General features: G+C 43.0%; 1 protein-coding gene, 1 long non-coding RNA gene and 1 other non-coding gene across 3 annotated transcripts; 2 read left to right on the forward strand and 1 right to left on the reverse strand.

Moving 5' to 3' along the window:
* The first annotated feature begins 24715 nt into the window (after window positions 1-24715).
* LOC132508733 (ATP-binding cassette sub-family C member 4-like) lies at window positions 24716-195783 on the forward strand. Its single transcript, XM_060129087.1, is given in 25 exon segments — window positions 24716-24876; window positions 64788-64980; window positions 74481-74582; window positions 78305-78496; window positions 86595-86689; window positions 86917-87003; window positions 93370-93466; window positions 97180-97203; window positions 97205-97390; window positions 98734-98874; window positions 99674-99711; window positions 100005-100099; window positions 102358-102504; window positions 117066-117145; window positions 130230-130380; window positions 134619-134738; window positions 136458-136558; window positions 137650-137841; window positions 144755-144910; window positions 159318-159407; window positions 165407-165579; window positions 166011-166030; window positions 166033-166115; window positions 177875-178009; window positions 194290-195783. Coding segments are annotated over 25 exon segments (2967 nt in total). The 3' UTR covers window positions 194398-195783.
* LOC132508633 (uncharacterized) lies at window positions 159773-163677 on the forward strand. Its single transcript, XR_009536712.1, has 4 exons — window positions 159773-159883; window positions 162007-162136; window positions 162232-162326; window positions 163568-163677. It is a non-coding gene; the product is annotated as an uncharacterized LOC132508633 (long non-coding RNA).
* Window positions 188918-189043, reverse strand: LOC132509073 (U6atac minor spliceosomal RNA). The gene has a single exon (XR_009536893.1). It is a non-coding gene; the product is annotated as a U6atac minor spliceosomal RNA (small nuclear RNA).
* Window positions 195784-222100: the final 26317 nt, after the last annotated feature.

Consider the following 222100-nt stretch of genomic DNA (forward strand, 5'->3'; position numbering starts at 1 on the left):
CCAAGGAGACGAGACTCCTTGTCCTGGTTGAAAACACCCTGTTAGGTTGGAGTGCTATTTTATAGGAAAAGGTACGTGCTTTGGGTCAGAAATTAAATGAATATCTCTCCCACAGTCAGACACTGGCCCAGGATATAGGTGGTAGAAGTTGGAATAGCACCTCTCAGTCTCACACCTGAAATTTGCTTCCCATTCCTGCATTTTTAATGTCTGAAGATTTAGTGGACTTACTTTATTTCTGAGGGGAGCATGTGTCCACCAGGAGACACATCAATGGTTCCAGGTAAACTGCTTCTCTTGCCACTGAATCAATACGCAGAGAAGGAGGTAAATTACTGACTGGAGTAATTGATTACAATTATAAGAGGATGTAGGGTTGCTACCACACGGTGGGGCAGGTAAGACTTAGTCAAACCAGGGACTCTCTGGAATGCCTCTTAATACCCTCAAGTCCAGTAATTAAGGTTAAAAGAATGACTGTATTCATCCAATTAAGGATGCTGATCCTTCAGGAATGAAGATTTAGGTCACAATACCACATAAAGAATCCCAACCAGCTGACTTCCTGGCTGCAGTGAAAGGGAAGATGGAATGGGTAATAGGAAACAATTAGAAATATCAACTAAAGGCTCAGGATCAGCTATAGAAATGAGGGCTACAGCAGCTGGGCATGTTTTCTACTTTGTTGTTACGTACATGTTATTTATGATGAACCTCGAGAACGTTATGCTAAGTGAAGTAAGCCTGTCACAAAAGGACAAATACTGTATGATCTCACTTATATGAGTTACCTAGAGGAGTCAAATTCAGAGAGAAAAAAAGTAGTTGCCAGGGGCTGGGGGAGCAGCGAATGGAGAGATATTGTTTAATGGGTACAGAGTTTCAGTCTGTGAAGATAAAGAAGTTCTGGAGGGACTTCCCTGGTGGTCCAGTGGCTAGGACTCTGTGCTCCCAATGCAGGGGGCCTGGGTTCAATCCCTGGCCAGGGGACTAGATTCCACATGCATGCAGCAACTAACAGTTCTCATGCCACAACTAAGGAGCCCACATGCAGCAACTAAGACCCAGCACAACCAAATAAATAAATAAATATTAAAAAAAAAAGAAATTCTGGAGATGGATGGTAGTGACGGTAGCACAACACTGTGAAAGTACTTAACTGCCACTGAAGTGTACCTTAACAGTGATTAAAATGGCAAATGTTACATTGTGTGTATTTTACCATAGTTTCTTTAAAAAGCAGAAGACTCTTCGAGTTGTCAGATGTAGGCTCAAATATGGGTAGCGGAGCGTGTATGGAGTAGTCAGAGGTGGCAGAGCAAAACGAGCTTTTGGTCAACTCGTGTCTCCTACCCCTAAGTCCGTCCTTCTTCTCCTTTTTTTTTTTTTTTTTAAGAAAAAAAGAAGTCCATGTTCTTTAATGTACAAAAAAGTATGAGTAGAACCAAAAGTAAATTAAACATTCTCACATTTGTTTACACCACAATCTAGTTCTTTATATTACCTTTACTATATATATATATTTTTTTGCGGTACGCGGGCCTCTCACTGCTGTGGCCTCTCCCGTTGCAGAGCACAGGCTCCGGACGCTCAGGCTCAGCGGCCATGGCTCACGGGCCCAGCCGCTCCGCGGCACGTGGGATCTTCCTGGGCCGGGGCACGAACCCGTGTCCCCTGCATCGGCAGGCGGACTCTCAACCACTGCGCCACCAGGGAAACCCTATATTACCTTTACTATTGAAACAACAGAAAGTAGGTGGCAATTTAGGGATTGGGAAAGAGATAAAACCCCAAACAGCATTTCGACTGTGTTTACTCTATGCCGTGTATACAGCCATCCTTTAATAGGCTCCTCTGGAGAGCTGGGGCTAGGATTCTGGAGACTACTTTTCCCAGACTCCCTTGCTGGCTTGTTCCTGTTAGATTCTGTGAGCAGGAGGTACCAGAGGGAGACCTGAGGCCAGGGGAGGGAAAGGAGACTTCATATGTTGGTTTCTGCCAGCATTCCTCCAGCTCCTGGCACCGTCTCCAGCCACAGCCCAAGTCCTCTCTCAGCGAGGCTAGGAGCAGTGGCAGCTGGAGTCCCAGTGGAGCTGAGCTCCTTCATGCCCTGTCCACACCTCCTGGTTTCCCAGAACTCGTCTCCTCTCTGAGCCCCTGTGGAGTCAGGCCTCTTCCTCAGGGGTCCACACAGCTGCTGGGACCTTGCCTGAGCACTGGTTGAGTGGACATTGCCCTCAGGAGTCTGAACAGCACCTGTAGTGCCCTTCTCTCAAGCTTTAGTTCTGGTCACCCCACCTCTTCTCTTCTGTTTCCTCAACCCAAGGGATTTTATCTGCCTCCTGCAGTTATTTGTTTCAGGGTTATCTCAGTATCTCCATTGTGCTGTCAGATTTCCAATACCTAGGTAGCCAGTTTTTTGCGTTAAATCCCTTCTGTTTAAAGTACTAGTGTGGTTTCTCTTTTCCTGATTGGATCCTGATTTATACAAGTCAAAACTAAGGGATTAGCAGAAAAAAGAGGGGAGAGAGAGGGAGGCAGGGAGGGAAGGAGAGGTTTAATAGACCATTGACCCTCCCCTATACCTGGCAGAAGCAACCTTAAAACCACCAGATAGAAAAACTCACAAACCATATCACATGGAACTCCCACAGAGAAGATAAGCTCCTTTGAAGGCCATTACAGTTTGCAAAATCCCAATTACCAGATTAAACAGCAGTTTAGAAATAGCTGAAAAGTGACTTAGTAAATTGGAAGAGAAATCTGAAACTATGCAGATTGTAGCACAGAGAAATGAAGAGATGAAATATATGAAAGCATGATTAAGAGAAACGAAGGTTGAGATGTATGAAACTAGAGGAGAACTGAGGGAGAACAGGTAAAAAGGTCGTTTTTGAAGAGAAAATTGTCCAGAATTGAAGAAAAGTAGGGACCTCTATCTCAAACAGGGCTTTAAAATGACAATAAAATATAAATGTAGTGTTTTCTACTTATATATAACGTATGTATTATATTATTATACTCATCAGTCATAAAAGAGATTTTCAGATTGGACAAGAAACACCGTCTATGGGGAAATTCCCTGGCAGTCCAGTGGTTAGGGCTCTGAGCTCTCACTACCAAGGGCCTGGGTTCAATCCCTGGTCTGGGAACTAAGATCCTGCAAGCCACATGGTGCGGCAAAAAAAAGAAAAGAAGAAATACCACCTATGCCATTTGTAAGAAATCCGCCTAAAACATAATGAAATCCCAGGTTTAAAGTGAAGGAAAATGATATACGAAGAAAACATTTCCCCCAACAAAGTTGGTATAACAATATTAAATGTTATGGACTGAATGTGTGTGTCCCTCCAACCCCAATTCATATGTTGAAGCCCTAAACTGCTGTGTGACTCTGTTTAGAGGTAGGGCCTTTAGGGAGGTAATCAAGGTTAGATGAGGTCATAAGGGTAGGGCCTTGATCCAGTAGGACTAGTGTCCTTGTAAGAAGAGAGAGTCCAGAGTTCTGTTGCTCTCTTGCTCTCTCTCTCTCTCTCTCTCTCTCTCGCTCTCTCTCTCGCTCTCTCTCTCGCTCTCTCTCTCTCTCTCTCTCCTCTCTCTCTCTCTCTCGCTCTCGCTCTCGACTCTCGCTCTCTCTCTCTCGCTCTCTCTCTCTCTCTCTCTCTCTCTCTCTCGCTCTCTCTCTCTCTCTCTCTCTCTCTCTCTCTCTCTCTCGCTCTCTCTCTCTCTCTCTCTCTCTCTCTCTCTCTCTCTCTCGCTCTCTCTCTCTCTCTCTCTCTCTCGCTCTCTCTCGCTCTCTCTCGCTCTCTCTCTCTCTCTCTCTCGCTCTCTCTCTCGCTCTCTCTCTCGCTCTCTCTCTCTCTCTCTCTCTCTCTCTCTCGCTCTCGCTCTCGCTCTCGCTCTCTCTCTCTCGCTCTCTCTCTCTCTCTCTCTCTCTCTCTCTCTCTCGCTCTCTCTCTCTCTCTCTCTCTCGCTCTCTCTCTCGCTCTCTCTCTCTCTCTCTCTCTCTCTCGCTCTCTCTCTCTCTCTCTCTCTCTCTCTCTCTCTCTCGCTCTCTCTCTCTCTCGCTCTCTCTCTCTCGCTCTCGCTCTCTCTCTCTGCAAGCACACACTAAGGAAATACCATGTGTGTACACAGCGAGAAGGCAGCCCTCTGAAAGCCAGAAAGAATATTCACTAGAAACCAACCATGCTGGCACCCTGATTTAGAACTTCCAGCCTCCAGGACCGTGAGAAAATAAATTTCTGATTTTTTAGCCACCCAGTTTGTGTTTTGTTATGGCAGCCTGACCTGAGTAATACATTAATAGTAGATAAAGTAGATCCTGTGGCAAACAAACAAACAAACAAACAAAAAACAAAAGAAAGAAAAGAAAAGAAGAAAGACAAAGTATTATTATGGATAAAGAGGATCAATATAGGATTTTTTAAAAATCACAGAAAGTCAGGAGGGGGAATTGGATGAAGGCAGTCAAAAGGTACAAACTTCCAGTTATAAGATACATAAGTACTAAGGGTGTGATTTACGACATGATAAATATAATGAACACTGCTCTATGTTACATATGAAAGTTAAGAGAGTAGATCCTAAGAGTCTCATCACAAGGAAAAAATATCTTTTTCTTTAATTATGTATTTATGTGAGATGATGGCTATTCACTAAACTTACTGTGACAATCATTTCATGTAAATCAAATCATTATGCTGTACACCTTAAACTTACGCAGTACTATATGTCAATTATATCTCAATAAAACTGAAAGAAAAACAAAACAAAATTTCAGAAAGTTAAAACAATCCTGAGTTTGTACACTCTGATGATTTAGCATCAATATATAAATCAAAAGTATATAGAATCAAAAGATCATTTGATAGGGACTTCCTCGGTGGTCCAGTGGTAAAGAATCCGCCTTACAATGAAGGGGACATGGGTTCAATCCCTGGTCGGGGAACCAATATCCCACATGCCGTGGGGCAACTAATCCTGCACGTCACAACTACTGAGCTCGCGTGCCTCAACGTGAGAGCCCACGTGCCGCAAACTGTAGAGCCCACGCACCCTGGAGCCTGCACACCACAACTAGAGAGAGAAAACCCGGATGCCACAACTAGAGAGAAGCCCGTGCGCCACAACAAAGAGCCCACATGCCTCAACGAAGATCCCATGGGCCACAACTAAGACCCGATGCAGCCTAAATAAATAAATAAGTAATAAATTTTTTAAAAAAATATCATTTAGTAAATCCACACATATAGAGATTTTCATACATGCTGCTTAGAAACTCCAGATCAAATACAAAATTAATATAAATGTAAAATTAGTAAGCTTGATCTCAAAGATGTATAGAACTCTGTCCAACAAATAGAGAATTATTAAGTGCATTTGAAATATTTTTATAAATGTATTAGGACACAAAAGAATTAAAAGAATTGATATCGTAGAGAAGACGCTTGTTGACCATGATGCAGTAAAATTAAAAATAAATTGGAAAAAATTAACCCCAAAGAATATATATTTTATATATTGGGAAACCAAAGCCGGTTGTTTGAAAAGCATAATAGCATAGGTAAAGGTCTGGCAAGGTTAGTCAAGGGAAAAAACAGAGAAAGAGAAGGAAAAGAAATTTTAATTTAAGGTTGAAAAAGGGTGTGTAAAAAAGTCAGAATGCTATAAAGCAATTTAATGCAAATGAAAACCCATAATATATTTTAATAATACTTAATAAGTTCACTTCAACAATCCAAAGACAGTGTAATACCAGAAAATAATGTAATTTATCATATAACAGATGTAGGGAGAAAACCTACATGATATCAATAGATTATAAAATCATTTTATAGCATTCAATATCAATGCACAATTAAGTCTCCCCACTCCACCCAGAAATGTAAACTACAATTAGAAGGGAAATCCCTTAGCCTCAAGGGAACCTAGGAGAAATCTATATCAAATACCGTATTTTAGTGGTTGGAAATTAGAAAATGTCTCTTCAAAATCAGGAACCAGATAAGGATGCTCATTATCACAATTTCTATTGAGTATCTCTATCTTTCTCCTGAATAGCACAAAGGCTTTAAAATTCTTTAATTCAGAGAGGGCATACCATTCCCTGAATACACTTACAAATATGCTTTGGAAAGGAGAAAATGGATCCACAAGGAAAAGTGTGGGATCCAAGAAGCAACAAAGACCCATAAAATTATCCAACGCTTTAGACGTGTCAGTGGGGACATGATTATATTACGATTTTAAAGTTTAGGGAATTTATTCCACTCATTCTTTTTTATTTAACAAACATTTGTTCATATCCTATCGTAGGAAGTAGGTGTTTAAACATTTTATTATGGAAATTTTCAAACATACCCAAAAGCAGAATAGTACAATGAACTTAAGCAATTATTAACAATGAAACAAGCTTCATCAATTATTAACATGTTGTCCATCTTTTTTCATTAAACTCTTCACTTTTGCTGCTTGCCTCCATTATTTAACCCAACTCCCAGATACGTATAATGTCACCGATAGATACTCCCATACACATCTCTAAGAGATAAAGACTTGAGAAAGATAAACACAATACCCTTATCCCATTTAATAATCACCTTAACATCATGTAATATGTATATGCTCAGTACTATGTGTCAAGAACATGTTGAGAGGACTTCCCTGGTGGCGCAGTGGTTAAGAATCCGCCTGCCAATGCAGGGGACACGGGTTCGAGCCCTGGTCCGGGAAGATACCACATGCCGCAGAGCAGCTAAGCCTGTGCGCCGCAACTACTGAGCCTGCGCTCTAGAGCCTGCGAGCCACAACTACTGAGCCCACGCACCTACAACCCGTGCTCTGCAATACGAGAAGCCATGGCAATGAGAAGCCCGTGCACAGCAATGAAGAGTAGCCCCCACCTCGCTGCAACTAGAGGAAGCCCGCGAGCAGCAACGAAGACCCAACACAGCCATAAATAAATAAATTTATTAAAAAAAAAACAAAACATGTTGAGAAACTTAGATGCCTGCTGAAATCTTTATACAGGATCTCGCTGCAGTTTTCTTTGGATCCATCAGTCTTTATAAGCTATGCATTTAATTTGGTGTTACATTCCTATATTTATTGAACCCAAGAGGTCATTCCAATGATCACTGCTTCCTTTTCTAAATCGCCACAGGCCATCGGTTTAATAATGCATTTTGGAATTTTACTTGACAGCATTTTCTGGAATGATTCATTTCTTCCCTTTGAAATGCTGGATAAATAGCTTCAGTCTTTTTTTTTTTGGAATAAAAATTTTTATTAGTATAATTGCTGTGCAATATTATATAAGTTACAGGTATGCAATGCACAATTTTTAAAGGTTATACTCCATTTATAGTTTTTGTAAAATATTGGCTATATTCTGTTGTACAGTGTATCCTTATAGCATTTTTTAAAATTTAATTTAATTTATTTTTTTATACAGCAGGTTCTTATTAGTCATCCATTTGATACACATCAGTGTGTACATGTCAATCCCAATCTCCCAATTCATCCCACCACCACCACCCCGCCACTTCCCCACCTTGGTGTCTATACGTTCGTTCTCTACATCTGTGTCTCTAATTAGCTTCAGTCTTATCTTGCTACCAGTCCTTTTCTTTTGTCGTTATTATGCAATAACCTAATCAGATAGTCTGCCACCCAACACCTGAGTCAGAAATTTAAAATGCTCTTGAGGAGAGGTCGGAACATATGTGGAGAGGTGGAAGGGGCTGCAGTGTGGAGGTCAGGGGCCCACAAAGGTAACTTTTCCCCCGTCACAGTGATGGGGGACCTGGGTCTGGTGAAAATGCTATGGTGTTTGCCTTTGCTGCATGTTACGTGCCCCACACCCTGGTTTAAAAGCTGAGAGAAGGGCTTCCCTGGTGGCGCAGTGGTTGAGAGTCCACCTGCCGATGGAGGGGACACGGGTTCGTGCCCCGGTCCGGGAGGATCCCACATGCCGCGGAGCGGCTGGGCCCGTGAGCCATGGCCGCTGAGCCTGCGCGTCCGGAGCCTGTGCTCCGCAACGGGAGAGGCCACAACAGTGAGAGGCCCGCGTACTGCAAAAAAAAAAAAAAAAAGCTGAGCGAAGAAGCCAAACAATACCTCAGACCCTCATGCCTTTTCCATCCTCAGCCCTCCCCTCCTTGTCCTTCTGTGTCAAGCCACTCAAATATCCAGGGCTAAGCTTTTAAACAACAGAGAAGTTAGCTTAAGAAAGAGTCCAGGTCTGAGACAGAACTCTGGGGAGACCCGGATGGATGTGAGGGCAAGTCCAAGGGCAGATACAAGGGCAGAGGGGAATAGAAGGGTGGAGATGGTGGGGGCAGGGCAGGGGGCGGACCGGCCGAGGGGTTGGGGGACACTCATTCGTCTCATCCTCTTCCCCACCTCTCAGTCACGGGCTCACTCAGCAGTCAGGGGGCCGGTTATGGAGACATGACAAGGCTTCTCTCGGCCTCAGCCCTGCTCTTCTGGGGAAGGTGAGTGAACTATGCGCTACCTCTCTGTTTAAAAAGCATGGCCAGGGCTTCCCTGGTGGCGCAGTGGTTGAGAGTCCGCCTGCCGATGCAGGCGACACGGGTTCGTGCCCCGGTCCGGGAAGATCGCACATGCCGCGGAGCGGCTGGGCCCGTGAGCCATGGCCGCTGAGCCTGTGCTTCCGGAGCCTGTGCTCCGCAACGGGAGGGGTCACAACAGTGAGAGGCCCGTGTACCGCAAAAAAAAAAAAAAAAAAAAAAAAAAAAAGCATGGCCATAAATGCATGCACAGCGATGCACCCCTGAGGTTACACACAGCCCCTGGCGAGGTCGGTAGGGAGACTCTCTCCTCTGCATTCTAGGTCTGGGAGGCATCTGCCGGCGAGGTCCCTGACAGGTTCCCCTGTGAACTCTGGGCCCAGTTCTTAATTCATTTGATCCACTTCCCCAGGGAGCTCCCCTGTGTGGCTTTTTGTCTAATCTGAGTTTTCCAAGTGATGTCCCTATACCTTGCCAAACTTCCCAGAGCCAACTTGGACAAAGGCCAAAGAGCACTTCAATTAATCCCATCCTTTGCATGTCTGGGTTTATCATTGAGATCAAGGCCTCTTTTCCATAGGGAAATTGGAAGCTCTCTTACTATGAATGAAAACAGAAGCGGCTGGTTAACAGCACCAGTTCTTAATTACCTGTTGGTTTTGTCTTGGCAAAGTTTTCCTGACCTGGAAGAGGAAAAAAAAAAAAAAAGGTAGTGTTCTTAATAGCTTCTTTGAAATACATTTGTTGTTCAATGCTGGTCTTCCTGGGCTTAGAGTCTCCTAGCCTCGAGCTGGATAAACTCAGGACCGGGAACTACCGGGACACAGAGGTGATTTGAATGAACATTCTGTAACTTGTTTTCTTCCTGCTATTTGGTATTTTCTCTGTCATGTATAAATCATCTGATCCAGGCTTTCTGGAGTGCCTCCAGAGATTTCTTTTCTTTTTAGTTATGGTAAAAATTACATAAGATTTACCATCGAAACCATTTCTAAGTGTACAGTTCAGTTGTGTCAAGTACATTCACGTTGTCTTAGGATCAGTCTCCAGAATGCTTTTCATTTTGCAAAACTGAAACTCTGTACCCGTTAAACAACAGCCTCTCATCCCTCTCCCCACAGCCCCTGGCGACCACCGTTCTTTCTGTCTCAATGAACTTGACTACTCTACGTGCCTTGTGAGTAGAGTCACACGCTAGTTGTCCTTTTGTGTCTGGCTTATTTCATGGAACATAATGTCCTCAGGGTTCACCCATGTCGTAGCATGAGCTCCACAGATTTTCACATCATCCATCTGACTTTTTCTGAGCTTTTTCCTTTCCCCCACTTTCATACGACTGAGCTAACAACAGATAAATCTGTTCATTAAAAAAATTATTCTTTCAGGACTTCCCTGGTGGCCCAGTGGTTAAGACTCTGCGCTTCCACTGCAGGGGACAGAGGTTTGATCCCTGGTCAAGGAACTAAGAATCTGCATGCCGCATGGTGCAGACAAAAAAAAAAAAATTATTCTTTTCAAGGAGGGAAGCAAGAGAATTGAAGATAAAAAGGTGTATTTGAAAGAGGAGAGAAAGAAGGCAGGTAGAGATGCTTTGAAAGCACTGCTGCAGCAGCAGCATGGGAAGGAGTAGGAGCAGCAGAGCAGTAGAATTGGGGATGACACGAGGGGACACTGGCCATCCTGTCCCCAAGGAAGCCCCAGATACTTTTAATGTCCCCAAGAAGTGGCCCTTTCTAACATCCATCACTCAAACTAACAGGCCAGTAGTTTTGCAAATAAAAACCCATTTGTGGGGCTTCCCTGGTGGCGCAGTGGTTGAGAGTCCGCCCGCCGATGCAGGGGACACGGGTTCGTGCCCCGGTCCGGGAAGATCCCACATGCCGCGGAGCGGCTGGGCCCGTGAGCCATGGCCGCTGAGCCTGCGCGTCCGGAGCCTGTGCTCCACAACGGGAGAGGCCACAACAGTGAGAGGCCCGCGTACCGCAAAAAAAAAAAAAGTATCTGATATATGTGGACAAGGTAAAATAGCTTGAAAATACCACCCTCTCCACTGCCTCAGACACCTACCTGCCTTACATGAACATGGAAAAGTTCCACTGAAGCCCCCAGCTTGCACCTCTTACAGATGGGGCTCGTGGCTTCCTGGGTCCAGGAAATTGGTTTAGGGAAATTTCTGACCACACGATATCAGAAAGAGGGCGCAGACTGTTGCTTTGGGAAAGTTGTCCAAGTGAATCCTTTAAAGAGTGGGAAAAGTAGGTTGGAATTCCTGTGTATCAGGCAGTCTTAGCTGGCTTGTGTTTTGGTAACAAACAGTACCCTGACTCTCAGGGGCTTCCAGCAACCAAAGCTGTTGGCATGTTGGCCACAGGTCGGCTGAGGTCCTGCTCTGCATCTCCTTCATCCCACGAGCCTGAGCAAGGAGCCCCTCTGTAGGATATACTGGTCTCAAGGCACAGGGCAGGGAATGATGGTGAGACCAGAGGAAGGATCTTAAAATCTCTACTTGGAAGTGACACACATCACTTCCACTCACCTTTTATTGGCCAGAGCAAAGCACATGGCCAAGGCTGAGGTTGCCGGGTCGGTGGCGGTGGCAGGGAACATGGACACACGCACAACCTACTAACCCTCCAAGGCTGGCGAGCTGGGAGTGGGTCGAGCTTGCAGAACTGGTTGCATGAATGGTGTTGTGCCTTCTGTGCTGATAACTGTTGGCCTAATAAATATCTCTGGCTGAAGCTGGTTTTACTCTAACTTTGTAGTGAGGCTGTAGGGGGAGTGGATTCCTTGACAGCCCCCCTTACCTAGCAAAAGAGCCCAAGTTATGCGCACCCCTCCCCCGACTCCCTGACAAAGGCAGATGGCCCCACGAGTGCTGCTGGACTCTCATTCCGTGGAGCCTTTTCAAAGCTTGGCTTCTGCAGTTTTCCCCAATCTCTCTTATGCATCATCAAATTCTTCCTTTTTACTGAATCATTCCCATCAGCACATAAACATGCAGACGTTTTTCTCATGGACCTGAGGGCATTATGCTAAGTGAAAGAAGTCAGACAGAGAAAGACAGATATCATATGATTTCACTTATATGTGAATCGAAAAAACAGACAAACAGAAAAAACAAGCTCATAGATGCTGAGAACGGATTGGTGGTGCCTGAGGCAGGGATGGGGGCAGGGGGCTTGGGTGAAAGGAGTGAAGGTGGTCGAAAGGCACAGAGTTCCAGGTACAAGATAAATAAGTCCTGGGTGTAATGTACAGCATGTGACTATAGTTAACAATACTCTACTGTATACTTGAAAGTTGTTAAGAGATTTGGTCTTGAAAGTTCTCATTATAAGAAAAAAAAATTGAAACTGTGTAGTGATGGATGTTAGTTAACTAGGCTTACTGTGGTGGTCATTTTGCAATATATACATCTAGCAAATCATTATGTTGTATACCTTAAACTAATACAATGTTATATGTCAACTGTATTTCAACAAAAAGCAAAACAAACAAAAAACCCCCCAAATTCTTTTAAACCCTCAGCCCCCTTCGGTTACTGCCTTTTGCCTGTTTCTTTTCCAAGAAAAACATCTTTAAAAAATTGTCTCCACTACTCTTTCTACTCCTTCAATATTGAATCATTCACTAACCCGCCTCGGTCTGCCTGCACCTCCTCACTAACCCGCCTCCGTCTGCCCGCACCTCCAGGATGCCACAAAACCCTCTGCAGAGATCACCAGGAACCTCCCTGTTCTATGTCCAGTAGACATTTCCAGTTTGCTTGTGTTGGCCTCTCCGTGGCATCCAATACCACTGCCTACGGGGTCCACTGAAACACTCTCTTCTCCTCACTTCCTCGACAGGACCCTCTCCCAGTTTTCCTTGTGTCTCTGCTCAGTGTCTCCCGAAGGGAGCTCTGAGGTCTTTTCTGAGCTCCACACACTGATGTCTAGCGTGCTCTGCCTTTTCCCTCATATCAGTAAGGGCACTGCCACCGGCCAGACGTGCCTTCCCAAACACTCTAATTGTTATGACCTGCCTTCTCTCTCTCCCCTCTCCTCCAGCCCGTTTCCAAGTCCAAACGTTTCCACCTACAATTTCTTGACTGTCTCTCTGCCGCCACCGTGTCTAGGCGGCCACCAGCTTCCGCTTACAGAGTGACAGCAGCTTCTTAAAACAGGCTTGTTTCACTACCAGTGAAAGAGGATTTTGAAAACCCCAAGAGATTTGTTTTGGCCAGAATTTAAAGAGCTTACAGTAATATCATTATTTGGAATTTGTGATTTGAAGGAAGGAAGGATTAAATACAGTTGTGCTTTATTCAAGGATTCCCAGTTAAGCGCCTTTAAAAACATATTTTGAGCACGTACACACACAGAGACACAGAGACACAGCTGGCTGTTTCAGGTGTGGTTTTCATTGAACCAGCTCTGTAAGAGGGAGAATTCTGGGTGTGCTGGATTGGAAGGAGAGGAAGTAGTTCTGGGCTTTCCCAGGTGATCTGGGGGGGGGGGGTCCACACCTCCTCCAGCAGGGACCGTGGGGTTCTGGCTCCAGGAGGCCCTCAGGCCGCAGGGCAGACTCGAGAATGGAGGGCTTGTCATGCACCTGTGCCCTGACCTCCAGATGATTCCTGGACAAAACCCAGAGCACCCTTGGAGATGATAGCAAAGTGTGGGAGGAGATTTATTTTTCTTCCCATATAAATGAGTGTAATTTGATACCACTTTTCTACTGCCTCCACCAGAGGGACTAGAAAGTGTCTGGCACCCTAGTTGGCACTGTGCTATTTCTAGTTGAATAAATAAGCATCTTTTTTTTTTTTTACAGTTTTTAATTTTATTATTTTTTTGAATTTTATTTTTTTTTATACAGCAGTTTCTTATTAGTTACCTATTTTATGCATATTAGTATATACATGTCAATCCCAACCTCCCAATTCATCCCACCACTACCCACCCCCTGGCCGCTTTCCCCCCTTAGTGTCCATACGTTTGTTCTCTACATCTGTGTCTCTATTTCTGCCTTGCAAACCGGTTCATATGTACCAGTTTTTCTAGGTTCCACATATATGCGTTAATATACGATATTTGTTTTTCTCTTTCTGACTTACTTCACTCTATGACAGTCTCTGGATCCATCCACGGCTCTACAAATGACCCAATTTTTTTCCTTTTTATGGCTGAGTAATAGTTCATTGTATATATGTACCACATCTTCTTTATCCATTCGTCTGTTGATGGGCATTTAGGGTGCTTCCATGACCTGGCTATTGTAAACAGTGCTGCAATGAACATTGGGGTGCATGTGTCTTTTTGAATTATGGTTTTCTCAGGGTATATGCCCAGTAGTGGGATTGCTGGATCATATGGTAATTCTATTTTTCATTTTTTAAGGAACCTCCATACTGTTCTCCATAGTGGCTGTATCAGTTTACATTCCCACCAACAGTGCAAGAGGGTTCCCTTTTCTCCACACCCTCTCCAGCATTTGTTGTTTGCAGATTTTCTGATGATGCCCATTCTAACTGGTGTGAGGTGATACCTCATTGTAGTTTTGATTTGCATTTCTCTAATAATTAGGGATGTTGAGCATAAATAAGCATCTTGAAATATAAACTTTGTTACCTTTTTATTTTATTTTATTTTCTTGTGGTACACGGGCCTCTCACTGTTGTGGCCTCTCCCGTTGCAGAGCACAGGCTCCGGATGCGCAGGCTGAGCGGCCATGGCTCACGGGCCCAGCCGCTCCGTGGCATGTGGGATCCTCCTGGACCGGGGCACGAACCTGCGTCCCCTGCATCGGCAGGCGGACTCTCAACCACTGTGCCACCAGGGAAGCCCTACCGTTTTATTTTTGAAGGAACCAAAAGTCTTTCCTAAACCACAGCTTTCATTCAAAATGAGTAACATAGCAGAATGTCAACCATTAGTTTTTCTTAAAAATCTCTATTTCTGCTCAATTATTCAATTGTTAATGGTGCACTAAAGTATTTAAAAATGAATTTTAAGGTGGGAAAGGGATCTATTAATGATCCATGCTATGAAAGCAATTGCGCCTTTGCTTTTATATATATATAGAAAGAAAAGGAAAAAAGTCAGTGTCGTGCCAGGTATGACTCATGAACTTTCTTTTCATAGTTCTTTTCCTTCCTCTTCTTCAAAACAAATAAATCACTAAACCGATAACCCAAAACAACCCCCCACGACAATTTATTCCTTTTAATAAAAGATTAATCAGTGGCATGTCGTTTGGGAAGAGGGGAGCAAAACCCAGTCTTCAGCAACTGTGGGCTGTTCCTGGGGAATAAGCACCTCATCCTGGCGAGACTTTCCCAGCTGTGTTGCTGACAGCTGGAACCAGAGAGAGAGGAGGGAGGCGAGGGGATACATTTCAGGGGCTTTATGAACGAGCTGAGCACAAATCTGTTCAATAGATTAGGCTTCCGTTTCCCCTTTCTGCAGTATGAGAAATATTAGAGGTAACTGAGATAGAAGTCCTTTGTGTATGCAAAGTCTCATTGATGGTGTCCCCTCAGCAAACATAATACAGTCTTGAATTTATACATGTTCCAGCCCCAGATGAGTGCTGTGTGCTTAGTGAGTTCCGGGTGCTGTGCTTGGTGGTCCACAGCATCATTCCATTTTTTTCCACCGAATGACCTCCCCTGAGCAGGGCCTCTCCCTTTCTCCATGAGAATCTAAAGCGGAGGTGCCACAGGGGAGCTGGGACTGGGAAGCAAGCCATTTGATCCTAAAGTCTACATTCCCCGCCTCTGCTCTGCACCGCCTTCACGTCCTCAGCCTTCACTCGCTTCCTCGGGTTCAGGCGCCCTCCATGGGCCCCAACCCTGCAGAGCTGCGGGCACAGCAGCCACCATTAGTGTCCTGATGGTGCATGGCGCCATCTGGTGGCCAAACTAGGCAACTGTGGGGATGCACACTACATCCACAGTATTTGGGAAGCATGACTGCTTTATTTGGGGTGACAACAGAGCTCTCTAGCTGTTCTTTTCTTTTCTCTTTTTTTTTCTTTTCTAACAGGATAACATTAACTCATATGCTCAAAGAAATTCATGTTCCCATTTTAACTGACTCATGGTAGGAACAGGAAGTGTTTATGTGGACAGAAATGGAAAAGGGGAGGATCGCAGGAACAAAAATGTGTTACAAGGAGCATTTTATTTTATTTTTAAATTTCATTTAATTAATTAATTAATTAATTTTTGGCTGCATTGGGTCTTCGTTGCTGCACGTGGGCCTTCTCTATTTGCGGCAAGCAGGGGCTACTCTTCGTTGCGGTGCATGGGCTTCTCATTGCGGTGGCTTGTCTTTTCGCGGAGCACTGGCTGTAGGTGCATGGGCTCAGTAGTTGTGGCGCGCGGGTTCTAGAGCGCAGGCTCAGTAGTTGTGGCTCACGGGCTTAGTTGCTCTGCAGCATGTGGGATCTTCCCGGACCCGGGATCAAACCTGTGTCCCCTGCATTGGCAGGCGGATTCTTAACCACTGCGCCACCAGGGATGTCCCGGAGCATTTTATTATTAATGTAGTACTGACGCCTCTTTTTCTGGCATGATTCAAAGACAGAAGTACAAATGTGCAGAGGTATTGTGGTAGTAGCACTTTCAGAAGTATATACCATACATCTACATATACAGACTTCTCTCTTACATTATACAATATATATATTCTCTCTCTTACATATATACAATATATATATTCCCCACTTCCATAAATGTGAAATGTAAGCAGGACTAACAAAGCCCGGTACATGTTTACTCATCCTCACTTGTACATCTGCTAGTGTTTCCTGACTCCTCTGCGGAAGTTATGACCCATTTCCCTGCCTGGGTTCATTTTAGGACAATAAGAAGGTGATTTGTTTTGTCCAAACCTGTGCTACATGACTGTGAATGCTGGGAATTTCTTTGACAGAGACCAAAGCCTGCCTCTCAAGTACTGTACTATGCCTTTTCTATATTCTTTGGCAGTAGTCAATTCTGCTTAGGAGACAAGAAATACAGGCAGAATGGATGAAACTCCTAAGTGTTAAGTATAGATAGTAGGTAAGCAAGTAGCTTATGAAACATAAGCAAACGTAATCGGATATATTAGATAGAGCTAATAAGTAAGTTGATCATCTGAAAGCCATGCTAAAAGTACGCAGAATAAAAGGAATATGTAATGGGACAAACAATATTCTTCATAGATAGAAAGATGGAGAGACCAAGTCACCGTGCTTGCCCTAAGCTGGCAGCTGGGTCATGCCCACGTCAACCACACATCGGTGATGCCCAGTATATCCCATCTGGTCCTGTATGTGCTCTGCCCGAGAAAAGTGAAGTAGAACGTTGAGCTGCACAGGAGGCTAACTGGCAAGGTCCAGCTGTGGCCAGGTGTGCACACCTGAGTCTCTCTGATAGAGCAGGTGGTGTGTTGGCCCCCATGCCTGCTGTCTTTTGGGTCTGCTTGCTCAACACGCGATACTGGTCCTCACATGCGTGCTGCCAGGAGGTGATGCAGCAGGAAAAGGGAGAGGGAGAGAGAGAGGGAGGGAGGGAGAGAGAGAAGAAAGACAGGACATATGAAATTTGCATGATCTGGGATTCAGGCAGTGTGGTCCTTGTGTCCCCCTCACACCCCATCCTAAGCCTGGACCATGAGTCTTTCTGATCCATGACCCCTGGGGTAGCCTCAGCGGTGCCCGTGGAGGCTAACATCGCATCCAGGTAATTCCTACATAACAAGTACAGGTAAGGGCTAAGGTGTTGAGAACCCAGAATTTCTATGTAGGAGGGGCTAAGGGACAGCAATTTGTTGGAAAAGAGGCCGGGGACTGTCTTAAAGTTGTATTTACATAGCAAACACTGTTTAGAGTGATGGAGGTAAGTGGGGGCACATTAAACCATCAGTCACTGAGTTTAAAAACGTTTATCCTGGGCTTCCCTGGTGGCGCAGTGGTTGAGAGTCCACCTGCCGATGCAGGGGACACGGGTTCACGCCCCGGTCCGGGAAGATCCCACATGCCGTGGAGTGGCTGGGCCCGTGAGCCATGGCCGCTGAGCCTGCGCGTCCGGAGCCTGTGCTCCGCAACGAGAGAGGCCACAACAGTGAGAGGCCCACGTACCGCAAAAAAAAAAAAAACAAAAAAAAAAAACAAAAAAAAACGTTTATCCTTGGGAGGCACACACAGACTGAAATCCACACTGACCTCAAATGACAGCAGGTGCCCTGCTGAGAGCAGCTTGGGTTTGGGGGGAAGAAGACAAAGGAGGGGTTGCTGATGATGGAGGAAGCCACCAACAGGAAGAGACGGGTTAGGAAAAGGTGGCCACAGTTGGGCTGGAAAAACCTGGGAGCTGCACACCTGGGGAAAGTCCTGGTCCACACAGGCCTGGTTCTGCCCAGGCCCCAGAGAGCAGCCCTGAGTGTGGAGGAGACAGACCTGGAGACACCAGAAAAAAGAAGCCAGGACTCCAACTTCCCAAGAGAGTAAATCCTCACGGGACTCTGCTCACCTCAGGGAAGCAGGGGGCTGCCCCACGTGGTCGCGAAATGCAGTCTCCACTCCTGCCTGGGAGACTAACTGATGCTTCTGAGGACATGGAAGCCTTTTTACACACAGTTCTCATTGTGCATGGTTAATGTTTCTATGATTTCCTATTTCTTCTCCCCCAACATTTTATTTTGAAATTTTTCAACCAGAGAAGTTGTATGTATAGTGCAAAGAACACGCAGACACCCTCATCCAGGTTCATCAGTTATCCACAGTGTCTTGCCACTTTTGCTTTGTATATACTCATTTTTCTGAACCATTTGAAGGTAAGTTGCCTACATTTTGACACTGTGACATTAGGTTAGAATCATTAGCTGTGCTCCGAGCAACACAGAAGAGTCCAAAAGTAGTGTTGACGAAAAACAACAGAATGAGATACATTAACAGAACAATATATTTTATACACTACATTTTTATAAATCAATAAAACCTGCACATCAAACAACCATGTACCTTTTTAAAAGAATACAGAACAAAAGAAGGCACAATAAACACCAGAGGACAGTGGTTTGTTTATGGAAGAGAGGAAAATGGAAGAGGAGACGAGGGACAAAAGGAATCAAACAGGAGAGCAGTTTCCCACGGTGCAAAGAGGCTGTTACGTCATGAACTGAGGCATACGATGAACCTGACCATCTGCACCTAAAATCAGAAATGAAAGTAAGAAAGGAACGGAAAAAACAGACAAGAAGATGGAAGGGAGAAGAGAGAGGGAGGGAGGGAAATAATAAATGAATTTATCCCAAATGAGGGGAATCCTGGAATTTCAGATTTCTGCAAATTCTGTTGTTTTACCTGCTCTCAATTCATATTTAGCTTCATTTGGAAAGTAGTTGTATGTGTTTAGGGGAAAGAGCTCTCCTGAAAAAAAAAAAAGTGATAAACCCCTTTCTTAGTACATTATATTTTTCTTCATCATGAGTCGAATTCTCAGAAAAGATATGCTTGGTTCTACATTTAAGATGGAAACCCAGGGAATTCCCTGGCCGTCCAGTGGTTAGGACTCTGCACTCTCACTGCCACAGGTTGGAGTTCAGTCCTTAGTCGGGGAACTAAAATCCCACAAGCCTTGCGGTGAGGCCAAGAAAACCCAGCAATTTAAAATGAAAAACCACTTATTTTCTTATATCATGCAAATCAAATTTTAAGCTAGATTTTTTTTAAACTTAAAGACATTAATATCCACCTCTTTTGGTCAATATCTTGATTTCAGGGTTTAATTAGAGCCCCGTCAAACATTCTTCCAAATATTTACTAACTAGCACTGAAAATTAAGTAAACAATTCTGTCTATAAGTAATTATTAGTATCTTAGTTTGCCTGCCAGAATTTTATGCACTTTGATTGTTTTTCAGATGTAAATACGGGTTAAAGTCTCCTTTCTGACATAAAGATTCAGAGGCTTAGAACATGAGAAAGAAAACCGAGAGAAACACGACCTGGGTGAGTCTGCAAATGTTTTGGGCATAAGCACATTCCTAGTTCATCTCCCCCCACCCCTCCGGAAGGGAAAAAAGGGTGATTTCTCTGGGAGAATTCAGCTGAACTTTGATCACTATCTATTGTCAAAATTGCTAAGAGATACCAAATTTTATTGTTTTTGAGCTTTTGCAAAGCTTCCTGGAATTCAAAAGGCAAATGCAGATGAGGTTGGAGGGAAGAATCCATCGTAATTAATCATAGAAAAAAGGGGAAGAATTAAGTCTGCAAAGACAGAAACGTTAGAAATAGCCAGTTTAAATCATGGAACACTCGGCTAGAGGGATGGCAGTGGGGTGCTGTGAGTGGAGCTGTAATTCCAGGTTTTCTTTGAAGGGGGGTGGAAATCTGTGAACCCTTCCAGGCTCATAAATTTTATTATATCACAAATACCTCCCCTCCTAAGTTAGTGTGAAGATTATGGCATCATACATGTAGAGCACAGTGAAAGTGCTGAATAAACGTCAGCTATCGTTATTATTGTTCCCAGAAAGATGAGGGTACTGAGATCAGGGTGACCAACCCTTTCCGTTTGCCCAGATGCTCTAGGTTTTAACACTGAATGTCCTGTGGCGTGTGAGTCCCCTCACCCCCAGGACACAAGCAGTTCCAGGTTTTCAGCTTTTGTTGGGGTCGAGGAGGGTGGAGGAAAGTGACTGAATTCCTATTTTCCACAATCAAATGATAATCTCCTGTCAGAGGCCCAGCATTTCCTGTTTCTACCCTATCTTTCCCTCACACTGTCACCTGCCTGCAAAAAAGAAGGAAATTCTTGTCCTGGGAGACAAATCAGCACATTGCCCTGAAGAGGGCGGCCTAAGGCTCCATCTGGACTTGGTGTTCTCTGCACCACTCAGCAGCTACCAGCAGAGGGCACACTCCAGCCTACCCTGATCACTGTCTGTATCCCCTCCCCTGAGTTTCTGCCTCCTATGAAGTCTTAGTACATTGCTCTTCCAAGTTAAGATGTGTGCATCCCTTTTCCTCTCCTGTTTTTCCCTCTCTTCCTTTCTTTCTCCTTTCTTCCTTCCTTCCCTCCCTTCCTCTCTCCTTACTTCCTCTCTCCCTCCTTCCCTTTGTTTCCGTGAGTAAAGTTGCAAGGAACACAAGCTCACAATCACAAGTCATGAAGCACACATTTTAACAAACCACTATGATGACAGATTTAATAGGAAAAAATATGATCAATCCCACCTGCAAAATCTACAGCTATGAAGATAATCGGACACAAAATATAAAATAAGTATCTTTAATACTTAATAAAATAGGGCATTTGAATTATGACTAAAGAACAAGACATTAGAAAAAAAGAAACAGAAAAATTTGAAAAAAATAAAGTAGAACTTCTACAGATAAAAAAAAAAAGGAATTTAGAAATTAGAGACTCTAGATGGGTTAACAGCAGATTATACATAGCTGAAGAAAAAATTAATGTATCAATATATCAATATATAGCTGAAAAAATATCAATATATAGCTGAAAAAATCCCCAGAATGCAGCATGGAGAAATAAAGAGATAAAAAATGTTAAAGAGAGTTTGAGCCATAGGACAAACTAAAAATAGTTCTTACCAGAGTTACGAAGGAGATAAAGAAAGGATAGGGACAGAGGGTAATATCTTGAGAGGAAAGGAACTAACAGTTTTCCCAAACTGATAGAAGATATGAATTATCGGTTTCAAAGGTTTAGTAAATCCCTGAAAAGACTTAAAAAGAAAATCTACATTTAGAAAATCAAAGTGAAACTGACAAAACCAAAGACAATCTTAAAACCAGCCAAAGAGAAAACACAGATTAATTTACAAAGAAATGACAAATCAGACTCTTGATTTCTCAACAGCAATGATGGAAGCCAAATCAAAATGGAATTATAGGGCTTCCCTGGTGGCGCAGTGGTTGAGAGTCCGCCTGCCGATGCAGGGGACATGGGTTCGTGCCCCGGTCCGGGAAGATCCCACATGCTGCGGAGCGGCTGGGCCCATGAGCCATGGCCACTGAGCCTGCGCGTCCGGAGCCTGTGCTACGCAATGGGAGAGGCCACAACAGTGAGAGGCCCGTGTACCGCAAAAAAAAAAAAAAAAAAAAAAAAAATGGAATTATACTTCAAAGTACTGAGTCAAAATAACTGTCTACTTATAACTGTATACCCAGCAAAAGTATCTACCAAAAGCAAGCATAGAGTAAGTATATTATCTGACACACAAAAACTGAGAGAGGTAACTACCAACGGTCCCTCACTTCTGTTTCTAGAGAAACTTCTCAAGAATAGACTTTAAATGCAAGAGGGAAGAGATATGGGGATATATGTATATGTATAGCTGATTCACTTTGTTATAAAGCAGAAACTAACACACCATTGTAAAGCGATTATACTCCAATAAAGTTGTTAAAATAAAAAAAAGAATAGACTTTAGGAAGAAGAAAATAAACTCACAGGGAATGTTTTAGAAGCACGATGGAATAACAAGCAAAAAAGAAAAAAAGTAAACAATGACAGCACACAGTAATAATAATACTTAGTGTGGAGTTAACATTTGTGGAGGTAGAAATCCAATTTGTGGGGCTAAAAACCAAACAACATAACAAATAAAGTAATAACATAGACCAGAAGAGGAGTTATTAATGTTAAACATTTTAAGGTCCTGTGTTATTCAGAAGGAGAGTAAAGACAATAATTTTATATATTAAATTAGATATGTATTAACATTTCTAGAGCAACCATTAAACAATACAAATAGTGTATAACTTCCAATTTAATAGAATGGAAAAATTGAGGTGTGGAAAAAAACTCAACTCAAAAAATGCAAGAAAGAAGGAAAACTATATGTATATACAAGAAAAAATAAGAAATAATATGTTAGGGACTTCCCTGGTGGCGCAGTGATTAAGAATCCGCCTGCCAGTGCAGGGGACACGGGTTCGATCCCTGGTCCGGGAAGATCCCACATGCCACAGAAAGCTAAGCTCGTGCGCCACAACTACTGAGCCTGCGCTCTAGAGCCTGCGAGCCACAACTACTGAAGCCCACGCGCCTAGAGCCCACGCTCTCAACAAGAGAAGCCACCCAATGAGAAACCCGGGAACCACAACGAAGAGTAGCCCCCGCTCACCGCAACTAGAGAAGCCCGCGTGCAGCGACAAAGACCCAAGGCAGCCAAAAATTAAAAAAAAAAAAAAAAAAAGGAAAAATAAAAAAAGAAAAAGAAAGAAAAATTTTAAAAAAAAGGAAATCATAAGTTAGAGAAAATAGATGTTAGAGTGAGTCCTAAGTTTAAATCTGGCAAAAAAATGTAACAAGGCCTTTATGAATTAGAGTGTATAACTGAAAGACATTAAAGATGGGTTAAATGAAGAGACATATGATATTCATTGACAGGAAGACTCAATTTTATAATGTTCACCACTTTCCTCTAACAAGCATCCTAATAAGTATGTATGTGTGTAACTCCACTTATTCTAAAATACATAAGGCACAGCAAAAAGCTAAAAACAAAAAAAAAAGTCCGAGACACTCTTAAAAAAGAAGAGCAAGGTAAGAGACACCAGCAAGATCTCAAGACACAGTTATAACATTTGAGTAATTAAGCAAGTGTTGTCCTGGTGCAGGAATAGACAAGCAGGTAGATGGAACAGAGCAGAGAACCCAAACACAGACCATGCAAATATCGATACCTGACACGACGGAGGTAACATCAGAGATCAACAGGGAAACCAGGGACATTCAGTAAAGATAGAAAAAATGGGTTTCCGTTTTAAAAAAATGAATTATAATAGATGGCAAACCATAAAACACACACAAAAAATCAGTTCTGGATGATTTAAGAATTAAATGTGAAGGCTAAAACTTTGAATCAGAGGGAATTCCCTGGCGGTCCAGTGGTTAGGACTCGGTGCTTTCACTGCTAAGGGCGAGGTCATCAAGATCTCAAAAACACAAATCATTTAGGGAAAACTTGATAAATATGACTACATTGAAATTAAGACTCTTTATCAAATGGCCCATAAAGACAAAGCACACACTAGGGGAAGCTATTTCGAACATAAATAACCAACAAAAGATTACTCTCCAGAGTATTATAGAACCAAAGATAAACTTATTTAAAAATCAAGCATCTCAGTGGATAAAAATGGGCAAAAACTACAAACGTCTTTGTAGACAAAAACACAAAGAGTCCATAACCACAAAAAGATGCTCAACCTCATTGGTAATCAGAAAGTACAAAGCAGTAATCATAATGTGGTACCTTTACACCCGTCAGACTGGACAAAAGAAAGAAACAATTCTGAGAACACCACAATACCAAGTGTTATGAAATAGCGTGGTGGAGACACAGCCTCTGGCAGCGGGACTGTGTACTGCTGTGACTACATACTCATTAGAGCAATTAAAATCATCTATAAATAGAAGATGGGTATTTCCTACTTCCTAGCAATTCTCTTTCTAGGATTTACCTTGGAAAAGCACTTGCACCTGTACTCAAGGAGAAACGTGTGAGAATGTTTATAGCTGCTACAATTAGTGATATTAAGGGGTAGAGGGTGAGGGGGAAGCAACATACATATTCATCTCCAGGAAGACAGATAAATTGTAGCATGTTTAATAAAATACTATACTCAGCTACAGTAATTAATGAACGATAGCTCTATCCCTGAACACAGATGAATCTCACAAACATAACGTGTGAAAAAATAGGTGACAGAAGGAAACCTAAACTATGATTCCACTTATATAAACATTCAGAAGTACACAAGCATAAAGCAATGGGTCAAAGAAGCCTTAACTGTTACTGTATAATTTGCACTTTGTAATATCTGGTCCCTGTATGGTTCATTAAGCTTCAGGCTAACAGAAAATTAAACATTAACTATGTGGCAGGAAAAAAATCTGCGAACTCAAAACCTTCAGAATCCATCTACAAACTTTTAGTAAATATCCGTGTAGGAAGTTAGAAAGATCGTCTTAGGCTACCTTTAAAATGCCATCGGTAAATCAGACTTGATCCTAAGTTCCGGTCCTTCCTCAGGCCACCCGAGCATGAAGTACTGTCACCTGCCCGCATTAACTTGCTGCAACACTGGTCCAAGCGGGTTGTGTCCACTGCATGCCTAGACCACCGCAGCGATCTGTCTGGACAGTGTCCCTGGAGACGCCTGAGCGACATGTCCAGGGCACAGATCTCGGCTGTTGTGTTTGGCGTCGGGGGCTTTGGTGCTCTCGTCGCTGCCACCGCGTCTAGTGAGTGGAAAGTAACTAACTACCCGAGCATCCTCGGTGATAGCGGCCACTTGGGTTTACCAGGGTCTGTGGATGAACTGCGCGGGTAAGGTGTTGGGTTCTTTCCATGGCCGACAGCCCTTTATTATCTTCAAAGTAGAAGGTAAATATAATAGCTTTGTTTGGGGTAGAAGTAAAATGTTGCTTTTCCCCTCACTGTGCTGAAGTGGCTGTATACAGTTGGCTGTGAACTGAGTGCTTAACCCAAGTGCCAAGATGGGCCTAGGATGGACGGGGTCTTTTATACAGCAAAGGAGAGTTAGGAATAACTTTATGGGTATTTTAGAAAAGTACCTAGTGAATAATAGACTCCAAAGAAAGTGACTGGCTTCTTTCACAAACTAGTTCAATTTGCCTTGCATCATGGAGGAATTATATACTATATTTGTACATATATTATATATACTTACCTATTTATACACACATGCCGTCAGCAGTTCGCACATTATTCTAAATTCCTGTATTTCTCAGGCCATCTGAGCATAAAATCCATACACACACATATGTATATTCATATATATATATTCACAGTGATAGAAGCATATGAGAAGATGGATAGTGTTGAGAGAGGGAGGAATTCTGCTTTTAGAGGAGTTTCCATATTTTTTTTTAAAAACTCATATTTAGGGCTTCCCTGGTGGCGCAGTGGTTGAGAGTCCGCCTGCCGATGCAGGGGACGCGGGTTCGTGCCCCGGTCTGGGAAGATCCCGCATGCCGCAGAGCGGCTGGGCCCGTGAGCCATGGCCGCTGAGCCTGTGCGTCCGGAGCCTGTGCTCCGCAACGGGAGAGGCCACAACAGTGAGAGGCCCATGTACCGACCGTGAAAAAAAAAATCATATTTAGTGATAAAATAGCTAAGCAAGAAAATTTTGAAAAGTATTTAGGTGAAAGAAAATACCCATGATCTTTCCCTTTTTGCTACTTGGTTTTATTAAAAATATATATGTAGACAAGCTTTCAATGTTTTGCACGTTAGGAACTATTACAAGCATACGTATGTTAAAGAGGGAAAACATTTTAAAGGCATTTTCAGGGAATTCTCTGGCAGTCCAGTGGTTTGGACTCCGTGCTTTCACTGCTGAGGGCCCAGGTTCGATCCCTGGTTGGGGAACTAATATCCCACAAGCGTGCGCGGTGTGGCCAAGGAAGGAAGGAAGGAAGGAAGGAAGAAAGACATTTTCAGTATAATCTATAAGAATATTGAGTCATTATGTTGTACACCTGAAACTAATATAATATTGTAAATCATCTATACTTCAAAAAAAAAATGGCATTTTCATACCTCAGCATACCTCCAGGGGCACAATTATTGGCTGTTGGCTTGTATGTCATTATAAGAATCACTATCTGTATCCGCTTTCTGCTTATTTCTACAAATCTGCCACAAGTTGTGGGTTTATTATATTTAAAATTGACCGTGGTATTTTATAATATACAGACTTTTCACAATCAAATTGCAAAACTGTACTTTGGCCCCAGTAAAGAAAATGAAATAAAATTTTAACTAGGAAGTTACCAAAGCATCATATTTGATGGGATTTTGTGTCAAGTATTCACGTTATTAGTCCACAGTGCGTGCCAAAGAATAAAGAGAGGATACTTATTTAAAGCCAGGAGATTCTAATGACAATCGAGGGACGTGTTCAAGCTTGGACACCCCAGTTAGGCCTCCAAATAACATGGACTTTCCTGAGCACCCATTAGAGGGATCAATGCTGGTCTCTCTTCAGTCCCAGCTACTAAACTTACTTTGGGATATTTCAAAATTGTTCCTTCTAAAAAAAAAAAAAAAAATTGTTCCTTCTACTACAGAAGGTTTCCCTAGGTTCAGGGAAAACTGTTAAAGGAGAAGAGAATTATGGGGACACGGTTGTCATTCCACAGACCTCTTGGCCCATTCCCACCTTGAGGCAGCAAGTAGAAGTTATGTCATGTGGCTAAGTGTATTTCTTTGTTCTTTACTGAGCTCATCCTTTAAATATATATATATATATTTTCTTTTTTTTTTTTTAACATCTTCATTGGAGTATAATTGCTTTACAATGGTATGTTAGTTTCAGCTTCACAACAAAATGAATCAGTTATATATATACATATATTCCCATATCTCTTCCCGCTTGCGTCTCCCTCCCTCCCACCCTGCCTATCCCACCCCTCCAGGCGGTCACAAAGCACCGAGCTGATCTCCCTGTGCTATGCGGCTGCTTCCCACTAGCTAGCTACCTTACTTTTGGTAGTGTATATATGTCCATGCCTCTTTATCGCTTTGTCACCGTTTACCCTTCCCCCTCCCCATAGCCTCAAGTCCATTCTCTAGTAAGTCTGTGTCTTTATTCCTGTTTCACCCCTAGGTTTTTCATGACATTTTTTTTTAAATTCCATATATATGTGTTAGCATACGGTATTTGTCTCTCTCTTTCTGACTTACTTCACTCTGTATGACAGACTCTAGGTCTATCCACCTCATTACAAATAGCTCAATTTCGTCTCTTTTTATGGCTGAGTAATATTCCATTGTATATATGTGCCACATCTTCTTTATCCATTCATCCGATGATGGACACTTAGGTTGTTTCCATCTCTGGGCTATTGTAAATAGAGCTGCAATGAACATTTTGGTACATGACTCTTTTTGAATTATGGTTTTCTCAGGGTATATGCCCAGTAGTGGGATTGCTGGGTCATATGGTAGTTCTATTTGTAGCTTTTTAAGGAACCTCCATACTGTTCTCCACAGTGGCTGTATCAATTTACATTCCCACCAACAGTGTAAGAGGGTTCCCTTTTCTCCACACCCTCTCCAGCATTTATTGTTTCTAGATTTTTTGATGATGGCCATTCTGACTGGTGTGAGATGATATCTCATTGTAGTTTTGATTTGCATTTCTCTAATGATTAGTGATGTTGAGCATTCTTTCATGTGTTTGTTGGCACTCTGTATATCTTCTTTGGAGAAATATCTATTTAGGTCTTCTGCCCATTTTTGGATTGGGTTGTTTGTTTTTTTGTTATTAAGCTGCATGAGCTGCTTATAAATTTTGGAGATTAATCCTTTGTCCGTTGCTTCATTTGCAAATATTTTCTCCCATTCTGAGGAGGGTTGTCTTTTGGTCTTCTTTATGGTTTCCTTTGCTGTGCAAAAGCTTTTAAGTTTCATTAGGTCCCATTTGTTTACTTTTGTTTTTATTTCCATTTCTCTAGGAGGTGGGTCAAAAAGGACCTTGCTGTGATTTATGTCATAGAGTGTTCTGCCTATGTTTTCCTCTAAGAGTTTGATAGTTTCTGGCCTTACATTTAGGTCTTTAATCCATTTTGAGCTTATTTTTGTGTATGGTGTTAGGGAGTGATCTAATCTCATACTTTTACATGTAGCTGTCCAGTTTTCCCAGCACCACTTATTGAATAGGCTGTCCTTTCTCCACTGTACATTTCTGCCTCCTTTGTCAAAGATAAGGTGACCATATGTGTGTGGGTTTATCTCTGGGCTTTCTATCCTGTTCCATTGATCTATCTTTCTGTTTTTGTGCCAGTACCATACCGTCTTGATAACTGTAGCTTTGTAGTATAGTCTGAAGTCTGGGAGCCTGATTCCTCCAGTTCCTTCTTTCGTTCTCAAAATTGCTTTGGCTATTCGGGGTCTTTTGTGTTTCCATACAAATTGTGAAATTTTTTGTTCTAGTTCTGCGAAAAATGCCAGTGGTAGTTTGATAGGGATTGCATTGAATCTATAGATTGCTTTGGGTAGTAGAGTCATTTTCACAATGTTGATTCTTCCAATCCAAGAACATGGTATATCTCTCCATCTATTTGTATCATCTTTAATTTCTTTCATCAGTGTCTTATAATTTTCTGCATACAGATCTTTTGTCTTCTTAGGTAGGTTTATTCCTAGATATTTTATTCTTTTTGTTGCAGTGGTAAATGGGAGTGTTTTCTTGATTTCACTTTCAGATTTTTCATCATTAGTATATAGGAATGCCAGAGATTTCTGTGCATTAATTTTGTATCCTGCCACTTTACCAAATTCATTGATTAGCTCTAGTAGTTTTCTGGTAGCATCTTTAGGGTTCTCTATGTATAGAATCATGTCATCTGCAAACAGTGACAGCTTTACTTCTTCTTTTCCGATTTGGATTCCTTTTATTTCCTTTTCTTCTCTGATTGCTGTGGCTAAAACTTCCAAAACTATGTTGAATAAGAGTGGTGAGAGTGGGCAACCTTGTCTTGTTCCTGATCTTAGTGGAAATGCTTTCAGTTTTTCACCATTGAGGATGATGTTTGCTGTGGGCTTGTCATATATGGCCTTTATTATGTTGAGGAAAGTTCCCTCTATGCCTACTTTCTGCAGGGTTTTTATCATAAATGGGTGTTGAATTTTGTCAAAAGCTTTCTCTGCATCTATTGAGATGATCATATGGTTTTTCTCCTTCAGTTTGTTAATATGGTTTATCACATTGATAGATTTGCATATATTGAAGAATCCTTGCATTCCTGGAATAAACCCCACTTGATCATGGTGTATGATCCTTTTAATGTGCTGTTGGATTCTGTTTGCTAGTATTTTGTTGAGGATTTTTGCATCTATGTTCATCAGTGATATTGGTCTGTAGTTTTCTTTCTTTGTGACATCCTTGTCTGGTTTTGGTATCAAGGTGATGGTGGCCTCGTAGAAGGAGTTTGGGAGTTTTCCTCCCTCTGCTATATTTTGGAAGAGTTTCAGAAGGATAGGTGTTAGCTCTTCTCTAAATGTTTGATAGAATTCGCCTGTGAAGCCATCTGGTCCTGGGCTTTTCTTTGTTGGAAGATTTTTAATCACAGTTTCAATTTCAGTGCTTGTGATTGGTCTGTTCATATTTTCTATTTCTTCCTGATTCAGTCTTGGCAGGTTGTGCATTTCTAAGAATTTGTCCATTTCTTCCAGATTGTCCATTTTATTGGCATAGAGTTGCTTGTAGTAATCTCTCATGATCTCTTTTATTTCTGCAGTGTCAGTTGTTACCTCTCCTTTTTCATTTCTAATTCTATTGATTTGAGTCTTCTCCCTTTTTTTCTTGATGAGTCTGGCTAGTGGTTTATCTATTTTGTTTATCTTCTCAAAGAACCAGCTTTTAGTTTTATTGATCTTTGCTATTGTTTCCTTCATTTCTTTTTCATTTATTTCTGATCTGATTTTTATGATTTCTTTCCTTCTGCTAGCTTTGGGGTTTTTTTGTTCTTCTTTCTCCAATTGCTTGAGGTGCAAGGTTAGGTTGTTTATTCGAGATGTTTCCTGCTTCTTAAGGTGGGCTTGTATTGCTATAAACTTCCCCCTTAGAACTGCTTTTGCTGCATCCCACAGGTTTTGGGTCGTTGTGTCTCCATTGTCATTTGTTTCTAGGTATTTTTTGATTTCCTCTTTGATTTCTTCAGTGATCACTTCATTATTAAGTAGTGTATTGTTTAGCCTCCATGTGTTTGTATTTTTTACAGATCTTTTCCTGTAATTGATATCTAGTCTCATGGCGTTGTGGTCAGAAAAGATACTTGATACAATTTCAATTTTCTTAAATTTACCAAGGCTTGATTTGTGGCCCAAGATATGATCTATCCTGGAGAATGTTCCATGAGCACTTGAGAAAAATGTGTATTCTGTTGTTTTTGGATGGAATGTCCTATAAATATCAATTAACTCCATCTCGTTTAATGTATCATTTAAAGCTTGTGTTTCCTTATTTATTTTCATTTTGGATGATCTGTCCATTGGTGAAAGTGGGGTGTTAAAGTCCCCTACTATGAATGTGTTACTGCCGATTTCCCCTTTTATGGTTGTCAGTATTTGCCTTATGTATTGAGGTGCACCTATGTTGGGTGCATAAATATTTACAATTGTTATATCTTCCTCTTGGATCAATCCCTTGATCATTATGTAGTGTCCTTCTTTGTCTCTTCTAATAGTCTTTGTTTTAAAGTCTATTTTGTCTGATATGAGAATTGCTACTCCAGCTTTCTTTTGGTTTCCATTTGCATGAAATACCTTTTTCCATCCCCTTACTTTCAGTCTGTATGTGTCTCTAGGTCTGAAGTGGGTCTCTTGTAGACAGCAAATATATGGGTCTTGTTTTTGTATCCATTCAGCCAATCTGTGTCTTTTGGTGGGAGCATTTAGTCCATTTACATTTAAGGTAATTATCGATATGTGTGTTCCTATTCCCATTTTCTTAATTGTTTTGGGTTCGTTATTGTAGGTCCTTTCCTTCTTTTGTGTTTCTTGCCTAGAGAAGTTCCTTTAGCAGTTGTTGTAGAGCTGGTTTGGTGGTGCTGAACTCTCTCAGCTTTTGCTTGTCTGTAAAGGTTTTAATTTCTCCATCAAATCTGAATGAGATCCTTGCTGGGTAGAGTAATCTTGGTTGCAGGTTTTTCTCCTTCATCACTTGCAATATGTCCTGCCACTCCCTTCTGGCTTGCAGAGTTTCTGCTGAAAGATCAGCTGTTTAACCTTATGGGGATTCCCTTGTGTGTTATTTGTTGTTTTTCCCTTGCTGCTTTTAATATGTTTTCTTTGTCTTTAATTTTTGACAGTTTGATTAATATGTGTCTTGGCGTATTTCTCCTTGGATTTTTCCTGTATGGGACTCTCTGTGCTTCCTGGACTTGATTAACTATTTCCTTTCCCATATTAGGGAAGTTTTCAACTATAATCTCTTCAAATATTTTCTCAGTCCCTTTCTTTTTCTCTTCTTCTTCTGGAACCCCTATAATTCGAATGTTGGTGCGTTTAATGTTGTCCCAGAGGTCTCTGAGACTGTCCTCAGTTCTTTTCATTCTTTTTTCTTTATTCTGCTCTGCAGTAGTTATTTCCACTATTTTATCTTCCAGGTCACTTATCCGTTCTTCTGCCTCAGTTATTCTGCTATTGATCCCATCTAGAGTACTTTTAATTTCATTTATTGTGTTGTTCATCGTTGCTTGTTTCATCTTTAGTTCTTCTAGGTCCTTGTTAACTGATTCTTGCAATTTGTCCATTCTATTGTCCATTCTATCTCCAAGATTTCGGATCAACCTTACTATCATTATTCTGAATTCTTTTTCAGGTAGACTGCCTATTTCCTCTTCATTTGTTAGGTCTGGTGGGTTTTTATCTTGCTCCTTCATCTGCTGTGTGTTTTTCTGTCTTTTCATTTTGCTTATCTTACTGTGTTTGGGGTCTCCTTTTTTGCAGGCTGAAGGTTCGTAGTTCCTGTTGTTTTTTGTGTCTGTCCCCAGTGGCTAAGGTTGGTTCAGTGGGTTGTGTAGGCTTCCTGGTGGAGGGTACTAGTGCCTGTGTTCTGGTGGATGAGGCTGGATCTTGTCTTTCTGGTGGGCAGGTCCACGTCTGGTGGTGTGTTTTGGGGTGTCTGTAGACTTACTATGATTTTGGGCAGCCTCTCTGCTAATGGGTGGGGTTGTGTTCCTGTCTTGCTAGTTGTTTGGCATAGGATGTCCAGCACTGTAGCTTGCTGGTCGTTGAGTGAAGCTGGGTGCTGGCGTTGAGATGGAGATCTCTCCGAGATTTTCGCCGTTTGATATTATGTGCAGCTGGGAGGCCTCTTGTGGACCAGTGTCCTGAAGTTGGCTCTCCCACCTCAGAGGCACAGCACTGACTCCTGGCTGCAGCACCAAGAGCCTTTCAGCCACAGGGCTCCTTAATTTGGGATGATTCGTTGTCTATTCAGGTATTCCACAGATGCAGGGTATATCAAGTTGATTGTGGAGCTTTAATCCGCTGCTTCTGAGGCTGCTGGGAGAGATTTCCCTTTCTCTTCTTTGTTCTCACAGTTCCCAGGGGCTCAGCTTTAGATTTGGCCCCGCCTGTGCGTGTAGGTCGCCGGAGGGCGTCTGTTCTTTGCTCAGACAGGACGGGGTTAAAGGAGCCGCTGATTCGGAGGCTCTGGCTCACCCAGGCCGGGGGGTAGGGAGGGTCACGGAGTGCGGGGCGGGCCTGCAGCGGCAGAGGCCGGCGTGACGCTGCAGCCTGAGGCGAGCCGAGCGCTCTCCCGGGGGAGCCGTCCCCGGATCCCGGGACCCTGGCAGTGGTGGGCTGCACAGGCTCCCCGGAAGGGCGTGTGGCTAGTGACCTGTGTTCGCACACAGGCCTCCTGGCTGCGGCAGCAGCGGCCTCAGCGTCCCATGTCCGTCTCTGGGCTCCGCAATCTTAGCCGCGGCTCGCGCCCGTCCCTGGAGCTCTCTCAAGCAGCGTTCTTAATCCCCTCCTCGTGCACCAGGAAACAAAGAGGGACGTAAAAGTCTCTTGCCTCTTCGGCAGGTCCAGACCCCTCCCCGGACTCTCTCCCGGCCAGCCGCGGCGCACCAACGCCCTGCAGGCTGTGTTCACGCCGCCAACCTCAGTCCTGTCCCGGTGCTCCGACAAAAGCCGGAGCCTCAGCTCCCAGCCCCACCCGCCCCGGCGGGCGAGCAGACAAGCCTCTCGGCTGGTGAGTGCCGGTCGGCCCGATCCTCTGCGCTGGAATCTGTCCGCTTTGCCCTCCGCACCCCTGTTGCTGTGCTCTCCTCCGCGGCTCCCAAGCTCCCCCACTCCGCCTCCCGAAGTCTCCACCCGCGAAGGGGCTTCCTAGTGTGTGGACACTTTTCCTCCTTCACAGCTCTCTCCCGCTGGTGCAGGACCCGTCCCTATCCTTTTGTCTCTGTTTAGTTTTTTCTTTTGCCCTACCCAGGTACGTGGGGGGTTCCTTGCCTTTTGGGAGGTCTGAGGTCTTCTGCCAGCGTTCAGTAGGTGCTCCGGAGGAGTTGTTCCACGCGTAGATGTATTTCTGGTGTATCTGTGGAGAGGAAGGTGATCTCCGCGTCTCTATATATTTTCTTATTATCCTTCATTCTGTATTCCTTAATGAAGCCCAGGTATTGTGAAAAATAGGTGTTCGACCTTAGCTCCAAAGTAGATTTCTGTTAGGATTTCAACAGCTGCTTCCAAATGCATCTTAGGAAACGTGGAGTTAGAAATTTTGCTTCTAAATAGTGTTGGTGGTGGTCCAAATAACCTTCCACCCTTAAAACTTGACCCTTTTGATTTTGCTTCTCAACAGTAAAAATAACGTATTCTATGTCTGCCGTGTACCCTGCACACAAAAGGTAATTTGGAAAACCTTGTCCACTGACAATGCTTCAATTAGAATTTGTAAAATTCATTTAACATAATCTCTCCACTTCCTTCATCCTGAATCAAAATCTTTATCAAAGATACAAGTTGCTACAGAAATCTATATTCAATATCAGGAACACTGATTCATATTTCCAAAGGAAATGGACACTCACCAGTTTGGATTTCCTCATTCACACGGAGTCATTGCTGACGAGGCCGGTTGCTTTTCCTTTATTCCTGTTTGAAAACACAACAGTGGGGTGTTGGGAAGCTTTCTATGCCAATAGGCTCTCAAACGTCACAATGATTCCAAATTGAGAAAAGAACCCACAATCCAAAGAGGAATGAAAATGGTTATATCGCATTTTAAAATAATAAATGATTTAAGCCAACATCGTCAATTTGAGACAAATCTTCTTAGACTTAGGCCACATTAAGCCTCCTCTAAGAAAGAACAACAGAAAATCTTTTTAAATTGCTAGATTTTTTTTTTTCCCTTGCTGGTTACATAACGTCACTGTCAAAGTCATACCTTCTTGTTGCTAACACCCTCTTAGATGACCCAGTATAGCTACAGTTTTTTAGGAACCCATTTACATTAGTAGTGACTACAACCTTAAAAGATTTGATGTAAGCCAGCATTTCTTTGGACAAGGGGCATTTCCAGTTGTGAAAAACACAGGCCCCCTTCAACTATAGTTCTGTGGAATCCATTTCAGGACAACACCATAGGGACACTTGTAATTCAATCCTCATTGTGGACTGAAAACTTCTTGACTCAATTTCAAAAGCAATTCACTGTCTTTAGATGCAATAGCCACTCTGGGCTGTGTCTCTTGTTTTGTTGTGTTGTGTTTTTCTCTCCTCTCGATGTTGGTAGAGAGTTTTAACTGTGAAAGCAAAGCATCTCTCACAGGGAGAGCAGCAGTAATTTCTGACGGCGAAGGCTGGATCCAGAAAGCATGGCTCCAAGGAGAGAGTAAAGCTGAGTCACGGTCGCCTCGAGGGCAGGACCTGGCCTGTGATGTTCTCCGCGTGCTCCAGGCACACAATGGGCTCTGGATACATATTTGCAAAATGACTGAATGAACAAAATAATGAGGAGACAGATAGTTTGTGATGAGGGCAAGATTGTATTCCTGGACGAAGGCTGGCATGATATAGGATGGGTACTCAGGCAGGAAAAAGGAAGATCACTGGACAGCAATCCAGCTGACTGAGCTTCAAGTTCTGACTTTTTATTAGCTAGTCTCACGATCTTGACCTTGGTAATGAAACTCTCTGTGCCTCATTCATAAATTTCCTCCTCCATAAATTGAGAGAGCTGGAGGCCAGGAGTCCCTTAAGGTATGTTTCTACTTGAAGTTCTCTCAAGAACTTTACAGTCCTTGACCACCTCGAAGTAGAAGTTCACTACAGAATGATGGCTGTGGGACTTCCCTGGTGGTCCAGTGGTTGAGAATCTGCGCTTCCACTGCAGGGGATGCAGATTTGATCCCTGGTCAGGGCAACTACGATCCCAAGATCACGCATGCCCTTCGGGTGCGGCCAAAAAAAAAAAAAGCTGGCTGTAAGAGGCTCCTCTAACATAATTGATCCTGATAGCCCTTTTCTCCCCCTCCCATTATCTATTATCTTGCTGGCTTCCTGGTTCCTGACAGTATAGAATCTTATCTGCATCTGTGTGGTGATAGGTCTGAACGACCTAAATGACCATATGACTCAAGTGAGTGCGCCAGGGTTTCGGTGGAATGGAGCTAAACACTACCGTGGAAGCCGGCGGTCACAGGATGCTGGCTGCGTGTAGGAGTGTGGACCTCTCCTCACCTGCCTATCCTTCACCTCTCTCCCCGTCCCCTTAACAGCCAGGCCATGAGGATGGGGGGAAAGGAATGGCATTTGCTAAAGAAAAGAGGTTTCTGTTGATGTTTATTCTCACATAGGGAACAGGTGGGAATCATCTGATGTCATAACTTTAGATTTCTTCCTGGTTGAAATGTGTGCCTTAGTCCACAATGAAATAACAGTGAAAATTGGCTTGAGTAATTTAGATGCTTCAAAAATATTTTCAAAATAACACATTTGATGGATCTGTGTACGCTTGGAAGGCATTTACCTTTAATCTCAGGACAGGTGTCCATTTGCTAAGATTCTCAGTGCTTTCTGAGACTTAATTTCATTAAATAAGCCTAAGGTTAATTTTAATTTAGTTTTATTTTCTTGCTGTGTTCCAAATGCGTATATAGTTATCTAAAAGTGTATGGAGGGCTTCCCTGGTGGTGCAGCGGTTGAGAGTCCGCCTGCCGATGCAGGGGACGCGGGTTCGTGCCCCGGTCCGGGAAGATCCCACATGCCGTAGAGCGGCTGGGCCCGTGAGCCATGGCCACTGAGCCTGCGCGTCCGGAGCCTGTGCTCCGCAACGGGAGAGGCCACAACAGTGAGGGGCCCGCATACCGAAAAAAAAATAAAATAAAAAATAAAAGTGGATGGAAAAACTCAAGTTCTGTCTTTGGCGGTTCTCACCCCCCAAAATAAGTATAAGAAACATTTGATGTGTTTTTATCCTAACAAAAAATGGCATAGTTTTATGTTTACTGACACAATCAATGACCCAAGGTAGGTGAATTGTATTTTCCCAGTAGATTCTGGACAGGAGGAGCCGCCAGAAAGTTGTCTCTGTGCCAAGAGGATTGGACCCACGTGCTGAAACATGCCCACACCTTGTGGCGGTGAGGATGGTACCAGAGCCCAGGCAGCCCACAAGTGGACCTGGTCCCAAGTCAGTCTGCTGCAGGGTGTTCAGAGGTTTTCAGGACAGCCTGTGTCCATCAGTAGCTCCTCTCTTACAGGCCAGGACCTTATCTTACTTATCCTGGTATCCTCAGCACCCACCATTATGGCTGGCTCCAGGCAGGCTCTCAATAAAGGTTTGTGGGTTGAACAAATGGAAGAAGAAATCAGCCTTTAATAGATGCATAGGGACTCTCCTCTCATGTCACCAAGCTCTGGCAAAGGGAGAAGCCCTAGGGAAGTGCTTAGGAGAAGAGCCGTAAGTGTTGTGTTGTTTTTTTTTTTATAAATTTATTTATTTATTTTTATTTTTGGCTGCATTGGGTCTTTGGCAAGCGGGGGCTACTTTTCTTTGCGGTGCGTGGGCTTCTCATCGCGGTGGCTTCTGTTGTTGCAGAGCACAGGCTCTAGGCACGCGAGCTTCAGTAGTTGTGGCACTCAGTCTCAGTAGTTGTGGCTTGCGGGCTCTAGAGTGCAGGCTCAGTAGTTGTGGCGCACGGGCTTAGTTGCTCCACGGCATGTGGGATCTTCCCGGACCAGGGATCGACCCCGTGTCCTCTGCATTGGCAGGCAGATCCTTAACCACTGTGCCACCAGGGAAGCCCACCATGAGTGTTTTTTATGATGAGATTCAAGAAGCACTTTTTGAAGAGCAGGACGATTTAGAGCTTTGCTTCTTGAAGTGTGGTCCTCAGACCAGCAGCGTCTGTATCACTTGGGAGCTTGCTAGACATGCACACTCTCAGGCCCCACTACAGACCCATAGAATCAGAATCTGCACTTTAACAACATCTCCAGGTGTCCCCCATGCACGTTAAAAGGTGAGAAATTCTGTATAAAGCTTGGACTTCGAGTCTGATGGACTCACCATTTACTAAGGGTCTTAATCTCCCTGTGCTTCAATTTTCTTACCTGTGAAATGGTGATGAAATGAGATAACATAGGCAAAGTGCCTTATACAGTGCCAGACACAGAGACATGCACCATAAAGGGTAGCAGTCATTCCGATAAATAGAGATTTCAATGCCTGGAGAGCTCACATCTCAACAGTAGGAAGGTGACCATTACTTTTGCTCCATCTATTTTTTTCCAGCCAGGACTGCAGTAGCTGCTTCCTGGAATCCAAAACCTAATAGAAGGATGCCTCTGACGCCTTGTTGCATGTCTTACGTGATATTTATAACAAAGCAAATGCTATTGTGCTCTTTGGACTACAGTTTATGCTTATCCTACAGGTAAGGATTTGCTGTACCTCATAAGGCAAGACCACACTTTGTTTAGAAGTCAGTTTCTCACCACAGATGTGGGACCGTTCCTTGTGTCAATCACATGTTGCATCTGCAGAAATGGGGAGAAAAGGCCCCCTCTGGGCTCCATGGTAGGGGATAGAGCTTCACCAAACCTAGGACGTGTTTGTGCTCTGGACAGTCAAAAAAGGACAAAGGTTTCCAGGAGTATTCCTGGCCCTGAGAACTGGGAAAAACTTTGTGACAAACAGTTTAATATACTGATTTGAATCACATTTGCATTTTACAAAGTGCTTTCACATATATTATCACATTTATCCAAAAGATGGTATTCTGTAGTCCCCATTTTACAGACAAATTAACTGAGGCTCACAAGAGAACATATTTATAACTTTGTATGGTCGTCTATAGAACTTTTGAGGAAATGTTCAGCCTTTAGTACTAGCCCAAAACCTGTGTTTAAATCCCAACTCGGCCGTTAATTTTTCGTGTGACCTGGGATAAGTCACTTAAATTCATTTTGTTTCCCTTCCTTCCTTCCTCCCTCCCTCCCTCCCCCTCCCTCCCTCCCTCTTTCTCTCTTTCTCTCTTTCTCTCTTTCTTTCTCCCTGCAGAGTGGCTTTCAGGATCTTACTTCCCTGACCTGGTTGGACCCCTTGCCCCCTGCAGTGGAAGCGCAGAGTCCTAACCACTGAACCAACAGGGAATTCCCTCCCTTTCTTATCTATAAGATGATAATGATGATGTCTAGTTACATACCAAAAGTTTGTAGGAAGTTCAAGAAAAAGAATCCTATTACATGAAATAGACTAGTATATGTTTTTAAATGTACCTGGACTTAGTTTTAATCAGGGATGGTAGGACACGCAGACATGAAACGCTGTCATGAAGGAAGAAGTTTTTACACTCACAGATCCCTAGAAGTAGGAGGCCTGGTTCCCCACACAGGACCCAGCTGGGAAGCACCAGAGCCGGTCAGAAGGCAGAAGGAGTGAGAGGAAAGCACCTGCCAGAGCCTTTGTTGAGTTGTCTGGTCCCCGGCGCGCCGGGTTGAGGGTTGATTAAAGTGGAGGAATGTTGGTTTGATGTGCGAAAGCTTGACAAAGGACGTCACTGGGGTGTGTGCTTTGGATTAGCTGATTTGTCTCTGAAAGCTGCACCTGTGTGTTATTTCTAAGAATCTGCTGGCCCCCGGAGGGCAGTCTTCCCCTCTGCTCACCTGCCACACCCGAGGCCCTAGATGCCAGAGCATGGAGAATGCAGAAAATAAGGAAAGGCGGTGAGAGATCCTTCGGTGGTGTTTGCGTAGGGAGGCCAGGAAGGCTATCCCACCTCCCCTTTGTGGCTTCTCATGCTTATCTGATCGTCAGTATTTGTCTTCTCGTGGTGAATATTGTGTGTAGAAAAGGCTCAGGCGTATTTCTCTCCGGGCCCACTGCTCCTCTCTCGCTCATTGCCCGTCTGACTGCACGTGCGGCAAGCTGGTGCTCCTGAGTCTCCTCTGCTCGATTCCCTTACAGACTAACTCGCATCCTCAAGGGGATGAACTCAAAGGACACCTGAGCAAAGAGCATACTGGGGTTGGTAGTTTTAAAACTTACTGCCGCTGTGCGTTTTTAAGTAATTCCAGAGCACTTCAGAAAGCAGTACTGCTCTTAGACAAAGCCAGGACAACTGATCTGAATATTTAAATAAATATTTAAACGGAAATATTTAAACTGATCTGAATTTCAGGAGAAAATTAAGAATTTTTTAATTCTTTAATTCTTTTTTTTTTTTTTTTTTTTGCAGTATGCGGGCCCTCTCACTGTTGTGGTCTCTCCCGTTGCGGGGCACAGGCTCCGGACGCGCAGGCTCAGTGGCCATGGCTCACGGGCCCAGCCGCTCCGCGGCATGTGGGATCCTCCCGGACCGGGGCACGAACCCATGTCCCCTGCATCGGCAGGCGGACTCTCAACCACTGCGCCACCAGGGAAGCCCTCCTTAATTCTTTCTTAAGAAAATTAAGAATTGATCTACAATTAAGCTTTGGCCAGATTTTTGTACGCATTACAGGAAAAACTGATGGCCCAAAATTAACAATTTGGTAAATGGCTATGACGCCATATTACAACTACAGAAGGAACCCTGTAAGTAGTTAATTCACTTATTCATTAATGATTCCTTTCATCAAAGCATTCATTAGATTCCCGGCACAGAATATAGGTTCTGGGGGCTCAGTGAGGAAAGCACAGGGGCCTATCTCCATGGATGTGCTGCTTAGAGGGCGATGATCACTTAGCAAACGATTATCCCAGAATGATAAGTGCTATCTGGGGTTAAGTTCGGGGCATAGGCAGACTTCCCAGAAAAGCCAGTGCTTGAACTGTCTTGAAAGATGGGTAGAAGTTCACCCAGGAGGAAGAAAGGGGGGGCATTTCGGGTCACGGGACTCATCCTGCTCTACAACTTATTAACTGCGTGACACCAGGCAAAATGCTTAACATATGAGATCCCCGTCTGTAAAATGGGAGTAATATTATCTACTTCAGACGGTGGTGGTGAGGATGAAGTGAGTTAATTTGTGTAGAGCGTTCAGAGTACGGCCTGGCACGTACGAGCAAAGACCTCCAAGCAGAAAGGAGCCGAGCGCCTCGGGGACCAGCGAGCACATTGGAAAGACTCCACGTGGATGTGCGGGAGGACGTCAAGATGGGGTGCAGGTGCACATGGAGGGGGACTTGCAAAGGGACCTGTAAGCTCTATGAGGGGATTTCGACTTTGTCTTAGAGGAGCCAGAAAGCCGTTGAAACATTTTGAGCAGAGAATCCCTGACGGGACTTGCATTTCAGAAAGATCCTGCAGTATTTCATGTGAGAACCTGAACCTCATGTGAGGGCAACAGTGGGAACAGACAAGGAAGGTACTTAGAGGTAGAACTGATAAGACTGAGTAACTTGGTGACTCATGAGGGATGAAGGGGTCACGGGTGCTCCGAGGGTCCTGCCCAGAGACTTGGGGGCAGTGGAAGGGGAAGTTGGCTGCAGAGCAGGTCCCACCCTAAGTTCCATCCCTTCTCCCAGGACAGTATTTTCCAATACATACCAAGATCTCAAGCAGTCAGGTTCTCAACTTAATGTTTGGCTTTAAAAATCGATTGGATAGAATGAGAGAGAATAGTTAGACTGAATTTAATTTAAAAAAAAAAAACAAGCTGTGCTTCTTAGATGTTTAGTAAAAAACAACAGGAAAAGGTAGCAGCCATGAAGATTAATGCAATCCGAAGTGCCGATAATAGCGTAAGAATGTCCAAATTGGAAGGGTAATAGCCCCTCACTCCCGCATATTCCATAGTCAAATTGCACAGTGCTGGTCTTGGGCACCATATCTTAAGGAACGTGAATACAAACCACATTCATTGGTGTGAGAGGAGGGTAACTAGGAAGACGAGAGATCTTGAAATAAATTCACATGGGCAATTGTTTCATCTGGAAAAAAGGAAAAGAATATGATGGGTAAGGGTGTGAGAGGGATGGAGGAAGGGGAAGAAGATGAGTACGACCCCTGGGTAGCTGTTACGAGGGAATCAGAGTTAGGGGCTCTCTGAAGAAGCAATTTCTATCAGAGTTGCCCAACAACGGAACAGGCTGTCCCACAAAGAACTGACTAGAAGTATCTAGAGGAGGCTGATGCTCCTCTACTAAAAAGGTGGTAGAAATAATTCCTGCATTGGCCAGGAAGACAGACTGGATAAACTCTAAGGTCTTTTCCGGTTTGAGATCTGAGATTCTGTGAACATGTAAAAATAAAAAGAAATATTTAAACATCAATATCCCTGAAATTTGGGGCATTCCCTTGACCCCTGCCCTTCTCCCTGGTCATTGCCTTCATTCTAAGTTCACATCTGGTCCTTTCATTCAGATGTTCACATTATGAAAAATCTTAGGCACCATTCACAGTGTTCCCTTTGGGCCTTAGAAAACGGCTTGTATTTGAAAGGGGCAATGGAGAAATCAGAATGTGGTAAGAATGGCTCTGATTGTTCGGATTACTCTAACAGACTCACTCTCTGAGGACTTTCTATCTTCTGCGTGGTTCTGGGCTGAGTCCTTCTCTTGGTAATCAGTGACTCTGAGATACAGATGGAGCTGTTGGTCTTGTCCATGAATCCTCCAGCCATGCGTGACCACAGCCAGCAGAAAACAGAGCTCTGCGTCTCTTCATCCGATAGACCCTGAAGAGGGGCTGGGCGGCGGGGCCGTTTCTCTGAGGGTTTACTTTCTGCACGTTATAAGCAGCTGGGTAAAAAGGGCAGGGTGAGCACAAAGCACCACTGACTGCAAACAGACCAGATCACACGCCAGAACCTTCTCAAGATAGCCTGGTACCACCCGGGTTATCTGCGATACAAAGCATGTCTGAGGATGACTGCTTTGGAAATAGTTGTTCTTTCACGGGTCTTACTTTCTTTTAACTCAAATAGTTGAGATGAGGAGTGGAAATCATTTTCCAACAGTAAGTTGTTTCCTTCCTGAATATTCTTCCTGTCAGGATTTTCTCTTCGTTCCCTGTTCCCTGACCACACACACCCGACTGCTCAACTGTGCTTCACTAGCTTCTTAAAATATTTGTAATTATCTTCCATTATTAACTTAATTGACAGGCCTTCTTTTCCTATTTACAAATCTGGATTCTTCCCTTAATCAGCATGAAATTTTTTTAACCTTTCACCCTGTCTTATATCTTATACTTTTCATTTTATTTTTTTCTATGCGTAAAAGTTACGCTCTACACTACATCAGTCTATGGGAACAAATGCTGTATCTTTACATTTCTGCCCCAGTTCAAATGGAATCCAGGCAGAAACTCCAGACTTTTCCGCGGGCCGCTGCCCTGAATATCTCCGAGCTTCCTGGCAGTGCTCGTAATGATCTCATTTTGTGCTTGTTATCGTCTTAGGGGAGAACTCAGGTTCTTCTCAATAGGGCGCAAGTCCCACCACCACCAACACCACCACGGCTCCACCTCAAACTCCATCAGCCTTTCCTCTAAGTAAACACACAAGGAGAGTAAAAGCTATGCATTCTGTGCAAACATAACTTCTAGAAAAGACTCCCAGTCATACCTCTCCCAACAACATCACTGTGCACAAGCTCCTCCCACCTAGAAATCCAGTGCCCTCATTTCTCCTCAAGGTCATATTCCATCACTGCTGGCCTCTGCGTCCGCCCTCTTTCTCCCTCCCTCCCTATGTCACTGCAGAGAGACACATCCCAAGGGTTCCAAGACAGTGACAATTTCAGTTCACCTTTGAGTAGGTGTTTCCCACAAATATACCCACAGTCAGGATGGCCAAGTCAGGATACGTGTTGGTGTTGGTGCCACATTGGTCCAAGACCCTTGTCTTCCTCTCCAACAATTTACAAGTTTTTATTTATTTATTTATTTTCGGCTGCATTGGGTCTTTGTTGCTGTGCACGGGCTTTCTCTAGTTGTGGCGAGCAGGGGCTACTCTTCTTTGCGGTGCGTGGGCTTCTCATTGGGGTGGCTTCTCTTGTTGTGGAGCACGGGCTCTAGGCACACGGGCTTCAGTAGTTGCAGCATGTGGGCTCAGTAGTTGTGGCTCACAGGCTGTAGAGTGCAGGCTCAGTAGTTGTGGCACACGGGCCCAGCCGCTCCACGGCATGTGGGATCTTCCCAGACTGGGGCACGAACCCGCGTCCCCTGCATCGGCAGGCGGATTCTTAACCACTGCGCCACCAGGGAAGCCCTCTCCAACAATTTGAAGAAGATTGATGCTGAGGCCACATCACTGCTCAGGCTCCCCTCCCTCTCTCCCCTCCCTTTTATGGGGTTGATGGCAGGGTGGGAAGGGAAGTGCTGTCCTTTCTACACTCTGGCCTCATCGTAGAGGTTCAGTGGAGATGGTAGTAGAGCAGGTAGTGTGTGAGGATGATAGGATGGAAGGGGGTCTGGGGGACGATGTGAGGGTCTTAGTGCCTTTCAGAAAACTTGACTATGTAGACTGAAAAAAATATGCAACCTAAAAGCTGAGAATTATATTTTATTTGGCGGACAAAACTGAGGACTTGGGAATTCCCTGGTGGTCCAGTAGTTAGGACTCCAAGCTTTCACTGCTGAGGGTGCGGGTTCAATCCCTGGTAAGGGAACTAAGATCCTGCAAGCCGTGCAGCACGGCCAAAAAAACCGAGGAATTAAGCCCGGGACACAGCCTCTCAGATAACTCTGGGAGACTGCTCTGAAGAGGTAACAGAGGAGCCAGGATATATAGGAGTTTTTGCAACAAAGAACAGGTAGTCGGAACATGAAAAGATTACTGTTAATTAAAGAAAACCGGACATCTCAAGTATGTCTGGGAAGATCAAGAGTCTGGGCTCACTGAAATCATTCCTTTGATGTGGACCTCAGTTATCTGGGGCCAGTGTCCTGTGCTTTCTCTTCCTGAGGGTCCTCAGGATGCATCATTGGGGGTGACTGCAGAGCCGACTCATTCATTCACCCTGCAGATACTAATGGAGTCCCTCCCTGTACTACTCATTGTTCAGCACTGGAGACACAATAGAAAACAAGGACAAACAAAGTCCTTGCCTTCATGGAGCTTAGGTTTTAGTGGGAACAGGAGGAAATGAGGGGGGGTTCAATCGACTGAATGTCTCTCCCAAATTCATACTTTGAAATTCTAACCCCCAATGTGATGGTTTTAGGAGATGGGGCCTTTGGGCAGTGATTAGTGCCTTTATAAAAGGGACCCCAGAGAGCTCTCTCCCTCTCTTTCCACCACATGGGGACACAATGGGGGTTTGACAGTCTGCCAACCAGAAGAGCGTTCTCACCAGAACCTGACCAGGCTGGCACCCTGTTCTCAGACTTCCAGCCTTCAGAACTGTGAGAAATACACTTCTGTTGTTTATAAGCTCCCGCCCCCGCCGAACTCTGTGGTACTTTGTTATAGCAGCCCGAACTAGCTAAGACATAGGGGCTTGGGGACTAGCCCTCAAATGCCATACATATCATAAGTATCCTTTCTGGATGAATGTTCATCAGCCTCATCTCCCTAAACCTTTTCAGTAACACTCTGTTATGGCATTTCTGTTGCTTTCCATACCTTCTTTCATTGAATTTTGAAGAACTACAGTTTGACCAACAAGGAGCCAAGGTTGGGGCATAGATGGATTAAATGGAAATTTTCTCAGTGTGTTTCAAAACTATAAGAATATTTGGTCCTACTTGTTAAGTAGTTTATTTATTTATTTGGCCTCATTGGGTCTTCGTTGCTGCACGCAGGCTTTCTCTAGTTGCAGTGAGCGGGGACTACTCTTCATTGTGGCGTGCGGGCTTCTCATTGCGGTGGCTTCTCTTGTTGTGGAGCACGGGCTCTAGGCGTGGGGGCTTCAGTAGTTGTGGCTCTTGGGCTCTAGAGCACAGGCTCAGTAGTTGTGGCTCACGGGCTTAGTTGCTCCGCGGCATGTGGGATCTTCCCGGACCAGGGCTCAAACCTGTGTCGCCTGCATTGGCAGGTGGATTCCTAACCACTGTGCCACCAGGGAAGTCCCTGTCAATTAGTTTTTGCTAAAGGTCATTCCTTCTAAAGCTACATAGACTCATGGCAATGCTCAAAGCAAAAAGTGTGCCTGATACTCTGTACCGAGGATTATTTTCTATAGCCAGTAAAATAGATTTAAAAAATTCTCTTCCTGTAGCCTACTGGCTAGGGGTCCTGGGATTCAATCCAACCCAAACACACACATCCTATCCAGTGGTGCAGTGTGATGTTGTTAGCCTTTTCCCTCACAGAATGTTCAAAGAAATTGTTCAAGGTTATTTCTTTGTGAAGTTTTTGATTGGATTAAAACACCAATATAATTGAATTTAAACTGTCCAATGGCAATTTTTTTTTATTAAAAATAAAACAAATCCTAAACTCCTGGGGAACAGAACCAGTAGCTTATATTTCTCTCTCTATTGCACAGCACTTACCTAGCTCAGTGCCTGGTACAAATAAGAACTCTGTAAGTTCATTTGTTGGATGAATGAATTTACTTATTCATGAATAAATTCTGTATTCATGAGTGAACTTATTTATTCACTCATTACTTTTCTTCCTTTCCTTGCATTTTATCTGCCATTTTCTTTATTCTTTGGACTCAGTAATACTTTTCCTATCATTTTCAATAAGAGAGCTGAATAAATGCATATTGACCTGACTTGAAAAGAGTAATGGAAACAGACAGAAAACCTTTAGCAATTGGACCCAAAACCTCCCAGCGAGTTGCAGATTAATCCAGTGAACTATTCCGGATGTTTTGGATTAGGGAATTCGATCCCAGACTGGTCACACTCTCTTACTAACCTTGGGTCTGGTTGAAGGAAGATTCTTCTAATCCAAAACATCCTGCGATTTTAATTTAATTACAAAGCAGCATGTTGTGCAAGTGAGGTTGGACTTCAAGATGACGTGGCAGGAAGTCCCTGCTTTGATAATGGAAACAGATGCCTTCTAGAGCAATAGACCAAGCAGTCAGAGACAGGTTCAAACAAGCTGGAATGGCTTTTAACGTGATGTTAGGAGCAATATAATTCTGTGTCATTTGGGGTTAAACTTTTTTTTTTTTCCTTTACACCATACAGGAAAATCAACTCAAAATTTATTATAGACTTTTTTTTTTCTAACATCTTTATTGGAGTATAATTGCCCCACAATGGTGTGCTAGCTTCCGCTCTACAACAAAATGAATCAGTCACACATACACACATGTTCCCATATCTCTTCCCTCTTGCGTCTCCCTCCCTCCCACCCTCCCTATCCCACCCCTCTAGGTGGTCACAAAGCACCGAGCTGATCTCCCTGTGCTATGCGGCTGCTTCCCACTAGCTATCTACCTTACGTTTGGTAGTGTATGTATGTCCATGCCTCTCTCTCGCTTTGTCACAGCTTACCATTTCCCCTCCCCATATCCTCAAGTCCATTCTCTACTAGGTCTGTGTCTTTATTCCTGTTTTACCCCTAGGTTCTTCATGACATTTTTTTCCCCTTAAATTCCATATATATGTGTTAGCATACGGTATTTGTCTTTCTCTTTCTGACTTACTTCACTCTGTATGACAGACTCTAGGTCTATCCACCTCATTACAAATAGCTCAATTTCGTTTCTCTTTATGGCTGAGTAATATGGGGTTAAACTTTAATTTCACAGTTTTTAAATATAAAACTACTTTGCTATTTGCACACCAAGTAGACCGTCTAGCCATCTTGACTCTTTTTCCTTACTTCTCGAAACACAACTTATTTTTATGTTCTGCCAACTCTTCTTTCTGACCTCTTACATCTGTCTGTTTGTTGTCCCCATAAGATCCCAACTCTTTCCAACCTCTGCTCTCCTGTCCTGTCCCACTTTGCTCTAAGGAACTCCAAGAAGCAAAGGTAACCCCCCTGCTCAAGAACATTTGAATATCCATCCACCCATCCATCCATCCACCCATCCATTCAACATCTATTAAGTATCTTCTATGTGTAAGGCATTTTGCTTGGTTTGTGAGGGCAGATCAAAGAAAACCAAGTTATTGTTTCCATTCTTCAAGAGAGATTTAAACTTGACGGCAAGATTGAAGCAGAAGGGGGAACAGGAAAAAGATGGAGCTGATACACATAAATATAAGACACGTAGAAGCCCTACCAGGTCGTAAATAGGTCCCAAACCAAACTCATCATGTTCCCCCACAAACCACTTCCCTTTCCAGCCTTCCTCGTGTGGCCATGGCTCCACAGCTGCTCCTCTGTCTTCAGGTAGCATTTTATTGTACCCATCTCACGTCCACCTCTATTGTTGTCATTTATGCATTTGTCCACTTCTTGAGGAGGACTCTGTCTTGAACCTGGAATCTGATGGCAGATCTGCTTCCTAGTCACCGCCTCATCTCTGGAGATGACTCCAGTTTCCAGAGGACAAGACACTTCTCGAGGCCTTGATTTATGCTAAAAACCACTTTACTTTTTTCCTTCGCCATTGATCCCCATTATTCTCATCTCCAAATTATTTGGCTTTTCTTGATGTGTGGTTGAATCTCCAGAATTCTACCTAAGTTCCTTCCACTCTCCCACGCTGTGCCTCAGTACATCAGCATGACTGTTTTCCTGACCTACTATAGCAATGGCTTATGAAGCCCAGGGTTCCTTTTGGGCGGGGGGAATCTGCATTATTCTAGGAAAAAAAGAACTTTGAAATGAAACAACTTAAGCTTCCTAAACCAAACTCCTGAAGGCTACTCTGCTTTTAAAATCAAAACTAACTATTCCTATCACAACGCAAATGCTTGAACTCTCTGTGCTTCTGTGAGATACAGAACACGAGAAACTGCCCTTTAAAGAACACTTTGCATGCAGCATTTAAGCTCTATTACTAGGTCAGCCTTTTTTTTTCCTCTCCACATCCTTGTAAAATATTTACAAGCTTCCCAACATTTTCACACAGTCCATAATACACACAGACACCCTTTATCCAAGCCTAGGATTCCTTGTGGGTTGGGGGAGGAAGCACGGGATAGGGGTGAAGACGAGATGGAGAGATGTTAATAAAATGGTCACCACTGACGGGAAAAGCTGTGAAAGATGCTGGAAGGGCAAGACAGGCCACAGAATATCTCTTCAGTGGAATGCCGGATTATGATGTTTGCAGGGTTGTTTTATCCTCTAGAGTTGAGCACCTTTGTCTTTCACTAGGCTATTTTACAACTCCGTTAAGGTAGAAGTTAACTTGCAGAAAACTAATAGTGATACAAATGATTCCTGTTCACAGCAGTGCAAACGATCCTGTTCATGGCAACTGAAAGGAATTTTGTCAGGGAGAGACTATAAAAACCAGTTGTAAAAGAGGCATGTACCACAACGTTCACTGCAGCTCTATTTATTTATTTATTTTTAACATCTTTATTGGGGTATAATTGCTTTACAATGGTGTGTTAGTTTCTGCTTTATAACAAAGTGAATCAGCTATACATATACATATGTTCCCATAGCTCTTCCCTCTTGCGTCTCCCTCCCTCCCACCCTCCCTATCGCACCCCTCCAGGCGGTCACAAAGCACCGAGCTGATCTCCCTGTGCAGCTCTATTTACAATAGCCAGGACATGGAAGCAACCTAAGTGTCCATTGACAGATGAATGGATAAAGAAGATGTGGCACATATATGCAATGGAATATTATTCAGCGATAAAAAGAAACGAAATTGAGTTATTTATAGTGAGGTGGATGGACCTAGAGTCTGTCATACAGAGTGAAGTAAGTCAGAAAGAGAAAAACAAATACCGTATGCTAACACATATGTATGGAATCTAAAAAAAAAAAAAGGTCATGAAGAACCTAGGGGCAGGATGGGAATAAAGATGCAGATCTACTAGAGAATGGACTTGAGGACCCAGGGAGGGGGACGGGTAAGCTGGGACGAAGTGAGAGAGTGGCATGGATATATATATATATACTACCAAATGTAAAATAGATAGCTAGTGGGAAGCAGCCACATAGCACAGGGAGATCAGCTCGGTGCTTTGTGACCACCTAGAGGGGTGGGATAGGGAGGATGGGAGGGAGACGCAAGAGGGAGGAGATATGGGAACATATGTATATGTATAACTGATTCACTTTGTTAAAAAATGGAAACTAACACACCATTGTAAAGCAATTATACTTCAATAAAGATATAAAAAAAACAAAAAACAAAACCCAGTTGTAATATCTTACTGATTCCATCGTGAAAAATTCCATCGTGAATTAATAATAGTTAATAATAAATAACTCACAGATTAATTTATTATTTTTATTTGCATTTATTATTTGCATGAGAGTCATGCTTTTACCTTTTTAAGAATTAATTACCCTCTAACGCTGCATCACTGGGTTGCTTTCAGATTACAATCCTTATTGTCACTTCTGCTTATTTTATTCATTCAGCCTGTAAGGAGAAGTGTCTAAGTTTATTAATAGCGTAACTGATTTTCTTTGATCATTCTTTGAATATTTTTCAGAAGTAAATAACTTTCATAAAGACAAAGAATTTGCTATCAAAGGAAACCAAGAGTTCCAGATGAGTAGTCAATAGCACCGAGGGCTGGAGATGGTTCTGTCACATGCGCCCCTTTGGCACAGGTGGTTGGGAGCCACTCCGAAGATGGAAGGAAGGGAAAAGAAATCAGGGCCTGGTGACTGCTTGACAGAGGAGGGCGCTCTTGGGCGAGAACACATTGAAGTGTTTGAGGCATTTAAGTGCTTAGAAAAGAAGACCAAAAAAAAAAAAAAAAAGTTGGTCAAATACCATCTTATTCTAAATAGCAGCTGAGTGTTAGCTAGAAAAAAAAAAGGAGGGGGAAGAATTTGTGAAGGAAACTGGAAGCAACCAGAAATGAGGAAAAGATAAGCAACTTAAGGATTCTGCGATGCTACAATTCAGAGCTTTTAGCAGTTCAGTTCCTGCCAAGTATTTATCTGATTGGAAGGGAAAAGACCATCTATGGGTTCAGGGATACAAAAGAGAAACACCTAATTTATGCTTGTTCCACTGATCAGAGATTATAAACTGCTTGCGTGGGACAGAGGCCTCCACAACCTGTTTGTCTGGCTGGTTGGCGTTTCTGAAATGTTTTGAACATAAATACTTTTGGACAGGTTGTGCCTTCTGATGACAGGCCCCCTTCTCTCTGCAAGAGACCGTAAGGCCTCCCTCAGTTGTTTTACCCACGGAAACATTTGAGCTTGCACCCTCAACTAATAATTACATCTTTAAGCAGTTTTTGAAACCATTTACACAGATTTAATGATGTGACAGTATTTATAGCATTTAGCCAGAGCCAAAGGAAGCTCAAGCTCTGCCCCTACATGAACAAAATCACCCCTTGGCAAGTCCCCAAAATATAGGCAGAGGACTTGCCCTGCAAAATCCTGTTTTGGCAACACCCGGCCAGTGCTGTCTTTTCTTCGCGTCGTTTATGTGTTTACTTTAAATGCACAACTGCTAAAGTTGTCCAAATAAATTTCATTCTATGCCCATTTATTCTTCAGTTTTCCAGGTTATTCGAGCAACAAGTCTAGTCCTTAAACCAGGTTATTAGTCCCTTTAACTTGTGATTATGAAGCCCTCTGGCCTGACATCAATCTATCTAAGCGGCAGACGTAACAGTCCCAAGACAGACCCATGATTTACACCACCTTGGATGTTGTTTATCGTGATGAATACTTCCATGGCCCAGGTACTAAATACTTCATAGGTATTATTTTTTTAAATTCTCATCTTATGGTGTTAGAATCCTAATTTCAGATATGAATAAAAGCTAAAAGAATTCTGAGGCTTAAAATTTAAATCACTGAGCTGCTATAACACAGCTACTGTTAAATCTAAGTCTAAAGCACTTGCCCTAAATCTCCAAGCCATTCAAAGGCCCTTTAATTATGGTACCACAAAAATACTCATGCCCATCTAGCAGGTGAATAATTATGCCTGTAGCAAAGAAGGAATACACACACCTACACTTTAAAAGTTTATACTATGTACTCCTCTTAGATCTCAGAGAAATCATTTACGCTGTCATTGTTCATGATCAAGGTAGATTCAAGAAGACTCTTTCCAGGGACTTCCCTGGTGGTCCAGTAGTTAAGAATCTGCCTTCCAATGTAGGGGATGCAAGTTCAATCCCTGGCCGGGGAACTAAGATCCCACATGCTGCAGGGCAACTAAGCCTGCACTATGCAACTACTGAGCCTGCGTGCCACAGCTAGAGAGCCTGAGTGCCGCAACGACTGAGCCCAAGTGCGGCAACTAGAGAGAAGCCCAAACGCCTCAACGAAGATCCCACTGCCACAACTATGATCCTATGCGGCCAAAAAAAACAAAACAAAAACAAAAAAGAAGACTTTTTCCAATAGATTCAAGAGAACATTTTTTCCCCAGTAGCACCCTTTAAATTTACCTTCTAGCCCTCGGGGGTTTCTTCACTATTATTTGACATCTGCTATGTTTAGAGACTTTCCAGAACAGGTGTTCTTAACCAGGGGTCCATGAACTTGGATTTTGTCTAATGGCTTTTCCCACACCTACTGAGATTGATCATGTGATCATCCTTGCATCCCTGAGATAAATCCCATTTAGTCATGATGTATAATTCTTTTTATTATTTTACTTTTTTTTTTTTTTTGCGGTACGCGGGCCTCTTACTGTTGTGGCCTCTCCCGTTGCGGAGCACAGGCTCCGGACACGCAGGCTCAGCGGCCATGGCTCACGGGCCCAGCCGCTCCGCGGCATGTGGGATCCTCCCAGACCGGGGCACGAACCCGTGTCCCCTGCATCGGCGGGCGGACTCTCAACCACTGCGCCACCAGGGAAGCCCCTATTTTACTATTTTTTATTGTGGTAAAATATATATCATATAAAATTTGCCATGTTTAAGTGCATTATTCTTTTTACATGTTGCTGGATTTGATTTGCTTGTATTTTGTTGAGAAATTTTGTGTACATTGAATGCGAATATTGGTCTGTAGTTTTCTTTCTTGTGTGATATCTTTGTCTGGTTTTGATATCAGAGTAATATTGACCTCATAAAATGGGTTTTTATTTTATTTTTTTAAATATCTTTATTGGAGTATAATTGCTTTACAATGTTGTGTTAGTGGGTTTTTAAAAACTTTATTGAAGTATATTTGATTTACAATGTTGTGTTAATTTCTGCTTTACAGCAAAGTGACTCAGTTATACACATATATATTCTTTTTCATATTCTTTTCCATTATGGAAAAGATATTGAGTATAGTTGATATAGTATATATTGAGTATAGTTCCCTGTGGTATACAGTAAGGCCTTGTAGTTTATCTATTCTATATATAATAGTTTGCATCTGCTAATCCCAAACTCCTAATACTTCCCCCCCACCCCCTTCCCTTGGCAACCACAAGTCTGTTCGCATGTCTGTGAGTCTGTTTCTGTTTCATAGATATGTTCATTTGTGTTGTATTTTAGATTCCACATGTAAGTGATATCATATGGTATTTGTCTTTTTCTTTCTGACTTACTTCACTTTATATGATAATCTCTAGGTCCATCCATGTTGCTGCAAGTGGCATTATAAAATGGGTTCTAAAGTGTTTCCTCTCTGGGAATTCCATGGCGGTCCAGTGGTTAGGGCTCCATGCTTCCACTGCAGGGGGCACAGGTTCAATCCCTTGTTGGGGAACAAAGATCCCACATGCCTCCGTGTGGCAAAAAAAAAAAAAAAAAAAAGTATAGAAGTGTTTCCTCTCTTCTGTACTTTGGAAGAGTTTGTCTGACATGTAGGATGGAGTTTGATTATGGTGGGGTTTGTTTGTCAAAGTAGGGGGCACCTGCATTTTATCACAATGTGATGAGGAAATATTGACTCATATATAGAATATGCATTTCAATAAAAATTTTAAAATCACTACAAGTAAATATGACAAAATAAACAAGTGCCCTCCTCATTTGATAGAGGAAGGAGTTAAAAATCATATAGTTTAGGAGGCAAATGAAAATATATTTGCAACAGACAAAAAAGGAATAGGTTTTGATTGGTGCCTTAAAAATATGTCAGTGGAAAAGTAAGCATTTGAAAAAAACATGTACTTGTAAAAAATTTATAATGGAAATAATATATAAAAGTAGAGAAAATAGTATAATCAACCCCCATGTTCTCATCTTCTATTCTTCAACGATTATCAACACATGACAACTTTTGTTTTTTCTATACCCACTCTACTCCTCACCCCTACTCCTATCTCTGCTGAGTTATTTTGAAGCAAGTGTCAGATATCAAAATTATTTTACCCACAAATATTTCAGTCTATATCTGAAAAAACGTGGGCTTTAAAAAGCATAGTCTGGGGGCTTTCCTCGTTGTGCAGTGGTTAAGAATTCGCCTGCCAGTGCGGGGACACGGGTTCGATCCCTAGTCTGGGAAGATCCCACATGCCACCGAGCAACTAAGCCCGAGCGCCACAAATAATGAGCCTCTGCTCTAGAGCCCGCGAGCCACAACTACTGAGCCCGCGTGCTGCAACTACTGAAGCCCATATGCCTAGAGCCCGTGCTCCACAACAAGAGAAGCCACTGCAATGAGAAGCCTGTGTACCGCAACAAAGAGTAGCCCCTGCTCACCACAACTAGAGAAAGCCAGCTCGCAGCAACGAAGACCCAACGCAGCCAAAAAAAAAAGGCATAGTCATGGGACTTCCCTGGTGGCCCAGTGGCTAAGACTCCGTGCTCCCAATGCAGGGGGCCCAATCCGAGGTCGGGGAACTAGATCCCACATGCCGCAGCTAAAGATCCCACATGCTGCAATGGAGATCCCACATGCTGCAATGGAGATCCCACATGCTGCAACTAAGACCCAGTGCAGCCAAATAAATCAATAAATATTTTAAAAAAAGAAAAAGAAAAGAAATATGGAGCAAATCAAACCTATTAAACAAAAAGCATAGTCATATAAACATCATTGCCACCCCTCCCAATTTAGAGTATTTCCATCACACCATCGAATAGCCAAGCAATGTTTTGAGTAGCCCTCATTTCCTCATTATTTAGTTAGTTATTTAAAAAAATGTCTTTACTTCATATTCCTCATAATTTAAAAACTTTTACAGTGGGTTTGTTAAGTCAGTCTCCATATAAGACTCCTATATTCGCTGTTGCATTTGACTGATATGTCTCTTCAATCTCTTTTAATCTATAGGTTCCCCTTATTATCTAATTCAATAAATCACAACTTCATACAAGGCCCTGGGCTACAGGGGATTTTGTAACGATCAGAAGTCTCCAAATATGGGACTGGCTGCCTTTAAGTTAGTGCAGTGGGGAACGGAAAGTTGGGAATCATCAGATTCTGCAGAGGGAATTCCTGCAGAGGTCGAGGGATGGGATTCAATGATACCCAGGTCCTTTCTAACCTGGGAGTGGATGAGAGATTTGTACACTATAATTTGTGTGATGTCACTATTAAACTGGCTTACCTGGGGTAGAAAATGACAACCATTTATACAAAGAGACACAACATGTGTTTCCCTCCAAGTTCAGTTTTCATTTCCAGCCTCGTCCACAGAGCCTCGGCATATCAGAGAATCAGCCAGAGTGAACCCTTAGGGAAAGTCTCCACGGCACGTTCATCCTGGGAGCCCTCTTCATACACGACAGGACAGGCTGTGTGCGAATCACAGCAACTGGCTGTTGGCCATGCATTTCCTGAACTAGCAAGTTCTTTTCCTCTCTCTCCAACTATCTTCTATTTAAATCATACACTTGTCTCTTCTTCTGATACCCACCTCCTGCCTGGGGTTTATTAGCCGCTAAGTTCTTAGTCCAAGGAGAAAAGAGAAGCAAGTGGACACATCTGGGACTTGGAAAGTTCTTCACCTACAGCCTGTGTGCTTTCAGAGTCACCCAGCAAGTACTGAGCCCTACTGTGCGCCAGGCCCCGAGACAGGTGCTGGGGTCCATGGAGGAGACACAGGTTCCGCTCTTCTGGGCTGAAGGAGGAAGGAGATGAGAAAGGAGCGGACACGGGAGAGTCAGGAGGGCCAGGGCAGGGAAGGGGACCTCACCTCATGGAGGAGGAGGCGTCCTGCTGGGCAGAGCGTGTGTCACTTGTGACCTGAAGAAGAGGAAGAGTCGGTCAGTAAAGAGGAGAGGGGACTCCAGGCAGGGGAGAGATGGGTGCAAAGGCCCAGAACAAAGTGGGTTCGGTGAGTTCCAGGAGCTGAAAGGGATTAAGGCGCGTTGCAGCTCAGGCTGGAGAGAGAATCTCGAGATGAAGCAGAGAGGAGGCAGGACTCAGGTGGTGGTGCCTGTCCCCGCGCCCTCGGGACGGGGTCACAGTCACCCCTGTTTCCTCCTATGCACACAGTCTTCAGTCCTAAAGGAGTCCTTCCCCAGCCTCTCAAATGCCGCACCAGAGTCTTTCCCTGAGGGGTTAAAATCCAGCCTCTGGTCAGCACCTGCTGGGGGCAGGCCAGGCACTAGGCCTGGGAGAAAAACAGTAAAAGCCCGCGGCCCTCCAGGAAGGAGCTCATAACGTTATGTTCTGTCTCTCTTTTTAAAACACCAAATGTTAACCACAGCAAACACATCCAAGAACCAAGAGACAAAAAATTAAAGACTAAAAAAAAAATCACATCATCAACTCCTTTAGACTAAATATTAAAATAGAGTGTGACACTTATCAGTAAAGGTAAAATGAAACTAAGGTAATAAATAGGGTTCTCACTCCCTTGACAAAATATTTTCAGTTGAGGTATAATTGACATATAACATATCAGTTTCAGGTGTGCATCATGATATTTGAAAGTTGGATACACTGCAACGTGATCACCACAGTAAGTCTAGCTAACATCCATCATCACTTTTAAGATCTACTCTTAGCAACTTCCAAATATATAATACAGTGTATTAACTATCGTCACCGTGCTGCACATTACGTCCCCATGACTTCCTTTATAACTGGACGTTTATACCTTTTTAGTATCTTCGCCCACTTTGTTCCTCGCCCTTCCTGCCCACATCTTCAATAAGCAATCTATTCTTTGTAGCTTTGAGTTCTGTTGCAATGTGAAGTTTTTTTTGTTTTCTTTTGTTTCTGTTTATTTTTTATTTACTTATTTATTTATTTTTGCGGTATGCGTGCCTGTCACTGTTGCGGCCTCTCCCGTTGCGGAGCACAGGCTCTGGACGTGCAGGCTCAGCGGCCATGGCTCACGGGCCCAGCCGCTCCACGGCATGTGGGATCTTCCCGGACCGGGGCACGAAACCGTGTCCCCTGCATCGGCAGGCGGACTCTCAACCACAACAGTGAGAGGCCCGCGTACCGCAAAAAAAAAAAAAAAAAAGAAGGAAGTAACGCAACGCAATAAAACCTGGCTCTAATGGGGTTAGAAGAGGCTGTGATGGGCACAGAGAAGAGGAATGGCCCCATCCGTCTGGGGGAGATGAAGGCAGGTTAGCCTGGGCTTCCTGCAGGGAGGGGAGTGAATGTGAGACCAGGAAGAAGGAGCCACGTGCACAGCAAGGGCAGGAGGCCCTCGGGCAGTGGCCTGTGTCTCAGTGGACCTGGGAGGGGGCGAGGGGGGAGAGCGCTCACAGAAAATGACCAGGCATGGGGATGGAGGAGGACTGCATCAAAGACGGATAAAGCGTCCTGAGGGGGGTGAACCCTGATGGGATTTGCCTTTTGGGAGGATCGTTCTGGTGGTCAAGGGGATAAAGATGGGGGTGGCATAAGGGTGGGACAGACCTGTGTGGAGGCTGTTCTCTGGAGCACACGTGGCAGGTTTAAGCTTGGGCGGCTTAAACAACAGAAATTCATTCTCTCACAGTTCTGGAGGCCAGAACTCCAAAATCAAGGTGTGGGAAGGGGTGGCTGCCTCTGGGGGCTGTGAGGACCGTCTGTTCCCTGCCTCTCTCCTCGTTTCTGGTGATGTGTTGACAATCTCTGGTGTTCCTTGGCTTGGAGACACAGCACCACCATGTCTGCCTGCAGCTTCCGCTGGTGTTCTCCCTGTGTCCAAACGTCCCCTTTTCATAAGGACACCAATCATACCAGCTGGATTAGGGCCCGCCCTAGTGACCTCACCTTAATTACATCTGCAACACCTCAAAGTCACATTCTGAAGGACAGAGTTGCAGGACATCAGGCTGGTGTGAAATGGAAGGGGCCAGGGCTTATGGGCAGGCACTGGCAACTCTCACCCATGTTATTAAACACTGGCTATAGAACAGTCTACAGCGTGGAGGAGTGCCTTCTCAAGGGTTGTACTCCTGTAATTATTTCTTTTTCTACTTCTTTTCTGTTCCTCCTCACAGCAAAATTTCTCACAGGAGTTGTTATAACCACTGTCTCCACACCTTCACACACTGTTTTCTGCTCAACAGTTTTATAGGGTTTCTCTCTCTGTCTTTAAAATGCTGCTTTTTCTAAGTCAAAAATCTCCACGTTGCCTAATCAGATTGTTACTCTTCTGTCTTCAGAAGCATGGGTTCCAGCTTTTCCTGCACGTCTGTGACTGCACATTTTCTCCACCTCAGTCTCCTTGGGTGGGTCTCTACCTGTAAATGTTGGAGGGCTTCAGAGCTCCACCTTTGGTTTCTCTGTCCCTCTCTCTCTTTTTGGTTTGTTCCTATACATCTTATTTCTTTAATGAAAATTCGTAAATAACTCTAGGAAAATGTCAACACGAGGGCCCCTCACTGCTGTGGCCTCTCCCGTTGCGGAGCACAGGCTCCGGACACGCAGGCTCAGCGGCCACGGCTCACGGGCCCAGCTGCTCTGCGGCATGTGGGATCTTCCCGGACCGGGGCGCGAACCCGCGTCCCCTGCATCAGCAGGCGGACTCCCAACCACTGTGCCACCACGGAAGCCCTCAACACTTTATATAATCTGTTTTGGATATATGTACATTTGAAAAATAAAATTGGGCGTATTTTTAGCATTCTTGAAATATTTCATATTAAAAGAAGAAGGGAAATTTACTAATCATTTAGGAACACTTATAAAGCCATTAGCAAGCCAAAACACCTTCTGATAACATTCACTTCTCCAGCTGTCATTCTTCGGGCAATTTCAGTCTCACAGAAGACAACTGAGACCAAGAGGCATCTAAGTTGCCAAAATTGTGTGTCCAAACTCATCATTATTTTTCCTAGCAGAGACCCTCAGATGCTTACTTTAAAGCCTGTTAAATCTTACTTAACAAGCCAATTTATAAATAGTAAAAAGTAAAATATGATTAGAAAAGGAAAGAGAAGAAAAATATATAAAAAACGGACATGAAAGTTTTAAAAGATAAATGGTTGCTATTAGTATGTAAGTAAATCCGTAAACCCCTACACCTGTGTTTCATTAGGCCCTAAGGGTATTGTACCAAACGGCACAACACTACTTGCTGATAATGATACCAAATAATTAATAATGTTTGTCATCATATTCTGCATACCCTAAGGATGGAGGGACATCGGCAACACATTTTAGAAAAATGCCCATCAAAAAAGTCAATATGTTTTGTTTTAATACTGAAACATAGTGGACTTCCTTTCTGTTGTTCATATTACAATAGAAGGCTTCACTCAAAGGTGTGACCCAAAGGATGGGAATTGCACACACAGTATAAGTTGTAAGCTCTGTGAGGGTAGGAAACATACGTTTCATTTAGATTCAATTTGCTAATTTTATACCCATAGCTTCCCTGAGAGTGCAGTTGAAAATAGACTGTCTAGATGGAGTGAAGGGAAGTCCCTTTTCAGAAAACAAAAAAGAATTCTAGAGTTCTTTATGTTCGGGAAGAGCATTTCAGCTTTTGAAACCCTGAATGTCATATATCTATGATTATCCAAAACAGAGATTTAACATTAATATAACGCAATGCAAATTAATTTTATAAATGTATTTCTTACCTCAAATTCTATTTCTCTTAGTTCAACTGAAGTCCCATTTAATAAACAGAAAAAAAGTTTAATGAAGAAAAAATGGACCTGCTGATGGTAATTTGCAAGGGATGGAAAGGAGGTTAATGATGATCACTTTGGTAGTGTGTTATACATTACTTTTTAAAAATTGACAGGAGATAGGCTAAGTCTGGCCTTCTAATTTTCCTGATTGAGTTGGAGAAAGCTGTATCTCTATCAGATGATGTATAAGCCTGTGAAATTCTCTAAGGGATCCATGGGACAATTTATTAATATGAATCTCAGCCTCTAACTTAAAAAAAAATCTCTTTATGTCCTCTATTATAACACTTCACCTTTTGCATATATAATCTTCATCGATATCTTATTAGTATTTCATAGATTTTTCTTTTTTCTCTCTTTTGTTTTGTAGTGGCAAGTACAGAGATTTCCCATATCTGCCCTGTCCCCGCACTCCATAGCCTCCCCACTACCAACATTCCTCCACCAGAGTGATACTTTTGCTACAATTGATGAATCTACACTGACACATCATAGTCACCTGAAATCCATAGGTTTTTAAAAAATATATTTTATTTATTTATTTATTGGCTGCATCAGCTCTTAGTTGCAGCATGTGGGATATTTCCTTGTGGTGCGTGTGTTCTTGTTGTGGCATGCGGGCTTCTCTCTAGTTGTGGCATGTGGACTCAAGGGTGCACGGGCTCTGTAGTTTGCGGCACATGGACTCTTTCGTTGAGGCGCGCGAGCTCAGTAGTAGTGGCGTGCGGGCTTAGTTGCCCCACGGCATGCGGGATCTTAGGTCCCCAACCAGTGATCGAACCCTTGTCCCCTGCATTGCAAGGTGGATTCTTTACCACTGGACCACCAGGGAAGTCTCCCGGAGTCCATAGCTTACATTAGGGTTCACTCTTGGTATTGTGCATTCTATGGTTTTGGACAAATATATAATGACATTTCCATCATTATGGTATCATACAGAGTATTTTCATTGTCCTAAAATCCTCTGTGCTCCACCAGTTCATCCCTCACTCCCACCTCCGCCCTCTGGCAGCCACTGCTCTTTTTATTGACTCCATAGTTTTGCCTTTCTGTCATATACTTAGAATCATAAAGTATGTGTAGCCTTTTCAGACTGGCTTCTTTCACTTAGTTACAAGCATTTAAGTTTCCTTCATGTTGTTTCATGTCTTGGTAGCTCATTTCTTTTTAGTGCTGAATAATACTCCACTGTCTGGATGAACCAGTTTATTTATCCATTCACCTACTGAAGGACGTTTTGGTTACTTCCAGGTTTTGGCAGTTATGAATAAAGCTTCCATAGATTCAAAAAAATTCCTTTCCTTCGAAATTAAGCATATAATCAGTGAGTTGACTTCCAATATGCATCCGAACCAGATGGAAGAGTTACCTCCTTTGTTCTACTTCATACTCTCTCCATCTTTGCAGGAATTGCATTATTACTATTAGCATATTAATTTTTCCATCTTCTAGTCATTTATTTTAAAGAATGCAGGAAAATGTAATAAAACACCAAAATGGACCTACAAACAAGTGCCATTATAAGGCAGACTTGGTTGTTTTATGGAAACTGAACCAGCTGACTGACAGGCAGAGATGGATGGCAATGCTTGATAGCGGCTGGATGAAAGTCTAAATCTGAAATAAGAAAAGCAGTTTGAGGGCAGCAGAGTAAAGGCTGCAGTCCTATAGGACACACAGATGTGTGCTAGAAATAGCCTGCCTGGCAATCTTGATTAACGAGTAAAGACTTAAGTTGACTGACTATTGAAAAATGATAAATGACACATACATACACACTAGTTGGTGAAAGGTGTGGAAACTTTGGTCTCAATTTAGAGACAGTGGCATCTCTGACAGGATACGGGCAAGCTATACTACATAGTTTGATTCTGAGCTTTGCATGGACACATGACATGGCGTTACATGTATCCTTACAGATCAGCTCATTCTGAAGAGCTTGCACCTCAGGCTTTCTGACCTAAACTACTAGATTTGGGTCAAAGGCCAGCTGCTCTTTCCCAATTGCTTCTTATCCAAAGCTGCCACCTTATCTTGGTTCCTCTGTGTAGTAGACAGTGGTCAGTAGTTAAATGCCATCAGCAGGCAGAACCCAGCAAAACCCACTGCAAAGTAAAAGAAGAATATCCTTAGCTACCAAAGCTCAGGCGTAGTCAAATGTTAGGAATCCAGAAAGAACCTACAGTTGAGTCAATAAAAGTATTAACCATCAGTGCAGTAAACAGGGTTCAGTGCACAAGTCAGGGAGTTGGCTGATCCTCAGTCCACAGGTGAGGTGACATACGACATGTGGTTGCCATGAAAGAGAAATGAAGGGATGGGAGTGGCAGGCAGAGTCTAATAGCCTCTTTGCTAAAATCCTCACAACTTCTCTGTTGCTTTCGTCACTGCACTCTCAGGATACAGCTTTTGTAAGTTCTTCCATTCTGGCTACTGTTCAAAGCTTTCAATACCGTTTTTTTTTGTTTGTCTTGTTTTTTTGCGATACGCGGGCCTCTCACTGCTGTGGCCTCTCTGATTGCGGAGCACAGGCTCCGGACGCGCAGGCTCCTGACGCACAGGCTCAGCGGCCATGGCTCACGGGCCCACCCACTCCACGGCATGTGGGATCCTCCCGGACCGGGGCACGAACCCGTGTGCCCTGCATCGGCAGGCGGATTTTCTACCACTGCGCCACCAGGGAAGCCCCTTTCAATACCGTTTTATCTGTTCCTCTGGCAGAACTATTCCCTTTGTCCTTCTTTGATGCTCTTCCTTACTTTATGTAGGTCTTTGTTTCTGACATCATTTTCCTTCTCAATGAAGAACTGCTTTTAACATTTTTTGCAAAGCAAGTCCACCGGCAACAAAGTCCCTCAGTTTTTGTTTGTCTGAAAAAAAATATTTCTCCTTCAGTTTTGAAAGATCATTTCACAAGGTACAGAATTCTAGGTTGGTGATTTTTTTCTCTCAACACTTAAAATTTTTCACTCCACTCTCTTCTTGTTTGCATGATTTCTGAAGAGAAGTTGGATGTAATTCTTATCTTTATTCCTCTATAGCCAAAGTGTTTTTCTTTAATTTGAAAATAGTATACCTAGTTGTAGGAGTTGGGGTTTTTTTTTTTTTTTGACATTAATTCTGCTTGGTGTTCTCTGAGCTTCCTGGACCTGTGGTTTGGTGTTTGACATTAATTGGGGGAAATTTTGAGTCATTATTGTTTTAAACGTTTCTTTTGTCCCTTTCTCTCTTGCTTCTCCTTCTGGAATTCTCAGTAAGCAGATGTGGAATCTTTTGTATTTGTTCCTCAGTCCTGGACATTCTGGTTTTTCTAGCCTTCGTTCTCTTTGCCTTTTGGCTTTTGTGGATTCTGTTGATAGATCCTCTAGCTCAGCAACTCCTCCCTCAGCTGTGGCCAGTCTGCTAATAAGCCCATCAGAGGCATTCTTCACTTCGGCTACAGTGCTTTTTATCTCTAGCGTTTCTTTTTGGTTCTTTCTGAGGATTTCCATCTCTCTGCTTACACTGCTCATCTGTTTTTGCATGCTGTCTACTTTATCCATTAGAGCCCTTGGTGTATTAATCATAGTTGCATTTAAATTCCTGGTCTGATCATTCCAACATCCCTGCCACATCTGGTTCTGACGCATGCTCTGTCTCTTCAAAAAAAATTTTGTTTTTGGCTTTTGGTGTGCCTTGTAACTTTTTTTGGATATGCAGACACAATGTCCTGGGTTAAAGGAACTGCTGTAACAAGGCCTTAGTAATGAGGTGGTGAGGTGTGAGGGCAGGCAGTTCCCACGATTAAGTCTCAATCCCCCAGTGAGCTTCTGCCTCTGGACCATGAACTTCACAAGTGTTCCTCATTTTTTTCTCCCCCCACCCCTTCCCTTATGTGGGACAGGATGGCTAGAGACAGCTGGAGCTGGGTATTTCTCTTCCCCCAGGTCAGTTAGGCTCAGTTAACACCCCAGCAGGTTAGACTCTGGTTAACTAGTTTCCCCCAAGGGCAAGCCTTGGAGTCTTGGGGTCTATTTCAAATTGGCTACTTTCCCCTCCCCCAGCAGGAAGGCTGAGGGATTTTTCTCTGGTATTTTCTGTAGGATCCTGGTGGAGCTCCTGGAGGAAAATATCACCGTGTTGTGAGTCCTCGCATGACTGGGTCCCCCTGTAGTTTCTAACTCTCATTGTCACACTGAGCCTCCAGAATTGTCAGTTATAGTTCTGGTTTTCCTCCCCAGGCACAGGTCCCCTGGTGGTTTTGCTCTGGGAAGCCTCCATTTCCTCTCTTCACTGGGGGGACCTCCCCAGTCTCGGGGGTGGCAGTTTGCCTAGGGACATCCCCTCTCTTCCAGATGCAACAGGTCTCTCTTCCCTTTAAAAAAAATCTACACTCACCCAAGTTATCTTATCCAATGCCATGGATTTTTTGTTTTCACTTTTTGGGGATCTTTTTTTCTCCCAGATTTGGACAAGGCTGGCTCCTTCTTGGTTTCCCATTTCAGCTCAAGTTTCTTGACTGTGCAATTTAAATCGGGGTTTGCTGGCCGTCTCCAACTACTCTCTTTTATTTCCTCTTGAGGAGATAAAACTTACATGCCTTTTTTACCATTGATCCCCAGTTCTTAGAAGGGTGTCTGATGGATGTTCCAAAAACACTTGTTTAAAAACGACTTATTTAATCATTCTGCTATTGCTGAACGTAGAATGTTTATAAATTCTATTATATTGTAATAAGCACTGCTCTGATAAACATGTGTACATAAATAAATTTGTACATATATGTGTCTATAATGACTTTTTTTTTTTTGCGGTACGCGGGCCTCTCACTGTTGTGGCCTCTCCCGTTGCGGAGCACAGGCTCCGGACGCGCAGGCTCAGCGGCCATGGCTCACGGGCCCAGCCGCTCCGCGGCATGTGGGATCTTCCCGGACCGGGGCACGAACCCGTGTCCCCTGCATCGGCAGGCGGACTCTCAATTACTGCGCCACCAGGGAAGCCCCCCAGGGGACATTTTTGAGTAGCAAAGGCGGGCAGAGCCTGAGCCTCCTCTCTCCACCTTCTGGGGTGCGTGGGCTCAGAGCAAGCACTTTTGGCAGAGTTTGCAGCCAGGTACTAGTAAGTGGGTGCCTGCGCGCTGGACCCGGTGTGCTGTTTAGCCCGCCTACCCGCCTCCATCAACTGCGCCTGCGGCCTTGCCTCACACCTGCCTGTGGCTCCTGGCAGCGTCCGCTCGGCCCCCCTTCGTCCGGCAGCCCTGCACCTTGCGCGCTGGCTTCGCCTCCCAGGCCTCTAACAGCTGCGCGTAGAGGGCGCTCCTCCCCTCCCCGCCCCCGACACTAGGCGTTCCCGGAAGGCGGCGTGGCTGGGGGTAGACGCGGACGGAGCGGCCGCGGGTGCTCCGCTCCGGGTTCCTGCGGAGCGGAGGCGCCCGGGGCTCCAGACTCCCCGCCAGCGCCGGCAAGACGCTGCCGGCGTACCCGGAGGTGCCGCCCAGCCCGCTGCAGGACGCGAACCTCTGCTCCCGCCTGTTCTGGTGAGCGCCCCGCCTGAGCTGCGACACCCCGCTAACGCGGACCCCTGCCGGACGCCGCCGGCGCCCTTTAGGGGGCAGAGTGTTGGGCAGAGGGAGCGCTTTCCGCCGCCGCTGGAGTCTCCCCACGCCGGCGGCGTGTTCCCCTTTGCGCCCGGGCGCGCGGGCCGGGCGGGAGCAGGCCCGGGGAGGGAGACCCGGCGACCTGGTGGCTGGGGCACAGGGTCTGCCTCCCTTGCCGCTAGTCGCCCCGCCAACCTGCAACGCCAGAGAGCAGGAGGCGGGGAGGCTGAGACCCGAGGCTGCCCCGGGGGCGTCACCACCCAGCGGGAGGAGGGACTGCAGTCCCTGCACCCCACCGTTAGCCGGCTTCCCCCATGCCGCTCAGGAATTCGCAGTTTTGAACTAAAGCTGTAGCCTTTTTACCCCAAAGCAATCAGCTTATTAACAACCTCCTGTATCTAGTTAGCGCCCTGGACCGCTGCCGGCTTCCAGTAATATCACCACCTCTTCCCATATATCTTATGTGACAGCGCGTTCCAACTGCACCCGGCTCCCTCTGTCCTTGTGTCTATGACCACGTCTCTCTGCCTCACTCTCTCCGTGTGCGTCTCTCACTGTATGTCCTGGTACCTACTGGTAGCAAATTTCCTGTGGGTAAAAATCACTCTTGTATTTAATGAACGGGGACACTGTTGTTGAACATGTTTTGCATTTGCCTGGGACTCGCAGCCACGACTGGAATGTGTATTATATATGACCAGCCCTTTCCTTATTGTTAATGTTTCATTTCCACCTTTGAGGACCACTCTGGGGATGGGGTCCCTGAAGCCTGTGGGGTCTTATCCATATCTTTAGCCTTTGGAGAAGCAGTGCATGGTCTTGATGCAGGTGGTCCTGCCTAGGAATCATTTGGTCCTGAAACCACTGAAGGTTCCTTGAACTGGGAGGAAACACACAGATAAAAAACGGCTCAGAGAGGTGAAGCTCTTAACTAAAGTTTTCCATCTAGTAGCTGGGACTACTAACAAGATGGGCCTGAAACTTGGGGCTTTTTTTTTTTTTTTTTTGGTTATTTATTTGGCTGCATTGGGTCTTAGTTGTGGCACACGGGATCTTTCGTTGCAACGCGTGGGCTTCTCTCTAGTTGTGGTTTGTGGGCTCCAGAGCGCGTGGGCTCAGTAGTTGCAACACACAGGCTTAGTTGTCCCGTGGCATGTGGGATCTTAGTTCAGCGACCAGGGATCGAACCCTTGTCCCCTGTATTGGAAGGTGGATTTTTTTTTTTTTTTTTTTTTTTTGGCTGCGTTAGGTCTTCATTGCTGTGCACGGGCTTTTCTCTCTAGTTGCGGCGAGCGGGGGCTACTCTTTGTTCTGGCTTCTCTTGTTGCGGAGCACAGGCTCTAGGCACGTGGGCTTCAGTAGTTGTAGCACTCGGGCTCAGTAGTTGCAGCATGTGGGCTCTAGGGCACAGGCTCAGTAGTTGTGGCGCACGGGCTTAGTTGCTCCACGGCATGTGGGATCTTCCCGGACCGGGGCACGAACCCGCGTCCCCTGCATCGGCAGGTGGACTCTCAACCACTGCACCACCAGGGAAGCCCCAAAGCCCGGTTTCTTAACCATTGTTACATTATTGCCTTCTTAGTACCTTTGGTCATGTGGAATATCTCATTAAGTCTAGTTTTCACCATCTCCTCTTACTCTGAAGACCTTCAAAGGTTCCCTGTTTCCTGCAGAGTCAAAATGTTAAACTCTAGGCTCCACTGGCCGCTCTATTTGTTTCCCAGCACATGACCCTCCACTCTGGCGGGGGGCGGGTGGGGAAGGGGGCTTGTCCCTGTGACCTGCCTCATTCATCCCCACTTTTGGGTCTCGGCTCACTCTGCTGGGCCCCCTGGGTTGCCTTCTCATCTGTCCTTGATTTAAGCAAATGCAGCTGAGCCCGCCAGCAGCCCCATGCCCCTCTCCAAGCACTTTCGTTCGTACTGATCTAGGGCTTCCATTTATGTGCACGGCCAGTCCCGCACCGCCCAGCATCATGTCAAGTGGGGTGATCCTGACTCCCCAGGAGTTTTCTAAGGCCTTTCACAGCAGACTGTATCTGGTAGTTCTTTAGTGTAGTGCCTGGCCCACGTTGGACACATCATGGGCATCAAATAAACACTGGATTGCCTGAAACAACAGGTGCAGGAAACAGCTGGGACCCCACGGAGGTCCAGGGTGGCTCAACCTGTTCTAGATGCCAGAGCAATGCAGAGGGAGGGAGCAGATTGGAGTTAGGCGTTCCTGGAACATCGGGCTTTGGCAGGGTCTCAACGCAGGGGAGCTGGATCTTACCCAGAGTGGGAATAGATCTGAATCTTCCCCTTGTTGTGTATGTTCATCTGTGTATCTCAAACCAGCCCTACTGGACTTGAGGCTGACCAGGGTTCTTGGCCTTCCCCAGTCAGTAGAAATTGACTTGAGGCCAGACAGATTCAGGCAAGGCTTTTGTGGGGCCCCTGAACTGGCTGCAGGAGGGAGCGAGAACAAGTGACAGGTTCCCTTGCTCGCTCGCTGAGGGGGGCTCATTCCTTATACTGGATGAGGGTGGGGTGTGTCCAGGGGTCAGACTGGACCGGTGGCTTAGGTGGTCTGCCCCCCCCTTAGGTGGTGAGTGCAGGGGGCATGCGCAGTGCCCTGCTTTTGCTCCCGACACCCAGTTCATTGCTCCCAGCTCTTCAGAAATGGCAGTTGGGTTTTTTTGTCTTTCTTTAAATCTTTTGGTCCAGAATTTGCCCCAACTGTGCATGCACACAGTTACTTTTAGTCCCATGTGGTTTCTTTCTATTTTGTAGCTGGAGGAGAGGTGTGTCCAGGTGCAAGCTGCAGGCCTGTCAAAGACTTGGTGGACCTGCTCTCTAAAGGGAGGAACTGTGCCCCGCACAGCCTGGTGTTCATGTAGCGTCTGCTGGCCTGGCTCCTGGGCGGGGCTCCTGGGCCTTGCAGGTATTTAGAAACACCTCAGTCTTACCTGGATAACAACGTTAGTCTGACTGTCTTTCTGATCATCATGAAATAAAAGAAGATTAAAACAATGAAGCTTTATGCTAAAATGCATTTCAGGTTTGAAGGTGGGCAGGAGAGAGGGTTCCCTCCTCTTTGGAGTCGGTCAGTCTTTATTTTCTGAAGGCCTTTGTCTAATTGCATGAGGCCCACCCACATTTCAGAGGGTAATCTGCTTTATCCAGAGTCTACTGATTTCAGTTTGATCTCATCTGAAAAATACTTTCACTGTAATATGTGTTTGAGCAAGTGTCTGGGGACTGGGTTTAGGCAAGTTGACATAAAATTAAACATCACACCCTCCTGAATCCCCATCTCTTCCTTTGAGCTCCTGGATGTGGCTTGGTCCTCACTAAGCCATGTGTTTGTAGAGTTCTTTCCCTCCTTGAACTCCCTTATCTAAAGGGCAGATACAGGGCCTCGTTCCTCTTTATACTCCTCACAAATAGCAGGTGTTCAGAAAATGTGCAACTGGAGGAACCATCCAGCTCCGTGGTGTCTGGGCTCCTGCAAATGCCTAACCGCTAAGCATGGTTTTAGTGGCAAACGTGGTAACTGATGCTTTGACGGATTATGGGATGCACCAGAGTGTCGCATGAAAGGAGTCCTACAGAAAGTTTTCAGGGAATTATGCTCAGATATTTGGGTGGATTTTCTTTCTTTTTCACAAAAATGTGTCTGAATTGTCTGCATCTTGAAATTCCTTCCCGTGTAGGTGTGCGCAGTAACATTAGAATTATGACCTGCTGAGAGCTTTGGATTTTCTGGGGCGGACTTTGTCAGGCTACTTTGTGTCCTGATGAACGCAGCGTCTTTGATTTGGGCAAGAAGCTTAAATTTTCCCTCACGTACGTACATCTTCCAGCAGGACGGTGATCTAGGAGTTTAAACTTCTTTTGGCGGTAGTTGCTTTCAGTAAAGGCGAGACAAGTGGCCAAGGATGAGAGTGGTGAGAAGGGTTGGTGTTAGCGTGACAAACTCCTTCTTGGTGGGTCGAAGTAATCGTTGAAATATATTTTCTTTTAGGTCTTAGATTCTGTCTATGGTTTCTATAACCCTTTAAAAAATTTATTTCTCTAGTTCGTCAGAATCACCTGGAGTGCTTTTTTTTTAAAACTAAATGGTCACATCTTGGAATTTCTGATTCACTGGGTCTTGTCTGGGGCTCAAGGTGTCTATGTCTTGAGTAAATGCTCCTGTATACCTGAAAACAGGCCACATTTGGGAAACGTTGCCCTAGTTGTAGAAAGAAACACACAAAGCCAAAATGTATTTTAGCAAATATGAAAGACGGCCAGATCTTGTTATGACTAAAATCAGTTGAGAGGAAAAACTTGTCTTGGTTTATGCTAGACTTTTTTGGGAACAAATTTGGAATTTATTCATCCATTCAATCATTTATTCCACAAAGTACTTGAGTCTCTACCCGATGCCTGGCGAGGTGCTGGATACACATGTACAATGGCAGGCGGCAAATGCAGAGAAGTCCTTCCTGCTTAGAATTTGTTTCATCAAGTGGGGGGTTAATAAAGAATCAAGTAGTGGAACTCACTGTGGATGCGCGTTTATGTCATTAGTCCTTGGAAGGAAGAGTCCAAGGGGCCATGAGGTGCTTTGGCAGGGATGCTGGTGTAATTTTGGAGGTCGTGCTTCCTGGGAAGGCTGAGGAGGTTACCTGGAGAATTACGTGGGGGAGGGGGGAGGCTGATGCTCCGCATTTTCCTGGGGAGGGTGATGTGACACAGGCTCTTAGCGCACAAGAAGGGGATCCACGCATCTGAGGGAGCACAAATGTCTGAGGCTGCAGAGGAGAGGCTCTGGAGGCCTGAGCAAGGGACTATACAGGACCCTACAGGTAACATGAAAGTTGTTATTATCTCAGAGCTCACCCTGGCTGCAGCCTAAGGAAGGGGTCAGGGAGCTGGGGACTGGGATCCAGAGCGGAGGCAGGGAGACGTGTCAAGAGGCTAATGCAATCCAAGGACCATGTGGTGTGGTTTGGTTTAGTGTGAAATAGAGAGACTTGTCCAGATGTGAGAGCCACTCAGGTCAGGTCTTGAGTTGGGTGTGGGGGGAGGGGGAGGCGGATCGTGGGCTGTTTTGGGATTTGGGGCTGCAGAACCACCTGGAATCATTGATATATGGAATAGGGGAGAAGAGCATGCACTTAGTTTTGAATTCTGAAAGGCTTTTGAAATACCTGGTGTTTGCTGTAAGGCTCACACCACTGGCAGGCCCTTGGCCTGATTCAGCCTCCTTTCCTGTTAGATGACAGGTACCAGGCAATGAATATAATGAACTGATTGGATGTTCACTTTTCTTCCTTTCCCTGCCTTTCACTTAGATGTGTTAATGCCCACTTAGAAGGTGAAAAGTTCGGCAGGAGTGGACGAAAAGGCCAGCCAAGTGGATTGACCAGGTAGTCAGAACAGGGCGCTGTTTGACCACAGGGGGACTGGAATCGTGACGGGCACGTCGAGTTTAGAACACAGTGTTGTGTTAAAGCCCTGCTGCCCCACTGCCTTCTGCAGCCTGGGACTCAGTAGATTGGATGGGCCATCTTCCAGGATGGAAAAAAACAAAAACCTGTAGACCGGTTGAATGGGTGGAAAGAATAAGGGCTGAATAAGGGCTAACATAATGGGGGTGTCTCAGCTAGTTTCTGCTACAGCAATAGCAAGTGAGATTCTGAAATTATGTTGTTTCAGGAGGAAAGGAGAATTGGGAGAGGGATGAACTGTGGCAGAACAGGCGAGAGCTGGTACCTGGCTGACGAGGGGAGAGGTGGTGTGGAGAGAGAACTCAGGCTGCCGTGGTTGAAAGCCTGCAGAGGAGTCCTCAGACCACTGTCCATCCTGCCTCCTGCTGGGAAAGAGTGGATCGCATCTCCCGCCGGCTGGTCTTTGAGAGAAATGCAAGGATCCCGTCTTCCTTTTCAAGTTCTGTTTTTACTTGTTCTTTTGAAGTAGAAGGTTGCAATCACATGTGTAGCTTTGTGGCATGATAGATGGGGATGTCAAGGATTTGCAGGGTGTTTATGACGTTTAGGGTAGTAGGTTACTCTTCATGTGTTGTTTTTATTCTCAAACATCCTCACAGGCTTGTTTCAGTTGCCGGCTGTGTTGCTTAGGACTCAGGTTGCGTGTGGGTCCTAGAATTACCCATGTTAAAGCTGTTTTCACAGATAGTTTGTTTTGCTCTCATTCAAGAATCCTTGTACAAAGGCTCTGTAACAGTTTCCTGAGGCTGCCATTACAAAGCATCACAAACCAGGTGGTTAAAACCACAGAAATTTTTTTTTTTTTTTTTTTTTTTCAGTACTAGGGCCTCTCACTGCTGTGGCCTCTCCCGTTGCGGAGCACAGGCTCCGGACGCGCAGGCTCAGCGGTCATGGCTCACGGGCCCAGCCGCTCCGCGGCATGTGGGATCCTCCCGGATTGGGCACGAACCCGCGTCCCCTGCATCGGCAGGCGGACTCTCAACCACCGCGCCACCAGGGAAGCCCAAACCACAGAAATTTATTGTTTCACAGTTCTGGAAGCTAGAAGTCTGAAATCAAGATGTCAGGAGGTTCAAGATCTCTCGAATCCTGCAAGGGGTGAGAAATGGAATATTGCCTGCCGTATCAGTAAACAAGGATGTCACACTCATCAGCGACTGCAGCGCTCCAGAATGAGCTGGCGAGCCCTGAGGAAACTCAGGAAGGGAAAGAATACTTGCCATCTAGCGGCCATCAGACTGCAGCCACTCCCTGTGGGGAGCCCCGAGGAGACTCAGGATGTGAAAACACAGGATACTGGCCCCAGATAGCTGAGGTGCATATCAAGGGAATGATTTCGGTGAGCCCAGACTCTTGCGTCTTCCCATACATAGAAAAGCACTAAATTCCTTAACTTGGGATATCTGGTTTTCTTTAATTAACAGTAATCTTTCGTTCCTACTACTTGCCCTTTGTTGGAAAACTCCTGTATATCCTAGCTCCGCCTGGCTTCCTTGGAGCAGTTTTCTCGTAGTTACTTGAGATGCTGCCTGCTGGGCTTGAAGTCCTAAGAATACTGCAGAATAAAACAGCACTGTCAACTTTTAGATTGTGAATATATTTTTTTAGTCGATGGGGGAAGCCTTCCTTGCCTCTGTTAGCTTCTGGCGGTTGCAGGCACACCTTGGCGTTCCTTGGCTTGTAGCTGCCATCACTTCAACCTCTGTCTCCATCGTCGTGTGGTGGTTTTCTGTCTGTGTGTCTGTCTCTGCATCTCTCATAAGGCCACCAATGATATTGGATTCAGGGCCGGCAGCCGACTCCGGCCTCTGTATCCCGACACGGAATTAAATCTCGGAGACAGAGTTTTGGGTGAAGTAGAAAAGAATAGCTTTATTCCGTTGCCAGGCAAAGGGGGCCACAGTGGGCTAATGCCCTCAAAACTGTGTGTCCCAACCTGGAGGGGGTAGTGAGAAGTTTTATATTAATGGTTCAAAGAGGGCGTGGTCAGCTGGTGGACAGTCTTTGATTGGTTGGTGGGGAGGTAAGTGGGAGTCAACATCATCGACCTTCTGGTTCCAACTGGTCTGGGGTCTATGTGCTTAACCGTTAACTTGTCCCACCTCGTGTGGGTTTCAGTATCTGCAAAACAGCTAAAAGATATCTCTCTGTGTATCCCTGAATGGGGAACCAGGACCCTGCCCGCAAGGCTATACTATTGTTTCTCCTGTTTCTCCTTGTCTCCCATCCCCTCCCTCCCCTAATTAACAACAGCTTGAACCTGCCTGTTGGAACTCAGGGAAGGTCGTGGAGGCTGAACGAAGCCTATTTCCTGTAATCAAAGAAATGTGTGACTCAGAAAGGCTTTTGAGCCCAGGAGCCCTGCAGGGTCCTGCTCAGTATCAGGCCCACCCTACTCCAGTGTGATCTCACCTTAATGGATTACATCTGCAACAACCCAATTTCCCAATAAAGTCACGTTTTGAGGTAACTGTGGTTAGGACTTCAACATAGCTTTTCTGTGGGGATACAGTTCACCCCATAACAAGTTCCATGGTTAGTATGATCCTCCAGGGTGTTAGGGACCCAGACTCCTTCTCTCTTGTTACTCCTCTGCATGTGGCCTTGACCCAGCTGGTAACCTCCAAGGCCTAGGCTGTGGGGTGGATGAAGGTCCCGGACATTGTCCCTTTCCACCGGCCTGGATGTAGTCACGTGGCTACACCTATCTGCTCGGGGAGCTGGAGAGAGAGGGCCTCCTTCCAGGCTGCCAGGCGCCAGCTGAAACCTGGGGTTTGTTACCTCAGAAGAACGAGAGCAGATTTGGGGGACAGCCAGCAGTCTTTGCCACACATTCACAGTTCTTGGGGGGCGGGGAGTGGGCAGCGAGGGTGGTATTTCTCTACCACTGTAGCTTTTCTTGTTGAATTATGTCCAGCGTTTGCAGAGCAAGAGGGAGTTTTCCTATATATGATTATGTTAGTTCAGTAGTGGTTCGCAGGACTTGGTCTGTTCAGCTGAATTGCATTGAATAGCTCCTAAGTGGTATGAAAAGAATAAGGGGGAGATGCGGCCATTCCTGCTGTCGAGGAGAGAGGGCACTGACTAAGGAGAGACAAGTGATTGTGGATAGATGCTTGTAAACTATTTTTTAAGAGATAGAAACTTAATAAGAGCATTTCATTTTTAGAGCAATGATTTGAGTGATAGTTAATGACAAGCAGTGATATTGAGTTAACGTGCGTGAGAAGACCAGCGTATACTTAAGTGCCCAGGAAAAGGTCACGACTCAAAACAGGCAGAGCCAGGGTTTTCGTTGAGTCTCTGCCATTTGTCTTGTGTTCCCAGCCTGTCCTGTGCCACCTGATTCCTGAAGGCCTGGGAATGGCCTTCCTCTCTGTGTTCCTAGTATGTCACATGGTGCTTGGTATATGGTGGGATTCAGGAAATATTTATGGAATCAGTTCCTACCCACTCCAACTCCCCTGTTTGTTGTTAGTGACACAAAAGTAAAACAATAAAAATGTCCAGGTTTTACATGTGTTGGAGTTTGGAGCCGTATTTCCTCCTTAAGGAGGAACTAGTAAACCAGTATTCTTGTTGAGAAAGTTACAACTTTTCTCATGGCCTGGAAGTCTTTATTTATTTATATATATATATATATATATACACACACACACACACACACACACACACACACAAACATGTAATATATATATAATATACATATATAATATATATAATCTATACATGTATACTATGTATACTGTATGATTGTATATACTATATGCTATAATAATAGTATATATTATTCTATATATTATTTCGTATGTTCTGATGTGAACCAACATTTTAAATATAGTTGGCAAAATGATATCTAAGCTGTATAAAGTTTTTTCTTGCAAATTCCAGGAAAGCGCTTATTTTTGTTTGCGTTTTGTTCCTGCAGTTTAAACAATCTGTTTTTCCTTTTCTGTAGACTTTTCCGTTACTTGATGAGATATCCCAGTGCAACCCTCAGCTGCCATCAGATGGTAAAACCGTAGTGGACGTGCAAGATTTCACTGCCTTTTGGGATGAGGTAACAAATTCTTCATTCTAAGATCTTGACTGCTAACAGACAACTGAAGACATAGATTTTTCAGAGAATTTTCAGACTTTACTCATGTTGTAAAGTGTGATTTGCTCATTTACTGGAAGTATGTTATAAAAATTCTCAAAATCAGGAATAGGTTTGCAACTACTGGAGATTAAGTATAAAATCAGCCTAAGACGTTTGACATGTTGCTCTCTATCTCATTTTCAGGAGAGCTTTCAAGGTATTAGCACATTTTGAACTTCAAGTACATACGTTTGTAATGTTAGACTTTGTAGGATTGGACAGACAAAATGCTGCAGTATGGAATGGGTTAACTAACAGGTACATAAACAGTTGTTACAGACCAGAGGCTTTGGGGAATCAGTGTACGTTTTTTGCCTTGAATTCTCAGATCATCTTATTACATATGGAGTGAAGCCGTCTATCTTCATACAGATCTTTACTGTCGGGCAGGGTGGAGGCTCCGCATCCTAAGCTTCTAGATGGTTCTGGCTACTTTGGTGGCAGCCAGGGACGGGGAGGTGACAGCAGGAGGACATAGTGAGCACCTGTGATTCCCAGTTGGAGGGTTGCACTGTGTGGCAAGCTGACAGGGAGAACTGGTGATTTTCCAACACTTGGTTTATTTATGATGTGCAGGCAAACAGAAAACACGGGGTCTGCTCTCAAGAAGTTGTCAGTATTGCACACCCTGTGCAGCCCCTTTACCGACGACCGAAATGCGCCCCCTGCCCCCTGGTTTCATGGTCCTCTGTGCACATGGATTTACCTCCAGCGTGGTATTTCTCATCATAATGCACATTTATGGAAAGCATCATTAAAGTTCCATTATAAAGGCGACTCTGTGTGAATGCTAACACGTACTTTGAATGACCCATTACCAAATTTCTTTTGTACCAAACTATGTAGCATTTTAAAATGAGCTCCTTTGTTCTTCTTTCAAGAACTTAGTAACATGTTCTCAGACTTCTGTGCAACTTGCATCATGCTACAGAACACCCTATTCTGTTGTCCTGGCCTTGTCTATGGAAGGATTCTGCTCCACGCTGGGGTCGTTAGTAATTAGGACCTGTCGACTTAGGTCATGGGTGAGAGAGCCCTCGGAGGGGGAGGGGCACAGACATTGGAGGTTTTGGGGAGAACCTGCTTCTGAATGAAGGCCATGCTGGGTTGGGAGGCAGGAGATAGACATGAGCTCTGTAACCTGCTCCTCTGTACAGCCAGGTGGGCAGGTGGGGGAGGTTTTTGGGGACCCAGGTCTCATTCATGAAATGATGGGACTTGGTCTCCGTCTTGAAGCTTTAAAATAAATGGTCCTGTGAGAGCCTCCAAATCTCCACGGGGCAGGGATTTCAAACGGTCTCTGTCACAGAGTGGGGCTCAGCTGATGATCAGATGATCAGCCCTCAGACGGTCCTTGTTGAGTCAGTGCCCCCTGAGCCGGTATAATCAGGAGACAGTCCCCGGTACCCCTGCGCTGTCGAGTGCTGCCCCCTTCTGGTCACGGCAGAGCAGTGCCCGATCCTGAAGCCTGAACAGGGAGGGAACTCAGTGTCTGGCCCTGACACACTGTGAAGGGCTGCAACGGGAAGCTGTTGTTTGTATGTGGCTCATTGTCGTAACTGAGTGAAAGGTAGTAAAATAGGAACCCTAGGCGTCAGACAGGAAGAAAGGAATGGAGAAGCTTAAAAAATGTTTCTCATGTATTAAAATCTAGCCTCTTATTGATAGATTTGTAATACCTATAAAATCTGGGGCTAGTTTTTTTGGTGATGAAAAATAATTGTCATTTATTTTTAGTATGTGAATGTTTTATAATTAGTTTAGTTCTTTCCAGCAAAATTTTTCATTTTGAAGATGATGCAGACTCTGCCTTTCGATCTTTTAGGCATTTTACTAATCAAGTGTAACCACTGTTTTTTTCTTTTTAAACATTAGCAGTTACTGACAGTTTTCTTAACACATGCATACACTCTTACGTCTCTCAGGAATACTGCCTGTGATTGGCACGATGAGTACTTTGTCCTTCTCCCTCGCGTTGGACTGTGTGCTGTCGCAGGTGTCTTCATGTTTTTGTTTTTCTTACAGTAGAAGTACTTTATTGCCCCTGTTTAGCCAGGACAGGTAATGCATGAAACATGTATAAATATGAGGCTTTATCACTCTGACCCATGATGTCATCATTAATTTTTTAATAGAGTTTTTTTTATTAATTTATTTATTCATTTATATTTGGCTGTGTTGGGTCCCCTGCATTGGCAGGTGGATTCTTAACCACTACGCCACCAGGGAAGTCCCCATAATTAATTTCTTTATTCCCCATTTTTTGTTGCTGTTGGTGTTCAATTAGAGCTCTCGTGGAATTAGAGCTTTGACCGTTGTTTGTAAGAGTTAATTTACCAAGAGTGACTTTATCCTATAAAGTGCCCCTTTGCGTGCTGAGCGTTACTGAGATTCATTCTTTATCAAATGAAAATGGAGCGATTAGTGGAGATTTCAAATTATTTATTAGTAAAGGGCCAGGCATGTATGCACTTATGCTGCCACCTTGTGGAGATTAATGAAATAGACAGTTAAAACCAAGGGTCATAATGAAACCTTACAGATGATTAAAAACCCCATACTGAATATTCTATTAAGTACATTATTTTAATAAGCTAGTAAGCACGTTGTGTTTTCCTTCCTGGTGCTTCCTGTTACACAGTTGGGAACTGCTTGTCGGGACAGACTGAGACCGTGGGGGCTTCTTTCTGTCACAGTGGGCCCTCCAGGGGGTCTGGAGGCTGTCATGGCTCTTCCGGGAAGCTCTGAGCATTGCCTCATGTGACTTGAGTTGGGCCCGTCAGTGCACGTGTAGTGAGTGTGCAGCCATGTGCTGGAGCTGAAGATGCAGACGTGAGCAAGCCGCAGACGCCTCTGCCCTCCAGAGGCAGCCAGGTTCTGGGGCGAGACAGATACGCAGGCAGATCATTTCAGCCCAGTGTGGTGAGCGCTGTGATGCTGTGGACGCAGACGCGCCACCCCTGTGTGTTGCAAGAGATTTTAAGAACATGTGCACATGCTAGTCTCCTGTGTTCTGTACAACAAAATACAGAAATCTAAACGTGGGATGTGTACACAAGAGGGGGATGTGTACACAAGAGGGGGATGTGTACCCAAGAGGGGGATGACTTCCTTTATGACGGACTTTTGCTCTTTGGACACGACTCACTTCAGAGTTCTTTTAATAATTTTGGATAGATTCTTCACACACAGCTTTTTAAGAGCAAGTATTTGTCAAGTAAAGGATACCTGGATGCAAGAACAACAGCATTATACATCAGATACATGAAATACACGTCCTGCTGGGCTGCTCTGCTAGTTAAGAATGTTAAACATTCTTAATTAGTCTTTGCTGAATATAGCACTTTATTAATAATCCTTATCAACCATTAGTTTACCTTGACCAATGGTGTTATTCTTCCTTTTTTTTTTGTCCTGACTGCCTTAATCCTATTCTAAATGAAAGGGTTTAGAATACTGTACTTAATCCTATTCCTTCAGAGTAAGATTCTGAATGAAAGGGTTTAGAATCTTATTTTTTTGTTATTCTAAAGGAAAGGGTTCTATCGTTTATCAAGCGCCCGGGGTGCGGACAGTTGTTCTGCTGGTGTGTCCGTCCTGAGTGCTGCCTGTTCACGCGTGTGTGTTGCCATCTGTTTCAGTCGTCACTGTTGAGTGCTGTGCTGGGGGAGCTGCCCCCGAGCCAGGGGCTGGTCAGCGTGCACGGGAGGATCGCGTATGTTTCTCAGCAGCCCTGGGTGTTTCCAGGAACTCTGAGGAGTAATATTCTATTTGGGAAGAAATATGAAGAAGAACGATATGAAAAAGTAATAAAGGCTTGTGCTTTGAAAAAGGTGAGTCATGACTTTTGAGTTGCATATACTCGAATTTCAAATGATGATAGTGTTGGTTTAAACTACAAGGTTTGTTAAAAGTTTCTTTCAAATTTTGGAAGATCTTTTTATGTTGTTTAATACTTTAATCTCGTCTTCTGAGTAAATGCACACATGTATGTCACTATTTGAATCCTGATGTGATGCCAACAATCATAGAATGTCTTTTTTTGGGGAGGGAGTTGTTTCACTTTGTGAAGTTTTATTCACTTTTAACTTCTCTTTTTAATCTGCAATTACAAAAATTTGTAAAAACTAGAGAGCACAGTATAATGAATACTCATGAACCCACCCCCAGCTTCAGCCAGGATCGGCTCGTGGCCAGTCTTTCTGTATCTCTACCCCTGCCCACTGCCGGCCCCACTCCCACCCCAGATTATTCTGAAGCAGATCCTAGGCCTCAGATTAGTTCATCTGTAAACATTTCACTAGTTTTCTCTAAAAGATAGGAAAGCCTCTGGGAAAAAGTCGCCACGTTATTGCACCTGAAAAGTAACCAAAATTCCTGAATATCGTCAACCTTCGAGTCCGTATTTGCATGTTGTTAATCATCTCACTGAGAAATCTCATTCGCTGGTGGTTTGAATCAGGCTCCACGTAAGGTCTGCCCCCTGCGCTTGGTTTCTGCCTCCTCCTTCCTTTTCAAGTCTGTAGGCTTCCCTCTCCATTTTTGACTTGTGTTTTATTATTTAAGGAAAGCGGAACGCTTTAACATTTCTTCTTATTATTGCATTGTTTCACTGGGGGAAAGGTTGTTTTCACAAATGGCATTGAGTTTCACAGAAAATGGCAACTGAAACATTTAACTCTGTTGGGATTTAAATGAACTTAGTGAATGAATGACGAAAACTGAACTTATCTGATAGGAGAATGTAATTTGGCAAAAAGAAAGAAAAATGTAAATACTGATAAATACGATGTTACTCTCTTGGATGATAAAAATCAGTGAATAATAGCATTAAAGGGCTCCCTCGGGGTCTGTTCAGTGCATTCTGGACGTTTGACTGCACTTTTATGCTGCGAGGAAAAGGCTGGGACAGGCTTTCAAGGGCGTGGTGTTGAGGGCTCCAAACCCGCCCGCTTTGTGAGGAAAGAGTAATTCTGCTTGAACAATGGCTTGAACATCATAGATTGCATCAGTCGATGTGGACAAAACAGAATTGCTTGCTCGTTTACTGGGCTTCTATTTCTTTCTCCCAGGTTATTGTTAATGGGAGATTGTGCATTTGCAGAAATGACATCAAGTTAGCAGTAATGAGCTAGGTTTTTGTTAAGTGGTATATATATTGTGGAAGAAAAGAAGGGGGAAAGCACATGTGTAACAGTGAGAACGGTAGCTCTCATTTATTCAGAGTCCACGTGCAAATCATTTTTCTGTCGCTCACAGACGCTCATGCGCGCACATAAAAAGTATATGGGTTATTAATGTTTTGTGAGTGTCCTCGCTGTCACCACCCTCATTCTATAGTTGGTAAAACTGAGGCTTGGAGAGATGAAACAGCTGCCCCCAACATTTGCACCTCACGTTCAGTCTGTCCCTGCATGACTCTAGACTCCGTGCTTTTCCACGGTGTCATGCTGCCTCTCAAATGAAGAAATTTAAAAGAAGGAGCTTTTTAAACAGCGGGTGATGGATGAAGGTAAGGTTGAATGTGGAATAAGCAGATCTCAGACATTTCCTCTTTACCTTTAATCACGTCCAGCTCCCGATTCCCAGATCATACTGCAGAGACCTAGGCCAGTGTGTGGGTGTTTCTTTCACGACCTTGCCTTTCTGGTGACGCTCAGCCCTGTCTTTCCCCCAACATTTGAGCATCTCTGGAGGAAAGCAGGTGTTGAGATAGGGGCTGCCGTTCAGCGTTTTCCCCGGCGGTTGAGGCTTTGCCCCAGCCCCGTGGGGTGATGGGACCAGTAACTCGGGCCGTGTCCTGGGGCTTCACCCACCCTCGGATGTCTGTGCAGCACAGACTCTGGTGGGAAGGGGCCCCTGCGGGATTGGGCTGCACAGCGATTCTTCTGTACGTGATGTGAGGTTTATAAGCACAGACTGATCTCCCGTTGTGCTGCGTGATCGGGACATAGAGTTGGGGCCCTCGTGCCCATTCCCTCCTTGGCAGGAAGGGAGGCCCAGGGCGGAGAAGGAGTGGAGAGCGGAGTCCTGGCCCCGGCTTTGTCACTTACTGCTGTCACTTTGGACACGTCCTGTTTCCTGCCTGGGCCTCTGACGTTTCTGCAGCAAAATCAGGGCGTTGGGTCAGAGGGTTTCCAAGAGGTTTTGCTGCTGCTCTGAAATGTCGTCTATGACTCTGATTAGCAAGGGGTCAGCAAGGTCTTTATGACACCTGGGAACCACTTAATGAGTAATGAGATCCTCTGCTTATCTCCTTCTGGAATCCCTGTGTCAGTGGATGGGCCTAAGACAGTCACAGATAATAGTGGCATTCTGGAATTATTTTGGCCTGTAGATACAGAGACTGCACAGGTAGTAGAAAAGCCTTGGCCTTTGGAGAGAAACAGTCTTGGGTGGTAACTCCAGGTATTTGTCTGTTTCCTCTCTTATTAAATGGGGGAGGTGTGGGATTACTGTAAAGGCTACAGGCAGTGCCTATAAAATGCAACTATGCCAGGTTTTTAGTAAATGGTAGCTATTGTTACTCTTATAGCCCTTTTCTCTACATCCATACATATGTACGTAGGTACATATAAATATAATAAAGGTTTCTCCTTACAGATCTCCTTACCTCCCACTTCCCACAAATCCTGCAACATTTCTTGTATTATATATGTTAATAACAACACAGATGTATTATACTAGGTCTAGTTAACGTAATTACATATGTTAATAATAATATAAATGCATTATACTATATCTAGTTGAAGTAAACATTAAAGTTCATTGAGCTGAAAACTTTTCTGTAACAAAGTAGAGAGATAAGACGTAATCACATTTGGCAACATCGATTCAGGCGGATGACATCAACTCCAAGGCCCAGGAGTCAGAAGGCTCAGGGATTGGGTCTCAGGGTCTCTGTTGACCAGGTGTGTGATTTCGGTTGATTGTCTGAACCTTATAAGCCTGTTTCTTCATCTGTAAAGTGGCGATAATAATACTGTCAACCTCATGAGGTGGTTTTGAGGATGAAATGCAGTAATGATTTTAAAACACCCGATTGCTAGAGATGTAGCAAGCATTCTATAAATGTTAGAGTGATTTTGAAAATAAATTGGCTATTAATTATAAGTTCAGCTAGTTTTTGGTAGAATCACATCCATAAAATGTGACATGTAAGAAGGAAGGAGTATTTAACTTCCATTTTTGAGCTGATATTTATATAGGTGCTCTGCACATGGTACATTATATAAATCGACAATAAAAATATTCTGTTACCATAACACACATTTGTCTGCCTATTATCTTCAGCCACTTGAAGGCTCTTAAAAACTTTCAGGCGATACATATTTAAAGGTATCACAGTGATAAATTCTAGTTTAATATTTTCTCACATAGATCGCTTGAATTTACAAACCCCTCTTGGGTGCCCACAGCTTGTACTTTTATTTCATATTTACCACATTCCTGCCAACTTGGACACTTTCAGATTGCCTTGACAGTCATAGAATAATAAGTTTATTGATACTTCCTTATCTAGGTATAGAGGCCTTCAAGTCTTGAATTATTTTAGTATTGCCTTCATTTCAAATATACTTTTCAGTCCCCACCTGGATAGCATGATGTGAAAGAGCAGAAGGCTATGAACTGTCGTGAGCTTGTTTCAGATTCCAGCTCTTCTGTTTAAAAGCTGACAGTCCTCAGACCAACGATGTAACCTCACTTAGTCTCAGTTTCCTCATCTGTGAAATGGGGCCAGTACTTACTGTGCAGCTTGTTGTGAGGATTAGAGATAATCGGTATCAGGTTTCAGAACAGTGCTTGGTGCACAGAGCTTCCCCACTCCAGGAGCTGAGAGAAGGTCCTTCATGAAAGATGTAAGCAAAGCCTTAGGAACCCAGCAGGAAAAGAGATGACTCCAGGATGGCTTCATGGAAGAGTGTGTTTGGGCTGAGCCTGGAAAGATGGGCAGGATATTGACAGGCTGTGCGAGGAGGGCCAATTCCAAATGGAAGAAAAACTGTGAAGAAAGGCAGAGGCCCCCTGCTGTTTGACTCTGGAACCCAGCCCTCCTCTGCCAGGACCTCACATCTGTTCCTCATCAGCTATTTCCACAGTCTCTGCTCCGTGATGTTTCTACTGTAAGTCTCCACCATCGCTGAAGGGCCCTCGATGTGCTTCAGGACGGGTGGCGTCAAACCAGCGTCGCCATTTCCTTGTGTTTCTCTAGTTCATGTACTGCTTTTCAGTGCAAATTGGTGAAATTTAACTGAAAGGTAACAGTTCCTCCAGTGGGAGGAACTATAATATATGCTCAACTCAGGCTTTTCCCTTTAACCTAATTGGAAAATGGTGGCTGGGAAATTAGCCTGACTTGGATTTTACTTCAAATCCTTTGAAATGGTTTTCCCATTTGGGGCTGGTCCATAAATAATTTGCAGAGTAAATAACACACTTGAAGTCCTACTACCAGACTCAGAGAGCCTGTTTCATATGCCCTGTGTTAAATGAAAGAGTAGATTTAAGTGCCTCTTCTAGAATGTGGTGAAGATTGCTGTGCTATAGCTAGGTGCAGTTTTGAGAAGGAAACCAAAATGACATAAAGTCAAGGCATAAAATCTAAGTGGAACAGTTTGCAAGGACTGTCAACAGTGAAACGGAGGCTAAGCAACTGTGTGTGCGCATGTGTGCGTGTGTTTAAGGCTGGAAACCTATCTTAAAATGGCTCATTGTTTTTCGTGAAAACCAAAAGCAAGAGATGGTATAAACTTCTGAGCCTAACAAAGAAATAATGTAAAATAATGATGAATTTTCACGACAGAGCAATTGCTCCCTTTCATTTGATGCAACCCAGTGAGGGTGCAGGGGACCTGTGTGTGCCTGTGTGTCTTTCTGGCTGTCAGGGAGGGTTATGATGGAGATAGTATTTCTCTTCTTAGGGTCATGTGATTTCCCTGTTGTGATTCACACTGTGAATGGGGTCCCACTGTTGGTTTGATGAGAAAATAGGGATAAGTCACCAATAGCAAGTTACAATCAATTCATGTCCTTTTTCCACTTACAGAGGGTGTTCATACACTTCTTTTTTTTTTTAAACATCTTTATTGGAGTATAATTGCTTTACAATGTTGTGTTAGTTTCTGCTGTATAACAAAGTGAATCAGCTATACATAATACATATATCCCCATATCTCCTCCCTCTTGTGTCTCCCTCTCTCCCTCCCTGTCCCACCCCTCTAGGTGGTCACAAAGCACTGAGCTGATCTCCCTGTGCTATGCGGCTGCTTCCCACTAGCTATCTATTTTACATTTGGTGGTATATATTAGTCCATGCCACTCTCTCACTTCATCCCACCTTACCCTTCCCCCTCTCCGTGTCCTCAAGTCCAGGACAGGAATAAAGATGTAGAGAATGGACTTGAGGAAATACATTTCTTTTTTTTTTTAAATTAATTAATGAATTTATTTTTGCTGTGTTGGGTCTTCGTTTCTGTGCGAGGGCTTTCTCTAGTTTTGGCAAGCGGGGGCCACTCTTCATTGCGGTGCGCGGGCCTCTCACTGTCGCGGCCTCTCTTGCTGGGGAGCACAGGCTCCAGACGCACAGGCTCAGTACTTGTGGCTCACGGGCCCAGTTGCTCCGCGGCATGTGGGATCCTCCAGACCAGAGCTCAAACCCGTGTCCCCTGCACTAGCAGGCAGATTCTCAACCACTGTGCCACCAGGGAAGCCCAATACTCTTCTTTTGATTCTCACAGCATCCTTGAGTTTACTGACTCTTGTTTCTGCGGCACATTCTGTAGAAGAGGAAAATGAGACTTAGGGAGATCAAACGACTTGTTGATCATGGAGGCCCTAGTGTGCCACTTGCTTTCTCCCCAAATTTGCTGAAGTAGAGACAAATGAGGGCTTCATCTGCAGAAAGATAGTGCTGTGTATCCTAGGTTGATGCCTGAGGAGTTTAGTAGATGACAAACTCCCCACAAACTCTGCTTGTCTGTGCCATGTTCTGTCCAGTGATAATTATAGGCAATCTAAGTAAAAGTTTCTAATATAACTGGTTTAAAGGTTTCTAATATAACCTCATTCTAATAACCTCATTCTAAGGTTTCTAATATAACCTCATTCTAATATAATATAAGTGTAACATAAATCTGGTTGTAATCTTGTCATTTGGAGGATGTTCTTGTCATCTTTTCTTTTTTTCCCCAGGTACTCTGATTGGTCTACTTACTTCTTAAATAATATTCAAATATAACTTTTGATAGATTCCCAGAGCCTCAAGTCAAAACTTCACATCCTTCTTAAACTTGAGTTTTTCTTGCTTCCGCGGACAGGCAGCTACTTAGTCCAGCTGATCTGCTTGGTGTCCCTCAAGCACACTGTTTGCTTTGCTTTTGTCTTTCCTGCCCAGCCTGCTCTTCTCCCATTTCTTGTATAGAACTTGTCTGTCACTCTGTCAATATGTCTTAAGTATCACTGTGAAGACAGAGGTCAGGTGTTATCCCTTCTCTGAAAGTGGGAAGCTGAGGCCGAGATCAGCAAGATGTCCAGTTTAAGACACACTTATTCCTTGATTAAAAAAATGTCCTGTGGGCTTCCCTGGTGGCGCAGTGGTTGAGAGTCCGCCTGCCAATGCAGGGAACACAGGTTCGTGCCCCGGTCCGGGAGGATCCCACATGCCGCGGAGCGGCTGGGCCCGTGAGCCATGGCCGCTGAGCCTGCGCGTCTGGAGCCTGTGCTCCACAACGGGAGAGGCTGCAACAGTGAGACGCCCGTGTACCGCAAAAAAAAAAAAAGTCCTGTGCCTTCACCAGCCTGGGACACCAGCCCTCACACTTGGGCCTCTAGCACAGACCTTCCCACTTGCATATCCAGCTGCACTGTGACATCACCAAGAGGTCATCTCAGCTCGTCCACAAGCGAAGTCTCCTAAACCTGCATCCACCATCTTCCCCAGCCCAGTAAATGGAGACCCTGTTCTTCCGCTTCCTCACGCCCCACACAACACAGTCCTCTTCTCTTACCTCCTACACCCGTCCCATCAGCAGGCCTTACAGACTCCACCTTCCCAGTGTGTGTGGAGTGTGTGATGCCGTCTCTCCGTCCTCACTTCTCCCACTCTGGTCCTGGCCACCGTCATCTCTCACCTAGGTTACTGCCGTGGCCTCCTAACTGGTATCCTCTCTCACCCTCCCCCCTTACTGTCTGTCCTCCACAAAGAGGCAGGAGTGATTCCATAAAAGCCTCAGACCGTGTCAGGCCCCCATTCCCCTCCCCCTTTTACTGGGCTGACACCAGGGCTCCTCCTGCCCTGACTCTGCCCTTGTTCTCCTCATTCTCACTCTGCTTCTGCTCTCCGGGCCTCCTTGCTTGTCCTGGGACACCTTGGCCGTCTGCCCCACAGCCTTTGTACTCGCTCATTGCTCTGTGCGGAGCACCCTCTCCAGGTCAGTGTAAGCCCCTTCACCCTCCAGAACATCTGCTCCAACCCCCTCTGAACAGGGCCCTTCTCGACCCCAGTAGTGACTTACTTTCCCTCCTTTACTCCCTATCCCCCTAAGTTGGCTTCTTTTTTCTTCTAGTCCTTAGTACTTGCACTCATGTTAATTTTCCATCTCCCACCATGGAAAGCAACTCTAGGGACTATGTTTCCTCATGGCTGAATTCCTTGTGCCCGGAACAGTGCCTGGCATATAGTCGATCCTCAGTAAGTATCTGTTAAAATGACCTAATGCATAAATGCTGTGAAAAACTACAGAATGTAAGCACACGAAGAACCCCGAGAGATGTGTTTTAAAATGTTTAAGGTTACGGTTTAGTCACTATGAAATGTACCCATTGCTTTTGATCAAATACTTGTATGAAGAACTAATGCTAAAAAGGTTAGGATGGCAGGAGGAGAACACATTTGAAATCTTTCTCTTTTTCCCCTTTTCTGTCTCCATGTAGGGTTTACAGCTTTTGGAGGATGGAGACCTAACCGTGAGAGGAGACCAGGGAACCACGCTGAGTGGAGGCCAGAAAGCCCGGGTCAACCTCGCCAGGTAAATGGCGTTTCAGTTGCCTTCCTGCCCCTCCCTCCTCCATGGCTCCTAGTGGAAGTGAGCACGCAGACCCCGCTCACCGGGTGGGCCCGGTGTGAAGCAGGGTCTTGGCCCTCTTCCATGGGCTCTTGGAATGAATAATGATTTGTTGGACACCATCTTGATTCAAAGATGGGACACAGGAAGCTTGAAGCGGCCTTCTCCTGACATCTCTCTACGTTTCCTAGAGCCGTGTATCAGGATGCAGACGTCTACCTCCTGGACGATCCGCTCAGTGCAGTAGATGCAGAAGTGAGCAGACACCTGTTCGAGCTGTGAGTTTGCCCCTGGTTTCTATCATTTCTGCTTTCCAAGAACCCCGCAGAGATCAGGGAAGAGAGCTCAGGAGGGCGTGTGTGCTTCAGGAGACTCGGCTCATTCTGCCCTGGTGTCCCTGTCCCCCCTCCCTTCCCTCCACAGCAGATCCGTCCTAGAGAACTTTTGCATGAGGATGGGGTCAAGATAGGAAAATGCAGAAGGAGCTTGCAGTGTGTGGAGTCAGGGAGTCTGTGCTTAAGGGAGCTGAGGAACAGATGGCAGATTTATTAACTGCTACTTGCAGTTAATAACCAGACACTGTCGATGGATCCAGACCCCAGCAGTAAGAAAGATGATGTATGGATTTTAAATTGGAGAGTAGGACTTGGTAACCTGGTGCTTGGCTGCCGGTCCTTTTCCTCCATCATTTGTTTAAGGCACTTCAGAAGTGAAGTTTCCAGTACTGACATAGGGCTTCCGTGGAAAGGCCTTGTTGGTTTACACTTATTATTCTGTCTGTTTGGAAATACTTAATACGGTCTAGAATTTAAGAATGAGTTATTCCACATCTAAGTATGGCTTCAGTCATTTAATATTGCTTCATGTGTGCTTATTAGAATTAATACTTAGACCCACAGTGCACGGTTAACTTGAATTTGTAACTAGGTATCTAGAGTCTGGCTGAAATCCTGACTTTCACTTTGAGTTTCTGGAATTTGTTGTCAGTGGCTCTTGTTTGGCCACGGAACCCCAGAAGCAGAACAGCTCTGATGCTTTTCTGTGTATCATGTGTCCCAACACACGCTGACTGAGGCCTCTGTGGAGTCTAGACTGGCCTCTTCGAAAGCCTCGTGAACTTGCTTTTTCTGAAACGCCACCCACATCTACCCCACGGTTAGTTACCTTGCTGTTGTTCACCTTGTTAAAGCCAACGAGCCCTTCCAGCTGCACTTAGTAAAGCCCTACTGTGTACACTGAGATCCATGCCCTTACAGAGGCTATTGTTCAAAACCTCTCAGTTTACAGAGGAGAACAGTGAGCCAGGAGAGGGGAAGGACCCACACGGGGCAGAATAAGGGAGACCGAGACGTTCAGCTCTCATTTCTGCCTCTAAGGAATCTGTCTCTATGGAGCTTGTTGAGACAGATGCCTGGGAAAGGTCAGCAGAGTCGCGGTTTAGAGGGTTTGGATATAGGATGGTAGATGCTAAGTGGAAGTAGAAGTGGGCAGCTGTAGGCTTTCAGGTGAAGTTGGAAGGCTCCCTGTGCACTGGCCTTAGCGGGAAGTGCCCTGTGGGCCTGCAGGCTGGAAGGGTTTGTGGAGGCTGAGAATAGGATTCAGCTCCTTTTGCTAAAGGAGCAGCAGCACAGGTGCAGAGGTGGGAAGGAGCAAGGCTGTGAGAAGGGCAGCAAGCACGTCCTCGCCTGGAGGATGCAGGTCCTACGGCAGAGAGAAGTATTGGAAATTCTCGCCGTCAGTCCCTCTTAGTTTGCTGGGGCTCTGTCTGTCCAGGCTGCTCTCACAGGAGACCATAGACTGGGTGGTTTATAAATAACAGAAATTTGTCTCACAGTTCTGGAGGCTGGGGAAGCCCGAGGGCAGGGTGCTGGCAGATCTGGTGTCTGGTGAGGGCCCGATTCCTGTGTGTTCATGTGGTGGAAGGGGTGAGGGAGCTGTGTGGGTCCCTTTTATGAGGGCACTAATCCCATTCATGAAGGCTCTACACTCATGACCTGTTCACCTCCCAGCTGCCCCATCTCCAGTGCCTTCACAGTGGGGATTAGGTTTAATGTGTATGACATTTGAGGACACAGCCTTGTCTATAGCAGGCTGTCACAGATGCGGGGGCGGGGAGCTTAAACAATAGAAATCAGTGTTCTCACAGTTCTGGAAGCTAGAAGTCCAAGATCAAGGTGTGGACTTCTGTTGGCACCCTCCTCACTGTGTCCTGTCTTTTCCTCTGGTCTTTCCTCTCTTCACATGCACCCCTATGTCTCTGTCCTTATGTCTCAGTCTCTTCTAAGGACACCAGTCAGATTGGATTAGCCCCACCCTAATTAAGAATAACAATTACCTCTGTAAAGGCCCTGACACCAAATTCTAAGGTACTGCAGCTACGGTGTCAACAGGTGACTTTGGGGAGACATGATTGATTTACAGCCCGTCCGGAATAGCCAAGTAGAGAGACTTGAGCAGAGGCAGCAGTGTGAGAGCGAGACGGGGGAGGCAGCCCTGAGCTCTGGATACGAGGAGCTGGGATTCCACGTCCCCTAAGCAGGGGTCGGGGGCAGGTTCCACCAGAGTCAGTATGTACCTGTGCTTAGTGTTAAGGTGATGAAAGAGCTCTGCAGATGGATCGCAGTGATGGCTGCACAGCAGCGTGAGGGTACTTAATGCCACTCAGGTGTACGCTTAAAAACGGTTAAAATGGTAAATTCCACGTTACGTATATCTTAACACACACACACCAAGTGCACGGTAGCATCGAATCTTTCAGCACACAAGAGCAGGGCAGCCGGCACGTGGCATGGCCTCCAGCTCTCTGGTCTGACTGCCTTTCCCACCCTCTCCCGATCGTCACTTGATGAATTTTCCCTTAGAGAAGTGTCTGTGTCTCGTCACGGGTCCAGTGACAGGCACTAGTGCTGTGACACAGGTTCCCCACTGCCACCCTCCTGGGTCTTGAGTAGCTCAGCCTCCCTGTTCCCAGCGCCCTGCCCTGCATTCACAGATGTCTGTCACTCAGTTTTGTGTGTGTCTGCCCAAGTTCTCCATCACTCCAAGAACGGTTTCTGCTGGCCACTGCATTCATGTCACAGGGAGGAGAGAGGACATGTTCTGATTGCCACGGCTCCGTGTGCTTATACAGAGGCTCTCCCAAGTTCTTTTTCCAGCGCAGGAGGTGTTTATAGAGTCCTTTCCAACCTTTTGGATGTAATGACCTTGGATGTACACTTGATAGAAGCAGCCTTGTTCAGACTGTTGTTTGCTAATCAGAACCACATTCTCTGGGAAAACTTAGGGCAGGGAGCAGGAAGGCAGTTCAGGAAGTCACTCGGCAGCACCTGGAGGATGTTCTCGAGTTAGAAAATTGGATGGAACAGTGTGCTGTGAAGGATGGTGGTCGTGTCGAAGCTTAGTAATGGGGAGTGTTTTGTATTAAAAGTGAACGAAGTTCACTTCTGCTTGCTGTTGACAGTTTCCTTCAGTCATGAATCTATAGCCATTGTGAGTTTTCCAACTCTACGTTGTAAACCTTAAGTGGATTCTCTCACCTACAGAAGGTTAGAGCCTTAGGTGAACTGATGCAGTCTCACCTGTGTCCAGCTGTGGACCCCGTTTTGGTTCAGAGAGCCCCACGTCGCCAGACCCCCCCGGCTCCTGCGTCACCAGCTCTTCGGGCCTGTCCTGGTCAGATGCCCTCGCTGCTGTCCACGCGGTTTGCCCTCTCTGCTCCGGCCCCTCACAGACCCCCCTCATGTTCAGGCTGCAGATCCAGGTCCTGAGACGGAGAACGAGCTCCTTTGCCACCTGCCCCCATCAGCCTTTCCAGCTGGCCCTCACACCCACTCGGCCTTCCGGCCGTGCCGGCTTTGTGGCGGGCCCTTTCTCACACCTGTCTGTCTGTCTGTGTGTAGGTACTGCTCCCTCTGTGCTAGAGCCCCTGCCTTTCCCTCCTGTTCCTTCAGGGGGAGCCTGTGCCCTTCTGTCTTCCCACAGCCCTCGGTGGGTTGCACTTGACCGTTCATCGGTCCTCCCCACCCCGCTATAAGCTGTGAATGCATGAAGACGCCTTAGCAGGGCATGTTCTGTCCCAGGACCCTTGGACCTGCTGTGCCTTCTTCTAGGGACGTTTCCCCAGATAGGCTCCCGTGTCACCCCCATCTGAGGCAGCAGCCCCCCTTGCTTTCCTTCAGAGCACACATCACGGCCCGACAGTGCATCTTCTGTACTTGTTCAGTGTGTCCCTCTGTTCACGGTGCGGAGTAGCGTCTGCTTCCTTCACCTGTGGATGTAGGTCAAGCGCCTGGCACCTCAACACACCTCTGCTGATTGAAGGAATGAAGGTGGGACTCTGTCTTTCTCATTTGTATCCCCTCTACTATGGGGTGTGTCCCCTCTTAACACAGCCCTTATATAGGATTATATATAGGATTATAGGATCAACACAGCCCTTATATAGGAACAGCAGTTAAACTGGTTGCTGAATCAATCATTTTTATGGCATGACTTGGAAATCTTAATTCTAAAAACTAGAAAAATAGAGTATTTCCTAGAGATCTGGATAAAACGCATTATTTAGGAAAAATTTAAAGTCATCAACTGATCACTTCATTGTAATTATTTATATTACCTTATCTGTGATGGAATGTTAGGAAGAAAACATTCTGAAACTTGGGTAGCTCTGTCTTGGACATGGCAGCCCATTAAATTTGATTAACATCCACCTTCAGGGACTGTCGGCAGGTAATTTTGAATTAAGGAGAAACAGTTCCATGAAAAGCTTTAGTACTAAGACTGAAGACGGGTTTACTCAGTTAAGAAACTTAGGTACAAAATCTGAACTAAGACATGTCAAAAGGTGAAAATAAGTCCGTTTCGACATAATGGAGCGATGGTGTATGTGTCTACGTCCTGAGCTCTCGCTTCTGATCGCAGACCCAGTGTCCAGCGTGTCCCCTTAGGACTTTTCTGTCCTGAGTCCAGAGCACATGACCGCTCGTGGGTTAGGAGCAGTGCAGGCGGGGCTGACGTGTACTGAGCGGATTGGTGGTTTGATTTCTCAGAACATGTGGGTGAGTTGTCATTGGCCTTGTTTTGAGATGAAGACACTGAGGTGTAGTAGCTTGTCCGACGCTGTCAGGCTCGTGAGAGGGACTGAGCTGCAGTCTGCTGCCTCCAGACTCTGCACCTGGCTCACTCAGCAGGCTGAGCTGTGGCCCAGGTCCCTGAGGTTTGCTCTGCGAGGGGCTCGGGCACGCAGAGTACACGCCTGGAGACCTGCCTGTGGTCACCGGGGCCCCGGACCCAGCTACTCGCTTCCCTGGAGGGGTCGTCAGCCCCTGTGGGATGAGCCTGGGGCTGAGTCCCTAGGGGTCTGCATTTAAAACGTGGAGCAGTCTGGGGGGTTACTGTAAACACACACGTAAGGTTGGATACCGAGGGTGTTTGTTGGGCCGTACCCCGCAGCCTGCAAGGCCTGTGTTTGCCCAGCTTAGACCTAAGAAAGAGCCCGGAGTCAGCGACGGAGACACGGATGGTTCAATGGCCACAGCGAGCTTCCATGTCTGAAGCAAGGTCCTGGAGGGACACCCCACCGTGTGTGGTGGACACGGCAGCAGTCTGGGTTCCTGGCGGGGAGGCGGGAGAGAGGGAAGATGACCAGTTACAGGGGAATTGACCTCAGGCTGTCTCGTCGGTTACCATGGGAACCAGGGGAAGAGCACACCCCTCACTGCCCCTCTGGTAAGCATAGTGGAGCGTCCTGATCTAAAGCTAGAACAGTCATTAGCTGGGGCCTGGGGCAAGTGTGTAGGAAGGTCAGTCGTGTGATTGGGGTGTAGGTGAAGCAGGCACTGAGCAAGCAGGGGATGTACAGAGAGCAAGAGAACAGCCATCTCGGGGGGCCTGACCACACAGGGGTCTTGGCTATAGAGAATTGCTATGTCTTTGAGCTGCTGGATAATTTCCACTGTGACTTGTGCCGTTTGGATTCTGTTCTTTCATTTTCATATTTGGAAGGTGTTCAGTCCTAATGAAAAAGGATTTGCTTCCTGGACGGGACTGGGAATGTCGTAGAGACTGACGGAGGCCACGCTAGCATTCATTTTCTATCTAATATTATCTGGGAAGAAGTGTCTAGAAAACGCACTCTGGCAAAGGTTACCAAAAACCTGTTCATTTTTTTGTTGTTAATATGTACATTATATGTCACAAATAATCAGAAAACTAAGAAAAATGTACCCATTTTTATATGACACAAATCCGTCTTCTCCCATTCCCACAAGATGATAAAATAGTGTTTTGGTTCAGTCAAGTTTTGGAATCTCAGTATTGCTCAATTGTTTTTCATTATGAAACATGTAAATAATTGTTAAGCTGAGTCTTTGAAAGAAAAAAACCTTAGCTGTCGGTGCCTCTTTCGCTGGACGGCTTTTTAGAATTTTTTAGCAGAGCTGGATTCAAGTTTGCTGCTGAATGAATTTGAGGCCTAGTCAGAATCATTGGCTTATATTTATATTTAGTTTGTATTGTTTATACTGGTATTTACACATCTTTGACTGCTGTGTTGTCTTTGTCTCATTATGTTTCCAAATACAGGTTTTCAGTTTGGAGCACCTCCACTAACGTGCTTTTGCACGCTGTACCTTTTACATTTGTAGGTGTGTTCGCCAAGCCCTGCACGAGAAGATCGCAATCCTAGTGACACGTCAGTCGCAGTACCTAAAAGCTGCAAGTCAGATTCTGGTATTGAAAGATGTAAGTAGCTTCTAGAAGCCTGTGGAACTTGCTAGCACTCAGGTGTGTGGAAGGCCACGCCTCCCAGCAGGTCACTCTCCTTGAGTTCATGGTAAACAGCCTCTTCTCCCTCAGTTTTTTTTTTTTTTTTTTTTGCGGTACGCGGGCCTCTCACTGCTGTGGCCTCTCCCGTTGCGGAGCACAGGCTCCGGACGCGCAGGCCCAGCGGCCATGGCTCACGGGCCCAGCCGCTCCGCGGCACGTGGGATCCTCCCGGACCAGGGCACGAACCCACGCCCCCTGCATCGGCAGGTGGACCCCCAACCACTGCGCCACCAGGGAAGCCCCCTCCCTCAGTTTTATGCCCCCTTCTTCTCAGAGGTGGTATTCACGCCTTTGAGGATGAATCCGAAGACCTGTAGAAATGTCACTGTTACACCCTAGGCCACGTACACCCTAACGTATATGAAAGTGCTGCTGCAGAGTTACTGAATTATCACTGTTCTAGTGAAATTTATTAAGGGTAACGATGCTATTTTATTTAGAACTGTTTGTGTCCCCTTTCCACAACTTAAGTCAAAGAGTATTAGTATTTGGAAATTAGAGACACTAAGACCTGTTTGTATCCATGTGATTGTCATGCTTGCTTTGCCTGAAGAGTACCTTCCATTAGCACCCGAAGGGAGGTGAGCACCCCAGTCAGAGACGCCCACGCTGCTGCTGTAGCCAGTTGCTGGTCTCACTGCCCCACACCCGTGAGAGCCTGTGCGGCGGTAGGACAAGGCCCTCCCTTCGTGGGGCTTCTCTTCTTATGGGGACAGATGTGATGAAAGAGAGAGGGGGTGGGGCTGATATCCTGACTCTCTGGGGAGCTGGTACCTCTCGGGCCTGAGGGACACGAAGGTGCGGGCCATCCAGGCACCTGGGGGAGGGGGGTCCTAAGGAAGGAGCTGAGCTGGCAGGTGGAGGGATGGCAGGAAGGCCAGCGTGTCTGAGGAGAGGGAGCCGGGGGCCATGGAGGGCGCTGGTCTCTGAGCAGTGGGCGGTGGGCCAGGAAGTGGGATGGAAGCCACTGGACGGTCCAGAGCAGGGGAGTGATGTGGTCTGAGGTGGGATTTAAAAGATTCCTCTGGGGCTTCCCTGATGGCACAGTGGTGGAGAGTCTGCCTGCCGATGCAGGGGACACAGGTTCATGCCCCGGTCCGGGAAGATCCCACATGCCACGGAGCGGCTGGGCCCGTGAGCCATGGCCGCTGAGCCTGCGCGTCCGGAGCCTGTGCTCCGCAACGGGAGAGGCCACAGCAGTGGGAGGCCCACGTACAGAAAAAAAAAAAAAAAAAAAAAGATTCCTCTGATGTTCACTGGAGGGGCGACAGCAAAACTGTTAGAAGTCTCAGTACAGTTGAGAAGACAGAAGTGTGGGCTCAGGCTAGTGTATCAGTTTCAGGAGCTGCCATAACAAAGTACTGCAAACTGGGTGGCTTAAAGCAACAGAAATGTATCATCTCACTGCTGTGGAGGCTACAGGTCCCAAATCAAGGTGCTGGCAGGGCCGTGCGCTCCCTGAAGGCTCTAGGGGAGAATCCTCCCTTCCAGCTTCTGGGGTTCACTGGCCTTCCTTGGGGTTCCGTGGCTTACAGCTGCAGGACTGTAGTCTCTGCCTCTGATGTCACGTGGCCATTGTCCCCGTGTCTGTCTGAGTCTCCGCTCTTCTCATAAGGACATCAGTCATATTGGATTTAGGGCCACCCTACTCAATATGACCTCATCTTAACTTGATTACATCTGCAAAGACCCTGTTTCCAAATAAGGTCCTTTACAGGGGTCATGTTTATAGCTTGAACGTATCTTTATTTTGGAGGGGGGGCACCGTTCAACCCGCAGCTCCTGGCATGGTTAGGGGTGGACTGGAGATTAGTGAGAATTTTTCGGACTTGGTGGTGGTTTGATGCTTCACTCCTCGGCTTGTTTGCCTCTGTGCCTGAGCACCTCCATCCTTAACCACCGTCTGTTCCAGCAGGTCCTTGGTAAACTTCCTGACTCATCAAATGAATTTCTGCTCCAAGTAAGATATTAAATTAAAATGCAGAACCTCTACCTCTGTAGTAGCAGTTCCATGGTCAGCTCTCCTCTCCTCCTCCAGGAATGGGGGGCTCATCTCTCAAACTTGAGAGCAGTGGATTTCACGCACAGAGGGGGTGATACTAGTGTATAAAACCCCAGCACTGGCATTATTATGAGCACGAATCAGTGGGCAGAATAACCTATTCAGCCAGTCCCTGGATGTTTTAGGGACCCCTTATTGCTTCTTTTGAGGACACTACCCTCAATTTTACTACTATCAGAACAACCATTTGTCCACTGGTGAGCACCCCTGGGTGAGTTGGGGTCCATCCTTACTGTTTGTCTGGTCCCTCTCTCGCAGCAGAGAGGGGATGACTGCCCTCTCGTCCCCTCAGAACTATCAGTGATTGGCTGCCCAGTAAAATTGCTGTCTTTGTACCATTAGTTGTTTCCTTGTGCATCTTACAGATACTAAGTGGAAAGTGATAATTTCATCAAATAAGGTGTATGAATTTTGCCTCCCAAGTGGAACAAGAAACAGTGTATCGTGAATAATTTTCTGATTCTGCAGTGTCAGGTGGTACCCAGAGGCTTCACTGGGCTTCTCCTAGTGGACCACCTCAGGGGATAGAACGAGAGGGGTACCAGCTGGGGTCGTGGGCCACCTTCTTTACCTGACCTGTCTTAACCAGACATACCCTACTTTAATTAGTTTTTCATCCTGGGGTTTTGCCCAATATTTTGTTTGCTACTGAGTGAATCAGCTGAGTCTTGTTTCATGGGGTCAGAAAATAGTGAAAACATCTGCACGTTATTTTATATAACTTTGTAAGGGAGGGAAACTGCAATGATGTGTCACACGTGTTCAAAGAAAACGATGAGATCGGCTGTAGCGTAAGCAGCTGCCTGATGTGGGGAAGCCTGGTTGACTGCTTGTGATGGGTGTGATCGATTCTGGCTTAGGTTTTGGTTTGCTGGTACGGGCTGCCAAGGCATTAGAGCCGCCCCGGTCTCATGGCCTCCTTGTTTATGAGCTGTTTCATCAGCTGGAATATTGAATTTTCAGTTGGGAACTTCCTGTGTTTGTGGGGCAGTTGTGAAGACCATGTAGACGCAGCTCGTGGGTTCTCCGTCCAGGGCTGGTTCCCACATCGCTCGTCTCAGCAGTGCCCGTGATACTATGACAGTGGTCAGCGAAGATCTGATGAGTGACCCTTACCTATGCAGATGCGCTCGTGCCCACCTCTGGGTCAGTCTTAAGTTTCTTTCCTGGAATATCCTTCCCAATTGACTGTTTTTTTAAATCCTGCTTGTCACGTGAGGCTTCTTTCAATTTCCGTGTTGTCTAAACAGACTGTGTTGATAATATCACCAGCCTCTGTGCTTTTTGATTCCGAAGTGCCCGTGGTAGTAATGTCAATGGCCTCGTTTTTAACACATGAGCACACATTTCTTTCACCTCCCCCAGTACCTGACACAGGGTTTGGCAGAGATCAGGATGCTCAGTTCTGCTTCGAGTTGGAGTAGATTCGTCAACCAGAATTCCAAACCTAAGGATCATTTTCTTTGGAAAATCATAATTTAAGACCAGTTAACTTTTCTTGATTAGTATTTAGAATAGATTAGTATTATCGAATGCAAATGCATTCCTCTCAAATTCTTTATTTTAGGGCAAAATCGTGCAAAAGGGGACTTTATGCTACATTTCCGAAATCTGGGGTAGATTTTGAAGATATCCTTTTAAAGAAGGTGAATGAGCAGGCTGAACTGTCTCCGGTTCCAGGATCTCCCACTCTGAGGAATCAGACCTCTGAGTCCTCAGTTTGGTCTCAACAGTCTTCCAGACCCTTGCTGCAAGATGCCGCTCCAGAGGACCAAGATGTGAGTTTCTCATCCTGCAAATGCCCTGGTCTGTCCACTCTTGGTGGACCTATGGACCTTCAGTCTGCTCTGCTCATGACATCTTTGTTTGTCCCAAAGTAGATCCTAAGTTTCCAAGGCCTTATTCCACGGAATTGGTAGAATTAAATTGCTCCCTGAATGGGGTTCTCCCTTGGGTGTAGGATGGAGAATCTTATGGAGATCAGTAGTGGGTGTACTGCTATGAATTTCTGGGTGTATGTGGCTCACACTGATATGAGAACTCTTCAGTTTACCATAGTTACATCCTACTTGCTCTGCTGCCTCCTGGCTTCCTTTATGCATCTAGAGGCGTAATGTTAAGACCTCCTTACATGGAGTCCTGCTGTGGCCCAGATTAAATCAGCTGCTGTCCTGTGTGTCATCTGGCACTGTAGGTGACTCATGGTATTATTTTGCCCCCTTGTCAGATGGTCTGTGATGGGCCAGAGGTAGCCTGTGCAAAGGACCTGACACACAACAGACAGTTTGGAATTAGTTCCCATCTTCCTTTCTTACCATTCAAGACCAAACCGCATCTTATCCACCTTCAATCCCAGTGGCCAGCATAGAGCCCAGGACATCCTTGGCTCCTGTGACTCTATAATGCATTCTAAGTCCTCCAGACAGAAAGGCACTAGATCTCCCTTAAAAACATACACAGGTGTTCCTCGATATCCAAACCCTCACTATTCAAACCCAGGATCCTGGATGATTCTGATAAGTATTTAGATGAGTCCCGCACATTCCAAACTCAGGAATCCCTCTCTGAAATTCAGGAACCAGGTGGATTCTGATCATATGCTGCTCTCCTGCTATCCAAACTCACATGTCTCCAGCTCACCGTGTGAACTCAGTTTACTGTATTTGGCTAGTATCTTGAGCCCCAAGTATGTTTTATGTTTCCATCTTCGAGTGACACAAATAATCTAGAGGGATACACTAGCTCCATGTCATTTAGTATGTTGTTTTGGAACAAGCTTCTGCATTTATACTTGAATCAGGTATGTTGTGTGTGTGCTGAGGCCCGTGATCGGTTTAAAGCAAAGCCACCCAACAGTGAATAACTTTGTGCAAATGATGTTTCCTTGTTTCTAATAGATTCCTAGGAATAGGATGGCTGGGTCCAAGGGTGAATGCATGCATGGTTTTGCTAGATAGTTCCGCATCCTTCTCTGTAGGAGATGGACCATCTTGCACTCCTACCAGCGTATGAGATGTGTCTGTTTTTCCACAGCTTTGCAATGGAGCGAATTGTTGAACATCTAGAATTCGGGGGTTCATTATTTAAAATTTTGTCTCTCACTGTCATTTTTGCCTCGCAGACTGAGCATATACAGGTTACACTACCACTGGAGAGCTATTCGGAGGGAAGAGTTCACTTTAAGACCTACATGAATTACTTCACAGCCGGTGCTCACTGGCTTACCATCATTTTCGTTCTTCTGGTAAACATTGCAGCTCAGGTAAGTAAGGACATTTATTGTGGTTTGTGCCCTCAACTTGATATATATGTACTGTTTATACTGTATTTATTTTATTATTATTTTTAATATGTGTATTAAGAGATTTATTTCAAAGAATTGGCTCATGAGACTGTGGGATCTAGCTGGGTGAATATGAAATCAGTAAGGCAGGCCTGTGGGCTGATTCAGGCCGCTGACCCTGCAGTCTTGAGGCAGAATTTCTTCCTTTTCCAAGAATCCTCAGGTTTTCCTGTTAAGGCCTTTGACTGACTGGATGAGGCCCACCACATTGTTGAGGGTGATCTCCTTTACTTAAGTTGACTGACTGTAGATGTGAACCACATCTACAAAATACCTTCACAGCAACATCTAGCTGAGTGTTTGGTTGAATCACTGGAGACTGGCCTGGCCAAGCTGACACAGAAAACTGACCGTCACAGTACCTGTCAAGCGTTTTTCCTTCAAAAAAGCCTGACATTTACACTATTACTACTGCATTTTGCAGTCCACTTGGATTTGCATTGAAATGCGTTATCTGTGGGGAGCAAAGTAAGTGAGGCTTTCTGGTATTACATAGGCATGATAGAGGGCTTTTAGGAAAGAAAGGATGTCGCTTAGAGATTTTAAAATGTCACATGCCCTTCCCTGACCTGTGGTTCTCTGGGATGTGGGGCTTGCCCCGACCTGAGCTGGAAGGACCGTGTCCGTTCTCTGGAGCCTTTCCATCACCCATTCTAGTGAGTGGGGTTTTGAGGGGTCAGTCATGTCAGTGTTTGAGTGATTGTTGTTCCTGCTCCAGGTTGCCTACGTCCTTCAGGATTGGTGGCTTTCATACTGGTGAATGATTCCTGCTCTGACCCAAAGTGCTGTAAAATCAAGAAGAAGCCGCAGTTTCCCACAGAGTCGGGGGAGAGGTGGGGCTTGTTCAGCCCCCTCTTCTGATCCTCACGTAGTTTCCCTGCTGTCATGATTCAAACTCAGTCTTTATAAGGTAGATGGACACAGGGCCTTGTGAGCTGGGAACCATTTTCCAGCATAAAACGCATCTTCCAAATTGAGGGGTTTTTTTGGTTGTGATTTATCTAAATTCTATCCATAGCACAATATTTTTTTTCTTCCCTGTTCCATAGGGCGAGTGGACAGAGTACACTGTGTGCCATGGTGTGTGGAAAAGGAAACCTAATTGAGGTGCCTGATCCCGACTGGTACTTTACAGTTTGTTCAGGTAAAATCGAGTCATCTGGTCTATTATACAGGAGTCTGAGGTGCTTACAATGAGCCTGTGTGAGCAACTAGGGCTTCCAGGAGTAATTTAGTAATGTCTTAGCAGGTTAAGAGTCTGAGTTGCATTTACTCTGTGAATTAATTAGAATGATTATTTAAAAAATCTACTAGAACAAAGAGGTTAAGTGAAGACTCTTAATTTGCTCTGTACTGGATTTTGGAAGTTAAACCAGGATTGCACATTCAGAAAATCAGCCACTATAGAAGTGTGTGGCTATTGTCTATTCTAGTAAGTTGCTTTAGCTAAATCTTATTTCATTAGATGGATGGGCAAGAGGATTAGAAACAGATCCCCACCGTGTGGTTCAGATTGTTCCAATTCTCTCTGAATAAAACCTGGCTTTTATTGAACTTGGATGAATCCTTTGGCAGCAAGGGCCCCCAAACAAAAGCATTATTTCCTCACAGGTAGGCAAAGCCCCTTTTCACCATACCGCTCATCTCTTGGGCTTCACTAATTACTTGAGAGGGAAGCTAAGCAGGGCGAAATCCAGTGTCTGGGAACTAGGATTGCTTCTCTTTTCTTACCTTGAAATTACAATGTTATTGTGTCCGCAACTGTGTGATTAATTTACCATCTGGCTTGCTAGACTAATATTAACACAGCTCTCTGCTTTCAAAAGAGTGCTTAGAATATATGTAGTGTTACATACTTTTTAGAGGAAATACTCATCTAAAATATTAAATATTCCCATGGGAAACCCTCATACAAGCTTTCTGCAGAGATAGAGTGTGATATCTTTGTAAGAACCCACTCATTGAAATTTGGTGTTTATTGTGTTGATCTCTTGCTAAGAAACCTAAATCCATTAGTGGTTTACCTTCTGAATTGGTGGACTATGGGAACTTGAAGAAGAAAGGGAATCTGTTATACATTCACATAGTATGGGCTAAGGCAAATGCATGTTGATGGAATTCAGGAATTTGAGCAGCTTTCAGAGTTGAAATAAGCGATGTGTCAGCTGGAGGGGAGAAAAAAAGTACTTGATGGAATATTTATTATAGAAGTTATGTCCACTCTCTTTAGCATTGTCAGTTCAAGAGATGTTAGGGCTATTTTAATTTTTATATGCATAGCAGGTACTGATTTATGTTGTTAATAAAATATAAGTTTAAGTGATTATGTTCATTTCCAAATGCTTCACATTTCTATAAAACACTTAGAGATTAGTTGCTCATTTAATTATGTCATGTTAAAATATAATTTGTATTTTCTTGCAATTCAGTTATTTAAGAGATTTTCTGCTTGCAACTTAACGTGATGTTTTCATACTCTTTAAAGCTACTTGGGCATGGAATTAACTACTTTATGTGGAATTAAATTTCGATGTAAATTTACCATTTACAAGGAAACGGTAAATCATTTCTCCTGTTCCCTGTTAATTCATGATGGTACCAAAGCATTCCTCAATTTTAGATTATGGGACATGTTTTAATTAGTAAGATTTGAAATACGGAAAAAGGAAGATCAACTACTTTTTATGTGAATTTTTGCTCCGGACGCGCAGGCCCAGTGGCCCTGGCTCACGGGCCTAGCCTCTCCCGGGGCACAAACCCGTGTCCCCTGCATCGGCAGGCGGACTCTCAACCACTGCGCCACCAGGGAAGCCCATCAACTACTTTTTATAATTTTCTTTCTTCTGAGTTTTTTTTTTTTTTTTTTTTTTTTTTTGCGGTACGGGGGCCTCTCACCGTTGTGGCCTCTCCCGTTGTGGAGCACAGGCTCTGGGCGCGCAGGCCCAGCGGCCACGGCTCACGGGCCCAGCCTCTCCGCGTCATGCGGGATCTTCCCGGACCGGGGCAGGAACCCTTGTCCCTTGCATCGGCAGGCGGACTCTCAACCACTGCGCCACCAGGGAAGCCCCTCTTCTGAGATTTTATTAGAACTTGTAATTGAATTAGGAAAGCATAGAATGAAATTGTGGTTTATACATGATGTTTTTTCCCATGTGGTTTCTGTTTAATGAGAGGAACATAGTGATTTTTATATTCTTCCTTAAATGTATCTTGTGAATGTATTAAACTGTTAAAAATAATCCATCATATATATAAATTTATTCTATATTCTATTTATGAATTTATATATAAATTATATTTATAGAATAAAATACATAATATCTTTATAAACTGCCTGCCATGCTTTAGCATCATGGAAGGAAAGGCAGAGATCTTGTGCTGAATGATGTTTCTTTATTTCAGTTCTAACTGTAGGTACTGTCCTTTTCGGCATCACAAGATCTCTGTTGATACTCTGCGTTCTTGTTAATTCTTCACAAATTTGGCACAACAAAATGTTGGAGTCCATTTTGAGAGCTCTGGTATTGTTCTCTGATAGAAATCCAATAGGTAAGTCGGACACCAAGTTTCTCAGCATATATGTCTTGTTAATGCATTTAGTGCCTGATTACATTTGATATTTGAAATTGGAGGAGATTCTTGGGAGAAAATCACTGTGCACGTTGATCCATCTTGTACAAAAAGCTTTACTGATATTTTTTTCCTACCAGAGAAAATCTGAATATAAGATCATATAAGCTTTTATTCCAATTTATGTGTATGTGGAAAGATAAATGAACGTTCACTTTGCAGAATGATTTAGGAATCCATTTTTTGTGTGGTGTATGAAACACCCTACATTCGATACAGATGTGTTTCAATGTTGTTGAAGAGTTGCTAAAATGTTGGCTGTGTCACATAGTGTTAAGCTAGGTTGTCCCCTCGGAAGGAACTTCTTACAAAGAATCTCTACATGAGACAGGCTGTGTGTTTCTTTCTTTCATTTCCCATCCATTTCTGGGATCACAGTGCTCTGACATGTGCCTATACTTTGAGGTTTACCTAAAATGGTAATGAGCGTGGTTCAAGATGGCAGAGTAGAAGGCCGTGTGCTTACTACCTCTTGTGAGAGCACTGTAATCACAACTAACTGCTGAACAATCATCGACAGGAAGACACTGGAACTCACCAAAAAAGATACCCCACATCCAAAGACAAAGCAGAAGCCACAGTGAGATGGTAGGAGGGGCACAATCACAGTAAAATCAAATCCCATTACCGCTGGGTGGGTGGCTCACAAACTGGAGAACAGCTATAACACAGAAGTCCACCCACTGGAGTGAAGGTTCTAAGCCCTACGTCAGGCTTCCCAACCTGGGGGTCCAGCAATGGGAGCAGGAATCCCCAGAGAACCAGACTTTGAAAGCTAGCGGGATTTGACTGCAGGACTTCGATGGGATGGGGGAAACAGAGACTCCACACTTGGAGGGCACACACAAAGTGGTGTGCACAACAGGACCCAGGGGAAGGAGCAGTGACCCCATAGGAGACTGAACCAGACCTACCTGCTAGTGTTGGAGGGTCTCCTGCAGAGGCAGGGGGTGGCTATGGCTCACTGCGGGGACAAGGGCACTGGCAGCAGAAGTTCTGGGAACTACTCATTGGTGAGAGCCCTCCCGGAGTCTGCCATTAGCCCCACCAAAAAGCCTGTAGTCTTCAGTGCTGGGTCGTCTCAGGCCAAACAACCAGCAGGGAGGGAACTCAGCCCCGCCAATCAGCAGACAAGCAGATTAAAGTTTTACTGAGCTCTGCCCACCAGAGCAACAGCCAGCTCTACCCACCACCAGTCCCTCCCATCAGGAAGCTTGCACAAGCCTCTCAGATAGCCTCATCCACCAGGGCAGACAGCAGAAGCAAGAGCTACAATCCTGCAGCCTGTGGAACGAAAGCCATAATCATAGAAATGTAGACAAAATGAAAAGGCAGAGGACTATATCCCAGTTGAAGGAACAAGATAAAACCCCAGAGAAACAGCTAAATGAAGTGGAGATAGGCAACCTTCCAGAAAAAGAATTCAGAATAATGGTAGTGAAGATGATCCAGGACCTTAGAAAAAGAATGGAGGCAACGATTGAGAAGATGCAAGAAATATTTAACAAAGACCTAGAAGAATTAAAGAACAAACAAACAGAGATGAACAATACAATAACAGATGAAAAACACTAGAAGGAATCAATAGTAGAATAACTGATGCAGAAGAATGGATAAGTGACCTGGAAGACAGAATGGTGGGAATCACTGCTGCGGAACAGAATAAAGAAAAGAGAAATGAAGACGGCCTAAGAGACCTCAGGGACAACATTAAACACACCAACATTCACGTTATAGGGGACCCAGAAGGAGAAGAGAGGGGGAAAGGACCTGAGAAAATATTCAAAGAGATTATAGTCAAAAACTTCCCTAGCATGGGAAAGGAAATAGCCACCCAAGTCCAGGAAGTGCAGAGAGTCCCAAGCAGGATAAACCCAAGCAGAAACATGCTTAGACACATAGTAATCAAATGGACAAAAATTAAAGACAAAGAAAAATTATTAAAAGCAACATGGGAAAAACGACAAATAATATACAAGGGAACTCCCGTAAGGTTAACAGCTGATTTCTCAGCAGAAACTCTGCAAGCCAAGAGGGAGTGGCACGATATATTTGAAGTGATGAAAGGGAAGAACTTCAACCAAGAATACTCTACCCAGCAAGGATCTCATTCAGATTCTACAGAGAAATCAAAAGTGTTACAAACAAGCAAAAGCTAAGAGAATTCAGCACCACCAAACCAGCTCTACAACAAATGCTAAGTGGGAAACACAAGAGAAGAAAAAGACCTACAAAAACAAACCACCCAAAATTAAGAAAATGGTAATAGAAACATACATATTGGCAATTACCTTAAACGTGAATGGATTAAATGCTCCAACCAGAAGACACAGGCTCACTGAATGGATACAAAAACAAGACTGTAGACAGTATATATTCTGTCTACAAGAGACCCACTTCAGACCTAGGGACACATACAGACTGAAAGTGAGGGGATGGAAAAAGATATTCCATGTAAGTGGAAATCACAAGAAAGCTGGAGTAGCAATACTCTTATCAGGTAGAATAGACTTTAAAATAAAAAATGTTACAAGAGACAAGGAAGGATCCTATATAATGATCAAGGGATCAATCCAAGAAGATATAACAATTATAAATATATATGTACCCAACATAGCACCTCAATACATAAGGCAAATGCTAACAGCTATAAAAGAGGAAATCGACAGTAACACAACAATAGTGGGGACTTTAACACCTCACTTACACCAATGGACAGATCATCAAACAGAAAATTAATAAGGAAACACAGGCTTTAAATGACACAATAGACCAGATAGATTTAATTGATATTTATGGGATATTCCATCTGAAAACAGCAGATTACACTTTCTCAAGTGCACACGGAACATTCTCCAGGATAGATCACATCTTGGGTCACAAATCAAGCCTCAGTAAATTTAAGAAAATCGAAATCGTATCGAGCATCTTTTCTGACCACAGTGCTATGAAATTAGAAATAAATTACAGGAAGAAGACCATAATGAATGTGGACAAATGGAGGCTAAACAATATACTACTAAATAACCAAGAGATCACTAAAGAAATTCAAGAGGAATTCAAAAAACACCTAGAGACAAATTACAATGAAAACATGATGATCCAAAACCTATGGGATGCAGCAAAAGCAGTTCGAAGAGGGACGTTTATAGCAATACAGTTCTACTGCAAGAAACATGAAAAATCTCAAATAAACAATCTAACCTTACACCTAAAGGAACTAGAGAAAGAAGAACAAACAAAACCCAAAGTTAATAGAAGGGAAAGAAATCATAAAGATCAGAGTAGAAGTAAATGAAATAGAAACAAAGAAAACAGTAACAAAGATCAATGAAGCTAAAAGCTGGTTCTTTGAGAAGATAAACAAAATTGATAAACCTTTAGCCAGACTCATCAAGAAAAAGAGGGAGAGGACTCAAATCAATAAAATTAGAAATGAAAAAGTTACAGTGGACACCACAGAAATACAAAGCATCAAAAGAGACTACTACAGGCAACTCTGTGCCAATAAAATGGGCAACCTGGATGAAATGGACAAATTCTTAGAAAGGTATAACCTTCCAAGACTGAACCAGGAAGAAATAGAAAATATGAATAGACCAATCACAAGTAATGAAATTGAAACTATGATTAAAAATCTTCCAACAAACAAAAGTCCAGGACCGAATGGCTTCCCAGGTGAATTCTATCAAACATTTAGAGAAGAACTAACACCCATCCTACTCAAACTCTTCCAAAAAAGTTGCAGAGGAAGGAACACTCCCAAACTCATTCTACAAGGCCACCATCACCCTGATACCAAAACCAAAGATACTATAAAAAAAGAAAATTACAGACCAATATCACTGATGAATATAGATGCAAAAATCCTCAACAAAATACTAGCAAACAGAATCCAACAACACATTAAAAGGATCATACACTGTGTCAAGTGGGATTTATCCCAGGGATGCAAAGATTCCTCAATATATGCAAATCAATCAATGTAATACACCATATTAACAAATTGAAGTATAAAAACCATATGATCGTCTCAATAGATGCAGAAAAAGCTTTTGACAAAATCCAACACCCATTTATGATAAAAACTCTCCAAAAAGTGGGCATAGAGGGAACCTACCTCAACATAATAAAGGCCATATATGACAAACCTACAGCCAACAATCATACTCAATGGGGAAAAGCTGAAAGCATTTTCTCTAATATCAGGAACGAGACAAGGATGTCCACTCTCGCCACTATTATTCAACATAGTTTTGGAAATCCTAGCCACGGCAATCAGAGAAGAAAAAGAAATAAAAGGAATACAAATTGGAAAGAAGACGTAAAACTGTCACTGTTTGCAGATGTTATGATACTATACATAGAAAGTCCTAAAGATGCCACCAGAAAACTACTAGAGCTAAGCAATGAATTTGGTAAAGTTGCAGGATACAAAATTAATGCAATAGAGATTTCTTGCATTCCTATACACTAACAACAAAAGATCAGAAAGAGAAATTAAAGAAACTATCCGATTCACCATTGCAACGAAAAGAATAAAATACCTAGGAATAAACCTACCTAAGGAGGTAAAAGACCTGTACTCAGAAAACTATGAGACACTGATGAAAGAAATCAAAGATGACACAAACAGATGGAGAGATATACCATGTTCTTGGATTGGAAGAATCAATATTGTGAAAATGACTGTACTACCCAAAGCAATCTACAGATTCAGTACAATCCCTATCAAATTACCAATGGCATTTTTTTAAAAAATAAATTTATTTTATTTATTTCGCTGCATTGGGTCTTCGTTTCTATGTGAGGGCTTTCTCTAGTTGTGGCGAGCGGGGGCCACTCCTCATCGCGGTGCATGGGCCTCTCACTGTCACGGCCTCTCCTGTTGTGGAGCACAGGCTCCAGATGCACAGGCTCAGTAGTTGTGGCTCACGGGTGCAGTTGCTCTGCGGCATGTGGGATCTTCCCAGACCAGGGCTCGAACCCGTGTCCCCTGCATTGGCAGGCAGATTCTCAACCACTGTGCCACCAGGGAAGCCCACCAAGGGCATTTTTTTACAGAACTAGAACAAAACATCTTAAAGTTTATATGGAGACAAAAAAGACCCCACATAGCCAAAGCAATCTTGAGGGGAAAAAACGGAGCTGGATGAATCAGACTCCCTGACTTCAGACTATACTACAAAGCTACAGTAATCAAGACAATATGGTACTGGCACAAAAACAGAAAGATAGATCAATGGAACAGGATAGAAAGCCCAGAGATAAACCCACACACCTGTGGTCAACTAATCTATCACAAAGGAGGCAAGGATGGACAATGGAGAAAATACAGTCTCTTCAGTAAGTGGTGCTGGGAAAATTGGACAGTTACATGTTAAAGAATGAAATTAGAACACGCCCTAACACCATACACAAAAATATACTCAGAATGGATTAGAGACCTAAATGTGAGATGAGACACTATAAAACTCTTAGAGGAAAACGTAGGAAGAACACTCTTCGACATAAATCACAGCAAGATTTTTTTTGACCCACCTCCTAGAATAATGGAAATAAAAGAAAAATAAACAAATGGGAGCTAATGAAACTGAAAAGCTTTTGCACAGCAAAGAAAGCTATAAGCAAGACGAAAAAACAACCCTCAGAATGGGAGAAAATATTTGCAAATGAACCAGCAAAGGATTAATCTCCAAAATATATAAACAGCTCATGCAGCTCAATCAAAACAACGAACAACCCAATCAAAAAATGGGATGAAGACCTAAGTAGACATTTCTGCAAAGAAGACGTACAGATGGCCAAGAGCACATGAAAAGCTGCTCAACATCACTAATTATTAGAGAAATGCAAATCAAAAGTACAATGAGGTATCTCCTCACACCAGTTAGAATGGGCATCATCAGAAAATCTACAAACAACAAATGCTGGAGAGGGTGTGGTGAAAAGGGAACCCTCTTGCACTGTTGGTAAGAATGTAAATTGATACAGCCACTATGGAGAACAGTATGGAGGTTCCTTAAAAAACTAAAAATAGAATTACCATATGACCCAGCAATCCCACTACTGGGTATATACCCAGAGAAAACCGTAATTCACAAAGACACACGCACCCCAATGTTCATTGCAGCACTCTTTACAATATCCAGGTCATAGAAGCAACCTAAGTGTCCATCGACAGACGAATGGATAAAGAAGATGTGGTACATATATACAATGGAATATTACTCAGTCATAAAAAGGAATGAAATTGGGTCATTTGTGTGGATGGACCTAGAGACTGTTATACAGTGTGAAGCAAATCAGAAAGAGACAAACAAATATATTAGAGCATATATGAGGAATCTAGAAAAATGATACAGATGAACTGGTTTGCAAGGCAGAAATAGAGACACAGATGTAGAGAACGAACGTATGGACACCAAGGGGGTAAAGCGGGGGGCGGGGGGAGGGTGGGATGAATTGGGAGATTGGGATTGACACTAATATGTATAAAGTAGATAACTAATAAGAACCTGTTGTATAGCACAGGGAACTCTACTTCTCTGTATGGTAGAAACTAATACAACCTTGTAAAACAACTATACCCCAATTAAAAATAAAATCTTCAGTGACTGTGTACCATACGCCAAGCACTGTGCAGAGAGCGGCCTGAGCACTGATTGAGCAGCATCTTGGTCTGGGAGAAGCTCTGCATCCGCAGAAGGAGAGAAGCCATGGTGTGACGTGCCTGCCATCCTAGGAGAAAAGGGTAAAGAGAACGTCTTCGGGAAGTTCACGGAATGACGCTAGATTTGGAAGCTGCCTGGAGATGATGGGGTTTGGACTCCACTTTCAGAGAAGAACAAGATACCGTTGTGGAGGAAGCTGCCAACCGGAGCTTAGAATCAGGGCCTTTAAGTACGGGGTATCCTAAGGAATAGTACGATGTTAAATTCATTAAATTCGTACGTTCTGACGTTAAAAAAATAAATAAAATGGTAATAAAAAACGAATTAAGATATAAGATTGGTAAAATGTAAACATCCTCTTCAATAAAATTAGCTCTATAGTTTGACCGTGGACTTTTGGTGACACGTAAGAGTCTTTGTGGCATGTAGCAGGTGGCTCTTCGGTAGTAAGTTTCTTGATCTGAGTGTCCCTCTAGGTTTCCCACTGGTTGCTTCCTCCACCCTGAGGCCTTCCACCTGTCTTGCTTCGGAAGGTAGCCTCCTGACCTGGGTTCCTGTGAAGAGTTCGTTCAGCAGCATACATGCCCACTCTGTTCAGTTGTTTAGACTTGTGATGAGACCCAGAGTGGCTTTGTTTTTGCCGGTGATGATTGATAGCAACTGTCAAGGCAGGGATGTGGGCTGGAAGGAAGATGGGAGTGGCCTTGGCCTGGCCATCAACTAGCTGCGTGACTGAGGCCAAAGCAGATAGATACTCTTGGACACGCACATCTCAAGGCAGGATGTTGTCTGCCTTGGTTTAAAAGTATGGACTCTGGGGCTTCCCTGGTGGCGCAGTGGTTGAGAGTCCGCCTGCCGATGCAGGGGACACGGGTTCGTGCCCCGGTCCGGGAAGATCCCACATGCCACGGAGCGGCTGGGCCCATGAGCCATGGCCGCGGAGCCTGTGCGTCCGGAGCCTGTGCGTCCGGACCCTGTGCTCGGCAACGGGAGAGGCCACAACAGTGAGAGGCCCGCGTACCGTAAAAGTATGGACTCTGGAGCCAACTGCCTGAGTTCAATCCTCGTTCTGGTTACTAATAGTGATAGCTGGTTATAGTTATGTTAATACTTACGTGCTAGTTACTTAAATTCTCTGTTTCTTGGTTTTCTTATCTGTAAAACGGGGATACTACTCACACCTACCTTATCTATATCTTAATATTGTAGACATTAAGCAGGTTCATATAGTCACAGTGCTTAGAACGTGGTCAGTGCCTAATGAATCTTCGTGACACTGACTACGTGGTGTCTGGGAACTTCCTCTCCTGTGAAATGGGAATAACTGCTGCCCCTCCTGTTTCACAAGACTGTCGTGAGGATTAAATGAGACTGTTGAGGGCAGCATCTTGTGTGGATTTATTCAGCACATGTTGTTTAGTCCAGGCCCCGTGTGGAGCACAGGATGGTGAACTGCAGAGGCCCACACAGATCTCGTCTTACGAAGCCGTGGAGAGAAAGCAGTTGGAGGAGTACATGCTATTACAGCTGTGAAGTCCCTCCACTTTGTCAGTTAATGTGAAAACTACAGCCATAAAGGTGGGAGCATTAAGTGGGACTGGATGTTTGTTATCACAGCCTGAGTGCTCATGACCAGTTAACCAGGCTCTTCATGTTCAAGACCTGTAGGCTTCTCCAGACCCTGAGTTATTTATTATTCAAGGATTTGGGACCAAGTTTAAATCTTCGAGGTCACTAATCTTAGAGCAGCCAGCACGCCAGTGTTATCTTGCCTCCCCCTCCTGTATCTATTAGTGGGACTTCATTCCTTCAAGAAAATACAAGCCAAAATAAGTACTGCAAACACAGGCCTAGTCAGCCCAGAAGGTTTAGGGGTCATGAATTAGTTACTCTTTAGTCAATAGATTAAATCTATTTAATCTACTCTTTAGTGGTAGATTAAATTGAACGCTTCCCTGTAGCTTATTTTCAAAAGTGGAATTTGGACTAGGTTATTTATGGTCGGCTTTGGTTCTGGTATGGGATGTCATGAAGAGAAAACCACATATGTTGGCTCTGTGGAAGCTGTGGTTCACGGAACCAGACTATCCAAGCTTCCAAGTTCTGTTGTCTGTCAGTCAAGGAAGAGAAACTGTCAAACACCTAATACGTTTCCCTGGGATTTAGTTTTATATTCAGGATGAATCTTGGCACTTCTTTGGGTAAAATATTTGATACCTGATAGTTTTACCTTATAAACTCCAGGCCCTTAAGAAGTAAAGAGGAGTAATTGATCCATTGTAACATATCAGTAGACATTTAAAAACTATTATTGGACAGGGTGTTGGGATGTAGGTGGAGATGTTGCTTAGTTGCCTAAAGGCCTCTTGCTGCTGAGTACCAGAACTTGGTGGTGTTTCCACTGACGGTTTCCTAAATCCTGTTGCTCTATTTCACGACATTCTTTAGGCTGCCACCATACTGATGGCCTGTTCTAACAGCAAAGACTAAGAAAATGCGGAGCGCCCTGACTTCCGCAGCTCCCTCTCCTGTTCTCAGGCTCGTCCGAGCTGAATGAGTTTGTGTAAGGTGATGCAGGAAGTCCAGGCTGGCCTGCCTGCCTTAGTGGCTCCCTCATGCACGCAGGGGTCCTTTTCAGCCTGGTGACCGTCTCCGTGTTCCTCTCCATTGGACCCGTTTTGCCCCATCCCCTTGCACGGTACCTGGAAGGTTCAGGTATATTTTCTTTGCCCCTTTGGAGGGACTCCGCTCTTTTTCTCCATTGGCTGATTGGACGTAGATCCCATTTCTCACCAGGACAATGGATCTTTTATTGTCCTCCCTGCCCCACCACATTCCACTGGACTCAGAGACTGGCCTTGACCCAGGACTCCTGGATTCTGAATCTCTGCAACGGCTGATTCTAATCAAAAGAATTAGGTTCTAGAACCGTTAGTGAAGCTAGCTGTTGGCCCATAGAAACAAGTTCACAATATCAAAGAGTTCACGAAACACATCTGTTCTGACTTACCCTCAAGGTCAGGTGTGGCCTAGTATGGGGTCTTTTTTTGCTGGTGCCTAACGCCACTGTGTGGTAAAGAATGGGACTCAAAAAGACACGTACTACATCATGGCGAACCTCAAAAACATTACACTGAGTGAAAAAAGTCAGACCGAGAGACCACATTATTGTATGATTCCATTTGGATGTTATATCCTGAAAAAGCAAATTTATAGAGAAAGAAAGTAAATTAGTGGTTGCCTGAGGCTGGGAGTGGGAATAGGGAGTCCTGTAAATGGCACAAGGGATCTTACTGTGGGCATAAAAATGTCTTAAAACTGATTTTTGGTGACGGTTGCATCACTCAGTAAAGTTACAAAGATTCATTGAATTGTACACCCGAAATGGGCGAATTTTATGAGATGTAAAATATACCTCAATAAAAATATACTTCGGTATTTTATATGTAAATATACCTTTTTTTGTTGTTTAAAAAAAAATAATAAGGCCCAGATTAGACATGGGAACTTCCAAGTTTTAAATTACAGTTTGGTTATAAGTAAGCAGAGGAGTCCTGGGTATGGGTCAGGTGTTAGAATTCTAGAGGTGACTGACTCCCACTTAGATTGTAGACTCAGTTCTTAAAATATGATCATCCTGAATTTGTATTTTGACAAGAAGTTCAAATGTCATCTTTCATGATATGCTGTCTTATGGACAGGATAGAAAACTGTGAACCAGAGCAGTTAGGAGGACCCTGATGGTTCTTGGATACCATGGACTTCAAGGGGGGTACCTCCCTCCTCCTCTCTTCCCCCCCTTTTCCTCCCTCCCTCCTCCCTTTTACCTCCTTCTTCCTCCTGACCCTCTTTCCCTGTCTTTCTCTTGCTCTCCCCTCCCTGCTTTACCTTTTTACACAATATGCAGTTATCGTAGAAAGTCCAAAAAAATTAAAATTGTACGTAATACATTATAGACTTGTTTCAGACTTGTTCGGGTTGTTTTCTACTTCTGACTTGACAAATATGCCACATTCAACCTTTTGATGAACTTATTAACTCTTGGGGATATGTTCCTAGAAATGGAATTTTGGGGTCAGAGGGATGCACTCTTAGAGTTGTTTATACATATCGCTCAATTGTTCCCCCAAATCTACCTGTGCAGAGCGATGTGGATTTTCATTTTACATGTGTCCAAAATGTGATCTGGCCTCCAGAATTTACTGTTATTGTTGGCTTCATGAATCACTATATCCTATGCAGGATAGGGGAGGTGGTGAAACCAATTTACCCCAGTACCTGAGCACAAGGCATTAACTGAGACTGGCCATCTGAGTCTGGTCAAGAGGCAGCGGCCAAGATAGGACACCGAGCCTTATGAGGGATCATTGAGGCACCCAGGAGTAGTTGCTGGAAAGGATATGATTCACTTCAGTCGAGTATTTGAAAGGCTGTCATATCAAGAGAAATTAGGTTCCCTTTGTGTGGTTATAAGGGCAGAAGAAGCGGCAGAGGTTGGATGTTCTAGGAAGGCAAGATTCGGTTTGATGTGAGAAAGCCGTCTAACAGAACTGTCTGAAAATGCATTGGGTTCCCGGTGTTCATGTGAATCCCCCTTCCCTCTACCTCCCTGGAGATATTCCAGCAGGGAGCTCATGTCATTTGGATGAAGAGTCATGGCATGTGTGTGAAGGGAATTCATCGTAAGGATTTCATTTGGAGACTTCTGAGAAAACTTTAACACTATGAGGCCATGAACTTAAAATCACAGCTCTGTTTCCAACAGTCTGTCCCTAAGCCCGATGAAATACTCTGCAAATACCATTCATTCTCTTAATGTTTCTTAGCGCAAGGAAGTAGCTACTGAACTTTCTGATTTCACATTTTCTACACTCAGCTCATTGGTGAACAAGACTTTAGTTTTTTGACCTGCTTTGACGTTCGGTTCCATTTTTGTAGTCATTGTTATGTGGGGAGATAGTTTTTCTCATTGTTTTTGTTTTCCTTGTATTTTACACTATTTGCCAACCCTGGGTCTCTCAGACCTTAAGACTTGCACATCTGGCGAAAGGTAAAGGGGTAGTTTTCACTTACTGTTCATCCCTGAGTAGCCTTTTCATCTTAAAAAATTCCTGTACTGCTTTCAACACCTTCTAAGAAAAATCATACTTGCAGTGTTTCTGAATCCTGCTATGTTAAAAAAGTTGCATTTTTCCGTCAAAGAAATCACAAGCATTTAAACTATGTCTTTTGTGACGTGTGTTTTCCTTATTTCTATATTGCTACTTTGGGAAGTTAAAAAATGACTGGGAGGCCGCAAAATCCATAAGAATATGTGGAAAAATTGTCCATCTGATTTTAATATTTTTAAAGCAGAATTGATTAAATCATAGCCCAAGCTCTTGCCCCTCGAAGTGTGATCTGGGAAATAGTTTAAAGGGGGGGTCACCTGACAGCTGGGAAGAAATGCAGACTCTCTAGCTCCCCCAGCACTCCTGAATCAGCAAGTGCATTTTAACAGGTGGACATTGCTACAGTGTCTGGTAGACTTTTGGAGGTGACGTGATACTGCAGAACCTGGGGGGAATAGTCAGTATCTCACCTTGGTGGTTGAGCACCTGTTAACTCACCGGGCATTGTGACTGGGTTTTTCACCTGCACGAGCCCATTTAATCCTGAGAATCACCTTCTAAAGCAAGCATTCCTAGAGGCTCCGAAAATTTGTCCCTGGTCCTCCAAACGTGTCACTAAAAGATGGTTTCTGGAGTCTGTATTTCCTAAGCCTGAGACAGGAGAATTGAGGCCCAGCCTGTAACGGCCTGGCCTGGCCGAGGGCGAAAGCCTCCAATGTCTGCAGCCCCCGGCTTGGGCGCACCCTGTGCTTCCGGTGAGCCAGGCGCCCTGCGGAGGACAGCAGAGCTGGCTCATCCCGGCAGCGGAAACTCAGCGCCCAGCCGTGTCCAGCTGTGGCTTGGTGTGAAGGGCCTCGGGAGAAAGTCACCTCTGACAGAGGTCAGGAAGAGCACCTAGAGGCCCCACATCTCACCTGCAGGCTGGCTTCCTGGAGCCTCAGTTATGAAAGAAGTTCAGGGGCCTAGACAACGTATTTCTCAGGAGCTGCTACACCAGAATAGGCTATATGTTTGCGTGTGTGTGTGTGTGTGTGTGTGTGCGTGTGTCTTCAATTTCTTTAAATTTAATCATAAAACGACTAGTGTCGACTGAAAAAAAATGTACAACCTAAAAGTTGAGAGTTATGCTTTATTCTGTGGACAAAACTGAGGACTTAAGCCCGGGCCACGCCTCTGAGAGAGCTCTGAGACACTGCTCCAAAGAGGCAAGGCAGGGGGGGAGCCAGGATACACAGGAGTTTTTGCAACAAAGAACAGGTAGTCAGCATATCAAAAGATTACTGTTAATAAAAGAAAACCAGATATCTCAAGTTAGGGAATTTACTGCTTTTCTATGTCTGGGAAGATGCAACAGTCTAGGCTCACTGAAATCATTCCTTTGATGTGCACCTCAGCTCTCCGGGGCCAGTATCCTGTGTTTTCTCATCCTGAGTTTCCTCAGGGTGCACCATCGCGGGGTTGGCTGCAGTGCCTGATGGCTGCAGCATCCTTTGTTTACTTGATACGGCAGGCGGCATTTTTAGTTTACACTAGGTATTTATTAGAAATTATTTCTCATCTTCCAATCCTGCAGCCTTTAGGATACACTGTTTTCGTGGATTCTGAGAAGGGAAATAAAATCAGTGATGATCTTTAGTCACTAATGTTTGTTTTCCTGCTTCCATCCCTCTGGTCTTCTTGGATGCTTAAGCATCAGTCTGTGTTTGTCACACCCAGTGCACCTCTGAAAATAACAACTTATTACCCCAATAGTAAACTCACAACTTGGAAATGGCAGGAATCTACAATTTCCCAAAATGTGAGGTCCTGTGAACTGTCTGGAGGGAAAACATTACAGAGAAGTTATAATTATGTTTATTTAAAAAGTATCACTTAGCAAAATTACTTTTGATCACTAAAGCAACATTAGTGTGACAATTAGGGTTAATTTAGGTATTGTGCAACTGTTTATTTGCTGACTTAGCACTTGGAATGAGTCTTAGGATGGATCTAAAAGGAGGGAACATTCTCAAATCCACCAGCCCTTCCCGTTACTGCCACAAGATTTTCCCCGTATTCTTTTTTTTTTTAATAAGTTTATTTATTTTATTTTTAGCTGCATTGGGTCTTCGTTGCTGCGCGCAGGCTTTCTCTGGTTGCGGTGAGCGGGGACTACTCTTCGTTGCGGTGTGCGGGATTCTCAATGTGGTGGTTTCTCTTGTTGCGGAGCACGGGCTCTAGGCATTTAGGCTTCAGTAATTGTGGCGCGTGGGCTCAGTAGTTGTGGTGCGTGGGCTCAGTAGTTGTGGCGCGCGGGCTCTAGAACACAGGCTCGGTAGTTGTGGTGCACGGGCTTAGTTGCTCCGTGGCATGTGGGATCTTCCCAGACCAGGGCTCGAACCCGCGTCCCCTGCATTGGCAGGCGGATTCTTAACCACTACGCCACCAGGGAAGCCCCTCCCCCCAGTCTTTTGTAATAAAAACCAGGTTTCAATTTCGGCTCCCCCACCCACTGCCATTTGGTGGCATTTTTGTTTCTCTTTAGATATCATTCTGTTTTCTCTTTCTTTACCACTGACATTGGCTTATTTCATATGAATCTGTAATATATTACATACATATACTTTAAAAATATTGTTTTGATTTGTTTGTGAGATGTTTCTCTTAAAGGGTATATCTGGGTAAATGAGTAATTTCTCATATCCTGTTCTTGCAGGAAGAATTTTGAATCGTTTCTCCAAAGACATTGGGCATATGGATGACTTGCTGCCCCTGACATTTCTTGATTTCATCCAGGTAACGTAACAGTCATGTCAGAGTTCTCACAGTGCAAAGCAAAGTGCCTGTTTTTCAAGGCCTTTTCACAGGGGCTGAGATGGGCCTTTCAGCCTGACTGTGTTATCTTAATTAAGTAAAAGGCCACGTTTGTAAGAGAAAGGTGTGGTTGTGATCGGGAGGCTGAGTTAACATGAGTGACACCTGCTGTAGGAGTGGCTACACAGTCACGGTCAAGGTTGGTTCAAAGCAGTGACGTGCTTGGTAAGTGGTTCTCCCGCTGCCGTTCAGCTGTCTGGCGTGGATTCCCTTTACTGTGAGCACATTTCAAAACAGAGGAAAACAATCACCTCTCACGGAAAGATAGCCTAGATTAACTAAATTATGCATCGGATTACCACAAAGGACAAATATTTACTGCACCAGTTTTTTTTTTTTGGATAAAGCCAGGCGGGGTTACTTACAAAGAAAGGAATAGTAATAATAAGGTGAAAATAATACTTGAGCAAAGACAACAGAGAGCAGTAATGGAAGATACAGAGATATGGGATCAAAGTCATCTCAGAAAATGTCTTTTTTTGTTTTTATAGATAGCTTTTCTTTTCACACGTTGATTGCTCTGTATTAAGGTGTCTTTAAAAAAAAAAGACAGAAATACCCACAGGAATATCTTGTATCCAGCCTTTGTTTTGTCTGTGAACTTGAGGTTCTAAAGAATAATGTTGGGTCATCTCATCTCTCATCCTCTCATTCAGTATTGTTGCTCATGTGGGATGTTTTTTCTGTTACTGAATTTTGTCTACTTTAAAGTGATTCAGGCTGTGGGGACTTTCTTCATTAATTAATTAATTTTGGTAATGAAATGTATTTATCAGAAGCTGCACAGAGACACGCAGCAATGAATATCTCACTGCAAACAGCATAGCCTATGGGCAGAGGCTTCCACCGTTTACCAACGTGAACTAAGCGGTGACTCAGAGGCAGAGTACTTTTACTGCAAAGATGTTTGATGGAATATGTCTGATTTTATTTTTCTCTTCTGCAAACTTACGTTATAAATATGTCCTGCTGGGTTAAGCCATGTGATTTATCCCCAGAAGCGGTCTTTCACTATAACAGTGTCACGTTTTGACAGTGATCATTAATTACATTGAGATTTTGTGAAAGGTTCTGTTTCTTTGCTACTACAGGCAAGGCCAAGGTTAGGTTTCCAAAGCTGGCCGGCCCACCGTGTGCTGAGCCCGTGGTTAGTTAACCATCATGATCAGAATCCGTCACATGTTTTTGTATGACGTACAGAGGGACAGGGATAGATGCTACCTGATTTCAGATAAAACATGCGCAGTCGTGTGAGGAGAGAAAATTCTGGTCTCACTGATTCCCAGTCCCAGCTCTGCCACTTTTAGTTCAGTTATCTTGAAGTTTGGGACCTCCAGGTGGAGGCGTCCTGCAGGTCATTGGAAGTAAGAGTCTGGTGTTTGAGAGAGAGACCTGGGATGAGCCTGGTGCCTGCGTATTCTTCACCGAGCAGGTAATAGCTGAATCTGTGACAGTGGATCAGATTGCCCAGAGAGGGCTTCCCTGGTGGCGCAGTGGTTGAGAGTCCGCCTGCCGATGCAGGGGACACGGGTTCATGCCCCGGTCCGGGAAGATCCCACGTGCCGCGGAGTGGCTGGGCCCGTGAGCCATGGCCGCTGAGCCTGCGCCTCCGGAGCCTGTGCTCCGCAACGGGAGAGGCTGCAACAGTGAGAGGCCCGTGTACCGCAAAAAAAAAAAAAAAAAAAAAAAAGATTGCCCAGAGAGAGTGAAGCATTTTTAGGGACCAAGATCAGAAACTTACGGAAGCCTCCATATTCAGAGAGGAGGGAAGCAGAGGAGACACACAATGAACAGCAAGGAAGAGAGGAGGAAATAGGTTGGGGAACCGAGGAAGGACAGGCCGGTTCAACGCAAAGGAGAAGGTAAGTCCCTGGAAAGTTGTCAGTTGATTTAGAAATCAGGAGGCTTCTGGTGACCTAAGAATCAGTTTTCAGATGGGCGGGGCCAGACTGCAAAGGGCTGCAAATTCAGGAGGCGTGGAGGAAGCTGAAGTGAAGGCAGGCTACTCCTGGAAGGAGTCTGAGTAAAACCAGAGAGAGGCCCATCCGGAATGTAGGGTCTGCGGAGGAGTTGCTGGTTGGGTGTTTAGTTTTGGGGTTGGGGGTGTGTGGTGGGTAATATTTTCCTCTGCCCCTCCTTCCCCTCAACAAACAGGGATTAGCGTTGACGCCCTGAAGTATGGGGGTGGGTCAGGCAGGAATCCTCCCCTCCAGGCCCCCAACGGGAGGGAGACACACAGAGATCCACCCCTGGCCGCCTTTGGAATCCTAACTGTGGCAGCGCCCTGGGGGAAGTCCTGGAAGGTGTGGGGCTGGAGGTAGTAAGGGAGCCTGGTCCAGGAGGTGGGCGTGGCTTCTAGAAAGCGACCTTTGATCCCAGATGAGAGGAAAAGGCCTTTGTGGATGGTGGGGCAGGAGGGGCTGCTGAAGCCGTGTTCCCAATGGGAACCAGTCTTTTCTCTCTGTTGTCAACTGAGAGTGGAATTGGGAAGGGGCTTGAAAGTGTTTGTTCAGTTCTGTTTTAAAGGACATAGTTAGTGCCAAATGTGTTCGAACTCATTTTTGATGATTCTGCTTATCCTTGGTGTATTTGATAAACCTTGGAAGATACTTGATCATGTTCATTTTTATTTTTACTACTTCTAAAGTGTTTATTCCATATACTTTTCCTCATCTAATTCCTTGTCATTCCCGTAAATGAGATATCAGATAATTCATTTAATATCTTGTAATAGTGATGCCAAGTATGGCTGATGAAAACCCTGGATTCTGAGTAGTGGTCCACACTGCAGGACAGTCCATTCCCACAGGCAATGTCATTCAGAGACCACATCCCAACAGAGGGGCGATCACGAGTTTGTACACCATCATGTACACTGACTCTTGCAGCTGCCAGATATGTTGTCTGTCCAGTCACATTACAGTTGCTGTGGCCAAAGTGGAGCTGTTTGCAATTCCAAAGGAAGAAGGAAGGCAGCATAAAAAAAAAATTATGTAGTGTGATTCCACATGATAATCATTTATGACGTCAACAGCTTTGAAGTGTGGTGGAGTGGGGAGCCCCGCGGTCTCCCTTTCCAAGCTTGAGTCCTAGCTCTCCCTCTTACTGTCTCTGCCCCACAAAGCCACACCTCCTTATCTGCAAAATAAAGAAAATAATACCAAATTCCATAAGGGTTGTTGGGAAAACAAAATGAAGTCGTTTTAATAAAATTCTCTGCATAACATCTAAGTGCATGTTGAGCACTAAATAATGGGTAGTTATTTTTGAAAGACCACATGTAGGGACTGTCCTGGTGGTCCAGTGGCTAGGACTCCATCCTCCCAGTGCAGGGGGCCTGGGTTCGATCTCTGGTCAGGGAACTAGATCCCACATGCCTCAGCTAAGAGTTTGCATGCCACAACTAAAAGATCCCACATGCCGCAACGAAGATCGACGATCCTGTGTGCTGCAACTAAGACCCTGTGCAGCCAAATAAATACATACATAAAAATTTTAAAATAAATAAACACCGCATGTATTTTTTGTTTTGTTTTTGTTTTTTGCGGTATGCGGGCTTCTCACTGCTGTGGCCTGTCCCGTCACAGAACACAGGTTCCGGACACGCAGGCTCAGCGGCCATGGCTCACGGGCCCAGCCGCTCCGCGGCATGTGGGATCTTCCTGGACCGGGGCATGAACCTGCGTCCCCTGCATCGGCAGGCGGACTCTCTACCACTGCGCCACCAGGGAAGCCCTGTATTTTTAAGTAGGAGAAATAGTCTGATAATGGCATTATGTTGCATTAAAATGACTGTCACAGATAGTTTCCAGGCTCATAAATATCGCCTCGTGAGTTTGTATTACAGAGATTCTAGGTTTGTAATCCCTGAAGATATTAATGGACACTTTCCCATGTAGACTCACAGAATAAAAATCAATTATTTTCAAGATAGACCGTTGAGCACGAAATATTTCAAATTAATGTAGTTTTCATACGATTTGCCAGAGTCCCAGATAACATTAAGGAATGTTAATTATCTACAATTCTTGTCATTAAAATCATCACTTCGAAGAAGTCTTCCTATTAGTAAAATAAGTGAAGACGAAGGTAAGATGTGGAAGTTAGGTTTAGGCATTTTAATTTTGTTTAAAAAAGTTTGGGACTGCTCTGAGCATGTGGACTTGCACACAGCTGCCCTCAGCAAAATGCTGTAATTTACTGAGGAAAATTGAATTGCGAAAACTTTTTCCCCACACACCCCTCATTCAGGGGAAAAAAAAAATCAGCAGCTTGGCTGAGCTCAAACAACTGACTTTTCATATCCTTTCACGGACACAAAGGGCTAATCCTGAGGTTGCTTGAGCCACCAATGCTGGCAGTGGCGGGGACCACCATGGAACGTGTCATTCCCTCCTCACCACACACAAAACACATTGACTGCAGCTTTATGAAGTGAAAATGCCCAAGAAAAAGAAAATGTGAAGGAGGTGTTCTCAGTCATTTCTTTCCAGAGGGGGGAGCGCAAAAGAACAAGCTGCTGCATCTGGATATTGGGAACAAAGCAAGCCTGAGACCAGGGGCTCATAGCTTGGGTCACTTGCTTTTATAGAAGCAAAGAGTGGAACTGCCTTTGCTTGTCTCAGTACCGCTGACCCTTGCATTTCATTGTGTAGAGATGTCAGGGAAAGTGTGTAGAAAGCATCTCAGCCTCTCTCACTGAACAATGACTTTGTCATTTTGAGGTTTCTGTGGTGTGTTGATCCCGTCCCCACCCCCTCCCTCAAATTCCCATTGGAGGTATTTATTTTAATATATATTTCATACTATTCCTTTGTGAATAGTTTCTTCCAGTCTGTGGCTTGCCTTTTTACATCCTTAATGGAGATCAAGTTTCAATTCTGATGAAGTCTAACGTGTACCCTTTTGTTTCTTTTGTAGCTCATGTTTTTGTATCCTAAGCAATCTTTTTATCCTTAGGAGCGTGAAGATATTGATACTTTCCTATTCTGTCTTTTTAGAAATGGACGCATCTTGTGTTATTTTTTGTGTATGGAAGAGTAGTACATGGTTGAGGTTTATTTTTTTCCAGTTATTCTAGCCACATTTGTTAAAAACACTTTTATGCACTGAATTGGCACCTTGGTTAAAAATCATTTGACTGTATTTGAGGACGTCTGCGTCTGTATACTTTATTTTGTTCCACCGACCTGCTTATCTATCCTTATACCAATACTGCAGTCTTGGTTATTATACATTTTAGTAAGACTTGAAATCCAGTAGTTTAAATCTTCTAATTTTGTACTTCTTTGTCAAGCTTGTTTTGATCATTCTAGATTCTTTTCTGTGTAAATTTTAGAAGCCTTTTCAAGTTGTTTTATCCTGCTGGAATTTTTATTAATATTTTCTTTTATCTATAGTTTGATTTGAGGACTCTGAGTCTTAACAATGTTGAATCTGCAATTATGAATATGGTATCTCTCCACTTATTTAGGTTTTCTTTAATTTTAGGAATGTTTTGTAATTTTTAGTATAGACATCTTACACTTCTTTGGTTTAACTTATTCCTGAATATTTGATGTTTTTTTCATGACATTATTGTATTGTTTTTAATACCATTTTCAACTGCTTGTTGCTAGTTTATAGAAATACAGTTGATTTATTTGTGAATTCATTTTGCATTTCCTGGAGTTGGTGGTGGTGCTTTTAAAAATTCTGTAGGGTTTTGTACATAAGCAGTCATGTCAGCTGTAAATAATGACAGTTTTACTTCTCCATTTCCAATATTTATTTTCATTTCTAGACTTATTGTTGTGGCTAGAGTTTCCAGTACAGCATGGAATAGAAGTGATAAGACATTCTTGTACTCTTAGGGCAAAATCTTTCAATATTTTTTCATTATGAATGATCTGAACTGTGATTTTCTAGGTAGATATCTGTTATCAGATTGAAAACTTTTTCTTTAATTCCTCAATTGCCAAGAGTTTTACTTTTTTATTTTTTTAAATCAAGAATAGGTGTTGAGGGCTTTTCTGGTGACGCAGTGGTTCAGAGTCCGCCTGCCAGTGCAGGGGACACGGGTTTGTGCCCCGGTCCGGGAGGATCCCACATACCGCGGAGCGGCTGGGCCCGTGAGCCATGGCCACTGGGCCTGCGCATCCGGAGCCTGTGCTCCACAACGGGAGAGGCCACAACAGTGAGAGGCCTGCGTACCGCAAAAAAAAAAAAGAATAGGTGTTGAATTTGGACAAATATTTTTTCTACATCTCTTCAGATAATCATATGATTATTCACCTTTATTCTTTTAATGTGAATTATAGTGATTGGTATTTGAAGGTTAACCTTACATTCCTGGAATAAACTCCACTTGGCCATGATATAGTATCTTTTTTTAATGTATTATTGTATGTAATTTGTTAATGTTTGGCAAGAATTTTTGTTTCTGTTGTTCATGAGAATATTGGCCTGTAATTTGCTTTTCTTGAACTATTTTGTCAGCTTTTGGTATCAGAATTATGCAGGCCTCAAAAAAGACAGGAAATATTTCCATTTTGTGGTGGTCAGTTTTATGTGTCAACTTGACCAGACTACATTCTCCAGTTATTCAGTCAGAAGGTAATCTAGGTGGTGTTGTGTAGGTATTTTGTAGATGTGATTAAAGTCCATAATCAGTTGATTTTAAGTAAGAACAATTATCCTGGATAGTCTGGGTGGGCACAGTTCAGTCAGTTGGAAGGGCTTAGGAGCTAAGCCTTCCCTGAAGAAAAAGAAATTCTGCCTGTGGGTAATAGCCTCAGCTCCTGCACAGGAGTTCCAGCGTATCCTTTGTAACAGCCAGCCATGTGAATTTTGGACTTGCCTAGCCAAGTTTGATTGTGGAGTATTATCATTTTTATATTGTTAGATTCAGTTTATTGGTATGTTGTTTCATGTTCCTAAGACAGTTTGGTTTATAATTTTTCTTTCTTTTAATGTCTTTGTCTGGTTTTTACATCATAATGCTGTACTCAAATTTCCTGGAAGAGTTTGGTAAAACTTCTTTTGTACAATTTATTTGTGTAGCCCTCTTGGCCTAAAGTCTTTTCTGTGGATACAAATTCTTTTTTTTTTTTTTTGGGCCACGCTGTGCAACTTGCAGGCTCTTAGTTCCCCAACCAGGGATTGAACCTGGCACCCCGGCACCCTGGCAGTGAGAGCGCCGAGTCCTAACCACTGAACCACCAGGGAATTCCCCTGGATTCAAATTCTTAATTCAATATGGAATTATTCAGATTTTCTGTCTTATGTCAGTCTTTTTATGTCATTTTTCAAGACATTTGTCCTTAGCATTAAAATTTAAAAATTTATCAGCACAATGTTTATTATATCCTCCTTATAATACCCATGGTATCTCTTGTGCTATCCTCTTTTAATTCAAATTAATGGTAAATTTCCCATTTTTGTTTTTGCTTTGTTTTTTTCCTTACATTTCATGGTGCTTTCAAAGAACCAAGCTTTGTATTTGTTGATTTTTCTGCTTAGAAGTTAGTTTTCTATTACATTCATGTCTACTTTTTTCTTATTTCCATTCTTCTACATACTTTAGTTTAATATGCTGGGGTTTTTTTTAAAATTATAAGATACATTTTAAATTCCTGACTTTTAGCTTTTTCTTTTTCTTTTTTTTCTTTTAGCTTTTTCTTTTTGTAAGACTTTATTCTTTTGTTCGGGCATTTTTGCAGTTCACAACAAAATTACGAGGACGATATAGAGATTTCCCATGTATTCTCTGCAGCCTTTAAAAAAATGTTTAAACTGTAAATGTACCTCTAAGCACAGCTTTAGTTTGCAGCCCTCAAATTTTAATATTAGTAGATTTTCATTTTCTTTTGCCAAAATACTTTCTAATTTTATTACAATTTATGAACTAGGTGATATTTTCAAGTGTATTAGTGAGCTTCCAAACATTTATTAATTTTCTAGTTACCTTTTTGTCACCGATTTCTACTTAAATCCATGTAGGTTAGAATATGTTGTGTACAATTTCTGTCCCTTGAAGTTTGTTGATTCTTGCTTTAGTATAGCATACATGTAACTGAAAAGAACGTATTATGTAGTTATTTACTGCAGTGTTATGTAGTTATTTACTGCAGTATTGTATATTTCTTAATTAGGTCAAGTTTGTTAATCATGTTTTCAAAACCTTCTATATCCCTCTTGATGTTTATCTGCTTGTTTTATCAGTTATCGAGGTGAGTTTAATTCTCCCACTGTGAGTATGGAATTGCCTATTTCTCCTGAGTCCTGTCAGATTTTCCTTTATATATTTTGAAGCTATGTTATTAAAGGATGATATAAATTTAGATTTTAAAAAATACCTTCTGGATAAATCAACCCTTTATTCTTATGAAACGTTTTCCTTATTTCTAGGAATCCTTCCTAACTTCATGTTCATAGTGGTGTAGATAGATACTCCAGCTTTCTTTTGGCTAGTGTTTTTATGGGGTACCTTTTTCAACGTTTCATCTCCACCTTCACGTGCTATTATTTTTAAGGTGTGCCTTTTTAAAAGCAGCAAATAAATGGACTTCAGTCTTGAATTTTGTAATAAGCACGAACCCTGACAAAAGGTAGAAAGGAAACTATTGATCAATGAGATACGCTGAACACAAGGGAAGAAGTGCACTATGTTTCCCCAGTGCTTTCTGTTGTGTTGATTAACAAACTGTAAACCAGACACCACCATTCACCCTTCAGCGGAGTTAGCTGTGACTCTCAATTGGGAGCTAACTGAAGGATACACAGTTCCCAGAGCTGGTGTGGTTGTGAAAAGATCCAAGGCAGCCAAATGAGGGATGAAGGTGTGCTTAGTGTATCCCAAGGAAAAGACAAGTTTAGAAAAGCTTAGACTTAGGGCTTGTGTACATCTCATCATACAGATATGACACCCCAGTGTTCTGATTGAACGGAGTTAACCGAGGTGGGTGAGGTCAAAGGAAACAGAGGTGAGAAACGAGGGATCTGGGAACCAGAGCTGATCTCTGAGCCTCCTGAGAGGTGCAAGGTACTCTGTCAGCTTACATGCAGACTCAACACTAACCCTAGGTTGGCATTAAGTTTAGGAGCTCACATTTAGAAGCCTTCCATGTGTTTCCTTTTGCTTCTATTTATACTGTAATTGAAGGGTAACGAGTATTGTAGGATAGGAGTTACAGTTTTGGTTTGGTTTGGTTTGGTTTGGTTTTTTTGCGGTACGCGGGCCTCTCACTGTTGTGGCCTCTCCCGTTGCGGAGCACAGGCTCCGGACCTGCAGGCTCAGCGGCCATGGCTCACGGGCCCAGCCGCTCTGCGGCATGTGGGATCTTCCCGGACCGGGGCACGAACCCGTGTCCCCTGCATCGGCAGGCGGACTCTCAACCACTGCGCCACCAGGGAAGCCCAGGAGTTACATTTTATTTCTTAATTCTTTCAGAGTTTTGTGTAGTCTGTTCAGGATTTTACTGTCTCCACAAGAATCTTGTGTTAGCCAGCAGCACAATCTATGTGATAGCTACTTCATTGAAAGGTTATTTTTTAATCTCATATGTTTCCAGAATGAGTAGGTTGAAGAGTCTCTCCTACACCCACATCAGTAAACAGCTTACTGATCAAAAGCTAGGTGTCATTTTTTTCCCTCTCTAAATCACAAGGAAATCTTGCCTTGTTTTCTTGCCAAAAGTTTATTGCACTAAAGTTATATCTTTTGCAAAATCAGTAATAGTTTAAGGAAATCTGGATGATTTGTACTTACCACAGCTTGAAACAGAATTCTTAGGAGTCTGACCGTAGAATTAAAAGCTTTGAAATTCTTTTGAGGTGTTAGCAATCTTAATGATCCTGGTTTTATTTTTTAATACTGTAAACAAATAATAAAAGTAATGTCTACTGATTAAGTGGTTTTATGATTAAATATATATTTCACATCGTGCCTAAAATAGATATCAGAGTGAGCAAGACAGAATTAAACAATAGAGAGTGAGCCCAAAGTATGAATGGCATATTTATTTGCATTAAATAGGAAGAATACATTGTTACTGATGTTTATAGAAAGCATATTCTTTGACATAAGCTTCACAGAGACTATCAGGAACAGAATCCCTTGGAATTAAGTTTAAAGTAACATGTGGGTAGATACCTAGGAATTCCTACAGGACCGTAAGCAATTTGGAAGTTAAATGCCAAGGAGGCAGATGGGGCCTTCTATTTCAAACTGTGCTTGTGAAAGGAATATGTTCAAATCTGCAATATTATAAGACAGTGTTAATTCTATAGGTCGAGACTTTCTGGTGAAATTTTAATGTTTTTAACCACCATCCAAATACAGGTGTTACACATTTAAACTACTCAGCCTCATTTTGTGTCCTTGGCGTTTATGTATTTATTAAAATTAGATAGGGTTTTTTTTTTCAAGTCATCATCTTTCTTATGAAATTTTCTTTTTTCTTATTTAAAGAATAATTCTTAAATCAACACATGTTAGTGTGTTCTATAGGCAAGCACTTTTTTTTTTTTTTTTTTGCGGTATGCGGGCTTTTCACTGTTGTGGCCTCTCCCGTTGCGGAGCCCGGGCTCTGGACGCTCAGGCTCAGCGGCCATGGCTCACGGGCCCAGCCGCTCCACGGCATGCGGGATCTTCCCGGACCGGGGCACGAACCCGTGTCCCCTGCATCGGCAGGTGGACTCCCAACCACTGCGCCACCAGGGAAGCCCCGAGCCCTTTGTTTTGATCTTACCTCTGCTTCCCAGGTAATCTGCCGGGCTGGGTTAGTCATAACAGACCCTCACCTGGGGAGAGCCAGATTATTGAAACTGGTGAATGTTGTCCAATCAAATGATGTGAATCTGCTAAAAAACTGTAATTTGGATTTTTTCCTAATTGACATTTCAGCAGGTTTTTTTCCTGACAACCAACAATGGCAAGCCAAGTGACTTTACTTAAGGCTAGACATAGAAGGAGCTGGAAGGACCCTCCCCGTGAGCACGAAGGGTGTAGCAGAGTGGGACACATCAATTAATCTGGTGGCTGTAAGAAATTGTTCAGCTGTAGGTATAATAGGAGAGAGGTCAGACAGCCCTATTTTTCTCCGCTTATGATTGTTATTGTTCCTTCAGAATTCCATTCCTCTTCTGAGTTTTATACTGATACCAAGGCAGAGACTGGGAGAAACAGGAAAAGCACATGGGTCTACATCCAGATCATGCAGTTTGGTTCACAAGGGCTCCTGGTCATAAAGTCACAGTTCTGGAAGCTTCCTCCTCCTTCCAGGCCCCTCCTGCCTGCAGCTGTGGCTCTGGGATTTCCTGAGTATGAACAGTTCCTGGCTTTCTCTAAGGAACGCACTAACTTTCCGGGAAAACTTAGGACAACTACTTACCTCCCAGCTTCATGTTTCTTATCTGTAAATGGAAAGGACAGTTCTTACTTTTCTTATTCACAAGATGGTCGTGAGGATCCCCTGAGAAAACTGATTTGGAAGAGCTGTGAAACGATAACCTGCATCTCTGTGATACAGGCATTACCCCGCTAACCCGTCCCTCAGAGATGCGCCGGGGCCAGCTGCCCTGGGTGACAAGGCGGGGAGGGCCCTGCGCTGGAGAGCACAGGATGCAGGTGCTGGCTCTGAGAGGACACAGAACAACTGGTGTTCACTCGGACAAGCATCTCAACCTTCCCAGCCCAGCTCCTTTTAGGTCAAAATTTCCATCAAATGTGATTACTACCTGCAAATTATTCATGCCACTCTTTCTGTTAAACCAGCCTGTGAAATTCAGTTGTCAGTCTCTTAGAATCCTCAAAAAAGTGTTCACACGTTCTTCGCTGTGTTTCCCCAGCGCTCTGTGACCTGTACAGGTCACCATGGATTTGTATCCATCTGAGACTAAAATTCAGAGGCCTTGGCTGACGCTATGTGAATCTGCACGTCCCCCCAACCCTGCCCCGCTTTCACAGCAGGAGATGCTAAGTGCTGATTGCGTTCCTGTCGCCTGAAGCTGTACGCCGTGATATCATACTTCTCCCGAGAAAGATGGATGTTTAAATCAGCATCCTTCAGTGCCCTGGGTTTCTATTCTGTCTGCTGTCTTTTTAAGCCAAGATCATTTCCTGAGATAAAATCACCTCGTGGGATGAGATGATGATTAAGTGAATGTTCATGGAACTCTTAGCACAGTGCCTTGCATACAGTAAACACCTGGTAGACGGCATCTGCTGTTGTTATAATCATTAGCCTTTGAAATGGACATTTTAAATACTTTGCATAATGATAGAAAGTTGGGAGCAAGCTTAAATATGTCATAATGGCTGTAACCTGGGCTCTCCAGCTCCATGACTTGTGTTTTGCCGTCTTGATCAAGTTGCTTTTCCTCTCCCTGTGCCTCAGTGTCTCCATCTGTAAGGTGAGATAATACTATTACTCGATAGGGCTATTTTGAGGATCAACTAAGTAAATACACGTGAAGTATTAAATGTACAGCCCGGTACACATTCAGCACTCAGTAAATACTAACTATGGTTAGAAAACCAAGAAAGAAAGAGGAATTCCTACTTCCAGAGGTCAACATTTGAATTTTTTCCTGCTTTTCTGGACACTGAATTTGTAATTAACCACTTCTTTACCCCTACATGTATAGACGAAGCTTCTGAATTCCTCATCTGCGGTACCTGCTTGCTCATCTCTCCGGTAGCACCTACTGACTCATGATAGTTTGGGATTCAAGTCCTACTCTGAGTCTTGAATATTCTCATCTGTGAAAAATAGTAATGCCTGCCTCACAGGGCTACTGAGTGTATCACAAGTGCTAATACCTAGAAAGTTCTTACAGTGTTTGACACATGCAATAAATAAATACGAGGGCCACCTATAATTTTATTTCTCTGGATGGGAAAGCATTCCCTACCATTCCAACAAGGCTTTCAAGGAAAGGAATGCAATCCTAACAAAACAGCCAAGTTTATCTTTGAAAAGAATCCTTGACAAGGAGGCCTCTGTATCTCTTTCTGCTCTTTTAGACATTTCTCCTTGTGACTGGTGTGGCCGGCGTGATGGTGGCTGTGATTCCTTGGACTGTGATGCCCCTGGTTCCCCTTGGCATCATTTTCTTTGTTCTTCGGCAATATTTCTCAGAGACGTCAGGAGATGTCAAACGCCTGGAATGTGCAGGTGAGTTCCCAGGGCTCTCGGGTTGGGATGGCATCTCAGCCTGGCTTCCATTTGTGCTGTAATGGACCAGACCCCTGAAATTCTGCAGACTCTGTCTTCTGGAATTTCTCACTAAGTTAACATTAGGTAATTAGATATTATGGCCGCTGTGAGTCCATGTGGCCCTTAAGGCAAATGGAGCTGGTGGCGGGTCAGCTGCAGCTTTGCATTTTAGCACGAGGAGGACGAATTGAGCACCGTGAGGACAGGGGACTGTTTCTGTCTTGTTCATGACATGCTTCCTCACACAGAGCATCTACTCCATAAATACTTTTCTTAAAAATACAATATTTCATCATGCTGGAACTAATGAAGGGAAACGGGATTTTTCTTCTCCAAAAGTTACTAGAAGTGACAAGGAAAGGAAAAGATTAGGAAAAGGAAAGGAGACATCAGGAAACATATGTCAGAAGTAATATATTTGAAAGATACATTCTTTCTCATGTTCAAAGATGGCAGTTAAGTTGCACTTGTTAAATGCTTTGAAAAGGTAAGTGCTGTCATTTTCAGGTTTGCAGTTATCATCACCAGTATTTGGCGTGGTACCACCCTGTTTGTGGTCCCCCTTCCCCAATGCTGTTCATATAAATGGCTGCTGAAAATAATCCCCTAAGAAGGACACAGGAGGGAGAATCCGTTCCGTACGCATGTAGTTTATTACTCCATTCAACTTCCTAGTTTTAGAATAATGGGAAACACATTTTATGATTAATTATTCTATTCTGCAGGTAATCAGAGAGGACGAAATAATTCAGAGCTTATCTCGCTATTAATGCACAAACATATTTCGTTAATATTGAAACAAAAAATTATAAGTAGAATTGTTATATATTTTTTAAAAAGGTATAAGGACAATAGCCAAAAAGGAAGGAAGGAAGATGTTTACATCAGAAATCCCAGCCATGGGCAGTTATTGCAAATTAATACCAACTTAACTTTCTAGAAACCAAGCCGAGAAGTGAAACATATTGATCCCAAGGTTCTTCGTATCTACTAAGTGGAAAAACATCTACATTCATGGAGACAAAGGAGTTTTTTTGTTGTGGTATTTGTGTGTTTTTTTAAAGCAATGAATTCTTTTTTTTTTTTTTAAAGAAGATGTTGGGGGTAGGAGTTTATTAATTAATTTATTTATCTTTGCTGTGTTGGGTTTTTGTTTCTGTGTGAGGGCTTTTCTCTAGTTGTGGCAAGTGGGGGCCACTCTTCATCATGGTGCGCGGGACTCTCACTATCGCGGCCTCTCTTGTTGCGGAGCACAGGCTCCAGACGCTCAGGCTCAGTAGTTGTGGCTCACGGGCCCAGTTGCTCCGCGGCATGTGGGATCCTCCCAGACCAGGGCTCGAACCCGTGTCCTCTGCATTAGCAGGCGGATTCCCAACCACTGCGCCACCAGGGAAGCCCCTAAAGTAATGAATTCTTAAGAGGCATTTATCCTAAGTATCTACATAAAGGATAGTGGGCATCAGTTTCATAAAAGCTGTAGACAAAACGTTCAGTCATCAAGAGAACCAGCTAAAGCCCCGTGAGGTCTGGTTTTGTGAGGTGTTTGAATGGACTGTGGAGCAGTAGAGTCCAGATGTGTGCGCTGTTCTGCCCATGTGACTTGGTAGGATGGTAGGACCTGGGGAAGCAGAAGAGGAAGTGATGAGCTCCATCCAGTCTTCTGTGTACGCAAGGCTTCAGGTGTTTTATGATTTGAGGCCACTCACGAAATGGAGTCATTCAACAGTCTTGTTGCAAAGCAGATCTGGTACATTCAAAGAGGAGTTGTACCAGAAGGAATGCTTGACAGAGATGTTTGCCTGGGGCAAGGGCCGCCTCCCATCTGTATGAAAGTGGAGAGGAGGGCACCTCCTGAGGCTTTTTTAAAGAATCAGTACAGGAATTCTTCAGTGTTTGTTATGGGGGTTTTGAAAACTTGGGCACAGCTCCCGTGGAGTATTTGTGTTTTCGGCACCCCTAGTAGGCTGTGACAGTGTTAGACCGTAAGTTCAATCTGGATACCCCCTCCTCCACTTCCCCAGATAACTAAATGTGGTGGTCAGTTCATTAGAACTGTTTATGTTTTCTCTCTAGATAGTGGGTCTGTGTCATAAATAATAACACTGCTGTTTTCTCTGTACAGTAAATGATAGTATGTCTTAAGGCCACTGCTAGAGCCACTAGCAAAAAGAAGGACGCCTGATTGCTATGGCCAGACGACATAAACCTGCTTCATTTTTGTGCTCTGAAGAACTACTAAAGTCCTGAGGTTTATTTTCATTTATTTATTTATTTATTTTAACACCTTTATTGGAGTATAATTGCTTTACAATGGTGTGTTAGTTTCTGCTTTCTAACAAAGTGTATCAGTTATACATATACCTATGTTCCCACATCTCTTCCCTCTTGCATCTCCCTCCCTGCCACCCTCCCTATCCCACCCCTCCAGGCGGTCACAAAGCACCGACCTGAGGTTTATTTTCAGATCCTACTGCCTAGCTGCCACTGGAAGCTTAGGTTAACTTTTGTCATCTTAATGACAAATCTGCAGCTGATTATAATGGGGTTTTTTTTTGCATATTTTTGCAAAAGCGAGCGTAGCAGTGGTCAGTCAGGGAGCAGTACGTAAAGCCAAGATGAAGTTTGGTTGCCTTTCTCTAGCCAGCTCTATTCATTTGGCCGTGCCTGAATGCTGAAGCCATATCCAGGGTCACAGACTCACACTATCTGTCCCTGACAACAGCAGGTTATAGCCTAGTTCATGGTGGGCAATGAAAATCGTAAGGGTCCTCCCTGCCCAGCAGCCTGAAGCCCAACTGTTCCTTGATGTGCAGGAGCCAGACCCTGGTGCTCGTGTTCAGTGTGCTCTTAGAGAAGATGCCAGGAAATGAATGTGACACCAGGCCCCAGACCCACATGAAGTCACTCAAAAGAGAACGGACATTAAGGCCACGGTCAGATTCTAAAAGAGTGATGTGAGTGTCACATGCAGAGTGACCTCCAGAAGCCTCAGGTATCCAGCAGGCAGTTATAAAAACATCCATCAGGTTCATGGAGTGGAGTCAAGACCATTCAGAGATGCCTTGGCTGCCCGGGTCCTATGGGCAAAAGGGCAATGTGGTACCCAGGCTCCGTGACCTGCAAAGAGACTCTTGATGCAGGTTCAGGGGAAGTCCCAGGATGCAGGGAGACAGCAGACTGTCCCTTCACCTTCGTATCTCACCCCAGTCCTGTGCCTGGCACTGTTCCAGTTTGGGGGATATGCCGATTTTATCCCAGCCCTTAAGTTACTAATCTGAGGTGGAGACAACACAGATAGCTCATCAAAATTCAGTGTGGTGAGCACTCTCACAGAGAATTAAATTGAAAAATGCTGCTGACTCAAAAATTAGTGGATAGTACTCAGCCATGAAGAAGAATGAAATATTGCCATTTGCAGCAAAATGGTTGGACCTAGAGAATATTATTCTGAGTAGAGTCAGTCAGAGAAGGGCAGTATAAATACTATATGATATCACTTATATGTGGAATCTAAAAAACAATACAAATGACTATATATACAAAACAGAAACAGACTCAGAGACATAGAAAACAAACTTACGGTTACCAAAGCAGGCAGGGAGGGAGGGAGGAACAAATTAGGAGTATGGGATTAACAGACACACACTACTATACATAAAGTAGGTGAGCAACAAGGATTTACTGTATAGCACAGGGAATTCTATGCAGTAACTTGTAATAACCTATAATGGAACATAATCAGAAAAAAACTGAATCACTATGCTATATACCTGAAACTAACACATTATTGCAAATCAACTAGACTTCATTAAGTTTTTAAAAAATTAGTGAACAATTTCCAACTGGAGGGATATCAGGGAAGAATTTGGAGGGAAGCATGTTTGAGGAGGACCTTGATGAATGAGCTAGTAAAGAATTTCTTTATCTAAATCTAGCTGTGATTTGAATTTGGTCAAAGATAGGTTCAGAGGGAATCTTCATTTCCACGTCATAAAAGTGAAGCTTGGTGTGACCAGGAGTTGGGGGTTTCATGTGGAGGACCCTCTACGGAAGGGGCATCATCCCTCTTCTCCCAGGCAGCCCACCAGGAAGCCCTTTGGCAGGATGTGCAACCACAGAGCACGAGAGGCAGTTGGTTTCCTTGCATCCAGCCTCCCTAACTTTCTTTGTTGTTTGTCTGTCTCTGCTTCGCCAAGCACAGAGCCTAGTGTTTTCCCACCTAGCATCTTCCTTCCGGGGACTCTGGACCATCCGGGCGAACAATGCTGAACAGAAGTTTCAGGAACTGTTCGATGCGCACCAGGATTTGCATTCAGGTCTGTAAGTTTCTGGACATGATTTCAAAGGATGGGAGGTGCTGCCTTCTGAGGCTTGAGTCCTTGTCAGGTGGCCTTGCCGGCCCACACCTCTCTCTGCGCCTCCCCAGCCCTTCCTCTCAGCCTCCCCTCTGAACTTCCCTCTTCCTCTGTCACACCCCTGCTTTTCTCCCCTCACTGGCTTGCATTGTCCTTCCATCACTGTGACCTGTGGCTTTCTGTCCCTTTAGGGCAGGAGTCAGCAAACTTTGTTTTGCAAAGAGCCAGAGAGTAATAATTTAGGCTTTGTTTGCCATACTATCTCTATTGTAACTTTTCAACTTTCCTGTTTCAGCACAAAGACAGACAAAGATAATACATCAGCAAATGGCCAGTGGCTGTGGTCCAATAAAACTTTATTTTCAGAACAGGTGGTGGGCTGTTTTTGGCCCCCAGGCTGTAGTTTGCGGACTCTCTTTTCACAGCATGAAGGGCAGCAGATGTGATTGAGGAAAATAATTTCCTGATTTGCCGCCCAGTTGATGTGTATTATTCTTTGTACCAGTGAAGTTTTTTCTAGGTAGAAATTTCAGAATTTTCTCTAAGTCTATAAAATCCTGGCTCAGTTATCCAGTCTTTATTGTATTTTGGAGATAAAGTGGCATTTTGAAAGCCACATGCAGATCCCGTTAGCTGATGGCTCGTAAGAATAAACGCTATGCAGGGCCTGCAGTAAGTGCAGAAGGTGCTGGAAACACAGTGTGAGCTGAGCTCTCTGCTACTGGAGAAAAGGGAACAGTTGACATGTGAGAGGATGAGCCTCACTGAGGCCCAGCACTGCAGGAAATGTACCAACGAGACCATTTTTCCATGTTCTTTATTATGACTCTTGCCATCTTGTCTAATATACACTGTTTGGTTCTAATAAATTGTATTATAGCATTTATAGCGTGTGATTCCACAGTGTGGTCCATGTGAAGTCATTTGTGTCTTGATGAGACCTTTTATCTTTTTCTTTTCTTTCTTTGAATGGGTGGAGGTCTTCGCAACTGTAGCAAGCTGACCTTCTGAACATTCCAGGTAGTGTCCTATCGTTGGGAGGAGAGGAGAGAACCAAGTTTACCGTTAAGATTTTTGTTCAGCTTAGCACTTTAGGTTTTAGCTTTAGGGCTACTTAGATCTCGGTTGTGGGTATTGAGGTGAGAAAGATTCCCTGTAGGAAAGAACAGTATCCTCCCTGCTGTGTGGGTACCAGATGAGCAGGTTGGCCTGAGTGCCATGAACTCACCATCCCTAACTCTTCCATAGGAACAACATTGAATAAGAAACAATGAGAGTAGTATTTAGATTTAAAAGCAGTGGTTCTTAAAACCCATTGCCTTGTGTTTCGTGGTTTCATCTGCAGCTACATTGGACGTAGTAAGTGAAATTACATAATGATCCTTGAAAGCATAATGACGAAGGTCTGAATAATGACATTATTCCTCACCTATATAATACTGTAAAATGTATGTCAATCCTGTTGGGATTAATAAACGCATCTAACATTCTTTCTAAATTTATAGTGGGTTTTTTTTTTCACTGTATTATTGTCTCAATCAACAGATAGTAAAAGTATGAGTAATACTGTCATTGCATGAAATGATTTAAATATGTAAAGGGGTCTTCTTGGTAAAGTGACAGAAGGAGCTGAGCAAGGGGTTGAGAATGAGACTATTCCCCTTCTTCTTCCTCATTTAGCTTTGGATGCTGGTAAGGTGGGCCTGGCGCTGTCTCTCGCCCTCACGCTCATGGGGGTGACCCAGTGGTGCGTCTGGCAAAGCGTCAGAGTTGAGAATATGGTGATGTTGGTCTTATCTTACCGTTCTTAGCTTTTTCAAGTCTCCTTGCCATTAAATGGCATAAAAGCAATTCTTATGTAAAATAGTAAAACTTATTTTTACGTCATAGGTAAAAGATTTTTTATATCCTCCTCCATCTGTTTAAAGTTAATGTAAAATAAGATATATATATATATATCTTTTTCTCAGTCTTATGTGTGCCGTATCAGCAGGTTTTATATTCATCACAAGCTGTCTTCAAATATAATAAATGTCTCTGTAAGAGGGAGGTTCTGAAATCCTGGAGAGAATATAAGCTAATTTCTTAGGGGTTTGTTTATTTTTGTTTCTTACGGGGTAATTCCTCATTTTTGGTAAAAGAAGAATTCAGTATTTTGAGGTTTGTTTATTTAATTAATAGGTTCCTCTGTCCCCCATTTTAGCATTTGATCTTGTATGTGTTGAACACCTGAATTTGCTGGTGTCCCTTTTTTCTGGTAGGATAAGCCCCGTCTCAGAATGAGCTATCAAAGGTGTCAAATTAAAGTTGTTTAAAAGGCCTTAGTCAATATGTAAATTATAGTCTCTTTTGAACATTAGCATCTTTTCTCCTAAAGGGAGAGAAACAATAAAAACAAAATCTTTCCATTTCTTTCTTCTAATACAGTAGAAAGTGATTAATGATTAAAATGAGGTTTGATGGCCATCCAGTCTGCTCATCTATGACAGATGGCCCTTCTGTAGCAACACATTACTGACTGGTGTCCATAAGTATTCTTTTCTTTAACAAAATTCTTTTGCTTTTTATTCAGGTGTGAAGAGTGGATCAATAAAATCTTTGCATTCATTTCTCTAATTCTTTAATTTTAATATAGTGTTGAAGGAAGTAGCTGTAAAGGACAGTGTTACAAGGCCATAAACAAGTTTGCAAATCATCAAAGGCTTCATCAAACTCCTACTTCTGTCCTTTGTGTTTGCTAAGACCTTAGATATTCTTACCCATAGAAACGCGGATGTAAAGATAGAAAAGCAGAATACTTCATGTACAATCTCTGAACATCCATGAACAAGACCTTCCCTTCCTGACTCATGTGATGTCATATGTGTTTCAGATGATTTCAGTAGAAAGAGTGATTGAATATACAGACCTCGAGAAAGAAGCACCCTGGCAATACTTCTTTCATCTTCCACCACCAGCCTGGCCCCATGAAGGACAGATTTTCTTTCAAAATATTAACTTAAGGTACAGCTTGGATGGGCCTCTGGTATTGAAGGACCTGTCATTAACTCAAGAGGAAAGGTTTGTTTAAGCCATTTGCCTCTTTAAAATCCAGCTTAAGATTTAGCACTGCACCTGCTGTTGGGTTCCTCATCAGTGTGTCAGGGGGACTCTTTGTTCCTCCTGGATGCAGATTAGATCAGTGACACTGGAGGTGAATCTTTCTTGGAAACCGACCATGGAATGGGGATCCCAGCATTTCTTTCCCTGTGTGGGGAGCTGCCTCACGGTGGTTGGTGGGCCCTGGAGCTTCTTCGAAATGCAGAATCTCAGGCCCACCCAGACTTCTTGACTCAGAATCACATTTAAACAAGACCTCCCAGTAAGGTCATTTCTCTCCCATAGGCAATTTTTTAAAAAATTTATTTATTTTATTTATTTATTTTTATTTTTGGCTGCATTGGGTCTTCGTTGCTGCACGCAGGCTTTCTCTAGTTGCGGCGAGCGGGGGCTACTCTTCGTTGCAGTGCGTGGGCTTCTCATCGCGGTGGCTTCTCTTGTTGCGGAGCACGGGCTCTAGGTGCGTGGGCTTCAGTAGTTGCGGCACGCGAGCTCAGCAGTTGTGGCTCACGAGCTCTAGAGCACAGGCTCAGTAGTTGTGGCACATGGGCTTAGTTGCTCCGCGGCATGTGGGATCTTCCTGGACCAGGGCTTGAACCCGTGTCCCCTGCATTGGCAGGTGGATTCTTAACCACTGCGCCACCAGGGAAGTCCCTCATAGGCAATTTTTGATGACTGATAACCTGTGATTTCCAAGAAATGTCCTTTGACAGTTTGCAGTTGAGCTCATGAATCACCTAACCCCTCTTGTGTCTTAGCATGCGGCTCTAGAAAGTTCTGTGCCACTTACCCTACAAATTTACTTACTTTTATATTCTGCAAATCATGCCTTTACACTATAATCTAATTCTGTGTGATTCCAGTGCATGTATTTGCATCTTTTCAGCGGAGTCTGTCTTCATCACAGGCAGTTTTCATCCTGCTGTCTGGCCTTCCCCACACCAGCCTCCTGTGGGCACTATAGGTATTTCACCACAGGCTCGGCCCTGCCTGGGCTCCGAGTCAGAGACAGCCCGGTGTAGCAGTGTATGTGCAGCTCTTTCACTACCTGACGGGCTCAAAAATTACTCTTGCTGCCCGAAGCAGGGCACTAGGTCTGTTTGGCCTGTTTCCCAGGCACTAGGAGCCCACGCAGCTGCAGGTTTCTCTGCCAGCGCAGCTGTGGGCGCCAGTTCTTCCTGCTGACAGCCAGCCCCCAAGCTCAGGTACCTGTGTCCATGTCTTGCTTTAACTGTCTGGCATAGGATGTATATGGTAGGCCTGTTCTTTTAACTGCAGCTACACCTCTCCCCACTTTCTCTTCTAGCTACACAGAGGGGCATAATAAGCTGCCAGGCCATCCAGGTGATAAGGAGGCCTCAGCAGAATGGAAAACAGGCCGATGCATGTATTTGAGTCCCGTCCTGTGACTCACGGGCTCTGTTGTTTCAGGCAGACTAATTAATCTTACTAAGTCTCAGTCTTTTCTTTTGCAAAATGGAAGTGATAGGACCTAACCTCTAGGGTTGTTGAACAACTTAAGATAAGGCACTGCGCAGTGGTTGAGAGTCCGCCTGCCGATGCAAGGGACACGGGTTCGTGCCCCGGTCCGGGAAGATCCCACGTGCCGCGGAGCGGCTGGGCCTGTGAGCCATGGCCGCTGAGCCTGCGCGTCCGGAGCCTGTGCTCCGCAACGGGAGAGGCCACAACAGTGAGAGGCCCACGTACAGCAAAAAAAAAAAAAAAAAAAAAAAAAAAGATAAGGCACTTAAAGCACCAGCATGGAGACTAGCATAGAGTAAATTCCTGGACAAAGATTGTTGTCATTTTCATAGTGTGTAAATGACTGTAACCACTTATACTGTATCAATTGTCTGCCCCATGAAAATGTGAGGTTGGCCATTTGCAATTGTATGTATGGTGGCAGGATCCATCTGTCATGTCTTTTCTCTGCCCAACTTATTGTATACCTAAATAATATGGTAATCAATTTTCCATAAATTTCTCCAGCTTGAGTTAAAAATCTCAGCTCCCTACATAATGCCTCTTTGTCTCAGGACACCACAGGTAACACAAAGGCAAATCCAATACAGATCCTGCTGTCAACACATACAGTCCAGTTGAAAAAATAAGAAAAAGGCCATATTAGCTTTGTAAGATAGAAGGAGGTCATCATTTTTATGGAACTTTAGAACAAGATGGTATCACGTCTATTAGGGTTGAGAGGAGTCCACAGGAGGGGTCAGGAAGAGCATTTCTGAGGAATTAGGCCGGTGAGGCAGACTTAGTGATATATGGTTAGGGTTTCAGCAGGTGGAAATGCATGTGGAAGGCATTCCGGAAGGTGGGACCAGCATGAGCAAAGGCACGATGCCCTGATTCAGTGAGTGAAGAACCAGGCACCTGCAGAGCATTCAGGGAAAAGAACTGCCAGGTGTATAGCACACATTTTCACGTTCAGCCGTCACGACTACCTAGTAACCCCAGGGAAGCTGCCTCGTGGAGGTGGAGGATGGAGAGGTTAGCGGGGACGGTTTTGTAGCAGACTTTCCAGGGTGGAGTGACGGGCACAGAGCCACCTTCGGGAGTTTAATCTGAGAAGTGGGTGCACGTGGACCAGGGTGGGCAGATGCGGAAGGCAGGGAGCCAGTAGCTGCTGGGCCTCCAGCAAGACCTCAGGGAAAGTGATTCCACTTTTTGGAATCAAACTGATGTCAAGTAAAACAAAGTTATAACACCTGGGTTTGCTAATGTGCGCCTAGTTTACGAGTGGGAGTAGAAAATGGTATCCGGAATTCCCTAGCAGTCCAGGGGTTAAGACCCAGCACTTCCACTGCCGTGGGCCCGGGTTCAATCCCTGTATGGTTAGCTAAGATCCCCCAAGCCATGCAGCACGGCGAAAATTAAAAAAAAAAAAGGAAAACAAAATATTATCATATTTCTGGAGGGTAGGTTGGCGCTACTTAACAGCTTCCTCTGAAAATGTTCATACCTGTTTCTTATCAGTTGCACACCTAAGAATTTCTCTTAAGGAAATAATGAAGGTTGTTTGCAAAGATTTAGCTTCAGTGATATTTAACAGAGTTATTTATAATAGCAAAATATTGGAGACCATCTACCTATCCGGAAATTGGGGGTTTGTTAAATAAATGATCACATATACTGTAATATTATGTAGCCATTAAAATAAATACTTTTATGAAATACTGAATGAAAGCAGATTACAACTGTATGTTCATGTTAATCCCATTCTGTTTAAGTATATGAGCTTGTATCTTCAAGAACACATCAACATACAAGTCTAGAAGGTAAAAACATCAACATCTTAAGAATGGTTTTTAATCAGAGTGCTGGGGTATAGCTAGAATTTACTTTGCAAATTCATTTGCACTGATTATGATCAAGGAAAGAGTTTCAAAGGAGAGAGACTCAGTGGGGGATTGAGTCATGAAACATTGCAGTAGAATCTGCAGGGCTTGGCACCATGCTGGACTCAGGGAAAGCTGGAAGTAAGGTGGACATTGTGAGCCCATGAGCCTGAGAAAGAAGTAATGAGAGTAGAGTGGGGAAGTCAGAGGAAGCAGCTGTTTTGTGTGGGGCATTGGGTGTTGATCATGTTGAGTTTGACGTATGAAGAGAGATCCAGGGGCAAATGTCTAACAAGTTGGTGTGTTAGTCAGAGGCCAACCCTGGCCTGTTTGAGAAAATAGAATGGGTATGTCACAAAGCACTGAAATAAGACTGTCTCCAAGTGTTTTTGGTGTTAGGAATGTAAACTTACTGATACTGGTGACACTTTCCACGGGCAATTGGAAAAACCCATTGGTGTCCTGGGAAAGACTTCCAGAGTGAATTTTGATAACTGAATGGTAGGAATAGCCAGAGCAGATCTTCTTTGAGTTGCCTTTTTCTTAGGTACTCACGGTGTGAGCAGCCCTCGGTGCCCCTGATAGTATGGGAACATATGCACATTCTCACAGACACAGTTCTCGCCTGTGTCCTGATGTGCGTTGGTTTACATCTGAGAACACCCAGAAATACAGGCATACCTGCTTTTATTGTGCTTCACAGATCATGCATTTTTTACAAATTGAACATTTGTGGCAACCCTGCATCAAGCAAGTCCATTGGCCCCACTTTTCTTACAGCCTTTGTTCACTCCCTGTCTCTGTGTCACATTTTGGTAATTCTTGCAATATTCCAGATCTTTTCAATATTATTGTATCTGTTATGGTGATCTGTGGTCAGCATTCTTTAATGTTACTACAACCCAGTGAAGTCTCAGATGATGGTTAGCACGTTTTTTTAGCAATAAAGTATTTGAAAATTAAGGTATGTACATTGTTTTTCAGATATAATGCTATTGTACACTTAGTAGGCTACAGTATAGTGTAAGCATAACTTTTATATGTACAGAGAAACAAAAAAATTCTTATGACTTGCTTTATTTGGAGATATTCACATTTTTGTGGTCGTCTGGAACCAAATCCACCATATGTTCAAGGTCTGCCTGTACCCAGAACACATGAGTCATATCTATATACATGCACTAGGGCCTGCCTATATGCAGAGAATGGCCCATCTATATTACATATATTAGGGTTTAACATAAGGTGTAAAATGGCTACAAAATAATAAAACTAGCTAAACTCACTTTTCTTACACTTAATCTCTATTGAGATAAGTTCTTTTTTGAAATGCTACGATTGATTTTACAGACAAAGATTCGAAACTTTGGAGGCATTCAAATGAGAAAATATGAAAAGTTCCCAGCATTCTGATTACATGCTCAGAAAGACTTAGTTCTTCTCTGTTTAAAGCTGTGAGTTTTAAAAATTTGCTGAATAAATTTACAAATGATTGAAAACATGTCTTACATCCCACATCAATTCCAAATTTCTGAATAGAAATGAAATCATCTCTTGGGAAGCTCCCACCACGCAGTTGGGCAAGCTTATTGATAAAAAAGGCCAGTTTCTGTATAGTACATGTTTGGATGCACACAGTTAAAAGCCAGTTTTTACAGTATAGTTTTATTCCCGACCAGCATTTTACCTGCATTATATTGATTCCGTAATCTTCTTAATGCACTTAATTTCTCTCTACTTTGGCTTTAATAACTAGACTGAAACTTGCATGTGTCTTTCCAAGGAGCAATTGTAAGTATTAAGTTGTTTATAAAATGACTTTTGAACTGCTCAGATGGAAGGTCCCATACAAGTAGCAAATGTTGTTTGTGTTGTTGATCTCATTATTTGTATTTTGTCTGCTGGATACTGTCTTTTAGGACACTGAGACCTGCATTTTATAATTTTAAGATGTTTCCTTTCAAGATAGGGTATAATTACGATATTTAACATCAGGAAGTGATTTAGTTTCTCTACCAAAGAATAATTCCTCTTAAATAGTAGATCCCTGAGAAAATGAGTACTTGTTTATGTATAACACTTCTTACTTGACTTGTTGACATCTCTGTAAAATTACCCACATGATTCTCAAGGTCAAAATGCCTAGAGAGTAGGAATAAAGCTAATTTAAAAGTGAACTTCTTATGGGCCACTTAGGGTGGGGTCCCCAACCCCCAGGCCGCAGACTGGTACCAGTCGCAGCCTGTTGGGAGCTGGGCTGCACAGCGGGAGGTGAGCAGCGGGCGAGCAAGTGAAGCTTCATCTGCTGCTCCCCATCGCTCCCCATCGCTCCCCATCGCTCACTCGGACTACCGCCTGAACCATCCCCACACCTCCAGCCCCGCCTGTCCATGGAGAAATTGTCTTCCACGAAACCAGTCCCTGGTGCCAAAAAGGGTGTGGACTGCTGACTTAGGAGACTGCTAGCTTTTTTTTAAGTTTTATATATATATATTTTTTTAACATCGTTATTAGAGTATAATTGCTTTACAGTGGTGTGTCAGTTTCTGCTTTATAACGAAGTGAATCAGCTATACGTATACATATGTCCCCATATCTCTTGTTTTGTTTTTTTTGTTTTTTTGCGGTGCGAGGGCCTCTTACTGTTGTGCGGAGCACAGGCTCCGGATGCGCAGGCTCAGCGGCCATGGCTCATGGGCCCAGCCGCTCCGTGGCATGTGGGATCTTCCACGAACCCGCGTCCCCTGCATTGGCAGGCGGACTCTCAACCACTGCGCCACCAGGGAAGACCCTGTCCCCATATCTCTTGCATCTCCCTCCCTCCCACCCTCCCTATCCCACCCCTCTAGGTGGTCACAAAGCACCGAGCTGATCTCCCTGTGCTATGCGGCTGCTTCCCACTAGCTATTTTACGTTTCGTAGTGTATATATGTCCATGCCAGAGACTGCTAGCTTTTCACTGCCAGTAGATTGATTCTGTTATTTTTAACTCTTTTTGGGACCAGGGGGTCTCAACCAGGGGACATTTGTCAATATCTGATATTTTTGGTTGCCAAAATGTGGGAGGTGCTTCTGGTATCTAGTGGGTAGAGTCCCTGGCTACTGCTAAACATCCTACAGTAATACACAGGACAGGCCCCTGACCCCCCAACAATGAATTATCTAGCCCGTAATGTCAACAGTGCCATGGTTGAGAAACTTACAGACTACTCTTTATATAGAACGTTAAAAATTCATCTTCAGGGCTTCCCTGGTGGCGCAGTGGTTGAGAGTCCGCCTGCCGATGCAGGGGATGCGGGTTCGTGCCCCGGTCCGGGAGGATCCCACATGCCGTGGAGCGGCTGGGCCCGTGAGCCATGGCCGCTGAGCCTGCGGGTCCGGAGCCTGTGCTCCACGACGGGAGAGGCCACAACAGTGAGAGGCCCGCGTACCGCAAAAAAAAAAAAAAAAAAAATTCATCTTCAACAGCCAGGGTTTCTCCTAGCTTTGTTGCATATTGTGAATTCTTAACCCCGATGGATCTCTTTACAGGTTGGCATTGTGGGAAGAACAGGAGCTGGAAAAAGTTCCCTCATCGCTGCCCTTTTTAGACTGTCAGAACCTGAAGGTGAAATTTCCGTCTACGGGATCTTGACAGCCATAATTGGATTTCACCATTTAAAGAAGAAAATGTCAGGTGTACCTCAGGTATGCACATCAGAACATTCTCACATGTTCTTTTTATAAGCTGCTTTTAAGTTGATTAGTTTTTTCAAATTGCATGAAAGTGTTGATCCGTTTTCCCCCAATAGAACATATTTTTAGCAGCAGGTGTTTTCAGCAGATACTTTCCTCAGATACCAGGGTTTGTTTGTTCTTTCATTTGTTTTGTGTGCATGTGATTTAATAACTGACCCAGACAAATTTCTGGACTCATACTTCCTCAGGTGCCACAGTCTTATCCACTGATAACCACAGAATACTGAGAACAAAATGATAAATGATTAGTGTAGCACTGGAGAGGTTCCTACAGAAAAACACGAATTTCAAGTGTCTTAAAGATGGAATTTTGCTGTAGGAAATAAAGCTACCATTTCAAAGGTGATTATCTCCCTGGAAGGCTTTGTGAAACTGTGGAGCTTTGAGGATTACAGGGTGTGTTGATGCTCTGGGGAACCTTTTAGAATTCAACCCTTAATAAATGATTAACCAGGCAGGCAGTACAGAATAACGAGGAAGAGCACAGGACACGGAATCCCATCTCTGTGCACCTCAGTCTTCTCCCCCTTACAAGGCAGCTGACAGGACCAACTCTTCGAGCTGCTGTGAGGACTACATAAGTCAGTGCATGTGGAGTGCTTCCCGTAGACCCCATACACAGTTGCTGTGATGGTGGAGCGTTGAATTGACCTTCTCTTCCTGGGCTCTGATTCTGTTCTCTTTTGTTCTGCTTCTTAAAGATGTATGACTTTCAGGTGTTGTCTTAGAGATTGGATTATCTGCACAGTAGAAGCTCCTGCCATTCCTTATGGTTCACCCACCCAACATAATTCAGTGAATTTTATTGAGCAATTACTATCCTCTAGATATATACCCAAGGGCGACATAGGCCCTGTGCCTTCATCTGCCATCCTGCCCTCTGCTTTGACAGCCTTGCTGATTTTGTTTTTTTAATTTTGAGGGTTTTTTTTTAAATTCTCTACAATTATCTGGCCATCAAGAGAAGCTCAGAAAAACACCCTCTTGAGATGAGAAACACAAAGAGGAGTCGACACAAAAAGATCCAGGCAAGTGTTCATCCTGGAATGTGCGTATAATGAGCTCTGTAATGCCTGTTGATTAGGAAGCATATAGAACATGGCACCCAAAGGAAGGAGAACGTGGACTTGTGTCTTATGACTGAGTACAGCAGTTGCTACCTACCCCTGGCCTCTAAAATACCTGGAATTACTGTAAGTATTTTTGAAATCAAGATATTCCTTCCAGACCACAATGAGATGGCACTTCACACCCCTTAAGATGTCTACTATCAAAAAAAAGAAAGAAAGAAAATAACAAGTGTTGACTAGGATGTGGAGAAATTACAATCCTCGTGCATTGCTGGCAGGAGTGTAAAATGGTGCAGCCACTGTGGAAAACAAGATGGAGTTTCCTCAAAAAAGTTAAAAATCTAATTACTATATGATCCAGTAATTCTGCATAAGGTTATAAACCCAAAAGAATTGAAATAGGGTCTTGAAGAGCTCTCTGTACGAGCACGTTCACAGCAGCATTATTCTCAATTGCAAAAAGGTGGAGGCACCCAAGGGTGCATCAACAGACGAATGGATAAACAAAATGTGGTACATATATATACAATGCAGTATTATTCAGCCTTATAAAAGAAGGAAATTCAGACACATGCTACAACACAGATGAACCCTGAGAACATTATGCCAAGTGAAGTAAGCCAGTCACAAAGGACAAATACGGTATGATGCTACTAATATGAGGTACCTAGAATAGTCAGTTCATGGAGACAAGAAGTAGAATGGTGGCTGCCAGGATGGAGAAGTGGGGAGTTGTTGTTTAATGGGTACCGAGTTTCACTTTTGCAAGATGAAAGGAGTTCTGTGGCTGGATGGTGGTGAGGGCTGTACAACAATGTGAATGTATTTAATACCACTGAACTGTACACTCAAAAATGGTTAAAGTGGTAAATTTTATGTGTATTTTACTACAATTAAAAAGAAATTTTTTTTTTTTTTTTTTTTGCGGTACGCGGGCCTCTCACTGTTGTGGCCTCTCCCGTTGCGGAGCACAGGCTCCGGACGTGCAGGCTCAGCGGCCACGGCTCACGGGCCCAGCCGCTCCGCGGCACGTGGGATCTTCCCAGACCGGGGCACGAACCTGCGTCCCCTGCATCGGCAGGCGGACTCTCAACCACTGCGCCACCAGGGAAGCCCCAAAAAGAAAATTTTTAAGAGATCCCTTTCAGGAAAAATGGGAAGAACTTTTCAGTACATATAATCCCTGTATTTAAAGATTCCCTCTGGCTATTAAGATTCGTGACTTGGTGATTACAGTAGAAAATAAATGAGTTTAGATTCCCAAGTTTTAAGTTTTGATTGTACCCATTTCTGAAATGGCCAAATGAGACTGTTTATTTAGCAGAAATAACGGGCATCTCTCTAAAGTCCTTTCATATTTGAAAGGATCTGGAAGCGGGCCCTGCATTATCTTTAACGTTTCTTAATAAGAAAAGGCTGTATGTGTGTGTACGTAAAGAACTCTACAAATAAAGAAAGCTTGGATGATTCTTGGCTCTGCCGAAAATGTTTGGAGGCACATCTGAGCAAAGACTAAATATACCTTGACATCACCAGGGTTTGGTTCTATTCCATCAGTTTCCACCCTACTTCTGAGCATGCTCTGTGTACACACTCCAGAGAGTGTGTTTATAAAACAGTGCTAAGCTTTGTATCCATGTAGGTAATGATCACCAACCACTGTAAACACAGAACCTTTATTTTCCGCTTTTCATGTGTTGGTCTCCAGGGCGCAGCGTTGGTTGATTAGAGGGAGAGAATCTGCAGACACTGTGCAATGTGTAAAGGTCCCAGGAAATCATTCAGGAGGCAGCCAGGGATAGAATATTTAAGAGCGTAGACTGAGTGTCAGTATGACCCACATCTTTATTCCTGTTCTGCCTCGTGCGAGTGCGTGGCCTTGATGAAGTCCCTCGGCTTCCAAGCTTCATAGTCCTCGTCATTCTTAAACCAGGTCTGGGAACTGCTGCCACACAGATGCGCTGTGAAGATGGAAGTGGCTGTGAAAACATTGGTGGCCCATGCCTGGTTCTTGGGAACACTCAGGCGGTAGGGACTATCATTGTTCTTAAGGATCAGGGCACTAAACTTTTAGGTATTATTTCTCTTTATATAAAAAGAGTAACACATTTTGGACTGACTTTGCTCTTTAATTTCTGTTAATGTGTCCTTGGTGATTTTCTTTATATTTATTGCTTATAATAGAAACCAAATTGTTTCCATCAGGATTGCAGCCTATATGGAAATTCAAATATGGGTAACACTATGAAAAGTTGTATTCTTCAAATAACTCACACATGCTAGAGTCTAAACATAAACCTGTGTTTTTTAATATACAAAATTATCATTTCTAAAAAACAAAACCGAATTGTTTATATAAATTCAAAGAGTAAAGCAAAAAAAAAAAACCACAGTAGGAGTTTTGGGGAAAAGCATTAACAGAGAAATGTATCTAATATTTTCCACCAAGAACAAGAAGAGAGAATATCACTTTTTTGTATTCTTTTGATTTCTGGCTCCCCTCCCACCAGGTTCTTTCCTGACTACCACCCTGTACCCACCTGTACTTTCCAGTTCCCCACCAAGACCTCCGGCATTTTTTTCTCATCCCTCCCCACATTCTCGACTATATTCTTCCTCTCCTTGAAGGAGAGGGCCTGTGTCTCTCATTTCTGTTGCTCTAGTGCTTGTTGCAGGCCCTGACAAGTTACACAAGTATTAATAATAAGTCCTGACAATCGCAGAATCCTTAACACATTTTAGCCTCTTTTCCTAATTCTCACAATTCTCTCGTCATCCTTATGTGACAGATTTAAAAACCAAGGCATTGTGAGTTTACCCCACTTACCAAGTCAGCAGCAGAGCCAGGATTCAAATTGTGTGTGTGTGTGTTTGGTTTTTTTAAATTGAAGTATAGTTGATTTACAGTGTTTCAGTTGTATAGCAAAGTGATTTTATATATATAAAAGTTACATATACATAAATTTTTCAGATTCTTTTGTAATACAAGTTATTGCAAGATATTGAATATAGTTCCATTTGCTACAAAGCAGGACCTTGTTTATCTATTTTATATATAGTAGTGTATATTTGTTAATCCCAAATTCCTAATTTATCCCTCCCCGTCAATTTTCCCTTTGGTAACAATTAGTTTGTTTTCTGTGTCTGTAAGTCTATTTCTGTTTTGTAATTAAGTTTATTTCTATCATTTTTTTAGATTCCACATATAAGGGATATGTGATATTTGTCTTTCTCTGACTTACTTCACTTAGTATGACAATCTCTAGCTCCATCTGTGTTGCTGCAAATGGCATTATTTCATTCTTTTTTATGGCTGAGTAATATTCCAGTGTGTGTGTGTGTGTGTGTGTGTGTGTGTGTGTATTATTTCTATGTCTTTGCTATTGTAAGTAGTACTGCTGTGGACACTGGGGTGCATGTATCTTTTTGAATTAGGGTTTTCATCTTTTCCAGAATTACCAGGAATGGAATTTCTGGATCATATGTTAACTCTTTTTTCAGTTTTTTAGGGAACCTCCATACTGTTTTCTATAATAGCTGCACCAATTTACATTCCCACCAATGGTGTAGGAGGGCCCCCCTTTCTCCACATCATCTCCACCATTTATTTTTTGTAGATTTTTTAATGATGGCCATTTTGACTGGTGTGAGGTGATACCTCATGGTAATTTTGATTTGCATTTCTCTAATAATTAGTGACATTGAGCATCTTTTCATGTGCCTGTTGGCCATCTGTATGTCTTCTTTGGAGAAATGTCTGTTTAGATCTTATGCCTATTCTTTGATTGGGTTGTTTGGTTTTTTGATATTGAGCTCTGTAAGTTGTTGTATATACAGAAATCTGTTGCATTTCTATACACTAACAACAAAATATCAGAAAGAGAAATTATGGAAACAATCCCATTTACCACTGCATCAAAAAAAAAAAAAAAAAAAGAAAACCTAGGAATAAACCTACTTAAGGAGGCAAAAGACCTGTACTCCAAAAACTTTTAAGATTCTGATGAAAAAAAGGAAGACAACACAGATGGAAATGTGTACTGTGTTCTTGGATTGGAAGAATCAATATTGTTAAAATGACCATACTACCAGAGCAATCTACAGATTTAATGCAATCCCTATAAAATTACCAATGACATTTTTCACAGAACTAGAACAAAATTTTTTAAAATTTGTATGGAAACAGAAAAGACCCTGAATAGTCAAAACAACCTTGAGAAAGAAGTAAGAAGCTGGAGGAATCACACTCCCTGACTTGAGGGTACACTAAAAAGCTACAGTAATGAAAACAGTATGGTACTGGCACAAAAATCAGACCCATAGATCAATGGAACAGAACAGAAAGCCCAGAAATAAAACCACACACTTATGGTCAGTTAATCTAAGACAAAGGAGGCAAGAATATACAATGGAGAAAAGACAGTCTCTTCAGTAAGTGGTACTGGGAAACCTGGACAGCTACACATAAAAGAATGAAATCAGAACATTCTCAACACCATATACAAAGATAAACTCAAAATGAATTAGACTATTAAACACCTAGAGGAAAACACAGGCAGAACACTCTTCGACATAATTTGCAGCAATATTTTCTTGGATCTCTTAGAGTAATGGAAACAAGAACAAAAATAAACAAATGGGACCTAACTAAACTTAAAGGCTTTTGCACAGCAAGGGAAACCATGAACAAAAAGAAAAGACAGCCTACGGAATGGGAAAAAATATTTGCAAATGATGCAACCCACAAAGGATTAATTTCCAAAATATACAAACAGGATTCAAATTTAATTTATGGAGATTTCTGACTCCATAACCTGAGAAGCTAACCACTCTGCTAATGACTTCAACGCACTGTTGACCGCTGACACAATAGAACTGCTTCATATCGTGATTTCAAGTGTGTGTGCACGTGCGCACACACAGAGAGGAACAAAAATTTCACAATATTACTCTTGCTCTGTACTCTGATATTTTCTATTATATCAGTTCTGTTCTAGTTCATATAAAAGACAAAATGATGGTCATGAGGTACAAAATGGACATCGTGATCCATTGGGTGCACCTGCAGTTTGACAAACGCCACCCCTCACTGTTCCCGTGTTGGGCTGGGCTCCCGGTCATTGTTAGCATCACACCAGGAGCTTCACTGTTGTTCCAGGTTCTCATGGCAGCCCCACAGGGTTAGCCCTGTTTTCCAGTTAGGGAACTGAGTCTTGAGGAGATTAATAACTTACCCTGAGTCAAATAGCAGAAGAATCAGAATTTAAAACTGTCTGACTCCAAATTTATTTCTTTTCAATAAATGTTTGTCGAACTTAATGATGTTCTCATCAGATGTTTTCCCCATTTTTCCTACCACCCCATTCAAAATGATTCTCCAAAGCATAACAAAAGTGAGTAAGTATAGAGCAAAGGGGGAAGATACTACTCCTAATGCTATGTCCCTCATTTGGAGAGTATCAGTTTAGAAATGTGTTATTCACTTACATGTCATGGTCTAATAAGTGTCAGGAGAAGATACTCAAAATCTTACCCTAAAGAGCCAAGAACGCTTTCTCTTTACAATGTCTAGCTGGCTGTGGAGGTGGAGAAAGTCTGGTTGTTTGGTTACTTGAAGTTACTTATCTAAGAGCAGAAAACTTACATCCCTCTTCTTCTAAAATGAGTAGGAAGCAGTGTTGCATGTGTCTCAACACCCTGATTTAGGGAACCTACGAAACTGCGAGCAAACTGCAGAGGGGAGCCCAGTGCTGTTTCTTTGAGTCGCCCCGCTTAGGTGGGCCAGGCCTCCATCATCTCCCCTGGCTCCCTGTGATCCTGGGAGTAGCAGCGAGCTTCCAGGATGGTCTCTCTCCCACGCTTATCGCCGTCACTGCTGACCCCCCCATGAGCGTGTCGGAATTGGGGGAGATGTGATAGCAGCAAAGACCTGCATAGGAACCAGAGGCAGGGGAGTGGTGACAACCAGTCTTGGAGTCCTGAGGGGAACCTTCAAAAACAAGTACTGTATTTGTAAGAATGAACTCCTCAAACTGTGTTCAAAATTTCAGGAATAAGCAAAAAATGGAAGCACTTCCTAGGTGATTTCCTTAAACAAAACAGGTAGATGAAATGTATGCAGCATTTGTGCTCGCCATCTGAAGTAATGAAGTATGTTCCCCAGAAAGAACACCAAGGCGAGATTATATTCAGGGAGTAGCTTGCTTATCTGAAAGGATCTGGAAAAATGGATTTCAGAACTTCTTTGGATGATCTCTACACCTAGAGGCCCTTGTCCTCTTGGCACAAAGAAAATGTTTTCAGTTGAAGAGGGCTTCCGTGCAAATGCAGTATTTATGATCGCAGCCCAAGGGTTGGCACAGATCAGCAGCCATCATCGTTATCACGATTAAACAGATCGATATTTTGTATTTAATAGGTTTTATTTTAAATCAAAGCAAAAGCTAAGTATTTTTTTAAATAGCCCACTCTGCTCTTTTGGTATTTACATTCCCTGAGTTTTCTTCAGTGGGTTAAAGAAGGTGAACCACAGCTGTCTCTTTAAGACTTCTCCCTGGTTACCTGGTTTTCTTTCCCTTTTTTTCTTGTTGCGAACAAAACTGAAAGAGAGAAGAGGCAGATGTGCTGTTACTAGTAAAGAAATACAACTGGATTCTAGCCTAATGCAGTCGGCCCTTTGTCTCTGACACTGAAGTCTTCATTAAATCCCTTGGAACTGCTCCCTGGAGCCCCTGGAAGAGAACTTAATGGGACTTAAATTCTCTTTCCTTTGTTGGCAAAGGATCTTCTTGTCTTCTGAGTGTGGATGATGATCAGTTCATTCAGAGGCTACAGGACTTAAAAAAGGAGAGCAAGAGGGAAACCAAGATTTAAAGTGGTTTCAGATGATTCCCTTATTCGTGAAACAGGTACACTAGTTGACCCTTCAATAAGGTCCTCCAATTAGAAATGAGAACACACCTCTTAGGAAACAGCAGCAGTAGCTGCTTTTGATGATAGATTTTAATAGAGGGCAGTTTCCCAGTTTGGCACTGAAACAGGGCAAACTGTTGTGTATTATCTACTTAATTTGTAACCACTTGTACTGCTTTTGCCTTGATCCCAAGTTGTTTTAAGTTTAGAAGGTTAGTGGGTAGGGTTTCTTTTTAAGATAATGAGGGTCTTGTCTTCTTCCAGCAGAGTATGCAAAAGACCCAGTAAGACTACAGTTTTCAGTCTTGCAGTTGTGTTGAGGGATGATCAATTTACTACATTAAATGCTCTAATTTAGAGTGGCCATTTTTGGGTCACACGCCTAATATGAACTTGTGTTATGTTAGTAACAAAGGAAAAAATTGCGAATATGGCACAAAGGATTAAATTAGAGAAGTGTAAACTTTCAACCATGATGAAGACAGTTGTGAAGCTAGTGCTCCATTTAAAATGTTACATTGAATAAGAGTATTTGTTTTCCTGACTGCTGTGCCAGCTAACTCTTGAGTGAGGTTCAACTGTGTCCCTTCAGAAAAACATACACATGGGCCAGTAGATTTAGTGTATATTTACATGAAGTTTGTGTGTCCTACCATAAATCGCTACACTGAAGTGTTCTGCCTGCACTTATTTATAAGATTAATTTATTAACTTCATTGCTTAGAGGTGGGTAATTTAAATAATCATATCTATCAGAAATGATCATTCATTTGCCCTTTTCTGCTCTTGCCAGTATGTGTCTACTGTGAGCACTTTTCTTACCTTTCGAAGATAACATAATGGTCTCTTATTTGGCAAGTGATGAAGGCAGAATGAGTAGAAACCAAAATGAACACGATGCATAAAACACACTGACATATTTAAACGGACATTTTTCAAAAACTGCCTGCTGGCTTTAAAGAAAAGTGTAGCTTCAATCAGTTGATGTTATAATAAATCATTCTTTTTTAAAAAATTGAAGTATAGTTGATTTACAAAACTGTGTTAATTTCTGCTGTACAGCAAAGTGATTCAGTCACACACACACACACATTCTTTTTTATATTCTTTTCCATTATGGTTTATCACAGGATATTGAATATAGTTCCCTGTGCTATACAGTCGCACCTTGTTGTTTATCCATTCTCTATATAATAGTTTGCATCTGCTAACCCCAAGCTCCCAAGCCATCCATCCCCCATCCCACCTCCCCCTTGGCAACTGCAAGTCTGTTCTCTGTATCTCTGAGTCTGTTTCTGTTTAAGTTCATTTGTGTCATATTTTAGATTCCACATAAAAGTGATATCATGTGGTATTTGTCTTTCTCTTTCTAACTTACTTCACTTAGTATGATAATCTCTAGGTCCATCCATGTTGCTGCAAATGGCATTATTTCATTCTTTTTTATGACTGAGTAGTATTCCATTGTATATATGTACCACATCTTGTTTTTTTCAGAAATTTATTTTTAACAGCTTTATTGGAGTATAATTGCTTTACAATGTTGTGTTAGTTTCTTCTGTATAACAAAGTGAATCAGATTTATGTATACATATATCCCCATATCTCCTCCCTCTTGAGTCTCCCTCCCACCCTCCCTATCCCACCCCTCTGGGTGGTCACAAAACACCGAGCTGATCTCTGTGCTATGCAGCTGCTTCCCACTAGCTATTTTACATTTTATGCACCACATTTTTATCCATTCATCTGTCAGTGAACATTTAGGTTGTTTGCATGTTTTGGCTATTGTGAATAGTGCTTCTATGAACATAGGGGGTGCATGTATCTTTTTCAATAATAGTTTTGTCTGGATATATGCCCAGAAGTGGAATTGGAACCTCCATACTGTTTTCCACAGTGGCTGCACCAACTTACATTCCCACCAACAGTGTAGGAGTGTTCCCTTTTCTCCACACCCTCTTCAGCATTTGTTATTTGTAAGCTTTTCAATGATGGCCATTCTGACTGGTGTGGGGTGGTACCTCTTTGTAGTTTTGCTTTGCATTTCTCTAATAATTAGTGATGTTGAGCATCTTTTCATGTGCCTGTTGGTCATCTGTATGTCCTCTTTGGAAAAATGTCTATTTAGGTCTTCTGCCCAGTTTACAATTGGGTTGTTTGGTTTTTTTTGTTGTTGAGTAGTATGAGCTGTTTGTATATTTTGAAAATTAAGCCCTTGTCAGTCTCATCATTTGCAAATATCTTCTCCCAGTACATAGGTTGCCTTTTTGTTTTATGGTTTTCTTTGGTGTACAATAGCTTGTAACTTTGATTAGTCCTATTTGTTTATTTTTGCTCTTATTTTTATTGCCTTGGGAGACTAACCTAAAAAAAACATTGGTATGATTTGTGTCAGAGAATGTTTTGCCTGTCTTCTCTTCTAGGAGCTTTATGGTGTCATGTCTTATGATTAAATCTTTAAGCCATTTTGAGTTTACTTTTGTGTATGGTGTGAGGGTGTGTTCTAACTTCACTGATTTACATGCACTGTCCAACTTTCCCAACACCACTTGCTAAAGAGACTGTCTTTTCTCCATTGTATAGTTTTGCCTTCTTCATCAAAGATCAGTTGACTGTAGGTGTGCAGGTTTATTTCTGGGCTCTCTATTCTGTTCCGTTTATCCATAGTCTGTTTTTATGCCAATACCATGCCATTTTGATTACTGTAGCTTTGTAGTATTGTCTGAAGTCTGGGAGGGTTATGCCTCCTGCTTTGTTCTTTTTCCTCAGGATTACTTTGGCAATTCTGGGTCTTCTATGGTTCCATATAAATTTTAGGAGTATTGGTTCTAGTTCTGTTAAAAATGTCCCGGGTAATTTGGTGACAATTGCCTTAAATCTGTGGATTGCTTTGGGTAGTATAGTCATTTTAACAATATTAATTCTTCCAATCTAAGAGCTTGGGATAGCTTTCCATTTCCTTGAATTACCTTCAGTTTCCTTTATTAATGTTTTCTAGTTGTCAGCATAAAAGTCTTTCACCTTGGGGATTCCCTGGTGGCGCAGTGGTTGAGGGTCCCCTGCCGATGCGGGGGACGCGGGTTCGTGCCCTGGTCTGCAAGGATCCCACATGCTGTGGAGTGGCTGGGCCCGTAAGCCATGGCCGCTGGGTCTGCACGTTCGGAGCCTGTGCTACGCAATGGGAGAGGCCACGGCAATGAGAGGCCCGTGTACCACACACACACACACAAAAAGTCTTTCACCTCCTTCATCAGGTTTATTCCTAAGTATTTTAATATTTTATATATGATTTTAAAAGCGATTTTTTTTTACATTCCCTTTCTGATATTTCACTGTTAGTGTAAAGAAATGCAACCAATTTCTGTATGTTAATCTTGGGTCCTGCTACCTTGCTGAATTCATTTATCAGTTCTAGTAGTTTTTGTGTGGAGTCTTTAGGGTTTTCTATATATAGTATCACGTCTTCTATATATAATGACATCTTTACCACTTCTCTTCCAATTCAGATACCTTTAATTTCCTTTTCCTGTCTGATTCCTGTCTAAAATATCATTATTTTCATTCAATTTTTTATTGAAATTTTACTGATTTTGAAATACATATTTGGCATATCATAACAAAGAGAAATATTCTTATTTACTAAACCGTGTTCTTCCATCAGATACTGCTAAATAAACACGTGAAGTTGCCCAATATGTCCTTTTAGACTGACAGTGTAGACTTAAGTGGGGACCCTTACTGCAGTGGGAAATCCTTAAACTTATTTTTTTTTCTTTTTATGACAATCAGAAGTGGTTTGATGATAATTAGCAGAACATCCTTAAGGCCTAAAGAGTGTCTGAGGGCTCTGATTAAAGCTCAGGATGAAGCAGCTGCAGGCATTGGTCAGGGTCTCAGAAGTGAGGGACTCCTCTTTCTGCAAAGAATGCCACTTTCATCCCCCAGTCGTTGGGGAGCTTCATCCCCTTTGAGGAGTTTCCTAAAGAGAAGGTGAGGGAGGTGACAATAGAGAGAGGCTTTGATTATGAAATAGGTGATTGAACTTTAAGTGGGTATCCCTGTTCTCTTGAGCGACAGAAACCACCCTTCCCAAACGTGCTGATACTGTGAGCCCATTCGTTGCTCAAGAAGGTCTATCTTTTAAAAACAAAGAGGGTTTTTTTTGTGGATTAGCTCAGGTAATGCCTCTATAGAGTGTACATTGAAAACCAGGTGGACACTTCAAACCTTAGACCTCTTACAGGATGTAAATTTGCTCTATGAGAGGGGCCTGAAGGAAAAAATGTGATGGGCAGAGAAACGTTCTTGTCGTTATTATAAGGAAAGAGACCCTGTCTCACTTCTCCCAGTTGGGCTCAAAGCTGGTTCATTAACCTGGCCTCTTTTCAGGCCCTTTATCTCCTCAAACACCAGTCTTTGAAGAGGCCCTCATTTGGGCCCCAGAGTAGAATCCTGCCCATGGTTTAGAGCATTGGGGGGAAGGTGGAGGAGAGTCAGAGGAGAGGGAGGAATACTGGGTACCAGCCTCCCCTCGACTGGCCACGTCATTTGTGTAAACCTCATGGAAACAGCTAAAGGAAGAGAAGTCGCCTGCATATTAGAATCCTAGAGGTAATAATAATTACAAGGAGTAAAACATTTTTATAAAAGTCTAAGTAAAATGATGGTTATTCCCCTGACAAGGAATTCTTACCTTTGCTTACATGGTTGCTTAATCTTTGATCCTAAATTTGAGAGTTGTAAGGGAGACCTTAAATTTGGCTCCAGGGATTTTTCCGTTCAATTCAATCATCATTTTGAAATGTCACACGACCAGTGATTTTCAGTGCTTTGGAGGCATACTGTCCACTTGATCAACTTTGTGCCGATAAAGCTCCCTTTATAATGTCTTTTTAATTTTGGGTTTTGCTTAGGGATACATCTTTTTTGGTGGCACACCATGTGTCTTCTGCATCCATTCCTCTCACCAGACTTAAAACGAAGACAATAGGGAAAGTAGGTACAGGAGGCTCTCTGAGTGTCATTCTTCAGGGGCAGAGAAAAGAAATGTCTGCCTTCTTCATCCTTCTTCTCAGGCTTTTGTGAAGTGAGGAGGAATAGTCCAGCCCCAAGACCAGGCAGGATTTGAGGCTGGTGATTCCGAGCAGTTCCCGGGCACTTGTGGAAGACTCAGATCTCCTCTTGTTCCCACATGTGTGCCTCACATTGTTCTGTCCCCTTCACTGAAAGGAGCCAACTGGGCTCTTCTCTGCTGCCCATATTCTTGTGCCCTGGCTTACTAGAGCCTTCCAGAAGAAGACGTAAATGACCTGCATAAGCTTATGTACAAGATTCTCTCTTGAAACCCAGAAAGGCATATATTTCCAGAGTAATTTCCTTGTGGTTCCTCTCAAAGCAGATGAATAGGAAAAGCTTTTTAAATTAAAATAATTTTATTATGGCTCATGTCACAGTGGGTTTCAGGTTATCCTGCCCTTGCAGTTAGTAATGATGTTCTGTGAGGCCTGTAATCTTGATGCACAGGTGAGATAACGGGGATCAGCTGATGCAGAATCAGAAGCAGTCTCTTCATGAACAGAGGTGCCACGGGCTCCCATACTTGACATTCTCTTTGAACATATGGAGATGTTCCTTTCACACATATGGAGAGATTCCCCATCCCAGAAGGCTGTTGTACCAATGGAGAAAATATCCTAGTTCATTCTTCAGTGCCAATGTGCAAAAATTTAACAATTTTGCTTTGAGGCACAAACCTCAACTAATTATGCTGTTGGTATTTCCCAGTATCACACCAAGATTGACAATTTATCTAGCTCTCTTGATGTAAAGTTACTCAAATTAGTATATCCTCATTTTTTTTCTGAGCAGATATTACCAGGAAGGTAGTTAAAAAAAAATCAAATCTTCCTTTCTCTTCTTCAACTTTTTTTTTTTTTTTTTTTTGCAGTATGTGGGCCTCTCGCTGTTGTGGCCTCTCCCGTTGTGGAGCACAGGCTCAGCGGCCATGCCTCACGGGCCTAGCTGCTCCGCGGCATGTGGGATCTTCCTGGACCGGGGCATGAACCCGTGTCCCCTGCATCGGCAGGTGGACTCTCAACCACTGTGCCACCAGGGAAGCCCCAACTTCTTCTTAAGATGACACATTTCCACACTTTCTTGTTAGTGTTCAATCATCCAGAAGATATTTTGGAGCATACTTTGTACAGTGGAAAATTAATTTGGAGATAACTATTTTGTAAAAAAGCATTTGCAACCTTATTAATGATTATAGGGAATTTTGGTGGTTTGTTTTGTATTTTAATTCTGTTCTGTAAGCATTCAAACATGATGGAAAGAGTTTAAGGTAATAACATTCACTATTTTGGGGTATTTAGGAACCAGTTTTATTCACTGGAACAATGAGGAAAAATCTGGATCCCTTTAATGAGCATACGGATGAGGAACCGTAGAATGCCTTAGAAGAGGTAATTTATTGAATGTAATTAACTTGTTAGCATCAGTATGTGTGTGTGTACATTTATAGCAGCACAGGTAATTAAGGGGAGCTTATTGGTTTAACTGACTTTATTTAGCTCCAAGGAGAACACTGATGACATGGGTACATGTGTAAATTAAAACATGTATATTAATGGTGATGAAAACCAACAAGATAATGCCTTATGCTTTCATTTTAGCTTTTCCCTAGAACCCAAAGCAACTAGGTACATTATCTTGTCCTTAGTAGAACACTAAACTAGAAGTTATAATTACGAGTTCAAATTCTACTAAGTGACCTAGTGAATTAGTTACCTTAATTACTTTGCAATGTTCATTGTATTCCTCTGGTCTTAGGGAATATCAACTAAGTGGAGACAATAGTAGTTTTTCATTATTAACTGAAAGATAAATGAGATCATACCAACAAAATGCCATGAAGTTTCATAAGAGAGTGTCTATAAAGGTAAATTATATAATTGGAATGTGATGATAGTTATTTATTGGCGATCATGTCCTTTTAATGCCGCAGCATGAATGCAGGTAAGAGAACCCTGGAGCTTTTGCTCAGTTTTTATATGGATCGGTTCATTTCTAGAGGATTTTCTGTTATTTGTGTCATGTTTCCCTTTGGCCCACTTCTTTGAAGTTCCTCACCCTTGCGTGAAAAGGATTTTGACTTGTTAAGTTGCTGTTGGTTTGTATATTTTGATACAAATTATTTTGTGTATTGGTCCTAGTTTTGCAAATTGATTCTACTAATGGCAGAAACTGTATCTAGACTTCTAAACCATAAACAGACTTCTAATTTCTCATAGGACCTAGTTCAGTCTTATTCTTTTAAAAAAGTAAGCACTTAATAAATAGGTACTAAATGTTTGATTGATCTAATTTCAGAGAAGTGTGGCTTATTTCTTTAAAAAAAATTTTTTTTACACATATCCAAATGACCGTTCACACTGTTGTTTTGAATTGGTGTGTTTGTCATTTAGTGTTACCCTTCCAGGGAAGCTCTGAAATCTGTAATATATAGATGAGCTTTGACTGTGAGCAAGCAGATTTGGAGGCCTGACAATTTCCTGCAGGGAATTCTGGTTTCTGAAGGCATGTCGGCACTGAGTCTTTACAAACTACCCCTCTTTCCAGCAACTGTGGGGATTTTATTTTCCTAAATCAGGCTGATTGCTTCACCTTCTCCTACTTGAGAAGCAGTGGACCTCAGATTTCATTTAAGCTTATGAGTCTTTCTACAGTGAAATTCTAGAAGAGAAGAGGTGGGGAGAGCAGTTAACCATTAAATACAAAGAAAGAAGGATGATCCACTGCTCTTGAACTCACAAAACAGATTTAATGGTGAAACTGTGACATCTTAAAAAAAAAAACTGGAAGTACTGGTAAATTATTTTCCTATTTGTTTCCAAGCTCGAGATCTCTCTTAACAGAGTCTCAGGTAGTAAAATTACTCTAGAATTTTGGACAGAGAGGAAATGTTAATTGGGAGACAAATCCTGTAAAAAACTATCTTAGAACTTGGCTCTAACTTATACTTAATTCATCTGTAGGAGCCAAAATTTAGATAAAATTTAGTAGCCTCTCAATTCTAAAAATGATGAGGTGGTGGAAGTGGTAGACAACACTGAGATCTACCTTTATTTAAACTACATTTGGAACTTACTGTAAAAAGAAAGAAACATGAGTTTATTTCACAAAGTGAAGTGTGTGGTTTCCATGTATTGCTTCCGGAATTGACCCTATTACTTTACTGATATGTCTTAGAGTGAGAAATCATCCCATCATTTTGTCTAGGAATTGTTTCTTTATGATTTTTAAAAATAAAACCTACCACATCTTTTATTGAAACACATACAAATATGTCATAAAGAAATAATTCCCAGAGAAACAGAATGATGGGATGATTTCTCACTCTAAGACGTTGCACTAAAGCAATGAGGTCAATTTTTTTTTTTTTAATGAGGTCAGTTTTTAAGTGAACTAAAAACTCCAGTCATTGGTTAATAAATGATGCCAAACTAGACATGTGAACCCAAACTCATAGAGTTGGCCTGCAAGTGAGAGGGCACCACTATGTTTTCCTCTTTAAGAACTTCAATTAAAAGAAAAAGATGCTTAAAAAAAATTTTTTTTAGGTCCTCTTAGTTCTGTCTCCTCCTTCTCCCTTGGTGGAGATGGACATTCAGAAGGGAGACAGTCCTAATAATGGTGCCCGTCTCATCTTGGTTACTTTTCAAAATATGCTGAAATATGTTTTTCTTATACTGAAGAATAGCCAGCTGACTGTAAACTGAAGAAAGTTCATCAGAAATTGGTGCCAATTAGGGCACCTGAAAAGCAAGGGCAGCTCTACAAATATAGCGTAAGTAGTGAGTGAAGAAGATGAAGCACTTTATCACTCAAAGGTTAAAAGAGCACAGTAGATAAAACTCTGGAAATGAATCATCGATGTGTTGCTTCTATTAAAAAACAAAAACAAAACAGCTTAGATACTGGGATTGAGAGTGCTATGTCATGTCAAAACTGTGAAGAAATCACCCAGTTATGTTCTATGTTGATACGTTGATCCTCTGTTAGGACACAAGTATGTCTCATCATACTGAAAACCAAGATACAGAAATCTGCGGCCTGCGCATCAGGAACCACGTGATTCAGTCCTGGCTTTGGTGACAGGTCACATTTCCATTTCTCTGGGCCTTGTATTTAGGTGAGCAGGCTCTCCTTTTACTTCATTTACTGCTGGCTCTGCTCTACTAAAATCTCTTCCCCATCTGCTGACTGCATTTCACTCTCTCTTTCCAGCCCACACCAGCCTTTCTTTTTGAAAAGAAGGTTCCATAAAATGTGGAAACCATCTGACATCTGTGTTAACTTCCTATGAGGGGCGTTGGCACCTGGTTGGTAGATACAGTACATGCAGATTACTTTGAAAATGTTTATGACGATAGAAATAAGGTGCCCTATAAGTTCAGTTTATTTATATATTTATTTTTAAAATTTTATTTATTTTATTTTTGGCTGCATTGGGTCTTCGTTGCTGCGCCCGGGCTTTCTCTAGTTGCGGTGAGCGGGAGCCACTCTTCATTGTGGTGCATGGGTTTCTCATTGCGGTGGCTTCTCTTGTTGTGGAGCATGGGCTCTGGGCGCATGGGCTTCAGTAGTTGTGGCACGTGGGCTCAGTAGTTGTGGCTCGCGGGTTCTAGGGCACGGGCTCAGTAGTTGTGGCGCACGGGCTTAGTTGTTCCACGGCATGTGGGATCTTCCCGGACCAGGGCTTGAACCCGTGTCCCCTGCATAGGCAGGCGGATTCTTAACCACTGCACCACGAGGGAAGCCCCCATAAGTTCAGTTTGTTACCTTTCAGTTTTGCTATAGTTTATTATTTTCCGAAGCTCAAAAAAGATCTGAAGTATTCTGTACTGAGATGTATAGTTTTTAATAGTATTATATGCTCCATTTTCCTTAAATTATAACTTTTTAAAGTTCTTTCCACAGTTTAAAGTATCATGTTATGACATCTTGGAGCTAGTTAATTGTTTAATAATATATTCCTTTTATACTTATATTTAATAAGAAAATAGTGTTATATATAAATTATTTATATGGATTTATTTTCTAATTTATAGGAAAAGACATGTCACAAGAAGAGATGAACTTGTGGCTTCATTCATACAGCCAACAAATATCTACTGAGAGCTTTCTAGACAGCCATTGTTTCAGATTCTGGGGTTATCACAGTCATTAAAAGAAACAAATTCTCTACCCTTTTGCAACTTAAATTCTCCTGGAGAAGATGGAAAACAAGCCAATGCATATGTAACGAAGTCTCAGTGCTGATACTTGCAAAGGAGAAAAATAAAGCAGAATAGGAAGAGGGGCTAGCTGACAGCATTATTAATAATGGGCAATATCTGTTGATCTCTTTGTATCAATCACTGTTGTAAATTCTACACATAATGACTCATTTTATACTCTGACAATGTTAGGAGGTAAACACCTTTATTATACTATAGTCTTATTTAGAGTTTAGGAAGCTAAGATAAACTTCAGGAAGTTGCCCAATTGGCAGAGCCAGGTAGGACTTATGCCCAGGCTGTCTGGCTGCAAGGCTCCAATTTTGTTGTTTTAAAATTTTCAGATCACAAGAACATGGAAGGAGTAGTATGATGAACACATATGCACCTTCACCTTGATTCACCAGCTGTTAATATTTTTCCACATTTGCTTCCTCTCTTCCATATATTTTGCAAGAACAAGGACATTCTCTCACATAACACAGTTTTCTAAATCAAGAAATTTAATAGTAATATCACACTATTATCTGTTTTCAGATTCTCCAGTTGTAACTCCTAGTTATTACTGTCTACTGCCTCTATTGTGTTTTTTTCCATTCTAATACTAAATTATACTGGGTTGGCCAAAAAGTTAGTCCAGTTTTAAGTAAAAATAAAAGACATTTTTCATGTTCACCAAGACCTTTATTGAATGATGTATTCGTTAACCGAACGAACTTTTTGGCCAACCCAATAACTTGAATATATGATTATACTATAGAAAGCCTTCATATTATTATTCTCATAACCATCCCTGATTCATAAATGAAGACAGAATCTCAGAAAACAGTATTTTCTGAAAAACACTGCTTCTCACAACCCTTATTCCTCATGAGGCAAATATGACAACTGGAAGGAAAGTACAAAACCAGATTAGTGATGAGATGCCATCCCAGTAAGGGGCAAGTGTAAAATTATTTCTTCAAAATCAGGATGTCAGTTTTAAGAAACACCCACTTGCACCACAATACAAATCTTACGCTTTAGATGTTTGTACTTTTCATGCAGTCACTAAATACGAATACCATATTTAATCCTAACTCTGAATTCCCCTTTCTTGGGATTGGACTTCATCAGGAGCACAGTTTGGGATCACATTCATAGAAGTGCTCCAGCATTTAGGATACCACGAAAATATCGCCCACTCACCCTTGATGTTTTGTTATTTGACACTATAATTGTGTCCCTGCTCATTGGCCATCACTCATCAATCTGTTGGTGTCTTAATTTGAAATGTATTTACTCTTTGTTCTTTAACTTCAAATACAGCCTGAGTTTGGTTCTTGTTCTGTAGTACTTCTCCAAAATAAATATTCGTTGAATTGATCCCTACCACCCAATGTACTTTCAGATTAACTTCGGAAGTTAAAAGCTTGGTTTTCTTTTTTATCTTATGATTACAGTTTTATGAAGATGCATTAATATAAACACCACCTATACCCATAGTCTGGGGAAAATAAGATGTTATGCTGTATCCTGTTTTTCATGGATTTTCATTCAAAATGAAAAATGTCAAAAATGACATTTTTGACATTGAAGAAAATACACTTAATTGGTCCAGTATTTATGAGATTAAACTTGGGAAAGAACCATTACCAGAACAGGCTCCAGGATTACTAATGTATGAGGTGCAGTTTGCCATTGTTTGAATTCGTATTTTTTTAAACTTTTAGACCTTCCAAAATTGTAAAGTGCTGATGAGATTATATCTAAAAGAACCATACTTCCTGTAATATATATATATATATATATGTATTTTTTAAGTTTCCCTTTAATGTACCAACCCATATGCAAAATGTACTTTGGTAAACTTGACTCAACCATAAAATCCTTTTAACTTTTCCATTTAAACCACACTGGGAGAAATAGCTTCATTTTTTGAGAAACTTCCTTAACTAATCCTTAGGTGGGGTTTCTGGTAGGTGTCATGTGGCAGGGAAGGGGGGGGACACTGAAATTTTCCTGTCCTGACTTGACTCTACATCTTTCTCAGTGAATGTTAATTGGAAATAGCTCTCCCCATCACGTGGCTGTACATGTAAGATACGTAAGAAGTCATGAGGACTTCAAAGCTCTAATGTCTAAGAGGACTGTCTGCTTCAGTAGCAGTTTGTTCAGGAAAAATGTTCTTTCTGTATCCACAGGTATAATTTAAAGAAGCCATCAAAAGTGTTCCTGGCAAAATGGATACTGAATTAGCAGAATCAGGATCGAACTTCAGTGCTGGACAGAGTCAACTGGTGTGTCTTGCTAGGACTATTCTCAGGAAAAGTCAGATATTGATTATTGACAAAGCCACATCAAATGTGGACCCAAGGTATGGAGCTGAGGTCCATGAAACCTGGTATCCAAAATTTAAGTGTTGTAAATGGAAAATATTTAGTGATGCCGAGAAATGTTTCTAAGTGTTCTCTTTGCCCGAAAGATATCTCTTGTTAACATTAATTCCAGAAAACAAAAGAAGAAACCAAAGCATGTTATATGGTGTTAATGTTGTTACTAGGCATCCTATGAGAGCTAGATTCCTAAATCCAGCTCCTGATAGTTTCAAGCAATTTTGAGGGAAGACTATTTTCCATTGTTTTATGAAAAATAGTAAATTTCTAAGACTTTTTATACTTAGTTTTTTTAGGAACAAGATTATGTCTTGAAATATTGATTTTAAAAACATTATAAAATATGATATTTTAAAGTCTTAAGTCCACTTTTCCTGTCTATACTGAACTAAATCAACTTTTCTGATTCCAGAACTGATGAGTTAATACAAAAATAGTCCATGAGAAATTTGTTCAGTGCACTGTGCTAACCATCACAAACAGATTGACCACCATTATTGACAGCGACAGGATAATGGTAAGACCTTCACCTGTGGAATTCCACTTGTTTCCATTTATGTTCAATTTTTCAACACATCCTTCCTTGTAAAACTTGATAGGAAGGAACCTCCAATAATTTAATTTTCTCTTAGTTTCTCCTCTCATTCCTGACTATAACTCAAGTACTTAACTATACTTTCACAATGTGCTATTAAATAATATATCCAGTAATTTCATATTTTCATGTTAACACATTACTGACTGGGGGATTTTTGCAGAAATTAACACCTGTGGCTGGCGATTTGTTATGTAAGTGAATATTGAAATGTCTCTGGTTGATGATGTTCAGATAATAAAAGACATACGTCTCTGGTCCATAATGAGTTAAAAGTTTATTAAATTGTCATTTTTTTAAGATGGCCAACCATGAAAATATTCCAAACCCAACTTATGGCTTCATATTTCAGAGAGGTAGAAGATGGTCATCTTGGCTGTGTCACAATTGTTTCAGCATTTTTGGATTCCCTTAATCAAAAATTAGCCTTTCATTTAGACTGCCATGAGGTTGTTGGCTAAGGTTGCAGAATTTCTCAGCTGTTGCTGTCAGAGGGGTGTCCATGAGAAGAAAGGGCCTAGTGAGAAAAACAAAGTATTTCAACAGAAAGGATTTAATATAGGAAATTTGTTACACAGGAATTGGAGGGCTAGAAAAATGAAACACTGGGGTAATAATTTTAGGAAGCAGCTACTGTGTCCTAGGACAGATCGCCAGAACTAAGAACTCAGAAAAGAGGCTCTAAAGAGTCAGTGCTCAGACTTCCAAGGAGAGGTCACTGCCTAGTTGCTGGCCATATTTGTGAGGGAGCACAATAAGGCTAGTTCTCCATGTGCTAATAGAAGCTGGGAGCTGGAGTCAGGTCCCACTGCTGAGATGATGTTGCAGGAGCAGCAGAAACCAGGTAGACCATTAGCTCTGATTCCCACCTTCAGTCTCCCTGTAGTGCCCCCTACTGACAAAACCTAACAGAGGCCAGCTGGCCAAAGGTCTTCTGACATGAGATTTGCAGAGACCCAGCCTTCGCATCACAGATGAGAGTACAGAAACAAAAGTGGATCAGGGGCTGAGATACTGCATATAAACAACTAGTAAGTCTCACACAGTAAATCTGGACTCTGCACACAAAGCTTGGGCCTCTGGTTATCTGTCTAGTATCTTCCTTCCAGGTTTGACTGGCTTTTTCTTCCTTAGTAATTTAATATTTCCTTCCTTCCTCTATTACTTTTCTCTCTCATTTTCATCTTCTTTCTTTGTTCTTTCCCTGCTGAGTTTCAATAAATGTTAGGGTGTGGCTTCATAAAATGATAAGGGAATCATCCCTTAAAGGAAAAAACCTTTGGCTGCATATAATCTCAAGGAATGCAGGGTATTTTAAGGTTAACCTGTAGCCTGTGACAGTGAGCTGATTTCACTCATCTTATGGATGGTATAACTACTGTCAGGAGACACCACAGTATCCAGTGATGCTGATTAGTAATGAAATAGATAAAGAATGCCTGCATATAATGCATAGGAGGCAACAGATGAAGTCATTTAACCAGTGAATTTGATGGTCCATAAAAAAACAGGTAATAATCGGTAATACCCAAACTTCCTTATGTTTAATGATAATGGTACTATCTCTCTTGACTTCTTAGGCCGTTTCTGCAATATCACCTCCCATCCTACTTCACATTCATTGTCAGATGGGATCATCAGTGGGGGCACTGAGTAGATAGCAGAGTGTCAGCACTGAAGCAGTGCCTTTAGCCTCACTCCCCCGAGCTGGACGTGCACAGGAGTGAGCTCTGGGGAGGCAGACGACAGGAGTGGGGCATCCCCAACCAAAGGGATGCTCTGGGCTCCAAGCAGTGTGTCTGGTCATCTGGAATAGGACATCACAGTAGGAAGCAGGCCTCTCCTGCAGACTTTCATGAGGGATCAGGTAACATTCCAAGATTGCAGGACAGTGACTCTTAAATTCCAGAAACGTTTAGCATCAGGCATCCTTAGTCCCTCATTTTGTGTGTTTTTAAAAAAAAAATTATTTATTTGGTTGCACCAGGTCTTCGTTGCGGCAGGAAGACTCCTTAGTTGTGGCTCGCTGACTCCTTAGTTGGCGGCATGCAGAGCATGTGGGATCTAGTTCCCTGACCAGGGATTGAATCTGGGCCCCCTGCATTGGGAGCATGGAGTCTTAACCACTGCATGCCATCAGGGAAATCCCTCTCATTTTGTGGTCCTGAATGAATGCTAATTGGAAAAGTAACATTTTAGTTCTACTTTTTACCATCACTTTGTTGTTCTTAGCTCTCAGCATTGCAGCATTGTATTTCTCAGACTATCCCCAAAAGTGTCCTTCTTCCACAATAAACTAATGATGCTGTGAAATCTGTTTCAAGCCCCTTGTCAGGCTTTAGAGGCAGCAGCAGAAAGATGGCTTGATGTCTAGCTCAGTTAGGGGTCCATTCAAATAAATTCTTTTCTCCTAAATGTACCCTGGAGTTTTATTTTTGGCTTTTGGTATTGCAGTCACCTTGCAATATATGGTCGGTTAGGGAAACAGTGAGGCAGGACAAAATTTGGCAGACATGTCAGCTCTTCAGTCCTAAGTTTTATCCATCAGCACTTGATCCACAGGTGTGAACGTACATAGATGTGAATCAATCAACTTTGTTGCCGTTATCAAAATATGTCCATTTGTATACTGCTTTACTTACCAGTATCTTCTGGTAAATTTCTATAGCCTCAAATTTTTCTCTCTTGGTCAATGTCTTTGAACAAATCTTTAACATGGTTTTACAAAGCAGTTTACATCCTGGTCCCCCCCCCCACCTTTCTAGTTTTGTCCTTCTCAGCTCTCCCTCTTTCCTTTAGAGCTAAAACCACACTGATGGTCTTTCAGTTCTCCAAATGCAGTGTTCACTCTCTCTTACAGTTGTGCCCTTTCTCGACTGTTGGTGGCTTAGACTAAGGTGCTAGCGGTGGAAATGGTGAGATGGTTGGATTTGGGGTGGATAACAGAGTGGAGCCAAGTGGACTGTGTGATGGATCGAACGTGGGATCTGAGGGAAGAGAGAGGAGTTGATACTGGTTTCTGGGTGTGGAGACTGACCATCTGGGTGAATGGGGAAGACAGAGGGAGAAGGGAAATGCAAGGGTTCTCTTTGGAGCCTGTCACCTTTGCGATGACCGATGTTTTTCATGGTGGACCTTGTCCTTCACTCTGGAGCTGCCCTCCCCACTCCTGTGTTGGGAGACCTTCGGTTTAGGGCTCCCTGGCCAAGATTTCATCAGTGATAACACGGGGAGGTCCCACCAGGAGTTGTAAACTTGGCCACTTGTTTATATCTTGGTCCTAGCTGGTTGCGGTCGCTGACTCCTTTGGTAGGAATGGCAGGATTAGACCTCAGAGGACCCAAGAGACATGCATCCCCTAGCTTCAGAGCTGGGGAATTGTCTTCTGTGCTCCATCCACCACAGGTGTAAACCCTGTATTTTGTTCTAGAGCTTATGATTATCAGTTGGCTTTCAATTCAACAAAAACACGAATAAATAATCTTTCTCAAAACTTTGATTTTTGAGGCGGTTTTTTTTTTGCTTGCTTTAGAAATAAAGGCATACCTTTTTCTATTGCACTTCACAGATACTAATTTCTTTTTTTTTTTTTACATATTGAAGGTTTGTCACATCTCTGTGTAGAGCAAGTCTATCAGTGCCATTTTTCCAACAATATTGCTCACTCCGTGTCTTTGTCACATTTTGGTAATTCTCACAGTATTTCAAACTTTTTCACCATCACTGCATCTGTTATGGTGATCTGTGATCAGTGATCTTTGATGTTACTACTGTGACTTGCTAAAGACTCTGATGATGGTTAGTATTTTTCAGCAATAAATTATTTTTAAATTAAGGTCTGTACATTTTTTTTTTCCACACAATGCTACTGCACACTTGACAGGCTGCAGTATAGTGTAAATCAGGAAATTCATGTGACTCACTTGATTGCAATACTCACTTCATTCTGGTGTTCTGGAACTGAACCTGCAGTATCTCCGAGGGAAGCCTGTACCTCTTTCCTTTGTGGAAAGCAAGTGATTGTTCTGAAAGCTTTGTTTTTTTTTTTTTTTTTTTAACTAATGATAGATTCCAGAAACCCAATCCAGAATATCAAACCATACTCTCAGGGACTGGGCCTGTATTTTTTTTTTTAACATCTTTATTGGAGTATAATTGCTTTACAATGGTGTTAGTTTCTGCTTTATAACGAAGTGAATCAGCCATACATATACATATATCCCCATATCTCTTCCCTCTTGCGTCTCCCTCCCTCCCACCCTCCCTATCCCACCCCTCTAGGTGGTCACAAAGCACGGAGCTGATCTCTGTGTGCTATGCAGCTGCTTCCCACTAGCTATCGATTTTCCATTTAGTAGTGTATATATGTCCATGCCACTCTCTCACTTTATCCCAGCTTACCCTTCCCCCTCCCCGTGTCCTCAAGTCCATTCTCTAGTAGGTCTGCGTCTTTATTCCCGTCCCGCTCCTAGGTTCTTCATAACCTTTTTTTTTTTTAAGATTCCATATATATGTGTTAGCATACAGTATTTGATTTTCTCTTTCTGACTTACTTCACTCTGCATGACAGACTCTAGGTCCATCCACCTCATTACAAATAACTCAATTTCCTTTCTTTTTATGGCTGAGTAATATTCCACTGTATATATGTACCACATCTTCTTTATCCATTCATCTGTCATTGGACATTTAGGTTGTTTCCATGTCCTGGCTATTGTAAATAGTGCTGCAGTGAGCATTGGGGTACATGTGTCCTTTTGAGTTATGGTTTTCTCAGGGTATATGCCTAGCAGTGGGATTGCTGGGTCATATGGTAGTTCTATTTTTAGTTTTTTAAGGAACCTCCCTACTGTTCTCCACAGCGTCTGTATCAATCTACATTCCCACCAACAGTGCAAGAGGGTTCCCTTTGCTCCACACCCTCTCCAGCATTTATTATTCGTAGATTTTTTGATGATGCCCATTCTGACTGGTGTGAGGTGATACCTTATTGTAGTTTTGATTTGCATTTCTCTAATAATTAGTGATGTTGAGCATCCTTTAATATGCCCCTTGGCCATCTGTATGTCCTTGGAGAGATGTCTATTTAGGTCTTCCACCCATTTTTTTATTGGGTTGTTTGGTTTTTTTGCTACTGAGTTCCATGAGCTGTTTGTGTATTCAGGAGATTAATCCTGTTGCTTCGTTTACAAATATTTTCTCCCATTCTGAGAGTTGTCTTTTTGTCTTATGCTTTTTTGCTGTGAAAAAGCTTTTAAGTTTAATTAGGTCCCATTTGTTTTTGTTTTTTAAAAAATTTTATTTTTTTATTACTTCTGGGTACGCTGGGTCTTTCTTGCTGCAAGCAGGCTTTCTCTAGTTGCGGCGAGTGGGCTTCTCATTGCAGTGGCTTCTCGTTGTGGAGCACGGGTTCTAGGCATGCCAGCTTCAGTAGTTGTGGCACGCAGGCTCAGTAGCTGTGGCACGTGAGCTCTAGAGTGCAGGCTCAGTAATTGTGGCACACAGGCTTAGCTGCTCCGCGGCATGTGAGATCTTCCCAGGCCAGGGCTCGAACTCATGTCCCCTGCATTGACAGGTGAGTTCTTAACCACTGCGCCACCAGGGAAGCCCTATTTGTTTTTGTGGTACACGGGCCTCTTACTGTTGTGGCCTCTCCTGTTGCGGAGCACAGGCTCCGGACGCACAGGCTCAGGGGTCATGGCTCACAGGCCCAGCTGCTCCGCGGCATGTGGGATCTTCCCAGACCGGGGCATGAACCCACGTCCCCTGCATTGGCAGGCAGGCTCTCAACCACTGCGCCACCAGGGAAGCCCGCCCTAATTGTTTTTATTTTCACTACTCTAGGAGGCGGGTCAAAAAAGCTCTTGCTGTGCTTTATGTCAAAGAGTGTTTTTCATGTTTTCCTCTAAGAGTTTTATACTGTCTGGTGTTACATTTAGGCCTTTAATCCATTTTGAGTTTATTTTTGTGTATGGTGTTAGGTAGTGTTCTAATTTCATTCTTTTACATGTAGCTGTCCAGTTTTCCCAGCACCACTTATTGAAGTGTCTTTTCTCCATTGTATACTCTTGCCTCTTTTGTCATAAATTAGTTGACCATATGTGCATGGGTTTATATATGGGCTTTTAATCCTGTACCACTGATCTATATTTGTTTTTGTGCAAATACCATGATGCCTTGATTACTGTAGCTTTGTAGTATAGTCTGAAGTCAGGGAGCCTGATTCTTCCAGCTCCGGTTTTCTTTCTCAAGATTGCTTTGGCTATTCAGGGTAAAATTTTTTGTTCTAATTCTGTGAAGAATGCCACTGGTAATTTGATAGGGATTGCATTTAATCTGTAGATTGCTTCGGGTAGTATACTCATTTTCACAACACAGATTCTTCCAATCCAAGAACGTGGTATATTTCTCCATCTGTTTCTGTCATGTTTGATTTCTTTCATCAGTGTTTTATAGGTTTCTCAGTACAGGTCTTTTGCCTCCTTAGGTAGGTCTCTTCCTAGGTATTTTATTCTTTTTGTTACGATGGTGAATGGGATTGTTTCCTTAATTTCTCTTTCTGATCTTTCGTTGTTACTGTATAGGAATGCAAGAGATTTCTGTGCATTAATTTTGTATGCATCAACCTTACCAAATTCACTGATTAGTTCTAGTATCTTTCTGGTGACATCTTTAGGATTTTCTGTGTATAGTATCATGTCATCTGCAAACAGTGACAGTTTTACTTCTTTTCCAATTTGTTGCTTTTCTCTTTTTCTTCTCTGATTGCCGTGGCTAGGACTTTCAAAACTATGTTGAATAATAGTGGTGAGAGTGGGCAACCTTGTCTTCTTCCTGATCTTAGAGGAAATGCTTTCAGTTTTTCACCATTGAGAATGATGTTTGCTGTGGGTTTGTCATATATGGCCTTTATTATGTTCAAGTAGGTTCCCTCTATGCCCATTTTCTGGAGAGTTTTTATCATATAAATGGGTGTTGAATTTTGTCAAAAGCTTCTGCATTTGTCAAGATGATCATGTTTTTTATTCCTTAATTTGTTAATATGGTGTAGCACATTAATTGATTTGCATATATTAAAGAATCCTTACATTCCTGGAACAAATCCCACTTGATCATCATGTATGATCCTTTTAATGTGTTGTTGGATTCTGTTTGCTGGTATTTTGTTGAGGATTTTTGCATCTATGTTCATCAGGGATATTGGTCTGTAATTTTCTTTTTTCTGTGATATTTTCGTCTGGTTTTGGTATCAGGGTGATGGTGGCCTTGTAGAACGAATTTGGGGGTGTTCCTCCCTCTGCAATTTTTTGGAAGAGTTTGCGCAGGATAGGTGTTAGCTCTTTCTAAATGTTTGATAGAATTTGCCTGTGAAGCCATCCGGTACTGGTACTGGACTTTCGTTTGTTGGAAGATTTTTAATTACAGTTTCATTACTTGTGATAGGTCTGTTTATAGTTTCTAATTATTCCTGGTACAGTCTTGGAAAATTGTACCTTTGCAAGAATTTGTTCATTTCTTCTAGGTTGTCCATTATATTGGCATATAGTTGCTCACAGTAGTCTCTTATAATCCTTTGTATTTCTGAGGTGTCAGTTGCAATTTCTCCTTTTTCATTTCCAATTTTATTGATTTGCCCTCTCCCTTTGTTTCTTGATGAGTCTGGCTAAAGGTTTATCAGTTTTGTTTATCGTCTCAAAGAACCAGCTCTTAGTTTTATTGATCTTTGCTATTGTTTCCTTCATTTCATTTATTTCTGCTCTGATCTTTATGATTTCTTTCCTTCTACTGACTTTGCGTTTTGTTTGTTCTTCTTTTTCTAGTTGCTTTACATGTAAGGTTAGATTGTTTATTTCACATTTTTCTTGTTTCTTGAGGTGAGACTGAATTGCTATAAACTTCCCTCTTAGACATGCTTTTGCTGCATCCCATAGGTTTTGGGTCACTGTGTTTTCACTGTCAATTGTTTCTATGTATCTTTTTTTTTTTCTCTTCGCTTTCTTCAGTGATCTCTTGGTTTTTTAGTACCACACTGTTCAGCCTCCATGTATTTGTGTTTTTTTACAGTTTTTTTTCCTGTAATTCATTTCTAATCTCATAGTGTTGTGGTCGCAAAAGATGCTTGATACAATTTCAATTTTCTTAAATTTTCTGAGGCTTGATTTGTGACCCAAGGTATCATCTATCCTGGAAAATGTTCCATGTGCACTTGAGAAGAAAGTGTATGCTGCCACTTTTGGGTGGAATGTCCTATATCAATTAAATCTACTATCATTGTGTTACTGTTGATTTCCCCTTTTGTAGTTGTTAGCATTTCCCTTATGTATCGAGGTGCTCCCATGTTGGGTGCATAAATATTTACAGTTGTTACATGTTCTTCTTTGATTGATCCCTTGATCATTATGTAGTGTCCTTCCTTGTCTCTTGTACCAGTCTTTATTTTAAAGTCTATTTTATCTGATATGAGTGTTGCTACTCCAGCTTTCTTTTGAGTTCCATGTGCATGGAGTATTTTTTCCATCCCCTCACTTTCAGTCTGTGTGTCCCCCTAGGGCTGAAGTGGGTCTCTTGTAGACAGCACATATATGGGCCTTGTTTTTGTATCCATTCAGCCAGTCTGTGTCTTTTGGTTGAGGCATTTAATCCATTTACATTTAAGGTAATTGTCAATATGTATGTTCCTATTGCGATTTTCATAATTATTTTAGTTTTTCGTGTTTTTTTTTTCTCTGTGTCTTTTTCTTCTCTTACGTTTCCTGCCTAGAGGAGTTCCTTTAGCATTTGTTGTAGAGCTGGTTTGGTGGTGCTGAATTCTCTTAGCTTTTGCTTGTCTGTAAAACTTTTGATTTCTTGGTGAAATCTGAATGAGATCCTTGCTGGGTAGAGTAATCTTGGTTGTAGGTTTTTCTCTTTCATCACTTTAAGTATATCCTGCCACTCCCTTCTGGCTTGCAGAGTTCCTGCTGAAAAATAAGCTGATAACCTTATGGGGATTCTCTTGTATGTTATTTTTTGCTTTTCCCTTGCTGCTTTTAATATTTTTTCTTTGAATTTTATTTTTGTTTGTTTGATTAATATGCATCTGGGTGTGTTTCTCCTAGGGTTTATCCGTATGTGACTCTCTGAGATTCCTGGGTGGCTATTCCCTTTCCCGTGTTAGGGACGTTTTCGACTATGATCTCTTCGAATATTTTCTGAGACCCTCTCTTTTTCTCTTCTTCTTCTGGGACCCCTATAATTCAAATGTTGGTGCGTTTAGTGTTGTCCCAGAGGACTCTGAGATTGTCTTCAATTCTTTTCATTCTTTTTTCTTTATTCTGCTCCTCAGCAGTTATTGCCACCATTCTGTCTTCCAGCTCACTTATTCGTTCTTCTGTCTCAGTTATTCTGCTATTGATTCCTTCTAGTGTATTTTTTATTTCAGTTATTGTATTGTTCATCTCTGTTTGTTCTTTATTTCTTCTAGGTCTTTGTTAAACGTTTCTTGTATTTTCTCGATGTGTGCCTCCATTCTATTTCTGAGATTTTGGATCATCTTTACTATCGTTACTCTGAATTGTTTTCAGGTAGGTTGCCTATTTCCTCTTCATTTATTTGGTCTTGTAGGTTTTTACCTTCATCTGCTCCTTCATCTGTAACATTTTTTTGTCATCTTTTTTTTTTTGATGGGTGGGACTGTGTTCCTGTCTTACTGGTTGTTTGGGCTGAGGCTTCCAGCACTGGAGTTTGTAGTCCAGTTGTTCAGGGGTTGCTCCCATGCCCAGAGTCTGGTAGGTGCCCTAGTTGTGGGGACATGTGAACTCTGCATCCCCCTACTCCACTATCTTGACCACTTTTCTGCCCTTAGGAGACTTAATAAATGTTTCCAATTAAATGACATGGGATGGAATTAACTGCAATACTAGATATGGAAGAACAACCTGTGTCCTGTTTAGAGTTGCTGCATTATTCTCTTAAGATACAGTTACTCTACATGAAGAACTAAGAACCACCTAACATCAGAACTATCTTTATAGCTACGTCATTTGGGCCAACTGTTTCAGATTCTTTTTTTCCCTCTAAAACCATTATGCAAAGCCACTAATAAGTAGAAAGGCAGAGTTAAGACCCCCTTCCTCTCCCTTTTAATTTTCAACTAGGGATATATCAACGTGCACAAAAGGGCTGAACAGCAGACAGCTGAAGAGAGAAAGAAAAAGAAGCAAAGAAAGATAACGTGTGAAAACAGATTCAGATCCTCGGCAGTTCAGACTGGGCTGTTCCCGGGTACTGTGCGGGCTGTGAGCATTAGAATTTGAAACTCAGTTTCTTACTTGCTTCTTTAGTGTTAGTTCAAGAAAAAATTGGATTTCTAGGGATTTCTTCTGTGCAGAGAAATTCTGCTAATGCTGCTTATGTAGCAGCTCTTTTTGCCAGCCTTTCACTCTCAGAATAATAAACTACAGTCAAAGCCAAGTTGAAGAAGCATCTTAACCTCTCAGACAAGGGATTCTGCTCCTCTTAGCAACTAACATAATCCAGGACGCTGTTGACTGAAAAAGAAAAAAACAAAAAGCACAACCTGGAAGTTGAGTGTCACGTTTTATGTGGTGGACATTGTGAGGACTTAGGGACAAAGCATCTCATAACACTGAGAAATGGTTCTGAAGAGGCAAGGGGATGAGCCAGTATTCGTAAGAGTTTTTGCAACAAAAGACCAGGTAGTCAGAACATTAAAAGATTACTGTTAATCAAAGAAAACCAGACATCCCAAGTTAATGAATTTAGTGCTTTTCTATACATGGGAAGATGCAAAGTCTGGGCTCATTGAAATTCCTTTGATGTGCACCTCAGCTATCTGAGGCCGGTATCCTGTGTTTTTCTCATCCTGAGTCTCCTCAGCGTGCACTGTTGGGGGTGGCCGCACACATTCTGGTTCTATCCTGAGTTCCCTCAGGGCTTATTGTTGGGGCAGCTGTAGTGTGGTGGCTTGATGGCTGCAACATCCTTTGTTCACTGATATGACAGGCAATTTTTTAGTTCACAACCCTAAAGAAATTCTGGAGGCATTTACTTTTTCCCCAAATACTAAGATTCTGTCAAACCAACTTAACAATTGCTGTCAGGTCACTGCCATCTGGTTTGTATGACATCAACCTGATTTTAGATAGAGTTTGATTTTCTTAAATCAAGAAATTTCCCAACTCTGTGTATCTGTATAAATAGCCGTTAAAGCTCAGAGTCTGAGAACTAAAAGCATGAACTAATGATAACCACCCCAAATGCCCTGGGCAGAATATAAAATGCCAGACTGCTGAGTGCTCTACTTGATGCACTGGGGTGACCTAAATGGGGGGGAATCCAAAAGGGAGGGGATATATTTATATGTATGGCTGATTCATTTTGCTGTGCAGCAGAAGCTAACACAACGTTGTAAAGCAACTGTACTCCAATAAAAATTAAATCATAGTCTAAAACTCATTTTTCTTCCCTTCCTATAACATTATAGTAATAAAAGGTCAGGTTAGGCCTTTATCTGCCTAGTTAAACAAGTTAATCAAACCATTAAAATACCAGCCAGGCCTACCACCCAAACAGATTTTCTCTATCCTTCCCCTCCTGTTCCTTTACAAAATATTGTCTGAGTTATAATAATTTATTGTGAAACATTGTGTGCAATGGGTTTTTTTCCTGCTGATTAACAGGTTTTGGATTCAGGGAAACTAGAAGAATATGATAAGCCATATGATTTGCTGCAAGATAGAGACGGCCTGTTTTACAAGATGGTGCAACTACTGGGCAAGGATGAGGCTGCTGCCCTCATTGAAACAGTAGAACAGGTAAGCCTGCCACAGGGAGTTGTGATTAAAGTTTGTCTCCAGGATTTACTCTTCACACGATGTCTACCAGGTGTCTGATGATAAGCACTCTGTGCCCTTTTCAATTATAAGCCTCCAGAGACAAAGCTTCATGACTGGGTCTTAACAGCACACTGCAAATTGAAGGTGGGTCTGCTGAGCACCTGCAGAAGCGGTGAGGGTGGGGTGCAGGACGTGCATGTGCACATGTGCCTGAGAGATTTCAGATTGGACTTTCCACATGTTTCAACTTCATGGGTTCAGATTCCCATACAGCACGGAACACTCTCATTTTGCAGACCCTCTACGTTTCATTCTGAGGTGTGCTCAGCACATTGTGATACGAGTGCTGTCAAGGAACATCCAGGAAGTTTGAGGGGAAAAACATCTGGAATATTTCTGGCCTAGGGAGATCTACCAGGGAAAGGTGTAGGTCACTTCTATTTTCTCATCTTCTAGGAGTAAAGAAAACTCCTACATGATACTGTCACTTTCTCCCTAATTCTTTGTTGTTTAGAATTAGGTTCAGTTGCCCCCCTATGCTTCCTGTACCTTCTAGAAGATGAAATTGTCATCAGGACAAATCAAGAATTCACAGTAACCCTAACACTGTAGTCTGAATGGTGCTTGAAGGTTTACAAAGTATTTTCAGAGATGAGATGTGTGAGAGCACTAAGCACTGTACATGGCGTGAGAAAGGTGCTTGATGAGTAACATTTGGGTCACGTACATTTCTAACAATGGTCAGGTGGTAGTATCTCCTATAGATGTGATGACTGAGGTCTGGTTTAAGGGTTAGCCATTGTCATGCAGCTGCCTGTAATTCTTTCTGGAACAAGGTGGGAGTGGGGTTGATGGAAGGAGGGAGGGAGGGAGGGGAGGTCTGGTGTTCTTGCCCACTGAGATGCGTGGCTCACATGGGAAGAGGTTTCCGACTGTATATGATATCTTCCCATCAAAACTTTATCTCTGGGCATTAAATTATGGGTGCATTTTTCCTCATTTATACTTTTCTGCATAAAATTACTTGTATAATATTTAATCCATCAGTTAAAGAAAACATGTCCCAGTATGTAAGTAATTCTTTAGAAAGGTTTATCTAAAATGTAGCCTAAGTTCCCTCTGTCACTGTTTCATCTCATTCCTCCTCCTTAGAAATGAAGAGCAGTACCTTCCACTGTTCACAGAGTAGGAAATAGTCCAGGGTCACAGAGCTGGCTGAAGAATGGGCAGAGTTGGAGTTCATATCTAGGTTTAGGGATGATGAAGTCTGTGTTCTGAACTTTTCCTAAGTACTTAAATTGTATGCAAACATACAGAAGCTGCCCTTGGAGCCCTATATTTTTTTATGCCTGAAATTCACACAGCACTTTCATTTACTAGAGTGAGACCTTCCTTCTGAAGACCTGATAATAATTTGAGATTCCCTGTATAACCTATTCACAAAATGGCCAGGAATCTCCCAAACCCTTTTGGTCTTTTGACCTTAGGCATTTCACATCTAAGAGAGATGTCCCCACCTGTGTGTCAGTCTTCATTTAAAAAGTGTCTTATAATAGGGTACAACATCCTCATTTTACAGGTGAGGAAACTAAGGCCCCTTAGAAGGAAGGTGGTCTTCTATATATAACTAGTGTTAAGCTAGTTTGCAGCAGATACACAATTAGAAATCTGTTCTTTCAGTATATGTTTTAAATCAACTGTAACATAAATACAAAAGCAGGGATAGGTCATAGAATTAGAAATCCTGTGATTCCTGATCTAGTAATCCTGCACCTACTTTAACAAGATTAATGTTAAGTTACATTTGTGTAGTTCTTTATAATTTATTGTACATTCTTCTCACATGTATGATTGCACTTAATCCTCATCATGGTCTTTTATCCCAGGTCATGGATGAGGAGACTGGGTCCAGGGCTCACCTAAGGTCACAGAACTGGTCCAGGGAGCGCAGGGGGTGAATTGGTGGGGGAGGCTGAGTTCCGCCCTAGGCACTCTGCTCTGTGTCAAGCCTGAGAACGCTGCTTCTTTCATGTGGTAGCCAAGGCGGGCCAGTCACCCAAGTTCACAGGGTGGCAGAACATCACTCTTGGATTTCATTTCTGCCACTGGCTCAGGTCACCTCTACAGAAAGACATAAGGAAATACGTATCTTGATTCCCATCCTAGTTGAATATCCTCTTGACATTATTTCTGCATATGCTCAGTCTTCTTAGGAGAACAACCTGTCAGACTGTCAACTTTTTAAACGTGCAAGCATCAGATATCAATGCACTGTTCAGAGCTGTAACACAGGGAGGACTAGCCTAAGTCAAGCTTTTCACTCTAACAAAACAGAATTCATTCGTTTGAAAAGAAAACATCTGGGGAGAGGTGCTTCCAAGCCACGTTTTCTTGACCCCATAGTTGCTTCTCTGAAAGCGTTGGTGCAGGCAAGCTGAATCAGTCTGATTTACCCTTTTAGATGATCCGTGAAATCGTAGAGAAAGTACTTTTTTAGATACATAAAGCTGAATGATGCGTTAGTTTGCTAGGGCTGCCATACAAGGACCACATAGTATGCGACTTAAACAATGGACATTTATTTCCTCACAGCTCTGGAGGTTGGAAGTCTGAAGTTAAAGTGTTGCTAGGGTTGTTTTCCTCTGAGGCCTCTCTCCTTGGCTGGGAGGTGCTGTCTTCTCTCTGTGTCTTTGCATGGTCATCCGTCTGTGTGCCTGTGTCCTAATCTCTTCCTATAAGGACACCAGTCATATTAGATTAGGGCCCACCTATATGACTTCACTTTAACTTATTCACCTCTTTAAAGATCCTGTCTCTAAATACAGTCACGGAGAGAGGCATGGACATATATACACTAACAAACGTAAGGGAGATAGCTAGTGGGAAGCAGCCGCATGGCACAGGGATATCGGCTCGGTGCTTTGTGACCACCTGGAGGGGTGGGATAGGGAGGGTGGGAGGGAGGGAGACGCAAGAGGGAAGAGATATGGGAACATATGTATATGTATAACTGATTCACTTTGTTATAAAGCAGAAACTAACACACCACTGTAAAGCAATTATACCCCAATAAAGATGTTAAAATAAATAAATAAATACAGTCACATTCTGAGGTACTGGGGGTTAGGACTTCAACATATAAAATAGAAGGTGACAGGACTCAGCCCATAACAAAGGATGAATGCCTGTCATTCAGTTTCTTCTGTGATGAAGCAGACATGACTGAGGTTTTTTGGAAGTTTCTTTGTTCCCAGTGTGTAACAGAGGTGTCATTTTATCTACTCATGAAATCACTAGATACAACCCAAAAGTTATGAAATCCTAATATCCTAGGAGCCTGGACCAGTTTGAATAGGCTGCAGGAGGCACTTAGCAGCGATGTGGCCTTATGTCCCCCAAGGTCTCTGAGCCTCAGGGTCCTCACCTGTATGCAGTGCAGGGATTACAGCACTGCTTAGCTTCTTCACACTTATTACAGGGATCGGATGAGATAGCAGATGCCTAAGTGCTTTCAGATGAGATAGCAGATGCCTAAGTGCTTTGAGAATATAGAGCGTTTTACAATATAAAATGGGATTTTTTAAAAAGCTATAGATTAAACCCTTCCCTCCCAATAATAATAAAAAAATGCATCCACAGTTCTTTTAAGTAGCTTTAGAGACTCTAAATAATTAAAATGTATTATTTTTAATAATCAGTTTTTAAACAAATGATATACCTAATGCTACAAAATTCAAAAACTTTTTTAAAAAAATCTGTATATTTTTTATTTCATACGTTTGTCATGTTTAAGAGAATTTGGCATATTGGAATAGTGAATACAATTTAAAATATCTAGTTACTAATTTACACTTGTGATTTTAAGATGAAAAGTATAAAAATATTTTATCACAACTTCTTTACTATATTTAAGAGTCTACATCATTAGAGTTGGTTTTTTTAATCTTTATTGGAGTATAATTGCTTTACAATGTTGTGTTTTCTGCTGTATAACAAAGTGAATCAGCTATATGTATACATATATCCCCACATCCCCTTCCTCTTGCATCTCCCTCCCACCCTCCCTATCCAACCCCTCTATGTGGTCACAAAGCACTGAGCTGATCTCCCTGTGCAATGCAGCTGCTTCCCACTAGCTATCTATTTTACACTTGGTAGTGTATATATGTCCATGCCACTCTATCACTTTGTCCCAGCTTCCCCTTCCCCCTCCCCTTCCCCATCCTCAAATCCATTCTCTACATCTGCATCTTTATTCCTGTCCTGCCCCTAGGTTCATTAAAACCACTTTTTTTTTTAGATTCCATTTTTATGTAAAAACTTTACTTTTTTAAATAGGTTTTTAAAATTTATGAAGAAGTCACTCTGCGACTCCTGTCATCACACAGCTCCTCCCCCAGGATGGAGCCCCAGCACAATTGCTGACTGTTCTGTTGACATGTTCTGTGCATCAGTAAGAACTTGTGCATATGTGGCCTTCCTTGTTTTTAAGTACAAATGATAGTTGTTCCTTGATTTTTCATTTAAATATCTCTTTTTAATGGCTACATAGTATTTATGCTCTCTCCATTCCCTACTCCTCATTTTCCCTTTTTTTTTGTTTTTGCGGTACGCGGGCCTTTCACTGCTGTGGCCTCTCCCGTTGCGGAGCACAGGCTCTGGACGCGCAGGCTCAGCGGCCATGGCTCACGGGCCCACCCGCTCCGCGGCACGTGGGATCCTCCCGGACCGGGGCACGAACCCATGTCCCCTGCATCGGCAGGCGGACTCTCAACCACTGCGCCACCAGGGAAGCCCTCATTTTCCCTTCTAATGAACTGTTAGTTTTATGTTTTCTCCCCCAAAGAAGGAACTCTCACATTCACTTACTACTTGTATTCTTTTTGATAATTTATCACTTTCTGCATTTCATCTTTAATCATTCCTTCCTTCCTTTGGTTTATTTTGTTTCTTCTTACTTCTTGAATACATTTGTTTTCTTTCTTTTTTATTAATATAAATATTTTAAGGCTGTGAACTTTTCTCTGAATACTGTTCTAGCTATATCCCATAGGTTCTGGTGTGTAGTGCTTTCATCATAGTTAGGTTTTTATTTATAGATTCTGCAATTTTGTTGTCATTTTCTCTTTGGCCTAAGAATTATTTGAGAAAGAGATCTTTAAAATTTCCTGTGGATAGAGGATTTTTTTATGTTTGTATGTTTTCTAGTTTACTCATTTCATTGCCTTATGATTAAAAAAAAAAAGTTCTCTGTACCATTTCCACCCAGAAACAGTGTTTAATAATACTTTAAGTTCTAGTTTATAGATAATTTTTGTGAATGTTCTTTGGGCATTTAAAAAGATGGACTATTGGCTATTTAAGGTATAGAGTTTAATTCTTAATTATAGTAGTTTTATTAATTACATTATTTAGGTTTTCTCTATTCTTATTTATTTTGGTCCATTTGATGTGACTTGGACCTAGAGAAGTGAATTAGTCTCATACTGTACCAAGTTCCATTTTATAGTTCTTGTAATTTGTTTTGATAATTTCAGTGCTATAATTTTTCAGTCCCTGGATATTCATGACTTAGGTTTTTCACTATGAATTACATTTTCTACTATTTTAAAGTGCCTTTTTTTGTTTTGTTTGTTTTGTTTTAAATTTTATTGGAGTATAGTTGATTTACAATGCTGTATTACTTTCAGGGTGCACAGCAAAGTGATTCAGTTATACATATATTCATTCTATTTCAGATTCTTTTCTCATATAGGTTATCACAGAATATTGAGTAGATTTCCCTGTGCTATTCAGTAGGTCCTTGTTGGTTATCTATTGGGTTGGCCAAAACGTTCCTTCAGTTTTTTCCGTAAGTCAGCTCTAGTAGTGCTTAGTTGTCTTTAACTTCATTCAAAACAATTTTGTTACATTGTATTGTGACAGCTGTCATATCAGCGTGCATTTGAAAAAATAACTTAAAATTGGTGAATTTTTGTGTAGCCATTTTAATATTGAAGATTGAAGAAAAAAGCAACATTTTTGGCATATTATGCTTTATTATTTCAAGAAAGGTAAAAGCGCAATTGAAATGCAGAAAAACATTTGTGCAGTGTATGGAGAAGGTGCTGTGACTGAATGTATCAAAAGTGGTTTGTGAAGTTTCATGCTGGAGATTTCTTGCTAGATGATGCTCCACGGTTGGGTAGACCAGTTTAAGTTGACAGCAATCAAATCAAGACATTAATTGAGAACAATCAACGTTATACCATGCAGGAGATAGACGACATACTCAAAATATCCAAATCAAGCACTGAAAATCATTTGCACCAGCTTGGTTATGTTAATCGCTTTGATGTTTGGTTTCCACATACGTTAAGCACAAAAAACTTTCTTGACCATATTTCCACGTGTAATTCTCTACTGAAACTAATGTAAACGGTCCGTTTTTAAAACAAATTGTGACGGGAGATGAAAAGTGGATACTGTACAGTAATGTGGAACAGAAGAGATTGTGGGGCAGGTGAAATGAACCACCACCAAGCACACCAAAGGCACCGGTGGTCTTCATCCAAAGAAGGTGATGTTGTGTATGGTGGGATTGGAAGGGAGTCCTCTATTATGAGCTCCTTCCAGAAATCCAACGATTAATTCCAGCAAGTTCGGCTGATGCCACAATCTTGGCTCTCTGTTCACCAATGCCAAAAAGAAATACAAAGAGAAATTTTAGTAGAACAAGAAAAAGTAGCTTTTATTCTTTACCAGGCCAAGAGAGGACACAGCAGGTTACCACCTCAAGAACTGTGGACCCCCCATCCCTGGGGAATAGGGAAAGGTTTTATAGGCTAAGACTCCATGGTCTGGGGTAGGTGATAAGGCTCAAACTAATGACGGTCTTGATTTCCTTCTTCTGCAAATTTATGGCCAAAAGCTGGCATCAGGTGGCTCAGCAACCAGGTCGGGTGTCCCTGAAGTTCTCAGCCATGACCTTGTTTTTGAAATGCAGAATGCTACAGGGGAGTGTAGGGGGAGAAGAATGCCAGGTGCAGAGTATAATTCATATGGAGTCAGAGAGTAACTGGCTTTGTTTAGCTTTGTGAAGGACAAGTCTAGCTACAAGTGTGTGTTAGTAGTAACAGCTAAAGAATAACCAAGACTGCTTAATTCTTGCAGGCCTGTTTGGCTGGTATGTGCCTAAGGCCATTTACTCATTTCTGGTTTTGCTGCAACACTGCTCCCAATGAGACCAACTGAAAGCAGCACTTGACGAAAAGCATCTGGAATTAGTCAACAGAAAATGCATAATCTTCCATCAGGATAATGCAAGACCGCATGTTTTTTTGATGACCAGGCAAAAACCATTACAGCTTGGCTGGGAAGTTCTGATTCATCTGCCATATTCACCAGACATTGCATCTTCGGATTTCCGTTTATTTCGGTCTTTCCAAAGTTCTCGTAATGGAAAAAGTTTCAGTTCCCTGGAAGGCTATAAAAGGTACCTGGAACAGTTCTTTCCTCAAACAGACAATAAGTTTTGGGAAGATGGAATTATGAAGTTGCCTGAAAAAAGGCAGAAAGTAGTGGAACAAAATGGTGAATATTTTTCAATGAAGTTCTTGGAGAAAATGAAAAATGTCTTATTTTTACTTAAAAACTGAAGGAATTTTTTTGGCCAGCCCAAAATTTTACATATAGAAGTGAGTGTATGTTAATCCCAAGCTCCTGATTTATCCCTCCTCCCCCAACGTTTCCCCTTTGGTAACCAATAGTTTGTTTTCTATGTCTGTGAGTCTATTTATGTATTGTAAATAACTTCATTTGTATCATGTTTTTAAGATTCCACATATAAGTGATATCACAGGATATTTGTCTTTTTTTGTCTGACTTACTTCACTTAGTATGATAATCTCTAGGTCCACACATGTTGCTGCAGATGGCATTATTTCATTCTTTTTATGGCTGAGTAATATTCCATTGTGTATATATGCCATGTCTTCTTTATCCATTCATCTGTCAAAGGACATTTAGGTGCTTCCATGTCTTGGCTATTGTAAGTAGTGCTGCAATGAACATTGGGGTGTATGTATCCTTTTGAACCATGGTTTTCTCCAAATATATGCCCAGGAATGGGATTCCTGGATAATATGGTAGTTCTATTTTTAGTTTTTTAAGGAACTTCCATACTGTTCCCCATAGTGGTTGTACCAATTTACATTCCTACCAATAGTGTAGTAGGGTTCCCTTTCCTCCACACCCTTGCCAGCATTTATTGTTTTAGGCTTTCTGATTATGTCCATTCTGACCAGTGTGAGGTGATACTTCATTGTAGTTTTGATTTGCATTTCTCTGATAATTAGTGATGTTGAGCATCTTTTCACATGCTTTATGGTCATCTGTATGTCTTCTTTGGAGAAATGTCTATTTAGGTCTTCTGCCCACTTTTTGATTGGGTTGTTTGGGTTTTTTTCTTTTTTTGATACTGAGCTATATGAACTGTTTGTATATTTTGGAAATTAATACCTTGTTGGTCATCACATCATTTGCAAATACCTTCTCCCAGTCTGTAGGTTGTCTTGTCATTTTGTTTATTGTTTCCTTTGCTGTACAAAGCTTCTAAGTTTAATTAGGTCCCATTTGCATATTTTTGTTTTTATTTTCATTACTCTAGGGAGTGGATCAAAAAAGACATTTCTGCAATTTATGTCAGAGTTCTGCCTATGTTTTCCTCTAAGAGTTTATAGCCTTACATTTTTTTGTGTGTATGGTGTTTGAGAATGCTCTGATTTCATTCTCTTACATGTAGCTGTCCAGTTTTCCCAGCACCACTGAATTAAAGAGACTGTCTTTTCTCCACTGTACTGTCTTGCCTCCTTTCTCATAGGTTAATTGACAAAACTATAGTTGTGTGGATTTATTTCTAGGCTTTCTATCCTGTTCCATTGATCTATATTTCTGTTTGTGCACTGGTACCATGCGGTTTTGATGTAGCTTTGCAGTATAGTCTGAAGTCAGGGAGCGTGATTCCTCCAGCTCCATTTTTGTTTCTCAGGATTGCTTTGGCTATTCAGGGTCTTCTGTGTTTCCATACAAATTTAAAATTTTTTTGATTCTAGTTCTGTGAAAAGTTATCATTGGTGATTTGATAGGGATTGCACTGAATCTGTAGATTGCCTTGGGTAGTATAGTCATGTTGACAATATTGATTTTTCCAATCCAAGAACACGGTATATATTTCCATCTGTTTGTGTCACCTTCGATTTCTTTCACCAGCGTCTTACAGTTTTCAGAGTACCAGTCTTTTGTCTCCTTAGGTAGGTTTATTTCTAGGTATTTTATTCTTTTTGATGCAATGGTAAATGGGGTTGTTTCCTTAATTTCTCTGATTTTTTTGTTAGTATATAGGAATGCAAGACATTTCTGTGTGTTACTTTAGTATCCTGCGTTAAGGAATTCATGGATGAGTTCTAGTAGTTTTCTGGTGGCATCTTTAGAATTTTCTATGTATAGTATTTTGTCATCTGCGAACAGTGCCAGTTTTACTTCTTTCCAATTTGGATTCCTTTTCTTTCTTTTTCTTCTGATTGCCATGGTTAGGACTTCCAAATCTATGTTGAATAAAGGTAAGAGTGGACATCCTTGTCTTGTCCTGATCTCAGAGGGAATGCTTTCAGCTTTTCACCATTGAGTATGTTGTTAGCTGTGGGTTTGTCATATATGGCCTTTATTATGTTAAGGCAGCTTCCCTCTATGCCCACTTTCTGGAGTTTTTATCATAAATGGGTGTTGGATTTTGTCAAAAGCTTTTTCTGCATCTCTAGAGATGATCATATGGTTTTTACTCCTCAGTTTGTTAATGTGGTGTATCACACTTATTGATTTGCGAATACTGAAGAATCCTTACATCCCTGGGATAAATCCCACTTGATCATGGTGTATGATCCTTTTAATGTGTTGTTGGATTTGGTCTGCTAGTATTTTGTTGAGGATTTCTGCATCAATGTTCATCAGAGATATAGCCTGTAATTTTCTTTTTTTGTGGTATTCTTTGTCTGGTTTTGGAATCAGGGTGATGATGGCCTCATAGAACGAATTTGGGAGTGTTCCTCCCTCTGCAGTTTTTTGGAAGAGTTTCAGAAAGATAGGTGGTGTTAATTCTCTAAATGTTTGATATAATTCTCTTGTGAAGCCATCTTGTTCTAGAGTTTTTGTTTGAAGTTTTAAAGTCACTGCTTCAATTTAGTACTTGTGATTGGTCTGTTCATATTTTCTATTTCTTCCTGGTTCAGTCTTGGAAGGTTGTACCTTTCTAAGAATTTGTCCATTTCTTCCAGGTTGTCCATTTTATTGGCATGGAGTTGTAGTTTCTTATGCTCCTTTGTATTTCTGTGGTGTCTTGTAACTTCTTTTTCATTCTAATTTTATTGATTTGAGCCCTCTCCCTTTTTTTCTTGATGAGTTTGGCTTAAGGTTTTTCAACTTTCTCTTTTCAAAGAACCAGCTTTTACTTTCATTGGTCTTTTCTGGTTTTCTTCATCTCTACTTCATTTATTTCTGCTCTGATCTTTATGATTTCTTTCTTTCTACTAATTTGGGTTTTGTTTGTTGTTCTTTCTCTAGTTACTTTAGGTGTAAGGTTAGGTTGTTTATTTGAGATTTTTCAAATAAACTTCCCTCTTCAAACTGCATTTGCTGCAGCCCATAGGTTTTGGCTTGTGTTTTCATTTTTCTCTAGGTATTTTTTGATTTCCTCTTTGATTTCTTCAGTGATCCATTGGTTGTTTAGTAACATATTGTTTAGCCTCCACGTGTTTGTGTTTTATACATTTTCTTTTCTGTAACTGATTTCTAATCTCATAGTGTTGTGATCAGAAAAGATGCTGGATATGATTTCAGTTTTCTTAAATTTACAAAAAATGACCGTTAGATGCCCTGAAGCAGGTGGCAATGCCTTAACCATTTGCATGTTGTCAGGCCCAAGGACCTCTTCCATCCTTATCAAGGGGAGTGCTAACCTTCTCTTCTTTCATACAACACTTCTTTCATACAACACTCAAGTGCCTTTCTTTGATTCATTTAATGTTTCTGACCCTGAATCCAACGTGGTTCAAAACTGAAATTAAGTCCCCAGTTTTCATTTGCCTGATATGTCTTTGATTGTCTTTTGATATCAGATTGTAGATGTGTCTCCTGCAATGGCAAGTATTATAGTTAGGTTTAGCTCTGAGATTTAATCTTAGCCCTCAGGGGTATGTTTTATCTTAGTTCTGTTATGCTTTCAGTTTTTTTAAAAACCTTTTATTTTGTAGTCTGTAATTTTTGTTTTTTTGTTCATTATTTTGTGTGTTGCTTTAATTTCTTCCAGGAATACTTTACTTCCTTATTATTGACTTCACATTATAAACCTTTTCTCCATTCTACCAACAAATTTTAGTGTTTAAATGGTTTTTCTTCTACTGTTTACCTTCAAATCTTTAAAAATACTTATTATTTTACTTACCTGTGTTAAATGATACTTTTTGCATCTCTAATTGACTAAAGTTTGTTCCGTCTGTTCCTTGTATACTGTTTTTAAAAGTTTGGGTTGTGAGTCCTTAGTGGGCCTGTGAAATCCATTTAGTCAGTCATGACCAGCATGTTTTCCATTTAGTCAGTCATGACCAGCATGTTTTAAGAAATGAAATAGAAAAGAATGGAATGGACGAAGAATAGCAATGTATCTTTCCTAGCAATAGTAAATATTTCATTAAATTCTTTTCAGGATAGATGAATATAAATATAGACTGTGAAATCTGTACTGGTACTCAATGTAAATTTAAATATATTTACTACTGTGGGTGGCAGTACAAATAAAAGTTTGAAAACAAGGCTCTATATCATCTAGTGCATTGGAGTTAGAATCCCTGACTTATTGTAAATATAGTTAACCCTTGAACAGTACAGGTTTGAACTGCACAGGTTAACTTGTATTCACCTTTTTAAAAATCTGTACTGCAGTACTACATGATCCACAGTTGGTTCAATCTGTAGATATGGAGGGTGACTGCAGTGTTATATACAGAGTGTTTAGAGGATCAGCGCCCCAACCTCTATGTTGCTCAAGGGTTAACTGTATGAAATATTTACCTGCTGCAGCTCTAAGTTGATAAAACTTGATCTTCTTTCCTGGATTCTTAAAGGATTCTTTCTGTATTTGAAAGGTCATTAGTTTTTCCTAGGACATCATGCACTCTTGACCTCTAGATTCAAGTCTTTTATTTCTAAGCATTTGCTTGAATTACATCTTTGAATTTATTTGATTAGACTCTCCTCTTTACAGCAATCTATAATGTATATGTTGCTATCCTTTGTCTATTTTATAAAGCTATTATCTCCTTAATCCTTTTAAATTTTTCATTAATTTACAGTTATTTGCCTTGCTTTCTCAATCCTATCCTCCATGTCTCATGTTGTTTTTTCAGCAGTGACTAATCTTCATGCTGCCTTTTAGAATGATCATTTCTTTGATGTTTTCATTTTTCTCTTCCATTTCACTTTCAGCCTCTGTCAACTCATGTTTCATCATTGTTGCTGTGCCATGTTTTCCTGTACTCTTGGATGTCCACAGGTTGACTGTTCTACTACATTTTCTTTGAATGTATTGTTATATTTTTTTATAATTTTCATCTTTTCAGTATTTTCTCATCCATCATATGCTCATCTTACTCCTTGTCTTCATTTTTGTTTGTGTATTTTACAGATCCTATACTACTTTTTTATTACTGTTATTCCTACTACTCACCTTTGAATTGAGTTTTTTTTAGACCATAATATCTGTGGGATAGTTGTGGCTAGGGCATCATTTGAGACTAAAGGGAATTCTGTGCTTAACACAGAAGTTCCACGTGGCCTAGAGAGAAAAAATAAGCAAGTGAGAGAGAAATCGAGAACACATATTCATTTAGCCTGTATTCCTCCCCAGCCTGCAGAGATGGGCAGTCAACGGTGCTTGCATTTCAAAATCTCTCTTCTCCTAGGACCTCACCAATCTACATGCTTCAGGCAAAGATATTGATTCTATATGATTCCTCACTGGCATTTGCCCCTTAGTCGGAGAGCTATGATCTGCTACCCTTACGTACCATCTCTGTCATGCCACAGCCCACTGGATCCAGTTGCTTAATGTAGCCTGTCCAGATATTTTGTCACTTGAATTTCAAATGACTCCTGATTTCATCAAAGATTGGGCTTATTTTTTATCTCCCAATATCCTTGCTGTTCAGGGTGATTTCTGAAAGGATAAGGGGAAAAAATATTCATTGTTCCATTAAGTTAAAAGCAAAAATTCTTTCTAACTCTCCAGCAGTCTTTAACTTTGGTAATATACCTGCCAGTATGTACACAAAGTTAGACCTTTCAAGATGAGGAGTTTGAGGGTTACTGGGATCGAACTAGGGCCATGCAGTTCAGGGAGAATGAACGTATAGTCTTGAGCCAGAATTCTACATATATTGAAGCACTGATTGCTGGCTTTTATCCATGCAGGTGAGCTTTTATTGCTCTGTTGCTCTTAGTAAGATCTAATTCCATGATGGTGGTTTTATTTACAAGCTGGAGTTTAAATACTAGACTGTTTTAACCTACACTGGAGGAACTACAATGAACCACGCCTGAGACAAGAAGGGGAAGAGGGCCAAGAAACGCACCACTCACTGGTCTTATGTTCTGCTTACCATAAATTGAATATTTTTGGCATTATCTCTTTTAATCTTCACGACCATTCTGAGCTGGAATTATTATCCCTCAGATGGAGAAACTGAGGCAGAAGAACCTAGGTAACTTCTCAAAGTCACAGATTAGAAAGAGTAATTTTTTTAACCACTTTTCTGCCACCCAGGTTACCATGTTCACTGAGCTAAATGTGTCTCAACTGGGCTTCTTTTAAGATAAAACTACAAGATTCACAAAAGGGCCTCTGAGATGTTGTTTTCATCATTCAATCTGACTGATGCTGCTACTTTCCGTGGACTAAGGGGCCACGTCTCTTGAGCAGCATCATAATCACAACCAACACTTAGCTCAGCATGTTTTAAACCTGCAGTTTGTGGCCATCACTTAGTTCCTATGAGGTAGGTCACTGTCTCATTTCACAAATGCAGTAGCCCGTGCACAGAAAGCTTAAATGATTTTTCCAGGGTCAGCAGTGGTTCCAGAAGAGAGAAAGAGGTGAGACTGGCCCTCTCCATTCAGGCTCAGCCCATACACAAGGACTCTGCTAACAAGCGTTCAGTCATCTCGACCCTCTTCATAACCCACCCTATGAAAAAGACACCTTCTTTCACTTCTGCTGTCAGCCAGAGTGCAGTCTACACCATGAGAAAGAGAAGGGTCAAATCAAGGCTTTTATACACAGAAAGCTTGTTTTCAGTATTTGGTTTCAATTATTGCAGACCATGAAGCAAAGGCCATTTTGGTTAAAAGGTGCTAGTAATAACATTTTCTGGGCTCCCCTGGTGGCGCAGTGGTTACGAGCCCGCCTGCTAATGCAGGGGAGACGGGTTCGAGCCCTGGTCTGGGAAGATCCCACATGCCGCAGAGCAACTAAGCCCATGTGCCACAACTACTGAAGCCCGTGCTCCGCAACAAGAGAAGCCACTGCAATAAGAAAGCCCACACACTGCAACAAAGAGTAGCCCCTGCTCGCCGCAACTAGAGAAAGCCTGTGCGCAGCAACGAAGACCCAACACGGGCAAAAATAAATAAATTAAAAAATTTTTTTCTTTTAAAAAATTACATTGAGAAGAGTTCTGGGGAAAGGAACCAGGTGATTTTGGGAGGACCGTCAAGCAGTAGAAAGTTAAAAGTATTTCCATTTGTCTTTTGGCTGTTCTTAGTTTCACCAAGAGAGTACATAATAACCACACAAAATATGGCTAGCTTTAAAAAATGGAGGAGAGAGATCATATGCAATTAGCCTCCCCCCAAAGGCCTTATTTTTTTAAATTCTTGCATTATAATGGAAATAGCCTCAGATTTCACCCAGTGGGGTCCACGCATTCTTGGAGAATTTCTTTTTCTGCTTAAGAGACATTGTAATATATAGCATTTCATATTCAGTGCTGTTTGGAGGCGGGTAGCAAGTATGCAAGCAACAAGAGAAAAAGAAAGTACACTTGATATGAGGGTAGGTGTCTCAGTGCTTTTCTATTTCATGTGTGATGTCCATTATCTCTCATGATAACTTTGTTGACAGCACCCACAAATGTATTTGGTCCCAGGTTTTATAAAATAGATCCATAATCCTATGTTTAGGCGACCCAGATCCTGACACAAGTCAGCCTCAGATAGATGGTACATTTTCTGTTATAAAGACTCAAAACATTTCACATTCTTCTTTGGGGGAAAAAAATGACATTTGAAGTCCTTTTTCAAAGAAATACATTTTGAGATAACAGCTCACAAACCTTGACATTATTTCATTTTGTTCTGCACATCTGTCAAAGAACTGAGATACACTACAGCTACTAAAAACTGATGATTGTGGAACAGAGAAACTTGACAGCATTTCATTTCCTTTATGTTCTGATTATACATTTAGCAGAAAACCTTTATTTCTTCCAGTTCGGCTAGAAATTGGTAGAATTCAAGAACTCAAAGGCCTGGCAAAGACCTGTCCTATTATTTGGTATCATCTTTCTTTTTCGAAGTTGCTTGGTTGAGTCTTTGTTAAAGCTTTTGATTCTCTTTTCATTCCTGTGACCCATCATCCACAGATCACATTTCTATAGGCCCTATAACTGCTTTGCTGCACAAATTAAATGCCAGCATATTTCATACATATATGCCAGTGTTTCAATGCTTGTCAGTACAAGTTTATAAAATATAGGGATGACAACCTGATATTAACATCCAAATCTGGTGTGCTCACTTTATGTGTGAAAATGAGAAACCCTTTTCAGACTAGATTTCCCAGCCTGTCACCCTGTTTTTAATATATCTCCAGGTTTTGAGTCAGTAAAATGATTCTGCTTATCAATTTAATATAGTGATAAAACATATCTGTGAATCAGAATCATCAGAACTCAAGTGGATCTACAGGTTGTCTGGTATTAAGCTCAGCCCCATTGAGGGTTTTAATGGGGCTACTTCCTCCATAGAATAAATACATCCCTGGTTTTTTTAATTGTGGCTCCAGTAGTGATATGATTTGCTTCACATAAAGAAGTGGACCTAGAAATGCACTGCCTTAGGGAGGAGGACTTTAAAACTTTTAAACGTGTTGTTTCTGTCTTTTTTCCCCTCAGGTGCACTTCAAAATGACATAGACAGATATTACTCACAGTGACCATGTGGTTATGAACGCTTCCAATGGACAGCCCTCAGCCTTAACAATTTTTAAGTCAGCACCGTGATTCTACCATGAGGTCAAGTCTATTCCAAAGGTATTTCTCCAATAGTTTTTGCTCTGCATAAGCTACACTGTACTTTCTTTACACCAGCAACAAATATTTACACATACAAGATGTTCGTTTATTTGGATTATTTTCTCCAACTTCACCCAACGATTCTAAGCTCTTACAAAAGGATTATTTTTCTTACCTAAATCAGAGGTACAGGCCACCAATAAAAGCTGTCTCCCAGTTTTTGTGCCTTGACAGACTCCAGAGACAAAGCACATTTTCTAAGGTGCAAGACAAAGCTGTCACAGATGTTTCTTACTATTCCCCAAATTATATACCCCTGGTCCAATTATATCAGGGATTCTATTTAGTTGACGTGTGTGAAGTTGCCATTTTGTCTCACCACTTCCGTTAACAGAACTGGGTTCCATACCCAAAGACCTCTGGTTAAAATAGTAAGAGAAAACTAATAGGAAAAACAAAAAATATACCTTAGTTTAAGTGACATTGTATGAGAAAGAGGCATCCCCTCTCCAGAAAAAAAAAAAATAGATATAGGGTTAAAATACAGAAGGACAATATTATATGTTCTAAAAGAGAAGGGAGAGAAAATATACTTTTTCAAAATAGGAGCCCTTCTAGGGGATTTCATAATGAAGGACAGATGTATGATCGATTGTCTTTTAGACTGAAGATCTAATTTAATTATTTTATTGTGGTAAAATATATATAACATAAAATTTGCCATATAACTATTTTTAAGCATACAATTCAGTGTCATTAATCACATTTACAGTGTTGTGCAACCATCAATGTCTGGTTAATTTTTGGTAATTATTTTAGGACTATTCAGTTTGTTATTTCTATAGAGTCATTTTTGGTACAATTTATTTCTCTAGGAGTGGATCTCCTGTGAGTTTTGAACTTGACTGACATAAACTTATTCACAATATCTTATATGTTTAAACTCTGCAGCACCTATAATTGTGGGTTTTTTTTTTTTGCTTTTTAAGGCTTGATTGATCCTTTCTGGTTTTTTAAACATTTTCTAGTTCATTACATTATTCTTTCTTTCCTTCAACTTTTCATTTATTTTGAGATTTTTTTCCTCAATTCTTAAACTGGAAACTTATATTAGAAAAAGAATTAAGTTAAAAATTAAGTACATAAAGCATACTTTTGTTTCCTAAGACCCACCTTAGCTGCAACCTACAAGTTCTGGTGCTTAGCACTGATCAATAACCATAGTATTAGGTAATTTCTAATTTAACTCAATTATATCTTTTACCCATGAGTTATTCATAAGTATAATGTCCTCTAAATTTCAAATGCTAATGTACTTTTTCTATTAGATTGAACCATGTGGAACTGCTAACATTCAACCTTTTTTTAACTTATAAAATGGCAGTTTCATATGGTTCAACATAATAGTTTTCTTTTGTTATTAATAGATAATTTCATTTTGGTCAGACAACATTAGATTGAGGATTTTAAACCAAAGGTAACCACATTTACCCACAAAGTCCTTGTTTCCACCATTTTGTATTTTACTTGGTGATTCTAAAATGTTATATGTGTAACCAGTAATTTTCAAATAAAAATCCTCCCCAAGTACTAGAATGTTTTCTGATACATGCTGCAAGTTGGTTCTCTGGGATACAAACCCAGATGGAGTTTAGTGTTGGGATGTTTATTAGGGGTGCCCTTGGGACCAATACTTGCAGAAGCGAGAGGGAAGAAACAAGTTAGGGCAGAGGGAGAAATCAAGCTGGAACACTGGCCAATGACTTTAGATGACCCCATGGGGGCTCTGGAATGAAGACGGCCCTTCAGGGTTTCCTGACATGTCCAATGGCCAGGCCCTTATACCTCCACCTTGATGGGTCACTGCATACAGGCTGCCCCCAGAGGAGCTGATGGCTAAAGACTGCCCACTAGCACAACGTCCAGCAGCTGGGGCAACAAGTCCTTGAAGGGAGGTCTGGACAGTACCTCTCCATGCCCCCCCATGGCATGTGTCACAACTCCAGAGGTAGATAATTAAAATGTACTGTGGCAGAAAACTCTTGGTGACTGACATTTAAGTCAGAATGACTAAGTGATCCTCCTCAATATCCTGTGGTCTAAAAAAAGAGAAGAAGGTCCATGTAGGGGAGATAGCCTCACTCTCTAGGGTCAGCCCAGTTTTCACCTCTTCTAGGAAGCCACCCTTAAGATCAATCCTCATCCTAGGTAACTCATATTTCTGTAATACCCTGACCGCCTCTCATTTGTTAAACTGAACCATACTTGGTTAGTGTCCTGTTGTTGCTATCTTGAAATAATTTCTAAACAATGGACCCTTTTTCCATTTTGCACTGGGCCCTTTAAAATATGTAGCCTGCCCTGACTATGAGTATTTGTAGGTGGTCTGTTTTCTCACTGTTAGTTCCCTGGTCACAAGAAAAGAAAGAATGGAGTGCTCATGGAATAGGCAAGTCCAGCCTGTATATAGTTTAAAGGGGGGATCAGGTCTTGAAATAAACCCACACACTACTCATGGTCAGTTAATCTAGAACAAAGAATATAGGCAAAAATATACAATGGGGAAAAGACATTCTCTTCAATAAGTGGTGCTGGGAAATCTGACCAGCTACATGTAAAAGAATGGAATTAGAACATTCTCTAACACTACATACAAAAATAAACTCAAAATGGATTAAAGACCTAAACATAAGGCCAGACACTATAAAACTCTTAGAGGAAAACATAGGCAGCACTCTGACATAAACTGCAGCAATGTCTTTTTTTGATATACCTCCTAGAGTAATGAAAATAAAACCAAAAATATGCAAATGGAACCTAATTAAACTTAAAAGCTTTTGCACAGCAAAGGAAACAACAAACAAAATGAAAGAAAACCTATGGACTGGGAGAGCATATTTGCAAATGATGTTTTGACCAACAGAGTATTAATTTCCAAAATATACAAACAGCTCGTATAGCTCAGTATCAAAAAAACAACCCCATCAAAAAATGGGCAGAAGACCTAAATAGACATTTCTCCAAAAAAGACATACATTGGCCAACAGGCACATGAAAAGAAGCTCAATATCACTATTAGAGAAATGTAAATCAAAACTACAGTGAGGTATCACCTCACACCGGTCAGAAAGGCCATGATCAAAAAGTCTACAAATAATAAATGCTGGAGAGAGTGCAGAGAAAAGAGAACCCTCCTATACTGTTGGTGGGAATGTAAATGGGTACAGCCAGTATGGAAAACAGCATGGAGGTTCCTTAAGAAACTAAAAATATGGGCTTCCCTGGTGGCACAGTGGTTGAGAGTCCGCCTGCCGATGCAGGGGTCACGGGTTTGTGACCCGGTCTGGGAGGATCCCACATGCCGCGGAGCGGCTGGGCCTGTGAGCCATGGCCACTAAGCCTGCGTGTCCAGAGCCTGTGCTCTGCAACGGGAGAGGCCACAACAGTGAGAGGCCCGCATACCGCAAAAAAAACCCACAAAAAACTAAAAATAGAGTTACCATATGATCCAGCAATACCACTCCTGGGCATATATCCGGAAAAGACAGAAACTCTAATTCAAAAAGATACATGCACCCCGATGATCATAGCAACACTATTTACAATAGCCACGACGTGGAAACAACCTAAATGTCCATCGATAAATGAATGGATAAAGAAGATGTGGTATATATATTCAATGGATTACTCAGCCATAAAAAAGAATGAAATAATGCCATTTGCAGCAACATGGATGGAGCTAGAGATCATACTAAGTGAAATAAGTCAGGCAGGGAAAGACAAATACCATACGATATCACTTACATGTGTAATCTAAACTATGATTCAAGTGACCTTATTTACAAAACAAGCAGACTCACAGATAGAGAAAAGAAACTTATGGTTACCAAAGGGGAAACTGGGGGAGAGATAAATTAGGAGTTTGGGATTAACAGATACACACTACTATATATAAAATAGATAAACAGCAAGGACCTACTGTTATAGCACAGGGAACTGTACTCAATATCTTGTAATAACCTATAATGGAAAAGAATCTGAAAAAAATATATATGCATAACTGAATCTTTGCTATATACCTGAAACTAACACAACATTGTAAATCAACTATACTTCAATTAAAAAAGATACTAAGTCCTTCTTCAAAAAAAATAAAGGGATCAGATCCTGCCAACAAAAGTGCACGTGGTAATACCTAGTGAGTTCACCTGGCCACCACTCCTCACTTGTGCTCTGTAGGTGGGTTCCCAAGCTGTCTTCCCTCATGTTACCCACAGGCACTCAGGATAGCCATGCCTGTATGTGTGTTTACATACAGGTAATATTCCAAGACTCTGGGCGCTGCAAGGAAGCAACAGTACCTAGCACTCTTCACCTTTATCAATGGCCCTACACCTACCATGAAAAATTATAACCCATTAGATAACAGGGACTTCCCTGGTGGCGCAGTGGTTAAGAATCCACCTGCCAATGCAGGGGACATGGGTTCGAGCCCTGGTCCGGGAAGATCCCACATGCCGTGGAGCAACTAAGCCCGTGCGCCACAACTACTGAGCCTGCACTCTAGAGCCCGCAAGCCACAACTACTGAAGCCTGCATGCCTAGAGCCCATGCTCCGCAACAAGAGAAGCCACTGCAGTGAAAAGCCTGCGCACCACAACGAAGAGAAGCCCCCGCTCGCCGCAACTAGAGAAAGCCTGTGCGCAGCAACGAAGACCCAACACAGCCAAAATTAATTAGAAAAAAAAATTTTAATTAAAAAAACAACAAAAGAATCCATGAATTTTTACTGCTCCATAAACAGGAGAGAAGGGAAATATCTTGTATAATTAAATGCAAAGAAATACAGAAGGAACAATGGACGCAGAAAATTATCCACTGAAGAAAAAGCTAATGGGTGAAACTTTGATGTGGGGCACAATATTGACATAATATCAAATTATCTCTCTGCAAATTACTTATTAATTATAAAAGGAAAAAACAACTGTACAGAGGATCGCCCCCAAAACCTATTCAAATCCATTATGCATTATTTAAATGATTTAATATGCAGAGGTATCCCAAAGATTAACACCATTTTACTGATTTTACAGGGTAAGGAAATTTCCAAGGCCAGACAACAGCCACCCATGAAGGCAGAGATCACTATCCTCTTATTTATTGTGTCATTCCCAGCATAATATAGATACAGAGGAGACGCTCAAGAATCATTTGTTGAATAAGTGAATGCCTATGAATTATTAAAGAAGCAATAAGAGAGACTGAGCTTCAGATTTTGCTAACCCTGGTAGGTTGGCACCTCTAAAGCACCCCAGTCCAGGAGTCAGAAGACTGGTTTCTAGTCCCAGCAGTGGTACTGAGGCCTCAGGGCCTCAACTGTCCCCCCGATCTCCTTCTCCACTCCAGTTCAGCATCTTCATGACCCTTTATATCTCTAGGTCTCAATTTACTTCCAAAACCAAAAGTATAAATCTGTGAGCTTTACCAATAAACAGGTTTGAAACGTGTTGGGCCACGTATCTTACAGTTATTTCCTACAGAGAACACTCAGGGAATTAACACTAGGACTTACCCTGAAAGGCCCTCTTTAAAATTCTGCTTGCACAGGAAAAGATGCTCAAAATCAATAATAGTTAGGGAAATGCAAATCAAAAACACAATGAGATACCACTTCACACATATTAGGAGGGCTACTATGGGAGAAAAAAAAGGAGAAAAGAAGGTTTGGCAAGGATGTGGAGAAACTGGAACCCTTGCACACTGATGGTGGGGATGTAAAATGGTATAGTCACAAAGGACAGAAACTGTATGATTCTACTTACATGAAGGTACTCAGAGCAGTCAAATTCAGAGAGAAACAAAGTGGCACTGTGGTTGCCAGGGGCGGTAAGGAAAGAGAGTGGGGAGTTAGTGTTTAATGACACACTAAGGCAGGATGAAAAGAGTTCTGGAAATTGATTGCACAATGATGTGAATATATATAACAACACTGGACCAAATGCTTAAAAGTAGTTCAGATGGTAAATTTTATGTTGTGTGCATTTCACCACTATTTTTTTTAATTAAATGAGAAAAAAAAATTCCACTCGATGTGCCTCAGGTAGAAATCTTCCTGAGTCAGAGTCTAGACTTTGCCACTTTCTGGTTGTTATGACCTTGGACTAGCCACATAACGTCTCAGTATTGGCCTCTGGCAAATGGGGAGAACACATGGAGATGACACCTCCCAAGGCTGCTGAGGGATCAACTGAGAGGATCAGCGATGCTCTGAACAGGACAAAGTTCCACGAAACAAAGAGCAGCCTTTGCCACAACAGCGCTCTTGAGTAACCCCATGTGGGCCCAGCAGAAAGCCTCTGACAACTTTGATAGATGAAGTCACAACAATAGTAGAGCCTGCTGGGAAGAAGACAGACTCCTCTTCTTTCCCAGCAAAGACTCAGCCAGTGAAAAACTCTTTTCTACAGCCCTCCCAACTTCCTTTTGCTATGTGTAAGAGTTCTTCTTCCCTTGCCCTTTGGGGACTTGCACGTGACTCCATGGTGGCAGACCTTGAATTGCAATTCTCTGCTGATCCTGAATAAACCCATTTTCCTGGAGAAATATCTGACAGTCTATTTGTTTCAGGTCAACCAAAGGAAGGGAGTTAACAAGATCTGGGGACCCCGGAAGACTCAGAAAGGCAAATTATCCAGTTGACACATCTGAGTGGACACTAGTTGACACCTCTCAGGCTGACCAGATGCAGGACTATAAAGACCCAAAAAACCAAGAATAAACTACAGTAGATAAATTTGTTACACTGTTTATTTTGTCATAAAGACACAGTAGAAAATTATAATACACCTTCAGGCTGTTCTACATTTGCTTGGGGCTGTAGTTATTGTATAAAATTACCAAAACTCATCAAACTAAATGGTTAGGAAACGGGAAGAGGTCAAGGCCAGAGAAAATGCCCTTGAAAGCTCACCCAGTCTCCATCTACATCATTTGGATTTCTGACTGTTAACGAAGAACAAGATTAATACAAGTGGTATTCTGAAAATAGTGCAAAGAATCCTAGTTTGAAATTAAACATTTCTATGCACTCATGATCACTAGTTACAGAGGGCCTAACAGGACCAACCTCTCTAAAACATCACAGCACTCAGCCAGTTTGCACTCCCCCTTATGTCATCATCTTTCTGAGATAAGAGTCTCCAGAGAGTTTGTCTTGACACCAGTGGCAGTTTCCACAACTGCATTCCCTTTGCAACGTAGCAGTTCACTGACTGAGGTGTGGCCAGCATCGGGAGAGCCAGGATTTAACCACTCCCTGATGGGCCAAGTGCATCTGGCCCAAGACACTGTTCAACCCTCATCTCTTGGGACAGGTCCTGCACTAACCCCCAACCTGCTGGCCTCCGAGATGAGGGTGGGAGAGAAGTGCAGAGCACACCCCAGAGGCCTGCAGTGCAGGACAGTGGGGACATAACCAAGGAGAGTCTCAGCAGACTGGACAATCTAGTACCCAGCTGGACACAGTTATAAACTGTGCCCCTTACTTTCAATGACAGGGGAAAGGAAGAATTAGTCAATAATCCATGATGGGGAAATGGGATGTTTCGGACAAAACGGGGCCTAGCTTATATCAAATACTATAAGAATTTCTAGCTGCCTTTATTGTTAGATAAGGAATAATAAAAGAGCTACAATAAAATGCTTACGGAGATTTAGATGATGCTGGGATCTTAAAAAAGACATAGTACAAAAAGCAACAGGAGAAAAAAAGCTCAATATAATTAATGATATATAATTTAAAACCCCTAAACTAAATTACAATACAAATGAAAATCTGGCAAAATATTATAAGCACTACTGCAAGTTATTTCAAAAATATAAATGCCTCATAGGAAAAAACCCATTAGAGACAATTCAAAAATGACAAATAGATGGTCAATATACACAAAAACTTCCATCTCTATAAAACAAATAAATTCAAATTAAAACTGTCTGACATTATCTTAGACTTTAGACTGAGAAAAAATGTAATTCAGGTACTCAAAGTTGACAATGAAATAAGCACACAAACAGCTATAAAGAGGGCAATTCTGTCCAAACCTGATGGAAAACAATTTGGCCTTTCACCAGTTAGTCTGCTTCTAGGAATACAGAAAAAGGAAAAATGCCCCAAAGTACATGGTCACGGATATGCATCACATCATAATTAGAAATAAACTGTGTTAAACAAAAACGAAAGACTGCATAAATTGCAATACCATGTTTCAAAGATTATGTAATGCCCATAAATAAATGTAAACCACAGAAAATTAAGAAGGATTCAGGATTCAAAATTGTTTAGTTTTATAGAAAAGATGTGGCGTGTGCAGATGTGCGTAAAGATTTCTAGGGGAAAGACTAAGAAACAACCAAAATATCAGCAAGTGTACTTGGCTAACAGAAAGAAATCCTTATTCCTTTCTTCTTTTATAGTTTTAAATTTCTTACAGAAATAGGAAAATATATATTCTTTTCTAAAGTTCACAATTACCACTAGCCATAATGTATGACTCCTCTTAGACCTTAAGTCCAAACTGAGCTGTGAAAACACTAAAACCCCAGTGAAGCTGAAATGGAGCAGGACCCTGTGGTCCTTCCCCCCGTGTCCTCTGCCTGCCTTTTGTCTGTGGAAAAACTTTAGCCAAAGCATAAGTTTAATCAGAAAAGTGAGAAAATACAGAAGCAAAGGAAAACAGTCAACCAGGACAAAACAACAGTTTAGTCATTAAGCAGAGTCAAGGACCTTAGTTCCTCCTCAAGGGCTACAGATAATATTCTGAGCCACATCCTGTGAGCTGTCTTGTAGATACTGAAACCCACCAGGTGGAAGACGTCAACTACATGATGACCAGACTGTAGCTGTGACATAAGCTGCCACAGTTCCGAAAACTGGCCTCAAGGAAATGGGAACAAACCGACCCTGGGACTGAAGATTAACTGTACTTAAAACAATCAAGATGACGCTGGTCAGACCACCAGTGACCAATCTCAACATGACTGTCAGAGCTGACTGTGCTGTTTCTGCATGCAGCCCTCTCCATCTGTCTATGAAAGCTCTTGCCCACTGAATGTCGGGGTGGGGAGGGGGGAGTCGGCCTTCGGACAGGCATCTGCCCTCCCTCCCATTGCCAGCATCCGAAATAAAGCAAACTTTCCTTTCCACCAACCTTGCCTCTTTATTGGTTTTTGAGCGGCGAGCAGCCCGACCCCACTTTCAGTTACAAGGTCATTCGTTAAAAGTCAGTAAGCTAGTTACTGGCATCATTTACAAGTTTAGAAAACAGATGAAATCTGAGAAAAGCAAATACCCAATGAAAAGATGAAAACTCAGTTTTTCTCTACAAAATGGGCCTCATCTCTGGGCAGCACTTGCTGGCTGGGCTCATTTCAGCTTTCCTGGGGCAGTGAGAGGGGGACACAAGGAAATCACTAAAGTACCTCAGACTTTACAGACAGATGGTAATCATGGTCAACATCTAACCCCTTTTTAAAAGTTAATACTGAAATAACAATGCCAATGGGAGGAGTGGCTTGAAGCAGTGGCCAGCCTCAACCTTCCATCAGAATCACCTGAACACTTGTTTAAACACCATCCCCAGAGTTTCTAATTTTACAAAATTGGTTTAGAATGAGTGCGGGGCAATTTGCATTTCTAACAAGCTCCCCGGTGACCAGGACGCTGCAGGTCTGAGCGCCATACTTTAAGAACAGCCACCCTAAAGCTTGGTAACAGAGATGTTTCACTTGCATCATCTCCAACAGCAAGAACTTTAAGAACTTCCCTTGAGAAACTCCTGTCTACAAAAACAAAGGTGTGTTTGGAATCGCCTTTTCCCTGCATTTAAGAACAAGTATCCACATCGAAGCAGCTCAGTAGAGCAGTTACATACAGGGTGAACAAGGGCTCGGGAGCCAGACTGCCTGGTTTGGGATCCTGCACCACCACTCACTAGCTGCATGATGGTAGGCAACTTATGCAACCTCTCTGCTTCAGTGCCTTCAGCTCCTTCCCCTCCAGAGGGAAAACTGGAAATGGGTGCCTACCAAAATCAGTGAGAAGTCTTCACCTTCCCATTTCCATGCATACACACTTTGAAAATCCACAAACAGAAGATGCTTCAAGTGTTCCTTGCCCTGCCTGAAGTTCGCCCGCTTTGCTATTATTTACGTTAACCACCCCCCCATATTCCTTCTAGGCCCCTCTCTCCTTAAGGGCCACCATATGACCAAGAGATGTAGCTACACACACTGAATACACCAGTCAAAACAAGCACTGGAGCTCCCTTCCCCTGGGGATCCCATAGGCTGTCCCATAACAAAAGGAAATATCAGAATTTGGGAAAGATGAATGGGTTAGGGTCCAGTAACAAAAAATCTAATAATCACCCAAGTGTAATTACAGTCCACCTAGTCAGTAGTTCCAGCTACTAGATGGAAAACTTTAGTTAAAAGCTTCAGCTCTCTGAGCCATTTTCCATCTGTAGGTTTCCTCCCAGTTTAGGGACCTGTCAGTTTCAGGACCCTAGGACTCCTGGGCAGGACCACCTGCATCAAGACCATGCACTGCTTCTCTGAAGGCTAGTGATCTGGATAAGACCCCACAGGCTCCAGGGACCCATCCCCTGAGTGGTCCTCAAAGGTGGAAATGAAACATTAACAATAAGGAAAGGGCTGGTCATATATAATACACATTCCAGTCGTGGCTGCGAGTCCCAGGCAAATGCAAAACATGTTCAACAACAGTGTCCCCGTTCATTAAATACAAAAGAGTGATTTTTACCCACAGGAAATTTGCTACCAGTAGGTACCAGGACATACAGTGAGAGACGCACACGGAGAGAGGGAGGTCATAGACACAAGGTGGTGGTCATAGACACAAGGACAGAGGGAGCCGGGTGCAGTTGGAACGCGCTGTCACATAAGGAAGACGGGAAAAGGTGGGGGCGTTATTGGAAGATGGCAACGGTGCAGGGCGCTAATTAGATAAAGGAAGCTGTTCATAAGCTGCTTGCTTGGGGGGGGCGGGGGGGGGGAAGCGTGCAGTTTTAGTTCAGAACTGCGAATTCCTGAGCAGTACTGGGCAAGCGGGATAAGTGTGGAGTGCGCGGGGTCCAGTCCGTTCTCCCACTGGGCGGTGACTCCTCCTGGGCAGCCTCGGTTCTCTACTTCCCCCCTCCTGCTCGCCCTGCTCCCGGACGCTGCAGGCTGGCGGGGCGGCAAAGCAGGGAGACCGGTGCCCAAGCCACCAGGTCTCCGGGTCCCCCTTCCCCGGCCCTGCTCCCGCCCGCCCAGTGTTCCCGGGCGCAGGCCGAGACCAAGTGGCCGGCGTGGGGAAGCCCCACCGACAGCAAAAAGCCGTCCTCGGCCCGCCAAAGGCGCCGGCGGCGTCAGGCACTGGCCCCCCAGCGGCGGGATGTTGCAGCTCAGGCGGAGCGCGCACCGTTAGAACACGGAGGAGCAGAGGTTCGCCTCCTGCAGCGGGCTAGACGGCACCGTCCGGGACACTGGCCGCTCCTGGAGGCGCCGGCGGGGATGCTGGAGACCGGACCGCCTCGCTGGTCCGCTGGGCGGGAGCCCAAGAACCACCTGCTTCTGGGAGGGGAGCGCCCACGGCCCACCGGTCCCTGCCTCCCGGGGTCGCCTCGGGGGCGTCCGCTACGCGCCGCTGCCTCAGCTGCTGGGAGCCGGGTGTAGGGCGGCGGGACGAAGGGGCGGCCAGGCGGAATCTGCCTGGAGCCACAGGGAGGTACGAGGCGAGGGGCCAGAGCAGTTGATGGAGACGGGTAAGCCAACTGCGCAGCACAGCGGGTCGGCACCCAAACGCCCACTTACTCGCACCTGGCTGCAAACTCCACCAAAGTGCTTACTCTGAGACCAGGCACCGACCCAGAAGGTGGAGAGAGGGGAGGCGCAGACTCTGCTCTCCTCTGCTGCTCTGAAACACCCCCTGTCTTCAGGGAAGACCAGGAGAAAGATGGCACAAGGCATTAGCAGCCCGCCCTCATCACGACCAAACAAGGGTTTGTAGGAGGTTCTCCAGCTGTAACCAAGCAGGACCCTGTGGGGCCTTCCTGGGACAGACACACACACACACACCCTTATGTCCTCTGCCTGTCTCTTGTTTGTAGAAGAGCTTTAGTCTCCCAGGCCTCCCCTGAGTTACAAAAGGCTGGCTCCGAAATTAACCATTGAAAGAATGTGAACATGTAATAACAAAAAAAATTTAAACAATAGGTCAGCCACGTTACAGTCACAGAACCTTTAGTTCCTCCCCAAAGGACACAGATAGCACCTGGCACACATTCCTCAGTTGTTTGGCACATACTAAAACCTCTTGCAGATGGAAGAAGTTAACTGCATGATGACCACGAGCAGGTAGCCTCCAGACCTGCTGGAGCCTAAGGACTGATGTTGCTAACCCCTGTGAAACCACTGTGTTAACTCACCGTCAACCAATCAGAGGACAGTGCACGAGCTGACTACTGTACTGTGGAAGAAGAATGCCGCCTGCCGTATCAGTAAACTAAGAATATTGGGGCGTCAAACCCTCAGCCACTGCAGCCACCCCCAAGTGTGCACCCTGAGCGGATTCAGGATGGAGAAAAAGAGGATACTGGTCCTAGATAGTTGATGTGCATGTCAAAGGAGTGATTTCAATAAGCCCAGACTCTTGCATCTTCACATACATAGGAAAACGCTAGGGAATTCCCTGGCGGTCCAGTGTTAAGGCTCTGCACTTTCACTGTTGTGGACACAGGTTCAATCCCTGGTCAGGGAACTAAGATCCCACAAGCCTCACAGAACGGCCAAGAAAAAAAAAAAAGTGCTAAATTCATTAACTTCAGATGTCTGGTCTTCTTTAATTAACAGCAATCTTTTGATGCTCTGACTACCTGGTTTTTGTTGCAAAAACTCCTATATATCCTGCCTCCTCCATTACCTCCTGGGAGCAGACCCTTGGAGGTATCTCTGAGCTACAGGGTTTAAGTCCTCAGCAAGTCGGCTGAATAAAAGATAATTCTCAAGTTAGTACCCTGGACTCTCTCCCCCACCTTGCCTTTAAAAATCCTCCCCTGAAATCCATCAAGGAGGATAAACCTTTCTCTGCTCAGAACTTGGACACTTCGGTTTATCTGGCATCACTGTGCCTTGGGTACAGGAACTTGGGTTTGACAACACAGCCTGAGGCCAACACAAAGCAGGATTTAGCCCAGATTATGTTTGTAGAGCTACAAAGACTTAAAGAAAGGTAGAAGATTAGGGGAGCTCAGATGATTTTGGAAGATGAATGCATGATGTCACTGGGGACAGCCTTTTGGCATCTCACATGTTACAGTGTGCGAGGGACCTCTATAAGCTTTTTGCTGCCCTTGAAGATTGGGAAAGGGGAATACTGGGAGAGAGAGCCTGCCATATGATTTCTTTCATCGCATGCTCAGAGCCTAGATAAATAACGATGGCACATGTTACAGAAAACAGGTCATGCGCATTTCTCGGGACCTTACTTCCATTTTAACTCTAACAATGCCCTATTCAAGAAGGTATTATTATCGCTATTGTACAGATGAGAAAAATGAGGCTCAAGGACAGCACTTGTCCAAAGTCTTTGAATTAGTAAATAATGAATCCTGATTTGGACTCAAGTCTGAGTCCAGTATGGTCTGTCTCACTGGTGGATGGACAGTGTGTGTGGAAATTACCTAGAATACATGGTTTGAATGAATGACTGTAGGATTGAATGAACAAAATCTTGGGCTTCCACTCATAAGTGTTCAGTTATTTGTGTGGCTATCTTACCAGCTCAGCAGTTTCTCTTCCCTTTCACCCTAAATGAAGGAAGATCAAAGTTCTTGATGCTTATAACAAGATCCCATTATTATTCTTTAATACTTACCCATATACCTCAGTTAAAATAGTGTTATTAATAATGGCTTTTAGCTTCAGTTATGCAAGATGAATACGTTCTGCAGAACTGGTGTACAGCAATGTGGCTTTAATAGACAATATTGTACTGTGTATTTTAATTTGCTGAGCGAGTAGATCTTAAGTGCTCTCAACATAGAAAAAGAAAATGGTTAAGGTGTGAAATGGTTATGTTGACTGGCTTGGTTGTGGTGAATATTTCTCAATGTATACGTAAATCAAGTCATAAGATTGTACATCTTAAATATGTACAAGTTTTGATGGTCAGTTATACCTTAATAAACCTGGAGGGAAATGACATTTAAAGAATGCCTTAAAAGGGACTTCCCTGGTGGTGCAGTGGTTAAGAATCCGCCTGCCAACACAAGGGACACAGGTTCGATCCCTAGTCCGGGAAGATCTCACATGTCGCGGAGCAACTAAGCCCATACACCACAACTACTGAGTCTGCACTCTAGAGCCTATGAGCCACAACTACTGAAGCTCGCGCGCCTAGAACCTGTGCGCCGCAACAAGAGAAGCCACCGCAATGAGAAGCCTGCACACCACAAAGAAGAGTAGCTCCTGCTTGCCACAACTAGAGAAAAGCCCCTGTGCAGCAGCAAAGACCCAACACAACCCCCCCCAAAAATGCCTTAACGTATTCAAACATTTTTTATAAATCAAACATATAAGAATAGCAAAATGTTGATAATTTTCAACTGATAGGCATGATGGGGGTTTATTATACTACTTTTTTTTTTTTTGGCCACACCACGCAGCATGTGGGAGCATGTGGGAGCACGTGGGATCTTAGTTCCCTGACCAGGGATTGAACCCGGGCCACAGCGGTGAAAGCACCGAGTCCTAACCACTATACCACCAGCGAACTCCCTGAAAATTGTAATTTTTCAATTACCTACTTTCTGGTGTTAGCTCTTTCTCAGATAATGCAATCTACAACCTACATAATCAGTCCTCACCTGATTTAGAGCTCTCTTTGACATTCCCTACATTTTCCAGCCCTGCAAATGCTCAACTACTAGTTCTACTTCAAAAGATGAAGAGATTTCTTGCTAAAGTTGGACGTCTAGTGACTTCCTTTGTCAGGCTTCCCCAAACTGTTCTCTCCAGTCGCCACAACTATCTCAGGACCATAATTAGCTGTCTCCAAACGGCCACATACACTCAGTCCCTTCAGCTTCTGCTGTCTTTTTTTAAACTAAGATCTTTTGAAACTTCTCAGCATTCTTTTCTGAACATTAACTAATAAGGTGTTTAAAAGACATATTGAAAAAATCAGTGTTAAATTGTACAGGGAAGACTGGATATGAAGCCAGGGGACCAGCGATCTAGATGCTTCACTTATTACCTAAATGTCTCAGGTCTAAAATGGGAAATCCCCACTCTTCCTGCTTCCTATAGTGTTATTTTGAGCCGTAGAATTTGTGCATGCACTTTGTAAAAACCTAAAATCTAAGGCAACATACAAATAAAAGGTTTGGTTTTTTTTTTCATTTTCTTTCTTTGAACAGATGTTTAGGGAGTGCCTTCTAGGTGCACGACCATTAGGCCAGGCACAGAGCTTACAAACATGGGGGAGATGTCATAAGACTTCTTTCTGCACTTGTTTACTGATCTTAAATGGTTCAACACTATAACTAAAAAGACAATAACGAGTGTTAAAGAGGATGTGGAGAAACTGGAACCCTCATACATTGCTGGTGGGAATGTAAGATGGTACAGCTGCAAAGTTACCATATAACCCAGCAATTCTACTCCTAGTTACCTACCCAAGGTAAATGAAAACGTATATCCACTTAGATACAAATGTTATAGCAGCACTATTCATAAAAACAAAAAAGTGTATTGGGGGTGGGGGAAACCAAGTGTACATCAGCTGATGAGTGGATAAATAAAATGTGGTATTACATGCAATGGAACACTGTTTGGCAAGATAGACATACTGATGCATGCTATGATGTGATCCTTTTGAATGGAATTCAGAATGTCAAGGGCCTTTCAGTAATTGAAAAAGCAATTACTTTGGGTCCCTGCCCTGGCCCTCCCAGATTCAGCTAAACCTTAGGACCTTTACATTCATGAGAGAAGGGGAATCACCCTTGGGGTATTAGCTCAAGACTGGGACCCCTTACTCAGTGGTTGCTTATTTCTCTAAACAATTAGATCAGACTGCTAAGGGATGGCCTCCTTGCCTACGGGCAGCAGCAGCTACTACAACTCTGCTAAAGGAGGCTGAAAAGTTAACGTTTGGTCAGCCAGTCACTCCATGGACCCCATGTCAGGTTCAGGCTTTAATAAGTTCTAAGGGAACAGAATGGCTATCCCCTGAAGGTCAAGTTCAGGCTATGCTTTTAGATAACCCAGTGGTTACCATAAAAACCTGTCACACACTAAATCCGACTACCCTGTTACCCACAGAAACAGGGCCTCTGGAGCCTGACTGTACAGAAACCACAGACATGATCTATTCCAGTCGCCCGACCTAGGAAGTGAGCCTCTCCCAAACACAGAAGAGGAATGGTTCACAGATGGGAGCAGCTTCATAAGAGAGGGAAAAAGGCTGGTGGGACCCACAGTGACCTCCCAGACCCGAGTCATAGAGGCACGAAGCCTAACCCCAGGGACTTCAGCCCAAAAGGTGAGCTGATAGCACTCACCTGAGCATTGGAGCTCGGGACAGGGAAGATCTTAAATGTTTACACAGACTCCCGGTATGCATATGCCATCCTACACACACACGGGGCTATTTGGAAAGAAAGGGGTATGCTTACTGCAGAGAATAAGCAGGTAAAACATGGCTTAAACATACTGAGACTCCTAAAAGCAGCTCGTTCTTCTGGGAAAAGTGACAGTGATTCACTGTAGGGGTCATCAAACAGGGAATATGGAGATTATAAAGGGAAACAACAAGCAGAAGCAGCCACCAAAAGGGTGGCCCTAGAACCAGTAACTTGGTAATTACCCTCATACCGCAGAGGCCAGACCCATCCAGCCACTCCCCAGTCTATACAAAGGAAGCAGCAGACAAAGCCCAGAAGTGGGGCTTCAATATGTAACCCAGCAAGACCCTATGGAGCCTTCCAGGACAGACGCCCGCCCTCCTCTCCATGTCTTCTGCCTGCCTCTTGTTTGTATAAAAGCTTTAGTCTCCCAGGCCTCCCTTGAGTCACAAAAGGCTGGCTCAAGAATTAAAGATTGAAAGACTGTGAACGTGTAGTAAAAAAAAAAAAAAAAAAAAAAAAAAAAATTTAAACAATAGATCAGCCATAGAGCAGTCACAGAATCATTATTTCCTCCGTGAAGGACATAAATTACACTGTCTGATGCACATCCCTGAGTTGTTTTCTGATACTAGAACCCCCACCAGATGGAAGAAATTAATTGCATGATGACCATGAGCACATGGCACCCAGACCACCTGGGGCCAGAGAACTGATGTTAACCCCCGTGACACCCCGTTACCTCACCATCAACCAGAGGACTGTGCACCAGCTGATCATGTACCCTGCAAATCTCTCCCTCACCTTGCCTTTAAAAACCCTTCCCTGAATAAAGACGCAGACGTAGAAAATGGACTTGAGGACACAGGGAGGGGGAAGGGTAAGCTGGAACGAGGTGAGAGAACAGCAGTGACATATATACACTACCAAATGTAAAATGGATGGCTAGTGGGAAGCAGCCGCATAGCACAGGGAGTTCAGCTCAGTGCTTTGTGACCACCTAGAGGGGTGGGATAGGGAGGGTGGGAGGGAGACGCAAGAGGGAGGAGATATGGGGATATATGTACATGTATGGCTGATTTACTTTGTTATAAAGCAGAAACTAACACACCACTGTAAAGCAATTATACTCTAATAAAGATGTTAAAATGAATATAAAAATAAAAACCCTTCCCTGAAATCTATTGGGGAATTCCAGTTTTCTGAGCATTAGCCACTTGTACTCTTTATATGCACCTGTAATAAATGCTACACCTTTCTTCATCACAACTTGGTGTCAGTAAATTGGCTTTATTGTGCGAAGGCAAGCTGACCCTAATTCAGTTTGGTAACGGAGATCTAGGAGGCCTCGGGGGGCTACTTAATGAACATGAGCAATACTTCTTTCCCCAAACTGCAGTTTGTCAAGCCATCAGATAGTCTCATCAACGAACTCACTACAGGTGGGAAGCTCTATATAACTGGTTAGTTGAGCTCATGATAACACCCGGCATAAAAAGTATAGTCAGTCTGATAGTTGAGACGCGCACCATCTGCACAATGAACATCCCAAACACCAGAACCCCCAGATAAAGCCCATTCAGACCAGAGGGACATATTCTGGAGAAGAATGGCAGACTGATCTCACTGTCATGCCGAGAGCACAGGGCAACTTCAGGTATCTCTAGGTGCTAGTGGGCACGTGTTCACGGTGGGTAGAAGGGTTCCCCACTAGAACTGAAACATCAGCCAAAGTGGCTAAAGTATCACTAAAAGAGGTTTGGGCTCCCAGGATCCTTACAAAGTGCTAATGGCCCAGCATTCCTGTCTCAAGTGACAAAGGGGATAACAAGTGCCCTGGGCATAAAATGGACTTTTCACTAAGCCTGGAAACCCCAATCATCAGGGAAAGTAGAGCGGTCCAATCAGCCCTTAGAAGGAACCTTAGTCAAGCTATGCCAGGGGACTCAAAAAATTTGGATTAAATTACTCCCAATTGAGCTGCTCCACATTCCGTTAGCCCCAAGGGATAATTTAAAGTCAAGTGCAGTTGAGCTCACCTTCAGTAAACCCACTCCCCAAGCGCAGGAGCCTCCTTGAACTGGAACGACTCGAGTGTGACGTCCATGAAATGGAACGACTCGAGTGTGTCCTCCAGGTAGGAGACACCGTGGTAACCAGGTGCTGCCCGCACCCTCCAACCTGCCCTCCACCCCTTCCGGCCAGAGGACCAGGTGTATCTGAAAACCTGGAAAAGCTGCAGCCCCGCGATACCAGCGACTCCTAAGAGGAACGGACCCCACTTTGTGATGCTACGCACCCACCCGCCCGGAAGCCGCTGGGCGTCACTCCATGGGGACACGACACTCGCGTGAAGGGGGCCCCGGAGCCCCAACCTCCAGAGGGACAACCTGGGGAAACGGACCCCCCTGATTACTCGTGCGAACCCCTCTCTGACCTAAAGCTTCTCTTCCGAAAAATCAACAAAAGTCTCTCTCAAAAGAGCAGACGACTAATTGTAGGAATCAACTGTGCTCAGAGGGGAGCTAGTGACCTTGGCCGGGGGAACCACATACAACACTGACATCATAAAAAAGCTAACAGCCACCCTGGCCACAGCGGCCAGCGAGACCGGCCCGGACTTCCAGATGGGACAAAAGGCCGCCGACTCACTGGCCGGTATGGTCCTGGGGGACCGAGTTGCCCCGGATCATCCTTAGCTACCCCGGGGAGGAGGGGAGCAGCACGTGGAGCTGTTTTCACGTGGACGCACGCGGCCTAATTGGAGGAGGCGCGGACAGACCACTGGGAAGGCCGCTTGGCTGCAGAAACCAGGCCGCCTGACCTGGTGAACACTTCTGGAGCCGGGGAAACGCCGGCCACCCTCGCGCCGCTGGGGTTGGGCCTTTCCTGGGCCCCTTAATGACCCTCCGGATCTATAAAACTCCAGACGGCGGTCACTCACGGACGCAACAGTTAGGGCTGGGACCCCGGGGAGCCACCAGACACGGCTACAGGCGGCGGGAGACGTCCTACTCCTCCCCCCGGGGCCTGACGACCCCACACTCAGCAGGAAACAGCTCCAGGAGCCGAACCTGCGCCCCTCAGCACCCCTCAGGAACGAGGCGCAGGACGAAAGCCAGAGGAGGGACGTGTCACCGGCAAAGCCCACCAACAAGTCCCGGGGAGGAAACACAGAATCTGGGTCGTAAAATAAAATCTTACCTTTTTTCTCTCCCTTTGTGCTTAGTCGAGTTTCACTTGCTCCCAGGTCGTCCCGTGCAGAGGCCTCGCTGCCGACCCTTCAGACCGGAGTCTGCCGTGCAAGATGGCCGCCGACGCCTCACTTGGCGGCCCGTGTGCAGAGCCGCTGCGCACGGCACTGCGAGCTGGAGCCGTGAGCAGCGCGGCTGAGCCCGCCCCTCGAGAGCCCCGCCCCTCGAGAGCCCCGCCCCTCGAGAGCCCCGCCCCTCGAGAGCCCCGCCCCTCGAGAGCCCCGCCCCTCGAGAGCCCCGCCCCTCGAGAGCCCCGCCCCTCGAGAGCCCCGCCCCTCGAGAGCCCCGCCCCTCGAGAGCCCCGCCCCTCGAGAGCCCCGCCCCTCGAGAGCCCCGCCCCTCGAGAGCCCCGCCCCCTCCCCGCCGACAGGAGCCCGGAGAAGCAGCCACGCTGGTTTGGGGCGGCGAACGTGTGCTCTAGACCACGAGCTCCTATCTCTCCATGATCTAATCAAAGAATAAAGCTCTCCTGTCCTTCTGAACCAAACTAAGTCTCATTCTGTTGGTACGAGCAACACTGGGCGGAAGGACTCCTGTTGGGGTCTGACTCGGGAGGGTCAGTACTAGAACCGGAAGCAATCAGACCCCCTTCTCCCCAGTAACGGGGTACTGACATCTCCCAGAGACCTAGATAAGGGAGAAACAGTGGACTAGCTAAGAAAATTATTGGTTTCTTAGATGTGAGTGCAGTCTGCATCGTTCCCTTGAAAAGTGATTATTTACTCTTGGAAACTTGTGCCTCCCCTCCTGATAGAAGCCAGGTGAGGTTTATAGACCTTCTTGTTCTATCAGGTCAGAGACTTAAAGAAACAGACACTCAGGAACCTCTCAGGTGGGATTCTGGAAGAAATCCCTCTCAGGTGGGATTCTGGAAGAAAATCCGTTGTCCGGGAGACCCAGGCTCACACAAGACCCAGGAGCCAGCAGCATCAAGTGTTTTCTCCTTCAGACGCCCCACCCTACTGACCTGAGCCCCAGCAAACGCCCCTGTCACTCTAAACGGAGTGATTTAGACTTGAGACTTGGCGACTGGCCAGGGGAATGGAGCCTGACGCAGGTGATGAGACCCTCCTGGGGATGAGGTTTTCCTACGAGGACGGGTCTCCTGAAGGTGATGGGTAGAGTTTCACGTGAAGAGAGTTGAACAAGGGCCCTCAATAAAAAAACCAGGGGCAAGAGGAATGGTGTGGACCCTGGGGAGTTCCCACGAAGGGATCTTTCTGCAAAAGGCCCAGTTCTTTAAGTGATTTCCCTTTTAGAATCTGGGAAAAGACAAGTTGTCAAAAACTTTAGCTATTTCCCTTCTGCACTGAAATAAATACCCTTTTGAGTTTATTCCAGCTCTTGAGTTAACTGAATTAGAATATCCCTGCCCAGTGCAGTGCTGCAGAGACCAGGAAATGAACTCAACAGTATTTGGGTGGACAGACCCATCCGGACCCTCAGTCTTCAATCCTCTCTCCGCTTCCCTCCTTCAACATTCCACCCACTCTGGAAAAAGAATCTGGTCTTGTTTGTGTTGGGAAATATTCATAGTCAGATGGCAAAAGGATAACGCAAGATATAAAGTTCATTTTCACTCCTTTGTCGTTTGTTGATGCAAGGCTCGTTCAGGGTCAAAGTGTAATCAAGGAAATGATTGAAGATCAGCAAGGTACGGTATTTCCAGGCTAGTTTTTGAATGAGGGGAATCTAGAGATTTGGAGAGCAAACCCTGAGAAGTGAGGGCAGTGGAGAGAGGGCTCTGGAATGAACTTGCATGAGTCACTGGCAGCAAACCTTAGCAGTGAGGGCTGCAACTGTCCGATGCCCCAGCCATCAGCCCACCTGTCTGCAGAGGCCAGCTCGTTCTTTCTTATTGTAATTGTGCCCTCCTTCCCTTGGTTTTTACACAAAGACTCATAGTTCTCTATCCCGTGCCTGCCTGTCAGGAAGGATTGTGAGTTCCCAACCCTAAAATACTTGGAATTCGTCGGATAAAAGATCCTGCCCTTATTTCTCTACCTACAGAGTGCAGTTTTCTGTAGGAGAGGAAAGGTTGTGTTTTCTGCTCATATAAAGAAAAAATAGTAACCAAAACCCCTTTCAAATCAAAGTATTTTTCTTGAGTCAAAAGCATCTCCTAAGCCTCCAGCCAAGTCCATCAAAAGGCTTTGTTAGATGATCTAAAGCTACCAGGGTTCATAAAAGTCATCATATCATTCACACTGAGCTTGAGAAGTCTGTCCTTTCTCTGCTTCTCACATGCAGAGGAAATTGAGTGAGAAATTTTCACGTCATTTCTACCCTACCCACACTCTTTTCTTTCTGACTTAATGAATATAGTCACTCAGAAGATAATCAGTCATGTTAACGTCTCTTTTACTGTGAAAGTGTTATTATTAAATTCATAGTAATGTAATCACATAATATTTTAGAGAATATGAATAACTGAAAGTCAATTCTTTTCTTCATGGTCAGAAGGCTGGTGCCTTTCCATCCACCTCCCAATATTTCTACTGGACAAAGGTGACCATGAATCATCACCACAAACCACAGAGCCAACAGCCAGAACACTGTCCTACCCACTCTCACTTAGAAGTGAGCAGAAGACTCTTTTAGATCCCAGTTAACAAGTATAGAAGGGGTGGCAGAAATTTTAAAAATTACCTTGAGGTAAACATCACAGTAATAATAGTTGCAGGTAAAAATAATGCTAAAATTAATAGGCAAAAATATGAGAAACAGGATATTGGCATAGACTCAATGTATGTCCCCACAAAACCCTTAGTAAGTTGGAAGGGAAATAGTAAATTCACAGTGGAGAAACCTGTGGTTGAGTTAATATCACCAATGCCGAAACATATCTACATCATGGGTCTCCTAATATGATGTCAGCTTGACTGTCTACAGAGTGCCCAGATTCACCAGTGTTTCTGGGTGAGTCTGTGAGGACGATTAGCATTTGAATCAGTGGACTCTTTAAAGTAGATTGCCCTCCCCAGTGTGGGTTGCCACTACCCAACCTGTTAAGGGCCTGAATAGAAGCAGGGCGGAAGTCAGAGGAATTCACTCCTTTTTTTGCTCTCTCACTGCTGGAGGCGACATCCAATCTCATCTTCTCCTGCCCTTGAACTGGGATTTACACCGTCAGCTCCCTTGGTTCTCAGGCTTTCAGACTTGAACTAAATTACACCACTGGCTTTCCTGGGTCTCCAGTTTTCAGGGGGGACAGATTATGGGACTTCTTAATCAATTCCTCATAATAAATCTCAAATATATATATATGAAAAAAGGAAGGTTGGGGAGCTGGGATTGGGAAGCAAGCTATTTGATTTCAAAGTCTACTTTCCCCACCTCTGCTCTGCACCGTCTCCACGTCCTCAGCCTTCACTCGCTTCCTCAGGTTTGTCGTATTGTTTTTGTCCCTTCTCAGGGTCACCACCCCTCGCCGCAAGCCGGCACAGCAGCCTGCACCGTAGTAGCCATTGCGTCTTACTGGTGCATGGCGCCATCTCGTGGCCAAACTAGGCAACTGTCGAAATCAACATTACATCCACTGTATTTGGGACACGTGACTGCTTTATTTGGGGTGACAACAGAGCTCTCTAGCTGTTTTCTCTTTTTTACTTTTGTTTAAACGGAGTAACATTAAGTCACATATGCTCAAAGAAATTCATGTTCCTATTTTAACTCACTCCTGGCAGGAGCAAGAAGTGTACGTGTTAATAGAAATGGAAATAGGGAGGATTGCAGGACCAAGAAGGGGTTGCAAAGAGCATTTTATTATGAATGCAGTACTGACGGCTCTTTTTCCAGCTTGATGCAGAGAGAGAAGTACAAACGTGCATGAGGTGGGGACTTCCCTGGTGGTCCGGTGGTAAAGAATCCATCTTCCAACGAAGGGGACGCGGGTTCCATCCCTGGCGGGGGAACTAAGATCCCACATGCCACTAGGCAACTAAGCCCATGTGCCACAACTACTGAGCTCGCATGCCTCAGCAAGAGAGCCCACGCACCACAACTAGAGAGAAGCCCGCAAGCTGCAACAAAAGATCCCACACGCCTCAATGAAGATCCCACGTGCTGCAAATAAGACCTGACACAGCCAAAAAGAAAAGAAATTAAAAAAAAACATGCATGAGATATTCTGATAGTTACACTGTTCAGAAGTACCTAGCATTGTGAAAACAGATCTCTCTCTCCATATATGTATATCTATTCCCCACTTCAATAAATGTGAAATATAAGACATTACTATCAAAGCTCATTACCCATTTACTCATCCTTACCTGTACATCTGAGAGTGTTCCATGACTCCTCTGGGGAAATTATGACTGACTTTCCCTGTCTAGGTTGATTTCAGGACAATATGAAGGTGACTTGTTTTCCCCAAACCTCTGCTACATGACTGTGAGTGCTGGGAATTCCTTTGATAGAAACCAAAGCTTGTCTCCTTCTCAAGTACTTTTGCTGTATTCTTTGGCAGTAATCAATTCTGCTGTAGAAGACAAGAAAAACAGACAGAACGGATGAAACGCCCAAGTGTTAAGTATAGAGAGTAGGTAAGCAAGTAGCTTATGCAATATAAGCAAACCTAATAGGATATATTAAATATAGCTAATAAGTAAGTTATCATCTGAAAGGCATGCAAAAGATAAGTATGATAAAAGGAATATGTAATGGGACAAACAATATTCTTCATAGATAGAAAGATGGAGAGACCAAGTCACCGTGCTTGCCCTAAGCTGGCAGCTGGGTCATGCTGACGACAACCACATGTTGGCAATGCCCAGTATATGCCATCTGCTTCCGTATGTGCTCTGCCCAAGAAAAGTGAATTAAAGCGCCAAGAGCTAGGCAGGCTAACTGGCAAGGTCCAGCTGTGGCCAGGTGTGCACACCTGAGTCTCTCTGATAGAGCAGGTGGTGTGTTGGCCCCCATGCCTGCTGTCTTTTGGGTCTCCTTGCTCAACACGCAATACTGGTCCTCACATGCGTGCTGCCAGGAGGCGATGCAGCAGAAAAAGGGAGAGGGAGAGGGAGAGGGAGGAAGAGAGAGAAGAGAGACAGGACATGTGAAATTTGTATGATCTGGGATTCAGGCAGAGTGGTCCTTGTTCCCCCCTTACACCCCATCCCCTAAGCCTGTGCACCTTTTGGACCATGAGTCTTTCTGATCCATGACTGCTGGGGTACCTCACCTCAGTGGTACCCTTGGAGGCTAACATCACATCCAGGTAATTCCTACATAACAAGCACAGGTAAGGGCTAAGCTGTTGAGAACCCAGAATTTCTATGTAGGAGGGGCTAAGGGACAGCAATTTGTTGGAAAAGAGGCCGGGGACTGTCTTAAAGTTGTATTTACATAGCAAACACTGTTTAGAGTGATGGAGGTAAGTGGGGGCACTTTAAACCATCAGTCACTGAGTTTAAAAACGTTTATCCTTGGGAGGCACACGCAGACTGAAATCCGCACTGACCTCAAATGACAGCAGGTGCCCTGCTGAGAGCAGCTTGGGTTTGGGGGGAAGAAGACAAAGGAGGGGTTGCTGATGATGGAGGAAGCCACCAACAGGAAGAGACGGGTAAGGAAAAGGTGGCCACAGTTGGGCTGGAAAAACCTGGGAGCTGCACACCTGGGGAAAGTCCTGGTCCACACAGGCCTGGTTCCGCCCAGGCCCCAGAGAGCAGCCCTGAGTGTGGAGGAGACAGACATGGAGACACCGGAAAAAAGAAGCCAGGACTCCAACCTCCCAGGAGAGTAAATCCGCACGGGACTCTGCTCACCTCAGGGAAGCAGGGGGCTGCCCCACGTGGTCGCGAAATGCAGTCTCCACTCCTGCCTGGGAGACTAACTGATGCTTCTGAGGACATGGAAGCCTTTTTACACACAGTTCTCATTGTGCATGGTTAATGTTTCTATGATTTCCTATTTCTTCTCCCCCAACATTTTATTTTGAAATTTTTCAACCAGAGAAGTTGAACGTATAGTGCAAAGAACATGCAGACACCTCATCCAGGGTCATCAGTTATCAACAACGTCTTGCCACCTTTGCTTTATATATACTTATTTTTCTGAACCATTTGAAGGTAAGTTGCCTACATTTTGACATTGTGATATTAGGTTAAAATCACCACATGTGCTCTGAACAACATATAAGAGTCTTAAAAGTACAGTGTCGACAAAAAGCAACAGTGAGGGCTTCCCTGGTGGTGCAGTGGTTGAGAGTCCGCCTGCCGATGCAGGGGACGCGGGTTCGTGCTCCGGTCTGGGAAGATCCCACATGTTGTGGAGCGGCTGGGCCCGTGAGCCATGGCCGCTGAGCCTGTGTGTCCGGAGCCTGTGCTCCGCAACAGGAGAGGCCACAGCAGTGAGAGGCCCGCATACCGCAAAAAAAAAAAAAAAAAAAAAAAAAAAAAAGCAACAGTAAGATACATTAACAGAACAATATATTTTATACACTGCATTTTTATAAATCAATAAAACCTGCACATCAAACAACCATGTACCTTTTTAAAAGAATACAGAACAAAAGAAGGCACAATACACACCAGAGGACAGTGGTTTGTTTATGGAAGAGAGGAAAATGGAAGTGGAGACGAGGGACAAAAGGAATCAGACAAGAGAGCAGCTTCCCAGAGTGCAAAGAGGCTGTTATGTTATAAACCGAGGTGTGTGATAAACCCAACCAACTGCACCTAAAATCAGAAATGAAAGTAAGAAAGGAACGGAAAAAAACAGACAAGAAGATGGAAGGGAGAATAGAGAGGGAGGGAGGGAAATAATAAATGAATTTATCCCAAATGAGGGGAATCCTGGAATATCAGATTTCTGCAAATTTTGCTGTGTTACCTAATCTCGATTCATATCTAGCTTCATTTAGAAAGTAGTTGTATGTTTTTCGGGGAAAGAGCTCTCCTTAAAAAAAAAAAAAGACTGCCTGATAAACCTCTTTCTTAGTGCGTTATACTGTATTTTTCTTCTTCACATTATGAGAATTCCCAGAAAAGATATGCCTGGCTCTACATTTAAGATGGAAACCAGCAATTCAAAATGAAAAACCACGTATTTTCTTATATCATTCAAATGAAATTTTAACCAAGTTTCCTTAAAACTTAGAAACATTAATATTCACGTCTTTTGGTCAATATCTTGATTTCAGGGCTTAATTAGAATGTTGTCAAACATTCTTCCAAATGTGTAATAACTAGCAATAAAAATTAGATAAACAATTCTGCCTATAAGTAGTTATTAGTTTCTTATTTTCCTGCCAGAATTTTATGTGTTTTGATTTTTTTCAGATGTAAATACATATTTAAGTCTCCTTTCTGACATAAAGAATCAGAGGATTAGAATATGAGAAAGAAAACCGAGAGAAACACTGGGTGAGTCTGCAAATGTTTTGGGCATAAACACTTACCTAGTTCACCTCTCCCTGGGGGGAAAAAGAAGAGGTGATTTCTCTGGAAGAATTCAGCCAAATTTTGTTCACTATCCCACTGTCAAAATTACCAAGAGATACGAAATCTTAAATGTTTTTTTTTTTTTCACCTTACGCGGGCGTCTCACTGTTGTGGCCTCTCCCGTTGCAGAGCACAGGCTCCGGACGCGCAGGCTCAGCGGCCATGGCTCACGGGCCCAGCCGCTCTGCGGCATGTGGGATCTTCCCGGACCGAGACACGAACCCGTGTCCCCTGCATCAGCAGGCGGACTCTCAACCACTGCGTCCCCAGGGAAGCCCTGTTTTTGATCTTTTGCAAAGCTTCCTAG

This window comes from Lagenorhynchus albirostris, chromosome 18 (genome assembly GCF_949774975.1).
Source record: "Lagenorhynchus albirostris chromosome 18, mLagAlb1.1, whole genome shotgun sequence".
Classification (NCBI taxonomy): Eukaryota; Metazoa; Chordata; class Mammalia; order Artiodactyla; family Delphinidae; genus Lagenorhynchus; species Lagenorhynchus albirostris.